Source organism: Lepisma saccharinum, chromosome 2, assembly GCF_977018435.1.
Source record: "Lepisma saccharinum chromosome 2, izLepSacc3.1, whole genome shotgun sequence".
Taxonomy (NCBI): Eukaryota; Metazoa; Arthropoda; class Insecta; order Zygentoma; family Lepismatidae; genus Lepisma; species Lepisma saccharinum.
The window spans coordinates 94,787,174-95,075,531 of NC_139230.1; the positions used below are offsets into that span (position 1 = coordinate 94,787,174).

At 37.3% G+C, this 288,358-nt stretch overlaps 1 protein-coding gene across 1 annotated transcript; it reads left to right on the forward strand.

Annotated features, from left to right (window-relative positions):
• The first annotated feature begins 58,183 nt into the window (after positions 1-58,183).
• On the forward strand, positions 58,184-211,491 carry LOC145984100 (ER degradation-enhancing alpha-mannosidase-like protein 1). Its single transcript, XM_083117516.1, has 10 exons — positions 58,184-58,540; positions 97,420-97,596; positions 111,585-111,756; positions 126,229-126,412; positions 132,063-132,237; positions 156,774-156,894; positions 161,303-161,473; positions 161,910-162,080; positions 176,047-176,235; positions 205,501-211,491. The coding sequence occupies exons 1-10, from the start codon at positions 58,269-58,271 to the stop codon at positions 205,594-205,596; spliced, it is 1,728 nt and encodes a 575-aa protein (XP_082973642.1). The 5' UTR covers positions 58,184-58,268; the 3' UTR covers positions 205,597-211,491.
• Positions 211,492-288,358: the final 76,867 nt, after the last annotated feature.

Sequence of the window (288,358 nt, forward strand, 5' to 3'; positions counted from 1 at the left end):
GTGCAACATCCAAGGATATCCTCTAATTTTCAATATATTTTTGAGACAAATTTACAAATATAAAGACTAATGACATATTTTTCTTTGTCACTCTAATCTGATATAACAGAAAAAATGCACGGATATCTTAACACCTTCTAGAATTTCATATATTAATCTAGACACTTACTAAGTTAAGAGTCCATTCTGCATTTAGATTCCCTAATAATGGTTGTGGATTTTCTGAGTTTACATCTGTCTGAAATGTTCTTGTAAAACTGGGTTAAATTTTGTCATAATTTGTACAAATGAAAAAAAAATAATTTAAAAATGTAGTGGTGCCAGTACGCATACAACCAGAATAAAAAGCACTGTATGTGTGTGTGTATATATATATATATATATATATATATATATATATATATATATATATAAATCAAAGAAGGAGAAAGGAAACACTCACCAGACAGTGGAAAAATTATAATTTTCGCAGTCTAATGCTGCATCTTCGGTGTAAAAAAAAAAGACGGAAACGGAAGTTGGAGATCTGGTAGAGTTTCCAGGTCTCGATCATAGAAGAAGTAGTGCGTTGAATGGGAAAAACACTGTTCCGTCACCAGGCTCGTCGAAACTGTGAGTGGGAGGGCAGGGTAAGGTGGGAGGGGTGGGTTGCAGAAGGGGGGCAGTTACTGGGTGGCCTTGTTCAGGGCAGGGGGAATGGTTGCACTCATGGCTGATATATAAGCCCTCTCCCATCTTTTGCAAACTGAGGTGTTGGCTGGTTGGGGGTAAGAGATGGATGATCGCTACCTGGAAGCAGTCATTGAAAGGGGTATTGCGGTAGTTAGTATGGACGGTCACAGTGAAGTCAGGTTGTGGGTGGAGGCACGGTGGTTATTGGTGCGGAGGTTGAGGGCGGTAGATGTTTCCCCCAGGTAAAAATCACCACAGATGTTGCAGGTGAGAATGTACATCAAGTTTGAGGTGTGGCAGGTCCCTTTGGGGTGTAGGGTAAATTTGCCAGTGGCCGTGTGCACCTGGAGGGTGTGAGAGGTGATAAGAATTTTGGTAGGTTTTGCACTTAGAGTGGTTTCATTTGTGAGCAGTAGGATGTTGGTCTTGTGGAGAGAGAGTGTTGCAGACCAGAACGTTTTGGAGGTTAGGGGCACATTTGAAAACCACTCTGGGTTTGTCGGGAAAGATGTTTATGGTTACTGGATCACTGTGCAGAATGGGAAGAAGAGAGTGTAGCCTGTGTCTGATTTTGTTGAGGTGGGGATGATATTGGGTGATGAGAGCAGGTGGGTTGGTGCCAGCAGGTTTCTTGATGGTGCTGGTGTGTGAGACAGCTCGCGATATTTGTTTTGTGACCAGAGTGGAGGGCAGCGGCGTATACTCTGGGTCATCTAGGTAATTGGAGATGACCCAGCTATAATTTTTTAAAAAGTTGTTTTTTTATTTCTTCACAATATTCTTCCGAACCAATCTTTGATTCAGATATTTCATTGCTTCCAGGGTGCGAATGTTTTCAACAGTTTGCCGTGGAATGTCCGTGAGGCTTTCAGCCACTTTCTCCAGCTGGTGGAATCTGGTGACGTCAGGGTGAGAATCCACTGGCTTCCTTTAAATCCCCTGAAGGGAGTGAGGGAAGAGGGGAAGGAAACACTGCTTCTCAGGTGCGGTGATTCTGTGGCAAGGGTAACCTCCTTCTGGAGAGAGTCCATCAGTCGGACTCTCCACTCCAGAGCCTTTGCCGTTCCCTCGGCTGGCACCCTCATCTTTCACAGAAATTAATAATTTTTAAAAGTGAGAGCTATCAGAAATAAATTATATACATACACATATATTAGTTAATTTAAGTTGCTTTCTCCCACGCTTTAGATTAATAATGATAATAAAGATAAAAGATGTATGAATGTAAAATATACTAACAAAAAACGCAATGATTCCAACTTATAGAACCTCGTGCATTGCAGGGAATATAAAGCTGGGAAAGGGAATTTTTCAGCATCCATAGGGAATTTAATTCTGAGTCAAGCAGGAAGGAACGACAATAGAAGATTGGTGCAGGGAATTGAATGCATGCTGTAAATGGCTTTGTGCTGTTGTTCCTACCCAATCAACACACTAACGTTGCCACAACGTTGTATGAATGTTGTATTTATGATGAATGTTGTATGTAGGGGAATAACGTTGTGATAACGTTGCCACAACATTGTATGCTTGTTGTATTTATGATGAATGTTGTATGTAGGGGAACAACGTTGCATCAACGTAAGAAAAAACATTCCACTGAATACGCTTCAGTTTGGATGATCACCACCATGAGCACCACAAGCATCAGATCGGAGTGTTTTGTTTAATCTGAATTTGTGTGTGCACAGACCACCAAACCTTATATTTCCTACAGCGTACACTAGATGGCAGTGCGACTCAAATGCAAAACAAACATAACTTTTAGTAACACAAATAAGGATACTTTCGATTGTAATTAGTGAAAAAATGTGTTTTATTATCCTTCGAAAGATGTGTGAATATTGAAGTTGTAAGGAAGATCAGAAAATGAAATGTGTTGAATACAATTGAAACTCCCATGATAAATATTTTTATTCCAGACTATATAATCAGGAGCTAAGTACTGCAGAAAGCATCAGGTATAGGTAATCGTAAGTCGGTCTCTCTTGTGTCACGCATCGTGGGCCAATTATTCCAGGTGGAAGCCGTAAGTCTGGAACGGACAAACGGTACCAATTGAGCCTATACGGTGGTTAGGTGATTGCGAGGAACCTTTTTGGTTGAACACGTTGAGTGGAGCAGACATACGACTTGCACTATTTTTTTAAACTGTTTTCCCTTATTACCTTCATCCTTCCTCTTCTTGGTTGTCCTGGGCTCTACAATTAGTTTGGAATTGCTTCATTGGATTGAGTTGTCGGTTGGTTTGAGTTTGTTCGCTTTCCCACAGGATTTTCGTTTGTTCCATTGGATCATATAACAACACACGGTTGTGGTCTTCTGATATGCATCATGGTCTTCCTGCAACGCTGCTACGACAGCGAGAAGGGGTGAAAACCTTCACCGGAGGTACTAAACGGACGGACGGTCCAAACTCCGAGACGATGCTAGATTCACGAAGTACCAATGATCCAATGCAAACGTCCAGCTATTCCACAAAACACCGACGTCGCAATTCCTACGAAGGATTACCTCTACCTCAACGTCAATGATCTAGATCACCAATTAAACGAGATACAGGAAATACAGCTCATGCAACCCAACTAAAATCCAAACAACAGGATAACAGCTTATATAACTTCCTGCTCACCAACTACGACACCAAATTCAACACAGCAAAACATGTGTTCCAACAAACATCTAAGTATGTGCCAAGGGCACAAATTGCACAAATACTGTTCACCCGTAATGGCATCATATTGAAATCACCAGATCCAGACTTTGCAAAACTAATTAGAAACAAAGCTTCTTTTGAAATCTATGGAGCCAAAGCAAACATCCAAACACTAAATGCTTCCATTCAAAAACAACCACCACCACCACATAAATCTCCACTACTATCAGTTGTCATCAGGGGTGTAGAACCTAGTCTAACAGACGAAGAGATTTTTGAGGAACTGGAATGCGAAGGTGTACAAATCCGCAAATGTATCCGTATTCGCAATAACAATGGACCCACATACATGGTGCGCGTCCTAACAGACTCACAAAATGCTGTAGACACCCTACTACACAGTGGAGCATACATATACAGACGCAGGTACAAAGTTGAACCATCCCGTTCTCAACAACCTCTTCCATTGCGGTGCGAAAAATGCCAACAGTATAACAAGCATACTACTGCTGCATGTCCAAACCGAGATAAATGCGGATACTGTTCAGGACCCCATTCAACCAGAGAATGTCAAAACCAAACTGCTGCACCAAAATGTGTCACATGTACGGAAAACCATCCTACATACAGTTACAAATGCAAAGCCAAGCCAGATGCAATACCTGAACACCCTGATCTAACAGTTCCCCTGCGCACCAATGACAGTGCTACAGAACCTGACAATTCACTACGACATCCAGTAACAGTGGAAGATCTAATACGTTTCTTCACCCTGACTCTCCAAAATGTGCACCCATTTTTAAGAACGCACATATTAACCCAAGTAACAGCATCTGCAAAAACAATTTTCAACTTGCAACTCCATGCAACATACTCTGGTCCTCATGTGCATTTCCACATATCCCACTTGGAAACTGCGGTTTAAGGTTTTGAATATGGCAGTACGGAATATGTATAATTTACTATTTTTAAATATCCGATCTGTTTCTAAACGAAAAGCTTTATTGCAACACCTGCTTTTGGAAGAATCTGTTCACTGCTTTGCGCTAAACGAAACCTATCTTGCTCCAAAAATGATCTGTCATATTCCACCATACAACATCTTACGCCATGATGGTCCGCCGGGCTTAAGAGTAAACGGCGGCACAGCAATTGGAGTAGATAGAAAATTACCATATCGAACAGTTACCTTTCCACCAAACTTCCACTTGCCAGAACATACTGCTAGTACCATCTATTTTCCATCCCGGGTCGTTACTTTTGCTACCATCTATGTAAGACCAGGGGAGACTATTCCATACCAATTCTTTCAACATATCCAAACCCTTAGCAAACATTATATCATAGCAGCGGACATCAATTATCATAGTCGAACCATGCAAGACAAAACAAACTTTTTACAATTTCTGGACCAAAACACTACAGCAGAATTCCATGTACTGCCCAGAGCCACACGTCCCATAAGTAACACTACCCCTGACGTTGTTATAACATCAACATCTCTAAGTGCCTGCTTGAACATATCTGTGCTGGATTCCATCGGCAGTGACCATGACCCAGTGAAAATTACCTTAAATCTTGGTAACCGCAATACGAGCAGTACAATACAACCTCGAAAAATCTGGTGTTACAACAAAGCGAACTGGGAGGCATATAGTGAAAAGCTACAGAATGCTTTTTCTCACCCGCATCCACCACCAAACAATTCAGAGGAACTCGATACGGCAGTGGAACATCTTACTGCTCAGATTACCAGTGCGGCAACCACTAACATACCTACGACCACTCTGAATAGTTACAAACCAAAGCTACCTCCGCAATATCTTCACCTAATCACAGCATCACGACCAGCATACAGGGACTACCTCCAGACCAGAAATCCTGAATCCCTTAACTTACACCGTCAATGGCTGCGTACAGTACAAAACTATATAAAAGCTTATAAACAACGTCGATGGATTGAAACGTGCAACCAATTGAGTGATGAAAGCCATCCCACCAAATACTGGAAACGTTTCAAGGTGCTCACTGGACAATCCAGTAGTACTCCTTATCCAATAACAATCAAGGACGCAGCCCTAAACACCGACACTGAAAAAGCTTATGCCTTCGCAAATGCCTTGCAAGACACTTTCACTCCAACACCACAATTAGCTCCAAATCTCCGCCTCCAGACCAAAATTGACAGAGTCACCAACCCCAATAACAGGCAACTGCAACCCAGCAATACGCACGATATTGATCCTAATAATGCTCTAACTGTTCCTATTACAACAGACGATATTATCAATACTGTGCGTAGGAAGAGAAACACCGCTCCCGGCTTGGACAATATCACATACGTATTGATCAAACAGGCCCCGCTTGCATTGCTGTCCTTTCTGGCTATTATCTACAATTTTATCCTCCGCACAGGACACTACCCGACAGACTGGAAGATTTCGAAAGTTCTAATGTTTCCAAAGCCACACAAAGATAGTACCAACCCCACAAACTATCGACCTATTCAGCTCACATCAACATTTAGCAAAATATTCGAACGCATCATTGTTCGACGCATACACATGCATTTACAAGCACACAGTTTACTTCCGTCGCACCAAGCAGGCTTTAGACCTCAACACAGTGTCCTTGATAATTTGTTAAAACTAACGACTCGCATCACAAATCACTTCAACACTTCCAATCCATCCTGTCTAGTACTATTCGACCTGGAGAAAGCATTTGACAAAGTATGGCATACTGGACTCATTTACAAGCTCCATAAATTCCAACTACCGCTTTGCTATGTTAGATTAGTACACAGCTTTCTAACAAATAGGGTCGCTTATGTCACTGTAAATGGAGCGATGTCATACCCCATTTTCCCTTACTCTGGCGTTCCACAGGGTGCTGCTTTATCACCATTACTCTACATACTATACGTTGCCGATATGCCAAAACCCCCACAAGTTTCTATCTACCAATTCGCTGACGACACCGCATTTCTCGCCTGTTGTTCAACCATCCAAGCTATAAACAAAACTCTCCAACCAGCTATAAACTCCTTCCAAAGATGGTGTGACACATGGCGTCTCACAATAAATGCTCTCAAAACACAAGCATTGGTGTTTCTACAGACAGGCTGTCGCTCGAAGATCCAAAGGAACCCAACATTATTAAACATCAAAATACGGGGAACGCCAATTCTGCCTGCCACCACTGCAAAATACCTAGGAGTCATATTTGACTCCAAGCTAACATGGAAACCTCAATTGCTCAACATCGTCCAAAAAGCTACAAATCGTCTGAGCTTGCTCAAACGGCTAATTGGAACATCCTGGGGACTCAACTCCCAGGTTGTCCTACATACCTACAAGGCTTTCCTTCGACCAGCAATAATTTACAGCCACACTGCATGGATATCAGCGCCAGACTCATTCTATCACAAACTACAAGTTCTGGAAAGACATGCTCTTCGTTTGGCCTCCAGAGTAGTCCTACCAAGTCCTACACGACTACTGTACGAGCGAATAACCTTCCCGGAAATCACAACCCACATCGAAGCCATCCGTCACAAATATATAACTGGTCGAATGAACTCGCACCATCCACAACTTCTCAGCACAATGTACGAAGATGCTCTACACGACTGCCTTCCCACTTACCACTGCACACCATTACAGCATCTCTTAACCATGTATACCTTCCTGATAGATCCACACCATCCTGATTATCAGCTGTATATAATCCATCATCCTCCGGAACTACGGCACGTGATATATCCAACACATGCCGCACCATAGCAAATTATTACTTTCCTAAGAAGTAATTTTCCCACTACTGAATAAATAACATCTAAGTGAACTACCCCCAGAAAAAGTAAATCTGTACCACTTCAATACTGAAAACACACTTAGACCATCACCTTGCAAGAGAAAACATTATGAAAACAATTCACTTACCAAAGAGAAGGTGTAGCCTTCTAAATGGAAAACGAGGACAAAAAAAAGAAAAAAAAAAAAAAACTGCAAAAAGAAACCGATTACCAGGTGTAGTTAGAGATTGGCATGGGCGTCCGGAAGGGCGGGCAAGGTGGGGCCATGGACCCCCCCTGGAAAATGAAAGTCAACCAAAAATTATATATTTTTCACATATAATTTCATTACAGCCACAATAATATGTGTTAATTATTGCATGAATATGATAAATTCAAATTTAAGCAATGTTTTTTGAGGAAACAACACTATTATTGAGGAAAATGTGCCTTGTTTGCCCCCCTGGAAAAAAAACACCTTTCTTGCCCCTCCCTGGAAAAATCCTGCGGACGTCCATGGAGATTGGTTAATTTATCACAATCTCCAGACTAACAATTGCCTATTTTGGTGGAGCAGGAAAAGTTTTTATAATATGTAAAGAGAAACTGTGACGTTACAAACATAATTTTTTTCCTGTTACGCATATGTATTATATACAAAAATGGCTTGGCAAGATTGCTAATAGCTTACCATGCGAAATAACCATATTTTAAATATGCATTGTTATATTCATAAATCGCACAGGAATCAAGGTAATCTTGCAAAAAAGTTGTGGCAACTATAACCCCTGACATACCTAATGTTGCTACATAATGTTCAGTATATGTTGTGACAACGTTGCAGCAACGTTGAAAAAAATGACCCTTAAACGTTGACACAACATTTTCACAACGTTGTATCAACATACATTCAACGTTGTAACAACGTTAGGTATGTTAGGGGCTAACGTTGCCACGACGTTGTGGTAACATTACCTTAACATTACATTAACATTACATTAACGAAGTTAAAGGCAATATTTGCGTGTTAAAAGTATTTGGAACAGCATATTTTCCGGAGAAATTGCAAGTTAATGCAGGTAGGCCAGTAGCATCTCTTGTACAGTGGGATCCATGAGTATTACCATGCAAACTGTCCATGACTATTTTTAGGGGTGTGCGGGACAGAATTTTTCGGGTCGGGACGGAAAATTTTTAAAATTCCCGACATTCGGGACGGGAAATGATCGTAATTTCTCGAAGCTCTGGAAACTCGAATTCTACACATTATATAAAGTCATCTATATATTTACTTTCAATTAAGCCCGTTTTTTGATTTTTATACAATCACGGAAAACCCGGGAAATATTTATGAATTCTTACTTTTTGGCTGAGACACGAAATTCAGAAGAAACTGTGGACCAGATATTATCTAGTGTGTGAGGTTTGTATCTAAGTAATCTTTATATAAAATCATCTATATAATTTCTTGCTATTATACGCGTTTTTGATTTTTGAACCGTCACGAAAAATCCGGGAATATTTTTTTAATTGTTACTTCTTCGCTGAGACACGAAACTATAGACCAAATATTATCGAGTGTGTGAGGTTTGTATTTAAGTAATCTCTAAATAAAATGTAGTATGTGATTACTTTTTATTAAGCCCGTTTTTGATTTTTGCACCGTCACGAAAAATCCGGGAATTTTATTTTAATTCTTACTTCTTCGCCGAGACACGAAATTCACACGAAACTATAGACCAAATATTATCGAGTGTGTGAGGTTTGTATCTAAGTAATCTCTGAATAAATTCTTCTGTGTGATTACTTTCTTCTAAGTTCATTTTTTATTTTTGTACAGCCACGGAAAACCGGGAAATATTTTTGAATTCTTACATCTTCTCTGAGACACGAAGTTGACAAGAAACTATATACCAAATATTGTCAAGTGTGTGAGTTTGTATCTAAGTAATCTTTAAATTACATCTCCTATATGGTTACTTTCTATTAAGCCCATTTTCGATTTTTGTACCGTCACGGAAAACCCGGGAAATATTTTTGAATTCATACTTCCTCGCTGAGACACGAAGTTGACAAGAAACTATATACCAAATATTGTCAAGTGTGTGAGTTTGTATCTAAGTAATCTTTAAATTACATCTCCTATATGGTTACTTTCTATTAAGCCCGTTTTTATTTTTGTACTGTCAGGAAAAATCCGGGAATATTTTTTTAATTTTATCTTCCTCGTTTAGAAACGAAATTCACATGAAACTGCGGACCAAATATTATCGAGTGTGTGTGGTTTTTTTTATTTAATTAATCTTTCAATTATATCTCTTATATGATTTTTTCTATTGAGCCCATTTTCGATTTTTGTACCGTCACGGAAAACCCGGGAAATGTTTTTTTTTTAATTCCTACTTCATTGCTGAGACCCGAAATTCACAAGAAACTGTGGACCAAATATTTTCGAGTGTGTGAGATTTGTATTTAAGTAATCTCTAAATAAAATGTTCTTTGTGATTACTTTCTATTAAGCCCGTTTTTGATTTTAGTACCGTCACGAAAAATCCGGTAATTATTTATGAATTCTTACTTCTTCGCTGAAACACGAATTTTAGAAGAAATTGTCGACCAAATATTATCGTGTGTGTGAGGTTTGTATCTAAGTAATCTTTATATAAAGACATCTATATAAGTACTTTCTATTAAGCCTGTATTTGTCTTCTTTCCCATCACGGGAAACCAGGCAAATATTTTTTTAATTTCTTGCTACTTCGCTGAGACACGAAATTCAGAAGATGCTATTGACCAAATATTATCGAGTGTTTGAGGTTTCTATCCAAGAATATTTTAATAAATTCACCGATATAAATACTTTCTATTAAGCTCATTTTTTTTATTTTTGTACCGTCACGAAAAATCCGGGAGATATTTTTCATATCTTACTTCTATGCTAACACACGAAATTCAGAAGAAGCTATGGACCAAATATTATCGAGTGTGTGATGTTTGTATCTAATTAATCTTTATATAAAATCACCTATATCATTTCTTTCTATTAAGCTGTTTTTTTTATTTTTGCACCCTCACAAAAATTCGAGAAAGATTTTTTAATTCTTACTTCTTCGCTGAGACACGAAATTCACAAGAAACTATGGACCAAATACTGTCAAGTGTGTGAGGTTTGTATCTAAGTTATCTTTAAATTATATCTCCTATATGGTTTCTCTCTTTTATGCTCATTTTCGATTTATGTACAGCTACGGAAAACCCGGAAAATATTTTTGAATTCTTATTTCTTTGCTGAGATACGAAGTTCACAAGATACTATAGACTAAATATTATCGAATGTGTGAGGTTTGCATCTAAGTAATCTTTATATATAGACATCTATATAATTACTTTCAATTAAGCCCGAGTTTGATTTTTGTACCGTGACGAAAAATCCGGGAAATATTTATGAATTCTTACTTCTTCGCTGAGATACGAAATTCAGAAGAAACTGTGGACCAAATATTATCGAGTGTGTGAGGTTTTTATCTGAGTAATATTTATTTAAAATCATCTATATCATTTGTTTCTATAAAAATGTTTTTTTATTTTTGCACCGTCAAGAAAATTCGGGAAAGATTTTTTTTAATTCTTACTTCTTCGCTGAGACACGCAATTCACAAGAAACTATAGACCAAACATTATCGAGTGTGTGAGGTTTGTATTTAGGTAATCTTTAAATAAAATCTTCTATTTGATTACTTTCTGTTAAGCCGTTTTTGATATTTGTAGCATTACGAAAAATCCGGGAAATATTTTTATTAAATTTTACTACCTCGCTGAGACACAAAATTCACAAGAAAATATGGACCAAATATTATCAAATGTGTGAGGTTTGTATCTAAGTAATCTTTATATAAAGTCATCTATGTAAGTACTTTCTATGAAGCCCGTTTTTTATTTTTATTTTTATTTTTGTACCATCTCAGAAAACCAGGAAAATATATTTTTTAAATTCTTACTTCTTCGCTGGGACACGAAATTCAGAAGATACTATGGACCAAATATTATCGAGTGTTTGAGGTTTCAATCTAAGTAATATTTAAATGAATTCACGGATATAAATACTTTCTATTAAGCTCGTTTTTTTATTTTTGTACAGTCACGAAAAATCCAGGATATATTTTTAAATTCTTACTTCTTCGTTGAGAAACGAAATTCACAAGAAACTATAGACCCGATATTATCGAGTGTGCGAGGTCTGTATCTAAGTAATCTTTATATAAAGTCATTTATATATTTACCTTCACTTAAGAAGCCCGATTTTATTTTTGTTCCGTCACGAAAAATCCGGGAAATATTTTTCAATTCTAACTTCTTTGCTGAGACACGAAATTCAAAAGAAACTATGGACCAAATATTATCGAGTGTGTGAGTTTGTATCTAAGTAATCTTTAAATTATAACTCTTGTATCGTTACTTTCTATTAAGCCCATTTCCGATTTTTGTACCGTCACGGAAAAGCAGGGAAATATTTTTGAATTCTTACTTCCTCGCAGACACAGGAAGTTCACAAGATACTGTGTACAAAATATTGTCGAATGTGCGAAGTCAGTATTTAAGTATTCTGTAAAAAAAATTATTCTATGTGATTACTTTCTATTAAGCCCGTTTTTTATTTTAGTACCGTCACGAAAACCCGGGAAATATTTTGAATTCTTACTTCTTCGCTGAGACACGAAATTAACATGAAAATGTCTACCAAATATTGTCAAGTGTGTGAGGTTTGTATCTAAGTAATCTTCAAATTATATCTCCTATATGGTTTCTCTCTATTAAGCTCATTTTCGATTTTTGTACAGCTACGGAAAACCCTGGAAATATTTTTGATTTCTTATTTCTTCGCTGAGACACGAAGTTCACAAGAAAGTGTGGACCAGTAATTATGGAGTGTGTGAGGTTTGTATCTAAGTAATCTTCAAAGAAAATCTTCTATATGATTACTTTCTAGTAATCTCGTTTCTTATTTTGGTGCTGTCACAGAAAACCCGGAAAATATTTCTTTAATTCTTACTTCTTCGCTGAGACACGAAATTCAGAAGAAACTGTCAACCATATATTATCGTGTGTGTGAGGTTTGTATCTAAGTAATCTTTATATAAAGACATATATATACGTACTTTGTATTAAGCCTGTATTTGTCTTATTTTCCATCACGGGAAACCAGGGAAGTATTTTTTTAATTTCTTACTACTTCGCTGAGACACGAAATTCAGAAGATACTATGGACCAAATATTATCGACCGTTTGAGGTTTCTCTCTAAGTAATATTTAAATGAATTCACCGATATAAATACTTTCTATTGAGCTCGTTTTTTTATTTTTGTAACGTCACGAAAAATCCGGGAGATATTTTTCATATCTTACTTCTTTGCTGACACACGAAATTAAGAAGAAACTATGGATCGAATATTATCGAGTGTGTGAGGTTTGTATCCAAGTAATCTCTGAATAAATTCTTCTGTATGATTACTTTCTTCTAAGTCCATTTTTTATTTTTGTACAGCCACGGAAAACCGGGAAATATTTTTGAATTCATACTTCCTCGCTGAGACACGAAGTTCACAAGAAACTGTGGACCAAATATTATGGAGTGTGTGAGGTTTGTATCTAAGTAATCTTTAAATAAATTATTCTATATTGTTACTTTCTATTGAGCCCATTTTCGATTTTTGTACCGTCATGGAAAGCCCTAAAATAATTCTCAAATTTTCGTTTTTCACTTCGGGGTACTAGATCGTATGTTGGTCAACGACAAATGATCTCTTTTTACAAAAAATGCATTATTGGGATGTTATTTGTTTTTATTACTAACATTATATCAAAAATGTAAGTCATGATCATTAAACACTATAGAAGGTACAATGTACGTAAATACAAATATGAAGTTTTTAATTTGTAATTGTTTTATTCAACTTAATTTTCACATTAACTATTGACAACTAATACACAAACACGAAATATTGCCAATACATTGTAGATATTCGGTAACAAATCTATAAATATTAATGAACATTTATGCTTTAAATCATTTACATTTATATCTTACGGAGTTATTTGATACAGTCATACAATTATTTGAAAGAGTTTTTGCAAATTATTATGGAACAAAAAATGCATTCACGAAACGAATAATAAGTATACAATAGGGAATATTTGTAGTAATTGACAGAAGACGATTGAATTTAATTACATCCTATACATTCAAAAGTTTCAAATTTTCAAAATACAATAACAATACAGAACTCATCACATAACTACAATGTTGAATTAAGATCTTCACAATGTAAAGTAATGTAGTAATGCATGTGTTACCGACTGATTAATTTGAATCGCCTCAGGGAAAGCGTATGTGGACAAAGTGGTTATAATTGTTGATATATTGAAATATTAGGCAAGTTGTTAAAAACTAAGATACATCGCATAACCAGAAATATTTTCATCATTCTTTCCAGTAATCATACAAAATAAATTTATCAATATATCATAATTAAGGAACCTTACGTATTTACATACAGTTCTTATTTTTTTAACACTTTATACAGGTTCTTTGTACCTCAATGTGCATGTGTTCCTCTATAGTGCAGACATTGTTATAAAGTTCCACATAAAATAAACCAACAAAACTGTAGTATATATATTGAGAATATTGAATAACTACTCAATATGTATCTAAGACATTAATATGAAAATATTCATGTTACAAAATATTTCAATATTTTAAATACTTAATAATTGTTATTACGTATTTCTAATTAGAATGTTCATTGCAAGTGTAGTGCCCTAAACAACATTTACTCATATAGAATCCAACACATACATTAGATAGAAATTTTCACTCCTCCATTTGAAATCTTATACCCAGTATATTATGTGTAAAATGTAGCGCTAAAATATGTAACAAAAAATACAATTAAAGATCATTTGATTGGGATTTAATCGTGGAGTTCATTTCATGTGTAATATAAACTGTTCCTTCTCTGTATTTCTTCATACTCCATAACTTAGTTACATATTGTTACCCTTAACACGCTTTATATGTGACACTCAAAAGTAAATATAACGTACATAAGATATTGATATGAAATTTTTTAAAACTTCATTTACACAATATTTTTATTTGCACAATCCTAATTTTCATATCTTACATCTACCATCAATTTTAATTGCCTCGTAAAACTACGAAATGACATAGTAATGGTAACGAAAAACAAATTCCTCACATATGTCTCATGCACATGAAAAATTTGGCATAGATTATCATAATGGGTCAAAGAAGATTTGCTTAAGAGCATCACTACTCCTCTCAAATAAGATTAATCCAAAGTAAACCTGTGAGTATGATTATTATCTGTCAGAGAGAACTTGTCAAAATATTAGGGTAGTCATGAGAAATTTCAAATGGTGTATAGTAGAAGGTGGCAGTCTATTTTGTGTTTTTTGTTTACATGATATTTCTTGTCCATAATGTCATCATATACTTCCCATGTAGCATCATGCCTCCGACAGTAGGCCTTATAACGACCAATGAACTTGATGCTTCTCGACTTTCCGGTGAATCCGACTGCCCCACTTAGTTCATATTTATTGTCCTTGAATTGAATTGATGTTGTTATTGCATCTAACTAACTATTTTCTCATCGTTTTCCTTGGATACCTCTATGAATACATGTGCAGGAGATATAGTTGAAGTTCTTTGCCTAATTCCATGACAGTACTCCTCACTACGGTTTTCACCAGAAGAAATGAAGTGTTGCACTCTGTGAAATGAAGCTGTTCATACTTTTCCAACATGTCTGTCATGTCTCCTGACATTATTGTTCCTTCTGTATCAGAAACGTTGAGCATTAGTGTCAAACGGCCATATTTACGTTCCTTAGCAGGGCAAGTATTTGCTGAACAGACACTGTATTCTGTTAATGTGTAGCACTCACCAAGAAGCAATGGGATCAATGCAATAACTGGAATCTCGCATTTAACATCAGCAATGTTTCCTGGAAGTTTCAATTCTGTCACATAATGTGGGACAAGAATTTTTGCTCTAAGCTTATATGTTTGAGCTGTGATGCCTTGACTAACTATTTGTTTCACACTTTTTCCCAAGGAAAGTTCTTAATGTTCATGACAAATTCCATACATCCCCCACTATCACAGCCAGGGGCGCCGACTTGTCAAAATTATTGGGGGGCTCTGATCATTGAAATAAATGAATGAATGACTCACTCACTCCCTTTTTTAAAAATAAAAATTACGTTTTCGTATAGCAGTTTTTAAGCAGCTACTATATTCCTCATGCAAATGAAATGTAACATGAAAAACGTTCAGAAAATGTTTCAAAGTCTTTTGATGTCTTTTGTGTCTGCTCATTTGTTTTTAGATGACAATTAACATTTTTATTGAAATGTAGGCTATGTCTTTAAAAGGCCTACATTACATTTACATTAAGAGTCTAACCTAACAGTTTTATGCTGGCCTCTGTAGCCGAGCATGTTGGGTGGTCGACTCAACTAACTTTGATCCAGAGGTATCAGGTACGAGTCCCGGCGAGGGCATGGGTGTGTTTTAACCCTCCGTCATCCACGCCCCATAGTAGCACAAATGTCCTGCGCGTGGACATTTTTATTAGCTAAACTAAAACTAAAACTATATAAACTAAAAACATTAGAGGAAATGACACAGAAGTAGATGCTTAGATTCTTGAAGCAAATGCACCAAAATATTATTCCCAAAATACGCACAATTAAAATTTTGTCATATAATAGAGGAACTAAAAAATGAACTCATCATTCACAAAATTTTCAACGTAGTTTTCAAAAATGTTCAACATATTTTTCAAAACGAATTGAAATCATACAACTTATATGGGCTTAGAAAGGAACAATTTGTTCCAAAATTCTCAGTCAAAAATCTTGCTGACTCACTGAAAAAGCAATCAAATGAGTAAAATACAACTCGAAGATACTTACAAAATATTATAATTTTCAAATCTCAATATGTTTCTTCTTGTTTACAAGATATACATGAAAATAGATATACAAGCTCAAATAAAACGGAACCAATATTGTCACTTTTCAATACATTTTGACAACTCAGACATTTTGTATGGGTACTGCAATGGTTTCTGCATTGCATTCAGAATAACGTACCGTGGTTTCATTTTTCTTATATCCGCCAAATTCATGGCTGGAGTGCTGTGATTTAAGATAGGAAACATTCCTTCGTGCGGTACTGAGTGACCGGTCACTTTTGAGGCATGTAAACAGCTGAAAAATGCCAGAAAAAAGGTTCGAAGGCCTGTGTGTTTTTGTGGGAATAGTGTAGATAAGTCTCCTAGTACTTTCCAGACCATATTCTCCACTAATAAAGATGAATAATTCAAAATTTTAGAAAAGGCGGCACTGAGTTACGGAGGGTTAATATCCGCAACAGACTTGTAAAGAAAGGACAGGGGCAAATAACCTTAGTGCTAACATCCATAAAAATAACGAATATTTACAATATTTAACAGTTTTACTTAATTATTTACATACATGCTAACACAAATCGCAGGAAAATAGTTTTACTTTTTTGTTCTTGCTACAATATTTTACTTCTTAAATTTAATTTTGCAATAATAAAAAAACATGTAGCATGCCGTGCTTTAGCAATAATGCATTTGATCATAGCCGTTCCCGCTTCCGCAATACAGACTTTCCATAAGCTTTCCTTGCGTACTTTACTGCAAGCCAGTGTTAAATAAACTCATAGACTATGGAATTATTTTCCCCTTATTCTTTGGGCTAGATTAAGAGATTTCGAGGATAACTAAATATCGTACATGTCAATATTGCATGAAAGTTGTGTTTACGACCTCAAATTGTTCAGAATTCACTAAACAACATACTGGTATAATTGTCATATCACCTCGTTATATTGAAACTCTTTTTAGTAAAAATGTTAAAAATACTCATAATTATATACTTAGTATATAGTAATGAATCATGTGTTTTGCTGTCTCCGGTCATAGTCCCCCCAAAGTTGATGGTCTAGAACATTTCAAATGTGTATTTAAAGTTAAGTTCATGTGGCACAATATGGAGTAAACTTTACAAGAGAAGCAAAATAATACATTAGATCCTGTTAAGCAAAATTATTTGAGGGGCTCTGCCCCAACATCATTAACACTGGGGGGGGGGGGGGCTCGAGCCCCCCAAGTCCCATGGAGTCGGCGCCTATGATCACAGCAAGATGTAGAAACTATCTGCAGAACAGAATTGAATGCACAGGTATTGGATAGTGAGTACTTCTGGCCTTTCAAGACAACAGGCTTTTAAAAAAAGCCGATTACTATTTTCAATATGCCAATAGCCAAAGGTGATTTTTGATGGGTCATATCTAAATGTAATCACTCAGAGCTGGCATTTAGATAAGACAAATGTGGCCGCTCATATGACTTCTTTCTTTGTTGTGGACATCTAGCATCCACCTTCCTTCCATTGCCTGAATTTTGCTTCTTATTGGATTCATCCTTACCACCAGAAAATTCATTGAGTCTTACCGTTTCTGATGGTACCATCCACCTCCTCCACACAGGTGTCCTCCTCTACGTGTTCTTTAACTTCAACAAGCCCATTCCAATTTTCTTCATACAACATTTATTTATTCCTGTAGGTCAAGAGAGTCCTGGTGGTGAATTTTCTCCCAATTCCTAAAATATCTTCCGTGTGGTCTTTTGTGTATTTTCAAAATGCTTGTAATCGACACTTTCCACATTGAGAAATGCTTCACTTTCATTACAATCTGCACCAGCCAGCTTCATTGTTCCCTCAAGAGTCCTTGCATGGTAAAAAAAAACAGTCATCCAAGCGCATAGGCAAGTTCTTATTCCGAAATATTCTGTTTTTCAAGTTATTGAAATCAGCTTCAGATGCTGCTGAACTTCCCATGGGTCCTCCGTACCCAAAATGTGGCACCATAATACCAGTCCACATAGGAATGCATACAGCAATATTCAAAATATCATCCACGAGTTCTCTTAGATATTGCTGATTTCCTCTTTTTCCTACAATATTTGCATTTGTAGCCTCTACCTGTTCAACAATTCCCTGAACCCAGTGCGTAAATGAATTTACAAATCTGCCACTCTTCATGTGTGGTATTCAAAAATCTGATATGTCATCAACCTCCATTGAAGTAAAAAAATGGACTTTTAACAGAAATAAAAATAATATATATCCAGAAACAAAAAAGAAAAAGTATCAGAAATTTTTAGATAAAACATTTGAATTGATTGATTCAGCATAGTTGAACAAAGTTTATAATTTTGAAATGTGGTAGCACTTTCGTTATCAATCACTTCCTTATGTGGGGTAAACCAAACATCATAGTTTCTACAATCCACATAATTTCTACTGTGATGATCAGTCGATACGATAATTTTTTGCATGTTTAAGCATTACAATGGAGAATTGAGTACACTTTATTAAAATGTCATTAATTATGGTATAATTAAATCGGAACACTCTTCAAATGAGTTTTCTCATTTCTCATTATAATGTGTTGCTTGCCTATTCAAATTAGCAATGTTGTTTATGTCTGGTTAGGAGTTATATACCATGTAAGCCGTGCACCTACATGATCTTCCACAATTTCAGTTCTTCTTTTTTTTAAGATTGTAGGGTAGTAAATACAGTGTACATGTATACTTCCATATACATGTTTTATACACTTTGTTCATATTTGACATTTTCGAACCTTTGAATAGACTATAGTTTTGAGCTTTGTGCATAAAAATTACAAGAGCAGTAATTATTTGCACTATAACTTGACGATAAAATTATCAAAATATGAGTTGTGGTGGATGGGCAGACAGGGATAAATCATCTATTTAGTGGCTATGATAACTGCTGCAAATTTAGAATCGTTTAGTTAAAATTATTTCTGCAGCTAGAAAATGTGTTTCAAGATAGTGGATGAAAAACTGATTTTCCCAATGTTGCAGGCTCTATGCTATGCTCTACATTGTTTTTCTTTCTTTCAAAACTTACTGCAATTTTGCAGTAAAACTTTTAAAATAATATTTCATGGATTAGGAGAGGAGTGGTGGTAAAATTGCAAACGTTGCATTTATGATAACCACCATAAATGCAAAGCTTTTGAGTTGCAATGTATATATTTGTAAGATATCTTGAATTATTGGTCTCCCATTGTATTTGAGAAAAATTGGTCACCATGTTTAAAGATAGTAGATAACAGACCGGTTTAACATGTCTTGGGAGAGCTTTAAATTATGCTCATATTTCACTAGGTTACATTTTTGTAGATTAAGAAACGCAGGTCTCAGCAATGTAATTGTAATTGTAATTTATTCTTGTTCTGTTAACTACATTGTAGATATTTCTAACTGCAGCAGTATAGAGCATGTCATTTGTTACATATAACATTAGCATGATTTCAGTACAAATACATCCACTTGATTACTTATTTGGGATGCAGTATGATTAAAGTTACAAGTATATATTATTACATATCGGTTTGATTACATACATGGCATATAGCAGTCATGGTTACAAATATATATTACATACCCTTGATAACATATTTGGGTTGTAGATCAGTATAATTGAGTTACAAATGTATATTACATCCACTAGATTACATATAGGGGATGTAATTGTAGCATAATTGAGTTACAAATATATATTACATACCCTTGATTACACATTTGGGATATAGATCAGCATAACTGAGTTTCAAATATATATTACATCCACTAGATTACATATATGGGGTGCATATCAGATTTAAGGTTTCATACATGTATATATATTGTGTCCAATTGATTATGTACATGGGTGAGACAGAGAAAGTAGTTTTAGATATGCTGTAGAAATTCTTCTATGCTGTAGGGTGATGTTTCTAAGAGATAGTTTTTTATTTTATTTTTGAATAACTTAATATTTCTTTCCTCCTTTATTTCACATGGAAGTTTATTGTATACAGCCCCTGGCCATATTATTAGATGCACCACAATTTTTTTTTTGAAAATAAGTTTTAAAGGGGAAAATTATAGAAAATTGACCATTGGTTATCTGAAAAGTTTCCTGAACATTATCTGAACCCTGGCAAATACGAGTAATACGTACAAGCACTATCTTGCAAAACATTGATAACAACAGTAGTAATAGTAATAATAATACAAAGTAATGTATTTCGACACAGTGGACACTTTTAACAGTTCGCTTACTTTTCCCATTAAAAATGTTGCAATAGGGTTCTTTGTGGCTGAACTTTGATTATCGTAATGAACAAAATAAAAAGAGGGGGTACTGTTCTTACAAACAATACCGCCAACACCAAACATCATTGTTATTGAACAAACATGCCGCAGTTCAATTCAAGCTGAGTTGAGAGGAGGACGTCTTGCGAATAGTGAATCGTATTTGTGCTAAATTTTGCAGTGATATTGTTTTTGTACACTGTCAGTATATTTTTTAAATTTAATTATTAACATTAGGGAGTCATGGGTAAAAAAATAACTTGACACCGAGAAAGGTTGTTGAAATTAAGACACTAATAAAGACTAAAATGTTCTCTAATCGAGAGATTTTTCAAAGATCTGATGTGTCTGAAGCATCTGTGAGGTGAATAAAGAAGTAAATTGAACATGGTGGACAGTGTGAGCCACAAAGGAAGGACAGATGTGTGCGTAAAATATTTTTTTGCTCCAAGATCCTTACGCTGTTTGAAGAACATTTGCCTCACGAATAGATTTGCGAGTACAAAGGAACTTAAAGATAAACTTGAATAGAGTGGTGTTCATGCATCTGAAAGAACAGTAAGGCGTAGGCTCTCTGATATGAACCTGAAGGCACTCAGACCTGCTAAGAAGTCAAAATTAACCCCTGCTATGATTCATAAACGTTTTCGTTGGGCAAAAACTCACAAAGAAAAAGATTTGAACTTTTGGAGATGTGTTTGCTTTAGTGACGAGTACACGTTTGAAATCTTGGGGAATAAATTTCAGTTTGTGAGAAGACGTCCAGGTGAAAAATACAATCCTGATTGTGTTGTGCAGACTGTCAAACATCCGATAAAAGTTATGATTTGGTCAGTCGTTAGTGGCAAAGTTAAAGGACGTCTGTATTTGGTTCAAGGAACAATGAGGCAAGAACAGTAAAGGGAAGTGCTTAGAAGAAAGTTGCTACCTCAAGTAAGAGAATGGTTCCCAAATGGAGAACCTTTCGTATTCATGCTGGATGGAGCCTCATGCCATACTGCAAAATCAATAAAACAGTTTCTACAGAGTGAAAATGTCCCTCTCTTGCCCTGGCCAGGAAACTCTCCATATATGAACCCAATTGAAAATGTTTGGTACCTAGTGAAAAAAGAAGTGGCAAAGCAAACAATTACGATGAGAATTGGCCTAATTGAAAAAAATAATTCAAGTGTGGAATCACCATCCTCATATGAAAGAGACAGTGCAAACATGCGTTGATAGTATGCCAAGACGAATCCAAGCACTGATAAAGGCGAAAGGCAGCTCAACCAAATATTAAAATTGACTTCCAGTCATATGTATTGTATAGCTAATATTTAAGAAACACAGTAAGATATTATATTTGTAATTATTAATGTATCAAGTAATTGTTGTTTCTTGTTAAGGTTCACATGAAATCAATATAATATTTCATGTAATAAAATAAAAAACAAAAAATAGGGAATAACAAAAAATTTAGACGAGTTAGCAACATATCCTTAAAATTTTGCCCAAAACTTGAAGGTGCATCTAATAGCCAGGGGCTGTAGTAGTATTCCTGTGTTTCTGGCACTCCTTTTGTATAGGTTCAGTCTGTGGTTATCTATGTGTATATTTGCCTTTGTTCTTGTGTTATGATTATGTATATTACTATTTTTATTGAGGTTTTTGATGTTGTGCTTTACAAATAGGAGGCATTCTAATATATATAGGGATGGTACTGTCAGTTGCAAGCGCAATGAAAATAAACTTTTCTTGCAACAAATGAAAATTGTTGGACCTTTGCGTCTCTTCTGTTGTCACCGCTGCGCCACCTGAGATTTTGATTTGAAAGCATTTGTGACATCTACCGCGTCTCTTGGTGAGCAGCAAGTTTCTGACAATAGGTACTGTAAGAATATGCAATTAGCCGCAGCTTACTTTGATTTGAGTTTCATGACAGAATTCAGAAATAAACAGTATCTTTTAGCTGCCGTACTCTTAGTTGTTACAAGGCAGTGGACAAGTGAAGTTCTGTCGAACAGCGATCTGAACCATGCCAAAATGCAAATGCGTTTTTAGTGACGACTTACAAAAACTGTTTCCTGACTTTAGGCCTGGAAGAAAAAACTCGGAGGCAGAATGTCAATAATAATGTGAATAAATATTATAATATTCAGACATTTGCCTACAATGAGGCCTATTGTGAGCCATGAGCTATAGTTGATGCAGGCACAGCAGATGGGAGATCATTTATATATATCAGAAACAACAGGGGACCTAGTACACTTCCTTGGGGCATACCAAGATTATTTGTATTGGTATTTGAAATGTGCCTGGTAATGTTGCCATAGTTATATTCATGTGATATTTCTACAATTTGCTTTCTGTTTGTCATGTAAGATTTAAACCAACTTAGAGGAATTCCTCTAATCCCATATCTTTCTAGTTTTTTAAAGAGTATATTATGGTCTATGGTATCAAAAGCTTTACTTAAATCACAGAAAATTGTTGTGTTTAGCAGTTTCCTTTCCATGTGGAGAAGTATATTTTCTGTGAATTCATGAAGCGCTGTAGTTGTACTTTTGTCTCTTAGAAAACCATGTTGGGTTGGTGTTATAATTTGGCATGTGTTACAAAAATTCCTTAGTTGTTTCTCAACTGCATGCTCGATTATTTTAGAGAAAACTGACAGTAGTGCAATTGGCCTGTAGTTTTTTATATCATTTTTTTCACCTTTTTATAGATTGGTATTATTTTGGCTGTTTTTAGTTCTTCTGGAAAAATTCCACCTGAAAATGAGCGGTTTATAATATGTACAAGGGGTTTCCCTATTTGCAAATGGCATGCTTATATAATGTGGTCTGTTATTTCATTAAGTCCTGCTGTCTTTTTGTTTTTTAGTTTCCCGATAATTTGAATAATTTCTGAATCATCTGTTGGTTCCATAAAAAATGTTTTTGGGTTCCGGTTGATTGTCAGTGATGATGATTTGTTTTGGGGGGTGAGGTTTTGTGGATATAAGTTTCTAACACTTTCTATGAAGTGATTATTAAAAACATTTGAGATTTTTTGGGGGTTGTGAATGTTATTAGCTTTAGGCTTATGTTTTGGTGGATCTTTGGTACGGAGTTGGTTTCTTTTTTTATTATGTTCCACATTGTTTTTGTTTTATTTGTTGTGTTGCTTATCTCTTTGTCATACTGCTGTTTTTTGCAACTTTTAGAACTTTTCTGTAAATGTTTTTGTATGTTGCATAGTTGTTCCAGAAGGTGGAACTGTGAAGTGATTTCATTTTTTTGCTTGAGATAGTAATTCCATTTGTAATCCAGCTTTTGTTTTCTTTATTTTTAATTTTTGTACATTTTCCAGGAAAGGTTTCTTTATATAGAGATTTAATAATAATAATAATAATAATAAAGTTGTTATATTTTTAATTTGTGCTGTTGGTTTCATGGATTTCTGTCCATTTCTCGTTTCATAATTTCTGTTTAAAACATAGTACATTATTTGGGTTATAATCACGCATTTCTGCAGTGTTCATATATTTTGTACTTTTATTGCAGCTTGTGTCTATTGTGAGTAGCTGAGCATCATGGTCTGAGAAGTAAATGTCAATTCTTTTACATGCTGTTTTATTTAGGTTATAATTTGACATAATTTGGTCTATCATGGACTGTGTGGTTTTGGTAGTTCTTGAAGGAAAGTCAACATGAGGTGTCAAGCCATAGCTACATATTAGATGTTTTAGTCTTGTTTTCTGGGTGGAGTCTTTTAAAAAACAATGTTTATGACACCACAGACCACTATGTTGGATTTGAAAGAAAATATGTGTTTAAGCAGGGAATTGAGATTGTTTAGAAATACTTCAAAATTACCATCCGGCGTTCTATATATACATATTAGTTGCATTTCTTTTATCGTTGCTGTTGAGAATTCAAAATCTTTTTCTACTTTTTTTAATATTAATTTGTAATTGATCTACCTTTATGTTTGACTTGGTAAAAATACATGTACCACCACGTTTGTATTTTTCTTTGGAGTAGCTATTTACTAGATTGTACCTTGGCAAGTTTATATGTTTGCATTTATCACTTTGGATCCAATGCTCGGTGATACATATTATGTCTGCCTGATTTGCATCTTGAATTATCATTTCTAAATCAATTTCTTTCCCTTCGAGCCCTTGTATATTTAAGTGAAGAATATTTAGATTTGTTATTGCATTTGTATTATGGTATTTTCCTTTCTTGTTTTTATTAACGTTAGCCTTTTCCCTGATTATTGCAGATTCTTTCTTGGATGAGTCACTTGTTTTTACCATAAAAAATTATCTTTTAGTTTGTTTGGGATGCACTTTTTCCGATTTGAGATACGGATATTGTTACCAATAGTTTGATCACATACCTGTGAAGCCAGTTGCGTACATGAGATGTCTTGCTTGGAGTGGCCGTTGATTATACCTACTTCTGAATGTTCTTTACCTGAAGTTTTTGAAGGACTTTTTCCACCATTTTTTCTTCATTATCTTTGCATTCACTTTTGCTTTCATATGTGATATTGGTGGAATAATTATCATCTACTCTTGCAGTTGGATCATTCCTTTGAAAATTACCCATTTTTGTACCACTATCAACAATATCAACACTGCATTTATGTGATACTGTATTATTACTTTTAGCATTGTCCACACTTTTTTCTTCATGATTTTTGTATTCACTTTCACTTTCTTCTGTAATGATGGGTAGCAGCACTTCACAGGAGGGGTGGGGGGTTGATCTTAGGTTGGTGGGACACTGATACTCAACACTATTTACGCATTTAGCACTGTGATCACTACAGTCATTTTCATTTCTCGTAATTTCAGCATGTAAGGTATGAGTACTCGGTTTCCAGGGTAGTGGGATATTGCAACTGTTTGTTTGGCCTTGATGTGTCAGATCCCTGATCTTCTGGCTGATGTAGTTTTTTCCTTCTTTGTTGAGATGTAGTCCGTGTTGTGTGTAGAATTTTCTATCTATGGAGTGTAGATCCAAAACGTTAACATTTTTGTAGGATTTACATACTTTTCTTACCTTTCTGTTTACAATTTTAATTTCTAAGTTTACACACGAGTTTTCGATCAAGTCATATCGGTGGGGAATGTCGGCAACAATGACGTTTGTGTGCATTACTTTTGGTAAGGTATTTAACAGATTTTGAATGATAGCTTCACCATTATTTCTTGAAACATCATTTGTGCCACCAATTATGATGACATGATCTTTCGTTCCTAATTCTTTTACTTCCTTGACTGTTGTTCCTATTACTTCTTCCAGCCTTGCATTAGGTTTAACTGTACCATTGCAAATGATGTTTGGCGTGTTTTGGTTTATTCTTGGGGCTACCTCACGTCCATGACTATCGGCAAAAATGAGTATTTTGCTCCTTCCTGAAAGTTTGTTCTTCAAGTCTGTTTCTTTAAAGTTCGACTTCTCTGCATTGCTGGTTTTTGTGTTTAAAATTGTGGTTTTGCAAGCATAGTGTTTCTTTGTTTTCTCCTGAATTATCTTACTTCTGTGTTTGGTTTGCAATGTTTTTACGTTTGGAATTGAATTTGATGAAAGGATCAATGCATTTGTTTGGGGGCTTACTTCTGCATCCATTAGCACTTCATACGGGTTTTGATGGGAGAAAGTAGTTGATACACCACGATTGCATACACAGTTTGTGGAGGTAGATTTCCTCTTTATGCTTCTTTTTACCACATCTGACCATGTACCACCATTTTCTTTTATTTCTTCTCTTTTTCTTTTTAATAGTTCTAATTTATCTTCTTCCAGAATTCTTATAATTAATTTCACTTTTTGTTTGCAGTTCAAGTTGTAATTTTTCTAATTCCCACTTAACTTTTTCACAATCATAGCAGATCACCATTTTTGAGATTTTTTCTTGTCTTACACCTTACTATTACCTGTTTTTCAACTACACTAACTTCAGAGTTATTTATGAATGTATCTGTGGTAGGTTTTCAGAGTTCTTCCCACTAATTTCAAGTTTCTCCAGGAGCACAGCAGCATGTATACATTAACCTGACACCATGTTGAGTTTTAAGTTTTTAATAAAAAATCTGTATTGTAGTGAGTTTTAGGAAGGGTGAGAGAAAGTCACCAAGTTTGAGACCATGATAACTGTAGCAAATTTAGAGGTTTTGGCTAAAATTAATCACACCAAGATACATGTCAGGAGTGATTATTACATTTGTTCAAAGCATTTCAAGATTGTAGATGGGAAATGGATTTTTCATATTTTGAAGTAGATTCCAAATTCTGATGACACTTTCAACTACATTTTTGGAGATTAAGGAAAGAAACCTTTTAAGAATTGTAGGAAATCACTTAAACTATTGTTTGACAATAAATGTTTTGCAATGTAGTGCATGTTTAGGGAGCATTGGGGACCAAATTGGGGGTAACAAATGTTTTGACGTAGGAATTGCCATTTTCATATCAGCCAGATATTTTGAAGGATATATAAAGACGAAATCAGCCAGACAATTAAATCTGGCAAACTTGTAATTTGGCATGGTTAATATACAGAGGAGTTATGTATGCTCGCTTGAAACATCCAGACAAATAATGGGAAAACACAACTGTGAGAAACTGTGAACAAACTCTATTGAAGCAGATTTAAAACATTGTGTTGCATAGTACTTTTTGATTATATAATGATCTATGGCAGCTTGTATGGAAATTAAATAAATGAGGTAAAAGATGTGTCTATATATGAAGCATAATTCATTCCAACATAAGCACAAAACTGCATTCACAAAATAATTTGTTTCATATACTGAAGTTCAGAATGGAGTATTCAAGAATAGTATTTACTAAAAATGTGCTGCATCTTGAAAAACATATAGTGTAACGTGCTTAAATTTAAGTATCATTGCAGGAGAAAGAGAGTAACAAACCTGATCTATAAAATTGAAAGTTTCACTGTAAAAAAGTTACAGTTCTTGCTTTTTTTTTCTGGAAAGACTTGTTCCGGCACTATTCAAGTTGATTTGTTAGTTACTACTGTGTTGCTAGTTAATGTGTTCATCATAACAAAATTCAAAATTGTGTTATTATCATAAAGGATGATGCATCCAAGTACACACACGCTCATGTACATTTCTGTTGTTTCATTGATTTGGTGTATTGTAATATTAGCCACATTTGGCTAATAGAAAAGATGAGAATGAGTGATGATATGATGAAAATCATGAAGTTACATTCAAAATATAATCATGCCCAGGCTAGGATTCAAACCAAGAACCTCTGGCATTGTAGGCATTACTCTTGTTAAAATAAAATGTTAATAGTTCTCACCTACAATAAGGTGCCAAATGGGGCCTCCCCAATGGTGCAATGGTAGCATGGTTGCCTTTTAATGAAGGGGTCCCAAGTTTGATGCCCGGTGGAGGTATATAATGGTTCAGATACCCCCTTAAACTGTAGATCCAGTCCCGATTTGCCTTACTGTGCATAAAGTGGAGTTAAAACACCAAATTTATAAGGCGTCAGTTGACTACCGAAACAGAAAAGCACTGGTTATGACATATTTTACCCCCCCCAAAAAAATAAAACTATAGTCCGTTTGTTGGATGCACCAAAGTATGTGCCTCAGCAGGAAATGCAATACTGAAAATTGATCACAAAGCAACAGTATTAACTATTACACCATCCAGGAAGAATAGAATCAAAACTGTTGGCAAAATATTTTAGAACAGAAATGTTAAATAGCTTTTGATTCAGTCAACTATACACTGTCCCAACTATCTCTGGAGCAAGGTTGTGCATAGCGTCAGAGAAGGGGAGGAAATCGAGTGGGAAGAGTGAAGCAGTACACACTGCTGTGAAGGCTGGTAACTGCAGTCGGTTATCCCCCTCCACGCAATCCATTTCCCTCTGGTGGAGCCATCTCGCATCACTACTTGCGCAGACTTTTTTCTCGTTTGCCTGCTCCAAAGATGGACAGAGTGCAAAGCAATACACATTTAATGTTATGATGCATTACGACCAGGGGAAAAATGTATTTAACCCAGATAAGCCTCTTGTCCTATATAAAGGACACCGTGCCTTTTCTTACGTAGACACCTGTGGAAACAGTTTCCGCCTTTACGGATAGATGGCATTATAGTTACCTTTTCACGAAGGTCTCTTCTTTGTGTTTGCACGTTATTTGCGTCATTCTTTGTTGTTGTGTGGAGTCCTGGCATTATTGAAGTCACGTGTAAGTTGAGCGGTGATGGAAGACAGCAGTTTTGGATTTGAAAGGTAATAATTTCAAGGAATTTTTATATTTTAAGTACTTTTAAGTGTGTTATTGTACCGAGGAAGGTACAAACCTATGAAAAATGACACAGTGCATGTTGCAGTGCTTTGTTGCCACTTTCTTAGTACGTTAGTACAGCAGTGTCCTACATGTAGGTCACCAGGCCTATAGGGAAGCCCCGTGTCATGCATAATAGTATTGTACGGTTCAATATTTTCAGGGGTCTCTCCCTAAACGAAGTTCTGGAGTTGCTGAATGACGATGAGGACAGTTTTGCCAAAGGACCATCTTTTGATATTACACTATTTCCTCCAGATAATGCATGTGATGACGTAACAGATGAAGACTCCGGAGAGGAAGAATCACCTGTAATTGACAATATGCCAGGGAGTCAGTTGCGTGCAGAAGGCAAAAGCGTTGTCTTGCTGTATGCAGATGTGCTTCACAAATTTGGAAATTTTCCCTTTCAGCTCTTTTTCGACAATTATTTTACATCCATTGAGTTGCTTGAAGAACTGCAAGCAAGAGGTATTAGGGCTACAGTGACTCTTAGGAATGATCGAATACGTGACGCCCCGTTGCAATCAGCAAAGGAGTTCAAGAAAACTGCCAGAGGTACTGTTGACTTCGTAAAACTTGAAGACGAAGGAATACTGATTGCAAGGTGGAATGATAATAATGTGGTAACAATGGCTTCAAATTATTCCTCTGTACATCCGCTGCACAATGTAAGTCGCTATTCTCAGAAAGAAAAGAAGCGTGTGATTGTAAAGCAACCACACCTTATCCACACATACAATAAGTACATGGGAGGTGTGGATCGCGCGGACCAAAATATTGCTCTTTATAGAACCTCAGTAAGAGGGAAGAAATGGTATTTCAGCCTTCTCTCACATTTCCTTGACATGTTAGTACAAAATGCATGGCAATTGCATAGACATGATAACGGAAAACTGGACCACCTCACTTTCCGGAGAAGAATTGCCTGCTATATGTTGCAAAGAACTGAACGTACAGCAAAATCACAGGGAAGGCCATCACAGAGATTAAATATAGATACACGGTATGACCGTCTTGATCACTGGGTTGTTCAACAGGATAAGCAAACCAGATGCAGACAGTGTCATGCCAAAACTACTACCCGATGCATGAAATGTGATATAGGACTGCACGTGAAATGCTTTGTGCTCTGCCATACAAAATAAGTCCTATGAAACAAACTACAGTGAAAATTTTATTCCCAATGTAGCAATAAACCTAAATTCAAAACCACAAATGTCTGTATATTTACTAATTTGTAGAACGAGATGTATCAATCATAGTGTATAAATACAAATGTGCATATCTTACTACATTTTTCACTTATATTCCAAACAGTGATTGTAATATGTCTACTGTAGTAAATAAGTATTGTGCAACCTATAGTGCCTGGTGACCATTACTGCCATGATTAACTTTAATAGAAACATTCACCTCCTTTGAGCCTGACGTTCTATATATAGGACATAGGATATAGCAACATTCACCTCCTTTTAAACCTGACGTCCTATATATAGGACATAGCACAACTTGTAGCATAATATATGTATTGCAGCATAATTCATAAAAATGTGTTCAATGACATCCAAACGTTACAATGTAATCTAATTTTGAGCAAAAACTCATTTTTTTTTTCACCGGCTTATCTGGGTTAATTTTTAGAATATATATTTCTAAACATAATCTGAAAAAAAAACATAATAAAACCGAGTTTTCCCAGGTTTTTTTCCCCTGAAAAAAGAAAATGAAAAGACCCATCTGGGTTGGTCTTTTTTAAAAAAAATGGACAAAATGCCAACACTGCGTAGTGGGGAGCAGTTATTCCCCACTTTTTGACACTTTTGTCCCAGAATTATGATTTATTATCTACCAACGGAAAGTAAACAGTTCTTGCACCCTACCCACTACAGGCATTGATTCTTTCTCCCCTAGTTTGAGAACACAATCGCCACCACTGATTCTCATGCTAAAAATGTTCATTAATATCCATTTCTTTCCTGGGATATATTCATGTAATGTGGGACTGGATACGTATACCTAAAAAAATATATATATATATAAAGTATACTTATGGAGGATATTACAGGAAGGAGGCGAAATGTTTGTACTTGTTGATTTTTTTGTACTTTACGTCATGTTTCTCCCTTCGTAGGCTAACCGCGACGAAATATTTAAATAATTAATAGATGAAATGGGAGAAGAAACACTCACGAAAGAACACTCATTCCGAGGTCGGGACTGGAACCCGTGTAAGTTGTGGTGGTGAGATCGAGAGCAGGTCGTTCAATGCCTTCGATCACTGAAGTAGTAGGAGGAAGTATTGCTAAAATTAAATTTAAGGATATAAACTAGTATTGCGGCTATCTAACACTTACAAGTGGAAAAATAATGCAATTCAGGAAACTTTCAGACCTAGGCGACAACTGCAAGAGGCCACACGTGTTTCTTCTCCAGAAATAAATTGAACCTTTCGAATCGCATAGGAACAAGCTGCATGTGTCGCTCATATTGGGCCGTATTCTCATTACTGTTCATAAAGTCGCTTCGGTCTGTTGTTCGCGCATACGTAGTGAGTGTTTTGCATTAAACTGAAGGGGCCTGTGTCGCTTGTTGCTTCGGTATGAAATTCTGTGTCGAGTGTCGTGTGTAGACTATCTATTGTCGCTTCTTTCTGAAAGTTTCCTTAGGTAACTTTTAGACCGAACCGACCTACCAGATGTGTCATTTGAAAAATAAAACTTGTAACCAATGCAATATTTCGAACCGAAGCAAACATGGCAAGCTGCATGTGTTGCTTGTATTGAGTGTTTTCTCAATATCATGACGATGTTCGCAATGCAAATTCAAAGCCCTGCTTATAAACTAAGAGAGATTTCACACCTAAGCGACAAACGCCAAGCAACATTTGGCGCTTGACGATTTCACCATAGAACGTAGGCTTGTGCAGCCTATCATTCCGCTATTTTGTGAAACGTTCCTGGTGATTGCCTGAAGCTGGGCCCCTGTAGCTTGACTCCGGGGTGTGATTTCCCGCTGTCGCTTGTCGTCTGTCACTTCGGGACATTGCACAGGTTTCAAAACGAGAGGTACGATCCAAAAAATGTTGACATTAGTAACACGATTTGTTCTCCTCATACACGAAGGTTTACGTATGGCATAGTTTTATTCCAGATACGTAGTTTGCACAAGGGTGTTTGGTCAAAGTTTTGGTGATCTAACATTTTAGAAGAGCCACATCAAGTTCAACTTTATTTTAATGATAACATGATATATGAACGTGACACATTGCATGATAATCTTTTTAAACACGTTTCTGCTGGATTTTTTCAAGAATAATAAGTAGGGCACTTGTATGAAAATACCCTTTCTACTAGGGATGGCACCGAAGATGAGTTTATATAAAGATTACTTAGGTACAAGCCTCACACAGTTGATAATATTTGGTCCATAGTTTCTTGCTAATTTCGTGTCTCACCGAAGAAGTAAGAATTAAAAAATCTTTCCCGGATTTTTCGTGACGGTACAAAAATAAAAAACAAGGTTAATAGAAAGTAATTTTATAGATGACTTTATATAAAGATTACTTAGATACATCCCTCACACACTCTATAATATTTGGTCCACAGTTTCTTGTGAACTTCGTGACTCAGCGAAGAAGTAAGAATTGAGAAATATTTCCCGGGTTGTTCTTGACGGCACAAAAAATAAAAAACGAGCTTAATTGAAAGTAATTATATAGATGACTTTATATAAAGATTACTTAGATACAAACGTGACACACTTGATAATATTTGGTCCATAGTTTCTTGTCAATTTCGTGTCTGAGCGAAGAAGTTAGAATTGAAAGATATTTCCCGGATTTTTCGTGACAGTACAAAAATCTAAAACGGGCTTAATTTAAAGTAATTGTATAGATGACTTTATATAAAGATTACTTATATACAAACCTCACACATTCGATAATATCTGGTCTATAGATTCTTGTGAATTTCGTTTCTCAGCGAAGAAGTATAAATTTTAAAAAAAATTACAAGATTATTGGTGACGGTACAAAAATTAAATACGGGCTTAATAGAATGTAATTATATAAAGATTACTTAGCTCACACACACTCGATAATATTTGGTCCTAATTTTCTTGTGAATTTCGTGTCAAAGAGTAGAAGTAAGAAATATTTTTTTTCCGGATTTTTCGTGACTGTACAAAAATTAAAACCGGGCTTAATAGAAAGTAATCACATACAAGATTTTATTAAGAAATTACTTAACTACAATCCTCACACATTCGATAATATCTGGTCTATAGTTGATTGTGAATTTCGTTTCTCATCGAATTGAAAGGTATTTCCCGGATTTTTCGTGACAGTACAAAAATCTAAAACGGCCTTAATTGAAAGTAATTATATAAATGACTTTATATAAAGATTACTTAGATGCAAATCTCACACATTCGATAATATTTGGTCTATAGATTCTTGTGAACTTCGTGTCTCAGTGAAGAAGTAAGAATTCAAAACTTTCTTGCGTGGTTTTCCGTGACGGTACTAAAATAAAAAAAACAGGCTTAATAGAAAGTAATCACATACAAGATTTTATTTAGAGAATACTTAAATACTGACCTCACATATCCGATAATATTTGGTCCACAGTTTCTTGTGAATTTCGTGTCTCAGTGAAGAAGTAAGAATTCAATAATATTTCTCGGATTTTTCCTGGCGGTACAAAAATAAAGAAAACGGTCTTAATAGAAAGTAATCATATAGAAGATTTTATTAAGAAATAACTTAGCTACAAACCTCACGCATTTAATAATATCTGGTCTATAGTTTCTTTTGAATCTCGTCTCTCAGCAAAGAAGTAAGAATTAAAAAATATTTCTCGGATTTTTCGTGACTTTACAAAAATCAAAACGGAATTAATAGAAAGTATTTATATAGGTGACTACATATAAATATTACTTAGATAGCAACCTCAAACACTCCATAATATTTGGTCCATAGTTTCTTTTTCGTGTGTCAGCGAAGAAGTAAGAATTCAAAAATATTTCCCAGGTTTTCCGTGACTGAACAAAAATAAGAAACGGGCTTAATTGAAAGTAATTATATAGATGGCTTTATATAAAAATCACTTAGATACAAACCTTACACATTCGATAATACAGGGTGCTCGGAAATTCCCCTTACAAACATCTAGGGCAAGTAGAGGGGACTAATTAGACAATATTTGGAATAGGAACCTATGTCCGGAAACGTATCGTTTCAGTGCTACAACCATGACTAAGTGTCGGATGTTCCTGTGTTGGTATGCAATCGGGTAGGCAGTACATGATGTCAGAAGATCACCTGATGACCTAAGGTGTAATCATTTATTACAACCATGTCAAATGAGGTGTTACGTAAGGTACAGAAGTGAATGACGTGTGACTCAGTCCATAATACAAACAAATTTATTTGGTAACAATGGCAAAGGAACAAAAAGAAACGTACTACTGTATTCATTGATCAACACCTGTGTCGACAGTGGAACACAACAATTTGTAGACATCACGTGCCATCAGGTGATCTTCTGACCTCATGTACTGCCTACCCAGTTGCATACCAACACCGGCACATCCGACACATTGTCATGGTTGTAGCACAGAAACTGTACGTTTCCGGACATGGGTTCCTATTCCAAATATTGTCTACTCAGTCCCCTCTACTTGCCCTAGAAGTTTGTAAGGGGAATTTCCGAGCACCCTGTATTTTGTCTTTAGTTTCTTGTGAACTTCGCGTCTCAGCGAAGAAGTAAGAATTCAAAAATATTTCCCTGGTTTTCCGTTACGGTACAAGAATAAAAAAAGGGCTTATTAAAAAGTAATCATATAGAAAATTTTATATACAAACCTCACACACTGGATAATATTTGGTCCACAGTTTCTTGTGAACTTCGTGTCTCAGCGAAGAAGTAAGAATTCAAAATTTTCCGGGTTTCCGTGACGGTACTAAAATAATAAACCGGCTTAATTGAAAGTAATCACATCGAAATTTTTTTTCAGAATACTTAAATACTGACCTCATACATTCGATAATATTTGGTCCATAGTTTTTTTATGAATTTCGTGTGCCAGCGAAGAAGTAAGAAATCAAAAATATTTCCCGGATTTTTCATGACGGTACAAAAATTAAAGATTGGGCTTAATTGAAAGTCGTTATATAGATGACTTTATATAACAATTACTTAGATACAAACTTTATACACTCGATAATATTTGGTCTATAGTTTCTTGTGAACTTAGTGTCTCAGCTAAGAATGAACTAAACCTATTTCCTGCGTTTTCCGTGACTTTACAAATATCAAAAACTAACTTAATAAAAGTAATCATATAGAAAAATTTATATCAAGATTACTTAAATACAAACCTTACACTCCAAAATATTAGGTCCACAGTTTCATGTGAATTTTGTGTCTCAGGGAAGAAGTAAGAATTAAAGAAACATTTTCCCGGTTTTCCGTGACAGTACAAAAATAAAAATCGAGCTTAATAGAAATAATCATATAGGAGATTTTATTTGATGATTACTTATATGCAAACCTCACACACTCAAGAATATTTGGTTCTCAATTTCTTGTGCACTTCGTGTCTCAGCGATGAAGGAAGAATTAAAAAAATAATTCGCAGGTTTTCCGTGACGGTACACAAATCAAAAACTCGCTTAATAGAAAGTAATCACATAGAAGATATTATTTAAAAATTACTTAGATACAAACCTCACACACTCGATAATATTTTGTCTATAGTTTCTTGTTAATTTCATGTCTCAGCGGAGAAGTAAGAATTAAAAAATATTTCCCGGATTTTTCGTGACGGTACAAAAATAAAAAAACAAGGTTAATAGAAAGTAATTATATAGATAACTTTATATAAAGATTACTTAGATACATCCTTCACACACTTCATAACATTTGATCCATAGTTTTTTGTGAACATCATGACTCAGCGAAGAAGTAAGAATTGAGAAATATTTCCCGGATTTTTCTTGACGGCACAAAAATAAAAAAACTAGCTTAATTGAAAGTAATTATATATATCACTTTATAAAAAGATTACTTAGATACAAACAACACACATTCGATAATATTTGGTCTATAGTTTCTTGTGAATTTCGATTCTCAGGGAAGAAGTAAGAATAAAAATAATATTTCCCGGATTTATCCTGACGGTACAAAAATAAAAACCGGGTTTAATTGAAGGAAATTGTATAGATGACTTTATATAAAGATTACTTAGATACAAACCTCACACACTCGAAAATATTAGGTCCACAGTTTCATGTGAATTTCTTGTCTCAGGGAAGAAGTAAAAATTAAAGAAATATTTTCGGGGTTTTCCGTGACAGTACAAAAATTAAAAAAAACGAGCTTAATTGAAATAATCATATTGGAGATTTTATTCGAATATTACTTTTATACAACCTCGCACACTCGATAACATTTGGTTCTCAATTTCTCGTGCACTTCGTGTCTCAGTGATGAAGTAGGAATTCAAAAATATTTCGCGCGTTTATCGTGACGGTACAAACATCGGAAATGGGCTTAATAGAAAGTAACCAGATAGGAGATATAATTTAAAGATTACTCAGATACAAACCTTACACACTCTATATTATTTGGTCTATAACTTCTTGTGAAATTTGTGTCTCAGCGAAGCAGTAAGAATTCAAAAATATTTTCCGGGTATTTGGTGGCGGTACAAAAATAAAAAATGGTCTTAATAGCAATTAATCATATAGAAGATTTTTTTTAGAGATTACTTAGATACAAACCTCACACACTCGATAATGTTTGGTTTATAGTGTCTTTCGAATTTCGTATCTCAGTGAAGAAGTAAGAATTCAAAAATATTTCACGGATTTTTCGTGATGGTACGAAAATTAAAAGCGGGCTTGATTGAAAGTAATTATGTAGATGACTTTATATAAAGATTACTTAGATACAAACCTCACACATTCGATAATATTTGGTCTATAGTTTCTTCTGAACTTCCTGTCTCAGCGAAGAAGTAAGAATTCAAAAATATTTCTCTGGTTTTCCGTGACGGTACAAAAATATAAAAACGGGCTTAATAGAAAGTAATCACAAATAAAGATCTTATTTACAGAATATTTAGGTACTGACCTCAGACATTCGATAAAATTTGGTTTATAATTTCTTGTGAACTTCGTGTCTTAGCGAAGAAGTAAGAATAAAAGAAATATTTCCCGGGTTTTCAGTGACGGTACAAAAATCAGAAATGGACTTGATATAAAGTACGAGTCCATAACGTTATTTTGAAGGATTAAAGTGCTCTACACCTCACTAATATAATAACATTTTGTCCATGGGTTCGAAGGAATTTGTAGATCGAAGTGAAGAAAACAAAATTTGAGAATTATTTTGTTTTTTTTCGTGACAGTACAAAAATCAAAAAGTTACCTAAAAGAAAGTACTCATTTAGGACATTTTTTTAAACGTTAAACAGATATAAACCTCACACATTCATTAATATTTGGTTTGTGGATTTTCTTGTGATTTGCGTGTCTTTGCGAGGAAGGTGAAATTTTTAAAAGGTTTCCCGGGTTTTTCGTGACTTCATGAAAACTGGAAAGGGACTTGATACAAAGTACATGTCTATAAAATTGTATTGATGAATTGGGGAGCTCTAAAACCTCACCAATATAATAATATTTTGTCCATGTATTAATGAATTAGTACATTGATGTGAAAAATCCAAAATTTGAAAATTATTTTCGGGTTTTCTGTAACGGTACAATAATAATGGAGGGGCTTATTGGTTTACTCATTATACTCATTCTGGAGATTTTATTTAAACATTAAGCAGACAAATTACCTCACAGATTCGATAATATTTTGTCCAATTTTTTCCTTGAATTGCTGCCTCTAATAATTAAATACAAATTTCAAAATTTTTGGGGGATTTTTAAGAATGGTATAAATATCGGATATCCACTTATTGCAAAGTAGTGTGTATAAAGTTTAATTTTAAAAATTAGTACAAAAATAGCATATTATTCTTCGAAGCAACTCGAGACGGTACAAATATATATGGTTGCAAGCTACAAATTTTCCCACCTTTTTTTCTGGCTGTTTCTGATGGGTACACAATGGTACATAAATAGTAAAATATTTTGATGTGGATAACTTAACCAAATGAGGTTGAGCCATTACACTGTAACCCCAAAATTGATTTTTGTTTTTCGACGGTAAATTGAGTGGTACAAAAATTATTTTTAGCATTTTTGACTAGTACAAAAATAGTACAAAATTTGGCAAATGAGGCTTTGATGGTACAAAAATATGGGGTTACAAAGTAACGGAGCCGGTTAAAATTTTGGAATATAAAAGGAACCATCTCTGTTGAAAACTAAAATATCCAACAACCAATGAAAAATCTGTTGTATGTACAGTTGAGACTGCTTTATGCGTAAATCAGTTCTGCATAATTCTCTTTTATATGTAAATTACTGTAGGTCCCGGCAAAATATAATTTTAAAACGTGTTAATTAAACCTTGTTTGTAAGTGATGCATTTATATCTAATTTGGTGTTATACATATTAATTTTCATAAAATACAGTTTATTTATACATAACCAATCTACAACTATGTCACAGAAGTGACAGTTTTCAGTTGCTACTGGTCGGCCATGGAGAGCAGAAAGAGGAAAAGTTACACACTTGACCATAAAGCAAAATTTATACAGGAAGTGGATGCTAATCCACATAAAACTAAAACTGAAATAGCTGCAGGTTTAGGCATCGCTTATACCACACTCTCCTAATCATGGACGTCCGCAGATTTCTTTCCATGGAGGAACAAGCAAGGTATTTTTCCATGGGGCATAATAGTGTTGCCCCCTTAAAAAACACCACTTGAATTTGAAATTATCGCTTTAATATAAATTACTATGACTGAAATCAAATTATACATATGAAATATATAGTTTTAGGTTGACATTCAGTCTCTAAGGGGGAAGTGTGGCCATCCTTGACCCCCCCTTCCAGACGTCCATGTCCCTCCTACATTATTGTACTTTCACCCAGAAATTTATTGTAGAGTAATCTTACCACCGTTATTAAATTATATTATACTCTTCAAGAAAATTAAGTATTTTCAAGCCGATTAAAGTTCAAAGCCACTACGGGAGAAGGGGGTGCAGTGGCAATACCACAGGGGGGGGGGGGTAATGGGCATTGCCTGTCCCCAACCTTGAATGGAAATCTATTCTAGGGGGGCAAGTGGGGCAAACATTGAGGTAAAAGAAAGCAAGACTAGGAGAATCTAAGAGTAGCAGGACAAAAGGACACGCAAGATGGACACTTCCAGATGGCCAAATGTACCTGCAGGGGGACACAGAGGGGCAATTGCCAACATCAATATCAAATTTTATACAAATGAAAATACATTTCGTATAATTTTCTTGCTCGCAATTTCTGCTTTTCTTAGAGTCTTCTCAAATTCAGAGCCATTGCTAGAGGGCAGCGGGAGTTGGCCCTGGGCACCAAACAATCTTAATGAAAAACATTGTAAAAGAGAATGCCGTGGTGCCCCATAAAATTTTTTGTGCCATATTAAATCAATATTGTTTACAGTTTGCAAAAATTTGGATCTAAAATTTTCTTGCTCGCTTCGCTTGCACTATTATTGTTTTCTGTAATGCATTGTAAATTTCCAGAAACTTACAACTACTAAGTACTTCAGACTCTTGCTGCTAAACAGTTTTGTCTTAAATGCATGAACACAATTGTTTGGAGGAAATGGAGCATGGCACTTTTCAGAGACCATCTATTTATTGGTTATGGTGCCTCTATGTTGCTGCATTATATCTATATATGCAATGAAACTAAAACAGTGAGATAAAATGAGGTTTAAATCTTTCCCGATATCTAAATCTGATTTGTAAGTATTTCTCAGCTATACATATTATTTTATCTTCATCTGGACATACGTATAACTCAGATTCAACTATATTTATTTACTTAAGTAATGTTTTCTTCATATACAGGGCGAGTCTTATCTTTGTAACAGGCTAGTAACTTTGAATAAAGAATAAATTGCACAAACATTCAATGTAGCTTCATCAAAATACAATGGATGAGATGAGAGGTGGTGTTTTGAATGCATTGCTAAGGGGTTCCCATAGTGTACCTCATACATTTTAAATGATACCTCATTTGTTAGGTTTCTTAATATCAAACAACATTTGTAAGAAACATTTGTTGTTTGCTGTATGATTTTCAAGTTTTGTGATTTTAATGGATCTCCAACTTCAGAATGACTTCAGAATGGGCTAATGTTTTAAGAATGGAGAACGACAAACAGCAGCTTTCTACAGCATCACATGGCAGTGCATAGGACAAAATAAATGGTGATGTTTTGAAAATCCAATGTCTCTCCCTAGAGTAGTGCCTGGGTGGTTCCTCAAAAAAATTGAAATAGGAAAGGGTGTCAATCAACATTTTGTTGGATGGAGCTTTCAATTTGAAACAAATTTTACAGGGAATATTTTTTGTACACGTCGTTGTATTCAAATGGGCATCCAAAACCTGCTTTGAAATATCTTTGCATGCTTGAATTTGAACAAGATATTATTGTTGAAAAGATTCTCCCGGGCTATCGGCCAGGTGAGTTGTGGAAAAGATTCCAAGATGAGAGTGGCATTAGCTCTCGAAAGCTTGGAATCTTTTCCACAACTCACCTGGTCGATAGCCAAAGAGAATCTTTTCATCATTCGTCACCAGGATAGCTTCAAGACTTACTTCAAGATATTATTATTCATAATACAGAAAGAAAAAAAAATATATATATATAAAATGTATTATATGTAAGTTATATTTTCTGTCACTATGATTACCTACCCCCTCTGTGCATTTACAAATGTGTGATGTGATTTAAATATGTTCCCAGAAGCTATTACAAAGTTACAATTGATTTTAGGGCCCCTGATCTGGGGTACAGGTAGCTTTGCTCCATACTGACTTCCCCCCAATCCTTTTGAACTGTCATGACTTCATTGGTAATCAGAACAGTTCAAACGCTTAACCGAAAGGTTTTCAAATTGTGTACCACGATGCTCTGGGATGTTGGGGCTATTAGAAAAAAAACAAAGCTGATAATGTAAGTGTTACTATTGTCAAATATATTCAAGCATTTGTTGTTGTATGTAGTTAGTCACATCTCATATATTTTTTTTCTAAAACAGCTCTGCAATTCTGTAATTGCATGATGACTTTATATTTTTAATTTAAAACTATCAAGGCAGTAAGGTAAGTGACCATCTTGTTTTTTTAAAAAAACACCAAATATATTTTGGTCATTTCAAAAATGTTGAGTGCAGTGGCCTTGCACAGAAAATGTGAAATGTGAAGGGCAACATGAGTTTTATAACTCTGGGAATCCCTGCCTTAACCTATTTGAAACAATCCTTTATTCATTTCAATTAAGGACAATTGTGAGTAGATGAGGTCCAAGAATGGTAAAAACCATGAATAATGTACTTAATTTTTCTTGTTAATAGGGGAAAAACTCCAGTTAGCTTCTTTAAATCTGAACCATGAGTTCAAGTTCGTAAGGATAGAATACCCATATATTTTACTGAATATCAAGCTGATCAAATTTGCTATCCTCATGCCCTGAGAAATAAAAAGTTGCTTCTTTTCTCAAATATGGAGTCAATTTTGAGTTTTATTTCAACATTGAGATTTAAGGTCACTTGACTGCTTCTTACAAAATGTCTGACCAAAAAACACTAATAATTTGGACGGTACATATAGTTGCAAATTCTTCATTGCTAGTGTAAAGATCAGAAAGGTTTTCGTAAAGTCACTGAAGAATTTTGAATAAAGATGTAAATATAAATTCTAATTAACTTTCACTGCCCTCGTTTTGGTGGAGGACAAAACTCCTGCAGTGAATCGATGCTGATGTGACCATATAGTGGAAGTGACCCAGAGATTGTGTCCTATGAGCCTCAAATACGTTCATGATAAGTTAACATTAATATTAACTACCAATGCCTTTCAATTAAAGAGATAATTATGGTGTTCTTCACTTTTATTCAATGAATTACTTTTAAACTTCTCTATATTTAACACAAGCTAGCAGATACAATATACTGAGACATACAATACTTAATGCTTACAACTTTTCACCTTGATAACATACAAATGTACCTTGAACAAAATTATCTTTCAAAAGTCTAGCAATTATCACCAAACATAAACCTAGTTACGTAGTGTGTGTGTGTGTGTGTACAGTGCATAAATGTATTGTATAATCTGTGTATGTAACAAAGAATTTTACCCCTTAGTTCCAAATTAACCACCCATATTGACTTACCTGCTGTGTGCATGTGCTGTTGTGATGTGCCCAGCATGCTACCCAGAACTCGAGTAGCCCAGACCTCAAGTTGCTCATGAACACTCAAATTCCTTTTCCCTGCACCAATCAGAGAGTAGCATGCCTCATGTGACTTATGTACTTCCACTATTAACCAGTAGAGTTTTCAACCAACCAATATGAAATAAAATAAGGCAACTTTACAGGCATGGAGTGGTCTTAGAACTTAGCCACTTAATCAAAGTATCAATTTTGGCATGTCTATAAGGGATTACTAGTTATGTATCCACTGCTTATAATTTGTATAATCTACAGTCAGTCAACATCAATCAAAATTAGTTGAACCTGACATTGGGGATAATTAGGAATAATGTATAACATTAAAAATCATGATGTTAACATCCATCATTTGAGATGTATATCAATTAGAAATAATTGTTACAGGCCCTTGCCAAAAAAAGAAAGAGGGAAATATTACTAAACAATACAAAGCAAGAAAAAGAAAATACCATTTTAGTAATGCATGAACCAGACCAGGTGATATTTTCACAAGATTCTGTTAAGGTAAGTTTAAAGTCTCCATCTTGAAGTGTGTTGACAGATTTTGTACAACTGCAATATCAGACCAGTCATCTGAGGTATCTAACCCACTATGAAAATGTCAGCTTCAGGCTGTAATTTACTGGCATGTAGTAAACTTTCATTTAATCTTTACCTCCTCAAACAACCATCAGAATGTAAAATATCCAAAATAAATGCATGGACCAATCTGCTTTTATATCAAATATGGCGTAATGGCCTGGGGAAGAGAATAGAAATTGGTTATGTTTTGTATATTTTTTCTATTCATGACACACACACACACACACACACACACACACACACACCATGAATGGCAAAATGAGGACTGACTACCAAAAAAATATACCCCCCCCACTTTCAAAAATCCTGGGAATGCTACTGCAGGATGGTACATGTTAGCCCAGTCAATAAAGGTTTCATGTCGGGAATAATTCCCACCCCCAGCACCTCCCCAAACATCAATTTCACAAACTCTCAGTTATTGACCTATATCTCCGTAACCGATGGTCGTAGATGGATAATATTTTGTTAGTCTTAATCCCCATGACATGGGCTACAAAAAAGGTTGTGTTTAATTTTTCGATAATGTTGGTGGTTTTGCCGTAATTTAAAAAATAATCTTCAAAAAGTGATTTTTTCTAGTACTTTCTGATGTACTTGCATTGTAACTTTTGAACAAATTGAATGACAAAAAATTGTTTTGAATAAAAGTTGTAGCCTAATTTATAAGCTTTAAAACGATATCAGTTTTAATATATTTTAATTAAAGATGCACCATAAAATGTGTCTCCAAATGGAGGACAGCATCAAAAAAGTGTGTCTTTATCACAGTCCAGTGGTTAAGTTTGGAATCATTGACTTTTGAATAAGATAAGATAAGATTTATTTCATCCATAAATTTGCATATAGAGGCAGTGATATCAGACATGTCAGTTTGTTTAAAGTATCATAAACAATGCACTAGAATAAAGCAATGATATAATTTATGATTACAGTAAAATATAGTAAAATTATAATACAATAATATGATGTCAATACAATACATGGTAACTGTGGAATATAATAAAATATCATTGAGTACAACATAATGTAATAAGACTCTGCAATGAAAAGGTTACCTTTTACCAGGAACCACACCATGTTTGGAACCTCTGATACACATTGAGATGCCTCAATATCAGTATAGTATAATGTGGTTTATGTTTTACGATACCTATTTTATTTTTAATAAGATATGAATTAGCGAAAGTTATGAAGAAAAATACATACATACATTATTGTGAGCTTAGATATTCATCAATTGAGCAGAAGCAGTGTTCCAGTAAGTATTTGTACAGATCTTTCTTAAAAGCTTTGCAGGATTCAATGTTTTATATGTGGTTTGGAAGGTTGTTATACAAGAGAGTCCCTGAGTACTTAGGTCCTCTTTCATATAGAACTGTATTGTGTACAGGTATTAGTAAGTTATTTTTATTTCTTGTGTTGTAATTGTGTATCTCATGGTGGCACCTAAACAAATCATAGAAGTTTGCTTTTACATAGCAGAGCAGGTGAAAAATGCACAAGCATGGGAGTGGCAGAAAACCTAGATCCCTGAATAGCTTCCTACATGGTTCCTTTGGTCTTGACCCCATCATGATTTGTTCTTGATTTTTTTTTATTTGATTTAGTTTATTTTACTTCACATTTTGTGCCTCTTGGCTAATTTGCGAAGATGGGGATGAGTGATGAAATGATGAAATTGATGAATGGACATTCACAAACAACCAAGCCCGACCAGGATTTGAATCCGGGACCCTTGGCGTCACAGCACGATGTGCTAACCACTCGGCCACAGGGTCGGGCATGATTTGTATAGCTTTGTTTTGTAAGATAAAGATTTGCCTACTCTTGTACGCATTTCACCAGAATATAATGTACGTTAACAAGGATTGAAATAAGCTGAAATAAATTGTTTTCATTGTCTCCAAATTTGTGGTAGCCTTTATTACCTTGATGGCGTAGATTATCTTGCTGAGTTTGCCTGCCAAATAGTTGATTTGTGGTTGCCAGCTAAGATTTTCGTTGATCCACAGGCTTAAAAATTTAACAGATTTCTCATAGTTAACCACATTGTTTTCTAATTTGATAGAAGGGTTACCTCGTGGTTGGCTCCTTGTGTGATGAAAATTTACTGCTATAGTTTTATTGACATTCAGTTTTAGTTTGTTTGTTGAGAACCACTTATCAAGCTCCTCTATTCTGTGACTAATGTTGGACTGTTTGAGCCAGTCATCTGCATATAAGACAGATCTTACTTTTTGGCAAGTCATTTATGCATAACACAAACAATATTGGCCCCAGTATAGATCCCTGAGGAACTCCACATGTTATTTTGCATTGTTCTGAGACACATGTTGTTGTACACCTACTTTTTTTCGTCTACCTGCTTAATCTCTACGACTTGGGTATGATTTTGTAAATAGAATTGAAACCACTCATTTGCTTTGCCTCTTATTCCATACTGATTTAGCATCTTTAGTAGCTGACTATGAGGCAATAAGTCAAAAGCTTTTGTCAAATCAAGAAACAGGCCTACACATTGGTCCCTATTGTCTAACAGATCCCTCACATATTCAAGATATTCAAATATAGCTGAGACCATTGATTTTCCTCTACAAAATCCGTGTTGAGATGTGTTGATGATATGGTATTTGCTAAGAAATGAACTGATTTGATTATACATGACAGTTTCAAGAATTTTTTAAAATGGCGAGAGTAATGAAACTGGTCTGTAATTTTCCATGTCTTCTTTATCACCTTTCTTATTTATGGGTTTTATTTTGGCTTCTTTCATTTTATTGGAAATAATCCTGTTGAGAGTGACAGATTTGCTATGTGGCACAGTGGTTGGGCAATGTGAGACTTGCTCTGTTTAATAATTGTGGAAGGTATTTCATCTACACTGCAGGACCATTTACTTTTCATTTTATTGATGATCACTTTAATTTCATTGGTAGAGACTGGATGCACGAACATTGTTTTGTGACAAGAGTTTATGTTTGCCTTGTATACCTTGCTTTTATTGTTGTGGGAAGTAGTTAATTTTTGTGCAATTCCCACATAATATTTATTAAACATTGTTGCTACTTTTAATGGATTCTTTATGGCTTCACTGTTGTGCATTAGGGTGATGTTTTCTCCATTTATAATATTGCCTTTTGTTTCCCTCTTTACTATCTGGTGGAGGCACATAGTGTTTAAGATCCCACATTAAACTGTAGGTCCAGTCCTGATTAGCCTTACTGTGCATAAAGTGGACTTAAAGCACCAATTCAATCAATCCCTCTTTACTATATCCCATATTGTCTTTGTTTTATTGTGAGTTTCTAATAAGGTTCTCATTGTGTATTTGTTTCGTTGATTTTAGCAAATTCTTGTATTCAAACTTATACTTAGCATAGTATGTCTCAAATTCAGCTGTTATATCTCCCTCCCTTTTAAGTTTGTTTAAGAATCTCATTCTTTCACTTGCTTCTACAATTTCAGTTGTAACCCAGGTTTTTTCTCTACGTGGTTCATTTTTATTAGTCGTTTTGGGAATGCTACATTAAAGTAATATGTGAACACTTTAAGGAATGTGTCATCAGCATCATTTACAGTATTACAGTTGTATACCTCACTCCAGTCTTCCCTTTTTAACAGATACATGAAATAGTCCAAATTGTTCCTGCTGAATGATCTTTTGGTTGTTTTATAACCCACGTTGCATCTATTCCCTTTTGTATATTATAGAGTGCAAAAATTTGTGCAAGATGGTCTGAAAACCCACTATCAAAAACTTCTACTGAACATGTGGAATCATATTTATTTATAAGAATTTGATCAAGAGCACCTTTGGAACTTTTTGCTATTCTAGTAGGTTCCTTTACCATAGCTTCTAGATTGTATGTATTGAGAAATATGTTTAGGTCACTATTTATACTCTTCTTTAGAAAGTCTACATTTAGGTCCCCCACTACCGCTACCTTATGACTGGTCTTTTGATAGTGATTAAGGATAATGTCTAAATTGTTTATGAAAATATTCAGGTCACTATCTGGAGTTCTATAAACACATATTACCAGTTTTATATTTAGGTAATTCAACAATACATGATTGGAAGTGTTTTTCAATGTTTAGATTAGCAAATTTTAAGCATTATCTTACTGCTGTGTCTTTTTTACAATAAATGCATGACCCTCCCCACCCCATGATAAATCTGGAGTAGCTTGAAGCTAGATCATAATTTGGAAAATTAATGCAATTTAGTTCATCAGGCTTAACCAATGTTCTGTGAGGCAGATTACATCTGCATTTTTTAACCTTTCCTCTAAGTGCTATTCTAATATTAATTTTTTTCTATATTCAGACCTTGAACGTTTAGATGGAAGATGTTCAGGATTGCTGATGTTCTGCCACTTCCTGAGCTATTTTTCACCATACTACTATTAATATTATTACCTATGGTACCTGTTTCTTTTCCTGCATTTTTTTACCATAAAAAAGTATCCTGCAGCTTCACTGGCAAAGTTTTTTCCTACCTGTTGAAAGAATAGTAGCTACAGCACTTGCCTTATTTTTACAGATTTCTTCAGCAGAGTCACCGTCTATTTTTTCCTCTTCTCCACTATCATTAACATTACTACTGGAGAACATTTCACATCACTGGGGATTTTTATTCACCATTTCTTGTGCACTTTCACTTATGCTGGGAGAGCGTTCAACCTGTCTCCCTTTTTCTGCAATGAAACCAATATCACTCACAGCTTTCATAGCAATGTTGCTAGCTTCTTCACTCACCATATCATTTTCATTGCTGCTCTTGTTGTTTGTTTCAGTCAAAGTGTTCTGTGTGTTTTCCTTGTCAGATTCAACTAGCTGCTTCAGTTATCCAATTCCTTGTGTCAGTACACTTTTCCCAGCCGAGTGGGATGATTGATTTTCCTGTGATTTTCTGTTAATAACAACATGGATCATTTGACATACATACTGTTTTCCTTTCTGGTTCAAGTGCTGTCGGGCCTCCCCGATGGCGCAGTGGTAGCGTCATCGCCTTGTAATCAAGGGGTCCCGGGTTCGATACCCGGTGAAGGCACAAGTGGTTCGGATCCCACTTTAAACTGTAGGTCCAGTCCCGATTAGCCTTACTGTGCATAAAGTGGACTTAAAACAACAAATCAATCCAATCAAGTGCTGTCCATGTCCTGTATGATATTCTCTGCTCATGGTGTCAAGGTGGATTATAGTTATATTTTTGAAGTGTTTACAAGTGTTCTTCATTTGATTATTTATTTTTTGGATTTCGATGTTTACACACGACTGAGGGATGAGGTCATATCAGTGGGGTATGGTAGTTACAATTACATTTATATGAGTCAGTGATCCCAGTGTGTCACATATTGCCAATATTGCATCGCTGCCCTGATTTGGAGTCAGTGACTATAACAACATAGTCATTTGAGCTGAACATAGAGCACTCCCTCCTAGCTAATTCTAGCACATGTTTTGACTTTGACCCGGGTTTCACTGAACCATATGTATTCATTCAGCAAGTCTTTCATGTTGGTGGCCAGGTAGCGCCCATGGCTGTCGGTGAAGATCACTGCTTTGGGTTTATTTTCTTTGATTTGCAGTTTTGTAGTACTTTGAATTTTTCCATCTTGAAGTGCATTGTTTGGGTTTGTTATCTGGCTCTTTCTTCTTTCTTGGTATTTAAGCTTCCTAGTCTGATTTTGTGCACTTTCAATTTTACGAGGCTCATCGGTGAGTGCTGCAAAAGTGTTGCTATGTTCGAATGTATTATCCAAGCACTTTACTTTTGGGGCATTAGTGGATGGATAGTGCCGATTGAATTGAACTCTCCCACGTTTCACTACTTCACTCCAACTATCTTGCTTGTTTGTCTCGCAGAGATTTTGGGCAATCCTTCTTTCTTGTTCTGCATCTTGAAAGTCCAATTTCAGAACGTCGATGACTTTTTCCTTTGACGCTGGTTTGAGTTTCAGTCTCTCACACTCGAGGCGTAGTGATTTACAGCTGTCACAATTCGGCATGCTGTTTTTTGACTCTGGTGATGTACAGTTTTGATTACGTTCAGTCACTACACTACACTACACTCACTCCATAGTTGAGATAGCGTGTTTCTTCATGTACCTAATCAGTTACTGTTGTTGATCATGGTGGCCATGTTGTTGAAACCAGCAAGTGCTACCCAACGTTTTCCCTAAGTTACTTGTGTACGTATTTACGCATGCGACTTGGTATAATCAACTGTTACACCACTTAGAATTCTAAGACATATTTCAGTCGAGTAGCCAATCGCCATCTGCATGCTGATGGCCACCATCTTCAAAATAGTCCGCCATATTGGATATTTTTGATTTGATATATCTCGGGAATGGTGGCATCTGTCAACTTCAGGATTTTTCAGAAATGCTCCAAATAGTGTAAACTTTCATAATATATCAATAAATCTATTTTTGAAAAATAGAAATAGTGGTTTTGTATAAAAACTCTCTATAATACTTTATGTGAATAACTCCGAGTTAAAAGTCTTAATAATTCTTGAACCATACAATAGTATTGTATATTTGGTAATGTTACGAAATGTTTGTTAGAAGACTTTAGATGAACTAAACCCTTAAAATACTATTTTTGTATTTATAAATGTATCCTAAACAACATTTTTAAGAGAAATTCAATTTATGTACAACCCAATTTGATTTCTGAAAGTAGAAGTAATTGAAATTCTATTAAATTGTTATATTATTTGAAAGAGAGAAACATTTATTGTAATTGATGATATGAATATACTGACATTTGTTTTAAAAAAAGATTTTGTAATGAATTTCTCATTACATCGGTTTCCTTTTTGATCATTTTTTAAATTCAAATCCTTCACATTTGGATAATATAATACAGGCAAGATTTCCCATTCAACACCAAATACCTATCTTGGGGATTTCTGGAGCAATCCTGCGCATAACGGAAAAGAAGGGGAGAAAGCGAGCAAAGCAGTACACGCTAATGCAAACAGCTGGTATCTGCAGTCCCTTTTGCCTCTCCACACAATCCCGTTTTCTCGCAAAATTTCATTGTTCGAGCCTCTTTTGGGCAGAGACTTACTTTCATTTGCTTGCTCCATAGATTCCCTGGACAGAGTATAGTACTCTGTGCTTGGTTGTAATGGTCTTGAGCATGAAAAACCCACTGCAGATTGCACAAAGTTTTCATGTATAAATATATGTTTATTTTATGAAGGCAATTTCCCAGGTGAACAATGTGAAGTTCTCTCTCAATTTAAGTTGTTACACTGAGAGTTTTGGCCTCTTTTAGTTCCTTGCATGCACTAGTCTTCCAAATTGAGATATCTTGAGTCAGGTTCTCTGTTACAATTGACAAGGTATACATCCTTATGCAGTTTGTACAGTACATACGTTGTAGTCTGATGGTCATGTGCTGTTTTCCTCACATATCAAGCTTTAAAAAAAAAAGGTAAAGTTCTCCCCTGTGCATAGCACCACGCCATGAAGGCGTATAAAGGGTGTGGGGGTAACGCCCCACACTTTCTTGATCCGGTCGTGAGTGGGGGTGATGTGATCAGCATCACGCTCCTGACCACCTTTACCCCCCAAGGTTTCCCCCAGGTACCCATGTTATTCGACGCTGGGTGGGTGCGGGAGCCGCTTCCATCGTTAGAAAAGTTCCCGGATTTGAACCAGCCGGGGATCGAACCCGGGACCTTTAGCATGGTAGTCAGACGCGTTACCAACTTTTTTTTTATTTTATTTCCTTTACTATTTACATCTGATTATAACAAACTTTTCATGATTACTATACAGGTTTTACATACTAGGATATATTACATTTAGAAAATTCGCATAGACATTGTTCTTTTTGTTTGCCGACATATTTTGAAATGTGTGCCTTAAATAATGCACAAATTGTTCATGAAAGTCAGCTTGCTGATAAGTAGAGGCAAACCAAGCATATTGCCCCAGTAACCACAATACACTGTTCTGTTTCTTTTTAGGGAAATAACTAAAATTGGGAAACAGAAGATGATCAATTGTAATATTCTTCTCATTGGTACGACAGATGACACTTACGAGTTTCGCAACATATTTCCATGACGTAGCGGTTATTAAGCATTCACTGAGCTTATGCACTAAACTATCAGGCACGTTACATATTAAACATAATGATGAATCTGCCATGTGCAGATCATAGAGTTTCACTCGAGTCAGCAGTATTTGATGCACTATAACGAACCACGCCGATCGTATTCTTGTTGCGAGATGCCTCGCGTGTATATTTTTCCACACCACAGGCCAACGACCTTCCGGGTGTCTTGCAACGATCTTAACAGCCTGTTGAGACGCTACACGCATTCTTCTGTATATGTGCGACACCACTGGAACAGGCAGGGTAGGAGTTTGTAACAAGCCATAGCAAATCTCTACTAAGGTATCACGGAGGTACCTAAGGTTGGGGGGGAGGTTAGTCACGTTTATGGGGGGATCCAACTGTATATGGGCCAAGCAGTCTCGAAGAACATGACTTGTAAGGCTATCAGGGCTCTGAATCATCGCCTCTATGTCCGCTTGAATGCGGAGCGCCTGGCTCTTGTGGTGCACGTGTGCAAGATTCAAGCCTCCCCCAGCATTATCTAAACACAAGGTCTCGTGATTTACACGTAACAACTGCCCATTCCAAACAAACCAGTTCACTGCACTTTTCAGCTTTGTTACATCCAGCATTCGCATCGGAAGTATTTTGGCTATAAACCACACTTTCGAAAGAGCATACACATTAACAAACGTGACTCGTGATTGCAAGCTAATGTTTCGAAACTCATTAATTTGTAGCACTGCTTTTACACTCCCAATCACTCGATCATAATTTACTTGTATCATTCCTTGCAAAGAAGGCGTAAATACTACACCAAGCATTTTTACAATGTTTACAACAGGGAAGTGTTGAACTGGTGTGTGTGGTGGAGAATTATTTAAAAACATCAAACATGATTTCTTTACATTTATGTGAAGGCCTGAATACACCCCAAATTCCGTCGTTAGTTTATGAACCGTGTCCACATCAACAGGTGACTGAACCAAAATGCTGACATCATCCGCATAAGCTAAAACTTTTAGCGACTTTGACAGAATAGTTATTCCTTGTAACCGTGCTTCCAAAGAGGCAAGCAGGGGACTTAGGGAAATACAAAAAGCCAACATGGATAAGGGATCTCCCTGTCGGACACCTGTGACAATGCTAAGCGATTTTGTCAGAAACCCATTAATCTGTATTTTCGATTCAGCATTGTTATATAGCCCTTGCAGTGCTGAGAGAAAATTCCCCCGTATGCCCCTTTTGTGGAAAACATGAAACATATAATTATGGTTCAGCGAATCAAATGCACATTCGAAGTCCAAAGCTAAAATCGCTTGATCCTTTAAATTTTTCTTATTATGATTACTGGTAACCACTTCACGCAGCGTTTGCAACACTGCATAAATGTTTTTATTTTCACCATATACATATTGCATGTCCCCCACCAAGTTGCTTGAGTACGGCATTAAACGTGCAAGCATACATCGTGTGAAAATTTTATAGTCGTTGCACAGGAGTGTAATGGGGCGATAATGAGTGATCTCTGTCGGCTTTGCACATTTCGGTACTAATACTATAATACCTGTCTTGGAAGTCTTGCCCATTTTATGTTGCTGAAAGGCCGCGTTGACCCACTCAGTTAAAGTCTGCCCCACTAGCGTCCAAAATGTTTGAAAGAAGCATGTAGGAAGCCCATCCACACCAGGGGCGGAGAAAGGCTTTGCCGCTTTCACCGCTTTATATACTTCTTCGAATGTGAAATCTTCATCAAGCTTAGTTCTATCATCATCGGAAAGTACTTCCGTAACTGCATCCACAACAGAATCATAATTTGAATTGGCAGGTTGGTGCTGCGAAAACATCCGAACATAATGCTCGTATATTGTACGTTGTATGTCCTTAGGTGCTATGATTTTATTACCCGCTCCATCTGCGAGTTCAGTAATGAGTTTCCGTTGTGCATTTTGTCGTTCTTGTATCACGTGACTAATCGACACCGCTTCTTCAGGGTCAAACTGAGGCAGTCTACTTCGAATTTTTGCACCCATACGTTTGTGGGCGGTCATATTTAAGAGTATTGCTTGTATACGTTTAATTTCCGTATGAACCGGTCGTCCTGCCGATGCTTCTTCTATTAATTCACGCAACACACGATAATAAAAGTGATATTTATTATTCCAGTCACGAGACCTCTCTTTACAGAATGATATACAGAAACGTTTAACTGCCGGTTTTAGGATTTCATCCCACCACCGAAGGATGTCAGTACGTCGAAGGCGATGCGTCTCCCAAAATCTCCATTGCTCATGAAATGCTCGTTTAAATTCCTCATCAGACAAAATGGACGTATTCATTTTCCAATACCCATATCCCCTAGGCACTAAGGGAAGATCAATGTTAATTGCCATTATCACCGCCAGGTGGTCCGAAAAACATGTAGGGGTGAGAGAAATCGAAGTAACTTTCTGACGCAGTGCCGGGGTAACATAGAACCGGTCTAGCCGGGACGCACAATTGTCTCTAATATAAGTATACGCCTGCTTATCAAAATATTTATCTGTCCAAACGTCCACCAATTTAAAACCAGACACCAATTTTTGGAGGGAATTAGATGTTGCAAAACCAGGACGTTGATCTTGTGGAAGCAAGACGCAATTGAAGTCGCCGCCACAAATGATATGTTCCTTTACACCTTGCAGTTCAGCCGCCACATCTGTCGCAAAAAAATTGTTCCTCTGTGATCTCTGATTTGTACCTGATGGAGCATATATATTGCATATCCAAACATTTGCCACTTTCGCACATATAATTCTCCCATTAGGATGACACACAACGTTAGTGATGGGCACCGTATTTTTCACGAGAAGCGCAGTCCCCGTTGCCTGACAATTTGCATTATTATATACTACTATAGATGGGGGCAGTTCAAAATTTATCACTTGAACTTCCTGGAGAAAGGCTATATCGAGAGACGACTGGATAAAAAGGTCACCCAGCGCCTCTTGTTTATTCCTGTTTTGTAGTTTGTTAATGTTAATCGTGCCTATTCTGAGTGTTGTAAACATATTTATTGTAATCGTCCTACATGTTATCAGGGACGCTGTATCTCCCTTATTGCCAAGGCTCTCCTTGTAACCATTATACCCGACATTTACACCACAATACAATAAGACCAATAGATGACAAAGTACCACATCAAGTAAATGGAACAGAGTGGTACAAATCGTTGATCTTCTTTACAAAAAGAAGAAACTTATATATACAAAAAAATATATATATATACTCGATCACTCTATCATACCTATCAGTCCCCTATCAAAAGCCTTTCTTATAACCACAATCATTACACTCTTACAAAAATTACTTAACCTCCTCAACATTACTACTCAGTCCACGAAATCAGTTTGTAGAAAATTTAGTACTATTAACACTGTTACCTTTAGGTACCATTCATGAGGTAGTGTTCCTACGTTTGCCAGGCGTGTTGGTACCGTTGATGAGTTTATGATTACATAGGTACCTACCTTATTGTTCCAGATGTCTGGCACAAACACAAACAAAACATTCACTACTGAAGATGAGATTTTACAAGAACTGCAACTTCAGTTAGATGAATCCGATTGCAGCGAGGTTGAAGACGAAATTGAAGTGGATCAAGATGCCTTTCCTGAATATCCTGACGATACCGACTTGGACCCAGACTATGAACCTTCGTCAGAAGAAGAAGATATCGAGGAGGCCATCATTCAATCAGCAGCACAATCATCTCGGCCTTCAGCTGTTTCTAAATCAAGTTCGTCAAGAGCTGAAGGCAAGCAAAAGTCAGGACCTGCAAAACAACCTCCAAAGTCAGGTGAAAAGAGGAAGAGGTCAGCCGAAGGAAATGATGACCATTCAACAAACAAAATATTAAAACCTGAATGTGACGATATGTTCGGGCGTAACGGGTTTGCTTGGAAAACTGTTCCCATTTCTAACACATCTGGAAAAGCCGCAGCTAAAAACATTGTACATGTCAAACGAAAAACAAAAAACGAAGCTATAGATGTTTCTGACCCTGTTGAATGTTTTAACGTCTTCTTTACCTCAACAATGTTGGACATGATCCTGCACAACACAAATGAGGAAATTGCAAGACAAAGGGAGTCTTATAAAAACAAGAATGCTTCTGCTTTGAAGGACGTTTCATTGGCTGAACTGAGAGCACTCCTCGGTGTGACAATTCTCGCAGGGGCCAAGAAAGACAACCATATGAAGTTACAAACATTACATGACACAAAGGAATGCGGCGAAAAATATCATGCATCATTTTCTGTGCAGAGACATCACTTCTTGCTCAACACTCTTCGCTTTGATTCTCGAGAAACTCGTGAGGAAAGGAAGATAACTGATAAGTTTGCACCCGTACGGGATATATGGAACATGCTGATTGAGCAATGCATATCAAATTATGAACCAAGTGCCTACATGACAATTGATGAGCAACTAGTGCCATTCCGAGGACGAGTCGGGTTCAAAATGTACATCCCAAACAAACCAGCAAAGTATGGGATAAAAATTGTGATGCTTTGCGACCAAGGAACGAATTACATGGTAAATGCGATCCCGTACCTTGGTAAAGGAACTACACCTTCAGGCACGCCTGCAGCAGATTACTTTGTTGAAAAGCTAACAGACATCATCCAAAATTCAAGTCGTAATGTTACAATGGATAATTGGTTTTCCAGCATCCAGTTAGCTAAGAAAATGACAGAAAGAGGCCTCACAATGATTGGGACGACTAAGAAAAATAAACCTGAGTTTCCTAAGGAGTTTGCGGACCCCAGTTATCTTTCACGACCTCCTCAGTCATCGCTCTTTCTTTTTCATGAGGATCTGACAGCAGTTTCATTTACTCCACGTGTTAACAAACTGGTCACTCTTATTTCCACAATGCATGACGACGATGCAATAAATGAAAACAGTATGAAGCCTGAGGTAATTCTGTGTTATAATCAAACAAAGGGAGCAGTTGATGCCTTTGACCAGTGTGTCACGAATACTTCTTGCATACGAAAAACAAGAAGGTGGCCAATGAACCAGTTCTACAACATGCTCAATATTGCATGCTACAACTCTTACATAATATATGTGCTCAACTTTTACAAGAAAAAGAAAAAAGATGACGACGCAAAGCCTTTGTCGAGATTTCAGTTCCTCATCAAATTGGCAAATCAACTAACGTTTCCATGGATGAAGGAACGAATGGAACAGCCACATATGCCTCACACTCTAAGAAGCAGCATACAAAATTGCCTTGGCGTTGTGGATCCACCTGTTGTGGTTCAACCTGCAGCGAAATCTGGAAAGAGGCAGTACTGTACTTACTGCTCGTATAAAAAGAGAAGGATGAGTAAAATGATCTGCTGTAACTGCAAAAAGCCTATCTGTGGCGAGCATTCTTTCATCGTTTGCCACATTTGTAAAAAATGATAATTTAAAGACTGATTTGTTTGTAACTATTTACTGTTCTGGATGTGGAAGGAGGAGTGAACATTTTTATTCATGAAGTTTTTTCTAGTTATCGTGGCTAGTCTAAATGACTGTTTGTTAGTGATAGAGAGTAAATTTTAGTTCATGTATTCTTCATTAATACTTTTACATCCATTTCCTAGTTAAAGGGATTGTCTTATACCTAAGTATAATCTTTATTTGTTTATTATTTTCTTGCTGTTCGAGTTACCTACTCGTATTTGCATATATATTATGACTCTTTCTATGCAACCTAGTTTATAAATGTTTAAAATGTATGAGTTTACGGAAAAATGTTATTTCAATTATATTCATTAACAATAAAAAGTATCTAAAATGCAGCGAAAAGAGTATGGAAAAAAATTAAATCATTTATAGAGGGTATAGTAACTTTTTTTTCATGTGTACGTCTATGGGACGTATAGGTACCATTAAACATAGATTTTTTTAGGTACTATTCCAGGGTTAAAAGAAAACTCAAAACAAGCTGTTGACAACTTCTGCACCAGCATACACAAAATCCATCACTTAAAAACATTTAGGATGTAAGAGAAAAAAATTAATGAAAATAGTAATGGATAATTTGCATGGTAATACTTATGGCTCCCACTGTACGGCGGGAAGCATAAGTATTAACAAGTAAATTGTTCATCACCAAGTTTATTTTCTTTGTTTTTCGCAATGAGAGGCTCAAGAACAGACACAAAAGACCAAGCAAGATTCTAACAACCTCCTCTGCACCAGCATACGTAAGAAATAGGGGTGTGCGGGATCCCGACTTCGGGAAATGACTTCCCGACATTTCGGGATCCCGAGCAGTCGGGAAATGCCGTATGATCATTTTAAAAAGTTGTTAATTCTCGACGTTTTCTGCATTGCAAGTGTCTGTAACTTATCGGAAATTGTTTGTTTTTATTCCACAAATGCAAAAACAATCACTTAACTTGAAAATGACTTGTAGAATTCGTGATTTTCAGAATTTCCGGAAATTTCGAACATTTCCAGTACTGAAAATTTCCGGAAATGGCGATTTTTCCCCGTCCCGAATGTCGGGATTAAAAAAAAGTCCCGTCCCGATCCCGTCCCGACCAAAAAAAATTCTGTCCCTCAGACCCCTAGTAAAAATCCATTTCTTAAAAGTACGTAGGACGGAAGAGAAATGTTATTGAAAATAGTCATGGAAAATTTGCCGAACAAAACTCTACTATGGGTGTGCGGAACAGAATTTTTCTCGTCGGGATGGGAATTTCTTTTTAATCCCAATATTCGGGACGGGAAAAATTGTCCATTTCCCGACAAATTCGGGAAATTTCCCGAAGCTCTGAAAATCTCGAATTCTACAAGTCATTTTCAACTTAAGTGATTTTTTTGCATTTCTGGAATAAAAACAATCAATTTTCGATAAATTACAGACACTTGCAAAGCAGAAAGCGTCGAGAATTGACAACTCTTTAAATTATCATTCGGTATTTCCCGACTGCTCGGGATCCCGAAAAGTCGGGAAGTCATCTCCCGAAGTCGGGATCGGGACGGGAAATTTTTTTTCCGATCCCGGTCCCGAATTTTCGGGATCCCGCACACCCCTACACTCTACAAAGGACAAAGGGTTTAGGCACAGATTTATATCCCCCTTCCAAAAGTTTGGGGGATATAATGAACTCCTGTACCCCTCCCTGTACCCACACCACTGCTTCCAGTATTTATTTTCTCAACGGTGAAAGAGATATAAAAATAATGATATTGCTCTTTGTAGCAATTGGTTTAAGGATGAATAAACATATTGATTGATTGATTAATATCAGATAGTAATATCACGAAGTGGTAATGTAATTTCAAGATCTGCGAACATTGTATATTTTGCCACGGTCTACGGTTTAGCAGAAGATTTACATGTGGGACGATGTAATTGGGCTAGAAAACCAAAGTTCGTGTGAAGTAATGACATTAATCAAGGAAATATGCTTTTATTCTGTTATAGGCTATTTTATTTTGGCATCTTGTTAAGTGTCGTATTTAGCATCAGCAATAGTGCTTTAAACATATTTAAGCATCCATTGGACAAATTAGATATCAAATATGGTAACTTTCCTGAACATCTCAGGCTACAAATGCTGGAAGAAGCGAAGAAAATGTTTTATTTTGGTTATGACAACTACATGAAGTACGCATTTCCTTTGGACGAATTGAATCCAATACTTTGTACGGGGAGAGGTCCCGATTATGATAATCCGTAAGTATACAGGATTAATGCTTGTCTATGCTAGGCTATGGAACTAGTTTTTTCTTGAAAGTTCAAGATGAATAAACATGAATATGACACCGGCATCAAAACTTGATATCGCATCTTATGCTTTCTTTTATTAAAATATATTGGTATGTCTATTGTATGCTATGTGATTTTTATGGGGGGACGATCAAAGCATTCGAGCTAAGTATGATATCATCGTGGGATCCTTTATGCCATGCAACAATTAAGTGAGTGTATTTGGTGGGGTCCTTCATCGATATATTTGGTTGTTTTATGAAATACAATCTGATTAAGGCCGCGGAAACCAGGACATTTGATTCCAAATTATCTGCTGCTGAAGTAAAAACTGTAGCAGTTCGTTATATCAGAGACACGTTTCTTCATTTTTACAGAAGAAACTACTTACGGAAATGAGTTTCTCTAAGGTTTCCAACGTTCGTCGAGGTATTTTCTTTCATGAATCTATTTCACCGGGAAATCATTTATTTTTCAAGAGAAATATCTCACCGACGCACAATTGTCATTGCTTTCGCTACGTGAACCGGATGCTGCATACGTTTGATGATGTAACCCCCTGTCAGTGTTTCCATCCCCTTTTTTTAACTATGCTTGCCTAACCAAACCTAACCTAACCTTATTGGAAATTGTTTGTGGGGCTATCCCTCAGCTACCCGTGCATAATGTACAATTTGCACACGTGACGAACACGATAGTAGGTATTTTTCGGTGAAGAAGGTTGGAAACACTGCATACCTACAACGCTAGTCAACCTCTGCCCGTCATATTGTGTTTTACAGAAGCGAAAAAGGGAATGACAAAAACTACTCTCTGTGAAAAATTGTGTTTGTTTTAGTGTAAAAAGCATAGGCACCTTGAACTGTGTTCCGCAATACACAATTGGTAAGTACGAACCATGCAAAACACAAAATATCCGATTTTAATGTGTCTCCGATATAACGAACTGTTACTGTAAAAACAAACAAGAAAAGAAAGCCCTCCAATCTCTGATCAGTACTTTCACCGTTATGTTATTCGTAAAAAAAGCTGTTGTATGAGCACTCAAATAGCGAAAAAATACAGTTGCAAATGATAACGCCACCAAGCTTAGCACTCCTAATAAGACCAAAACACCAAAAATTGCCATCAAGGTCAAAGTTCAGATTGTTTAATTTCAAATTCATCATGGTACACAGGCATTTTTTACATGGTTCGATTTCTATTTATGTCTGTTAACACACACTTCAGAGACTTAGAAATTACTTACTGTGTCTTGTCTGGAGAACGATTTTTCCCTTCCATACACTCCAATGTGATTCTTTGTTTGCAAACAGTCATTCATTATTCTTGTCTTAGATACAGACTGCTGCTGGGATCTACTTCACGAGTGTGGGGTGAGAAGAGGCATGGTGCCACTAAATGCTTTCATTGTTAGGTTAGGTCGGTCAGGTCTTAGCATGAAAATAATGTCCCTAAATACTTTCAACACTGATCACTAGGGAGCGGAAGTTGATGGCCTAAAAAATATAGGTATATAACCTATAGAATGTCCTAAAAAAGGGAAAAAAGACCATTAAATTTGTTAGTTTCAGGTTAATAACTGAAATGAAAAGGAAACTGAACAAAATGCAATCTTACTTTTTTAAAAAAAACACCAAATGATACCACATGCACATTCAATTAAAATATGCAACGAGAATTTCCAATGGGAACAACCAAATAATTTTAAAACAATTCAATGTAAAAGTCATATACGCTGAATGAATTGGTGTAAAATGCATTAATTTTGTGCATCTTTGCCTGGTAATGTAGTGTGGTGTGTTTCTGTGGCACTGTAAAGAAAATTTAAATTATCACGATCTACGTAAGAAAATTTTTGTTTAGAAATTTAGGTAACGGTTCAGATTGTTTTATGATTTCTCCTAGCACAAAGACTAATTATCGTGGAATTTTGGAAATCATTGTCACACGAAATTTGAACCTTCCTTAAAGTAATGAGCACTGTTTGGACTCGAAAAAGTTATTTATGTTGAAAAAACAACTTCAAAATTACCTTACGCACTTCTCATGGACAAGATATTCTCCGTCGACAAGCGACAGTATACCGCGTGAGTCACCTAAAAGTAACACCTGAAATAGCGAAGAAACCAGAAACAGTAGCGATGTGAGGTTTGCGGGAAACAATAATATCAAATGCTAAAACTCCGCAGTATATGTTAACAGACGTACATTGAAATCGAACCATGTAAAAATTTCATTCGTAGCATGATGAAATCGAAATAAAACAAAAGGAACTTGGGCCAAAATGTAACAAATTGTATAAAAAATAGGGAAACCAAAATCAGGGACGCATCCGAGAAAGGGTTCATAGACCCCCCCCCCCTCCCTGGAAAAAGTACGTCAGATGTCACCAGTTCAGTATTTCTTTTGCTCATAAATTGCAATCCTGCAAAATATATATAGGTAGAGTTGGAAGTGGTCGAAAAGAGCTGGCTTTTTTGGTTGTTTTTTTTTTTACTTTTTTTCAAAAAGTGTCTCACATCAATGAAAATACAGGAGTTGGCAGTACATTTCCTGTTCCATTGTTTTCGTTTATCTCCCTATTGTAAATTACACTAATTTTAAATATAAAATTCAATTTACAATATGAAATACGTAGCTAGATATAAACAGTGTTTTAGAAAGAGGTGACTTTTTTGAATGGGCTGTTCTTTCCGAGTGTTATCTTTATATTTCGGTAGGCTTATTAAATATATCTATGTAGTATAAACATATTCACATATCTAGAGTAGTTTTGTGTGTGTTTTTAATAGAACCTAATAGTATGATATGATTTTCAACGTTTGAAATTGTTATACGAGCACATACATAAAGCAAAAAAGAAAATACTGTTCTACCATTTGCAAATCTAGTATCAAATCTCTACATTAAATTTTGTGTTCAGTAAAATATATTTGTATTCTGGGTTTTCAGTACACCATGCATAATTTGGTAAATGGCAGCTAAACCTGGTCACGGAGCAACTAGTGATTTATTTTGGCCGCTTGTTGCAGTGGTTCTCAACCTTCGTGAGACCACAGCCCAGTAAATTTATTTCTTATAAGTCGATGCTCTGAACCCAAAAATGTCACTCATAAATACATTTCTGATCTTTAAAGTTTATATGGAAATTAATATGCACCCTTAATTAATATTAATACTGTATATAACTATGGCATAATCATAGTTCAATTATGTATAGACTTGCTGTCAAATATAAAATTACAATTTAAATTAGTCTTCAACTTTTGGGTGCAACATGCCCGTTTCCGCTATTCGCATTTGCAATCCAAGTTATGACCCACCTTTCCCTGATAATGAGATGATAGCAGAGTTATATTTTATTACAAAATCGAAATACCCTAGTGATTTTTTTAATCGATCACGAGAGAAGATGTGTTGTTTGGTCTCTTTCGTGACCTGTAGAAAATTCAGCATTCGAGGACCTGACGAAATCATGATTATGAAAGGTACCTTCTATCAAAAAGCCTGCCTTTTTCCAACAACAGTACTTGCAATTTGTTTTCTGTGATTTATAGGCTAAATTAAATCTTTAACATCTGATGAAGTAGCTAACAATCTTGTTAAGTATAGAGAACATTCAGACCAAAGCAACACATGACAGTAGGGGTGTCACATTGATGTGACAAGTGCACCTTCAGTATAAACAAGCATCCACCACGCACGCACAAACATGACCGAAGCAACATGATGCGTGCTATTCAAGGAGATTTCAGACTGAAGTCACAGGTGACCATCGACATAGTCTCCTTCAGTATAAAGCAAAGCATTCATCGTGTATGCAAGAACAACAGACCGTAGCAAAAAGATGCACGCCATTGAGAAAACAGTATAGACCGAGCAACATGCAAGAGACATGTTTAGCTCGTTGTCGCACTTTGAGTCAAAATGTTGGAGGGATTAGTGAGGGTCTGTTTACAAGTGACACCTGTCCGTTGTTGCTTCAGTCTAAAAGTTCCCTGAGAGAATGGTACAGGCCAAGTGACATTTATTTCTAAAGTTTGGATTCCAAGAGCAACGTGTCGCTTCCATCTCAAAGCTGTTACATTCATGTAACACTTATACTTCTGCATATGTGTTGTGAACAGTAAAGATTTTTATTGTCCTGGAACATCGAATATTTTGATATAAAAAGGTAAAGTGCTCCCCTGTGCTTAGCACCACTCCATGAAGGCGTATAGAGGGTGTGGGGGTAACGTGATCAGCATCACGCCCCTGCCTGCGTTTACCCCCCATGGTCGTTGGACCATGCCAGCAATAGATATGTAGATACGTGGGATTTATTTGGGTTTTTCATTGTATGAAGACGGTTCAGTTGAAAGTTGTGTTCAACTCTCCTGGTGACGGGTGCATCTTGTCACTTCTAGGGATGCCAGGAATCTCAGGTATCTATCTCTTAGAGTCTCAGGATAAATTGATTATTGTGGAGGTAAGAAGAAGCTTATTTGTTGTTTCAACTAACCCACAGGAAGTTTATCGTGGAGGAATACGTGCCCTTCCTACTCCAATTTTTGAACTCCAATCCCCGCCACTGGCTGGTTATGTAACAACAAGAAATCTTAATCAACTTTTGGAGATTCTAAAGTTTCGGAAAATTATTCTTTAATGTTGTGCTCATACTGTGTGTGAAATTAAGGCACAGATGACAGAATGATCAATCCTTTTAATAGAAAGTTTAGCAATAGTAAAATTCAGATGTAAAGTAAACAGGCTTAGGCTATTGAATTTGAGAAGGAAAATTAAGAATGCATATGCAAAGTGATCATATGAAAGTCTAGTTTTCAGGATAGTTAAACAATATTTCACCTATAAACAGCAACTTTCTATTGCCTTCATGCCATCTAGTCGCAAGTGGTTCTCAGTAGTAAAACTAGGAAAATGCAAAGTTTCGTTGTATACAAATTAAGTAAATGTAATTTTTTACTCTTTCATTTCCTTCGTAGATTGTGCTTTTAAATGCCTTGCAGACTTAAAATTTGTTCAGTACCATGAACACAGGATTACCCATTAATATTATCTAGGGTTGGAAGTGGTTGGAAAAACCCAAAAAAACCGGAGTTTTTTTCCCCCACTGCTTTTTTGGTTCGGCTTTTTTCACAAAGTGTCTCAATTCAATAAAAATACAGGAGTTGGCAGTATTTTTCCTGTTCCATGGTTTTCGTTTATCTCTCTACTGTAAAATAGACACTAATTTCTAAATCTAAAATACAATTTACCATATGAAATTTGTAGCTAGACATAAACACTGTTTTCAAGAAAGCTGGCTTTTTTGAATGGGCGCTTCTTTCCAAGTGTTATCTTCATATTTCAGTAGGCTTATTAAATATATCTATGTAGTATAAGCATATTCACATAACTAGAGTAATTTTGTATGTGTTTTAATACAACCTAATAAACACAGTCAAAAAAGTTTTGCATCACCCGAGAAGTGATGAAAATAGCATCCGCAACATGCTGAAGCGGACAAGAAACGATGAAGCAGAGCTCATTGTGTGAACTAACTCGGTCGACGTGCAATACCGATCACCACAGACGACTAACGGAGTCGGCAAGTGCATGCATGTGTTCGAGCGTAGCACCACGGTAGTCGGCGAAGGTTAGTTAGGTGTTCCTTGTGTCCAGTTAGCAAAGACGAACGAGTGCAGCTGTGTGCAAGGCATGCCTAGGCGTACAAGAGTGCAGTTTGATTGGGCCAGGATCATCACGCTACTGCAGACTGGCATGTCACAATGGGCTGTTGGAATAGGGCTGTTGGCTGTTGGAGTGGCGCAATGTGATGTCTGTAGGACCTGGAGGCGGTATACACAGTAACAGTAGCAGATCATCAAAGGACAGGTCATCCACGGGTCACAACACCATCAGAAGACCGCTATGTACGACTCTCAGCTCTGCGACAGAATACCATGACTGCAAGAAACATCACTCATGCCCTCCAGGCAGCCTCTGGTGTGCGTGTGTCAAACCAAACTGTCTGTAACAGACTCTGAGAATGTGGTTTACGGTCCAGAAGACCCCTCCGGCGCCAGTACCTATTGCCACGACATCAGCGTGACTGTGTGCATTAGGCCCGTGCACAACGAAATTGGGGACCCGATCATTGGGCTCATGTGCTCTTCACTGATGAATGTAGGCTCTGTCAAAGGCCAGATTCATGAAGAGGACTGGTATGGCAAGGCCCAGGACTGCAGGAGAGGCTTCGTGGTGTCCAGGGGGTCTATCCATACCAAGGAGGAGGAATCATGGTGTGGGCAGGGATCATGCTCGGACGTCGAACGCCCCTAATTCCAATTAGAGGAAAACAAACAGCTGTTCGTTATGTCAGGGACATTCTCCAGACGACTGTGGAACCATTTCATTAGGAAATTGGTGTTGAATTTGTCTTGGTGGATGACAGTGCCTGTCCACACCGTGCACAGGTGGTGCACGATTATCTGCAGGCGGCGAATATCTGTCGCATGCTCTGGCCAGCGCAAAGTCCCGACATGAATTGCATCGAACATGCATGGGCAATGCTAAAAAATGCCATTGCAAACCGTCATGTGGCTCCCACCAATCTTCGTGAAGTTCTTCTTGTGGCACAGGTCGAATGGGATTGCTTACCGCAAGATCACCTTGATCGTCTCATCCTCAGTATGCCACAGCGTGTTCAAGACCTTCTTGCAGCCAGGGGAGGACACACCAGGTGGTAGACAATGTTTCTGGTGGATCCGCTATGACGAACAGTCTTCTTGTGACAGTTCTTTGTTTTTTCACCTCCATCATGAATTGTGCCATTTTCGTTTTAAACACATTTCTGAGAAAATTGTACTTTTTTTGTTCCCTTTTCATTCAACATGTCTTGTTCGTCATATTTTCTTTTGTATTCCCACTGTCATTGTCAATAAACCTTGTGCTTCATATATCTTTTGTCATTTTCCGTCCTGATGCAAAACTTTTTTGACTGTGTTTAGTATGATTAGTATGATATCATTTTCAATGTTTGAATTTGTTATACTAACAAGTACATGAAGCAAAAAAGAAAATACTGCTCTACCTTTCGAAAATCTAGTATCAAATCTCTTTACATTAAATTTACATTCGTACACTGTAGCATGATTCGGAGATATCCTAGCAGTGTCTACAAATATGTACCCCCCCCCCTCCCCAAGAGATGGCAAGTGTCCGTACACTAAACCGCATATCGTCGTGCCCCCTGAGATTGCTACCAGGGCATGTAACTACATGCCTCCTTCACCATTTGACTTGAGTTGCAATTGTGCATGTCGGTCCTTGTCCTTCTGGTAGCACGATGATATGCGGTATTGTGTAAGGGTACTTGCCATCTTTGGGGGAATGGGGGTAAGTATTTGTAGACACTGCTAGGATATCTCTGGATCATGCTACAGTGTAGGAACATTTTTCCAGCTTTCACTGTGGTGTAGGATTACTACTGTAGGAGTTGGAGTCCTGTCCAATGCTGGTCATGTTCCACATTTGATTTAATGCCATTGTCAATTGGAGCTATGTAGAGACCCAGGATTTTGCTGTATTATTGTTATGATAAGACCTTTCAAATGACATATTCTTCGACCCCCCTTGCTATTTGAAAAAATTGAGTCGACCCCAGCCTACCCCTTTGTGGGGGGCCTGGGTCAGGAATGGTTGGCCTCAAAACATTTCCCCTGATCATCATGGAATATGTTTTTCGCCATTTCTTCCTATTTACAGCCGTTCTCACAATACCCAGGATGGGTTGATACTTTATGGACACACTGTATATTTGTATTCTGGCTTTCCAGTACATCGTGTATAATTTGGTTAAATGGCCGCTAAACCTGGTCACGGAGCAACTAGTGATGTATCTTGGCTGCTTTTTGCAGTGGTTCTCGATCTTTGTGAGACTACAGCTCAGTAAATTTATTTATTACAAGTCGATGCCCTGGCTGATACAAAAAATTTCACTCATAAATACATTTCTGAACTTTAAAGTTTATATGGAAATGAATGTGCAAATGTAATTAATATTAATATATCAAGTATGGCATAATCAGAGTTCAAATATGTGTATAGACTTGCTGTTAAATATAAAATTACTTTAAAATTTGTTGTCAACCCCTGGGTGCAACGGAACTTTTGCAGCCCGATGGTTGAAAAATGCTGGCACTAAAACTGAAGTAGAAGGAAATAAGACTGGCCGCAAATGAAAAAAAAAAAATCTATAAAATAAATCTGGAGTGGACCTGCAGTTTGAAATGAGATCCGGAGCACTCTGCCTGCAGTTAGACCTCTTCTTATTACAAGGCAACAGCATTACTTTATTCCACTCCAGAGGCTCATTCATGATTATTAGGGATGGGCCGATACCGATAAAGTACCAATATAAAATTTACAGATACAGATAACCGATATTCTACCGATCCGATATAAAATTAGAAATGGTCCTTGAAGAACCTGAAAGGTTCATTGACCTCCTTAATAAATGTGTGTTTCAAGGCGACTGCAGTGCATATTTAGACATTTACTTTTTTAAAAAGTAGGGCATGGAGATTATCCCTAAAAATTACAACAAAATGGCAGAATTTTGCATGACATGTTTAGCTCATTGTCGGACTTCAGTTCAAAAGGTTGAATGGATTACTGCTTCCATGTGACACATGTCACTTGTTGTTTTAGTCTGAAAGTTTCCTGAGAATATTGTTCAGACCAAGTGACAAGCAACATTTGCAGCTTATGTTGCCTCAGTTCGAAAGATTGCATTTATTCTAAGGGTTGGTTACCAAGAGCCACGAATCGCTTCCGTCTCAAAGCTCCGTTAAACAAGATATATACACACATTCACGTAATATGTATACTTCTGCATATGTGTTCTGAACAGTAATTATATTTAATTGTCCCGAAACATCGAATATTTTGGTACTATACGACACACGCTTTTAGAAGTGATATCGGGCGGGGCCTCGCAGAGGGTGTGCGTGGCGATCAGCCAATGGCAAGAGTGCAACGTTGTATAGTTAGGAGACTTAGGACACTGCGGCGCGAAAGTTAAAAGCCGTGTTCTGTATTTTTCTTGCGCGCAAGAAGTTTTCGTAAAACTCGCCACTTTAAGGTTCATTATAAGATGGGGAAATACACTTTGAACCTGACTGTCCAAGTCCCATGAATTTCCGTCACCTACAGCTGGAGTTATCGTTCCTTGAAGAAACAAGGGAAACATCACCTTTCAATTCCTTCTGCCTTTTTTTTTTCGTTGCCACCGTGTTGACGCAGCTGAGTTGTTGTGTCTAGGGAAAACTGTGGGTGTTAAATTCGCCTTTATATAAACAATGACCCTTCATTGTTCTGTGCGTTCTCGAACATTGAAAGTCTGGGTCAGTTTGAGTTCAGCATTTTCGTAGCAAGGCAGGTGTAAAATTATTCCCTTATCGTTCACTCGTGCGCCACAAAGAACAGTTTGTGAAAAGATTAAATACAGCCCTTTCGTGCAATAGTGTGTGTTCCATGTGTTCTTTTTATTTTAAATAATGTCACTCTCAAAACCTAACAGCAGTGACTCGGAAATGAATGAAATCACAGAGACTGAGGAAGACGACGAGAGCGGTGATGAATAAATTCCTTCGAGCTTCTTTCAGGTACGGGTTTCTTGTATATGCTACAGTGATATGGTATTATAATCCTGTGTAGAAATATTCACTATATTATTTCACTGCACTCATATATACTGTGCATGCATTATCAAAATAATGGACACATCGCAAATTTTCTGTCCTTCCCTTGTGCTAGCACTTAGTTTGGCAACAGAGCAGTGTAAATTGAGACACAAACATGTAAAAGCCTGTTTTAAGTCAATTTCATGGTCAGATGTACTCATTAGGACTTCACGTTTAGTTTTAACCCTAGCTTACCCGTGCCGTACGAGAAACTTACATACCAGGTGGTGGTTCACAGGCCACACTTTGTTTTATCACTAAATTTCAAGAAACCATTTTATAATTGAATAACTGCTTCCTTTGCTGATTATATATGTGCAATTATTTATTAGTTATAATAATTACAAAAATTACTATCATTAATAAAAAATAATAACCAATTATTTGATGAGGATCTGACATATAAATAACATAACATGAAATAACCACAAAACAGTAAGTGTAGACTACATGGCCATTACTAGATGCAGGTTTGGAAAGATTCTTTGATTATGACCACTGCAGAAAATGATTGCTGTGATTATATAGAAAATTATATTTCAACAATAAATGTGAATTACATTATGTGAAAACTGCCGGCGTCTATCCTAATGCAAGAAGGGCGACACTTGATAAAATTTCCTGGTCCTGTTAACACACTGGAAGAAAAATAATTTTCTTTATAACATTATTGCCAGTGAACTTGCATTAGACATATAATTTCCTTGTGATATGAAGCTACTATCTAATGTGTGAAAACATTTTTCTTCTTATTTTTATATTTGGAACTGACATTTTGTTGTTTTGTTTACTACAGGGTGACCTGAGAAGTCTGGAAATGTTAATTTATGTTGTTCAACTACATTTACACTATGTTCATCCATTGAAAACTATGTAATTTACCTTTAACATATTGTGTTTCGTCTGTATTACTTCATTATTTGTTCATAGACAAGGTGGCCATAAGTGGGGAAAATGGGTGGCCATAAGTGAATTTAAGTGGCCATAACTGAAGAATAGTGTCACGCTTGGTTAATATTTTTAAACTTTTTTCTGACTAACTTGTTTATATTTGTTAATGCTTAGTCATAATGTACAGACTATGTACCAGTGATCATAATTTTTGTAAGCCATCATTGAAATTATTATTATGTTAAAAGTTGTATAATATTGCACATTTTCCTTAAGATGGCCATAACTAGTGCCTCCTCTCTAATTTATTTTCATCAAACAGTTGAAAAATCTAAAATAGAGACTGTGGGACTGCAAGCCACCCTCCCCCAGTAAGCTAGGGTTAAAATTGTAGCTGAACCACTATGCAATATGTGTACTGGGATTGGCCAATATCTGTCTCCTGGCTGCCACATCATGTAAATTTTTGTAGCTAGTTGTAAATATTACAAACCTGTAAACTCATAACAGTAACTTCAAGTGAAATAGGTTAGCTGTAATTGGTAAAAAGCCCATTTTTTTTAAAAAAAAAAAAGCCAGGTTTTTTTTTTGGAAAAAAACCGTCCATTCAATAAAGCTGGCTTTTTTTTGCATCTCTATATATAGGCCTATGTTCACCTTGGTGAAAAGACTCAAGAAAAATGAAAGAAGTGACAAAATATGATGAAAAAATACACAGAATATTGCGAAAAATGTCGAAAATTGGGGGAAATGACCTAAAACCTGAAAATTTTCAAAAATGCACTTTAAAATTACCATTTTTGGATTCTAGACGAAGTGTAATATTGTGTATATTTAATGGGCATCGTGTCCAAGATGGCAGAAAAAAATGACATTTCTTCAACTTCTGCAAATTACAATCTTTTTGATATGCTGATTCCAAATATGGCCTCATCACATAAGGATTTTCCACAAAAAAATCACATTCTCCTTTGGCCTTTCTATGGAGGTTTATTAAAGACAGGGTTTATGCACAACCAATAGCAACCTACATCCAACAACTTCGTGATAGGATAATGCATGCAAGACATTACAGTGGACATGTTACACCGTGTCTGGAATGAGTTTGATTACCACATTGATGTGTGTCGTGTGACCAGTGGAGCCCACATTGAAGGATTGTAATTTTAACTCGCATATCAAAAACTGGGACAGTTTCCGCCTCTAACAGTATTTGCTGCAACCACGTAAGTTGAAAAATAAATTTTCTATTGACATTTATAACCGCACCATTCATTTGTGTATACCCTGTATAATCAGCAAAGGAAGCAGTGATTCGATAATAAAATGTTTTCTTGAATTTTAGTGATAAAAAAAGCACTGTGGGCTTGTGAGCCGCCTCCTGGTGTGTAAGTTTCTCGTATGGCATGGGTAAGATAGGGTTAAAACTAAACATGTAGTCCTGATGAGCACATCTGACCATGAAATGGATTTAAAACGAGCTTTTACATGTTTGTGTGTCAATTTAAATGTTGTCATAAAATATGAAACAAATGTTAATATCAAAATATTTGATGTTTTGGGACAATTAAAAGTCTTTACTGTTCACAACACATATGCAGAAGTATAGGTATTTTGTAAATTTGCGTATATATCCTGTTTAACAGAGCTTTCAGATGGAAGCGACACGTGGCTCTTGGAAACCAACCCTTGAAAGTAGCAACCTTTCGAACCGAACCAACATAATCTGCAAGTGTCACTTGGCCTGTACCATTTTCTCAGGGAACTTTCAGACCGATACAACAAGTGACATGTTTCACTTGGAAGCAGACCCTCAGTAATTCATTCAACCTATTGAACCGAAATGCGACAACGAGCTAAACATGTCACTTGCATGTTGCTCGGACTACACTGTTTTCTCATGGCGTGCATCGTGCCGCTTCGGTCTGTTGTTCTTGCATGCATGGTAAACGTTTTGCTTTATACTGAAGGAGACTGTGTCGCTTGTCATCTATGACTTCAGTCTCAAAGGTCCTTCATTCGCGCACATTATGTAGCCTCGGTCTTGTTTGTTCATGCTTGGTGGATGCTTGCTTACAGATTGAAGTGGTCCATGTCACTTGCCACTTCAATGTGACGCTTCGGTCTGAATGTTCTCTATACTTGACAAGCTTGTTAGTTACTTCATCAGAGATTAAGATTTCATTTAGCCTGTGAATCACAGAGAATAAATTGCAGGTACTGTTGATGGAAATAGGCTGGCTTTTTGATAGAAGGTTCCTTTTATAATCATGAATGACCCTCTGGAGTGTTGTCTTGTAATAAGAAGAGGTCTGAGGTTCAACGCTCAGTGGAGGCAGAGTGCTTCGGATCTCATTTCAAACTGTAGGTCCAGTCCAGATTTGTGGCCAGTCTTATTTGCTTCTGTACTTCAGTTTTAGTGCCAGTGTTTTTCAACAGCCGGGGTGCAAAAACGTCCGTTGCACCCAGGCGTTGACAACTAATTTTTTTAATCTAATTTTATATTTGACAGCAAGGCTATATTGAACTATGATTATGCCATGCTTGATATATTAATTTCCATATAAAGTTTAAAGATCAGAAATTGATTTATGAGTGAATAGTTGGGATCAGGGGATTGACTTGTAAGAAATAAATTACTGGGCTGTGGTCTCACAAAGGTTGAGAACCAAGAAGCTAAAATACATAATTAGTTGCTCCATGACCAAGTTTAGCGGCCATTTAACTAAATTATACATGATGTACTGGAAATCCAGAATACAAATATATATTTTACTGAACACAAAATTTAATGTAAAGAGATCTGAACTAGATTTTCAAAAGGTAGAGCAGTATTTTCTTTTTTGCTTTATGTATATGTTCGCATAACAAATTCAAACATTGAAAATCATATCAGACGATTAAGTTCTATTAAAAACACATACAAAACTACTCTAGATATGTGAATATGTTTATACTACATAGATATATTTAATAAGCCTACCGAAATATGAAGATAACATGTTAAGTGTTATATCTTAATAAATTGCCTTGGGCAGCAACTCTGTGTTTTAAATATGGAAACAAGGTTTAATTATATTACAATTGAAGATAACACTCTGAAAGAACTTCCCATTCAAAAAAGCCAGCTTTCTTAAAAACACTGTTTATGTCTAGCACCGAAATTTCATATTGTAAATTGTATTTTATATTTAAGAAATGAGTGTCTATTTTGCAGTAGGGAGATAAAAGAAAACCATGGAAGAGGAAAAATACTGCCAACTCCTGTATTTTCATGTTTTTTCCAACCTCTTCCAACTCTAGTTAAAAGCATGATTTATTTCTCTGTTCTCAGGTCAACTTACAATGTCAGGGTTCTAACACACCTGGAAAACCAGGAATTCTCAGGGAATTTGAAAGAATGTAAAATTCTCAGGGAAAATCATATTCTTGTTCAACGAGTCGCAATGATGTACATCTGAAAGACTAGAATATGCTCCTGCCTCTTGATAATAACAATTACAATATACACCAATAGTTAAAACTTCAGAAATTTGCTTTACACAATCTGCTTTGAAGATATAGGCTATAGATATATACATATGCATAACTCATAGTTTATCTTCGGTCAGGGGTCCTAATTGATCGATGAAAAGCATGCATCATTATACGTACGTATGTATGTGTATGTATATATGTCTTTATGTGTAATGCATGTGTGGATGCATCTGATATGGAAGTTGTGAAATTGATATTATGTATAGGTATTCAGATTCTTACCTAGTGATTTCTGCATCTGGGGCAAGAATAGATTTTAGAGCCCCCACCCCATGTTTGAGAAAATTGTTATTTTCTTAACTTACTCATCTCTCTATTTTTTGTGTGCAAATAAGAACTCTGGTCCCGTTAGGCATCCATAAAATATTATGAGTTTTGCCTTGAGTACCTCTCGTTCCTCTATAGTAAGAATCTGTTGTTTCTTAGCTGTAGTAATCTTATTAATACAAAATCATCCTTTGATTTTCAAATGCGCATTTGGCATTATTTAATTTCTGTTTATTGAATAATTTACAGTTCATTACTATTCCGTATATTGAGTACAATTTTTACAGAATACAGAGAATTAGTAATAATAAGTAGAGTTTTGAGGTGACTCTTAAATAAATGGGTTTACTGGAAGCGATGCAAGCAAGAAAATTTTTGAATTATTTCTTTTCAAACTGAAAATATATATTATTAATTAATACAATACTTCCATTTTACAGTGTCTCATGACGTTCACCCTTTACAAATATTTTAAAATGTATTGTTTGTTCCTTCGGTGGCCTGTTTACCTCTGCATCAGCTTCCTGCCCCTTCTGCCCTAACTATAGTTCTCTCTGTGTAAATAATAATTCTAAATGTTCCATTTTTCTAGCTAGCATGGTTGCCTTGTAAACAAGGGGTTCCAAGTTCGAGACATGGTGGAAACACACAGTGGTTCAGATCCCACTTTAAACTGTAGGTCCAGTCCCGATTAGCCTTACTGTGCATAAAGTGGACTTAAAACGTCAAATCAACCAACCATGTTTCTAGCAAAGGCTCCAATTTCTGCTGACGATTCACAGATTGAGAATAAGAAACTAAACTATCAGTAAATTTTAGTGCATTGCATAGCTTACAGTTTGGACATTAAGGCTTTGAAATATAGTGTGTGGTTGGGGAGGGCCAGGAGAGCCAAATACGGAACAAATCATCAATGATTTTGTTACTCCAACTGTCTTAAAATTAGATATTTTGATCTCCAATTTTCCCTGGCATTGCATTTGAATGAAATCAGTCATAGCGAATTAACCAAAAAATAAATCCCAAATTCTTGACATTTTCTTAGCCTTTTTTTTTCTTTCTTTTTCTTAATTGTTAGTTATAAGACCCGTACTTGGTAAGTTTGAAATTAGCAATTAAGAAAATAAATATTTATTTAATGAAAAACCCATACCGAAAGGCTAGTTAAGATGAAAACTGAACAGTCTATTAACGAATCCTGGACTGTATTTGGCAGACCAGCGAGGCTCTGCATTTGGACTCGCAGCCAGTATAATTTTATGTTGGACTCGTGTTGCCATCCCCATATATTTGTGATTGTCCCTACATCCATCTTATTTTACCACCATCTTCGTGATTAGCCAAAGGGGGCAGAAGAGTGAAGTAAAATAAACTAAATCAATCATTCAATCATTATGATAGCAAAATTTCTTGATCACAAGTATAATTTCTTGACTTTTTATTGACTTCTTGAGCTACTTGTTGATTTCTTTACTTTTACTTGACTTGTAGATACCCTATTTAACATTATTACCTACCACAACAAGATTTGGAAAAATACACTTTTCGCTATGGAGAGATTTATATTTCAAATACTGAATGGACACGAGGTACTAAGGAATTCAGGATCCCACGAAATTTGTTGTGAACCACGCACCTTTTACCTTATAAGAAAACGAAATTACATACGCAAATAATTGCATGGTACAGTTAGCTACATAAGACTAAATCTGTCTTTAGAGCAAAATAACAGAAGTCAGTTTTAAAGACAACTTTACAGGGACTTAATGAAACTTGATCTATAACGTAGATTCCAAAAAAAAAAAAAAATGTAACTTATAATGGGAATGTGAATGTTGATTGCATTAAGTTATTTTACGTTGTATTTCTGCCACTTTTGACTGATTGCGAGGATGTGGATAATTGATGATATAATTAAATTGATGAAGGAAAACTTAAGCCTCAGCTGGATGTTTCTCTCAACAGCTGAAAACTGCTTCTCCTTCTATTGACAAAATCTCCTAACATATGCCTCCAATTTCGGTGATACTCTGCAAGGCTTTTCTAGAAGGATACACGAAGTGATGTATCGAATAAAAAATCCATTTGAGATTCTAGTTTGGCATACAAAAAATTGGAAATGCAGCATTAATTGGATGTGAAAGCAGCTTTAAATGGGGCGTTTGAAGAGTTTTAAAACATTTTACCATTTAGGTTCAATATTGTGCATCTTAGTGTCGTGAATTTATATAGATAATTCCAAGCGTTTGCACAATATCTTCAACAGAAATTACATAATTTTATTACAAAAAAGACAAGTATTTAGTTCCCACACCTTCTGAAAGTTCGAGGATTTTCTGTTTATGGTGCTGCTATCGCTTCTGGGCAAGCAACCCTCTGAATGTGTATTCTCCCATCTGCGGCACCGGTCATGTGCCGCTCGGAGCGGGGGAAGGGGTGGGGAGGGTTTCACAACGCAATTTGTAAACTTATCTTGCTTTGACATCTGGTTTATGTTTTGTCCATGCAAAGACCTTGGAAACTCAGGGAAGTGCATTCATTCCTTCAGTGGGTGGCTACTTTCAAAATACAAGACAGCCAGTCTTGCAAGTCGAGGAAGTGAATCGCCATCACTTAGTTTACACAAATTACGTCGGTTTACAAGTCTGATCCAAAACAAGAAAACCAGTTACTTCGTTGACTTATTCTGTGATGGTCTCCGATATTTTTACATATCTAGGTTATGCATCATAATGGGAATTGAAGAAAATGTAGGATGGAAGAGGGTGGTTCAGAGATTCCCATTTTCGCATTTTGACTTTTTTTTACCTAATACAATTATATTACTTATACTAAATCTTTTGTGCCGCGGTGAGACCCAAGAACAACTGATTTATTTTAATTTATTGAGGCTCAAAGTAAATAATAAAATAAAAATTTAAATTAACGTTCATCATATTATTATTATTATGATCATGTGTATTATTAGATTATTATGAAACGTATAAAGCGCAAAATTTAATAGGATGACAATGCTCTGTGTGAGTTTGGTGTGGAGTAACAAAATTTTAATAAATTTATTTCCAAACCATGAATTTCATCTGAAATTAATGATCTCCCCGATCGCATAGTGGTAACGTCATCACCTTATAATCAAGGGTTCCCAGGTTAGGGTCCCACTTTAAACTGTAGGTCCAATCCCAATTAGCCTATCTGTGCATAACATAGGACTTAATACAAAAATTAATGTAAGATTATGTAAAAATTGACAATTTTGACTGACGTGTCGGCGTTAAATGAACCTAAAAATTAAGAAAAATTATACAAAAATAACAGAAAATTTACGAAGGGGAAAATTTATGTTACTGATTGGAAGATGTAGAGGCTGGGGAAAATGAGACAGGAGACACTTTCCTGGAATCCCCTTCAATTTGAACAGTGATTTGACATTGGTAAGATTAAGTAAGGAAGCATTCATTCATTAACTGACATTTGAGCCTATGGGACTTATGACTTTGCGGTGCATCACAGTCAGAAATCTGGTGAAATCTTAATATTTAGTTTCAAGTGGAATCCAAACCACTCCTTCAGGAGTGGGGTGCCTTCACCGGCTATTGAACCCGGGGTCTCTGATTACAAGGTGTTACCATTAAGCCATCTGGTAGGCCCTCCTTGGTAATGGTGCATAATATTTGAATACAATTGAATTGTATTCCTTTTCCAGCAGTTAAGCGAGTAAAATTTTAAAATTTCACTTACACTCGAAACTAGGGTGACTTTTTTTTCGCCTCATTTGAGCTGGAATTAGACTTGGGAGAGTGTAGAACTTGTAATACAGAAAACTCCCTTTTATTTATAACTCTTTTATCTCTCTCTGTGTGTAAAACCATAGCATCTTTTTCACGATTAGGTCTTGTTCCATTTTCGCTCCTGCGTTCTTTGCTCTCCCTCCCTGGCTCTTCAGATATAGAGCTTTCTTCATTTCTTGCCCTTCTCTTTCTCTCTCTCCCTCCACTTACTCATTCTCTATTTCGCTTTCTACCTTTTGCTTCTGTTTCTCATTCTCTCTTTCTATAGATTTCTCTGTATGCCTCTCTTTTTGTTTCTCTTCCTTCCTTTATCTCTTTATTGTTCTGTACTGTTTCTTTTCTTTGTTCCTTTTCTCACTCCATCGTGAGAAATGTTTATCTTCATTTCTCTCAATCCACTCCTCCCTCTGTTATTATAGTCTGTTTTGGTTGGTTTTCCTCTTCCTTTTCCTCTCTTTCAGTCTGATTTGCCTCTTTATTTTCACTGGAACCACATGGCACAGTGGTTCGGATCCCACTTTAAACTGTAGGTCCACTCCCGATTAGCCTTTCTGTGCATAAAGTGGACTTAAAACCACAAATCAATCAATCAATCTTTATTTTCACTTTCATTCTCTATCCTTTGGTTTTTAAGCATCACGCTCCAGCCTCCTTTAGCCTCCCCCCGACCCTAGGGGTGTCGTCCTCCACTGGTACCTATTTATTTGAGAATGGGTGAACCCCAGAGCTGCTTTATGCAGAGAGAAGACCGCAAAAATCCCACCTTACAAAACACACCCAGGAATCTAATCTTAGTCTCCTGCAGGCCAGTGAGACAGACGCCCAGTTGACTTTACAAAGGGAAAACATCCCTGTTATTGTCCTTCAATACTTTTTTTAATTTTTCAAATCAACTTTAATCTCTATTTTGTTGTTGTTTTTGTTGTAGTTGTATACCCTGCATGGCAGAGGATGGGATAATGGTCTTTACAGCAAAGGGATAATTTACTATGGGTCCCACCTTTAACTGAGGTTTTCGGCCCCTTTGAAGTAAAACGTATCAAGTGTAAACAATGTGGGAAATTCATTTCAGCTCTTATTTCAATATGAAAAGAATTGGGGTCCCCCTTGAAAATATTTGGTGGGAAGTTACATTTTAAATATCACGTGTAAAACTAAAAGGTTACGAATTAACAATTTTGATGTTTATTGAAAGATAAGGATCGACTGGTTGAGCAACTGAATATTTCTACTGGATTCATAACTGTAGACCATTGACATGCTACACTATGCTTACAACAAACTGCATAGATACAAAGGTATAAGATGAGGGATATTTTCCTATCGATGGACATCTGCGAGCAAGTAAGTTAATTCTGCATTTCGGAGGGGGGCCCTTATGACAAGTTACTAGGGCCCCTCTGGCTGAGATAATACATCACTGCTTGTTATCGCAGAAGTCGTATATGATGTTACTGGGAACCAGATTTCTGTTTCGTAAATCGATTTTTTTATAAGCGACACTATCTGTGGAATTTCTGCGATTATATAAAAATTCAAGAGCATTGCGGGGTTTGCGGGGCGGCTGCTATGCCACTGGAGCCACTAGGTGCCTCCACCGGGTATTGAATCCGATGTCCCTTGATTACAAGGTGACATCACCACTACACCATCGGAGAGGCCGTGATAACACAAAGTGTGTAGCATCTTCCACGAGAACAGTAACAACAGAATCCTGATTCCAAAGCGGAGAATTTATATTTTAGGTATTTTACTACATAATCTATGTCAGTTGGCCATTTTACTGTAACTAAATGAATGTACCGACGGAAACAAAAAAAAACAACAAAAAAACATGCAGCTTCACAGTGCATAGGCTGGTGATCTCAAAGGACGACATGTAAGCTTTATTTCAACTAAGGAAAGGAAAACAGTTATTCTTCAGGGTTCCGGCACATCTGTCAATGGCCAGTGGACACGACCATTCTATTCTCATCCTCCCTGCCAGATCGTAAAAGCAGCGAGGTTGGGTTGCTGAAATTCGGTAACGATGGTAAGAATATGGGAGGGTTTGTGAATGGGGAAAAAGGAGAATTTCTTGAAAGCGACGCTAGCGCCTCCTTCATGTTCCCTTGGTACTGTTGTTAGAATGGAAGTAACGACACCCTCGAAATTTGGATTTCTTTCAACATCCAGCCGAGGCTTAATAAGAACACTCATGACCAGGCCAGGAGTCTAACCTGGGTCCCCTGGCATCGTAAAGCGCCATGGACATTGGCTAGGCAATACGAATGTGGTTATGTTTATTTGTGTCTGGTAGACACTTGCTACACTTATGCATCATTCCCAAACACATTTCTCTCTCCTTTTTATAGATCAAGTATTTACACAACTTTCTCAATTTTCATCCATACAAAATTAACGATATTTAGTTTGATGAAACTGAAACACTACGTTTGATGCAAAAGAAAAAAAAATCTTGCTCCAAAATCTGTACGGTGGTGTTTTTCACCCCTTGCAACATTACATATCTTTCAACAATCACTCTTCCCCAACTAACAACAAATCTCCATTAACATAATAATAAATACTGACATCACCCTCCGCCGTCTACAATCAAAAATTAAGGAACTTAACAGGCGGTCATCCAACCTTTCTTCCCTCAAGAGAATTTGTTATTCCACACTAGCCTCAAGACACCAATGTCCATTTAACACTGATAAAATCGTAAATTAGAAGGAGATAAATAAAACTTACCAATGAATTGGTTCTTAATGAAGGTGACAATAGAGTGATCTTCCAGAGTGACTTCACTTATGGTACTTTCGGTAAATGATTTCTATTGAAAATGAATGTAAACATTCTCTCGCATTTTCTGTTACCGAAACATGCCTATTCGAATGCAGGCTTTTCTACTCTGGACAATGATTGTCCCCCCTGACCAAGTCTAAATTAGCAAACATGAGCAGAGAGTAGCTGAGGCACTTGAAATTCCAAGAACTTTGTCTGACACATGTTCAGCTTTTCGAATGGATGTACCTTTGTCCATTTGAATGAATGTTCTTGGTCCTGCAAGTGGAGAATTGCTTCGAGGTGAAACAGGTGCACTTCACATAGACAAAGATTGAAGTAAGAATTGATCTACTAGATTTCTAATTCTTTGTATTCATCTTTCGAAGTAGCGACAATTCGAATTTGACTCCTAATCATTGCTCGGAAACCCCACCTTTGAATTTAAAATTTTTGGATGCATTCGAATCACACAGACCCTTTACATTGTTAATATATTTGTGTGTGTGTGTGTGGGTGGTGAGAGGCGGTAATACATATGGTTGAAATAGAGAAAACATCAGCTTGTATGTACCCTTGAATTTTTGGAAAGTTCACCTTGAAAACCAGGACTTATACATGGTCCTAGAGTAGGCACCCTGAGTAATCTTACATACACAATTTTTGTTTTAAAAAATCGCTTTCTTCATATATTCAAGGTCAATCTAGACCAACTATGTTACGACCATTAGAAGTTGAAAAAGTGCTGGCCAAAGCGTAAACTTCCCACTCCATAATTCCAGTACTTTCAGTATTTTGAGGCTGGAATTTGATATCTATATTGCATCCATTAAGGCAAACCTATGTCATAAAATCGGAAAATTTTGATAGGGTCGGGTTTTTTTCTGTGACACTTTGGCATCAAATGACAAATCACACAAATTTATATTATTTTAAACTTTTTTTTTTAATGCACAAAACATTCATATTTTATTTTTATCTGTGTGTTAATAGATGTTACCATTTGAATTTACATCTCATTGTGATGTGTTGGTGGATTAACATTATCTTGTAGTGCGAGGATAACTTTTCCAAGATGTCGCTGTCATATGTATTCATACTCCCATATCACATTATGTTCACACTTCCATATCACGTTTCTGGTATTATTTTAAAGGTTTAAAATAATGTGTGTTTTTTTATTTAAGGAATTTTTCCCTTGCTCTTGGCATTATAGCACTATTATTCTGCTAAAGATCTAAAAATGAGAAAAATATCTTTGAAGTGTAGTGAAAAACTTTAAAAGGTAGCTGTGGTTTGTCAATACAATTCAGTAGAAAAAATATAACACTAATAGTGACCCCAATGTGCATTCAAATTTCCACTTGAAAGAAAAATATTTTAAAAATAAAAATAAACTTTCATTGTTATTTATGAAGCTGTATAGAATATTCAAAACTCTTCAAATTGTTATAAAATTACAAAATATGATGAAAATATACAATGTAATTCAGAAATGATTGTGCAAAAGTAAAGTCATTTTATTTCTATCTGATCGAAACTTACACAACTGTAATTGCATGAAAACACACATTAAATATCAACTTTTTACCTACATATTACATATGTTCACTGTGGGTACCATTGATGACATGGCAGATGTTTAGATGTTCTGTAGTTGTGCCCAGATGCATCCTGCCAGCCTTCGTGGCTTAGTGGTTAGGGGGCGACACAGCAGTCTCTGCTGCAGTGCAGATCCCAATTTTTGTTTCACCTCCCTCCCTCTTAGCATCACATGTTCTACCCTGCTTGCCCACCATTGTCATTGTTGCCAATAGTCATTCCATTCCTGGCCACACTCAGGCAAATATCATTGAAAACAATTTAATATCGCTCCTGCTCATGGTTTACACAGTTCAACAGGGACGTTAATGTGGCAATATAGCATGACATAATGGTTGCTTCTTTTATGCATTGCATTTTCATTGGCTAGCTAGTACCTATACGGCGTACATTTTTAGAAGCAATATCGGCCGGGCCCACACAGAGCCCTGTTTCAGAACTATTCACTATGGTACTTTTAGGTGACCCAGCCATTATATATAGGGTTACCAGATCACTGTAAGGGAAATGTAGGACATGTTGTCCCAAAATGTAGGACATTAAGTCAAAATGTAGGACACAACACATTCTCAATAAATAATACATATTTCTTAGAACACGTTAGGAAGTAGTTGAAAAATGACACTTTTCAGTTTTTTTAAATAAATATTTCCCAACGAGTGTTTGAATGCAAAATTTCAACTTGCAATCATACTAATCAATGCACCTCTTACTACTTGATTTAAGTGGTACTTCTCAGAGAAGACAATTTTTATCAGAATTTCAGGTTTAGTCAAACTATATATTTATGTTAGAGTGGACAGTCAAACTCGTTGAAATTATAGGGACCAATGTCAAACATTGTACAGAGTTTATGAAAAATAATTACTGGAATTTAAAATGGTTTCATCTTGAATAGTTTTTAGTTCAATAACAGGGTGTCTACCAAAATAATACATCCAGAAATCTTGACTTTTTCTGGACTTTTCTAGATTCTACTTAGGTAAAGTTGGAAATTAGTAATTAACAAAATAAATATTTATTTAATGAAAATCCCTACCAAAGGGCCAGTTAAGATGAAAACTGAAGCTGAATTTAAGAAGAGAATTAGATCTGCTATTTCTTATTAATGCATCCTGAATGTGTTTGGGAGACAAGCGAGGCTTTGGCGTCTGGACTCACAGTCAGTATAATCTTATGTGGGGTTTGTGTCGGGTGTCCCTATATGTTTATTACTATCCATTCATCCATCTTATATTACCATCATTCATCCTAATCTTCACGATTAGCCAATGGGATAGAAAAAGTGGAGTAAAATAAACTAAATCAACCAATCAATAGCAAAAATTCTTGACCACAAGAATAATTTATTGCTTTTTTAGTGACTTCTTGACCTACTTGTTGATTGTTTACTTTTTCTTGACTTTTCATGACTTTCTTGACTGGCAGACACCCTGAATAACTTTGTTCTCTATACCCCTGCTTTACAATCAAATTATATTGAATATTGAATAAGAATGGACAACACCTTGTTCCATCAGTATAAACCCTAAGGCAAGAAATTCTGCTCAGGCATTGAACAGTGACGTTATCAGAAAGTGGTCCCAAGACTTTGTTCATTAATTGCTTCCATTTTCCCGTTTGTTAATAGCAGGACAAACTTTATTATTTTTGTGCAATGACTGAATCAAAATAAATTTCACTATTGAGTTTGGAAGCGCAGTCCATAGACTTGTAATTTGCATGACTTTTTTCTGTTACGTATTTTCCTAATTAATATTATGTGACACTCAAAATGTAGGACATTTCTGATATTTTTCAAATTCCTCCCGGACGTCAGACATAAGGCTAAAATGTAGGACATGTCCGGGAAAATCCGGATGTCTGGTAACCCTAGTTATGTATAGTAACTAAAATTTGTCTTCATGAACACGTAAACAAGATCGCGAATATTATAATAATTCTTAGTCATAAAATATCTGAGAAAGAACTATCTACTGATATTTGTACTTAGCACAGAAGTAAATTGTAACATTGTGCACATTATGAACACAAGAACCTTTTTTAAGTTTTATTATTATGATACAAGTGTTGCTCCCAGGATTTTTTTTTAGTAGTCAGTCCTCATTTTGTCATCTTTTCCTGCCTTTGATGATACTTTTCTTAGGAATACTGGGCCAAAGGGGGGTTATGTCTCCCATCAACCTCCCCCCCCCCACGGGCACACTACTGTAAGGCATTTTTTCTGCTGTAATGATTCTGATTCCACCACGTAATTTCTACCTCCAAACTGATATATCTTTCCTTCCCGTGAGGGATAAAAGTAAGGAAATAGGTTGGTATTACTTTCTGTTTCCAAGATTTTCAAAGTGATCTTGTGCAAATGGTTTGCAGTTGTGGAAAGAGTGTGCGAGAAAGTGAGTGTTTGTTGCTTCGTGTTTTGTGCTCTGAATTTATCGAAATGAATATGTATTTAGAAACGGTTGATACGATGAAGTGCGGGTGTATTATTGAGCAATTGAAAATTGCTTTGTTTAGCACGAGAGAGATAAGTGTGAAAATGAAAATCGTGGAAGGGGGATGACCAATACCTGATTTACAGGACTTCAAACAATTTAGCCCAAGGGGCTTTGTGTGACATTTCCAAAGTAATTTGTATCAAAAGTTTATTTGGTTAGCAGGTTGTAAAGAACGCAACAGGTTGTATTGCTAGGCATGCATATTGTTCACCATGGACAAGACGAAGTCCGTGTGGTCAAGTACAGGATACTGTGATCTGAATAACGTGCACAGTGCATTACAGAGACATGAAAAGGCAGAATCTCACATAAGAGCATTTTTAACTCTGAAGGAATTTGGAAGATCTCGTGTTGATTTTTCTGTGGATCACCACAGACTAGTAATGATAGAGCGCCATAACAAAGTTGTTCGTCAAAATAGTGATATTTTGAAGTGTCTTGTAAGTGTAACAACCTTTCTTGGTACTTAAGAGTTAGCATTCTGGGTACACAATGAAAGCGAGGCATCGTTGAACCGTGGCAATTAAGTAGAACTTGTAAATATATTGGCAGAATTTGATACTTTGCTGGCAATTCATTTGGAGAATTCTATATTTACTGGCTTCTCAAGTGAGATTCAAAATGACCTTATTAAAAGCACACGTGGCATCATAATGGACGCAATTATGGCCGAGGTAAGTGAAGCAAAGTTCGTAGCTGTTATGATCGATGAATCCTCGGACATGTCAAGGAAATTGCAACTTTTGACAATGTTTCATTACGTGATGAAGTCAGGAAAAATCGTTGAGCATTTCTGGGGGTTTGAGGATGTCAGCAGGAACTGAACTGCAGCTGTAATTGCTGCCCACATTGTTGAAACAATTCGAAATCTTGGCTGTGACGGGGCAGCCGTAATGGCAGGGGATCTCTCGGGGACACAAGCATACACCAGAGAGGCTTTCCCAAGTGCAATATTTGGTCACTGCTTTGCACATTGCTTAAATATAGTACTTTCTCAAACAGTGAGCAACATTAGTGAATGCACAGTGTTTTTCTCGACGTTAAGTGGCCTTGCTTCTTTCTTTTCGCATTCGACAAAAAGAAATACAGCTCTCGACGATATAGTTAAAGCAAGGTTACCTGAAGTAATTCACACCAGGTGGAACTACAGTGAATGGCTTGTACAAAAAAGGCCGAAAATAGAGTGAAGATACTTGAAATGTTTGAGGACATTATTGGCAATGCACAAGACTGGAACAGTGAAACAATTTCTTTTCCGGGTGTTTTTTTTGGCATTCCTGGACAGTTTTGAAGCAAGCTTTTTTCTTCACTTGTTTGGGGAAATATTTTTCTTGATGGGATATTTATTTAATGTGCTCCAAACAAAAACTATGGATATTGGGTTTTGCCTCAAAGAAATTAAAAGTGTCAAAAGTAACATTACCAAGAAACTAGAACAATTTGACATAATTTATGCAAAGACAATAGATATTGCAGGAGTACCACAACCATGAAGGAAAAGGAACATTGTAGGCGGCACTAAATCTCACTACCAACGTATATATTGTGAAGTTATAGACAACATCATAAGCCAAGAGTCTTCACATTTTGAAAACCTTGAGGCCCTAAGATTTGTTGAATTGCTCGAGTGGGAAATTTCACATATATGCTGCTACATTTCCAGAAACTATCTTTTCATCACTTATGCAACTGTACAGCCAGCATTTTGACAAAACCTTATTGCACACCGAGCTCAGCATTGCCTATTTTCAGGATTGTTTCCGCAATAAGAGTTTAAAGGACATCCTGAAGTACATTGTAAGCAACGAATTACAACAAGTGATGTCCGAACTCCACAAACTGTGTCTGCTAGTACTGACTATACCAGCAACAACAGCGTCAGTTGAAAGATCGTTTTCAACGCTGAAATGTATCAAGACATTCGCCAGGAACAGCATGGGCCAGGAAAGGTTGTCAGCATTTGCTCATTGGTCCATTGAGAAAGAACTAAAAAAGGAACTCAAAATGGATGAGTAAATTTTCCGAGTGTGTGCTTCAACATTTTCTAGAGATTAAAAGAAAAATGAAGTACGAATATCGTCACAAAGAGTGGCATTCTTCCAATGGAGCAAGGAGTTTGGAATTTATTGTGGTGAGTACATCATCTATACATGTGTTTCTTTGGTTTGAAATGAATTTTTTAAATGTTTAAGTGACTCCAAATGTGGTTTTTAGGATGCCCACAAATCCTAAATCACAATCAGGAAGCGTAAAATAAACAAATGAGTCCCATTTTTTTTTACTTAAATCTGTTTGCTTGCCATTTGCCCACATTAAAAAATAATAAACAAATAAAGGTCTAATAAATAAATAAGAAATTCCTTATCCCTTTAGTCATATGCGGAAAGTTTGCATATGTAAGACGTTTACTACCATATGAATAACGTTACCTGGAATTTTGAAAGTAAATGTGACGTTTGTGAATCGTATGGTTTATTTTTAGTACCGTCACTTTATTATGATATTTTGACAAATTCAGCGACCTGGCCAATGAAGCTACAAACCTTTAATCCCCCCTGGCATGACATTGTATTACATGTTTTGTTGTTCTGAAACATCACTTGCCTTCTTCGTAAGACTTCGCTTCGTTACTGGTTAGAATATATACAGTGCGTCCATTTCGATCTTCAGCCGAGAGATCGGGAGAAGCGTGGCGGGTGGCGCTGATGGAGATGCCGACATTTGCGGCCTGTAATGCAAGCTTATTTTTATGGACATATGCAGACATTTATATAAATATTGCAAAATGAGCACTAACGTGTGTTACAATTTATCATCTGTAATTCATCCAAGTTCTGCCCTTATATATACAAATAAATACGCTTTAGAAGCGATGTTAAGAGCCACAGATAATAAAACATTTTAATCATAATTTTGACCAGTAACGTCCTGCTTAAGTTTATATCCTTGAAAGAGTTTTGTGGCGATGGGAATCGTTTGGAGGTTTCGAATGTGCAACACTGTATCAAGATTACGCTGCAGACGAAACCGTTAAAAGTGAATGGTTTTCGTGAGCTTCCTTGCAATCCGAAATCTCCGAGCTCGAGTTTTTTTGTTCCTTCGCGACTAGATGAAGACAGAGCTGTGAATATAGTGGCGAGCAATGTAAGCCAAGAGCGTGTTAATTTCATACTGTGCGCAAGAGTGTTATTCTTGGTTACTTGCAATTACTTGTTTGTGTTATTGCAGTGTGTATGTGTGTTGTGTCAGTTAGACGATCGGAATGCCAGCCGCAAGGTTCACGTTAGAACAAAGAATTTTTATGAATGACACTTACGTGAAAACAGACTCGTGTCGAGAAGTGTGAAGGCAATTTGTACAGAAATTCCCAGGCGTTTCACCTCCACATAGAGATACAGTTAGACATCTTGTCCTTAAATTACAAGAAACTGTATCGTTAAATTTTAAAACACCTAAGCAAAAACGACGGATTCTAACCGAAGCAAAACTCGATGATATTGGTGCAGCGTTAGAACGTTCTCCAAACAAACCTCTACGCCGTGTTTCAAAAGAGGTGGGCGTGTCAAAATCATCGGCACATACAGCTACTAAGCTAACTAAGCTACTAAAATTAAAACCGTAATCTTATAACACAGGTTAGTGCTCGTTTTGCAATATTTATATAAATGTCTGTATATGACCATAAAAATAAGCGGGCATTACAGGCCGCAAATGTCGGCATCTCCATCAGCGCCGCCCGCCACGCTTCTCCCAATCTCTCGGCTGAAGATCCAAATGGACGCACGGTACATAACACATTTTTCTTTCACATGAATTTACATACTTCTGTTATGTCTTGAATAATGATATTATATAAAAATATTATCAGAGAATGTAAGTTATGCCAACCAAAACAAACTCAAACTGGAAACTATTATCAATTGCACTGGAAATTGGCCATGAGCAAAGAGGGTTTATTACACCCCCACCCCACGAAGACAAATTGACAACCAGTGTATGAAGTTGTTCCTTCCCTCAAATGTAGTGACCAAAAACTGAATCCCAAGTAGGTAGTTTACCTCCCCCTCCTTAAAAATCAGTTAAACCTAATTATATTTGGTAAAACTATCAAATCCAGGAAATTCTGTAACTCGTTTATTCTGTAATTGTTGACATTCATACTTACCTATTCTGCATTGCGAAAGATTGTTTAACAAGGGATTTCGCTTTTTTTAACGAAATTAGTATCTATTGTCGACATATCGCGTAATTATTGTTCGTTCTTTTCTTGCTTCCTGAACATGCAAAATGGCAGGCAAATCTTGACTAGCGTTGTGTTTCAAACAGCAAAGCAGTGTTTCAACCTTCTTAACAGAAAAATTCCCATGTAGCCTCGAAAACCATTCCCACATAGCCTCGAAAACCATTCCCGCATAGCCTCGAAAACCATTCCCACATAACCCCAAAAACCATTCCCACATAACCCCAAAAACCATTCACGCATAGCCCCAAAAACCATTCCTGCATAGCCCAAAAAACCATTCACGTATAGCCCCAAAAACCATTCTGGATCATATAACCATCCATGAATAGCCCCAAAAACCATTCATGATAGCCCCACGCACCATCACGGTAAGGTTAGGTTAAAATTGTTGTATTACCAACCACGGTAATATGATATAATAAATCAGGTGGGTTCGATTTTATACAAAATAATCATTTAATCCATAACTAAGAATATACATACAACATGGCTAACTCCATGCTTGACAATCCAAATCAACAAAACAATTGAACATCTATATTCAAAGATATAATAACATCATAGATGTTTCACAATCTAGCTACTGCAACTTTCCCCTTCTTCCAAATGACAGTTGCAACCTGTCAGGTGGTTTCCTCCTTCTAAAAGATCGTCGTGGACTGTTCACTGCGGAGGCGGTAACAGATTCCTCTCGCCCAGTCTGCGGTCTCTCCTCACACGCCCTGTCCTGCGCCGACACGGAACCATCAAAGATCCAAAAGTTATCTTCTCCACTGTCTGTATCCGACCTGTTAGATTTAAACTTCACTTGATGCAGGTGTACCCTTCTCGTTGTTCCACCGGCATTGACCAATAACAAACGTCTTCCTAAATGACCCGTAACTGTAGCTCGTACGTATTTTGGAAATCTGGATGTATAATTTCTTGTCCACACTGTACTTCCGATTGATGGTAATTCTTCGTTCTTATTGGTCTCACTTCTCACCACCTCCTTCTCCATTATTTGCGACCAGGACCAATTATAGATATTACGAGGTTGATATGACAACAATAACTCTGCAGGAGTCTTCCCCGTAGCATGGCAAGGTGTAAACCTGGCTACTCTTAACGCACCTTCCACCGCTTCTCTGAAATCGAAACTTTTTCCTAGATGGCAATCTTCTAACCACCTCTTCTTCAGAGTACTTTTTACGTTTTGGACCCACTTTTCGGCTAAACCATTACTGGGTGGATGATATGGTGGTGAATGAATAATTCGTATTCCTAACTTAGTGCAAAATTCTTTAAGCTTCTTTCCCGAAAATGGAGGTCCATTATCACATGCGATTACACTAGGATATCCATATCTTTCAAAACATTCTTTGAGACAGTTTATCGTTTCTTCACTAGACGTGGACTTAACTTTCCAAACCTCTATCCATCGTGTGCATGAATCAACTAACAATAAACATGTGCGACCAGCGAAATGAAAGAAATCCAAATGAACTCTTTGAAATGGCTTATCTGTTTGCTCCCAAGGTACATATTTATTTTGCGGAGCATTGTTCTGAAGTGCTTGACACTGTGGACAATTAATAACTTCTCTTTCTAAGTCAATATCAATTTGCGGCCACCAATACATAGATCTCGCTAATTGTTGTAATTTCCACAAACCTAGATGATTAGCGTGCAGTTTTTTCAAGACTGCATTATGCAACGATCTTGGAATAATTAACCTGTTGCCCCATATCAAACATTCCTTTACAATCACTATTTCATGTCTTCTCCGAAAAAAATGTGCAAATGGTGAAGCTTGTTGATCTTTATTTAGCTTTGCTGGCCATCCTTCAGTAACATACAACTTTATCTGCTGCAATAACAAGTCTTTGGCTGTTTCTTCCTTAATGCCTTGTAACAAGACTGGTTCACATTCTAAGTGAAATACATACTAATCGCTGGAAACATCATCTTCAGGTACTTCCATTAAGGGTAACCTTGATAACAGATCTGCCACTTCCACATGCTTAGTGTACTCAATTTTAAAATCATAGGTTGATAAAAGCAAAGCCCATCTTTGAAGTCTACTGTTACCCGTAGAAGGAATTTTAGCTTTTTCTCCAAAAATATATTTCACAGGAAGAGAATCGCTATGTACAGTAAAGGTTCTACCATACAAGTATTTGTGAAATTTCTTCACGCCATGTATAAGAGCTAAAGCTTCCCGTTCAAACTGACAATAATTCTTCTGAGCGTCAGTTAACGTTGCTGATGAACAAGCTACTGTGCGTAAATTACTTTTGTACACATTACATAATTGACAACCTATTCCTACAGGACTTGCATCTGTAATTAGCACAACTTCCAAATTCTGATCGAAAGGAAAAATAACATCTGCTCTCTTCACCATTTCCTTTACTAATTCATATTCCTGTTGATGAATATCAGTCCATTCCCATTTATGTCCTTTCTTCAGCAATTCATGCAAATGAGGTATATGCATTGAGAAGTTGGGTATATGCCTATGGTAAAATGAAATACCTCCCAAAAATGACTTTAGTTGACTGACATTACTAGGTACAGCACATTTTAATATTGCTTCTAAGTTCTTCACAGATGGTCTAATTCCTTCACCAGAAATGCGAAATCCTAAATACTCAACTTCCGTAGCAAAAAATTGACACTTCTTAGCATTTACCTTCACATTATATTTCTGAAGACGATGTAGTACATTCCTCACGTTATTATAACACTGTTCTAGTCCTTTACCACAGACAATTATGTCATCTAAGTAACATTTAGCGAATGGAATTCCTGTTAATATCTGATCCATTACATGTTGAAATATCAAAGGACTACACTGCAAACCGAAAGGTAATCTGTTGTAACCAAATAAACCAAAATTAGTATTTATTACCAAATATTTCTTCGAATCTTCATCTACTTCCAACTGTAGAAATCAATCAGTTGCTGACCAAGGCAGTTTATTAAGGTAAAAACACTTAACACGTAACGTTTCGACCCTGTATCAGGGTCTTCCTCAGACGAAGAACTAAACTAAAATGATGAAATAAACTACACACAGAAAGATTACATACACATAGCAGGGTCACAAGCCACACAACAACAAATCAAGTTGACAGTCCTTATCTAGGAAGATTTCTACAAAGGAATTAAACATATCACCTCCTGACAGTTGTTGACTAATGGGTCTACTACACTGACAGGTGATTGGCAGGTCAAGATCAGCAAGAGTCTAAGAACCACCTGCTCACCACTCCCCCACCCCTCCTGCCTTTCTGGTTATGGGTGAATACCTCCTCCTCTGGTCTTCTTCTTTTCTCTTCTTTCTTCCTTCTTCATACTTCTTTTTTCTTCATTCCTTTTCTTCATCCTTTCCACTTTCTCTAACACACTCTTCCATTCCTTGTTTATCTTGAGCCCTCCATTCCAATTCATGATGTCTTCTCCTTTCTTTTCTATTTCTTTGGCCTCCTTCCATTTTCTCACTAGTTCTCTCTTCTCTTTTCCTATTCGCCTAGCCGAATCCCATTCAACTTCATGTCCTGTTTCTCTAGTGTGTTTGAATATGGCATTCCTGTCTCTCTTCAATCTCACATCATCCATGTGTTGCTTTAACCTGTCTTTAAGTCTCTTCTTCGTTTCCCCTATATATACACTTTCACATCCTCTGCACTTCACCTCGTAGATAACTCCTTCCTCTTCCTCCTCTCTCTTTTCTTCATTCTTCTTGCTGGCTATACTTAAAATAGTGCGTCCTCCCTTCCTGTAAGTTCTTATACCCACTTTCCTCAGCACTTTGCATATCTTCTCTGTGGCATCGCCCATACTTCTTATACCAAACCATCTCTCTTTTTCTTTTTCTTCCTTCTCTTCCAGTCCTCTCTCTTTTATCTCTTTCCTTCTTCTGTTGATGTTGTGTCTGTCTTTCTTTTCATAGCCATTCTCTTCTAGTTGTTCCCACAGGCTATTAATCTTGGTTTCTTCTTCCCCTTTCTCTGTGCATATCTTCTTTATTCGGTCTTCCATATTCCTTATAAAATTACGTTTAGTTCCATCACCCACATCACTTCTTTTGTGGCAGAACACTCCTGCCGAACACTTCTTTTGATACCATGTAGCCACTATCCCCATTCCTCTCTTCTTTTTCATCTCAATATCCAAGAAATTTAATGTTCCTTCCTGTTCCGTTTCGAGCTCAAGGAATATCCCTGCTTTCTCATCTTCTACATCTTTAACAAGCTTACTCAGCTGCCTTTTTGTTCCTTTCCATATCCCAAAACAATCATCCACATATCTACAAAATAGACTTAACTTATCTCCTCCTTTCACTATCACTTCCTTCTCCCATTCATTCATAACTAATTCCGCCAGCACAGGGCTCAAGCAAGAGCCTATATTTAGACCTTCACTAATCTTGATGATTTTACTCCCCACTCTGCTGTAGCTATTGTCCCACATGGTTTCCAGCGCTTGTACCACTCTATCACTATCCCATTCTCCTATAATGCTTTTCCCAACTTTTTTCCTCACTATATCCACTACGTGTCCCCTTTTGATGCTCGGGAACATGCTTCTCACGTCTAGGCTAAACATTGTGATTTTATCCCCAGACTCCTTCAGACCTTTTATAAGGTCCACCACCTGCTCACTGTTTTTCACGGCTCTGCTTTCTTGTTCTCTCACTAACACTTCAATTACCTTTTTTAACTTCTTCTCCAAAGGTTCCAAAATATTGTCCCTGCAATTCATCACCGGTCTCAACTTTATCTCTTCTTTATGTATTTTGGGAAAGCCTTTTAAACAGGGCAGTCTTCCTGCATCCTTCGTGAGCTTTTTAAACCCCATCCTTCCACAATCTTTTATGATCTTTTCTCTAATATTGCGTTCCTCTTCCATTCCACAAATCTCCTCATACGTGTCCCCTTTCAGGTCTTCAAACTTCTTCTCGTACCATTCTTTTTCCATCACGACTGTGGCCCCTCCCTTATCTGCCTGTTCCACCACCACATCGTTCCTTGTCTTGATTCTTTTCATACCCTCCCTTTCCTTCTGGCTCAAATGCATGTAGAAATGCATTCTTCATGTCAAGAACCACATATGTATCAGAATCACCTAATGTGTTCAAAATATCATCTATTTTTGGTAATGGATAAGTTACTTTCTCAAGTAAAGTATTCAGTCCTGTCTTAAAATCAGCACATAACCTAAGATCATTTGACTTCTTGACAACTACTACCAGGGGTGATGCCCAGTTAGAATAAGTTACTTCTGACAGTATACCATCGGAAACCAATTTACTTATATCCTTTTTAACCTGTTCACTTAAACTATAAGGTACTTCATAAGCTTTCCTAAAGATTGGTGTACTGTTAGGTTTAACCGGAATCACAGCTTTAAAACATTTAATAGGCTCCCTAAGATCATCTGAAAATACTGCCTTGTACTCAGACAACAACTTATTCATCAATACTTCCTTATTATAACAACTCTGAACTCCTATCTGCTGTAACATAAAATTTTGCCTCCAGTTAGGCCATAAAATGTCCAGCCAAGTTCTTCCTACAATCGGTTGTGGCAGATTTTGCTTACAAACAAAAACATTCATATTATATTTCTTATCTTTCCACAATACATCCAACATAACCTGACCTTCTAATGCTAATGGTCTTCCATCAGCATTTTTCAGATTGATATTTGCAGGTTGGATCTTTAAATATGGAAAAGATTGATCAAGAAATCTTTTATCAAACACACTTACAGAAGCTCCAGTATCGATCTCAAAATTAACTAATTTACCATCACAATTCAAATCAATTGTACATTTGTCAGCATTATGCAAAGTTCCAACTACAGAGTTGAATTCAAATTGCCTTTCTTTAGTAGGCTTGTACAACGGTAACTGAAAAGTGTGCAAGGGCTCGCGTGATATTAACAATTCTTGATGTTCCTTTTCTGTTTTAGACTCAATAGCATCTTTACATTCTTTCGAAATTACATCAAGAGACACATTACTTAAGCAACTGTTAGATTCAGTGGATTTAAATTGTAAACTTGGTAAGTTTTTATCTGTAGGTTTATTACGAAATCTACAAAATTTCTGAATATGTCCTAAGAATCCACAATAATTACATCTAATTTGCTTTAAATAACATTTACCTTTTTTATGCGTCTTTCCACACTTATAACAAATCCATTGTCTTGAAGTTCCAGGTTTCTCATTAACTCTGTTCTTCTCAAACTGATTATTAAAGTTAGTTTTCCTATTGGAAAAAGCTTGGAAAGGTTTAGACTTGCTTTCATGAAGCTTGTGTACATTATAATCACTAACAAAACCTTCTTTTTGATGGAATAGCCCTACATCTTTCTCAACCATTTCCATATTCACTGCAATGTCGCCAGCTTTAAGGAAGGAAACGTCGCCTTCTGATAACAATTTCTTCCTTGTAACTTCACTGCTAACTCCAAACACTAGCTGATCTCTTAGCATATCATTTAAGAATGCTCCAAAGTTACATTTAGTAGCTGCATGTTTAAGAGAAACTATATATTCAGACACAGGTTGACCTAACTCTTGCTTCAGAAGATGAAAACGGTATCTTTCTGTGACTACATTATGCTTCGGTTGAAAATGATTCAACAATACATCTTTTATTACTTCGTATGTTTTACTAGCAACAGAATCTGGAGTAACTAAATCCCTTAAAACATCATATAAATTTCCTCCACAGAATGCAATAAAATGACTAATTTGCTTTTCCTTTGGAATGCCATTAGCAACACAAATCTGTTCAAACCTCTCCAAATACGAATCAATATTACCTTTATCCATATCGAAAGGTTCCAGAATCTGTCCTTGAATCCCATACATAGTCGCCAAATTGTTGTATTACCAACCACGGTAATATGATATAATAAATCAGGTGGGTTCGATTTTATACAAAATAATCATTTAATCCATAACTAAGAATATACATACAACATGGCTAACTCCATGCTTGACAATCCAAATCAACAAAACAATTGAACATCTATATTCAAAGATATAATAACATCATAGATGTTTCACAATCTAGCTACTGCAGCGTTGTGTTTCAAACAGCAAAGCAGTGTTTCAACCTTCTTAACAGAAAAATTCCCATGTAGCCTCGAAAACCATTCCCACATAGCCTCGAAAACCATTCCCGCATAGCCTCGAAAACCATTCCCACATAACCCCAAAAACCATTCACGCATAGCCCCAAAAACCATTCCTGCATAGCCCAAAAAACCATTCATGCATAGCCCCAAAAACCATTCTGGATCATATAACCATCCATGAATAGCCCCAAAAACCATTCATGATAGCCCCACGCACCATCACGGTAAGGTTAGGTTAGGTTGCTTTAGGTTGGGCAATATAGTGAAACAACTGTGTGTTTGGAAACACTTACCGGGGATTACGTCATTAGATGCTTGCAATATCTGGTTCAAGTACATGGATGGAAATGCAAGCAACAGCTTTCATGCATCGGGCGGACATTATTATAGAAAAATACATGATTTAGCGGCCAATGAAAAATGCGAGAAAACACTTCTGCGACCTTCCGAAATTACACAGAAACTCAATTCCGTAAGTACTTTCTCCTGTAAATTTGAAGAAATCCGTTTCCAGGCTTTGATAATTTTACCTTATATTTTTATTATATTATTCAGTAAAGTATGGATCACACGAATGATACATCATACACATGAATGAAATAAAGAGGTAAAAATGTTTACAATCTCGGTATGGCTTACATTGTGTTCTCTTCTGATTAACCTTTTATGTTAGTCCTACACAAGTATTTATTAGAACAACCGCTTTCTTGAAAACAGCATTATTTCATGACTGTACTGAAACTACATGTATGCTTCTAGAGCTAGACCATGCTTATTCACTGCTCTACAAATAACTGAACACACAAAACAATACAACCAGTGAAGTACTGTCTGCTAGAAAGTTCTCGATGACAATGAAACATGTTGATTGTTAGGAAGTGTTTGAAACATAGTTCAGCTGTTTTATCATGATCTGGTTTAAAAATAGCATAAACATATTTTTTTTTAGAATGAAATGTCTCAAAATTAGACTTGTTATCAAGCTAACTCCTAGACTTTTATAAAACGGGACAAATAGTGATTTATTAATATCATCAATGGGACGACCGGGACACATCTCTGAAATGGGATTGTCTGGGTCAAAACTGGACATATGGTCACCCTACTCAAATGGAAAAGAATCTCAATCTGCACCTTACTGTATGGTGGGTCTGCTTTCCAAGGTAGTATTAATTGGCCAGAAACTAAATGTGTGATGCCTGTGGGAAATTGCAGCATGTAAAAAGTCTAGTGGAAGCAGTGGGCAGCATAGTAAAGCACAAGTTTCATAATTGTCCTCCGTTTCGGACATTTGACTTTCCGATAATTGTTGGAACACCAAATACGTATGATACTTTTGTGACCTGCATTCTGCTTGTCGTTTGTGCAAAAACCACATATCAATGGTACTTCTAATTTCTTATTCGAGGTGGTCTCCCTGAATTTGGTCCACATCTTCTTGTGATGCCTGTGGCAAATGTGGATGCTGGGCATTACAGACACCCACACTCACCCTGAGGCCACCACTCAGCAGCACCATTTCTATGCGATCTTGACAAGTTTGTGACATGCTAGTTTACCTGGAACAAGGATAACAACCTGCCATTACATTGCTGACAATCCTACTTTGGTCAATTCTAACTTTCTTCAGAATGAAGTTATGTAGAAAACAACTTCTGTTTCGTGTTTCTGAGTCAATTCTAGCCTGAAATCGTGTATCACATGACCCCCTTCCCATTTCAAGAACATGAGCTGAATCCAAGATGGCGGACTTCAAGATGGTGAATAGAGACCAGACATGCTCTGTCCACTGGGCCCCTTGACCACATTTACATCGGTGACATCAGAACTGCCGTAAACCTTTGCGTTTCAGAACTATTCACTGTGGTACTTTTAGGTGCCCCACCTGGTATATAGTTTTTACTGGCAATGTATCCTTCTGCTTTCAGTTGAGCTCGCCTGTTTTTGGGAATCACGCAAGCTCAGAAAGCACAGCTTTTCGTAGGAGCATTGTCGATGGTTTTCACCTGAATTTCATGCTTCGCTATGTGACTCCTTTGGGTGCATTATTTGCCCACAGAGTGGCCGCAAGCATTGATACAGAGCTGCTGAGGGAGTTTGCGGCCGAATTTTTTTTTTGCAAAATCTGGTGCGATGGAAACTAAACAAGGCTAGAACATTAAGTACTACATTAAATGATATTCGAATAATGCAAGCAGTGCTTACATTGGTTTTACTATATCTTCGCCTCTGATTCTAACAAATAGTTGCAATAATTTAAAATGTTGCCCTTACGAAGCTGTATATTCCTAATAGAAGATACATTCCATTGTAATGTAAAATAATACTGTACTATTAATAAATACAATGTAGAGATATGTAGTTTAACTTTGGTTTACTTTTTCAGATCCAATATTAACATCAATGACATCCTGGGTGATTACTGCCTTACGTTAGTTGATTCATTGGACACATTAGCCATATTAGGAAACATATCAGAATTCCAGAAGGCTGTTGAACTTGTTGTTAACAATGTCCACTTCAATAAAGACAACACGGTTCAGGTCTTTGAAGCTAATATAAGGTAAATTGAGGTTACATATCAATGTGAATGTATTTCTGACTGCCTAATTGCTTACTGATTAGAAATAATGTATTTATAAGCATCCTGTTATTGATGTGTAAAAATGTGCAATACGAATTTTCACTTAACCTAGGCATATTCTGGGGAGTTGTTTTTTTCTTACAATATCACATAGAAGACTCACAAGTACAGTTTCTAATAGTCCTTCTTTAGCAAAAATTGTACATTTTGTTTTTATCAAATGATTTTTCTTGTAATTGCATATCTCAAATTAAGCCAATAATTATGTAATTCATCTTGATTGTAATATGGAAGATGGGAAAGCATAATACAATGCAAGATGCACGTGGAAATGCAAATATCCCATCTTCTGAAATTGCATGATTCATTGCAAGAAATATGATGTCACGAAGGGTAATTGTGGATGCCACCCATTCTGGGAAGGTTCACGATGTGTCGTCTCACAAGACAGAACACTAGCAGAGTGAGTCACTCTTTTTTATTTGTTGTGATGATGCAGATATTTGAATACATTTTGCCTCTTCTTTTTGGTAATTATCACACTTGACTTTTCTTTTTATCTGTATAGAAAGGTGTCTTGGCAACATTTACCAAGATTTAATTGAAATCTGGGAAGGAGTTTACTTTTACTTTGCCTTCCAAAATTATTGTTGTCTTATTTTTGCAGAAATCTGGGAGGTGGTCCATAACCATTAGTCTACCCCTATCTTGTGAGAAATTTGTTATTTTCATGAAAAACAATTAAATTTAAATTAATGTATTTGAAAATTATTTAGTGGCCTCCTTGATGGTGCAGTGGTAGCATCGTCACCTTGTATTCAAGGGGTCCCAGGTTCGACTCCTGGTGGAGGCACATAGTTGTTTGGATCCCAATTTAAACTATATGTCCAGTCCCGATTAGCCTTACTGTGCATCAAGTGGACTTGAAACATCAAATCAATCAGTCAAAATTAAAATTATTTGGAAATTGTTTGTCAAATATTGTTCAAGTTTTTGAAAGAAGGAAAAATTCATTTTCATATTTAAAAGATGAGATCATACCATGTCAGATCATACAGACAAAATCAAATGTAATCCTCCACCTGAGATTTTCTTTACTATGCTGGTGTTCCAAGCACAACAAATTGCTTAATTTTTCTAAATATGAAATACTGAATCCCACATAATTTATTCTACACAACGTACTCATTGTTTCACATAAAAGTTTGTTGCATGATCAATTTCACTGCCTTCAGGTAGCTTTGTCAGGCATGTACTGGTTGGTTGCGTGCAACATGCTTCCATCTTTCTTCGGTTCCTTTGTTGTGGGTACAGTAGTTCCATTTTTGGCTGCTGATGGCAGTACAAATGGCTGATCCAAATATATGGAATGATGATCCACAAACCAACAAGGAGCTCAATACCTGGGCACTGGTATGGCTGGGGAAAGGTATGTTCAGATGTCTAATCGTATCAGCCATATCATTGAAACTGGTCGCTGTAGGCTAATTGCTCACACACCCTAAACCAAACAATTAAAGAAAGTAAGAGGAAATGCTGGACAGACAAAATAGATGTAACTTTTGGGCCCCACACAAGAACAATGATTATAACTATTAAATTTTACCTATTTCTTAGGATATAAAAAAATTCCATCAGATTCTAACCATGAAGTGAACATAAATTGGAGTTGTGATCAGTGTCTGACTGCACTGGCCAACATGAGTTTGACTGCCTTGCAGGTGATTGTTGCCTCTGGATGATTTTGGCATGCTGGTTCCAAAAATGAAACCCATTTTTACCATGTATGTTGTTTGCAGAAAACAGCAATATATTAATTGCCTTAACTTCACAATAAAATGTGCATTTCCATTGTTTTCCAATAGATGGTTTTTGTTTAGATGGTGGTAAAATATTATTTTTTTACATTACGAATCCTCCAATTTTGAACTATAAATGAATAAAGATTTGTGATTATTTCAAATTCTCCTTCCTTCTTCTATATGACACATTGGCATAAAAATTGTATGGGCATTGGTTATGTAAGTTTTATTTATGAAATCCCTCCCAAAATTTTTCTTCACAAAATGTCCGAGAGTCAATGTTATAACCTCCAGTTGCTGTTCAAAGTGAAGCAGAGAAAATTACCTTTCAGTGCTGTGCGTTTTTCGTTAAGCATGCAGAGACATACATTTGTTTGAAAGTGACATCACACAAGTGTTTGAATGAGGCTGATATTTTCTGTTATGTGTATGGGAGTTACACTGTCATCAAACAGAGACTGTCTTAACACAAATGTTATTAAGAAAACATACTTGGTATATTTTGACACAAAATTAGGTGCCTCTCTTCCTAGCCTTCTTAAACCCGAAGGTTCATGGCTGCAGCAACACAGGCCTTCCATCTTTCCCTATCTTGAGCAAGTTCTATATACTCTTTTCCATCCCTACGGATTTCCCTTAGGTCCATCTCAACGTTGTCCCTCCATCTTCGTCTTGGCCTTCCTACAGGTCTCTTACCATCAGGTTTCCCAACAAGAATCCTGTAAACTCCTCTTTCCTCTCCCATTCGTGCCACATGGCCTGCCCACCTAAGTCTTCTTGATTTAATTATTCTAATAATATCTGGACATGAATACAAATTACGTAGTTCTAAATTATGTAACCTTCTCCACTCACCTGTCTCCTCATCCCTTTTAGGTCCAAATATTTTCCTAAGGATCTTATTTTCAAATACTCTCAATTTATGTTCCTCTTTCAATGTAAGGGACCAAGTTTCACATCCATATAATACTACAGGCAGAATTACTGTTTTGTATATTTTAACTTTTAGTTTCTTAGATATTAAACGAGAAGGCAAAAGTTTATGAAGAGAGAAGTAACATGCATTTCCTGAATTAAGCCTACTTTTTATTTCCTCTTTAATATAATTTTCATTTGTTAATATTACTCCTAAGTATTTGAATTTGGAAACTGGTTCAAACGAGTTGTTATCAATAATTAGATTTTGATTATTACCTAACACTTGGTTTCAGCCTGTAAGCATATATTTAGTTTTCTCTTTGTTAACTTCCAAACCTATCTCTTTAGCAGTTTTGAAAAATGTTTTAGCATTATTCTTAATTGTATTCACATCATCCCCCAGTAAGTCTACATCATCTGCATATGCTAACAACTGAGTCACACCATTTAATTTTAGTCCTTCTTTTATTTATTTATTTATTTATTTATTTACTCAGAGTTTCAGATACAGTCTTATTTGGCCATTTTGCACTGAAACATCATAAAGTAGAAACAAAAAATAACAAAAGATAAAAACAATAACAAGATGGGATAGATAGAACCACATGTTCTTCGTCAGTAATATACAAAAATTTTGTTCTGGAAGGAAAATATCTACATTCAGGGGAAGTTTGTTGTAGATTTCTGGGAGCCTGTAAAACAAGGAGCGTTGTAGAAGGGATAGCCTAGTGGTTGGGTTGTGGAAGAGTTGCAGGTTGCGCGTTAGCTTTTGGGGTACCCTAAGTGTGAATTCACTGATTAGGAGATCTGTTCTGACTTTGCCATTTATTATCTTGTATAAAAATTTCATGTCAGCTAGATCACGACGAAAGGATGGAGTGTGAATATTCAGAGCAGCCATGGTGTCTGATTTGGATACATGTCGAAAGGAAGGTATTCTATGGCAAACAATTGCAAGAAAGAAACTGAGAACAGAATCTATTCTGGTGAGATTGGTTTTTGAGGCCATCGACCAAATTGGGGAACAGTATTCGAGGATGGGCGAGATGAAAGATTTAGAGAATAAAGCAAGAGATGATGGGTTTTGAATTTCGCTAAATCTGTATAGAAGACCGAGAAGGCGCATGGCTTTTTTAGTGGTAGCAATAATATGATAATTAAAAGTGAGTTTTTCATCCATGATAATACCTAGGTCCTTTTGGGTGGAAACATTTTGGATTGGATTGTTTTCAATAGTATAAGTAGACACCACTTTGTTCTTTTTTAGGGAATAAGTAAGGAAAGAGCATTTCTGAGGGTTTAGTTCTAAATTCCACTGACGACACCACTTAACAAATTCTGTGAGAGCATTTTGAAGAATCATCATGTCATGATGCGATGAGATCTCCTTAAAGAGTTTACAATCATCCGCAAACAAAAGTATATTGATAGGGAGGGAGGACAGTTTTTCAGGGAGGTCATCCATGTACAGAAGGAATAGGAGCGGCCCTAAGACACTCCCCTGGGGAACTCCAGACAAGACAGGAAGAAAGTTAGAAGAGGTACCTGAAAGAACAACACGTTGTTCACGCTCATGGAGGTAGTCCTGGAGTAAAGAGAGAAATTTGCCATGGATGTTAAATCTGGATGATAATTTATGAAGAAGAAATTTATGATTAATTTTGTCAAAGGCTTTCGAAATGTCCAAATATATAGTGTCAAGTTGGGAGTTATTATCAATAGCTCTGGCAGCATGCAAAAGTAAGACGGAAAGATTTGTTAGGCAAGAGCTGCCTGGAAGAAAACCATGTTGTGCTGTGTTGATATATGGTGACGTAAACTGAAGTAACCTGTTTTTGATGATTTTTTTCACAAATAATTGGCGATAGAAGTGAGATTGGTGTATAGGATTTTACACATTTTTTATCTCCAGTTTTGTGAATGGGCACAATGTTGGCCCGTTTGAAGTTTTTCGGAAACACATCCTTAGAGAAACATTTGTTGAGTAAGGCAGACAGAGGAAGAGCCAAGGAGTCAGCAGTTTTACATAGGAATATTGTGGGGATTTCATCTGGACCTAGGGACCGGTGGAGGGGCAATGAAGCGAGAAGGTATTTTACTTCCTCGGGGGATGTTTTGAATGAAGATAGTGTGTGAGGACAGACAGCATTTAAGTGGGGGAGAGGGTCAGAAACTGAGGGAGGTGAGAAGTTCTGATGAAAAAAAACATTGAAAAGTTCGGCTCTTTCTTCTCCACTAGAAATATCAGTATTATGAACAATTTCTTTAGGTATACGTGGGCTTTGTTTTCTTGAATTTAGTAAAGTGAAGAATCTCTTAGGGTTTGTAGTTTCTTTTACCTTCCTAACAACGTATTCTAAGGCAAAATTAAAGAGCAATGGAGATAATGCATCTCCTTGTTTTAACCCATCATGAATTGTAAATTTGTCAGACATATTAATACCCACACGAATTTTACTTTCTGCTTCACTGGTGCATATTTTTATCAAACTAACAAGCTTCTTAGGTATTCCAAACTCTACTAATATACCGTGCGTCCATTTCGATCTTCAGCCGAGAGATCGGGAGAAGCACGGTGGGCGGCGCTGATGGAGATGCCGACATTTGCAGCCTGTAATGCCCGCTTATTTTTATGGACGTATGCAGACATTTATATAAATATTGCAAAACGAGCACTAACCTGTGTTATAAGATTACGGTTTTAATTTTAGTAGCTTAGTGGCTGTATGTGCCGATGATTTTGACACGCCCACCTATTGTGAAACACGGCGTAGAGGTTTGTTTGGAGAACGTTCTAACGCTGCAACAAAATATCATCGAGTTTTGCTTCGGTTAGAATCAGTCATTTTTGCTTAGGTGTTTTAAAATTTAACAATCCAGTTTCTCGTAATTTAAGGACAAGATGTCTAACTGTATCTCTGTGTGGAGTTGAAACGCCTGGGAATTTCTGTACAAATTGCCTACACACGTCTCGACACGAGTCTGTTTTCACGTACGTGTCATACATAATGTTAGACATTCCAATCGTCTAACTGACACATCACACATACACACTGCAATAACACAAACAAGTAACTGCAAGTAACCAAGAATAACACTCTTGCGCACAGTACGAAATTAACACGCTCTTGGTTTACATTGCTCGCCACTATATTCACAACTCTGTCTTCATCTAGTCACGAAGGAACAAAAAAACTCGAGCTCAGAGATATCGGATTGCAAGGAAGCTTACGAAAACCATTCACTTTTAACGGTTTCATCTGCAGCGTAATCTTGATACAGTGTTGCACATTCGAAACCTCCAAACGATCCCCATTGACACAAAACTCTTTCAAGGATATAAACTTAAGCAGGACGTTACTGGTCAAAATTATGATTAAAATGTTCTATTATCTGTGGCTCTTAACATCGTTTCTAAAGCGTATTTTTTTGTGTATATAAGGGCAGAACTTGGACGAATTACAGATGATAAATTATAACACAGGTTAGTGCTCGTTTTGCAATATTTATATAAATGTCTGCATATGTCCATAAAAATAAGCGGGCATTACAGGCCGCAAATGTCGGCATCTCCATCAGCGCCACCCGCCATGCTTCTCCCGATCTCTCGGCTGAAGATCGAAATGGACGCACGGTATTATATAATTTATCTCTTTTGACCGAATCATATGCTTTTTTGAAATCAATGAATAGCTGATGGACATTTTGATTATATTCCTACTTTTTTTCAAGTGTCTGTCTGATGTGAAAAATTTGATCTGTAGTTGATCTGTTACGTTTAAATCCACATTGATAATCACCTATAATTTCATTAGCATATGGGGTTAGTCTTGTTAAAAGAATGTTAGATAATATTTTATATGTTGTTGAGAGTAGAGAAATTCCACAGTAATTATTGCAGTTCATTTTATCACCTTTTTTAAACACAGGAACAATTATGGATTCTTCCCACTGTTGAGGGATTTCTTCTTTATTCCATATTAAACAAATTAATTTATGAATTTGACATATTAATGAATTTCCACCATATTTAATTAACTCAGCTGGTATTAAATCAATGCCAGGTGCTTTGTTATTCTTTAGCCTTTTAATAGCATCCTTAACTTCAGTCAAGTTAGGTTCTGGAACTAAAGGTTCTGCTGTGTGGACTTCATTTACTTCTGATTTATCTCCTACATGGACATTTAAAAGGTCATTAAAGTAGTTCTTCCATCTATTTAGAATATCGCTTGGGTCAGCTAGAAAATCACCGTCTTTATCTTTTATCAAGTTTACTTTAGGTTGCCACCCCTTTCTAAACTCATTTACACCTTTATATAAATCTCTGATATTTTTATTTTTGCTGTTTGTTTCAATTTCGTTAATTTTGCTTTTCAAGTAATCTCTTTTTTTTTACTTCTAAACGTGCGGTTAACTTCTCGCTTTATTCTATTATAATTGTTTAGATTTGTATCATCAGAGTTATTTAACCACCTAAGTCTAGCCTGATTTCTTATTTCTATTAGATTATGACATTCATTATCAAACCATGGCTTACTTTTTCTTGGTTTATGTTATCCTATACTTTCTTTAGCTGCTGATTCTATTGCATTGCATATGTGCTTCCAATTGTTATTTACGTCTGTTTCATTTATATTTTCATCATCATTTAAATCCTGCAAAACATCAAATCTATTTGACAGTTTAATTTGGTAATCTTTCTTAATTCTTTCATCAGTAAACTTTCCTGTATCAAATTTTATAACTTTTAGATTTTGTTGCTTATGATTTATCACTGAGAGTCTTTCTCTTAATTTAGCAATTACTAAATAATGGTCACTGGCACAGTCAGCACCTCTATGTGTATAAACGTCAATTATACTAGTATGCCTTCTCTTATCAATGAGAATATGATCTATCCGATTATGAGTTTTACCATCTGGAGAAGACCATGTATATTTATGGATATCTTTATGTTTAAAAGTGGTACTTTTCACAATTAAATTCTTTGAGGTTGCAAAAGTAATCAATCTTATGCCATTATCATTACTTAATTCATGAAGACTTTCTTTACCAATCGTGGGTTTAAATGTCTCTTCTTTGCCAATCTGTGCATTACAGTCACCTAACAGAATTTTCATATCATACTGAGAAAATTTATCAAAGACCTGTTCTAACTCTGTATAAAAATCATCTTTAGTATTATCATCTTTATCTTCCGTTGGTACATGTATGTTTATTAAAATAATTTTACACCACCTACCATGTAAAACTGCATATGATATCCTATCATTAATAAATTCTACTGTTTTAAGAGCCGAGATAATTCTATTATTTATGAAAAAGCCTGTTCCAAAATTATGATTTTCAGTACCACCATAGAAAAAAGTATAATTTTTAGTTTTACAATTCCCTTCTCCTGGCCACCTAACTTCCTGGACAGCTCAGCTACTACATCCAATTTATACTTAACTATTTCATTAACTGTACACTGAAATGACCCAGGCCGTTAAAGGCTCAGAACATTCCAGGTGCCTAATTTAATATCCTTATTCCTAACGTAGATCTTATCCTTAGTCCAGGGATCTCCCAAAGTAGTCCCCACCCGGAGATCCGAATGGGGGACTATTTTACCTCCGGAATATTTTACCTCGGGAACATCCATGGCCTTATATTGCTGTTTCTTGACATTTTTTTTTACAGTGCAGAGTTGTCAGCTCCACGCCTAACCCCCAATATGAATGGAGGAACTACTACACAAGACAAACACAAACACATTAGACAGCACAACTACTACACAAGACACACACAAACACATCACAACTATAACACAATATAAACATAAACACACCACAACTACTACACAATATAAACATAAACACACCACAACTACTACACAATATAAACATAAACAAACTACACACCACCAAAGGTAATTTGTGGGCACTCCATAATGTGTGCATGTTGAGACAATGAGGTCTTAGGCAACCAATAAGAAGAAAGGCATGCCTTTTGGAATACCTATGGTATAGAGGGAGCCCCTAAAGCATGTTGATGACTTATTTCTGTGCAACAAATGTTAAAGGATACAACACACAGAACAAGAAAAGCATAGTGTATCCAAACAATGTAGCCTCATTAATTCAACCCATTCCCTGGGGCTGACCCTGTGGCAGAGTGGTTAGCAAGCACATTGTGCTATGATGCCTGCTGTTCCGGATTTGAATCCTGGCCTGGGCATGAATGTTTGTAAGTGTCCATTCATCAATTTAATCATAGCATCACTCATCCCTATCTTCGCAAATTAGCCAAAAGTGCCACAAGAAGTGAAGTAAAACAAAGCAAATAAAAAGCATAAAAAACAACATTCCCCAGGGTGAAGATCTGCCAGTACCCAATTCACCAGCCTCTTTTTTTATTTTGTCTTCACTTAGTAGTAGTGAAGCAGAAGTTACATGCAAGGAACCTCCCACTGCTGACGATGCTCCACAGCTGTTTTCACAGACAGAACTTAATGACCTGGTTCGTGACTTAAATCTAACATGGGACAGTGCTGTGTTCCTTGGTTCTAGACTGCATTTGAAAAATCTTCTTGCATGTGGGGTGCAATACTCATGGTACAGACACTGATAGAGAGTATTTCTTCCTTTTTTTCTAAAGAAGATTGGTTAGTGTTCTGCACCAATTTTCCTGCTGTTTCGGATGCATTGGGGGCTTCTTACAACCCATCAAATTGGAGACTCTTTATAGACACTTTCATTTGTTCACTAATGACCCTATTTCCCCCAAAGAATGTCCTTTAAGAGCAAGATTCACTGTCACACCTTTAAGGTCAGATCTGAGCTCCTGTCACTTCCCCATTATGGATTGCCTATGCTGCCTGGGTGGTTGAACGCTCACTATTAGCAATGATCGAGTGGCTACACAGACCTACAACTGAAGCTGTACATACAAAAATGCAGTGTGCTACACATAACATGACGCATGGTCACTACACAACTCATGCATATGAACAAGAAAGGTACATACACGAAACAACCTCAAATGATTTATAATACTCTCCATCCAGTACAATTACTGTATCTCACATCTTTTGTACAAATTACCTTTTCGAAGGTCCTCTCTGAATACTGGACACCTTTTGTTACGATATTTCGCCAACTGACCATGTACAGAGGGATTTCATACAATGTATACAGTCTGTACAAACAAGAGTGATACATACATACTGTAGCTATACTAGCATTCCTGCTTGTGCATGTGTACATAACCTAAAACAAGACTGTAGGTCAAGTACAAATTTATAAAAATCAAAGCATGCAAGGTTTGTTAAGCATTATTTTGAAACTCAGTTTGATGCTTGCTAATGTACAGCATTTCCTTGCATATGCATGATTTCATTTAGGTCAAGTTATAATTATTGAAAGGCAAGTACTAAAAAACAGCCTGAATCAAATAATGAATTATTTAGTGCTAATTAAGTTATTGTTAGAGCTTCTTGAGTAAAAGTAACTAAAATTGCCCCGATTAAGTATGCAACTGTTGACTAGTTTGCATCTAGCAAAATTATGACTGATTTATACTTTTTATTTTAAAAAAGAGGCCATTGTGCACATATTGGCCTCAAAGGTGTATTCATGTTTATTGAAGGTGTGATGAGGAACTGAATAAATAGCATTCCTTAGATGTTGATTAGTGTTTGTAATGTTGAATCCAAGGTTGTTTATGCCCTACCCGATGGCACAGTGGTACCGTCGTTGCCTTGTAATCAAGGGGTCCTGGGTTCGATACCTGGTGGAGGCACATAGTGGTTCGGATTCCACTTTAAACTGTAGGTCCAGTCCCGATTAGCCTTACTGTACATAAAGTGGACTTAAAACACCAACTCAATCAATCAAACCAAGGTTGTTTATGAAACAATAGTGTTATGTAATGAGCATGCTGTGCATGTAATGAATGAATGATTATCTAACATGAGAAATGGATAGGGACATGCATATTTAATTTTTGACAAAAACACGAAATGTGAAATAAAACATTGTAATGTTAATTTTTCATGTTTTTGAAAGCTGTGAGGTGCATTTTGCTACCATATTTTGTCACGAAATGATGCGAAATGAACTCTTAAATACAAAATTTAGACCTTCTGAGGTCTGAATTATCCTGCGACTTATGCAAATCGTGGAAAATTGATTAATTCTGCTGTAAATATTTGAGAAGCAAAAATGGACTTCTTTAAACAGGAATAAACTTAATACTCTGATAACTATATAATTGTGCTCTTAGAAGTGAAATGTTAATTTTGTGTAATATGAATAGTTTTGAAAATCAAATTTAGGTTTTTATTCATAATTTTAACACTGAAATACCATTTTATATACCACTTTTAATCCTGAAATATGCCCATTTTTTGTACAAAAATGTTGATATTTTATTCACCATAAATATGTGGCTTTAGAAATTGATGTTGATTGGCAAAATTTCAGTCTTTGTATCTGCATAATTAATGCATATTATTGTGGGGTCTGCAATTTTGAATCAATTATTAACCTTGTTAATAATGTTCATTCTTGGTATGAATGGATTAAATCATGAATCTAAATGTAATGAAGCGATTGTTACATATTTGATTAAAATATTGCCTTACTTTCTTGAATTGCAAAATTATCAAGGTTTAATTTTAAGGACATCTACTTGTGCTTGACACATAGTTGCAATACAGTAGTTTTAGATCTTGTAAGGTCATGATCAAACCTGTATGTTTACACAATTGATCATGCACCTTAATGCATAACACACCATACACTACGAGCCCGACCCTGTGGCCGAGTCACATCGTGCTGCGATGCCAAGGGTCCCAGGTTCGAATCCCGGTCGGGCTTGGTTGTTTGTGAATGTCCATTCATCAATTTCATCATTTCATCACTCATCGCCATCTTCGCAAATTAGCGAAGAGGCACAAAACGCAAAGTAAAATAAACTAAATCAATCAATCAAACCATACACTATGTACATCTTAATTCCTTTTTCAATTGCCTTGAAAATTTTTTAGTTTGCAACTGAATTTTATCTCCAGAATATATTTTGTGGAAAAAGTTATTGTTGCATGTCAACGTAGTTGATCTTGAATGTAGTTTCTGAGCTTTAAGAAGAAAAGAAAGTAACACACATTCTGTTCAGGTCATTCCAGCAGAGAACAGTAAAACAGTGGAGAGACTATATTGTGGTGAGCTCTTGCTTAGTAACCACATTATTTATTCTGGTAGTACAGTATCAGTCACCAGAGGGCAGTTCTCATCTGCCTCAAGACGAATTGAAATTTTGTTTGAATGGGCAGAACACCAGTTACTACTAAAGTTTTTGGGGTTTACTTTTGGCGAATACTCCCAACCCAGTACTGCTTCCTTACATTCCATCTACACTATGTTGCCATTCGTCACCGGACACCCGATACCAGTACGTTAATTTGGTCGCAGCACCACTTCAGTATCTTGTAGGGCCACCTTTTGCCGCAATGACATCCGCAACCCTTCGAGGAAGACTTTCCACCAATTTGTGATACGTGTCGAAAGGAATCTTGCCCCATTCCTCCTGCATAGTGGCAAACAGCTCAGTGGTGTTTTTTGGGTGGCATGGCCTGGCTCTCAAGCAGCACTCCAACTCGTCCCAAAGGTGTTCAATGGGGTTGATATCTGGACTTTGGGCTGGCCAATCAAGTTTTTGCACACCCATGTCCTCGAACCACGTGTTGATAATGCCTGCCGTATGACATGGAGCATTGTCGTGCTGAAACAGGTATGGGCCAATACTGAATTGTTCCCACAATGTCGGTAGCGCAGAATTGTCCAGAACTTTTTGGTAAGCATCGGCCTTCATGTTTCCCCGAACTAAAACAAGAGGACCAAGACCATACCACGAAAAGCAGGACCACACCATGATGCCACCTCCACCAAATTTCACTGTGGGTAGGATACAGTCCTGTAAACAGTGTTCACCGGGCATACGCCACACCCACACACGTCCATCGGACCGCCACATCTGGTAGCACGATTCATCACTCCATAGGATGGATTTCCATTTTTCGAGAGTCCAATGGTGGTGTTCCTTGCACCACTGTAACCGACGGGTCACATTGTGGCCTGTGTAATGCGGCTTGTGAACTGCTGTGCGACCATGAAAACCAAGTGCGACGATCTCCCGGCGGACAGTACGGTCGCTTGCAGCACTACTGGAAGCCAATCGAAACTCCTGTGCTACCATCTGTAACTACACCTTCCGGTTTGACTTCACCACACGTTTCAAGCATCGACGATCATGATCTGTTAATATTTTTGGTTTACTGTGTCTGGGTCAGCATGTCATGACCCCCTCTTGTTTCCACTTCATGATAACATCACTCACTGTCGACCGGGGTATCTGAAATTTGTTGGAAATCTCACGGGTCAAATGCCCAAACATGGGGGCTACAATGATCATCCCTCTTTCCACCTCACTCAGTTCACGTCGTCTGTCCATATTGACTGCTGTAGCTGGTATGAGTGTATTCTCAATCGGCAATGCCTTTTATAGGTTGTATGACATGTACAGACTATCCCGAGCACTTTTTTAGGGGTGTCCGGTGACAAATGGCAACATAGTGTATTTACCTGTATTTAGGATTGCATTCACCTAACACAAGTGTCACAATCAAATACCATCTACCATGGATTGAGTTTGTGTTGGCAACATCAGTATTACCTTTACTTGAACGTAGCAATCTTGAGTGTTGATTTCAGTAAAAGCAAAATATTCAATAACTTGCATCGAATGCTGCCAATAAAATGCTGAATGTAATTGGTTAAAGGTATCTTGTGAAATTGATCTCTGCTTTTAGGCATCTCATTCTAGTAACCAAGTACATGATTTTCCGATTGGGATGAGGGGACTTATTTTCTATTCTGGATGTGGGTACCTGTTGGGACTGAGTAACATGCATCTGAAACTTTCTGACTATCCTGAATTCCATAGTGGTTGCCAGAATGGCAATATTCTTGTAAAAAGAGCATTGTGTGACATGATGTGGCATGAAAAGACTCAATGCAAAATTGAGTAGCACATACACTCCCAAATTTTATCTCTTCAAGTGTTCTCAAACTAACAATTTTACCATGCAAAATACAAGTTGAGTATTTCTCACTTCTTAGGTTTCTATTCTTTTTATTGTATGATAACGATATTTGAACTCAATTTTCAAGTAAGTCTACTTTATTGATTTACTTCTATGTTTAGGGTCCTTGGTGCCTTAATTTCTGCTCATCTGTTGATGACTGATCCAAATAAACCATATGGAGATTTAAAACCTTCTTGGTATGATGGAGAGCTTCTACATCTTGCTCACGATTTGGCATCTCGCCTATTACCTGCGTTTGAAGAAAGTTCTACTGGGATTCCATATCCACGGGTATGTATTAAACACACATACTTCAAATTTTATAACATTTGAAGAATATATCATCAGGGTTTCAGTGGAGGGTGGTTAGAGCGAGAGGGAGAAAGAGAGAGTTAGAGGGTGTTTGTGTGTGTTGAAATTAGCATTTGAACTTGATAGAGTCATTACTATTATACTTAGAAATGTGAGATCAATGGTAATCCAAAGGGAAAACTTTAAAGAACATAATAATGATAACCAAAATATTGTTTTTCTTTAAAACTTGTGTTACAGAAGTAGAAATATTATCTCCCACATGCAATTTCCTAACAATTTCATATTTCATTCTACAGTGTTGTAACTATACATATATGTAGTCAAATGTATTGTTACCATGATACTTGTGAGTATATTACAAGTTATTTCAGGAGTTTACATTTATTAGTTCAGAAGTTATGTACTAATAACACTCTCATGTAATGTAAAATTGTAATTAACAGTGAACAGAATAGTACAGTTTAAAAGTAGCTTCACTACAGCTACAGCTACTCCTGTGCCCTGCTCTCTACTTCACTACTTTAGCTTCAAAATTAAACAGTGATATGTACATTCAAAAGAAGCCATTGGCAATTGTACTTACTAGCTAATAAATTCCTTTATATCTTATCATGATACCCATCATTTGATATATTTTAATTGCAATGTTAGCTACAAGACTAAATTTTACTGTAGGGTTTGAGAATGATAACATGCCTATATAAGTGGCATGTCAAATCATATTTGAGTACTGCAATTAGAATCATAGCCAAATTAATGTTTAGAACTATTCACAAATATAATTTGGTAGGATTATTTCTTGAATCAACATATTTTTATTAAGAATAATAATTTCATTTTTAATAGACAGATATGAAGTCAGCATTTGGAATGAAAAATATATCAATCAAGGATGCCTGCAGAGGGGATATGGGGCAAATTGTTTTCCTCAACTTACAGCTGTCAGTTACAGCAATTAACTGCCATGTCCAACAAAATAACAGGATAACATTTTCACAAGAGATATTACTTCCATAACTAGAGGAGTGTGGGACAATAAAATTTTGGTCAGGATGGGATTGGGAAGAAAATATTAATAATCCTGTCATTCAGGACTGAGAAATTCTCCCATTTCCAGATCACGTCGGGATTTATGAAATTTCCCAATGTGGTAAAACTCTCAAATTGTACACACTATTTCCCCTTCCACTGATTGTTTTTGCACTTCTGGAATAAAAACTAATAATTTCAAGAAATTTTAGACACTTATATTGCAGAAAATATAATTTATTTAAAATAAGGTCCTTTGGAATTTCTCGGCTGTTTAGGATTATGAAATGTCAGGAAATCATTACCCAAAGTCTGGATCTGACCATGATAATTCACACTTCGTCATTTTAATTTTTTTACAGTACCCTTTGGCACGTAATAACATAAATCAGAAGTACCATGAAGGACAGTAGATTAAGTGGCCTCTGATATCTGTACATTGTAAAAAAAGTACAAAAAGACAAAGAACTGTTCATCAACAACAAAGTGATGGATGTTTATGGAAAGGAAGCAAAGCGAATCCATTTTCTATGTAAATAGTAGATTCCAGTCAACACAAAGCATTTTCAATTCAATTTGAATTTTATGAATAAGTTTCTATGACCGGAAGGCAAGATATGAAATCTTACTGTCCCCATGAGAGAAAATTCTGTGCCTGCCCTTGATATCAATATTCCTTATTTGTTAAATAATGTATCCATATAATTGTTGACTAGATTATATTGATATGTCAGTTGGTTATCTGCGGTGGCTCAGTCGGTAACGCATCTGACTACCATACTTAAGGTCCCAGGTTCGATCCCCAGCCGGTTCAAATCCGGGAATTTTTCTAACATTGGAAGCAGCTCTGGTGCCCATCCAGCGTTGAATGACATGGGTACCTGGGGGAAACCCTGGGGGGTAAAGGCACTCAGGGGCGTGATGCTGATCACATCACCCCCACTCACGACCGAATCAAGAAAGTGTGGGGCGTTACCCCCACACCCTCTATATCCCTTCATGGCATGGTGCTAAGCACAGGGGACCACTTTACCTTTTTTTTTACCAGTTGGTTATCTAGATTTTAGAAATATCTTATTAGATACTAATGAAATAAATTATGTGGGTATCAGCATATCTGTCATCTCAGTTATCCGAATTGCCACTATAGGTTTACTGTTTATGGACATCTTGCACAAGTAAGTGTTATACAAGGTTCGCCCATAAAAAAAACGAACTTTTTTTTTTTAGAAAGAAAACAAGTAATTACCTTCAAAATAATCACCAGAGGAGGCAATACACTTTGACCAGTTTCTGTACAGGTCTTGGAGAAACTGTTGATAGTCATTGATAGTAAGTGTCACAAAATACGCATAACATTTAATTTATCATCAAATCTTCACCCTTCCATATCCATCTTAATCTTGGGAAAAAGGAAAAAAATTAGCAGGTGATAAGTCCGGAGAATATGGAGAATGATTGACCACTGTCACTGAATGCTTAGCAAGGTATTGTTGTACAGACAATGCAGTATGAGACCGAGCATTATCGTGTAACAGAAACCATTGGCCAGAATCACAGAGGTCCTTCCTAACCCGCTTCATCCTGTTTCTGAGTCAACCAAGCACTTCCTTGTAATACCACTCATTGATTGTTTAGTTTTCAGGGATAAATTCATGATGGATCAGTCTTTGGGAATCAAAAAATGTGATCAGCAGCACCTTTTTCTTTTATTTTGACATCAGTGCTTTTTTCCTTATGGGCGAGAACTGTCCTTTCCACTGCGCACTCTGTCTTTTTGTTTCGGGGTCATATTGTAAACACCAGGTTTCATCTCCCACCACAATGCACTTTAGGAAGTTGTCCTGGTCCGCAGTTGCCACCAAATCCTTACAGCACTCTTTCCTTTTGTCTTTTTCTCATTCTGCCAAAATGCTAGCCACAAAGCGAGCACACACTTTCCTCATTTGCAGGTCCTCCGTTAAAATTAGCCTACAGCTTTCTTTGCTGATATGAAGCATGTCTGACAGTTGCTGCGTGGTTAAACATCTTATCACATCTCACCAGTGCACGAACTTTCTCCACATTGTCATCATTCTTTGACGTTGAAGGGCGTCCTGATCTTGGTTCATCCTCGACACTGTCATGTCCACCTTTGAAACGATTGTACCAGTCACACACCTGGGTTCTTGATAATGCTGAATCACCATACACTGCCCGTATCATCTGTAACATTTCGGTACACAATTTACCCAATTTGTAGCAACTTTATGTTGCAACGTTGTTCCATCTTGGTGCACATATTTTGTATGCAGCCTGCACACGACATGCATCTGATGCACGCTTTCCCCAATACCGACTGCCTGTAACAGGTTGAAACATACACTGACGGGAAGTTTAGATATATAGCTCTTTGCAGTGTTGCCAGAATATGGTACCTTTTTATTTGGTTTGGTTCTTTTTTTTTTGACAGTTCGGTTTCTTTATGTGTGGACCTTGTATTTGACACTATTGCCGCATACAAAATTTATTTCAAAACTTGAGAAGAAATGTAGCTGTAGCTACAGGAATTTTGTAGCTAAGCTGCAGCTACAGCTACAATTTTAATAATGTAGTGCCGCTACTGCTACAAAATTTGTAGCTAGCTACAGTAGCACTGCTACAAGTAGCGCACTACTTCTGACCATTGGTAATTGTCAGCTGCATATGCCAACATTAAGATTGGTGTCTAAATATTTGTGATACTGATTTTATCATAGCATTAAATCATTGGACCTAGGTAACTCTCTGAATGTTAGTGACAATGGCTCTTTATTAGCATGGTATGTTAATTGGGCATTATACATTGTCTAGTGATATTATCTATACTTATTCTAGGGGTGACCTTCAAAGAAGGCACTGGAAAGTCAACCTCACTTCCACATAGTACACCCCGTTAACTGCAGTGTTGCAGGCCAATGAGGCTCTGGCTACAGGACCTGCAGTTGGTATAATCCTATGTAGGGCTGTGTGTTGTTGCATGTTTTGTCCGTATATGTGCTGAGCATTAGTTTACAGCCTGAGCATTTAACCAGGGCAAGGAGATTTTAGTCCTCAGAGACACGTTTTGATTACAGTTATGGTAAAGGGCTTCACCCTTACAATGCAACAGGTGCACATAGCCCAAGTGCTGATGCACCCAAAATTGTTATTTTTAATATATCTATACACAATGTTTCAAGATAGCACCTCTTCTCTTGTCTTCAGGTGAACAAATGTCTGTTGCCAGTGGTTGCCACCACGGATGCCTTCATTTAACGTTACAGGGATTATCAGCTGTTAATGGCATATGTTTTGAAAAGTGAGATTAGACATGGTAATTGCCATTTCAAAAGTCAAAAGGTGGGAAGTACATTTTTGTACCATATATTTATCATGAAATTTTGTGAAATTAGCTGCAAAGTAAACTCTCAATAAATTAGATTTTCATTGTGAGTTGGTATGCCATTCAACAGTTTCCAGAGTCAATTTTGAGTTAAGCAATCCTACAATGTGTGACAATAGAATTAATCTTTATAGTAGTACTACATGTACATAAATGAATCTAAGAATGTTTTCCAACAAATCATTTAGAAATTTTAACAGAGTTGGTTTGGTTTGAGTTGGTGTTTTAAGTCCACTTTATGCACAGTAAGGCTAATCGGGACTGGACCTACAGTTTAAAGTGGGATCCGAACCACTTGTGCCTCCACCGGGTATCGAACCCGGGACCCCTTGATTACAAGGCAATGACGCTAGCACTGTGCCAAAGGGGAGGCCCAGAAATTTTAACAGAAAATGGAGGTTTGAACTGTCCATTGCTGGACTGAGCTAGCCCTGGTTTTGCCTTCTCCCCCCCCCCCCACCTCCTTGCTGTTTTACCTGCCTGGAATTGTAGCACTGACAGAGACAATTCCATGCAGGCAAGACAGCAAGAGCAAAAAATTGGGCAAAACCAGGCTGGCTCAGTAGCTCAATTGGTAGAGAAATGGTATGCAAGAGACTTGGGTTCGAGCCTAGTTCAGCCTGCATTTTTCACTGAAATTTCTACACAGTACATCTTATGTATATACCAAACAGTAAGATAACAAATCATTTGTATGACAAAGTCAGATCAATATAACTACAGTCAACTCTCGATTCAACGACCTTTCACAGTTTCCGGGAAAAGGGTCGTTATTTCGAAGGGGTCGTTATTGGAATTTGCACCAATTTTCAGCTTAGAGGGAGCTCAAATGGACACAAAGATGCCTAGGAGATGGTAACACCATTTATCCTGGTAGTTATACAACCTGTTATGCACAGGATGCGTGTTGTGAAAAGGAAAATAGAACATGAAAAAGTTTTCACAAAAGAGAATTTAAAATAATGTTACTGTGTTTCAATTGTGCACAGTCGTTGCTTTCCCAGGAAATTCTTACAATTCTAGTTCATGAGAAACCCCTTTGCACTGAGACCAATGGAAAGGAAAACAATCTCTCGCTTATTGCAAGTGAAACTCAAGAATCTTGACACCAGTCAGACTGGTGCCAGCAAAAGTCGGGAGATAATCGGGCAGAATGAATGTTGCATTTTATATGGGTCTACTGGAGCATTGTTTGTTACAAGATTAACTGGTAAGATTAGATCTCTCGGGAGAAACAACACAACCTCTCTAGGTACCAGACAAAAAAAAATAAAGGCAGGGCTGTAATTTTCGTTCTGGTTCGGATGTGTAAAATACATCGTAAAAAAAAAAAGTCACTTTTCTTTGCTTCAACCAACTTCATTCACCCTTCCCCCTTCCCCATTCAAGGGAGCAGTCCAAACTCCTTCCTTGACTTGCATTGTAATCCAGCGTGAAAAAGGAAACTCGCAACTCGCGTTCTGTTTTCACCCAATGCGTATTCTATGACACGTCATTAAACGTCATTAAACAGCGTGGAAGTCGATAATCATTCGGGTTTGGAATTGAATTTAACTTTAAACTGTATATTTAGTCCCGATTAGCCCATCAGCATAAAATGAACTTAAAACAAGCTTTATGAAACTACGCATTTTCACATATCAAAATGGTAGATCGTTATTTACTCTCGCTCAGCGACCATTCCTATATTGAACACTCTTTTTTTTTCCTCCACATGAATGGTTCTGAAGAAAAGCGGATGCAAATTAAATTTACATTTGTTTATCAGAAGGCGCAGAACATGAAGTTATTTTAACTCTTGTTTTCCTTTCTGGAGATCGAATTTCGTTATCGTCAAATCAAAACAGCTTTGCGAGATTCAAAACAATAACTTTTTCCTTCGCGCTGGATGAGTCATCGCTGTTATCGGCAATCAAGAGCTTTGCACACGCTAGACAAAACACTGGCGCCAGCTGCATCGTAAAAACAAGGAGACCAGCTGGAAGTTCGAGCAACAGGTGGCGGAAGAGAAAAGTCCCAGCATTTTAAAGATAAGGCAACTTTCGAAGACGGAACTTTTAACAGCAGTGTAAAGAAGAAAGAAATGACCCTTGCTTTACATTTTACCATGCAACAGACAATAATACGGGCAATATTTCCTATGCAGACAACAGCATTAAAAAAAATAATAATTAAAAAAACTGAATTCTGCAATTATCAACATTGCCATGCACACCAGTGGCGGAGAATGAGCTGGGGAAAGGGTAGAGGGTCACTTTTTTTTTTACTTGTTCTATGGTTTTTGTTCGTTTTCAAGAATATATCCAGAACTGGTTGCCTCATTTTAGACTTCAAAGGAAAGGAAGACTTTTCCACCGTCGCCTGTAATCAGCCCGCAGCAGCAAAAAAATCGTGGCCGAAACAATCTGCATTCCCCCCCCCCCTTTACGTTTGCTGACAGGAAAAGAGGGAGAAGTCAGTTAGCCAATGGAACACTTTTTTGGCAGATATTACGACATCGACACAATTAGGAAAACGTATGAAGTGGGAAACGGGAGTTATGATGCACGTAAGATCGAAGTAAATTTTTTTGGAAACCTGGATGACAACGCATTAAGCGGGTTGACGATCTTTAGTTCACCTATGTGGTTTTGATTATCTCTGACAGTTTCGCTTTTTTATGAAGTGTTGCAGGGAACAAAGAACACGTTTTGAATGAAAGTGGTTACCGGAAGTTGTCGGCTAAAAGGCCGAGAGTTGCTCACTCACGGGAACCTGCTGAACTGTAGGTCAGAGCTGGACAGATGGGCCAGACTTGCAGTTGCCACGCACCTGTATTTTCGAACATTCCTGCGATCTTATCTCTCAAGGTGGTGTATTTATCGATGAAAGAGCTTGACCTGCCATACACATTGGCAAAGACTGCAAGTCCAGCAGTTATTTCGGGCTGCTCCCTCCCTCCCCCGCAAGTTTTCAGCAGCTCTTAGGACAAGGAAACAAGTCAAGTCGATTTAAAATAACATCCAAGCACATTCGATCTTCTCTTCTCGCGTATCCAAGAGCAAGCGTGGCAAAACAAGCCTGGCGCGTTGAGTAGCGGCAGTCGGGTGCGGGTTAACATTGGTGCATTTCAGGGAGGGGAGGGCAGAGGTCAAGTGCTATTGGATATCACTCAAGCATGGTGTGGTGGTGTCTATTTTTAGTTCAGACCTAATTGTGAGCGGTAGAGCGCTCGTAAAGGGAATGACTGGAGGAAAAACAACGCATTTTCGGCCGATTTCCTTCAATTTTTCAACTTTTTTTTCCCAAATTTTTCTAAATTTTTCACGGTTCCCGGGAAAAGGGTCGTTACTTCGAGAGGGTCGTTATACCCGGGGTCGTAGAATCGAGAGTTGACTGTATTTGGGTAAATTTTAAATCATTGAAATGTCCAAGTATAGGTTCTGACAGGAAAACTAAAATGTGTATGCATTGGAGTCTACCAATTCTAAAAAGTATATTTTAATATTCTTAAATATTCAGTGAACTGGATTTTTCCTTCTGCCTTTGCACTTTGTAATGTTCTGCTTACCTACTAATGGATATGCATGAGGTTCCTGTGGATCTTCGAGGTAAACAAATGCAGATACGTACAAAATTGTCAGGGTTGAAGCTATTGTACCGTGGTTGCAGCATGCTTCAAGGTTTGGTGAAACCTCTGATATTCGACTATGTACAGTCGATTAAAGATTGTCTCTTCATGCTATGAGCTCAAAGTGCATATCATCAATTACAAATGTTCAAACACAAACAACATTCAAAAATGCACTCATTATAATCAAAACCCAAATGTACTAGGTCTACAGTTACTACTTCCTTCACTGATTTACAATCGAAAACACAACAGATCACCTTTTGGTCAAATATCTTTGGGATAATGAGCATAGGCTGAGAGAATTACATTTTAATAATGCTATTTATTTTCATAGTTGGTGTTCGCAGGGTAAATTTAACACAACAATTATATAGAGCACTTCCTTTTAACTAACCATATAAAAATACACACATACACATCATTGCTAAAGTAGTAATTGCGCTAACAGTATTATTCTTAAACACAATCAAAACCTGTTTGATCAATGAACCCTATTTTGTGAAATTAGTGCAGTAAGTTATCAGGTACTATTTTCATCTAATTTAATTACAATACAATTTATTTACTCTACCTTTCGTTTTGTTAAACTTGAATTTTCAACCAGCAAAATTTAAAATTTAATAGCATTAACTGTATTGTCCAAAGGACATCAAAATTTTATTGTTTACTATAAAATACTAATTTTACCCATCTCGACAATTAGATGCTCAAATACCAAAAAAAAGGGGAGGGAGAAATTTTCCCTCACACATATTTATATTCTACCAGATTTTCATAAGTGTGATCTCGTTGCATTCAAATGTTCTAAGTAATTGTGGATCGCCACAATCTCTTATTTAACAACATTCACTTACGCACTCAATTTATGCTTTAACTTTCAATTCATGAAGAAACATTTTCATTCACGCTCAATTAAATTGCTATAATGTACATGCATTTATCAACGTTCGAGGATGTGCTTTTAAGTACTCACACTTTAGATTACTGACTTCTGGAGGACAGGTTGAGTTCGTTCTGCACATTTACATTAATCGCCGTAACAGTTCAAAGCACAAGTAAACTTGCATTTTACAGTTTTGACCTTTTTGCTATTTGACCAGGCAAAAACAGTCAACAGTGACGCAGTTCAAAATCCAACTCTATAATTGCTTGCACGATACATACCTGTTGTAATGCAAATCAACATAGTTGCCAAAAAAAAAAAAAAGATAGTTGCCCAGATCAACACCAAAAGAAGCAAGCTTGTAACACTTGAAACAATCAATTACTGCAAAGAGCAATACATTGACATAATTCTCATGCAAGAACCATACACATCCAAAAACAAAATTCCCTATATATATACCACTCAACGCACACACAATTCAGGACTGCAATCAAACCATGGCAGCAATAATTAACCTAAACAGAAATCTAACAGTCACCAAAATAACACAATTCTGTGACACACACATAAATTGCACTCAAATATCTTCTTAGCATGGTTTTTGGAACCTAATAAATAGCTATTTTCAATTCAGCCATGACATAGACCCATATCTGGAAAAATCGATCTGATCTGCAATGCGTGCAAAAACTACAAGATCATAATCACAGCTGACATGAACTCTACCTCTCCGTGGTGGTACAGCCAAGAAACCAACAGCAAGGGAGTAGCCATGGAGGAATTCATTTCAGAGCACAACTTAGAAGTCGAAAATCAGCCAGATAATCCCCCCACCTACAGGGAAAGGGTGGGCGCCTCAAGCAACATTGATCTAACACTCACGAATGCAAGGGTCTTGGGCGATGTCCAAAACTGGAAAGTTATAGATCTCGCCACAACAAGCAATCACAACTTAACACTATTCGACTTAATCTACAGGCAACATCAGCTTGAACATACTAAACTGGAGAAAAATCGATCAAAAATTCCTAGAAAAACTCATTATCCCTGAACAATTGGACCAACAAAAATCACTCAACACGCTCGCAGAGGAAATCTCTGCAAACATCAGACAAGCAATTCAAAATTCAACACCCAGAAATAACCAAAGGAAAATTAAGAGGAAGCCATGGCCAAATAAACTAACCAACCTTAAGAAACAAATGCAAAAAGCCAGGAAACTATATAAAAAATCCATCATCGCACAATACAGAACTGCCAACCTCCAGATTTACCATGCCGAAAAAAGGCACAAAGAAACCAAGCTACTAAATTATAAGACACAACAATGGAATATCTTCATCTAAAAACATCTGGAAATAAATAAATGGGGCACCCCGTATAAAATTGATGCCGGCAAAATAAAAGAACCGCAAACCATTTCTACCTTAATTAATGATGAGAATGACATGAATATGACAAAGGACTTGGAAGAAACCATCAACTTCCTAATGAAGAATCTCATACCAGAAGACAAACCTGAAAATGACAGCGATGAAAATAAGGATACAAGTAAAAAATTTTCACCAGCCATTTCCAGAATCACCTATATCACCTTTCACTACCCAGAAAGTAGAAAACTAAATAAGCAGCATGAAAAGGAAGTCCTCGGGACCAGACGGAATTCCTGAGGAAGTAATACAAGAAATCACCGCAGTACTTATGCCTTACATTACTCAACTATTTAATGAGTGTCTTATCCAGAAGACATTCCCAGAAATCTGGAAAGAAGCAAACTTAATAATCATCAAGAAACATCCAAATAAAGATGAAACCATGGTCAATTCATACAGACTACTGTAATATGCCTTCTCAACATTTTGGGAAAACTCTTCGAGAAACTTATCCTGGAAAGACTCAAAGAATTTCGCCTGCTCAAGCCCATATCAGGGATACAATTTGGGTTCACGAAAGGTAAATGCACTGACGATTCATTACGCCTGCTATCGTCTACAACACAAAACACTCCAAACAAGTACATGGTGGGAATTATGGTGGACATCGCTGGGGCATTTGACAACTTGTGGTGGCCCAGCCTCTTTCAAACACTCAAAAACATGAACTGCCCAGGTACAGTCTTCCTACTTCTGAAAAGTTATTTCTCTAACATAAAAGTTAGCATCAAATATCCGGATCTACAAATGAGTAAGATTACGTCAAAAGGTTGCCCTCAGGATTCCATTCTGGGACCCGAGCTTTGAAATACTAACTTGGAGCCTGCACTTATCAAACTACAAGACCATCCATTCATAGACCAGATCATAGCTTATGCGGATGACATTATCATGCTCACTTCCGGTAACTCAAGAAGGGAAATAGAAGATAAAGCATCTACTGCAATCAATATGCTATCCGATTGGTGTGATCATGCTAAACTCAAAATAGCTTCAGAAAAGATGCATTATATTATCCTTAAGGGGAAGTTACAAAGAAACCCTCAAATCAAACTCGGAGAAAAAGAAACTTTAAAAATACCTTGGTATTACTCTTAAAAAGAAGATTTTTTTTAACAGACACACAGCCCTGGCAACAACCCAGGCCGAAACAACTATAAACATTCTACCCACATAGAGTTCTGCAAACTACAACCTTCCACTATTACACATAAAAACATATCTCATTACCATATATAATGCTATTATTTCCTATGGCTTGCCCCTGTGGGCCATGGAAACTAGTAAAAACAGATTGAGATCTTCACAATGCAAAGTGGTACTTCACCTCACGGGTGCATTCAGAACAACCTCAACCCTGGCTCTTCTGATAATTGCGGGCCTACAGCCTATTGAAATTGTCATTAAAACTAGAGCATCAAAATATTACTTTAGAAATGGACAAGAGGACGAAATCTATAATCTAATTGGAATATGCCCTGCCACGGTACAAGAAATTCACCACCACTTGTTTAGCATCTGGCAACAGGAATGGACGCAAGCTGCGCAAGGAAGGAGACTTCACAGCTTCCTTCCAAACATGAAAGAGTGACTATCGATGGACCATTTCCACCCCATGAGAGGTCTCATACATTTCCTAACGGGACACGGTCCCTACGGTCAACACCTAAATAAGCACAACCTCAGACAGACTGATAAATGCCTGAAATGAAAAACCGAGAAGGACACACCAGAACATAAAGCCTTCTTTTGCCACACATCGAACAAACAAATCAAAGATTTAAGACAATGGCTACCAAACTTCAACACGTACCAGTTAATAAGAAATCCTGAGCATTTTACATTACTAAACGACTTAACAAACCTGGTGTTGAACGAGGAACTTTCCCTCTTCAAATCCGGCATCACTCACCTCCCCATTCAACCCCTACCTCTGGAATGTAATATACACCCAGAAGATCACAAAGAATCCACCTTTGACAAACTTAACAACAACAACAACAGGACATCCCTCCTTCGGACTAAGATCACCAAGAGGATAATGAATCAGAACCTATCACAGGAACATCAAGAAGGAGACACTAATACACAAGACAGTGATATGGCAGAAAGTAAAAAAGGTTACGCCTCCCCGGAGAAAGGCAAAGGATAGCACTGCAAGGACTCGACCCAGGAACCAACCCAATTTAACCCAGATTTTTATTTTTCGTTTCTTAAACTGTAATCTTACACCCCCTTCTTTATTCTCGTTACTAAACACTCTGCAAACTTCTCTCACTGATTCTTGACAGATTTCTCCATATTTCCACTACCAAACGTACTAAAGTACCCGATACTTCCCAGGAAATCCCTCCCTACTTCTTTCCTTCCTGATGATGTCCCGGGTACCAACCGTCGTACCGATGTTCATCCCAGTCCAACCAATTCTTGCTGGTCTCCCGCAAGTCTCCTTGCATCAAGCACCACTCGTTCTTTCATATCCCTTCGTAGTATTAATACTTACATCTCAAAGCCAATAATACTCTCCTTAAAACACCAAATCAACCAACCAACCAATAATACTCTCACTATCTCAAACATAATATACTAGAACATAGACCCTGCTTAACATTCATAGAATCGTGTTAATGTCTAACCCTCATCTCATTCATCAACACTAATGCACACGACACACAATAAAACTTATCCTAACAAAACATTACCCACCCAATTACACACTTATGTAATTTCGTATCTGTGTTCATAAATAATATTAATGTTAAACACTAACACATATTTACTTCCTACTATTACTAACCTTTATCTTAATCTTCTTACCTTGTAGAATGATGTAAAACCAACTTTGTTCAGGAAAACCGAACAAATTTGGTTCTTCACACTGGGGCATTCATGCCAATGTCACAGTGAATTATTGTAATAAAAAATGGAAAATAAAGATGAATCAAAGAAAAGTGGGGGAATCCGTAAAAAAATTTGCGGAACTGATGCCCTGGGTTAATTTTCAGGTACCAGGGCATAAGCGCATACCTCCGAAAGTAGTTTGACTACTTTTTTTGATCCATCCGTATACATAAAAATAATAATCTTTCTATGTAACCATATCTTGTATACTGTTTAGGAAAATAAAATTCTTGTTCTGTCAAAAAAGTTGCCACATCTCCTTTGCAGAATGGATGGCCGTCAAAATTGTACTCTGTTCAATTACCATATCCCCTTTTCCGGTAATGGTTCTGTACGCATGACGAAGTGATGAAAGCATCGAAGCTACCTCCCAAACTTCTGGCTACCTTTGTGTAGTTCTAGTCGCAGTTTGTGCAAAAATCAGCAACACCGGAAACAGTAGTTATCAGCTTACGACTTGATTGGGAACAGGCTTCTTGGTGATGTAGCATGATCGTACATGAAGGCTATTCTGCGATGATAAATTTAACTTTGCTTCTTTCACAATGATATCTGCTCTAAACACATATCTAGTCCTATCTTCATGTAACAGTAACTTTGACGTTGTGCATATAGTGAGCACAGTTTCCTTCGTCGTAAGTAAAGTCATGTTGCTGCTTTAAGTTCCAGCATTTCATGGATCAAAGACTGCTGCTTGGCGTATCGCGGGAATGCGACCTTTATCGCGGCAGGAATGTGTGTCTTTGCTTATAGTACACTTCACTCTCTTGTCAGTCTTTTGCTCTGGCGAGGAAAGGTAGAAGTACGGTGCTGCCACCTAGTGTTTGCAACATAAAATGTGAGTAAACAAGTGAAGGCGAAGGCGCAAGCCGAAAACAGTTGCAGAATTAAGCAACAAATGTAATTTAATAAAGTTTGTTCCAAAAATTCGCTACAACTTGCAGGGGATTACTCAGAAATTTGCTTTTCTGCTTTAAATGCACCTAGACATTGCAAACTCTTATTCACTTTTTTCATCAACTTCAGCTTGACAATCATTGATTTCAATGTGTTTATGTGCCAAAAGTTGTTTCTAATCAAAATATTTAGTGCTGTTATTGCATTAGTACTTTTTATTTTTGGAGATATTGCTGTCATCCATTCAATGAATTTTTATTATTATTATTATTATTTTTAATTTCAGGTTAATTTGCAAAAAGGTCTTCCAAAAAATGTGGTTAGTGAAACATGTACAGCAGGTGCAGGATCGCTTGTTTTGGAATTTGGAATTTTAAGTCGTCTGCTTGATGATCCTGTCTATGAAGGGTTTGCTCGCCGTGCAAATAAGGCTCTGTGGAATTCTAGAGCTAAAACAACGGGTCTCTTGGGTACGTATCTATGCCTGAAGAATGCTTGTGTGTGTGTGTGATCTGTATACAAATTAATGTTCTTGAAAATGTGATTTCTGATACAGATGGTGTACACTCTTCTTCAACCACATGACTTCCAAGAAATAGTGCCTTTCCTGTGTGTTCCCTAGTGTTATTTGCCCTGCAATATATTGGTCATAGCTGTAGAGCTCATAACATACTGTCCCACAACTTCAATGTAGCACCTACATTGAGTGGTATGACTATAACACATGCACTGTAATTCTACATACAAGATTCACACACAGCTGCCATTCAAACAACCAATAGGATTTCTCAGAAGCCACATTTATTTGTTTACATTGTCGTCATTCTTACATTGGTCAAAAAATAGTGATTCCCCCCCCCATCTCTCTCTCTCTCTCTCACACACACAACCTATTTTACGTGCTTACACCTAACGGAAATATGTGTAAAATTGTGCTACTACAGGCTTGCACATGAAATGATCTCCCATTTTGTTCTTGGATAAAAGCTATATTATATAGAAGCTTTCAACGAAACATATATCCCAAAAAAGGTTATAGTTTGGAAAAATGTACTGCTGCAATACATGCTCAATATGACCACCGTTGTTATTGATAATCTCAGTCAAGCGAACATGAATGTTATCATTACCCTATGGCACATAAGTTCTGTAATTTCACTTCAAGCTTGAACCGTAAGTCTCTCAGTTCCATTAAATCTTGTGGCTTTTTTTGGAAATTTTTTTTGACACCAGCCAAATGAAAGTGTGCCTCGTCAGAAAACCAAATATTGTTCAGTGTTGGCGTTATTACCCTCTGCCCAATGAACGAAGGGCATTCTTGGCTGTTTGTGTTCATTTGTGAGTTTTTGCACCATGGTAATCTTGTACAGATACCTATGGAGATCATTTTAAAGAATCCGTAGAACAGTGTGTCTTGATATCCCTAGTTGTATTGCTGCTTTTCTAGCCGATTTGCCGGGACACTGGATGCCAGCACCATGAATTACACTTAACATTCCCGCGACTCTTTCCAATGACTGCTGCAACTGCTGTTAATAAACATGACATGGTTCCTCACCACAGATGTGAAACAAAATAAAAAAAACAAATGGGGGATCATTTCATGCACCACCCTGTATTTACTTTATTAATACTTTATTTTCTATGCATCCGTGGAAACATACTTCTTTGATGAGAAGTTATCTTACAAACTTCTCTCCATTAGTTTATCTGCAGGATGTTGATGGAAAATTGGTAGGATATTATTTTTATGTGTAATATGTAGGGGCATGCATATTTCGTTTATGGTGAAAATGTGAAGTGTGAAATAACACATTGTAATGTTAATTTTTAATGTTTCTGAAAGGTGTAAGGTGCATTTTCCTACCCTGTCTTGTCACGAAATGATGCAAAATGAACTGGAAAATTCGAAATAGACTCTTAAACACGAAATTTAGAGTTTATTTACAGACACGGCACTTTCTGAAGGTTGAATTATCCTGTGAGTTATGCAATTCATGGAAAATTGATTAATTCATCTGTAATTATTTGAGAAGCAAGAATGTACCCCTTTATACAGGAATAAACTTAATACTCTGGTAACTACATACATGTGCTATTACGAGTACAAGGGTTATGTTTATTTTGTAATAAGTGCAGTTTTAAAATAAAATTTAGAGTTCACAATTTTACAACCAAAATATAGACCACTTTTGATCCGTTTTTTCACTGCTATAACACCAAAATTTAATTTATTTACTGCTTTTGAACCCGAAATTGACTGTTTTTGTACCGAAATTTTGCTTTTTTATTTACCAAAAATATGCCTTGTTTTAGCAGGTAGTTTCAGCATGTAATTAGACATCTTTGAAGTGAACATTTTTTATAACATGCTAATAACTTTGATACTGTTGGATTACAGTAGATTATATAATTATGGGTGCCCACATGTGGAAGGGGGGGGGGGGTAGCAGAGGCACTTGCCCCCTGAGATATCTGAGAAAAGACCATGTAATTCAGGTGGTTATATTTTATAATAGATTACAATGTTTTCTGTGACTTGCTGTAAGTTACAGCAATTACTACAATGTCGAACAAATTAAGGAAAGAATGTTTTCACCACAGGCATTAGAATCATTTTGACTTCTGTAACTAGAGGTGTGCAGGATGAAAATTTTTGTTCAGGACTGGATCGGGAAGAGAAATTTTCAAATCCTGTTGTTTGGGATTGACAAAAATAATTTCCAGACCAGTTTTGGGATGTTGGGATAGGAAACTTACAAAATTTATGGATGCGGTGAAAATCTTGAATTCTACATACTATTCTCTCCCCCCTTCGCAATTTTGGAAAAAAAAACATTGATTTCTACAAATTTTCGACACTTTTAGTGCAAACAATACCAAAAATTAATAATTTTCCAATACAATTCTTTGGAATTTCCTGACTGTTTGGGATCCCGAAAAGTCTGAAATTATTTCTCTAAGTCAGCATCTTAATTTGATAATTCACACGCCATTGTTTTGAATTACTTTTTTTTTTTAATACACTGCCCTTTGCTGTGTAAACATGTAAAAACATCGATCATAGGTGCCATGATGGAGACCAGATTAAGTGGTATCTGTTTGATATCTATGCATCATACAAAAAGTACAAAACGATAAAGAATTGTTCATCACCAGAGTGATAGATGTTTATGGAAAGGAAGCAATGTGAATCCAGGTTTTATGTAAATAGTGTGCTCAAGTCAGAATTTGCAAACAGTGCCAAGGTATTTTCACTCACTTTCAATTTTATAAATACGGAGAAAACTAGTACTCACTTTTATCAGCGAAGCTGTTTTTTCTTCTTTTTCGATTAATTTCAGTGGCCACTGCCACTATCCTCATTGGAACTTGCTGTACCTTTGCTTGGCGTGCATCTTTTTTACATGGTTCTCTGGCTGCCGCTAGGTGCGCTGTTGTTAACTGTGCATCTGGGTTTGTGTCGTCTGCTATTTCTGGGCGATTTGTAAAATAATAATAATAACAACAAGTAAAATACAGTTCAATGACTGAGGGTCAAGTTATGAAATCTTACTTTGCCCCTTCCCTGAAAAAAAAATGGTATTGTTGTAAACTACATACTCTAATGTCCCCATTTTTGCAAATTTTATGGGTAGATAGAAATTTGGAAAAAAATTGCTATACAGGCCTTGTAGCATCCTTGTTAGGTGTAAAAAGGTCTACAGCTACAGCTGAAATTTCTACTGTACAAGACCACAAAGTGACCAACAAAAGAATGGCATGAAGACATTCAAAGGTGAGTCTTGCTTTGGGACACTACCACTGTCTATTCAGAAGCTGTGCCCCAACCATTAAAGACCAATTTGACCACAAGTAGCTGCAGATTGTTGAGTGAGCTAGTGTTCTGCATATATTGGAGACTGATTAAGCTTGGCAAAGTCAGTATGATTGATTGATTGATTTGGTGTTTTAAGTCCACTTTATGCACAGTAAGGCTAATCGGAACTGGACCTACAGTTTAAAGTGGAATCCGAACCACTATGTACCTCCACCGGGTATCAAAACAAAGTCCGTATGAGCTGTTGAATTGTATCCAATGAATTGACTCTTTCAGGCCCAGAGGAGTGTTGGAGGGATCTCCTGCTGTTGGAAAACCCAATGAATCAGTTTCATTGAGCAAATTGTCATGTGTGATGAGAAATAAATATTTTTCATGGGGCATCTTGAGTTGGTTCGTTCCATTTGGCAAGAACATCACATCTCTTGGCTACTTGAGTGAATGGATGAAGCTTTAGCCCAAAAGGCACAGAGAGCACAAATACTGTTATGTGACTCTGGAACCATACTGTAGCTGAATTAATGTTTCTGATATATGTCCTTTCTATTAGCATGGAATATAACCTGATCTACACTGAGCAAAACAAGGCATCATTCTTGACTGATTGAAGTTAGAGTAGTATGCAATTTCACGCTGAAAACAGCTCAGGATGTTTAATCCTTTACTGTAGAATCAGCCAGTGCAGTTGTAGGCAGTTAATGGTTTAATCTGAAATGTATTTTTGCATGAGACAAATTTTGATTTTAAATCATGGAATTTGAAACTTTCTTCTACTACAGAATAAAGGTGGTTACAGACGTAAAATCTTTGGGATTCTAGACACAGTGGAGGGAGTGGGTGGGTGTGGCATGGGTTGGTGACTCATTGAATAGATATGATGTTATTTGCTCTCGATCAGCATAGCAACAGCTTTACGACCTACAACTAAGAAAGTCATTTTTTGAACCTGAATTGTACTGCACATTATATACAAGATATAATTGTTTGTTCTTTTCTCCTTCGAAAACCAAGGTGCACATTATACATACGTAAATACGGTATTTTGGTTGAAGAAACTTTTCAAGAACCTACTGATACATCACACCTCAGTGTATCACAGCACTGAAATCGATTGGTGCTACAAAGTCAGGAGATAATGCTGCAATCGAGAATAAAACAACTTTTTTTCTTGTTCTCTCATGTATTTCATCTAATTATCACACTTTCTCATTGTCAGGTTTAACCTGAAAAACTAGAAAGAAGACATAAAATAAATGTAAATGGAATTGTCAGATATCCAATTGTGTGAAATCAATAAATATTCCCTCTCTTTCATGCATCAACCACTCCAAGTGTGTTTTAATTTGTTGTGTAAAGTCCACTTTATGCACAAAAAGACTAATTGACACTGGACCTACAGTTTAAAGTGGGATGGGAATCACTGTGCCATGTGCCTTCACCTGGTATCAAACCTGGGAACCCTCGATTACAAGGCGACAAGGTTACCACTATGACATCTGAGAGGCCCCCAAGTGTATTTTCTAAAGTGTGTATATCAAAATGTGGGCAGCTAATATCTCAATATATGTGGCAAAATAATTGGTCACATTTTTCAACTTTCATCCAAATTTTTGGATGCTGTTAAGCAGATTTATGAAAATTATAAAATAACAATGTTTGCAGTGTCAATCAAACCAAATAGTATGATTTAAGACAATTTGAACATCAGTCCAAAATGGAATATGTGCTTTTGTGGTTCTTTGATTTTAATTTTTGTTCACAAAATGTTGGCAACTCTTGGACAGATAGTACATCAGCAACTACAGAGAAATTGTGGGAAAACTTCCAAAACCTGGATTCTCTTATCATTGCAATGGACCATTACATGCTCTGCCATCTGTAGGATAGTTTTTGACATCTTAACTGAATTCAGTCTGTTCTTTCTTATCCACTCAACTTCAATGTAATACTTTTGCTTGTGAAAATGCAAATTTTGCATTGTATGACATGACCAATAAACAACATTTTTACAAATGGGTCACTTTACAGGCACCTTCTATTGCACGTTGCCTACAATATTGGAGCTATGTTATACATAATGCAGGAGCTATGTTATACATAATGCAGCCCATCTTATGGTTTTTATTATTGTACCCTCACTGTATATTGCCTTTTTTCTCAACAGATTTGCTTTATTATTCAACAGTCAGTAGTATTCAGTATCACAGAATATCCAAGCAATGCATGAACAGTGGTAAAAATATATTTTAACACATGTTAATGTTTCCATAATGTCATGTTTATCTTAATTTTTATTGCAGGTAATGTAATAGATGTTCAATCAGGGAAGTGGAAAGGAACACTTAGTGGCCTTGGAGCTGGACTGGACTCTTTTTATGAGTATTTGTTAAAAGCTTACATCATGTTTGGTGAAGAGGAAGACTATAAAATGTTTAGTGAATCATATCATGTGATAAAGCAGTATCTGAGAAGGGGGTAAGTTTTTGTATTTAGTATATCCTTGTGTTCCACATATGCATTATGTTTGGGTATTTTAGTCTTCTTACATTTTACATTCATCTGATGATTGGCATCAGACTTTTTCAGTGGCATGTTAATGTGCTTAATAGAATTAGTTTTGTATTGCGTGTAAATTAGGTTTGTTCTAGAAAATACGTGAGATCTCTTAACAAAGATTCTGGGTCTTAGCCTAGGTTTGAGAGTTTCTTTCAAGTGTCCCTTCATCATCTTAGTCAAATCATCATTTTTCTCATTGTTGTTATTGTGGAAGCCTGATTTTATGTTTTCGTATTTTACGTTTTCCCACTTAATACATTCAGAGATCCAGATTCCAGCAAGAGGCCATCTTAAATAATGGGATGTTTATCTCGATTGTACATTTGCCATAACTTTTGTTTCTTGCTTTATACATTTTCCCAAGGTCGGCTGGTGTTATATTTGCCAGAAGGCTGTTCTGTTGGCCACGGATACTCCCGCAGGCGGGCTTTTTATCTAAGAGGAGGGAGGAGATGGCACGGCTGGGTCATGAGGCAGGGAATGTAGGAGGCTTCAATTTGCATTTGTCACATCTCCATTGACGACATTAAGGAAATAAGCAAACTTCCTAGATACCTTTCAGGAGGAACCGATCAAGCCTTCTGTTTACTATTGGAGAACAAGTGCATTGTTGCTATGTAGTTACCTATTGCTGCTTTCTCTAGATGTTGAACATGATTTAAGAATGTGGCTGAGGTTTTCCTGCCCTCTCCTTCACAGAAATGTGTAAGAGAAATTGACAGTTTGCCAGGATCACTATTCACTTCTTTTCCCATGATGTGCAGAAACCTTTGTAGGTGATGTGAAGGAAGGAAAGGGGGGGGAGGGGGGGGAGTTTTGCTTTCTCCTTGTCGAGTAAATTGGAAAAAAAAAAAAGTAATTGCTTCTGAAGAGCTAGCTAACCTTGGTTAGCAATATTGGACAAGAGTTACACACTTCTTTTTCATGGGCACTGTCTGACAGTTGAACACCATGGTGTGGCATTTTGTTGCACAATCAAAAGAAACATTGAAACAAATGTGGGTTTTTATGCAACCTGATTGTTTTTGTTGGGTGTTATGGTAAAACATTTTGTTGGATGAACATTTAGGCTATGTTTATGCATGCAATTTTTGTCAGATATCATCATCTGATTAATGTTGAACTGCAACCAAATATTGAACTGCAATGTCCAATAAAAGTCACATTCATTGCTCTTTTATGAATCCAATGTTTGTTGGATGTCCCTGTGTGGCATTTTTTGTTGTGTAGGGCATTCGTAACATGTGACATCTGACAAGAATCACATGCATGAATGGACTGGTGTACCACTGCAAAAATGCTGCTGGAATTTTATTACTATTTTGGCTCACTTTACCTTATTTAATGTGTTTTCCTTCCCCCAGCATAATTCTGTTTTTTCTCAGGTTAGCATATGTACAGGTTTACAATGACACGGAACTGTTCTTTGAAATCAAGAAGAATATAGCAAGTTGGTATATATATGCAGTGAATAATATCATGACAAAGTGAAATGGAAATCTGCATGAGTAAATGTCAAAATTTTACAATGCATGCTTCCAAACTCAGTTTTCTGCTACACTCACATGGCAAGTTATCCCCCTCTCCCCTGTCCTTGTAATCTTACAAGACATGATTAATCTGCCACTGAGGAAAGCTAATGTCCAATAATAATAAATAGGTAAATATTTTAATATAATAATTACTAGGGCTGAGCATATACCACTTTGAACCAATACTGATGCCGTTACACTCACCGGTTGCCACCGATACTCATATAATTCCAGTTTAAAATAACAAAGGCTAGTTACAGAGTCATACTAACTCATCACATCAAAATCCCAAGTTATTCTCATGTAGATCGGTATGTATATTCATATTTTGCACAGTGCAAATTACTCACTTGTAGTAAACAATAAAATTTCATATAAAATATAAAAAAAAACATTTACTTATGATATGTGAGTATACTTCATTGGTGAAAGCGACGTTTCGGGGGTCTTACCACCCCCTTCCTCAGGCTTCTTCCTAGGCACGTATCAAACCACCATGCCACGTCAAGTTACGTCAAACAAGGAATACGGTAACAAGATTAAATTGGTAAAAAAAAAATTGTTAAAACTTGCCCTTGCCTCGATGCCCTTTTCATCATTCCTTAAAAACCCCCGAAAACATATAAAAGTAAAACTTAAAACTGTTAAACTACACTCTCCTCGGTCTTCTGTGTAGAATGCAGGAAGTTGCCAGAGGCTATTACCCTCCCATGTTGCACCCCTCCCCTTTGCCATTACTTCATTTCCAGCTCGAAATCCCGTGTTTCCTGGGCTGCACGGATTACTCCTGGCGTGACATGAAATCCTATTTTTTTTTCTTAATGATATCCCATCTTTTAAACATATTTATCCAAATTTCATCTACATTCCCATCATCTCTATTCAGTTTCTTAGTTCTTTCCTTGCATATATTAGTGGCCTCATACACGTTTCTATTTATTGGTTTATTTTATCTTCTAATGACCTCCCTCTTCTTAATTTTATGTTGGTTTTCTATGATGTGTTCAGGGTATTTCTTCTCTAATGTCCTTATCATGTTCCTTCCACCTCACCTCCATTCTTCTTCCCGTTTGCTCGATGTATTCTTTATCACAAACACATCTAATTCTATATACTCCCTTCTCTCCCTCCTCCTTTATCTTTTCCATTCCTTCCCTTTTGTATCACTGGTCAACAAATTTTAATTTTTTTTTTTGCGACATGGATGAAAATTCACTTTTCTTTATCAATCCATGATGCTGAACACGAAACTGACAATGAAAATGCCACTCGACTTCTGGTTTAAGAATTATACGAGGTATTGTCGTGAAAAGTCTGGTTTCCCAATGTTGTAACGTAGTGAAATGATGTATGCTTGATGTGCATGTGACTTTTACGTTTGAACTGTATTATGCGAACAATACAAAACGTGGGTACATTTCCATTTGCCTTTTCCAAGTAAATTCATGAATCAAAGTTTTTACATTAATCACAAAACAAATATTTTCTACTATACTACTGTATGGTGTGTTCTTTACTACTTACGTGGGATTAAATCTGCTTCCTCTTTGCTTCCCTCTTGTAGTGAAGTTCAGGATCATCCCTGGTTACTGTCCAGCAATAGTCGGCAAGCTTTCCTCTACTCCATTTCCCTTGGTATCTTTTCTCCATTACAGATATTTGTTGGTGGAAATGCTCACCGTGTTCATCACTTACCTCCACACAACTTTTCGGGAAGAAATTGAGATTAGAGTAGAAAGTGCAATTTAAGGAACATATTGCAACCCATTTTTTGATACAATGAAACCAAATTATTTACAAGTTTTTCATAGTCTTCAGCACATTTGTTTCCCAAGAAATTGTTGGAGACTTCTCTGAAAGAACTCCATGCACCTTTCTCAACATCACTTAGCAGGTGTTGGAAGGTCTCGTCCTGGTGAAGTTGACGAATTTGAGGGCCCACAAAATTCCTTCCTTGATCTTCTGTTCACTGATTTTTGGAAATTTGTTAAGTACATATTTGAATGCCATAGAGTTTCGATCCAACTTTTTGATCAGTCCAAGCTTTATATGAAGTGCAGGAAGTATAGTATTTTCAGATTCAATGAGAGGTTCATTTTGTTTATTCATATTTCCAGTTTCCATACTTTGACGTAATGGCCAATCCTTTTTATTGAAAGAAGAAGCTCTGTCTCTGCTATTCCATTCACACAGGAAACCGCAATATTTGGTATAGCCTTTTTGGAGTCCAGTTAAAATAGCAATGACTTTCAAATCTGCACATATTTTCCATATGTAGTTGTTGTATTTAATTGATTGAAGGAGGAATTTTAGGCTATCATACGAGTCTTTCTTTTACACAGAATAACCAATAGGGATTGACGGCAATTGATTGCTGTTATGAAGCAGTACAGCTTTTAGACTTTATACCTATGCATCTATGAACAACTGCCACTCCTCACAGATGTGCTTAATGCCCATAGCCCCCAATAAACCATTAATAGCACTGCAGTATATCAGATCTCCTTCGGTAGAAAAGTATTCTTCCAAGTTTTTCTGACGGTCTTGTTAAAATGACACCTTCACATTACTAGCTAGAAAATTTCATTGTTGAACTCTGGAGGCTAATAGATCTGGCTTGGCTAACCTTGTGCTGTTCTGTAAGTTTAACATCACCTGCAAAGTCCGGATCTGTAGATGTGGAAGGTTGTGGATCGTACAGTTCGTCTTGTGAGTCTACGGAATAGGATTCAGGGGGTGTTGGAACAGGTAGTTCATTACTATGTGCCACAGGACGAGTAGCAGAACGAATATTTGGAAATACAATTGTCTTCTTTTTAGTTTTAAGTCGTATTGGTGGGACCATAGGCCTACAAAAAAAAATAAACAATCGTCTGTATGATTAGTGGGCTCCAGCCAAATCATGGGAATAGAAAATAGCATCGATGGTCTTCTGTGATTCAACCAGTCCAGCAGATTCGTGTAGCAGGTCTTACAATGGAAATGTGTAGCGCAAGTCTTGTCTTCATCTCTGAATTTGCAGTATTTACCGAAATATAGATTGTAGGCTGTTCTTACAGCAGGGGTAATATTTCTCCGCTGTCCAGAAAACACAATTTGACCACAAACATAACAGAAATTTTTAGCATTGATAATGCATTTACGTGGCATTTTTTACCATCACTCAGAAATTTAATCAAATGCCAACCTTACCAGAAACACATCACGTAATACGTGATTTATCTTCGATAAATGCACACACTCAACCTAGTTTTATAAAGCCACAATCATATCTACAAAAAATGAACACCTCACAAAACAATGAATAAAGAGGTTTTGTGGCTGGTCTTGAACAGTTCCCCCTTTCCTTACAACAAATAAACAAAGATAAGATAAGAAAAACTCAACATTTACTTCTTACAGCTATGCAATACCATATACAATAGGGAACTTCTCCAAATCAACAATGCCCTGTAACACAATTATAATTAGTCAGTTGGGATTTTCAACAACAGTTTCGTATTTAGGGGACCAATATTGACTAGAAATTGTATATATCACTCATGTCGCATTTTGGCTGTTGACCAGTGTATTCTGTGAAATGTTTTTCAATATTGAATGGAGCCCTCATTCCGCATTTAATGTCATATTCCTTTATTGCTTTTTCGATCTTTTCAGAAATCCCTTTAAAATACAGGATCCCCGTAAACCTATATTTCCTTTTCTCTTCCCCTTCTTCATCATCCCCTTCCACTCTTCCCCCTCCTTATGTGTCCCCCTTTCCTCTTTTTCTCAAATTTTGTGGGCTCCCCTTTTTATCCTCCTCATTTCATTCTCCTTATATCCATTCCTCTTTCCTACCCCCATAATCCATTCTTCGTCTTTTATCAGTTCCACCTTACGATTACATAGCCTATTCACCCTAATATAGAAGTTCAAAAATACATTGTTTTTTGTTCTCCTCACGTGCTCAGATTCTTTCCTAATATATAGGTCCCCTGCCAATGCTTTATGGAAAACACCTGTTCTAATTCCCTCTTTGGTATTTATAATTCTGAGGTCCAAAAAGTTAATTTCATAGTTTTTCATTTCCTCTTTCGTAAACTTAATGCGGTCGTCCTGTTCCCCCAAAATTTCAAACATCCTATTTAAACCTTTTACCTCACTATCAGTATGTCATCAACATGTCTTCCGAAGTATTTGACCTCCCCTTTCACTTGTTCTGCATCTACCTTCTCAATGTAATGCAAGAATATGCTGGATACGATCCCGGAGATTGGGTTACCCATGACTAACCCTTCTTTTTGTACGTATATATGTTGCTGTTGAAGCAAAAATAATTGTATCCTGTAACTAGATGAAACCACTTAACGTATTCCCACGCGACTATAACGTCTAAGCCTTTTTCCATCAGCCATCTTTGCAAACAATCTGCCGCTTTATCCCTGGGAATGCTCGGATATAAGTTTACAACGTCAAAACTCATGATTTTATCATCAGTTGTTGTTTCAAATTTCTCTATTTCTTTTTTTACCTCCCATGACTTCCTAACACTATGTTCAGTTTTTTCACCTACTTCTCTGATTTGTTTTACCAATGTTTTAGCTAAATTGTATACCGGGTGCAAATACATCGGAATAATAGGCCTTAAGGGGATTCCTTTTTATGCATTTTAGGAATCCCAAAAGCTATTGGGATGCTTCCTTTTTTGCTACCTTCAATTAATTTATTTTTACAGTCCTTGCTAGGGTGATACTTGTTTCCACTCCTTTCCTAATTTCCCTCTTAATTTTATTAATTGGGTTTTCCTTTACTATTTCAAAATCATTACTACAAAAACAATCTTCCATTTTTCTTTTATATTCGTCCTTACCCATAACCACCATTTTATTCTCCTTATCGGATTGGACCAAAAATACATTATTTTATTTTACCCATTTCTTAGCATTATTTATGTTTCTCTTATATTTCCTGTCCCATTTCTCCCCCCACCCCCATTTCTTTCTTTATTTCCTTTTTCCCTTAAATTCTCTTTCCTAACCTCTTCTACTATATCCTGTATTCTTTGTTTAACTTCTATATTATCATCCTTATCTATTATCTCCTTCTGCCGCAATTATGAATTCCTCTTTCACAATCTGTTTGTTTCCTATGGCAAACTTTTGTCCCTTTTCCATGATCTCTATTAGATCATCCGGAAGTTCAAATTCCATCAAATTTAACACAATATCCTCCCTCCAATTCTTTACTCCCTTTTCCCCCCGTTGTTCCTACTTTCCTGTTCATCCTTTCCTAACTTTGCCAATTTATTTTTAGTTTTCTTTCTGTTGTAATTTTTAGCTGCTTCAACCCATTTAGAATGTCTTTCTTCGATTCTGTTCCATATCACCCCATCCAACAATCTGCTCAGCTCTAGGTGTATTTGCAAACATTCTTTATTGAGTTTATCTACCATCCCAAATGCTACTCTGATGCATTTTCCCAACATTCCCATCTGTAAGTTCCTTTTTTGTTCAGCCCCTCTATTACTCAAAGGTTTATACTCCCACTTTAAAACAATTTGGAATCACACCTCACTTCCTGCATTCTTTAAGAAACCAAATTCTATTGATGGTTTTGTTCAACCTAATCCTTGTTTTTTTTTAAATGATCGCACTTTTTTCCCATATCAGTATGTATATTCATAGGGGGGAGGGGTTCAACGTGGGAGGGGAATAGCCTCTGGCAACTTCCTGCATTCTACAAGTAAGACCAACGGGTACCTACATGAAAGACTGAGGAGAGTGTAGTTTAACAGTTTTAAGTTTTACTTTTATATGTTTCCGGGTGTTTTTAAGGAAGGATGAAAAGGGCATGGAATAATGCATCGAGGCAAGGGCAAGTTTTAACAAAAAAAAATGTTACCATTGTAATCCTGTTACCCTATTCCTTGTTTGACGTAACTTGATGTGGCATGGTGGTTTGATACATGCCTAGGAAGAAGCCTGAGGAAGGGGGTGGTAAGACCCCTGAAACGTCGCTTTCACCAACGAAGCATACTCACATATCATAAGTAAATGTTTTTTTTATATTTTATATGAAATTTTTTTGGTAACACTTTGAAATGTCGTGAGACATTTGGTATTTTTTTTTTGTGATTTTCTCTCTAGAACCAGAGGATGCAAAGATAGAAGTTTTTGAAATGTCGCAAAACTTTTCAAAGTGTTGTAGTTACACCAAAAATGGGTGGATTGTGTCTCTTCTTCAATTTCATGTAAACACTATTCATTCTTTTTGTTTGGGTTGATAGGAGAGGGAGAAAAGTGACAGTTATTAAAATAATGCGCATTTGGTTGGCTCTCTTTATGCCCTGCTCTCCCTTATTCTCAAGTCATTTGCAATAAAAACAAGCCAATGCAGTATCGGCTGATACTATCACATGAAAGGCTTGCACAGAAGGGAAGAAATTGAATCCACAACATCCCCCCCCCCCCAGCCTGCTTTAAAAGTAGATAAAACAAAGTGAATTCCACATTCACAACCTTCATCCGTCTGAAGAACTCCCATCATCTGGTGCTGGACCCTGTGGCCGAGTGGTTAGCACATCGCGCTGCAATGGCAAGGGTCCCGGGTTCGAATCCTGCTTGAGCTTGGTTGTATGTGAATGTCCAGTCATCAATTTCATCACTCATCCCCATCTTTGCAAATTAGCCAAGAGGCACAAAACGCGAAGTGAAATAAACTAAATCAAACAAATCCATCATCTGGTCCAGAAACAGCCCAGCATGATAGTAATCCTGGTTTTAAAAACGTCCACCTTTCTTACCTCAGGAGTGTCATAGCTTTTACCAGGTAGTTACATGCATTTGAGAAGTTTGGGTGCATCTTTGCCTTTACCTATGCCTTGGATCTTGTCAATCATCTGCTTCCCAGGAAGGTGGGAGTTTGTCCAGTATTTCTTGGAAATCTATATGCAGAATTTGTGCTGGCCTTCCAACCTGTCACAAGTAAGGGTAAATGAACCTTTGAAAATTAACAAATGTTGCTCTTGGCTGCGCTTCTGTTGGAAAAATGTCAACCGATACAGTGGAATCTCCATTTTATCTTTTTCAGGGAACCAAGGTGAAAAATCTTAAAATGTGGGAAAATGTAAAACTGAAGAACGTAAAATCGGGGTTCCACTGTACTTGCTGATACCAATACATCTGGCATCAGGGCTTTTCACCAGAATGTTCTGAAATGGGATAACATGGATCCCTGTTTTTCCACTCCATCTCTTAAGCAGAGGGATATTCGGGCAGTATGACTTGAGGTCTTTAGTCCAGGCAAACTAAAGTAATTTTGCCTCAAACCTGGGCAAAATTGCTTCAGACGCTTTTCAAACAATTTCTAGATCAGAAATCATTGCTGAATAACATATCTAAAATCAGACAAAATTGGACCATGGGAAAACCCCCAAAAACTGATTTCAAAATGGCAGACTGGCTATTGTGAATTTCCTCATATTTTATGGTTATTTGTGAATAATTTTTATATTTTGTGTATTATTACTTACATTTTGTGTTTGTTGTTGTGTCAAATTATATTTTGCCTTTTAAGAATGGAAATATCTCAATTGTGCACGATTTGTAAGAAAAAATTGGACCATGGACAAGAGGTAGTTAACATATGATAATCAGGATGACCTGCATTGCATGTAACTTGATAACAGCTGACAGAATCAACTCGTGGACAATTTGCAGTTGCAAACCACACTGTAGATTATTTCCCATCATTGCAGCAATAGGATATCACAATTCCCTCAAGGCTCTGTACCTGTACTTCATATAAATGTTGTTTGTCGTCTGAAAATACAACCGTGCAGAAAATGTTCCTGGGAGGTAAATTTGTGACAAGAAGAAGTGACAGATAACGAGCTGGACTCTGATTGAGTTTTTAGTTTTTGTTTAACTTCACTTTATGCACATGTAGGCTAATTGGAACTGGACTTACAGTTTAAAGTGGGATCCGAACCACTATGTTCCTCCACCGGGTATCAAATCTGGGATCCTGCGTGGGACGTGGATCAGACCTCGTAATAGATCAAACACTAATGCATTCCCTGTAAGTAAGGAAGGACTGACACGAGGAAGTGGGTTTGCAGAAATCTAGAAAGCAACATGGGTGTTTTCCACATGCCTATGTTCCACTTACAACTTAGCAGTGCAATAATATACCAGAGTTTTGTTGAAGAGTGGTGAACAACACAAAGAAATGAGAGAAAGTAGACAAACTGAGGACAGTAATGATATTAACAGAGCAATCGAATGCCTGGAATCCATATCTCCATTCCATTTTCACTTACTGCAGCACTAGTACAGCAGTCACAGCTAATCCAGAGTTATTTTTGATGAATTGCATTACATCAGTACATTCAAAATGATGGAGACAGAGATGTTTAAATATTCTGTCAAAACGTTGACAAAGTGAAAACCATAAGATTTTCTGCTGCTACTGCTGTTGTAAGCCCTGTCCGATGCGATATACAAGTAGATGCAGCACTCTTTCAGAGAATGACGACTTTTGGCACTGGCGGTACCACTGGAAGATATCATGTCTTACGAACTTTGTGCGTATCCTCGTGCATTATTTGAATAACAAAGTATGTTGAAGAGAGTGGACAAGTCTCAGTTAGGTCATGCAATACTCAAATACACCAACAAGTTGATGGAAGAAGTTCAGCGTAAAGCTAGTGCATTTTGGATGGTGGATCTATCCTACATTGAGTTCAATTGCATAACAATGAAACACACAAGAACATTGCAATCTCTTATGCAGAATTCACTCTGAGAATGGATGGAAGGGCTATCATTGTTTCTGATGGCTACAGTAACTTTCCTTCGATCAAGGGAATAACCCTCAGAAGACACTGCACCAAGACCAGTGGGTAAGAAAGAACACTAACTAGCTAATGAAAACAACAATAAAGCAATTATTTTCCTTAGAAGCGAGACTTTGAAGAAGCATCGGTGAGCAGTGTTCAATACAAGTGAGGATGCTCATCTGGACATCTTGCTGCAGTCTCATCATCACAAAATGCAAGTACTTGTACCACAGTAATAGAGGGAACAGGCCGACTTGCTTCTGTACCATGCCAAGGTTTCATGTCGTACTATCGCAGTGCTATAAAGTGGGGAACATCTCCCAATACTGTGTTCGACAACCTCGGAATTCAATCATTGTTGGGTCGTGACATCCACAAGCTGCTCCTGTTTCTGTATGTTTTCACGGGCTGTTATACCATACCCAGAATTTTTCTGACCTCCCCGATGGCGTAGTGATAACGTCCATTGTATTCAATGGGCTCAGGGTTCGATACCTGGAGGAGGCACGTAGTAATTAGGATCCCACTTTAAACTGCATGTCCAGTCCTATTAGCATATCTATGACTAAAGTGGACCTAAAACAAAAACTCAAAACCACATCCATGTGTTCGATTGGGAAATCCTCAGCATTAGACAAATTGATGAAGGTAACTGAACTCTGTTCAGTTGCAAATTCATTTAATTTAAATTCCTGTCAGCATTCAGATATTGAAGTCGTTGGAAGAAAAGCAATGCTTCTGTTGTACGACTGCGAGTCATAGGAATCCACAAACTATGTCGTCGAATGTTAATTGAAAAGATATCTGCAGCTACTTAGATTGTTCGCCACCTACCCATTGTCCACAAAGTACCACACACTTTCAAAGTAGAATCTGGAAGTATACAGAAGAGAGGATCAATGCAGAAGGATGGGGTTGGTATATAATGAATAATTCCTGCTGTAGGGGTTATGCACCCACTGCATCCAGATTTCCTATTAAAGATAATTTGCTGTTCCTGCATGACGAAAAATGATACTTCATGATGTGGATGCAAGCGTAATCGATTGTCCTCTTCAACAGCTCGTGGTGAGTTGTTGCAATAATAATATGATGTCAGTCACTAGCATACACAGGACTCTTTTTTTTTTCTATGGTGGAGGGAGGGTTGAAATTGTAAAAATGGGCATCACCTAGGTTCTACTGAGGGGGGGGGGGGTTCACAATAAAATATTTTGTATATTTGGAACTCGCTCAAAATTGTAATCTGAGGATTAATTTAAGAGGGATTTGCATTTAGCACTTTGGTTTTTCCCAATTTCTTTGCTGCTTTCATTCAAGAAATTTGATTTTTTTCAAAATTTTGGGAGGGACTGTAGCCACACCCCCCACCCACCCACACACATTTATACGATAGTGTTTACAGTGATGAAGATGATTAATTAAACTTTGTCCATCCTTAGAAATTGACTTTATAATTAAGAGAACTTGAAAAATAATTTTATTTGAAGAAAAATTGTTATTTTTTCGATTTCAAACTTCTATAAATAATTTTTAATATCAAGATTACATACAAAGTGGTACATTGTTGAAAGATAGTTTTAGTTTAGATATTGTTAAATGTAAATAAAAGCTTTTTCTCTCTATAAAGCGTAAATTACTTTATTTTTGCCTTTAGTAGAAAACAGTCATTTTGAAATATTTTTTGGGGGGTTTTCCCATGGTCCGATTTTGTCTAATTTTGGATATGTTATTCAGCAATGATTTCTAAGTTAGAAACTCTTAAAAAACCTTCTGAAGGTATTTTGCCTAGGTCAAAGTGTAAATTGCCTGGACTACTTGTCCAATTAACTCTCACCTCTCTGTACAAATGAGGATATCATAATGGATACCTGAAAGTAGGCAGCATTCACCTTTACATTTCTGTCCATCTTACATATTGGCAACTTCCCCATATAACCAAATCCGGTGACCACCATGAAGCCCCTTGGAAAAGTGTCCCGGCAGTAATGAATGAAGTTGCTCCACCTAGGGCTGTGCGATATGAATTGAATATCGATATTGATGATACCGATAAAATACAGACATCGACGATACCGTTAAAATACAGACATCGACGATACCGTTAAAATACAGACATGAATGATACCGATAAAATACAGACATCGATGATACCGATAAAATACAGACATCGACGATACCGATAAAATACAGACATCGACGATACCGATAAAATACAGACATCGATGATACCGATAAAATACAGACATCGACAATACCGATAAAATACAGACATGGATGATGCCAAAAATACAGACATGGACAATGCCAAAAATACCGATATAGACAATCACGACAATACTGACTCATCTAAATCTTTCAATTTGAAGTTTTAATTGTAGGGTTATCTAGGAGAATCAGAGAATTGAGTTGTTCTTTGGTGGAAGCGAAAATAAAAGTTGGACTCCTTACATATGGTATATATCAAGTCAAGCACAATGTTGTTTATGATGACAAGCATCGCTCGCCGCAGGAATAGAATTTAGGAGGTAAATGATGAGAGATTGCCTTGATTAACATTGAAAGCAAAACATTGAAAGTTTAAAAATTTCATCAACATTTTCTTTAGCATAAAATGTGCGTCAAATTTAGAGTAGGTTTTCAAGCTAACTCCTAGACTTTTATAAAACGGGACAAATAGTGGCTTTTAATAATATCGACGGGATGACCGAGACACACCTCTGAAACTGGACTGTCCTGGTCAAAATGGGACGTATGGTCACCCTAGTACCATAGGCGTAGCTACGGTGTGTGCCGGGTGTGCCTAGGCACACCCTAATGGGCTGCTTTATCAAAGAGAATGAAAGACAGATATTTCAATAAGAGACAAAATTATTAAAAGTAGAGATTATTCGAAATATTGAACTCGCTGAGTTTATCCCCGAATCCCACCCCCTTCCTTAATATTGGTCTAAAACTTACCTATATTTGTGAAAATGTGGAAACAGGTTCTATTCTTTACTGAACGCTCGAAATTAAAAACTGATATAATGCAGGGAAACAATATGTATAACAATAACAACAATGTCACAGTAACATATTTGCTGCCAAAAATCGCCTTCCCCTCTATTCTCACAATCAACTAATTATTGTAGGCTTTCTGTGGGGCAGAAAGCTTATCAGTAAACATTTTGACAATGCAACTATTGGAAATTTATTTATCAATGTCACTGGTGGCTGGTATTTAAATCTCTTTCCTGAACCGACTAGTTTACTTCATTGTAATTGTCGTTGTACTTGCTCTTTCGGATTCTGTTGCAAATTCGTCTCTCGGAGCCATTGTTTAATGAACATTGCCGCTTGTGGACGTGATATTTCGTTTGTGTAAACTTATCATACTTTTTTTAAATAGTGAGTTTATGCTCTAAAAGAAGATGGTTCGTTTTGTCATTTTAGTGGTATCGGTGAACTTGTAAATAACAAACCACCCTGTATCGATGCTCATGACACTGAACAAACACCAGGTAAGTCTATTGACATATCAGTAGATCCTTGTGACCCTGTGAATGCAATACCACATAACAGAACAGAATGTGATGTAAGTGTGAAATTAGGACCATACCAACCAAACCTGGTGGTTTTCCCTAGAAGTAGAATAGGTGGGAAAGAAAGAGCTTTTCAATCTAGCTGGTTTCACAGTTACAAATGGTTGGAATATAGTATAGCTGTCGACTCTGCATTTTGTTTTTACTGCAGAGTTTTTGCTTCAAACAATGCATCAGTGAGAGGGCACCTTGATGAAGCATTCATTACATGAGGTTTTAAAAACTGGCATAGAGCAAACAAATGTTTTCGAAGTCATGAAAATCTAAAGGACACCAGCAAAGCCTAAGTTGCTGGTTAAACTACAATAAAAATATACCAATTGACATCCAATTAGATGAGTGTAAGAAGGCTTTTCTTTCAAAGCAAGAACAAACAAGACTGCAAAATCGACAAATTATGGAGAGGCTAATAACCATAATTCTTTGTCTTACAAAAGGAGGCTGCCCATTGAGAGGTCATACTGAGAATAAAGAAGCATATGACAGGGGGTTATTTCTAGATGTAGTCGATTTAATTTCCAAATATGACCCCTTAGTGATAAATAAGAACACTTAGTGAACGGGCCAAGAAATTGCACTTAAGTCCAGAAATTCAGAATGATCTAATCCGCAGTTTGAAAAATGTTCTTGTAAGGAAGTTAAAAATGTCGTTACTTGGTACAAACGTGTGCATTATCGCTGATGAAATGAGTGATTGTGGTCATCATGAACAGATGTCTATAGTTTTTCGATTTTTTGATGTCATTAAACAGTTACCTGTTGAGCATTTAGTGGCTCTTCGTAAGTTATCTTCTGTAGATGCACAGACAATTTTTAATACGTTAGCACTAGTAGTGTCAGAGTTTGGTGCTGATTGGCAAAATGTTCTTTCAGTTTGCTTCGATGGAGCCTCAACAACGTCTGGGACACTATCTGGGGTGCAAATGAAGTGCAAAGAAAAGAACAGTTCAATAATGTACGTCTGCTATGCTCTTTGTTTGAATCTTGTACTTGTGGACTCATGTAACTTGCGACCTGAAAATAGATTTCAATTCCTCCAGTAAAGAGGCACAAAATTGCAAAGACTATTGATGAATCAGTCAGCTTGCAGTATTTGTACGAAACACAGGAAGAGGAGATGAGAATTTCTTGTTATTATCCTCTTTTAGACTCGGGATGTTTGTGGTATTGATGAGAGATTTCATCAAGAAACTGTTGGGGTCATCAGTGCCCCATCAGTGCTCAGATAAAGTAATATCTTTCAAACTGAAATACATAGCGATACACCACCAATAAGTGGCTTTCGTACAGATTTCTGAAGAGTGTTCCACACTGCCATGTATCAAACGTTCTTTTTTCTTATCAAAGATCGACAAAGGAAAAGGCTATAGTTTCGATCATGCTTCTACTCCCTAGTGAATGTGAGTATGGAGAAGTTCGGACCTACAAAATCATCAGGTGATGAAGAAATCGAGTAGGGGCGAATGTAAATCTTGTACTTTTTTATTTGTTGAATTCAATTGAATTGTTGTTTTAAGGCCACTTTATGCACATAAAGGCTAATCGGGACTGGACCTACAGTTTAAAGTGGGATCCAAAACACTGTGCCATGTGCCTCCACTGGGAATCGAACCTGGAATCCCTTGATTACAAGGCAACGATCTTACCACTGCACCATTGAGGAGAAGGCCCTTGTTTTGTTTGTGTTGTACTGATTGCTGTTGCTAAGTACCTTCAAGTGCAACAGAATGAATGTGCAAACCAGCATGTATTTTATTACCGACAAATTTAAGAATGGCGATACCGACATATTGAATATCAACATATCAATATATAATATATCGACATATCGATATCAAATATCGACATTGATATCAAATATTGATATTGACAATGAATATCAACATCGATATTATTGATATCGATATATCAACGTCTATATTTATTTTAACGATATCGAAACTTCGATATTTTAAAGATATTGACTCGATATTGATATATCGAAATATCGCACAGCCCTAGCTGCACCCTTTGCCATCGGAGTTTCAGTATGTATTGACCAAATGTGACCATTGCCAGTGAGGCAAATATACACTTTGTCCGTTGTGACCACAGTCCTCCGTTTGGACCCCGCCAGGTGTCTGGCATAGAGTTTTCTGCAGTTGATCCTACATTCGGCAATGTGGCATTGAAAGAGGTGGTGTACACAGGAATTACAAATGCACTGCAGCCCGAGACTGTTATGCATGGTCATGTTCATAGTGGAAGGAGCCATATAAACCCTCTTGGCTATCTCATGTTGGGTTGGATTTTCCTGGCATGCCATTTGCCGAATCTCGCGGAGCACAACAGGCGATACTTTCACTAGTGTCCTCTTACGGTGCCTTTTGTGGGCAAATGTTAACCAACGTGCCCATGTTGTGTTCACCTGAACACACTCTCTTTCATGGTGGTTTTCCTGATGGTCAAACCATTCTCTCGACACTGTTTTACTCACAGAGAGACTTAGTACTCACAGTCTCTACGAAGTTCTTTTCAGTTTGTTCTATTCATTTCAGTGCATTGTTGCTTGGTGGTTTTTCTGTTGTTTGTTATTCCTTGATTGGCCACCAAGTTCCCCTGTGGTTACCTATCTGCCTGCATCTCAGATAAGTCTCTCTGTAATTATTTACTACCACATCTCATTTCCCAAAATATGAACCAAAAAACATTTTTAAACTTTTCACGATCAAAATGAGCTAGTCATACGAAGCAACCCATATCCTATACTTCATTTGCATTTGTATACTATCCATATCCATATTTGTTAGTATGGTATGTTCATCTCCCAACCCTGAAAGTAACTATAATTATAGTTATATAACCCATTATAATTTAGCACTTCAAGCATTCTCTTTTAATACCAAATCCACTCCACAGTTGTTCCCCCATCTCATTATGCACATAAAATTTCACACTTGATTGGAAAAAAATATATACCTACATTTGACACACTCCACCATGTACGAGATGAAATACTATCTGATAAGTTCGGAGTGAAGGACATGGTAATGTAGATTAGTACTAAATAGCACGAGATAAAAACCAGACGGTGAACAATTAACATCTTTAATAGAAACTGGACGTTATGTCCGAAACATTCAAAATACATTGAACAACGATATAGCAAGAATTACACAGAATACATCTGCTTATTATTTGTCTTCTTCTGGCCGTGAAGACCATACCTTGTAGCCATATCATAATACCTGGACCGTATCATCCCTCCAGGTGGCCCATTAAAAAAATCAGGTATGCTGATGACCGTATCGATCTGGCGGGCGGCGAATCCTGGTATACCTTCTCGGAGACGAGTGAGGTGTGCTAGGACCTGGTCTTGGGTATCCGGCTCTGCCTGGGGTAGGTTTTGTTACTGTTCCACCGGGGTTGGCTGAATTTCTATTTGGTATTGTAATGTTGAAGTCGTCGTCATCTGCAGTGTCACGTGAAACATGTCTCTTCAACCACCTGGGATGTACCACTTGTTTGATTCCATCTTCTAGCATGATTTCGTAGAGGATGCTATCCCCAATACGACGAATAACAACTCCTGGGATGTAATTCAGAGTACTGTGTTTAGGCGATTGAACCCAAACTGCTGAGTTGATGGCGAAGGTACCATATTTCGACGAAGAGTCGTTCCGAAACTTTTCTGACTTCCTCGGCTTGAACGGAGATTCACTCGACAGAGGCAGATTGTTTGGTTCCCACCAAAATCTGGATTGGTGTTTCAAGACCGAAAGTGCTGGTAGGCTTCCTTTTCCACCCAGTCGCGTGTTCCGAAGGATGAAAAGAAGGTTGGCGATCTCCATATCAAGTTCAAGCGTGCTCAGATTGGGTTTGTCAGTTATAAGCTTGACAAGAGCGGTTTTGACAGTACGAACGTATCGTTCGGCTAAGCCATTGCTAGGGCTGTGATAAGGTGGTGAAGTAACATGTTTGATGCCATTCTTAAAGCAGAAGTTACGAAATTCGAGAGAAGTGAACGTTGGGCCGTTGTCAGATACGATAGTATTTGGTATCCCTAGCGTGGCACAAGATTGCATAAGCCAGCGGATCGTTTCCTTTGTGTCCAATGTGTGTACAAGCCACACTTCTGTCCACTTGCTGAAGGCGTCTACTATCAGTAGGAACTTACGCCCTGCAAAGAAAAAGTGGTCTATATGCCATCTCTCGTTCACGTACGAAGCGAGAGACCATGAAGAATCGGGTCCGTTGCGGACCTTAGGAGCATTAGATCGGCATGTATTGCAGCTCGCTACAAAATCCATAATCTCTGCTGATATGCCTGGCCAACAAAATCTGGATGGACACAACTCTTTCATGCGAGTTGAACCTATGTGTCCATCGTGTAAAGCTCTAAGAACTTCATTCCGTTTAACTGTGGGAATGATAAGTCTACCCGACCACATGAGTGTTCCCTGCTCGTACGTAAGGTGAGCTCTTCTTTCGAAGAAAGGTGCGAGCTTCTTCGGTTTGGTAGACATGTCAAGTTGATCTGGCCAACCATTTACTACACAGGACACAACTAATGAGAGCAGTGGGTCTTCTGAAGTGGCGTTCTGTATTGAGTCTCGAGAAAGAGGAGCTACAGCATCTTCAATGGACCCGAAATATGCATGAAGTTCTTCTTCTCCAGCTGGTATTGTGTCACGTGTTTGCGTAGGCAACCTGCTTAGCATGTCAGCTACTTCTACCTTGCTGGAATGAATTATATTATATCGGTATGAAGATAAAAGTAGAGCCCATCTCATCAATCTATTGGATGAATGTTTTGAAATGGCTCGATCTGGAGAAAATATAAACTTTACAGCACGTGCGTCTGTAACAATCTCGAACTTGGATCCGAGTAAAAATTTGTGAAATCGCTTGATACCGTGAACTATGGCTAAAGCTTCTCTCTCTCTACCTGGGAGTATCTTCGCTCCGTCTCACTGAAGGTGGTAGAAGAACAGGCGATGGTCTGTAGACCGCTATCAACTCGATGACACAATTGCGCGCCACAGCCGAAAGGTGAGCCATCAGTGATAAGTACAACTGGCTTGGTTGGGTCAAAAGGCACAATAGGATTTACCTGTCGAAGTTCCGCCATGATGCTGTCGAACTCGTGTTGATAGTTATCGTCCCAGTTCCAAGAGACGTTTTTCTTGAGTAAAGAAAGCAAAAAGTGAAGTTTCAGAACTAAGTTAGGTACAAACTTTCGATGAAAGTTGATCATCCCGATGAAGAAACGTAATTGTGATTGTCTTGAGGTGGTGGAGAATTTAGGACGGCCTCCAAGTTCTTGTCTGATGGCCGTATACCAGTGACGTCAATCTTGTATCCTAGGTAATCGATAGATAGGTTAGGAATTGGCTTTTGCTGGCACTCTCTTTCACATTGTGTTCAGCCAGACCACTCAGGACATCACACGTACGTGAGAAGCACTCTTGTAATGTTTCACCTCCGATGATGACGTCATCAAAGTAGAAGGAAACTCCGGGAATGTCACCTAGGATCTTCGCTAGGACCATTTGAAACAGATCTCCACTTATGTTTATGCCAAAAGGTAGTCTGTGAGGTTTATATGATCCCCAAGGTGTATTGACGACAGTGATGCATTTGGCAGCTTCAGAAAGTTCCAACTGTCCATAAGCCATTTGAAGGTCAATTACCATAAAGTATTTACACCTGGCCAACTTAGAGAAAATATCCTTGACTCTAGCAATGGGAAACTTGATGTTTTCAGTCATTTTATTCACTGTACCTGAGAAGTCAGTGCAGAGACGAAGTGAGCCATCTTTCTTGGTAACAACGACAAGGGGTGAGACCTAATCAGAATATTCGACCGGTTCCCATAACCCTACTTTCACTAGATTTCGGATGGAGTCCTGAACACGGTCGCGAATACCGTAAGGAACTTCGTAATGTCTACGAAATACCGGTGCGGAGTTGGATCTCAGTGGTATATCGACCAAATAAGGTGCAATGGGCTTGGTCAAATCACCATCAAAGATTTTCTCGTACCTGGAAGAAATTTCTTGCCTTAGGTCGTCGGCACCAGCGTTAGTAATAGTACCTTGTACTGTGTTAGTTGAAAGAACACTGGCTGTAACTAATAATCGCCTCCAAGTTGGTTGAATAATGTCCAATCATGTACAACCGATCAATGGATATAAAAGTTTCTCCTGGCAGAGAAAGACAGGTAAAGTATAATCCCTATTGTCTAAGTATAGTTTGACGGATGTTTGTGCTGTAACATGTACATATCCTTCGTTTACACCTCGTAATCGTAGGCTAGAATTACATTTAACATAGTGTGGAAACAACTGATCAAAATACTTTTCATTGAAAAGAGTAACAGCAGACCCAGTATCTACTTCACATTTAACAATACACTTATTGATTTGAAGATTTATTATGAAGCTATCCGAACTGAATTGCTGCTCCAAAATGTGTTGAGTAGAAGTAACCAGTGTGGAATGATGACTTAGTGCATCAGTGTTGAAATGGTTGATGCTGAACGTAGACAACTCATCGGATGTTGTGCTCCATGAGGTTGAATTGGACGTTCTATTCACGGCTCTATTTTTCTGCTTCTTTCTGCATCGTATATTCCAATGGCCTTGTTGTTTGCAGTAGCTACAGATTGCGTTTCTTGCTGGACATAGACCTTGTGGGTGATTCTTTGTGCAGTTGCCGCACTGGGAGTGAGGATTTTGCTTGGTAGCAGTTGAGTTCTGAGGTTGATTGTAGCTGTTCTGCCTCGTTTCACCCAAGCGTGAACTCGTTGAAGGGCCTGTTTGACGATCTGGATTCATCCACGTCAAATTTCTTGAGTTGGTGGCAAAAGTCACAGAATCTGTATTGTACTTATTTGAGAATAATTTAACTTCTCGCTCTAATAACTCACAATGCAATGCAATCTCTTGACATCTAGCAAAGGAAAGATCACTTTCAGATAATTATCTTTTTCGAGTACTGTCTGACCGTACACCAACAAGGAATTGTTCAACAAGTGCCTCATCTAAATACTGCTCATACGTACATTTGGCTGCTTGTTGTTTGATTCTCACTACGAATTGAGTAACTGATTCCGCAGCGCCAAATTGATAAGTTCGGAGTGAAGAACATGGTAATGTAGATTAGTACTAAATAGCACAAGATAAAAACCAGACGGTGAACAATTAACATATTTAATAGAAACTGGACGTTATGTCCGAAACATTCAAAATACATTGAACAACGATATAGCAAGAATTACATAGAATACATCTGCTTATTATTTGTCTTCTTCTGGCTGTGAAGACCATACCTTGTATCAATATCATAATACCTGGACCGTATCACTATCACAATTTGAATTAAGAATATTTTCATATACAAATACACGTATGAGCATTTTGTTAGACATATATTGCACTCTCGGGAAGAAAGTGCAAACTATTTCCACATTGGGAAACTACACTTGTACTTTCCAGATTTTTAATGCAAAACAGAAATAATAATATTATAATTTCTTCTCTTGCTCAAATACAACTTTCAATATTTTATACGAGTTGAATTTTTATATTACTCTGGCTCAGATAGATACATAACATGAATTACAAAAGCATAGAACCTGTCGAAACATTTGAAAATTCATCTCCTGCAAATTGGAAAAATATCGCATTTTTAATCATTCAAACAAGCTAGCAAAATCATAATAAATGTATTCATGGGAGTGCATGGATATAATGAATTACATTATAACAGTACATATTTCTTTTTTCGTGTACTATATTTCATCATAAACTCACTAAATTTAATTTGTGCTTAACATTGCGATTAGACAATATAGATTTATTTATAAATATTTTTGTCGTATTGCTAGACTTGTTCATCATAATTCAAAACAAAAAACTGTGCCAATCATCTTGTGTTTCAACTATTATTATTATTGGACAAATGTTGGTAAATTCTTATAAATGAATCGAGTGTATTTACCCGATATTGAATGTTTTTTGAGAACAGCAGCTTAAAACAACACCTTGCATTATACAGCATGTTTCAGAAATTGTGCAACCCAAACTTTGATCACCTGTAACATGAAAACTGTTAAGAGATATTTACACAGTGTTTTCTGCATTATGAAGCCTCATCCATTGAAATTGAGCACATATGTTGTGATTAGTGAGAAACCTATGAATGTAAGCAATGAAAGCGACCCATTCACTTACCTATGTTGTAATGTATGAGGGGTAATTGGAAATGATTTACGATAGTATTTTTGTATTTTATTTATTGTGCAACATGGTTCAATACATAGGGTTCTCTTAGTATACTCCCCATCAACGTCACTATTGGGACAATCTTCCTGATAACTTCATAATGATGTTGCAGAACAATTCTTTGAGCATACCATGCCACCACTCATGGACAACAGCTGCCTGCAGTTCCTCATTGTTTGTGAATTTTTTGACCTCACAGTGAGTCCTTCAAGTTCTTGAATAAAGCATAATCAGCTGGAGCAAGGTCCGGTGAATATAGCAGATGCGGCACAACATTGAACCCCAGTGAACCACTTTGTGGTTGTAATGTTGCTGGTGTGAGGCCGCACATTGTCATGTTGGAGCAGAACTCCTTGCAAACAGTGATGTTGCTGAATCCTGTGTATCAGCCATGTAAGGTCTCGCAGTTTACCTTGTTGTTTGTTGATGGTCATTCCTTGTGGAAGCCAGTCCATTAGCAGCATGCCTGAAGTGTCCCAAAAACGCAGTGATCATCTGCTTGCCTGCAGAAATCTGGATCTTCATTATACATTTTCAGTAGCCGATGACAGCCTTCCACCCTTGTGTCCTCCTTTGCCTGCATCAAGGCCCATGGAACCCAATGTGCACACACCTTTTTCATGTTCAAATCATCATGAATAATGGTGTGCAGGGTTACATGCCTGAGGCCTGTCTCATACTCCAATTCATGAAAGGATTCATAGCCATAATCAATTCAGACACGATCTCAAGTGTTCCTGGGAGTTAGCGATGTTGATGGATGACCTGTACTCTCATTCTTGTGTGCAGTTTCTATGCCTCTGTGCAGTTTCTGTACCCTTTGACCCAGTTGTACATAGTCTTCTGTGTAGAAGTGTCCTAACCACATACCACAGTTAAAACATCTATGATTTTCTGCAGTTTTAATGCCCTCTTCTTGCAGGTTTGGGTAACTGAAGACAGTTCTGTGACTACAAAAATTGATCATTCCATAGACTGTATGGTCTTCCTAAATTTATTTTTTTCTTTTGGCTCATAATTTAATAAAAATGGCTATCTGCCACCCTCGGAACAGGTTGATTCCACTTTACTAATATATGTCTTTGATCTTCCATTTATTTTGGATTTCTTCACTTCTGATTCTGTCTTGTAAGGTTACTGCACTTAAAAACTGCAAAAATTGTATTTGTGAACAATTCTAGTTTTATCATGTTGACGAAGAGTCCAACATTCCACAAAAACACAGAACTCATATTTGCAAGTGATGGTCGCCTTCCACCTTGCCTGTGTTTTTTCCCCACTTGTCAACAGATAAACGCTGTGCTCTCGCTACACACTCTGGCTACACCTGCCATCTAGCATGCACAAGGCATATTAGTAGCAGTCCATCACTCTACAAGCAGGTGTGCCCACAAATTGCATGGTATTTGTAAATCACTATTGTAAGCCATTTCCGAATGTGCCTTGTAACTTTCCTCCTATCCTACCAATGTACAGCATGTATTTTCTTCACCAAAATCCAAGAATGTCTCTCCAATGCAGGTATTATATGATCAAGCAAGATTTGCTGATTGGAAATCAAGCCAAAATTTATGCTCTATAAAACCTCAATTTCACTGAAGATACCATCCACTGTGAACAATATATAACTCTGATATTTCATTATAATGCATGTTAAGGAGGCTTTATATTTCAGAGGGGGAGGATTGATTGATTGATTTGGTGTTTGTCCACTTCATGCACAATAAGCCTAATCGGGACTGGATCTACAGTTTAAAGTGGGATCCGAACCACTATGTGCCTCCACCAGGAATCGAACCCGGGACCCCTTGATTATAAGGCGACGACCAGGGGACAGGAGGAAGGCAATAGAGTAACAGATGAGGGTACACAAATTGCATATGCTAAAAATAATGCTCTTATATATTGATGAACAAAATATTTGTTTGATAACTGAGGGGGCTTGTCATTTTTTGAAGGAGGTGGGTGGTCCACCTTGGCCTCCCTTAGTACCTTTACAACCTCAGCTTGTATCATATTCATGGGAAATTGGCTACTTTTATCTTAGTTATGGAAAATTTATTTGTTATTGAATTTTAACATTTTTTTTTTCTTTTGTCTTTGTAAGGCATTCTTCTTCATAGATGTTTCAACATTAACATAGTTATGGTTAGTCTTCACTTTATAAAATTTTTGACAATTTATTCTTACAACCACATATTTAGTTTAAACATGTTTGCCATTTATATTTGTACTTCTTTTTATATTTTAGAAGGAAACACTGTAATGATGGTATTGGTGATCATCCTCTGTACGTAAATGTTGATATGACAAGTGGAGCAATTCAAACATCCTGGATAGATTCTTTGCAAGCCTCCTTTGCTGGAGTTCAGGTCAGATACATTATAATTACTTGCGGGGTTTTACTGTGTGTGCATATGCTCTGCTTGTATGAAACAATGGAATATTTTTTCCCCTTGTTATAGGTAAAAGCTAGAGGTCTTTGTGCATATAGCACCTTACCATGAAGGCACATTTAGGGAATGTGGGGGTAGAGCCTCACACATTCTCGATCTCTGCCTTGTTATATGCTATCTGTAAATTAAAATGTTGCTATTGTTTGGTTCACCTTAAAAGTATTTTCATTATTTAACTATTGTTGTTTAATTGATCCAATGAACAGAGCATTTGGCCTTTTTTCATGTAAATATATTTTTAATAAGAGATCTTTGAAGTTTGGTGCTCTTATAACTTCATAAAACAATTTAAATATCTAAGTATGACAGAACATACATACACACACAATAAAACATAGAACTTAATGACAATTATTGGATGCTGGCTCGGTGGCTGAACATGTTATGTGGTCGACTCTCGATCTTGCTGCTGAAGTTCCTGGGTTTGATTTCCAGCCTGGACATGGGTTTTGTTTGTGATGTTCCTTCATCAGTTTTTTTCTAATCATCATTTTCATTGTTGCCATTATCCAAAAGTGCCAGAATTTGGACTCGCAGCCATTATAATTCTCCACGGGTCTCGTCTCCATATTTGTTTGTGGTTGTTGTCCTATCATGCATTTCATCTTATCACCAAGTAAAATCACGAAGTAAAATAAACCATTATCAACCAACCATCCAACCAACTATTTGACATGAATTTCAATTTTTCCTAACCTGGCTTCAAAACCGGTAGAATGACGAAATTTGAAATTTGATGTACAGTCACGGACACTGCCGGCTTGTAACGATTCCATTTAAAGTCAATGTATTCATTACAAGCCGGCAGTGTCCGTGACTGTACCAGTACTTGTATTTACAAAAAAAGAACTATTCCATTTAATAACATCTGACAAAGAAATATTTTCTTATGGACACACATTCATGCACACAAATTGCAACAAAAAATCATGGGTACTCCTAATTCATCATTTTTAAAGATCATTTTTTAAGCCTTGTGTTGTGTGTGTGATTTCTTATTTAAACTTACACAAGACATACAAACACGTAGGTTCAAATTAAACAACATAACTTTAATGCCTGGAAGCCATTCACATACATCTTATATCTGGTTACTATGACAACCAATCAATAACGTGCTATAAAATACAAATTATTATTCTTCCTCTTGTCATGCGTCTATCAATTTTGAACTTTGTCTCCCCATGTTTAATAATTTCTAGTGCTTCTTCACCGATTCTGTTCTTTATTTATCCCATTGTTGTGGACCCTATTTTATTATGTGATATTTTATAGTCAAATCATAGTTGACAGTTAAGCCTATGGTATGTACAGTGAACCTAAATGAGTCAGTGAGCCTAATGTTTTTTTTTTTTGGGGGGGGGCAGATTTTTGTAGAGCAACATATCCAGAACACAAGTCCTTGGGCAATTGCTGCTGTATTGGATTCAAAATTCCTCCACCTTGTCCACAAGTTCTTGAACAGTGACACAATGGAGCCAAAGTCAGTACTTGGTCAGTCACCTCATTTCAGCTTGTTGGGGGCCTACCAGAATGTGGTTCATTTTCCAGCTGAAGTGATTGCACCACTCCTTAATTTGTGATGCTCGTGGCATCATCATCTCCGAAGGCCTACTGAATTTTCTAAATGGTCACCAAGCTTTTGGCAAAATTTGATGCAGTATCAAAGGGTCTGACAGTTGCACGTAAGCATCACCAAAGGAGCATTACATTTTTTGGGGTTGATTTCCAACGGTGTCAATCCTTTGACAAGGTGGAGCCTGGGCCATCGCAAATTAATCCTCCCTGGCAACCTATATAGAAAAACAGTTGACATAACCACCAAACGAAGTGGAGCCTGGGTAACTCATAACTCTCCCTAGCAACTTCATGTACAAGAGGTCCTTGTAACCAACAGGTGAGGTTGGCCAAGAATAATCCTACAAGGCAACAATTTATTCTCTATATAGACACGGTTCCCAAACACATCATGCAGCTGCACGGTTGTATCGCTTTTAGACGAACTATCAAAGGTCACGTACCAAATTCATGTAAAAGAAATGCTAAATTTTATTTCATACTGTAAGGACAAACGCCATCAAAATCAAATGTCACTTTCAAAAGTAGATAAAATCCTGGGAATTATGAAAATTAACTGAAGGGGGGGGGGGGGCTTTAAGAGTGATTAGCTCCTAAGCGGAGCGAACATCATATATTTGGATGCTCATCATACGCTCTTCCAATGGCTGCACAGCCGCATGCACTTTATCAAAAATTCTAAGGTGCATTTAGTTTCCCACGGTCGCGGGTGCGCGGTGAAGCCAGGAGGCAGAAAGAATAGGGTACATCTTAAGTTCTATTGTCGGGTCGTATGAAGGGGTTTACAAACCTGGGAAAAGCCATTCTCGGAGGGGGTTAGGGGGGTATGAACCAAAGAAATGTCGTGGGAAGGGTCCAAAAGAACCGGATGTGAGTTATCTCCTAAACGAAGGAGGGGGGTTACGAACTCATGGAGCCAAGAGGAGAAAATAAAATTGGTCATGCATTTCGCGAGGGGAAATGTATGAAAGAAAAAGCCGAGCAAATCCACCATGTCTAAGCACCACGTTGTTTAGATTTAGGGATCGTCGATAGGCTATGACATCCTTTGGCGACTCGCTTGCTAAGCGAGAAGAATGTTGTAAGAGAAAGGGGGTAGCTCTGAAGAGCAACGTCGACACTCAAACAGCAAAATAGCTAGCCTCGTGAAATAACAACACACGGACATCTATTTGAAAACACTACACATGACGCAACAGGCAGGGTGAGGAAAGACATAAGGTAATGTTCGTTTACCTGTAGTTCTGCTGCAATTTCTTCTCCGCTGATTCTCGTTGTGATGTAGCCCTACTCTGTAATAAAACGGACAAGGGAGCAACTTCGGGCTCTGAACTCTGTACTTTAGTAGACCGATATTCTAAACGATAAACTTTAACTTCTGGATCGTTCATTCGCTCCTTTTCTAAGCGTATGGCAACTATGGAGCTCTCTCACGATAACGGGATTCAATATACACTGAATGCTACTAGAAACTGAGTTATTTTGTAACTACTTCATCTGACTGAAAACTGAAGACAACTAAGTAAGAGATTTTCTCACATGACCTATTTAAATGAAATTCGAACTATCTGCCATTAAGTTGACTCGATCGCATCTTTGGCAACTGGGATTTTGAGGAAAAATGCTGATTTCCTGATTTTCATATTGCGTCGGCCTAATGCAGTGTCAGCGGAGTTTTTCCAACTTCGCTGAAGGTCGCTGACATGAGTGTCTTTTAAGAAGCTCTTTTCCAATGCTTCAGTGGGACCCTTTTTATACCCTGATTAGCTTATTTATTTATGATGCCCGGGACCTAGGTTTGACTCGCGCCTACGGCGTGATACGATATCAGGTATGTCTTTCTGCCAGCTTCTCTGCTAGCACAATCCCACTTCCATAGAGTATTAATATCTTTAGTATGTTGGTAAAGGTAAAGTTGCCCGTGCATATAGCACCATGAAGGCACATTTAGGAGATGCGGGGTAGGGCCCTACACATTCCTGATCTCAGCCATTTTGGAGGTGATGTGATCAGCACCATGCTTCGGCTGCCTTTACCCCCTGGGTGCCCAGGGAGTGGCCCCAGGTGCCCATTTATTTCAGGCTGGGTGGCCCCCAGAGTGGCTTTATGTGGGGACAAGGCCAGAATTATTCCAACCTTAGATCACCCACCCCGGGAATTGAAACCTGGTCTCTCGCGTGGCCGAGTCAGACACACTACCGACTAGACTACAGCGGCTCTTATGTATGTTTGCAACAATGAATCTGTAGTGCATGGCTACATACATACAGGATAAAATATGTTTTTCGAGGGCTGATAGAAGGCCGAAACAGGTCCTAAAGTAGCAAAAAGTTATTAAAGAAAGTTATTTGTCTTGATGTCCTTAACATGCTGCCAAATTTTGTTGGTGGCTCAAGGGCAATCCTTGTGTTAAAGTTGGGTAATAATTATTCAATATTAATAACCATGTTTGTTTTAGTGTAGAATTTTATGAGAAATTGAAGGTGTATACATTTTTATTTTTCAAAATATAAGGGCCTCGCAAGTATAGTTTGCACAGGGCCTCGTACTTCCTAATGACAGCCCTGGTATGTATGTAACAGTATTTATTTCCAAATATAGTTGTTTTACTCCTACTTATAGATAATTTTAAATTAACATAATGTGTATATATAATTTATAATTATTATTCATGAAACCTATGATGAATAAGAAAGATGGTAGTTTTCCTACTTACTATTGTTACATGTGTTATATTTATTTGCAGGTTTTGTATGGAGATATAGAGGAAGCCATTTGCACACATGCACTATATTACTCAATTTGGAAACGTTTTGGTGTACTTCCAGAGAGGTTTAATTGGCAACGTCTTTCACCTGATGTTACTTTCTATCCTCTTAGGCCAGAACTTGTTGAGTCAACCTATTTTCTGTATCAGGTGTGTACAGAGCTCTTTCATTTTAGGGTCAATCAAACATTTATTTTTATCATGTCTGGTTTGGAACTGGCAGTCAATTTTCCCTTAATGCAAGTAGTGACTTTTGCTTTTGCAGACCTTAATGCAGTCATCAGTATATCTGAAACAGTAAAGCCTAGAGACCTGCAATAGTTTTCAGAACATCCTTATCAAAGGAATAGGTTATTTTTCAGAGCTCAAACTTCTTTACAAGTGGTACATCTACTAGTTGTATTATTGCTCTAGCCAAAAGTTTGAAATTTGATTTTCTGAAAAAAAAACAAAAAAAAAACAGTCTCCTGGGAAAAACAGTATTTTCATGCTCATTCAGAAAGTGTTAAATTTATTATATTAAGATCATTTGCATTCCATGACAATTAATAGATTTGACAAAAAAGTGTGATTTTATATTTTGTAGGCTACAAAGAACCCGTTTTATCTTCATGTGGGTAAAGAGATACTACAGAGTTTAAACAACTATACCAAAACCCAGTGTGGATATGCTACAGTTCATAGTGTTCTAGATAAGACTTTAGAGGATAGAATGGAGAGCTTCTTCCTAAGTGAAACTTGCAAGTATCTCTATTTGGTAAGTTCACTTTGATTATCATCATGCTTGAAATTGCACCATCTAATAGTATTTTGTCCAGTTGTCATCCACTGTGAAGCAATGAGGATATAACAATCCAAAGCAAGCCAGAGGTCTTGGTTGAGGCATGCATGTTCCCTGTTAACTTCCCCCTTTTTTTGTTATCCATTTCATCAATTCATTATTCATAATTCTCATTAATCTAAAGAGGTAGCAAAGTGACATGAAAATAACTGAAATAAAAACAAGAGCATATTCATCCTACTTTTCAGCAAATATATATATATAGTTACATTTGGATAGTTATGTACAATTTGCACTTAGTTTAGTAGTAATTTTAGGTATCAATAATAAAAAAAATACCAATCTTCACAAAAAATAGTGTAAAGCTGGAAATTGGTAGAATTTACTTTGTGTACCTGTTTCTTTTTTGCCTCACTTTATTCTCAGATAACATAATTGAGACTGAGCCTACAGTTCAAAATGGGATCAAAACCACTATGTAATGTGCTTCTGCTGGGGATCGAACCCAGGACCTTTGATTACAAGGTACATAATTACCATTACTCTATTGAGGAGGTCCTGGTTCCTTCAAAGAACACATCTGTGGTTTATCAGAAGCAGACTATGTGATGATATAATTTAAAAGTGAACTACATTCAAAATACAATTGAAATATATCTTGTTGTTTGCTCATTTGTAATTGTCCTTAGATGACCATTGAAACTGGAATGCTTCTCTTTCTGGGATTCATGAATGATAAACTGGGAAAAGTAGAATGAGAATTGTTTAATTTCTAATTATAAACTGAAAATTGATTTGTTTTGTTTCTCTGGCAAGGAATTATGAAATGCTTCTTAGTATCTTCTTACTGCTGAATTATGTTCTAAGTTGGAATTTTGAACCAATTCTGCTTATCTTTTCCACTAATCCAAGGAGGTATGTTATGCATACTTTGTCTTTTGAGTCCGTTTTTTTGTCTAAGAGAGCAATCCACAGCCAAGCAGACAAACAACGAGGTACAAAAGCTTACTCAAAAGGCACAGTATGCATACCATACCTCCATGGATTATCAGAAAAGATAAGCAGAATTAGATCAAATTTTCAACTTAGGACATCATTCAGCAGTAAGAAGACACTAAGAAGCATACTATCAAAAACCAAACCAGAATACCCCATACAACTTAGCAAAATTGCATAATGCATATACAACATAACATGTGGATGCTGATGAGTAGGGATGTGATGAAGCCTATTTCCAACAAATTAATATTTTGGCGGAAATTGACATATCTGAATTGGTATCAGCATCAGTAAAAATCCGATATTTAAACCAATACTGAAACTTTCTTCTATCAGAACATTTTATGTTACCCAGGAAAGTGGCAACAGGAACATATATTGTAAACTTCATTGAAAATTGCTTCCACGGTGTTTTCTTGCTTTCTGGTAACTATAGAGTTCATACCTCCACACACAGGAGTCGACTCCTCTGCTATTTTTGCACCAGAAATAGTCTAAAATAGCTTCCTTAAAAGTCATGTCTGGTTTAAAAACTCATGAACAGATGTTAGTGACTCCTGTGCACTGTGTATAACATGTATATATCGACAGGCGTAAATACAAATTTCTCCGATGAGTTTTTCAACATTCGCAGGAAAATATCATAAGCTTCATTGAAAATTGCTTTTGTGGTTGTTTTTTGCCTTCTGCCAGAACATTTTGCATCACCAAGCAAAGTTGCATCATTCTGGAAGCAATCAAAAATTGAATGCAGTATTTTTTGCATAAGAAATAACGGAATGTAATTTCTTCAAAAATTGTTTCTGTTAGAAACTTGTCACAAACAGGTATAGCAACTTGTGGTCATATATATCAACATGCTTAAATGCAAATTATGCCCATGGATTTTTCAAGAAAATTATCATGAACAACTCCGTTAAAAATTACTTTCCACTGTGTAAAACATTTACTATCAAGTGTTTCTGCATTCTTTTTTATAATTTTGTGCATGTATGTTATGTTAAGCAGCCATTTTGGATTTCTTTAGCATTAATAATCAAAAACAAAGACAACTATAAAAGTGAAATGGCTGTTTCTCATGTTTTTCATCTTCTATCAAAACGTTTTGCATCACCGAACAAAACCATGCCATTCTGTGGGTATTGAGTTCACACCTCCCATATCATTGGTATTTGTTGAGTGAGAGATAATGGAAACTAACTTCCTGAGCACTGCAATCACATAACCTAATTATATAGCTGCTGCTTCACTTAATATTTGCAATGCTACCCCTATAAAGCACACTTCTTGGACAGAGCTGCCTTAGATTCTCTTCTTGCTTCCGCCATTCTGTTACACTTGTCTCACTACTGCCAAATTTTCGAGCTGCAGTCCAGTTGCCATTTTCCTGCAGACTCTCCATCAGTTTGTCCCGTGCACACAGAAGGCCAGACTACATAAGAATAAGGTATACACAAAGGAAATGATCCACCTCGTCACAGGACATGGACCATATGGTACTCACCTCCTGAGAATGGGAAGTAGAAACAATGACCTGTGTGACTCTCCTAACCGAGAGGGACACACCTGAACACAAGGTATTTTTCTGTTCGGCATTGGAAGAAAACATCATTCTAGCAAGGCGGGAGCTTCCTCATACTAATAGTTTTAAATTATTACACAGCAAACATACCCAGAAATTAAATAACCTGGCAGATATGGTCTTTGAAACAGAGTTACAACACTTCAAACGAGAAAACCCTCAATGTCCATTACCCTTGCCCCCACCTACGCAAGAGCCAAGAAGAAGCGAAAGAGTAAGGGACCAGATCAGGGAACCATTTCCACTACTCTGAAAGCAGAAGAGGAGGAGGAGAAACCAGAAGGGTCATCGAGATGCCAATTCTTTATTGCCTCCACTGGGAGAATGGAAGCAGCAAGAAGGACATTCCCAACCTGCCTACCCAGAGAATGGCATAAGGATTATCTACAGGGGATCAGTCAAAGATGATGTTTAAAATTAATAATAAACTAAAAATAAGTAAATAAATAATTATAATACACTTCAAAATACATGTTGTAAACTTAACTTTCCTGGGAGGGACTGAATAAACTAAATAATTTAATACACAAAATAATAATACAATATGTGCAACCCTCATACAGAATGTGTATGCGTACATATTGTTGACACGAAATGACGTCTCGTGTAGTTATCTCTTTATGTACAACATTTATTTACACTTCTACCCTTCGCTGTATATACATCTTTCCATAACAAATCCATTATCAACTGCTCCCTGTTGCCTATTGCCCCATAACACAGAGAATTGCACTTATCATCTATGAGCACACTATTTACTATAGCACTAACCTGCCCCCGCAGTTTATCATGCAGAGGTCCCTACGCCATCCTCCTATTAAGTGCAGTACAACTTATTAGAGCTACAAGCGCACTATTTACCATAGCGGTAACCCACCCTGGCAGTTTATCATGCAGAGGTCCCTAAACTATGGCACTCACTCTGTGTATATTTCTATATATCCATAAAAATGGCCTCACTCCATCGGGCCTTGTATTGAAGTCTCTGCAAGGATGGGATTCTGAGATATGAGAGACCGTAACAAGTCGGAACTGGTATTTATACCTCCGACAAACAACCTGCCCCCCAACCACCAAGGCAAGGTTCTGTTGTTACCTTTCAGCTGTTGAGAAAACCCAACCATTGGCTTCCCGGACTACCAAGCAAAAAGCAACCTAGGCAGAACATGTACACCGAAATACACTTTTACATAAATATTTCCCTTTTTGCAGCTTTGTACATAAAAGCCACACAGGATACCTCCCCCTTTTTTCCTAAAAATAAGATAAAAAAGAACAGAAACAATAATTCTTACCAGAATCTTCCAATGTCCATGAGAGTTCTTAACCACACTTTCCATCAGTCCCAGCAGTGTGTGAAATTTTCCAGTAAACCACACTACACATTACACATGCATAAAACACAAACACACTGCATCATCCCCCCTTCTGAAGGAAGGATATACACTACAAACACAAAAATAAACAATAATACACTTCACTAACCACAGTTCATATTCACTCTTACAGTGTCTTTCACACTCAAAATAAGGTCCCCTGAGAAAAAAAAAGTGTGTCTTTCACTCACAAATAAAGTCACCTGAAAACAGTTCACTGGTCTTCCTGGCACATGCGAGACGTCATGTAGCTCCTCTGAACCCGGGAAGTCCTTCTCTGCCAAGATCCCACTCTCCCGCACATCCTGGTCCTCCATGGTTACCCTGCTGGTGTTGTTCTGTTACGTACTCCAATGGTTTCCTCACTAGGACCATGCCAGAAATCCTGTATCCGAAATCATTCTCGTAATTCCGATTTCTGATGTTACAATGTAGATTTTTCCACGCAGGCTTCCTAATCTCCATTTCTAGCTCTGGCTGCGCATTTTGGGCTGAATGTTGATTCCTAACATCCGCTGCACGTCACGCTAATTCCCATTTCTCCTGCAGCCTTGTTACGTGTGCGACCTTTGCTTCCTCCAATCCATTCAGATCATCCTATGCCACTTTGGGTTGCAACATGTCAAACTGGTTGCCTAACTGGCGGCCGTAGTGAAGATGGAATGGCAAATATCCAGTTTTGCTCGTGACTCTACTGTTGATACCATACTCAAGACTAGGCAAATTGTTCGGCCAATCACGGTGGTTTTGCATGTAAATTGCAGTGTGTTTCTTGTTCCTCACGGATGTCTTGCTTTCCTTCCCTTGTAAGCGGACCCGCATCTTGACAGAACCGTCATTATTAGGCACCTCTTTTGAACCGGGTACCCCCTTCTCCCGACGCATGGCCGTTGCAGTTAGCCTCGGTTAATTTTCAGTGGATACTCTCCCCTTCATGTTTGTAACAAAGCCTCGGCTCGAAGCCCCCGTGATTCTCGTTACCTTTCTTTATTCGAACAACCCAATACAGAAACATGGACATATTCCCTGGCCGGCCTTTTTAGCTGTTCAGTTGCAACAATAGCCGCCGGCATTTTCTCTGCTTTTCTCGGAGCATCAAAGTAAAGCATTTCATCCTTTTCTCCATAGAAACTCCACACATGGACGCAGATATGCAAACTCATTCTGGCTTTTGATATAAAATCCCTTCTCAATAAAACTGATTTTATAGCATCTTTCAACACAAGGAATGTCTGTTTAATAATGCTTCCCTTTAATTCAACAAGTAAGACCATCCAGCCAACAGTGTGGGTTGTGCCTGCCGCTAAACTTAATTTAGTGCCATCATGATAAAGCTTAGCCCCCTTTTCTTTTAGCAACTTCGCCGTGTTTATATCTAGTAAGGAACAACTGGCTCCCCCATCGACAAAAGCTAGAAATTCCTGGCCTTTTATCTTGCCAGAGGCTCTTTCGCATATTTTGGAATGGTGTTTCCCATTTTTCGACGAGACTTATTTTTGCGTGCCGTGTTGCCTGGCAACCCTGATTCAGATTCATCTTTTTTCAATTGCGTGCATGGGGAACTTTCACTTCCTTTCAACTTTTCATGGCAGAATCGGAAGACATGATACTGTGATTGACAACCCCAGCAGCAAATTCCATTCTTGTTCCTTGCCGGTCGCGGCGAACGTGCTTCCGATGAATGTCTGCTCCTTGATGCAACCTCCTGGTCAGCCACAATGGCGGTAAAATTCCTTTCTTTAAGTTTTGTCCAGTTTCTCTTATAGTGATTACCCCGGCAAACTAAACAAAGCACATCCCTCTTGCGACTCCATTCTTGACCTGAAGCCGTACCCCTGGTGCAGGTGTGCCTTTCTGCCGGGATCTGCCTTGTCGAGGTCATTAGCCTTCTCGGGCCCTAGTCCCTTTTGCTGAGAGCTATTTTTGCAAAGAAAACTAAGCACTGGATCCACCAGCGACTTTGGTTTGGTGCCTCAGAAAATTCCGACCCCCTTTTGTGATTCTTAACAACCGCATTTGCTTGTTTCCACCTGTAAGGAGGGGGAGACATAACTGATTCTTCCTGGCTATCTTGTGTCACCAGATGTTCGAAGGAAACCATCTGAAAACTCTGGATTCGGCATCCCTCTTTGTACAAATCAGCGACTGTTCGGAATTCCTGTCTCTACAGATACTGGTGAAACAAAGGGTGCACTTTCCTTGTGATCATTTGCACCCTCTGAGCTTCCGTTCGAGTAACCTCTTCCACTTCAAACAAGTTCTGCATTCTTCTAATGAAATCCCAAAAAACTTCGTTATCGCCTTGCTTTGCCTTACAAATTTTTTCATGCAGTACTTCCGCATGAAAAAAATTCACTCAAAAATTCTTATCTGAATGCCTTTATATCGCAAAGTACATTTCACCGATATTTGTACCATTCCAACGGATCCCCTGATAACACTATGATTGATTGATTGATTTGGTGTTTTAAGTCCACTTTATGCACAGTAAGGCTAATCGGGACTGGACCTACAGTTTAAAGTGGGATCCGAACCACTTGTGCCTCCACCGGGTATCGAACCCGGGACCCCTTGATTACAAGGCAACAACGCAACCACTGCGCCATCGGGGAGGCCTCGATAACACTATGAACATTAAATTATTTAGTATTATTTGATCCAATATGCGACACGTTTCCTGATAGAACTTTAATTTCTCATAAAATTCCAACGCCGTTTCCTGTAATGGTTGTGTGCCAAACTTAGGGAGGGGTAACTTGTATTCCCTGAAAAGACGCTCTCCCATGTCTTCTTCCCTGCAAACCTCGACCAGCTGATGAGCCCGGCTACTCTCACCTGCCTGCGTTGTCGCTCGATACTTAATGCCAATGCAATCAATCATTTACATTATCTGTGATCAGTTCTCTATCATCTGGCCACCCCAATGCCGTGCGGAGCAATGCCGCATCTATGTTTCCTGGCACCGGAGCCATATTGCATTTTGAACATGCCTGAGAATGCAATGTCATAGAGTGCATGCAGTCTGTGGTCAAGAAAGTATGGATTGCAACCTTGATTTCAACAAATTCAATACTGTATAAGGCAACAGGCTTCTGGTACATTTTGACAGGCCCCCATTCTGTTGTGTAGAATAACGTCTCGCGTAGTTATCTCTTTATGTACAACATTTATTTACACTTCTACCCTTCGCCGTATGTACATCTTTCCATAACAAATTCATTATCAACTGCTCCCTGTTGCCTTTTGCCCCATAACACAGAGAATTGCACTTATCAAGACTTTACTCTACGAGCGCGGTATTCACCATAGTGCTAACCTGCCCCTGCAGTTTATCATGCAGAGGTCCCTAAACTATGGTGCACACTCTGTGTGTATTTCTATATATATTAAAAATGGCTTCACTCCATCGGACCTTGTATCGAAGTCTCTGCGAGCCTGGGATTCTGAGATATGAGAGACCGTAACAATTCGGAACTGGTATTTATACCTCCGACAAACGACCTGCCCCCCAACCACCAAGGCAAGGTCCTATTGTTACCTTTCAAATGGGGAAGCCATTGAGAAAACCCAACGCTTTGCTTCCCGGACTACCGAGCAAAAAGCAGCCTAGGCAGAGCATGTACACCGAAATACACTTTTACATAAATATTTCCCTTTTTGCAGCTGTGTGCGTAAAAGCCACACAGCAATATGAAATGCATATTTTATCCCTTAGGAGTGAAGCCCGTGGATTCATAATTATTACAAATTTGGAAGCAAGAACTTAGTAACACCAGTAACACTGGATACCAGCGGTCTCCCAGGAGATCCAAACTTTAATAATAAATTCTACTTTTTATGTTAATAATTAAGTTTTAATTTCTGTACTTTTTATAATCTAAGTACACTCATTTTATCTCACTTGTATATATGTATATCTTATCAAATAATTATTATATCAACATGTGATGGTAACATAAAATACTAGATAAGTAAACCATAGTCTTTTGATGATAATAATATTATGGTTGTCTATTTATAAATTTAACCTTTTTATTAATAATACAGTTTTTATTATTATGTAGTAGGTGTTCTTTTTAGATTTAACAAATGCATAACTAAGTGTTAACCTTCATTATTAAATTTAGACATGATTTTATATACTATATTCTCAGTAATAGAATAGCAAAACAAAAATGTAATTGTAATTTTATAACAGAGCTTTAATAATGTATATGTGCATAACTACTTCAAACTTCTCAGAATCCTCAGAGCTGTGACAACTCTTGCGGTTTCACTCCATGCGCGGACGTTGCACCTTGGATGGTCACAATCATTGCTCTCAATAAGGAATGCCAACACAGCATCCTTATCTTGCGCATGCCAGGTTTGCAGTTCTCTACATGACAGGGGCAACTGGTAATGCACAAGAGAACGTAATATATGTAGCCGAAAACAAAAGTAAAAATGGCCCTAGATGTAGCAAGTATTAACATAGGTGCAACAGAGTGCACACTTTTTACACATCCCCCCTTGTACGAAAAAACAATAAATTAATAGGAATGTTGAGCTGATTGTGGCCGGACAAATGTGTCCTGCTCTGGCATTACAGAATAGGGCACAGGACAGTGGAGTATTGGTGCAAATACACATATACCAGGGCTTCAATTTACAATCTTTTATATTATATTATTTTATTGCAACATTAATGCAAATCACCCCAATAAACAAAATAAACTGTTCTGGACATCCAGAATAGCTATAACAAAGGCCAATGTGTATTAATTTTTATCCAGTAACAACTTTGAAATATGATAACCTTAACTACAAACCGAAAGATAATGAATGATAAGGAAATTATGAACATCGTTAAATTACATACTCACTACTCACTAAGGCCTCCCCTTTGTCGCAGTGGTAGGGTCGTCGCCTTGTAATCAAGGGGTCTCAGGATCAATACCTGGTGGAGGCACATAGTGGTTCGGATCCCACTGTAAACTGTAAGTGCAGTCCCGATTAGCCTTACTGTGCATAAAGTGGACTTAAAACACCAACTGAATCAATAACTATTCAATAATTGTACATTATGTATTAAATTAACTAATTATGCACCATTTAATAACATTCTGGTCCCCAGAATGGGTAAATTACTCACTAAACAATATACTTATAACAACAATGTATATATTGTATTTTTTTCCATTTATTTTTGTGGTATACTATGTATGTAACAAATAATTGAATAAAGAAGAGAGAGTAAAAAAGGTGGGGCGTTTAAATTCAGAGAAACTGTCGTCCTGGTTTATTTAAAGGTACCAGGACACTAAGCGCATATCCTCAAATGTATGCAGGTGGAGGCAGGCGCTTACTATGGGGGTCCCCCTCCCCCTTATATACAGGGTGTCAGGGCTAGAGGTATATAAAAATAACTACTCATAATGTAGAAACTACTACGTATTTATATTTTCTCATGGTAAAGCTTAGTCGATAGATCACCGATCCCAGATTTCAGTAGTCCACTTGTATGATCAATCGTCTTGTTGAGTCATGCATGTGCAGAAACTGCCTGCCACTGAGATACCTAGATTTGACACCATTACACTTTCTTACATGGGACTTCATTAAAGATGTCCTCAGTTTTTTTACTCGCCATTGCTTGCCATAGAGTATCTTCTCTCCGATACCTCCATAAAACAGATAATATGTCTATTTTGAATATCCAGTCACCACACACTCATTACGAACTAGCAGACATGAAATGTTTGCATAAAATCATGAACGGCAAAATTAAAACTGAATTCCTAGTCAACCAATTTCATCTACAAGAACCCACATGACCAACCTGTGACATAAATCTCTTTCACATTCCCGCTAGAAGGGTCTCCCTTCTACAGTGGTCTCTTTACTATAATCTCTCTCACTTACTGTATGTAATAACATGCCTGTAAATTTTTATATATTCTTGTCGGAATGTAGTTTCTGACAATCACTAAGAATGTACATGTAACATTTATTTCTCTGCCATCTTGTATTTTCTTGTTTTGTTGTTTTTGTTTTCTTGTTGCTACAATTTCAGTATAAAATGGTATTTCAGTACTGTATCTCAAAGTTAAGTAAATAAATAAATAAATAAATAAAAATGTGTACAAGAGGAAAGTTCACGATTTGGGTGATTTGAGACAGCATTTCTTTGTGCTAATAATGCCTCAAATGCTGGTCAACACTTAGCACGAGCTTGAGTATCATTTGGATGTCTGTCGAGCTACAAATGGTACCCACATTGAGGTTACCAGTGTACATAAAACCTTTCTGAGTTACTTTGTACAAAACCAGGACAAGCAAGTTAATAAACTTTACAGATGCTATGATAGCATGGACAGAACAAAGATTTGGAAGGCTCTTAAGAGAGAAAGGAGCCGAGGAAGAGAGAGTGTGTAGAGTGCAGAGCACATGCAAGGGCCAACCAGAGCTGTGTGAAGGCACCAGTGAGAAGAACAGTGTGGTTCAGTATAAGTAATTGACTCAAACAGGGAAGTGCTCTTTCCCCACTGCTCTTCAATAATTACAATGGATGCAATTAATGAAGATGTGGGGAAGAAGATAGGAGAGGAAGAGATGAAGGCCCTGTTGTTTGCTGATGACTTTGTAATATGGGGAAACAAGGAAGAAGTAGTACAGAGACAGCTTGATAGTTGGAATGAGGAAATCAGAAGAGCAGGAATGAAATTCAGTGCAGAAAAGAGTGAGGTGATAATAACAACAAGAAACAGAGCCAGAAATGAACCAAGAATATAGATGGACAAGGAAGAGTTGAGGGTAATGGAAAAGTTTCAAATATCTAGGAAGCATAATTGAGAGAAGTGGAAGAATAGATGAGGAGGTAAACAGAAGAGGACAAATAGGTGGTGGACTATATCAAATCATTCGAAGATTAATATGGAACAGGGATGTACCTATGAAATGCAAGAATGTAATATGTAACACATACAATGTGCCAATAATTATGTATGAAGCAGAGACTTGGACAATTGCAGAGACACAAAAGAAAGATGCAAACAGTGGAGATGAAATTCTTAAGGTGTATATTGGGGAGGACTAGAAGGGATATAGTAAGGAATGAGGAGATCCAACAGACAGTGGGTTTTCTGAAGCTTCAGGACAGGATAGATCACGCACAGATTACATGGGTTGGACACATGAAGAGGATGGATGCAGAAGCAGAAAGACTACCTGTAGGAACTTACAATGCACAAGGAGTGGGGATAAGGCCAAGGGGGAGAAAGAGAAATCGATGGAAATAGTCGATGGTGGAGAGTGTTAGGAGAAGAGGACAAGATTGGAACACCATGGAAAGAGAGGAGTGGTGGAAGACCAGAAAAGAATGAAGAGGATTGACTTCTATGCCGACCCAGCCAGAGGTAGGAAACTGTGAAGGATGGCAGATGCTAAAATATGTGTGTGTATTTTTGTACACTTCTAGCCCAGACACCCTGCATTTCCCATGTGTACCATAGATCTTGCAATTTGAAAGCAGGAGTATAACTCTTTCCCATCTTGTACAACAAAATTAACAAACTGTCTACAAAAGTGAAAGGTTTGGGACATTAAATATAGATGAGGGAAATTGGGGTTGCATGGAATGATCTCATTGTATACACAGGACTATATTCCATCTTGGTCCACATAGCAATGTTTAGTTTATTTCTGATAATAACATCTACAATCTGTGCACGTCTTGACTTTACAATTTGGACCAGGCTTTCTTTCTTTCCCATCTGAAAATTACTCTTAAAGTGCGAGCATACATCGAGTTGGTCACTTGTAAATATCTATCTATGTATAAAACTAGGAGAGTGACAAGTGAATGACGGAACATCTTACAATACATCTGCTGATGTTCCTTGCAACTTACTCACTTAATTTCAGTGTTTTTTTGTTGTTGTTTTTTTCAGAATATTAACAGTGTGTTTTATCACACAATAATTTTCAATTTTAGCACTTGTAAATATCGAGGCTTAGCAGCAACTAAAAAATCTCAATTTCAAGTAGTCTCAAGTAACATTTACGTTCTCTGAATGAGTAGTAGCTTCAATACATATTTTCTTATTGGCATGCAAACAATAACAAAGTTTCAGGATGTAATTGGTGTGACGAGAATAAAATACATTATGCAGCACCCATTTACCCATTTGGTAAGAAAAAATATTTTGGAGACACGGGGATTTGAACCTAGGATTTGAGCTTACAAAGCTGGTCTTTAACAAACGACATGGCCACAAGCCACGGTGAAGAAACCAAGCTATTTGAGTAATTTATCCATAAGATTGCATCTTTTCCTGTCCAGCTCGAAATTTTGATGTTGCTTCTCGCTAATTACATTAATTTGAAAGCAATATGCTTCATCAGATAGGGTTCATATGCTGGACACATTGCTAACAAAATACAAGTGAAGCTTGTGCATGAAAATTAATGAAGACTTTGGGAAATTGTGCTTTTGTAGAAGGTTAGTGTTTGCAACCCTAAATGATAACCGTTCTCTAGTTTCCGTCAATATAGCGGATTCTGCTATGTGACGACGAATCTCATTAACCAACAGCACATAATTTTTTTTTTTTTTTAAACTATTCATTTCAAAATGAAGAGTCATTATTCTGGAATCTACGTAGACATTCATTCATTCGGTAAAAATTTTCTAAGTCACAATTCCATTTTTGTGCTCCATTATGAAACCAATGTGCACGTGTATAACAAGTAAAGCCCGACAATTTTTATTTTAGAAACATTCAATTTACTGTTAAAGTTAAATGAGAGGACAACCATTGACTTATTTTTAATAGCCTGGATGACTGATGTGAGGGGGGGGGGTCCCCCTGGCTGTGACATAAACTCTTCTTCTTTTAAGATTTCTATTATTTTTCCCATCGCATATTCAGTGCCAACTTTGTGATTCTGTTTGCCAAAGTGTATGGGGAAGGAGTTTATTTATTCTTAAATCCTTCTTCTGGACTAAGATAACACTATTTCCGAAAGATTTTTTTTGCATTCATTTTCAGGAATTGCAACAGCACTATTTCTGTCTCGCTTATTCTTGTTGCGTTTTTTTTCCTTTTCGTTGTCTAGTGTTGCTTTTCTTCCATTTTTGGCTACTCGCGATGATGAAGAACACCCAAGGTCAGGCCAAATTTGAACCCGGGGCCCTCGCATTCTAACGAATTTTGATAACTACTTTGTCACAAACATAAAAGACGCGTTTCTTTTTAAAATGAATTTCAGGAATATTTCACATTTACATTACTTTGATTGTAGACAAGGAAAATCCAGTTAATTAATATTTACGCTGCAATCTTTCCATTAGGCCTTTTCTTTGAGTCTGAGAGACACAAAATCCCCTGCATATAGTTAAATTGATTGATAGTAAGCAACACTGCTGATTTTCAAACACTTACTTTGGCTGTACTTCCGGCCACGAAGCTGGACTTCAACTCAAACGAGTGTGCCACTTTTTGTGAACAGAAGTGTACAAAGAACTACATTGAAACCGAGGAAAATCAAAGCAGCAGGCTTCATAGCAATGGCCAAAACCTTACCAGTTATCACATTATGGAATTCAAGCAAATATGATGTCCTCTTATCAAAAATTAGAAATAGTAGCATAAGTGAAGCAAAAATTACATGGCCACCATGGAATAGTTGGTTAGCACACCAGATTTTTTGGTAAAATAACAGGTCTGTTGTACAAGATTCAATCCCCACCATCGTCAAAAAGAAATTTGTTCACCTGAAGACAAGAGATGAAGTTCTCTCTTGAAATGTCGTGTTGTACATTGAAAGGCAGTAGACAACGAATAATAGACAATTAAGATTGCATGCTAATGTAGAACCACTTTCACTAACATTCATAGAATTAATGATTTTCCTGCTTAAGACTTTCCTTTTTACTCTTTTTTTTAATATGAGTGAATGCTTAACTTTCTGTTCCTAAAAGAATGTTTTCTTACAATTTCAGCTTTTTGATAAAGAAAACTTTGTTAACAAACATTTTGGCAAGTTTGTTTTCACAACAGAAGGACATCTTATCCCCTTAAAGGCACAGTTTCGAAAAAAGTCATGGACAAATGAAGACAGTAGCAGTTCTGACAAGGATCCATTAGTTTCAGTGCTTGATGCTCGTACCTCCAATATTTCTGAACCATCTGTAAGTAGTACAATGTAAATTCAGTTCGTAAAGTGAAGCATTCTTATGCAGGGCTACTATAAGTAATTTATCAGATTTCACAACTCTGTATTTTCAAGAGAGTTTTACATATTTCACATACAATAATGATTGACACATGAAAAGAACTGGAAACTCACCAAGTTTTCCTCACACACTACAAATGTTCTATGTCACATGATACACATCCAAATGATAGTCAAGCTCGATCTTTATCTTTTGTAGTGTTCCCCTGTCAATGGTCATCACAGTAGCACTGATGCATTCCCTGTACTCTATGAGTTGTTTTTTTGGGGGGGTATGTAAATATGATCCTTAACATACCCTCAAAGCAAGAAGTCACTCATCACATAGCATTAGATCAGGAGACCTGAGGGAGGGGGAGCATGCGAACAGAGCTAAGTCATCCTCACCAACATTACCACTCCAACAATGCAGAAGTTCTTTGTTTAGGTAGTGATAAACCAATGGGGGAGAGGGATGAAGTTCCTGGAGTTAGTATTCAGTTGTGGAAACAACCACAACTGAAACATATCCACACAGTCTTCTCACTGAAGAAAAATAGTGTATGCAACTATGTCTGTGACATTGCAAAGTAAACATTCACTTTTGGTTATTCCCAAGCTACACAATTGCATGAGGCAGTTCAGTCCCCCACCTCTTCATATTTTGACTATTAACCTTTCCCAATAAATGGAACATTGCTTTGTCGCTGAATATCACATTTGTTGCAAAATCTTCATACTCCAATGCTCTTCCTGCATTATGATACAAAATTCCAATCACTGGCCATAATCTTCCAGCTTTAATTGTTGCAAGAGCATGCACACGGTAAGGTTTGAATTGTAGCTGCCATCACAAAATCTTCCGAATGGTTTGCTGCTCACGAAACTATGCCTCACTCTATCAACTGTTGCATCAGACATATGCTTTTCCACCTCGTGCTTTTCTGTTTACACAGACTGTGCTGATACCACTGCAGTAACATATGACCACCTCCCATAGTCCAGCACACAAAAACACTTTTCCTGCATTGTCACCCTTTTGTAACAACACAGCACTCATGCTGCCATCTGGTGTGTGTCGCATGAAAACTTGGTGAGTTTACGGTTCTTTTCACATATAAATAATTATTGTATGTGTAATACTTTTGAAAATACAGTGTTTTGAAATCTGTTGAATCACTTATAGCAACCATGTATTTACAAATATCCTTTTTTGTGTCATCTTCATTCCTGGCTTTTTAAAGAACTTACTAGTCATTTATTTTTTTGTTGGTATTTTGCATTTTTTTAACATCAATATTCTACTTAGGTTAATAGTGATAAGTAGGGAAAGGATTTCTAGTTCCGTCCTTTTTTTTGTCATACCATAGACAATGCTAATTAAAGATCTTTGTGTTTTCTGTACATCACTGAAATTCTATAGGACCTAAAAATGCCTAAATGAACCATAAAGTCCTATAATTGCATTAAAACTGTGCTTGTACACTTCTGTTCACAGAAAGTGGCACACTCGTTTGAGTTAAAGACCAGCTTCAGAGCCAATCAAGTGTGGCAGTACAGCCGAAGTAAAGGTTCGGGAAAACAGCACTCGGCAGTGTTGCTTACCACTAAAGTTTTCACCAGATGCAGGAAATTTTCTGACTTGCCGAGTGAAAAGAAACAGTTACAGGAAAGCTTTGCATTTTAATTATTAATGCAATGCAGTGTCCAATTTTAAAAGAACATGGCAGGAAAAAAGAATTGGGAAAATATTAGAGATACAAAGTATCCCATAACTAATCCTAAAAAAAAAAGAACCTGCCTCAATCCCTTTGCTTGGGAAAAGCTCATATTCATTTGAAAGCAAAGGGGAGTGGATAGTGGTTCCATTACCTCTTTTCCTAGCTTAACATAAGAGCAATGTCGACTGTCACCAAGAGGACCCGGGTCCGAATTCCAACCTGAGTGTGGGTGTTCTTTGCGAGTGTCCCTTCATCAATTTTTTCTTTATCATCATTTATCTTCTTCGTTGTGATTAACTAAAAGTGGAAGAAATGCGATGCTAACAAAAAATAAATCAAATTGACATTCAAGATGCGGACGGGAGAAAGTAAACAATCCAAGGCAATAAGAATATCTATCACGGCCCGAATGACGTGACATCAGGATCACTTTCGTTACTTTCTCTTACGTATGCAAACTGCTTTTCTAGCTTGTAATTTGAACACAAAAGTAGGATAATAGACCTCCCAAAATCAGTACAGGCTGGAAAATCACTCTTCTTCGTCAAATAGTTAGTTTAAAAATATAATTTTGTATGTGCCATTGAATTATAAGATTTGTCGCCACATATCAGAGTCTGGTTGACAGAAGCTAGAGAACAAAGATTATTAGGGACTGGAAATGCTAGCCTTGCACAAAAGCACGACTTCGATAGTCTTCATTAATATACACACACAACATTAACTTATAGTCTAAGAGCAATGTGTGCACAGCATAGAGACAGTATACCATGATGCGTATTACTTTCAAGTTAATGTAATTAGAGAAAAGGGACATTGAAAGTTTGGAACCGGACAGGTAAAAGTGCAATCTTCAGGAGAAATCACTCTAATAGCATGCTTTTTCGCACCGTGGCTTGTGTCCATGTCGGTAAAGCGGCAGCTTCGTAAGCTGAAATCCTAGGTTCGATTCCCAGTGTGGCCAAAGTTTTTTTTTTTTTTTCCTTTTTCTGCCAAAACGGTTGCCACAAAAAGTATTTCACCCAGTCACAGCTTTATACATTGTTGTTGTTCGTGTGGCAAGGAGAAAATAATTATTGAAAGGACTATGCGTGTGGCATAATATTGAGTTTGGAACGTATTTTTTCTTCGTTGCATTTTTACATCTCCAGAAGATCAAACATTATTATTATGTGAAAGAAAAATCACAGAATTTAAGTTTGAAACCTTGGGTTACATTGATAAGTGAATATTCATGTTTTCTGTAATTCATTTGGCACTTCCCTCGTTTCAGCCCCCCCCCCACTCCACACACACACAAACACTGACAGACTGGTTACACGTTCGATTTTATATCGGTAATTTCTGGATGGGGATGGGAGGAGAAATATGTTGGTAAAAGTTGTAAAATCAAGATTTTTTTTGTATGTCTGGGTGAAGGTGTTTTTTTCTACAAATATTCAAAATTTTGTTTAAATCGACCAAAATGATAGTCATTTTGCGTTTACTTGAAGAACAGGTTAAAATGCCTTCTTGTTTGAGAAATCGATAATTAAATTTTAAATATGATAGAATTGTGAGATTTACAGTGTTACTTCGTTTATATTTTCTGATGAGATTTTGTTTACTACTTTTAGTTTTATGAGACAAGAAAGCAAGTTTTATTCATGAGATGTAGCTGAATTTATCACATATATAGTAGCTAAATGCTCACAGTAGAAAATTTCGTACGCATACTCAAGACTGTAATTAGAGGTTTCACCTCTATTGAGGGAATTACACTAACCTATCGGTGTTACAAATTATGCATTTATTGCTACAAAGTTGGATCTCATCTCAAATGTGTATACTTTAAAACAAAACGGTGGTGTGTGCTGTTGTCTGGCACAGAGATAAGCACATTGGATAAACTTTATTTCTTAACTCCTTTTTAAATAGTATAAGGGAAAGAGACTTGGGATTTCCCAATCAGGAAACTAAAATTTTTACACAATGATGGAAACGCTTAAATAATATTTTTTCTTCATGATGCAGTCGCAACTTAGATATTGCTAATTTCAAAACGTGACTGCAATTTTGAGTTTGGCACCTTTCTGAAGTCATCAAGTTTGCCATATTTGGTAAGCATTTAATTCAAACCATTAAAACCATGATATAAATTTGCATACCTACCGTCTTGCCTCCTTTGTATGCAGCAACATGGGCTATTTCACTTTTTCATTATTGAACTATGTTTTTTATGTTTCATGAATTTATTTAGAGAATCAATTTTATATTTCCCTAGCTTAACCTTTTGAGTCCCAAGGCCATTTTCACATGTAAGCTTCTCTGTCCCAAGCCGATTTTGAGCAAAATGCAGAGTTTCAATTAAATGAGTGTAGATCGGAGACTAATTGCCCTAGAGAGATGAGTAACATACCGTTGTACGCAGAATGAACCAGAAATTCAGACTATATGAAATTTATGCAAATTCGGCGTATATGTGGCGGGGGGGGGGCTAACTCTCAAAATTCCAAAATTTCGGAAAAAAAATTTGGTTCCCCCACCCTCCCCCCAAGAAAAAAGTACATGACAGTGTAGACATGCACATGGAAATGATCGCTGACATGTAAGGAACACAAAAATATTTGCATTATTATCATATGACCAATGTAACTTGAGTTGTACCACCAAAAGGAATGGTCGGCACACCACTGATTCAAGCTTCAAAATGCAGTGGTACCTTGAAATGACTATAGCTCAGAAATTAAATGCCCTAGAGATATGAAAGATATACCGTTGTGCGCAGAATGAATCACAGATTCAGACGATATATAATTTATGCACATTCGGCGTACATGTGGAGGGGGAAAGGGGGGAAATCCCCTTAAAAATACTTTTCTTAAAAAAAATGATGTTTCCCCCAGCCCTCCCCCCCCCCCGAAAAAAAATGTCAAAATGCACAAAATGCAAAATTTATGCAAATTTGGCATACATATGGAGGGGGAAGGGAGAAAAACCCTAAAAATTATTTTAAAAAATTGTCACCACCCAAAAAATGTCCTCGCACTTGGGCACAAAACTACACCTACGCACAACATTCACGGACGAAAAGCTAGAACGCAGTGAAAAATGAGCGCCGATTCTTGCAGCTGCTTGAAATTCTATTTTTAGACAATTCAGGGTAACACCCGTTGCAACTTGTGCTAAAAAAAAACAAAGGTTTCCTTCAGCGTGCTTCGAAATTCCATTCTCACAACGCAGATTCAACAACCAGTCTTCCCCCTCCTTGGACCCTCAGGGAAAACTTTCATTTTGACATCAGATACTGATAAACATGCTTCCTTCGAATGCAGTTAACAGGAGGGAGTGAAAAGCATTGCTTTAGAACATCAAAGCCAGCCTTCCTTTGTTGGCAAAAATTTTCCCTTGAAAAGAGACGCAAAAGAGAAGTCCCTTTTCCCACCTTTTCCCCTCCATTTTCATGAAGACAAAAAAAATGCGAAAAAACATTTCTGTTAAATACATGTGTTAGGAACAATATAAAAAAAATCGAAATTCTAGCCAAAAATAGAAAATGTATAACGTAAAAACTACGACCTTGACACAGCATCTCGATCGAGACGCTTGGGACCGTGAGGGTTACATTTGGGTATCTTGATCGAGACACTTGGGACACAAAAGGTTAATCGTACCTACAAACAGTATAGAAGCAAAGGGCTCCCTGATAGCATACTGGTAAAGTTGTCACCTTGCACTCGGGTGGTCCGGGTTTCAATACCTGGTGAAGGTATTCAGTGGTTCGGATTCACCTCAAACTGTAGGTCTAGACCCGATTAGACTGTCTTTGCATCAACGGGCTTAAATCAAAAGTCAAGCTCATGATGGAACAATTGTATAAAAAAAATATCAGCCTAGATCTGTATTGAAGGTTCTAATTTTGTAACATCAAGTGCCTTAAACTCTCCAAAAGTGAAGTGTAACATGTCAAGAGATTTGTGAGACATTATAAAGGCAAAAAAAAAAAAGTTTACCAGAAGCATGTCACTTTGAAAATTAAATATTTTGTTAAAAAATAGTCATAATTTTGTTATTTTTTGTGTATTTTCCAGATGAAAAAATATAGGTTTCCCTTTGGCACTACTTTATGACATCTGAATGTTTGCTATTTAATTGAAATTTGGCAGCTTTCGCAATTATGCTGTGAATTAATCATATTCGTAAATGCAAATTGAGCAAAAATAATGGAGACTAATTTCGAAACCTGTCACATGTAACTTTTCACCTTGAAAAATAAAAAAAAATATTGGTTTCACCAGGGTTTGAACTCGGGGTCTCAAAGTTTCAGACTTCTAATTTAAAGAGTAAAACAAGACATGTCAGCCCCACAATGCATGCGCTCTGTGCACTCATTGTGTACGAATGGCTCTGCAAGGAACCTCGTTCTTGCTTCCTGTTGAGGTGCCAGGTGCGAGGGAAGCAAGTGATTCTTTATCTTGGTCTAGCGCTGTTTTTGTGTATTATACTTCGATTTTCTGTTAGTTTTGGCTAATCAAGAAGATGAGGATGAATGCTGATAAGGTGAATGATTCAATCACAAACACAAATGACCAGCATTCACATGTTAGTCCGGAAGGGGAGCTAGGGTGGCATGCCTTCCCTTGTATGTCAACATAAAATATAGGACACAAGGGAAAATGAGTTGGAAATTAAAAAATGGAGAAGATTAGAAAAAAATTGTAAATTCATTCTTATTGGAGCAAGGAGCAGCTGGAATGGAGAGGGATGAGAAAATGCATCATGAGAAATATGACAAATAATTATTTATATGCTGAAAATAATTTAAATATCTAATTATCAATACAATGAATTTGTTTGTTTTTTGTGTAGTAGTTGTGCTATCTAATGTGTTTGTGTTCGTCTTGTGTGGTAATTGTGCTGTCTAATGTGTTTGTGTTTGTCTTGTGTAGTAGTTCCTCCATTCATATTGGGGGTTAGGCGTAGAGCTGACAACTCTGCACTGTAAAAAGACATGTCAAGAAACAGCAATATAAGGCCATGGATGTTCCCAAGGTAAAATATTCCGGAGGTAAAATAGTCCCCCGTTCGGATCTCCGGGTGGGGACTATTTTAGGAGGTCCCTGGACTAAGGATAAGATCTACGTTAGCAATAAGGATATTAAATTTGGCACCTGGAAAGTTCTGAGCTTTGACCGGCCTGGGGCATTTCAGTGTACAGTTAATGAGATAGTTAAGTATAAATTAGATGTAGTAGCTGTCCAGGAAGTTAGGTGGCCAGGAGAAGGGAATTGTAAAACTAAAAATTATACTTTTTTCTATGGTGGTACTGAAAATCATAATTTTGGAACAGGCTTTTTCATAAATAATAGAATTATTTCGGCTCTTAAAACAGTAGAATTTATTAATGATAGGATATCATATGCAGTTTTACAGGGTAGGTGGTGTAAAATTATTTTAATAAACATACATGCACCAACGGAAGATAAAGATGATAATACTAAAGATGATTTTTATACAGAGTTAGAACAGGTCTTTGATAAATTTTCTCAGTATTATATGAAAATTCTATTAGGTGACTGTAATGCACAGATTGGCAAAGAAGAGACATTTAAACCCACGATTGATAAAGAAAGTCTTCATGAATTAAGTAATGATAATGGTATAAGATTGATTACTTTTGCAACCTCAAAGAATTTAATTGTGAAAAGTACCACTTTTAAACATAAAAAATTAATAATATTAAATTAATCAATAAAGGTATTACTAAGTACCAGCTATAAAACAATTAAAATTACACAGCGTGCATCCTGCCGTGTTAACAATTGCAAGAAAACAACTTGCAAGCAGAACAAATACGTCTCGATTCTCCATAGAGGCACACAGTGATTCTGATAGCACTTTAAACTGTAACCCCATCTCGAATAACCTATTTGAGCATATAGCGGACTCAAACATTGACTTGGAGATAGCCCACCTTGGAAATTAAATCCGTGTTCGCCGCGTGGCAGTGTAACACCCTCTCAATTGGTCCACCACGGGTACATAAGATTAAGCTATGATTTAAATAATCAATCATTATTTGTCCATAATTCACTCATTTCATAACATGCAAATCGTGTATAAATAGTAGTGTGAATTTATTTTTATGAAGACACGTCAACTTTTCCAATAGTAGATTTACCGCTTCTGGTGGAGAAGTATTTTCAGTAATCAACTCACGACCTATTACACAGGAGTCTAGTACTAATTCCGACATGCCTCATCATAAATTCCATCCAATCATCGCTATTAAGCTAAAAAAGGGAAAACAGCAACTCAGAAGAATACCAATTACAACAATCAAACATAAACCACCCAGCAATATACTTGTTTCTGTCTGAATATAAATAACTTCACTTTGGAATCAAATGTACATGTATCTCGACACCCCCCCCCCCCCTTTTGCATTTTCTTTAAAGCAATTCACGGGTTTGCTTGTCAAACCTTTTCTGTACCCCATAAAGTAGTATGTCAAGGATTTTCATAATGGAGGCTGATGCCCTAATTTTAAAGGAATGCTGTGGCAAAGGGATGAGCGGTATGGCTATCACCTGCTTTGGCACACTACTGACATGCTTTCTTGTACAGTAGATGGAATTGGAAAATAATGTGTAAATGAGAAGAAGAAGAGCATTGTCCTGTGCTGTGCTTTTGTAAGGGGTCTGTGAGAGAGGCTACCTCTGGATAGGTGACCCCAGTGTCTTTGAGGTAACTGCCCGATAAATATGATATGAAAGGATAGATGAAAAAGAAGTTTTTATATTTTCCAGGACTTTTTACTACATTACCATGAATTTTGAGTAGTTTATTTTATTTCCTTTGAACGTACATGTATGAAAATTCATTTTGTACTGGAGTGTTGCACGTACATAAGAACATGAAATAGGTGAAAAATCTTCAACGGAATTGCCCAGGTACGATTTATCCAGTGGCGCCAACTGTGAAGCTCAAGACCACTCAGCAATTTGTCTCGTATTGTTATTATATTTTTAAAATAAAGGCCCAGCGTTTAACAAAAGAAAGATTTTCATTATTACAGCATACCCTTAAAGAATTCCCACAACTTAATTACTGCTCATAATCATCTATTAGATTTTCAATTTGATACTTGTCAGTGTTCTATATTATTAACACTGTTCGTGGTCATACCGTCATCTTGCAAATAAGGGAGAACAAGAGCTTACGGTATGTGTTATGTGTAGGGCCCAGGACTTTATGTCCTATAAAACTGTAAAATATGTATGTAATTATGTCATAAAAATTGAAAAATATGTCACACAAAATTAGAAATATGTCATAAAAAATGTAAAATGTCAGATAATGCAGAAATATTCCCTGTAAAACTAAATATATGCACAACAGTACTTTCAAATTTCTCATTATTCGGGGCAGATGGATTAGGGTGGGGTATTAAATAAAGACAGAATTCCTTTAATTAACCGAAGAATGTAGTGGGAAAATATAGGAAATATCGTGAGGTTCACTGCAATTATTCTAAGCAGGGACAGAGTATACACACTGGCTCCAAAGACAAGATATCTTGAAACTCCTGTACTCGATTGCCGATAGAATAGGGGCTGTAATGTATAGAATGCTATTTTTGCTTTTGACTGATTGTTGTGAGAAACAAGAGAAAGGTAAACAAACTAGAACAATTGACACTTGTTTGCTGTGAGTCTTGTGCATGCACAACAATGACAAGAGTACATTCTTTCCTCAATAATGTTCGCATGGCTATCAACTGCCATGGGATAAAAGAATCGGGGGGGTGGAGGTATTATTGTTCTGTATTAGTTGGTAAGAAAAGACCGCATCTTCTTATAATTTCTTTGTCCTTAATTTAATTATACTGCCATCGATAATATAAACTATCCATTGCATTAAAGGTACGAAGAATAAATTATAAAATAACGGATTATGTGCAAGACAATTACGAAATTATACAGAAATATGTCTTATTATGAGAAAATTGAAAAAATACGTTTTAAAGACTCGAAATTGGTAAATATGTTAAAAATATGCCTTGTCAAGTTTGTCTATTTCGGCTGATTTTCATCAGATAAGTGTAGATAAGTATTCGATTCGATGCCAAATGAAAAATATGTTATAACAATAAAGTCCCGGGCCTTAGTTATGTGTTGTATAAATTTGTAAAACAAATCTCAAGAGTACAGCCCACCATAGGCGTGGGCAAAGGGGGGGGGGGGCAGTTGCCCCCTTAATACTGCCAATTAGAAATTTAGTGTAGAGGAATCTTATCGACAATATTATACTACTACAGAGAAATGAAATATCTTCATGTCAATGAGAGTTCCAAGCAATTTCATAGGGGATACATTATTTACTACATAATTGGACTTACCCACTTTATCCTCTAAGAAATTTATTGTCATTAGCATTCCGGAAAATTTCTTTTTTTTAGCACTGCCTTATACTTAGGTGGTTGAATGATTCTGATACTACGTCAAAGGCGACATGTACATTTTTCTAAAATTCTGCAGATCAGTGGCAATGATTAGTGGACAAGGGGGCAGTTGCCCCTCTACTTTTTGCACCCGGAACATTGCCTCTTGGAGCTAAGCCTTGTATACTAAGAGAAAGTAAACTTTCCCTGCCCCCCAAGTTTTGGCATCCAATCACCGGTACCATGGATGTCTGGAAGGGGGAGCAAGGGAGGCCAATGCCCCACTGTAAACCGAATGTCCACCTTAAATTATATGTATTTCACACATAATTTCATTCAGACACTAATTTTTGTTAATTATTATAAGGGCATCGAAGGAACATGATAATTTCAGACTGAAGCAGTGTTTTTTGAGGGGTATCACTATTTTGGGGAAAGATATGCCTCCCTTGCTCCTCCCTGTAGACGTCCATGACCGCCACTACTGAAGATACTTGTTTTTCCTGTGACAAAGTTGTTTGTGTGAATGGGTGTTCTCTAAGATGGCGCAATATCAGATACCCATTTAAACAGCTTAAATTATCTGTTTTTGACGTTGTAGTATAAGATATTCTCCTAAGACAGCAAAAGTTCATTCTAATTTTGGACGGCCAGTGTTTACATTATCCAATATTTGTAAATATATATGTAAAAATATGTGCCTTTAATTTGCAAACGTGTGTGTAGTGATAGGCAGTGGTCAAAAGTAGCGAGCTACTTGTAGCGTCGCTACTGTAGCTAGCTACAAAATTTGTAGCTGTAGTTGTAGCGACGCTACATTTTTAAAATTGTAGTTGTAGCGGTATCGAAGCTACAAAATTCCTGTAGTTGTAGCGAGAATTTCGCTACAGTTACATTTTTTCTCAGCATTTTCAGATGAATTTTGAATGTGGCAACAGCATCAGAAAAAATCGACAATAACCCTTCATTTTGCAGGAGGTTCATAAAGACAGTCTATTACATGGACATACAGATTATCTAGATTGTAGATTATAGATATCTGCGTAATTTATTTAATTAGTATCTGAATAATTCAGATATCCAGATAACTGACATATATGAATATATTCTTGCTAACAGCTACGTTTTTTTAGCTGCATCGCTAGTTTGGGGAGAAACATGCCTCGTTTGCTGCACCACTGGAAAAAAGTGCCTCGTTTGCGTCACCCCCAGAACAAATCCTGTGGATATTCATGGTGTAAGAGACACCAAAATGTCATTAATTGCTGTGTAAGACACAACTTGCAGTGCAAAAACGAGGGATGGATTTTCCACTGCACTGACAAGGGAATAGTGCCAGCAATAAATGGCTCAGCACGTTAACAGCATTGATCATCGTCAGTATATAGGATCTCACCAGCAAGAAATTATTGTTACAAGAATGATAGAGTTTCTGGAATTACAATTATTTTCGTGATAGTATTTGTTCACAAATTTTAAAATTACAATACGTTTAGAACACTCAGGTTTACACGACAGTTTCCTCAATAATTATCATATTGCAAAAGGTATGTACGAGTTATTGACTTTCCTGCAGAAAGGACAATTTTCTTTAGTTAATATACATAGTTTTCAAATTTATGTATTTCTCCTACTTTTGCGTCACTTTTCTGTAACTTTTTCTAATCATGACGTCATCATCATCCTTCGCTGTTTCCTGCCTCTGGCTGGGTCGGCATAGAAGTCAAGCCTCTCCATCTTTTCCTGGTCTTCCACCACTCCTCTTTTTCCACGTGTTCCAATCTTGTCCTCTTCTCCTAACATTCTCCACTATCTGCTCTTTCCACCGACATCTTGGTCTCCCCCTTGGCCTTATTCCCACTCCTTGTTCATTGTAAGCTCTTACTGGCAGTCTTTATGCACCCATCCTCCTTCAAACCATCTCATCTGTGCCTGATCTATCATGTCCTGAAGCTTCACCACACCCACTGTCTGTCGGATCTCCTCATTCCTTATTCTATCCCTTCTAGTCTTCCCCAATATACTCCTTAAAAAATCATCTCCACTGCCTGTATCTTTCTTTGTCTCTCTGTGTCATTGTCCAAGTCTCTGCTCCGTACGAAATTATTGGCATATAGTTTGTGTTATATACTACCTTCTTGCATTTCATAGGTGGAACATCCCTGTTCCATATTAATCTTAAAAAGCTTTGATATAGTCCACCACCCATTTGTCCTCTTCTGTTTACCTCCTCATCTATTCTTCCACTTCTCTCAATCATGACAATGAGGATGAATGGTTTATTTAATTATTCTCTTATCTATAGTCACTTTCTGCCACTTTCGGCTAATTCTGAGAACGAGGAAGAATGATGAATGATCAGCAGTGTGGGGGATTGAGGAGCAGGAGGATCTCATCCTCCCAACTTGGCATCTTTCCTAGTTTTTGTTTTGAGTCCATTTTATGCATAGATAAGCTGATTGAGACTGGATCCTAACCACTATGTGCCTCCACTGGGTATTGAACCTGGGGCCCTTTTGTAGTAAAGGGTTCCAGGTACTTTTCATTCAAAATGCTGACTTGATATTAGTCTATAAAAAATGAAATATTTATTCTCAAGAAAAATATGTTGATGTGAACATAAATACGTAATCCTACCAAATTTTATTTGTGTATAGTTGTAATAATTAATTTGGGTAACACCCTAATTGCAATATTCATATATCAAATTTGAATTGATATGCCACTTGCATAGGTATGGTATTCTCAAAAACTATAGTAAAAGTAAGTAACTAAAGTAACACTGCTATCAAAATTATCGAATGACTGGAATCATGAATAAGTAACAGAATCTATTTACCAGTAGTAGGGGATTTTTTTAATACCCATGTGGTTGTTTTCATTTTTTTTTATGCAGAAGTAGCGCAAAAAGAAGCGAAGTAGCGAGTAGCGAACAGGAGTAGCGTAGCGAGCTACTTTTTGGTAAATGTAGCTGTAGCTGTAGCGAAGCTACATTTTGGAAGAGTAGCTGTAGCTGTAGCGAAGCTACTTTTAAAATGTAGCGTTCTGATCACTGGTGATAGGTTTAGTTAAAGAAGGGTTGGGAATTTTGTTCAGATTCGGCCAGTCATCTCCATCAGTGTCCCGACTTTCATTTTAACTCCAATGCTGTTGCAAAAATGCAAAAGTGTTATTTTGGTTAACTCAGAATTAGACATATTTTTTTTTTACTAGAAGAATCATTGCTAATGCACATCATTTAATTTATAAATATAGTGCTAGTGCTGCATTCAGAACTCTTACGAGTTTAACTCCATGAGTACATATAATTTGTTTACTTAATTTTCTTTGGAAATTGTTTCTTTGTTTAAGTTTGATTTTAAGCCCACTTTATACACCGAAGCCCAGTAAAAACTATTGAATGATTAAGAAATTAATGTTTTTCACTAAAGTGATTCTGATATCCACAAATTACTTATGTGCATTATTATGTATATTTCTTTTACAATATTTTAAAAGTCACATGAAACACTGATTTTTGTCAATCACACAATTTAAATCAAACTGATTTAAACAACCTCGAAATTTTGTAAGCATATCATGCAATTTGTCATGTAAAGGCTTGCTCAAAATTGTAAATGACTATTTACGTTAATGGTTTTTATATTTTTCTTCACGAGTATCTTGGAGAGAGAAAAGGAAACGTCTGGAACTTCTCTGTACTTACATTTAAATTGCGCACATAGGCATGAACATGAAAACTTGAAAGAGAGAATGTTTTCTTTACCAAGGAATCTTTCGATTTTTAAGCCAAGACACCTCCCCGATGGTGTAGTGGTAATGTCGTCGCCTTGTAATCAAGGGGTTCTGAGTTCAATACATAGTGGTTCGGATACCACTTTAAACTGTAAGACTAGACCTGATTAGACTTTCTGTGCATAAAGTGGACTCAAAACAAAAACTCAAACTCATTTTAAGCTAAGATAACCGCGATGATGGGAACACAAGCTCTCAGATTTCATTGTTCCATTATTAATCACGGAACTCCGTAAATTATTACTTAGAAAACAAACAACTGATGCAAAAAGTGGAAAGTATAATTTCCCTTTTCATTATGAAAAATATCCATTTATCCAAGGAAAAACTAAAACACGATCACAAAACTTTATGAAGAAAATACGGATTTCCCAAGTAAGAAGTTTGAAATGGTATGTAATTATGAAAATTGGATAATTCATGCTTCCATTCAGCTTGATTTTAATATGCGACGACTGTATCTTGAAATATCTCTGCAGTTTCGATCCCTTTCCACCAACGGCGGCACCAGAATTATTCATCTACGGGTGCTGAGGGGTTGTGGAAAGAAATTTAGGGGGTGCGATTCTGAAAATAAGGAAAACATGAAACACGCATGCAACCTGTCAAAACTGTGGGAGCCAGGTGCCAATACTGTGGGGGGGGGGGGGGGGGCAAGGACAGTTTACTTTCCCTTTGTAGATAAAGATTGAGCACAGTGCAGGGGCAAAAATAGCAAAAAGCGGTGGGCAACTGCACCCTAATCGCTGCTACTGATTAACATAAATTACTGAGTGAAATTAAAATATATGTGTGAAATATATAACTTAAGATTGACATTCATTTTCCAGGGATGCTACCCCCCCCCCTGTGGCCTCCCCCTGGACGTCTATGATGATATGTATTAAGTCTTCTACTCCAAGAAAGTGGTCATACCATGCAGTGTAAACATTCAGATACACGTTGCAGTCTTATTGAACTATGTAGTGAAATACAAAATAAAACCATCCTGTTCTTAAAAACAATTTTTGAACCTTCTCAATGTAACCAACGAAGGCACCGTCTGCCACAAGACAAAACACGAAGAGCACAGTAACTGTCTCATCTTTAAAATCCCTTCTGCAGCACTATCCCCAACAACGAACTGTAAAATTTCTTCGTGAACATTGGGTCTCTTCCTAACAGTCTTTGAAAAAGCTTGAAATGGTACATTTACTGGACATTTACGGGGAACATATACATAGAATGTATTAAGAAGAACACTACCCTTCATGTTACAACTCGCATTAAATAATTTCCAGAGTACGACCTGGTGAGGTGATACCTTAAAAGCAACTGAATTTTTTGCTCCAGTGTAAGGAGGAACAAATAGGCAGAAAACAAACCGTTTATGAACAATGCAAAAAAGGAAAAAACGTAGCTCACATTAAGCTATAGGCAATTATCAAAAACCACGAAAAGACCACTTGATGAAACAAAAGAAGAAAAATTGATAACAACAATGCTGACGAAAGAAGAAAAATGGCCGCTGATCTTTACAGAGGCTGCCGCAAGTACAGAAAAGTATTGGTACCTCTTTCAGTGCTTGCCTGTTGCATACAATAATAACCTATCATTCGGCGCTCAATATGACATGACATAATATTACATATTAATGTTAGTGTTTTCAGTTGAACGTATGGTGTGCTGAAGGGGGTGCGGAAGAAAATTAAGGGGCGTGCAAGCATTCACTCGCGCACCCCTGGTGCTGCCCCTGCTTTTCACCTAAAATTTTGTCTGAATTCTCCTGCCCTGAGGGAAGTTTACCTTTGCATAGCAACACTAAACTGCAACCATGATTTATACCAGTAGGATGGGTGAAAAAATACATTGCTTGCCTGCTCATCTCTTTCCTGGCGACAGGAACGTACGTTTAAACGTGAAAGTTTAAACCCCCTCGCCGCACTGTAATGGACGAATCCTGAAAGACTGGCCTTTGTGGTGGATGGTTAGCACAGCATGCTTCGTCGCCAGGCGTTCGAATCCCGCGGCCTCGTCATGGGTGTGTGAGGAGTGTCCCTTCATCAATTTCATTGTATCGCCACTCATCCTCATGTTCGCGATTAGCCAAAAGTGGCACAAGAGCAAAGGGAAATAAACAAAATCATGAATCCTGAAAGTTCGAATTGCTTTGTAATTTTTGTGTGCATACTTCTTTCCAACAGTAAGGGACTCAGGGTATAAAATATATAGGATCACAGTGGCTAGTGAGAAAACTCCAGGAAGGAATCTCTTCACGACGACAACAGCACTTACAGCATATCATGACAGGTCGGACAACCATAAGCCTGCGTTTGATTGGTTTTATTTTTACAAAACAAGTGTTTTCAAAATGCAGTGAATATTTTACAAGTATGTAAAAAACAATTTAATCAGCGATCAGCAAAAACAAGGTAATGCACACAATTAACAATATTGGTCTTTTTAGGTTGCACCGCGTCCTCAACGATTGTATAGGTCGAAACTTCTCGACACTCACTCTCTTTTTCTTCAGTTATTTTCGTTGTTTTCTATCTCTTGAGGTGACGATGAGAATGCATTTATGAGCAGCCAAGGAGACTAACTTTCCATTTAAACTTACAGACCGTCAATTTAGGTTTTAATCTCGCAAAAATTGTGTGAATCTGAAAATTTGTACATCTGTTCTATTTGATGTCAAAACAACATATCAACAGTCCTGAAGCCCTTTCCACATCCTGAAATTCCAGGCGGTGGTCAACTTGGAATGCTGAATGCTGGAGAAGTGCAAGTTACCACTGGAATGGATGTTACGTGCAAGCAGCTAAACACACGGATTTGAAATAGGGCTCCACCGAAAGAGAAATAAGCGGGCTTTAACTATGACTACACATATTGTCTTCCAGGACCACACAAAAGGAACAAAAACTACCAAAGTAGATTTTTTTCTATTTATCATTCTTTACGCTTTGATATCACAGATGTCGAGAAGACACTCCTATAAAAGGTTTTCATCAAGCTTTAAACTTTCCATTGACATCTTTGTAGACCATGTGCAGAATTGTTATGCCACGGGATGTATTAAGCTCGCGTATTATTCTGAAAAAAATAAATCAAGAGGCTTCTTCTCTGATATATGCAGCAACAACGCTAGTGAAATAAAAATCAAGTGCAGAGAAACAAGAGGGAATATTCTTTTCTGGGTATTACATCGCATTAAAACAGTGAAATTAATTTAATTAACATTTTTGTCATGTCTATTTGTGGCGAAGAGTTTTTGACAGCAGGGAATTTAAATTGTGAACACTTTTCATGCAAATTATAAATGGATTGTCAATAATTCAGACATTTATATGCATCGATAATACAACCTGTAAGTGTAATTCTTGTTTACAAAGAAAGTTACTTCATCATTCTTTGAACAATTAATTTCATAGGTATTCATGAATTCTAAATGAGTGATATTACACTTTACTAAAGCTGACGCCAAGTATAGTCCAGTCAAGGTCACTCGCTTTTGGAGTTTCCCCTTGCCTCCTCCACACCTCTGGCCCTCTAGGGTTGCCTTGCTTGTTCTAAGCTGCTCAGTTGACACTTTGCAGGATGTACAATCAGGGACACTTGTGGATTATAACAATACCATTGACATTCAATTAAATCATTACAACCAACAAGTGTCCATGACCGTACGTGTCATGAGTACGTTCGCGGTTAATTTTTTTTTCAATGTTGTTTTGTGAAAGGGCTATTTGGTTATCTATTTAGTATTAGTACAGTAGCTGCGATTAGGAGGGCGCGAGGGGGAGCAGTTGCCTCCCTCCCCTCCCCTCCACTTCTTGCCACTCTTGCCCTCACACTATGCTAAATCTTATCTACAAAGGGAAATATACTGTCTTTGCACCCCCAGTTTTGGTATCTTGTACTGGTTTTGGAACCCAATCGCTGCCACTGAGTATTGAGGAGGAGCGTCCTACATGTGGAACATTAGCTGGTGGAAGTGAAGCGCATGCCTCCCGAAAGTACACTAGAAAGCAAAATAAAATAATCATTGCAAACGTTAACAAGATTTTCAAGAATCTTGCCGACAATGAAAAATTCAGAAAGCTACATTTACTTCAATGCAATAGTGATGGTCTCTAGAAAGATCAGTGGCTGCTGTATCTTTTCCGTCAGCATTGTTGTTAAGAATTGTTTCTTCTTTTGTTTGTCGCTTTCGATAATTACCTGTAGCTTAGTGTGAGTGTGTTTTCTTTTTTGAGCATTATTGTTAAAAACAACAGTTAGTTCTTTATGATTGTAACTTTGAGCATTGTACACAATATAGTATACCATGGCCAGCCTTGAACAAGCTTTGTTCGTTTTGAATTTCATAGCATGTGCTTTTTGGCTGTGGTAAAAAGAAAAGAACTTGGAAAAATTAAGTGCCGCCTCGATGGCACAGTCCAATAAGTGGTGGACTTTTGATATTGTCACTGAAGTTCAATGGTTAGAGCCCCGGCCTTGAGTTCCCTTTCATAAATGTCATCTAATCATCATTCATCCTCATCTTCCTGTTTGGTCTAAAGTGGTAGAAAAGCGATGCTAAATAACACATATATACAAAAATTAAGTTAGTTACTACAGAAGTCTTCACTTTCATTGACATATTTTCATAGAAACATACTAAAAGTTGATTAGTATTTGATGTAGTGGCTAAAGGTTTCATGCATTCTATATTTTAGCATCGTACTCCATACATTTCATTCCATACCCCTTCCGCACTCCTAGATGATTAATCGTCCGCTGCCATTGTTACAGAGAGAGAGAGAGAGTGTTGATTCTTACTGTGGAAGAGATAAATATAATGTTTTGTAGAGTTACGGGAAATATTTGCATCCCCAGTAAGTAAATGAAGCCTGGCAAAAGCCACAGGTAGCGAGCGCGCAAGATCAATGCGCAGCAAAATTTGTTCAAATGAAGCATAAAATAGCTGACATCTTATGCTAAAAACGTTGTATTTGTTTTCAAAATTAATTTGAATATTTTATTACAAACTTTCTCACTGAAAGTGTATAGGTGATCAGTTAGAACGCAAGTTATAGTTCTTGTCTAATGTTACAGCTTGCGCTCTACATGCTGGTAAGAGAAGTGGGGATTGGGGAAGCGACCAATCCAGCGCGATAAGAAATGCAGCAGCCTTGTGTTAAGCTGCTGTAGTATGAGGTGCGTGAAGTACCTCCTCCCGCGACATCGTAACTCTAGGTGCCACCGCTGTGGTCGGGTTGGTCTGCTGAATTTTCCTTGCTTCCCACCTTTCTTTCCAGCATATAGGTCGTCTGCCGTAAGAGTAGACAACAGCTATAACTTACATTCTATTTGATCGCGTATAATCTTTCACTTGAAATTGTTGCTTATTTGAAAGAAACTGTAGGTAGATGGTGTGACCTTGACTGGACTATTTTGGTGGCGTCAGCTTTAGGATAATGTTTTACTTTTATTTTATTAAATGTATGTGATTCAACAATGTACACTTCGTTTTGAACTTCCTAATAATGTACGTCTTTGAAGACAAAGTTACTTAATTATACTTGAACATAGTTCATTGTCATGCTACAATCAAGTACGAAGTTTGCTATTGAGAGGTATGTAAGAACCACGGCAAATAATCAAATGAAAATCAGCAATTTCTCATACTGTATCGAGATCAGCTGGCCCCCGTGGCGGAGTGGTTAGCACATCGCACTACAACGCCAGGGGTTCCTGATTCGAATCCTGGCCTGGACATGTATGTTTGCGAGTGACCAGTCACCAATTTCATCATAACATCACTCATCCGCATCTTCTCAAATGAGCCAAAAGTGGCACAAAAAACGAAGTAAAATAAAGCAAATCAATTAATCAATGTATCGAGACCACCTGTCCATCGTTCGACAAGAGTTTGTGTAATACCCAGACACAGGGCGATACTGTCTCAAACCCTTGAAAATATTGCTCACATGCACAGGATTGGATTCACAACTCTCTTGACTCAAATCGCTCTAAGTGGCAGCTTACAAATGGTTAGTGGTTATGCAGAAAAAGAGAGATTCGAAATTGTTTCTGTCCGAAATCAGGATTCTACGGGGCCGAGAGTGAGTGAAACACCCTGTATTTCATATATACTTTTAATTCATTCTCTCATCGGATCATCTTCTAGGTCAACGTGACGGTACACATATTTTATGTTAAATAAATAAATATAATTAAATATCAACATGACTTAACGGTGTTCCAATGGAAGTTAAGAAAATTCAACCATGGCTTAAATGGCCAGAATTAAGATATATTTTAATACAGTTTTATCTAGACATCCCAACTGACAATACTAACAGTGATCAGTCTCCAACGCATCACAATATCCATCGAAATAATAATATCTGATGCCCTGCAATGGTGGTGGTAGATGCACCTTGCACGGTGGTTCGGTGTCCACTTTAAACTGTAGGTCCAGTCCTGATTAGCCTTTCTGTGCATAAAGCGGTGTTAAGAACTAACCAAACAAGTAACAAGTCCATGTGATGAAAATTCAAATATATTCTTTTTATAAGAATAATTTTTAATTCTACCACAATTTAGTCTATCTCCCTAAGATACAACTCCCCATTTATTTTCTTTCACCTTACGTAGACTAATTGCGTGAGGTAGAAAATGGCCACCGTGCGTTCCTTGCCTGTCGTACTGCTTGCACCATTACTAAGCCATCCAAAACCAGCTTGTTCCACCCCTCTTGGTGCGGAGACACTCTCGCACATTGTTGCAACATTTATTTCCATATGTTTTGGTATGGAGGGTGGTGCTTGTGTTGCCGCGCTTCGAATCAACCGCCAGTTATCATGACATCACAAGTAGTTCCTCTCTATTCAAGTTTTACGAACACTATTGTGTTTAGTTGGTTCCTCACTTCGGGGTTTGGTGCTTGTGGATTCCTCTTACATAACGTTTCGTCAATGCAGTGTGTGACCTAAGAAAGAACAAATGAATAACGATTCCTCGCAATACTCTTAACTTTGCACGTTCCTCTCTTGGGGGTGCTGTGCTTGTCCGCACATTCTTTGTCAATATCTCAACTTCCATGGAGTGTATAGCAGCCACACCCAGATTCCCGGTATCCTCGGGAGTAGCTCTATTACGTGTAAAAATCTCAGTCCAATCAGAACACTTTTAAAACTTCCTAGCTTTGGCTTGAAAAGTACAGCTTCCTCTTAATGGAGGGTGGGAAAACAGGGGTGTGTGTGTTTGTTTGTGTTTTTTTGTTTGTTTGTGGTGGGGGGGGGCTGAAATGAGGGAAGTGCCAAATGAATGACTGAAAACATTAATATTCACTTACCAGTGTAACCCAAAGTTTTGAACATAAATTCTGTGATTTATTTTTTTTTCACAGAGGAATAACGTTTGATCCTCCGGTGGGATTTGTTACCAGAAGAAAACATCAGAAGTGGTTGTTATATGCAAGGAGTTTCAGTAACAACACAATACAGAAAAATACGTTCCAAACTCAATATTATGCCACACGCATAGTCCTTTCAATAATTATTTTCTCCTTGCCACACGAACAACAACAATGTATAAAGCTGTGACTGGGTGAAATACTTTTTGTGGCAACCGTTTTGGCAGAAAAAGGAAAAAAAAAAACTTTGGCCACACTGGGAATCGAACCTAGGATTTCAGCTTACGAAGCTGCCGCTTTACCGACATGGACACAAGCCACGGTGCGGAAAAGCATGCTATTAGAGTGATTTCTCCTGAAGATTGCACTTTTACCTGTCCGGTTCCAAACTTTCAATGTCCCTTTTCTCTAATTACATTAACTTGAAAGTAATACGCATCATGGTATACTGTCTCTATGCTGTGCACACATTGCTCTTAGACTATAAGTTAATGTTGTGTGTGTATATTAATGAAGACTATCGAAGTCGTGCTTTTGTGCAAGGCTAGCATTTCCAGTCCCTAATAATCTTTGTTCTCTAGCTTCTGTCAACCAGACTGATATGTGGCGACAAATCTTATAATTCAATGGCACATACAAAATTATATTTTTAAACTAACTATTTGACGAAGAAGAGTGATTTTCCAGCCTGTACTGATTTTGGGAGGTCTATTATCCTACTTTTGTGTTCAAATTACAAGCTAGAAAAGCAGTTTGCATACGTAAGAGAAAGTAACGAAAGTGATCCTGATGTCACGTCATTCGGGCCGTGATAGATATTCTTATTGCCTTGGATTGTTTACTTTCTCCCGTCCGCATCTTGAATGTCAATTTGATTTATTTTTTGTTAGCATCGCATTTCTTCCACTTTTAGTTAATCACGACGAAGAAGATAAATGATGATAAAGAAAAAATTGATGAAGGGACACTCGCAAAGAACACCCACACTCAGGTTGGAATTCGGACCTGGGTCCTCTTGGTGACAGTCGACATTGCTCTTATGTTAAGCTAGGAAAAGAGGTAATGGAACCACTATCCACTCCCCTTTGCTTTCAAATGAATATGAGCTTTTCCCAAGCAAAGGGATTGAGGCAGGTTCTTTTTTTTTTAGGATTAGTTATGGGATACTTTGTATCTCGAATATTTTCCCAATTCTTTTTTCCTGCCATGTTCTTTTAAAATTGGACACTGCATTGCATTAATAATTAAAATGCAAAGCTTTCCTGTAACTGTTTCTTTTCACTCGGCAAGTCAGAAAATTTCCTGCATCTGGTGAAAAACTTTAGTGGTAAGCAACACTGCAGAATGCTGTTTTCCCGAACCTTTACTTCGGCTGTACTGCCACACTTGATTGGCTCCGAAGCTGGTCTTTAACTCAAACGAGTGTGCCACTTTCTGTGAACAGAAGTGTACCTGAAAAGTGTATTTTACACCTTTTGCGTAAATTTAAAAATAACTTTTGTTAAGATTCATGATCATCCTTCGCAGTTTCCTGCCTCTGGCTTGGTCGGCATAGAAGTGAAGCCTCTCCATTTTCTTCAGGTCTTCCACCATTTCTCTCTTTTCACGTTTTTTTTAATCTTGTCCTCTTCTTCCAACACTCTCCACTATCTGCTCTTTCCACCAACATCTTGGTCTTCCTCTTGGCCCTATTCCCACTCCTTGTGCATTATGAGCTCATACTGGTAGTCTTTCTCCATCCATCCTCTTCATGTGTCCGAACCATCTCATCTGTGCCTGATCTATTCTGTCCTGGAGCTTCACCACCCCCGCTTTCTGTCAGATCTCATCATTCCTTATTCTATCCCTTCTAGTCTTCCTCAATAAACTCCTTAAAAATTTCATCTCCACCCTGCATCTTTATTTGTTAAGAGAGACCCTTAATTTCCACCACAAAGGTTTGAGATCTTTGACAAATCCAACATGGGATCAAGTAGAGCAGCAAAAGAAGTAACGTAACATCAAGGGGTGTCACCATGTTTGGCCTTCCTCTTTACAAATTTCCACCATCCTCCAGCCTGTGTGACATTTTTGGGAAATTGTGGAGTGTCACTGGACGAGGCATTCTCCATTGTTGAATGCTGTACCTCCCAGGTGATCAAAGCGACCGTAGATGTAGCATACCAAACAAAGATACAGGCTGTTTTGAGATGGAATCCTGAGTCGAGATCACCGCAAACCTGCCTTGGGAGTTGTAAACAAGAAGTTTGCACCTGTAAACATGTTGGAGAACATTGTAAAGCATGATGTTGGTGCAATACTTCAAAAAATGATAAAAGTTCTTGCATTGGTCAAATTGTATCTTTATTTTTAATCAAAGAACATAATTCATTGCACTGAAAATAGTTATATTTTAAATACAAATTACATCTAAAATGAGAGATTTCATGAAATTATTAATGGCATAACATCACATAACCCAAGATGCAACAGCCCCGTGAGGACCAGGGCCTACCTACTGACTGCCGGCCTTACCTCTGCATGTGTCAGCAGAGATGGGCAATCATCCAACCAGTTACAGGGTGACGTGTGGTCAGCATGACAACCCCCAAGTCATTGTTGTAGGTTTCCATGACTGGGTTATGTTTCTCATTCATAGCTCCCCAATTTCCTCACAATGGTGGGTGTCTACTGGTTCAAAATCTCTGGAGAAAAGTTATGATTCTCCCCAGGAGACTCAAACCTGTGTGTGTCCCATAGGCAAGCCCAAAACCTGATACCTTAGACCGCGTGGCCATGATGTGGGACTTCATAAAATTATTATACAGGTTGATTCAAGATTCCCTTAGCACCCCCTATAAAATATAAAGGAGTTAGGCTGGACACAAATGGTCATGATAGAAACAGGTTAGGCCTAGAGGGAACCATATTAGTGTGTTCCAAGTGGATGTCCACTATACTGGCGGCCCCCAAATCAACTCAAAATTTTTAAAAGGGAAGGGGGTGATGTGAACTATGAAATCAGGCTAGAATTTTATGAGAAATGCAACGGTGAAGGTTTTTCCAACCTGTCTTTAATCAGGAAAAAGTTATGACTGCATGATTGTAACAAATGTCTCATTTTCCATGTGTGAGAAAACAGTGTTAGAATGCTCCTAATGCATTGGTGGAGGTTCTGGGATGTCCTGATCGTTGCCGCTCATTGACTGATCCAGTCTCTCAGAACTTTTTGAGTAATTGTGCAACTGTCCCATGCAACACTGGATCTCATTGGAGGTGTTGTTGATTAAAATCATTTGCAATGGCATGTGACTTCTCTCCCTAGACAGCAGTACAATCTCGATACGTTCATCACACATTGTGAATTCTCGTGAAGTTCTAGCCTGATTTGATATATCACATTACCCACTTTCCATTTAAATTTTTTTAGTTAAATTCAATGTGACAGTCACCAATATGGCAGACGTTTGCTTGGAATACACCAATATGGTTCCTCCTAGACCTAACCTGTTTCTATCATGACCAATTGTACCCAGCCTAACTCCTTTCTTTTATAGGGGTTGTTAGGGGACTTTTGAATCCCCCTGTATAATAATAATAATCATAATTTATTGTAAACACCTAAAAAAGTCCCAAAATGAAGTTTATAAAGTCCTAAATTTATTTTTCTTTATCACCTAATAATCCTTTCTCTAGTGCTAATGGTTAGAAGTGATGATTACATGAAATTGATGAAGAAACAAATACAAGTAAACACCAATGTCCAGGTTGGGGTTTGAACACAACCATTTTATGGTGAAATTGTGAGTCAAGATCTCAATACACTCTGCCACTGAGGTAGCAAGATACATCTAAGATTTCATATTTTAATACTGAGCATCTGCATGGATCTTATAAACATATTTTACTGTGTACACCAGGAGTGCACACAGGAGGAGATTATGGCACACACTACGCCATCAATATTTTGAGGTGGGGAATTTTTTCTCATAAAATAACATAAAATTCAAACTTTATATATTTTTCTAAAATATATGTAAAAAATATACACCTTAAATGCACCATATTTAATACATTAGATGAAAAAAAGAGAGTATTTAGGGGCAGGAGTGTACACAGGTGAGTTTGTGGACACATGTAACATCCACCCAACTGTGGGTGGGGGGGATTTTATGCTGGAGATTTGAAGTGAACAATATAGCATGGGACACAGGTTGAATTACGTTATCAATTAACCATTGCTGCTATATAAGTAACAATTTCTAGACTTCCAATGGAATTGTAACGGGTAATATGTATTATCTGGGGAAGGGGGTGGGGGCAATATCCATCTCTTTCATATTTAACCTTAAATTGACACAAGGATTCTTGGAGGATCCAACTCTTGGATATCATTGTTAAGTCTTAGATTATGACTGGTATTTTAGTTCAGGTGGATTGAACATTAAATTGAGGGGGATATCAAATTCTTGTTTATTACTATTGTCTGTTGTGGAAATTATGGTGTTTTGGAGGAGGCAATATCCACTCTTCAATATTATCAGTCAGTCTAAAATTGGCATGGAAATTTTGGTGTGACGATTAAGTATTAAGTGTAAGAGAGAAGATATGAAGCTCTTGATAAAGTGTTAAATTTTAGATTGTTAAGGGATTTCTGTTGTGCCGGGGGTAAGGTAAAGGTAAAGTGTTCCCCTGTGCATAGCACCACGCCATGAAGGCGTATAGGGGGTGTGAGGGTAACGCCCCACACTTTCTTGATCCGGTCGTGACTGGGGGTGATGTGATCAGCATCACGCCCCTGACCGCCTTTACCCCCTGGGTTTCCCCCAGGTACCCATGTTATTCGACGCTGGGTAGGTGCCGGGGGAGAGTTTGAATATTATGTTTTTGAGGACTATACAGGATGTCTCATAAGTAATAGCTCAAACTGACAGGTGAAAGTACACAATAATAGAAGCAAAAAAGTCTCAGTAAATATGTGTCTGCAAACCAGGCATTTTCTAGATTATCGCGAATGTGTGATTACAAGCTGCCACTGACTTCATTGTTTGTAAATGTTGTCCTAGTTGGTAAACTGCTAATAATGTGTGGTTACAAGCAAGCCGTCATTAATTGCATTTTGTAAACATCAAGTTCTTTACTACTTGTGCGATCCGATGTTTGATCTTTGTTTACAAAACAGAATATTTCCGAGAGGTGGCGTGTAATCAAACAGAACATTTCCGAGAGGTGATGTTGTATGGATACAATCAGTACACAGTCTAATCATACTGTGGGAGTCACGTCAGTTGTGCTGGACTGTGTAGTGAAAATGGAACCTTACAGCAATGAAGAGTATGCGGACATGCATTTTGTGTATGGTTTGGCTAACGGCAATGCACAGGAGACTGCACGCTTGTACCAAGAAAAATACCATGCTCGAAGGCACCTCGAGAGTTGCACATTTACTAGGGTACATCAGCACCTCAAAGAACATGGGAGCTTCGAACATGGTAGGAGAGCAGGTAGACCTGCACACATTACACCTCAAGTTGAGGATATGGTGTTGGAAGCAGTAGAACACTCTCGAGGAACCTCGACAAGGAGAATTGCCGCACAAGTGCCAGTAAGCCGCAGTAGTGTATGGAGAATTTTACATCCCAATTCACTCTACCCTTACCACCTCCAATGAGTTCAGTGTCTCAGTGATATGGATTGTGTTCCTAGAGTGACGTTTTGTCAGTGAATGCAACAACAGGTTGTACTCAACCCTCGTTTTGCAAGTAACATTTTATTTACAGACGAACTGGGGTTCACACGCCATGGTATTTTTAATTTTCATGTTTGGTGTGTACTAAACCCACATGCTGTTCATGAGGCACCACATCAGCAACGTTTCTCATTGAATGTGTTGTTAGGGGTACTAGGTGATCATCTCATTGGACCACACATTCTTCCAAGAAGACTCAATGGACCAAGGTACCTTCAGTTTTTGCAGCATGATGCTTGAGGATGTTCCCTTTTATTCACGTCCGAGTATATGGTACATGCATGATGGAGCACCGGCACATTTTGCTGCTGCTGTGAGACGACATCTAACATGCAGATATCATCGAAGATGGATAGGTCGAGGCGGGCCTGTAACGTGGCCTCCAAGGTCACTGGATCTAAATCTTTTGGATTTTTGTTTCTGGGGTAGTGTACAACACTCCCGTTGACATGGTTGAAGAACTCGAATAGAGAATTATACATGCTTGTGACCAATTCCGAAATGATCCGGGGGGTGTTGGAAAGAATTCAAAACTCAATGCGGAATCGCATACAGTATTGCATCCAGATGGAAGGATGACACTTTGAACACCTCCTTTAACATGTACGAGTGTACAGTAATTGTATCATAGAACATACTAAAGGAGTGCTGTATTCCTTGTTAAAGTAAGTAGAATGTTCAATAAAAGCAATGAGATCTCCTAATTTTTCATACTGTATCATTGGTATTTTAAAAACTAGGATGACGTTTACAAACACTGAAGTCAGTGATGGCTTCTACCCACACATTCGCACACATTATTTGCAGTTTACCAACTAGGATGACATTTACAAACAATGAAGTCAGTGGTGTCTTGTAATCACACATTTACGATTATCTCAAATGGCTCGTTTGCAGACCCATGTTTACTGAGACTTTTTTGCTTCTATTATCGTGTACTTTCACCTGTGTCAGTTTGCGTAATTACTTTTGAGACACCCTGTATTTAGTGATATGGTATGCACACATTTTCGGTGCTGAATGTACGAAAAGAGAAGCTGGAAAAGAGCAAATATCGAGGGATCCTAAGAAAGTATTGACAGCGCATTAAATGAATATTCTTGAAAGCCTGCAAATAAATGGATGTAAAAATGTTCTTGCTCGCTTCGCTCACAATAGTGTGTTATGAAAATGCATGTATAACATTTTATTGAGGTGAATGTTAAGTTTTATACTATAGCTGCATTACAAGACATGAATGATATTCAAGATATTGTTTAATAGCATCACTTCTTAAAATATAATGCTTAGAGTTGGTATTCTGCTTAATTGAAAGCAGATGCATCATTTAGATGATGTACTTCTATTAGCAATATTATTGTATTATTGATTCTCTGTGTGCTGTAATAGTTGTACTAATTGTACTTCATATAGTAACACCTTGCTTGTTACCCTATAAAACAGAAAAATGAATAATATCAAAATCGCATTTCTAAATTCTGGAAATTTGAATGTAATTATTGCTGTGGATTACTAAAGTAATTGTATTTACCCCAAGCAGAGGGGGTGAGTTATTTGAAGAAGGAACCATATTATATTCTCGCCCTGAGCTTAGGAATTTCTAGGTAGGGTTCTATAATGTCTCTTCAAACAATATTGAATCAGTCACACAGCTGCAGCATGTTATTTGATTTGCCCAGGTTGAATTTTCTGTCGTAAGCTGTGTAACAATTTGTTTTAAATACTCAAATTGTATTTTATAAATCTTATTCTCTACTCACAAACACTGTTTAAATGCACATTTATGTAATTTAATTTATTTCATTTAACCAATCAATATGCTAGCCTTCTGTTATTTCGAAAATTGAACAATTAAAAAAATATGGACATTTTAACATGGTGTTGTATTAAAATAAATATCAATTATTATGTATTCATCCAAACTTTGGGGGGGGGGGGGTGGTATGATAAACGATTTTGGGGTCAATGCATCCATGGTCTTGGGGTGATGGGCACCCCTGTTTATGGAGGAGGGGTAGATTAAATATAGTGTTCAGTAAAACTAAGGAAAAGTTACTTTCAATAGACATGCTGTCATAATTATAATAATGCAGGAGGGCATATGTAAATTTGTAGATGTCTTTAAGATAAAAGTTATTTTATCAGAATATTTTACTCCATATGTATATATGCTATTATTCACTTATATTTTACAGTGTGAGGCTGTGAATGCAGAAAGGACATATTTCCTTCCTCTGAAAAGTGAATACCTTACGCAAATAGGTGAAACATTAGGTATTCAGGATCTGTAGGAGTTTGGCTGCAAAAGCACGTTTTTGTAAACAAAATAAGGTTTGTTCTATTGTTGCTCAATGAACCACAAAGGTAAATGATCAGTTACAGCACTAGTCAAAATGTTATTTTCACATTTTATACATACATATTGTAGAAAAGAAATATTTAGTAATTTTTTTATTATATAGAAGCATATTTTTACTTTGTAATTACTTGCGAGGTGTGTTTCTTGCTATGATGGATCGTCATTCATGAACATTGTTAGTGGAGAGTTATGTGGAGGTACTGGAGACCCCTAAAACTTTTTTCAGCTCTACCTTCAACTGCAGCAGGGGAAAAAAATGTTATTCATGGAGATGGGATTGGTATATCAGTTTATTAGTAAAATTGTTGTTATTTTTACTGATTCAGTATTACTATAAATACTCCATAACCTACTTTTACTTATGTCATTTTGTTATTTCAATGAATATGAAAGTAAAAATCAAATGTTCACTGTTATTAGAAACATATTTCTAGATATTCATTTTTGTAACATAAAAACTAGCGGAGTTCTATTATCATATCTGTCAATTAAGGAGGTGTATACATATGTAATTTGGATTCTACACAAATTTTTTGTCATTTTTAATCTGATTGGCAATCAGTTATCAGTAGAAATATAATATTCCTACAGCTGGCAAAAGAGATAATAGTATGCAAATTGCCCACTGCTATGTTTGCTCATTTTTCCTTTGCATACTGTGTATTTTTAAGGCACAAAATTGTAGTGAGACTGCTGCTGAGGTTGGCATTCTTGTTTCGATTTTGGAACCCTGCTTTGTCTATAGCAAAATTGTGTACATGGTGGTGGACAGTTTACGTACTATTGTATCTACACATGAATGTAGATCACTAAGTACTGAGTATACTGTATCAACACTCCAGCTCCACCTCAGTCCCTCTCTCCCAACCTTGCCATTGTTGTTATTTCTGCACATTTAATGATGGATCCTTCAATATGCATGTACTTCTATGGTCATGTCATAATTGCTCTAAATTGCCATCTTGGATCTAATAAAATTTTCATTAATAGTCAGGGACCAAATTACCACCTTTGTTTATTTTGGTGAGTATAATGCATTATATTTCTGTATTTTAAAAACTATTTTCTGAAACCTATAGAATTTGGAAAACTGCATAATGAGCAGTTACATTTACCGTAATTATTCATGTATTGGAAGTTATTTTGTTCTAATTATTTTTTTTATGATTGTGTCAATGAGAAATGCAATCTGCTTGTAATTCATGCTTGAAATATGCTTTTCTCGAGAAAAAAGTAACTGTAACTAACTCAGTTACTTTTAAAGAGTAACTTTCAAAACACTGATTAAAAGTGCATATATTTTGGCAGCTATATATATGTGAGAGAAAGATAGCAATAAAGTTTGCATTTCTTTTAAAGCCTAAGAAATTTTTCTGAAGTAAGAATTCTGATGGTAAAGGGTAAAATTTCTTGGGTATTGTAGTTGCAAATTCAATATATTGCAGTTGAAACTTACTGAAGGTCCATATTTAAGCACAATTCACTATTAGACAATTCTGGGTGCATTAATTTTAGTGATTTTTTTTTCAAAGTGATTCCAATGTACACACACACACACACACACACATACATATATATATATATTATTTGTCCAGGTTACAGCAACACATTCAGATACATAGAACAAGTAATTTACATCATTGAAATCTTCAATCGTTGACTAGATTCACCAGATTTCTAACATAATGATTGATCTACTAGTAGATATCATTGATTTCTTGCAATGTTATGAAACCATTTGTCCTTGCAACTATGTACAGTCATGGAAATAAATACTTCCCACCATAAGACTACTGGTGTTAAGGCTCTATGGGGGAAGTATTTTTTCCATTTTTCCATGACTGTATGCTTGTATTGCTATCTTACAATGAATATCATTGCATCATAGGCTCTCTTTCTCTCTGCTTTTGTGTTGATGTATCGTAATACCTAAGGTTACACCCTAAACTCTAGATATGACCCTTTTTCATATAAATATATATATAAATTTCATTTGTAAGAAGTAAATGCAGTCTGTGTTAGTTCTTGTTATTGATGTAAGAGAGAAGTCTGAAATGGCACTACTAATGTGTTGGTCTTGAATATTGAAACTTATGGAATCATAGCTGCTATGGTCCAAATTTCCTCTAACCACTGCCAAATTTTAAAGAGAACTTTAACTATGGTAATGCATTGTCATCTGTAATATTCAGGGCAAAAACATTTTATATTTTTGAAGAAAACTGAAAGTTATGCCTGGCACATTTACAGAAAGAAAAGAAAAAGAAAAAATTAGACTAGATTGTTAGAAGTAACAAGTTCAATTTCTGTAAGAATTTATTGTGGTTCATCAAGAAAAATCAAGTTACACAGCAGATTTATCAGTTGCATATCATACAAAGTTGTAACTTGATATAAAGCAAACTGCAGTGTGAGAGGTAATGCCAAATTCCATTTTCTGTTTGCTGAAAGCAAGAACATTTTACGCTGACTGCACTGTATCATATTTTGTAGAAAATTAGCATGTTTAAGTTCCTGTCCAAAGTTATAATTACAGAAATATATGATGCTTACAAAATTAGCAGTAACTTATCGTATAAGGATCTGTAATCACAAGCATGGTATGAGGGTTGGTGCATAAGTCATGGCAACGATTTTTTTTTCCACGGTAATGTAGGACCAGCAAGAAAACCTGAAATATAAAATGGAAGGGGGCAGTGTATGGTATTGTGGATTGTATGAGCAATGCAAATCATGTGTACCAGGGCCATCCTGATGGTGCAGTGGTAATGTTTTCACCTTGTAATCAAGGGGTCCCAGGTTCGATACCTGGTGGAGGCACATAGTAGTTCGGATCTCACTTTAAACTGTAGGTCCAGTCCCAATTAACCTTACTGTGCATAAAGTGGACTTAAAGAACTAATTCAATCAATCAATCGTGTGTACCAGGTATAAGATAGGGGAGCAACCTTCCAAGATAGCATCATGTGACATGAGTTTACAAGTCTAAAAGCATGAACATTACAGGAACAAAAGAGAGACATACTATGGTAGGACACTGTTCCCAGTTTCCACTAGCTCGCAAAGAATAGCTATTTTGATACATCAATGCAGTCGCATAGTGGTTGACTCAACATTGAATTACCACTGCCCTCTGTACAATAACCATTCATCACTGCCATCTATTGACATATCCACATACTATGGGTGCCATGTTCTCCGTGACATGATCACATTGTGGTACCACCATTTAACTTTGAGAAGAAATATAGGTGCCATGGTTTATGCGCAGCCCTCATAATATCAACAATTATGGTAAACATATTGCAATATTCTCCTTTGTGGAATTTTCAACACCACACCAGTCCTTTCTGTGCAGCTGTGCAAAAAATGTTCAAGGAATTATCACATATTACCGTAATTAGTGATATTAAAAATTAACATATAGAGTAAGTAAAAAATACACCCCCTATAAAATGTAAAAGAGTTATGCTATGTACAATTGGGCATAATAGAAACAGGTTAGGTCCAAGGGGGAACCCTAGTTGTGTATGCCAAGCTGAGGTCTACCATATTGAATTCAACTCAAAATTATTAAATAGAATAATGTATCAAAGCAGGCTAGAAGTTCACAATAAATGCAGTGGTGAAGGTTTTTTCGATGTATCTTTAACCAGTAAAAAGTTATGACTGCATGCTTGTAACCATGTTCTCATTTTCAAGTTGTCAAGAAATAGCATGAAAATGCCTCTAATGCATGAGTATTGCATCGAGATCATACTGATGTCTAGAGAGATGTTCATGTGCCATTGCACATGATTTTAATCAGCGACATTCCCAGAGAGTTTAATATTGTGAATAGTTGTCTGGAACAATTAGTGTGTGATGCTTCCTTTGGAATGAAAAGTCCTTCACAGTGACAAGAAAATTTTTATGTTCATTATGAAGTTAATAAACTTGCAATACTTGTCATCTGATAACCCACATTAGACAGATCACAACTGAATGATTGATGCTGGTAAGTTAACGGTATGGTGTGTTTTGGGGAACATGATTGGTTGATCCGTTCTTCATTGATGCTCAGGGTTACTTGGATTTGTTAAGTGAACAGTTTTTTTCATCCTTGCTTATGGAATAAGGTACTTTTTCCAAAGTTTTTCAATAGGACAGAACACCACCACACACTGTGGGAATGTTGAGAGACAGTTTCTTCATGATATATTTCTCAGAGATAAATTGGCAACCTGGGACCTGTTCAATGCCCTGCATGTTCCCTGGATCTAACACCTTTAGACTTTTACCTTTGGGGTCAAATTTAAGGCAACAATATATGCACAAAATATCCATGATATTGACTATCTGAGAGAATGCACAGTTGCTGCTTTCAATGCTGTCACACTTACATTGCACAATGTTCTGCATGAGTAGGAGAAACATCTACGTGTGTGCAAAAAGGAACAATGACAACATATTGAGCAAATTTCATTAGTGCAAGATATGCATGTAACTTTTTACTGGTTAAAGATACATCAAGAAAGAAAAACTTCATCACTGCATTTCTCATTAAATTGTAGCCTTTCTATTCAAAGTCTTTTAGTTTAATTCAGTATGGCAGACCTTGGCTTGACACACACAACTATGGTTCCCCCTGGGTCTAACCTGTTTCTATATCATGACCTATTGTATCCAGCATAACTACTTTACATTTTATAAGAGTTGTTACGGGACTTTTGACTCATCCTGTATAACTAAAAATTTATTGAGATGGCAGTTTGCAGTAAATCTTTTGAGTTGTTATTGTTTTTTGTGTATCCTTATGTTTTTTCTTATTTTTCACCATGTCTAGAGAACCAATCAAAATTGTTTTTTTTTGTATTTTTTTACAGTTCAGTTTTTTCCCTACTGTCAGAATGTTTTCATAAATTCCACCAATATAGGTGTATTTGTCATTCTTTTTCACCTGTTTCAATTATAATTTGATACTATGTATACTTTACTGTATTTTGCTTGCTGAAATAATGACCTGTATAGATCATGTGAACAGTAACTTTACATATGATCTCTGCGAGTGCTGTTTTTGTATTTTTCAGGGAAAAGGTGTCAGCTAGATAATAGTTTATTCTATCATTCCTTCCAGTAATTTCTCAAACATAATAGGTCCAGATTGTAAGATTAAGGAGAAACTATATTTGACAGTTTGCATAGTTTCCTGTCTTTATATTGAGGTGCATGATTTCCTAAGTAGTAAGGTCTATGATAAACATGCAAACTGGTGATATTGATTGTATCTTGGCTGTGGAATAAGTGATATATGAATTAGCGTAACTGTGTTGTTAGCATTCATATTGTCAGTTGTAACTTTCAATGTAATTTTAGATTTATTTCCAAGGTTTTATGGTGGCCTTCAAGAAGTAATAAAATGTATTTTTCTCACACAAAAATTAGTCATGGAATATATTTCATATTTGAAGGTATGCAGTATGTAGTATGAGTATATTTAACAGCCATTGGGTCTTAATTGGTTGAAATATCATACTTTTTCATTTTTCTTTAACTGAGCAGTTTCAAGTTGAGTGGATTTGTTTGTCAAGAGAGATTGAGCTTATATATTTTTGTCTATATATGTGTTGTGAATGATTGTGTGCTGGTATATATTTATTTGTATTTGTTATTGCATCCATTTTTAAGAGAATCTTGTTACCTCAGTTTTTGAGCCAAACTTGTTCCAGAATCATTCCATGTAATGTGTAATTTAATACTAAATATCTTACTGAAATATAACAGAAGTTATGATAATTGTTTTATTTACAAATTTTGTATATGCATTTTGAATAAAATGCAGTTTACATTATTCAAAGTATTGTAGTTTTCTTTCTTAAATAATATATATTTACGCTTCATGTTGCATTAAAAGTATCCCTAAAATTTGGTTACAATGGAAATAGGAAGAAAGAAGTAACTAGGGCTGAGCTCAAAACAGCCGTTCGTATTTATATTTTAGAATATCATTCATTCTCCAAAAAGATTATTCCTGAGCTGTTTATTGGATTTATTCTCATTTATTTATTTAAATCTAAGCCTGGTTATATTATTTGTTCATGATTAAATCATTTACGTCACGTGTGAAATAAATACACACTTTCCACATTAAGTAGAGGAGCAAGAGAAATGTGAAGATTTAAATCATTAAAGTTTTCAGAAATCTGACCACCACTGAATTCCTGGAGAAATTCTAGCTCAAAATTAAGTTGGATCCAAGATGGCGGTTGTCATGACATGCACCAAAAAGTTTCCCCCTAGGCCTAACATATTACTACCATGACCAATTGCTGCAATCTACACATTTAATTTTATAAGTGGTGGTCAGGGACTTTTGACACCCTGTACAAGATATATCATTACATTGTAATCAAGGAGTCTCATCCTGTATTGATACCCGATGGAGGTACATTACACAGTGGCTCGGATCCCACTTTAAACTGTAGGTCCAGTCTCAATTAGCCTGTCTGTGCATAAAGTGGACTTAAAACAATTCAAACAAACTTCTGTACAACATGAATAAATTATTTTGTATGCATACTTAACAGATTTCTCTCTGGCTGTGTTGATTGGACTTGACATTGTTATCCAGGTGGTCTTGGAGGTATCTCTGCCATTCCTCAATGAGGGCAGTCTCCAGTTTGTGAAGACTCAATTTAAGTCCATAGTGATTCGGTAAGTATATATTCAGTAGGGTTTATATGAAAAAAGTTCTCCCAATTTTTTAAAAAAAAAATCATAAACATACATCATGTAGAAGTTGTACAATGGTACCAAAACATCTCTCAAAAAATTGTAGTTCTTTTGAAGGATTTCTAGCCACACCTCAAGAAGGCTCTTTATTTTGTATCAAAAGATAGAAAGCTCAGCCAGCTCTTTGCTTGATGTAAACTGCAACTTCTGTGGTGAAATGTAACTAATTAAATGGTTCTTATGAAAATCAAATATACGAGGGTGGTTCAGCATGCTCCGCCCCTGACATAGAAGGAACCCTCATAGGAAAACCAAATCACTGTCACTTTTCAACATAGTCCCCTGCAACATTAACACACTTTTCCAATCGGCCTTCCAGTGCTTCAATTGCTTCAATCCCAGCAGAAAAAAAATATTTTGGATATTTTGCAACCAACCATTCACAACATCCATAACCTCGGAATCACTGGCAAAATGTTTTCCACGAAGGTGTTTTTCGTGTTCAGGAACAGGTGTAAGTCACTGGGGGCCAGATCTGGAGAATAAGGGGCATGAGGGACAATTTCGAACCCTGCTGCATGAATTGCAGCCACCGCAACTTGGGAGGTGTGGGCGGGAGTATTGTCACAATGGAACAACACACCATGGGCCAACATTCCGCGGCGTTTCTCCTTGATGGCAGCACGTAATTCTTCAATTAGGGTTGCAAAATAAACACCTGTGATTTTCTTTCCCTGTTGGAGATAATCTATCAAAAGAATTCCTTCTGCATCCCAGAACACAGATGCCATCACTTTGCCCTTTGATGGTTGAACCTTGAATTTCTTTGGGGGTGGAGAATGGGGGTGTTTCCATTGCATGCTTTGGCGTTTACTTTTGGGATTGAAGTGGTGAACCCACGTTTCATTCATTGTAACAAATCTCTTCAGAAACTTTGGCTTGTCAGCCTTTATTGTCCGTAACAGGTTCTGACTTGTCACACAACGTGTCCTCTTTTGGTCGACCGTCAGCATTCTCGGGACCCCACGTGCAGAGATCTTTTTAATTAACAAATGATTATAAATAATTGAATGCACACTGCCAGTTGAGATGCCACATGTGTCTGCTATATGGCGGACAGTCACTCGCCGGTCTGCCAAAATCATGTCATGCACTTTTGTAATCATTTCTGGTGTGGTCACCGTTGCAGATGGGCCACCACCATGCTCATCTTCACAGGTCTGCGGACCACATTTAAATTCACGGCACCATCTCTTCACTAGGTCATATGAGGGGCTAGAGTCTCCAAGAGTTCCCACCATATCTGCTTGGATGTCTTTCGGTGTTAGATTTTTCTTGAGTAAATATTTTATCACTGCTCGGACCTCAGATTTTTCCATTTTTTCACATGTGGCTACACTTCTTACTGATCATCAACCTTGAACAAAAAGAGACATTGTTGTAAATTCTTGAAACTTTGTGGATATTAGTCTAAAGAATGAACAATGTTACATATAAAATTACAGGTCCCTACTATCACTGGAAATGGGTCAGGGGCGGAGCATGCTGAACCACCCTCGTAGAGGAGTAACTACAGGAAGCACTGTTAGAAAGCACACATCCCAGTCTTATCATGTTGATGTAATCCTACTGACTTAACATCTTATCATCTCTCAAAATACTGAATGTCAAATTCTCTGGATGAACAAAAAATGACTTCCTGGCAGCCACCTTAATCCACTACTTTTCAAATGTTCTTCAAGGTGCCTCAATAGCTTAATTGTCAGAGACAAGTGCGTAGCATCATCATTGCACATTGAGTTTTCTCTTTTATATGTAAAGCTGAAACAAGTGAGAGGCAGTATTAAGCCACTGAGCATGAGGTAATAATCTGGGTTTCTAGTTTCCTAGATATGTGTCGCACTTGCCATTGATGACAGCTTGACACATTTTCTGAAAGTACCGCTGATCTGAGCTGAATACTCAATTATGGAGCATTTTCCCTGTAGGAGCCCAAAATGCATAAGATCCTGTTGTGTACACCTGTGCATGTGCGCACATGCCATGAAGGTATGTGGGGTGATGCGGAGGTATAGAGCTCCACATGTTCTTGATCTCAGCCATAGTTGGGATGAGGGGATAAACATCATGCTCGGTCACCTTTATTCCCAGGGTTTCCCCCCAGGTACCCATTTATAGGAGGCTGGGTGGGTCTCAGAGTCACGCAGAAACAGGGAAATGACTGGAAAATTTCCTGGATCCACATCACCTGCCCTGTGATTCAAACATGAGTCTTTCACATGATAACCCGATGCTCTACCAACGACTACCATGGCTCATACAAACCCCTGTTGTGTGTGCAGTGTTTTTTTTTTCCAGCAGGTGTTGAAGTGGTATGTCATTGAATTGCAGGAGTAAGATCAACCACTGTAAAGGCTGTGCACACAAGCCACCACCAGTATGCAGCTGCAAGATGCGGTTAACAGTTTCCACAGACATAGTTAGATAATTCGCCATTTGTCTTTGGGTTGGTGGATTCTCTTGCATGGCCATTCTGCGAAGTTTCGCCTGCATACTGGTGGTGGCTTGTGTGCACGGCTGTGTTCTCATCCCCTTTGTTGGAGAACCGAACGCTGGGGCCATGCAATCCTTATACTTGCCGATCACATTCTTGAATAAAGTCAAACGAACGTCACAATCCTTGCTCTTACACTACTTCCTGATCATTGACACACTGAGCTTTGCATCATAAGGGCTACAACATAACCTTCCCAAAAGCAACTCAGTTTTTGGCAGCATTTTCGACCCAGCCAGAAAACGCAAACGCTTGGAAAAGTTATACAATGTACTCCTCACAAAAGTGGCTCAGTTTATGCAGAATTTTCGGCCCAGTGAGAAAACACAACCACTCTTTTACAGCTCACACACTATACTGACAAATGTGCCTGACCAAGGTTGGGTGAGTTAATTCTGAGTGCAGGGAGAAGGAATCGCGTTTGGTCACATATACGCTGAACAGCCTCTGTAGTACACACTGGAATGTAATCCACTAATACTTCTAAGCTGTATTCATTACTAACACTCATATATTTTATGAAATATGTCTGTCTGTTAAACATAAGTATACCAGGCAGTTATTGTAATTTAGTACAATATTATTAATTTAATGATAGAGATAATATATTGAAGTCTACTCCAGAAAATACAGTTATGGTCATCTGGTTAGGTATATTAAACATGACAGTGAAGATTCAAATTTTACTATTCACATGTACAAAAATAAAATATACACACATGTATAAGTTGTCTGCATGATTATGGACACTGGTATGGGGTATCCACATTGGACATTCTTCTCTCTTATCAAATTATCAGAAGATCCTTCATTAATGTTATTGCATGAACAATATGGTGGATCAAAAAAGGCCAAATTTTTGCAAAAGCATTATAGCCCTTTTGAAAGATTTCTAACCATGCCTCAAGAGACCTCTTTATCTTGTATCAAAATAAAGATAGTGTAGCTCAGTCATTAGTGCAAGAGACCCGGGCTCGATCCCCAGTGGGGGAGAACCTGAATTTTTTCCACCTGTTGAATTGGCTCCAGTGCCCACCCAGCATCCTATAAAGTGGGTACCTGGAGGAAACTCTGGGGGGAGGGGTTAAGGTGGCCAGGGGCATGGTGCGGATCACATCACCCCCCCCCCCCCTTCGGCCATGATCAAGAAAGTGTGGGACCCTAACTCCACAACCCCTATTCGCCTTCATGGCATGGTACTTTACAGCTTTTCGCTTGATGCAAACTGCAACTTTTGTGGCAAAATGTAAGTATTTAAAGTGGTTGTAGCTAAAAACAAATGTGGGGATGAGATCAATATGTATCTCACGGTCTCCCCGATGGGGTGGTAACATAATCAAGGGGTTGCCGGTTCAATACCCAGTTGAGGCACATTGCACAGTAGTTGGGATCCCACTTTACGCTGATTAGCCTATCTGTGCATAAAGTGGACTTAAGACAACAATTCAAGCAAACCAATATGTATCCATGTGCACACACACATGCACATGTAGTGTAGCTGTAGTGTGGTGTAATGCTGCAGGTTGCACCAACCCAGAACTTGCCACGTTGGGATACCAGCAAGTTCCATCCCACCCGCCATCCACTTGTCTCCCCCTGCCTATTATTTTACTTCTTTCATTGTGCAAAATAATCAGATTTCCTGTAATACGATGGTAATCGCTTCCTTATATCAAGTTCAGATCTTACACAAGCATATCTTTCTCTTTCACCACAAACACTGTAACGCTATTGCGTAAGGTACTTAATACTAAGACTTAATTTAAAAGCACTGTTCCAAGACATAATAACTATTTATTGTTCTAAATCTTAACATCATAGTACCTAAGTACTAATTATTAACTTCATGGCCAATCGTTTAACTATTAACTAGAAAGCAAGTTCCAAGTGGAAAGTCCACTTAGATAAAATGGGTCTTACCCTCTAAGACAGCAGCGGCGTTAGTCAGAGCGGCCTCTCATCGTCTCACCAGTTCGCAGGACACCCACCACACGTTTCTGTGCAAGAAGTATATATTCATAATACGACCTTGCCTTCATCCTCAACCCAGCTCTTAGTGCTACCAACCTTGTGGCTATTTTAGTAATCTGTCCATTTGGCCTTGCTGGCCCTGACGGAGGTTTTTGTGGTTAGGAGACCTTGTGGCCTATCGTCAGGGCCAAGGTCATGGCCTTGTTTATATTTACTAAGCCACCTTAACGTCCTGTTGGTCGCCTTGTCGGTAACCTTGCCCTTGACTGAGAAGGGGGGAGGGAAGAGCCTTATCTCAATCACATGTGTTGAGGATGAGACAAGTGTATGTGACGTAAGTCCTTACTTCCTGTTAGTGTGTTAATACTTCCTTGGAGGCTATGCCCTTTTTATGCAACACAATGAGCTGTGCGTTACATAACGCCCCTCCTTATCTTAGATGGCCCCCATCTAAGCTAATTATTGACATGCCCTGTATATAAAATGTATGTGGCAGTCAGAGTTAAAATTAAAATTAAGAATATATATAATTTCATGGATGTGGCCTTTGAAGTACGAGTTTACATACGATATAGGTACACTAATAAATTTGGCCTATTATCTGGCTATTATTGTCTTTTATGTAGGCATCACTTTTCACTTATGGAAGTTCTTGGGCGTAGGGTCTCTTGGCGGTGTACACAGGACACAGTCGATGTTACCAGTTGACTTGAAGAAGTGCCTCACCGAAGTTGATTCCATTAAGTTTGAAGATTCTCGGAGAGTCAGCCAGGCCCTGGTCATCTTGGAAAATAAAGATGTCCTTACTCTGAAACCAGTGTGTCATTAGTAAAGTGAAGTTTATTCGAGAATACATTCATAAATGGGGCTTTTCGGTGCTTCATAAGATGGAGCTCTCAGGGTATTTGTTTTCATGCCCACCGGAACGGAAGTAGTTCTCGATGGCTTCGATTTTCTGCAATGAACTTTGTATAGTATCCATGCTATGATAAGGAAGACTAGGCCTGTCATAATGCTCAACCTGGCATGAGTATGGACTAATGATATTGGGTCCTCATTCAAGTGTTGTATCTGATGGCCGACCAAAGTGCAAGCAGGTTCGTCAATTAATTCGGTTGTGCATTCGTAGTTAGTGATGTTTGTGGATTGATAATTTACCCAATGGATAGGAATAAAATTAGAGATTTGGGCCCTTGTCTGATTGGGTAATATGCAAGGAAATTGTGCTTGATAACACTTAGAAAGAACGCAGAGTGTACATTGACAACCAAGTTGTACAACTAGTGTGCCATAGGGAGAATTCCTCTTGAAGCTAAATAAGATGCTTTCACACTTCACGTTGATTTCAATGTCCATTGGAGAGAGTACTAAATAGGTGGAAACGTTTAGTAACACAGGCAAATTAACCATCGAATCAGTATGACAGTGTAGGGGACAGTTTCGTACAACAAAAGGAACGTTCTGGATAAAAATTGATTTAACGCATTGGTGTTCTGCAGTAACTACATTGCGAATCGGAGAAATGAAGCATAACATGTCTGTGGTTAAAGAACATAAATGGTCGAAATAGGTTTGATCGATTTCATCGAAGATAACTGTGTCTTTTACTATTTGCACTTGACATATTTGATCGTTATACTGGAAGGGCAGGGGTTTTAGATCAAAGATCCTAATTCTGGAACGTCGTTGTATTAAGGGTATTTTCAATGCGATGAGTGCATATGTGGGTCCAATGGTGCATTCAAGTATAGGTGGGTTATAGTACTGTCCGAGATTATCAGAAGATATGGCTAGAATATAGTTATAATTCCGTAATTTATTGGAGAGATCTTGAATATGTTGTAACAGAATGTGAAATGGTAACAGATTGATTGATTGATTGATTTAAAATTGTTTGGGTGCGTCGGCACTTAAGGCCATTTTGCACCCTTCTATATATATGGGGAAATAGCCCCTTATCTAAAATTCTGACTCAAATCTTAAAAAGGGGTGTAAATAGCCCCTTGGGAAAAAATTAAAAGTGCAAGGTTGTAAAAAGACCTGCACGAGCAAACACAACATATTAAAAAGTTAGAAGAAACAAATTAAAAACCTCCTTACAGATGGTGGAAGAGTCCAGCTCTTCGTAAAAAACTAAAAACATCTGATAAAATGCTGCTGTCATCACCCAAGAGGATGACAAACCGCCAGAAAGGTTAAAAGTCTGCCGGAGGTAAGCAAGATCGACACATTCAACGAGAATGTGATGAATGCTTAAAACGACATTACAAACACGACACAACGGAGGGTCCAGCCCTTGCAGCAAGTGACCATGCGTTAGACGGCTGTGTCCTAGACGAATGCGGGTAAGAATGACTTCTTCTCGCCGAGAGGGACGGGACAAGGAATGCCAAGCACCTGTGGTGGGCTTAATAGCGTGAAGCTTGTTCCCCGTTTCCGTATCCCACTCGGCCTGCCAAGTGTCAAGAAGGCGACAACGGAACACGTTCTGTAGGTCGCTAGCTGGCAAAAGGTGGATGAGAACATCGCCGTCTGCATCAGCAGACTTGGCGGCAGCATCTGCTGCTTCGTTCCCCCGAATGCCTACGTGGCTAGGGACCCAACAGAAGTGTACATCGGTACTGGCAGATAAGGACACAAGCCGTCTGAATATGCGTTGCGCTACCGGATGCCGGGAATACGGCGAATCCAGAGTCTGCAACACGCTGGTCGAATCACTGCACACAAGGACTTTATTCAGACCATTGACGTCTGCAAAGTCCAGTGCCTTTAGAATGGCATACAACTCTGCCCTATAGATGGAACAGGCAGGATGTAGCAAGTAACTGGAACTTTGAGAGTCTAGGACGAAGGCGCAACCAACTGATTCGACTGTCTTGGACCCATCTGTGTAAAACACATTAAAATTGGGGTGCTTTGCACGAAGTTCTAAAAACCGTTGCTGGTATACAACCATTGGTGTTTCTGCTTTTGGAAGGGCAGTCAGAGAAAAATCGATAGAAGGTGCAGGAAATTCCCAGGTAGGGAGGGCGGAATGAGTGAAGAGACGCCAGGAAGATCACTGTCAACACCAAGTGCTGACAGGATCTCGTCTTCACGAACACCAAATGGTCTAGTGACGCTAGGGTGGAGCCGATACCTTGCCAGCCTACCCTCATCTGAGATGGTGTGAAATGAAGGATGTGAAGGCATCGAGCAAAGATGGAGGAAGTAGTTCACTACCAGCCACTGTCTTCGCAGAGACAGCGACGGCTCAGATGCCTCTACGTACAAACTGGCAACTGGACTGGTCCGAAAGGCACCAGAGCACACACGTATACCAGCATGGTGGACGGTGTCTAGGATGTGAAGTCTAGATGGGCGGGCAGAAGAATACACAACACATCCATAATCAATCTTCGACCTGATGAGTGCACGGTACAGGCGAAGCAGTACCGTCCTATCAGCACCCCAGGAAGTATGAGATAAAACACTTAAAAGGTTGAGAACTCGAAGACAAGAGAACTTTAACTTGCGAAGGTGAGGTAGCCATTTTAATTTCTTATTGAAAATGAGGCCCAGGAAGCGGACCTCATTCACGATGCACAGGGGAGATTTCCCCATGTACAGGTCAGGATCGAAATGACATGTACGCTGACGACAAAAGTGAACACATACGGATTTCTCAGATGAGAAGGTGAAACCTGTTTGGGAGGACCACTCAACCAAACTGTTTATCGTGAGTTGGAGTTGACGAGAAGCTGACGTGAGATTCCGTGAGCGACAAAAGATCGTGAGGTCGTTTACATACAGAAGACCATGTACAGGGGCAACAATGCTTGCCATAACACTGTTCACTGCTATGGCAAACAGAGTCACACTAAGTACGCTGCCCTGCGGGACACCGTTCTCTTGTTCGTGAAGATCCGAAAAGGAGTTCCCAACACGTACGCGGAAAAAACGATCTGATAAAAAGTTTTGAATAAAGTATGCCATATGGCCACGGACGCCCCAAGAATGGAGCTGCTTTATGATGCCAAAGCACCACATTGTATCATATGCTTTTTGGAGGTCAAAGAAAACTGCAACTAAATGTTCCTTGTTGAGGAATGCGTCCTAAATATGTGTTTCGAGCTGAACCAGATGGTCCAGTGTGGAACGGTTGGAACAAAAACCACATTGAAAATTACTTATCAATGAGTTTTCCTCCAAAAATCAGGTGAGACGCTTGTTGATCATGCATTCCATCAACTTGCACACACAGCTAGTTAAGGCAATAGGCCTATAACTCGAGGCTGCGGTGCGTTGTTTACCTGGTTTCAGGATGGGAACAATAATAGCTTCTTTCCAGGAAGTGGGGAAAGAGTCCTCCAACCAAAGCCTGTTGAATACTGCCAAAAGGAAATTTCTTGCTCCAATGGGCAGATGACGAAGCATCTCATAGTGGATCTTGTCCACTCCAGGAGCTGTATTCTTAGAATCTTGAAGCGCCTGATCGAACTCCCGTTCGGTGAATGGAGAGTTGTATGGCTCGGTGTTATGACTTCGAAAAACTAGAGGGCGTCGTTCCTGATGGTCCTTCTCATGGCGGAAACGTGGTTCATAATTTTCAGAGCTAGACGCATCAGAAAACTGTGTGGCCAAGATATTAGCTATGTCTTCGGAATCTGTGTACAACGTCCCATCGTGCTCCAGAGCACTCAGAGGAGTAGATGCACCCCCCTGGATGTGACGTACTTTGGTCCAAACGGCTTTCGACGAAGCCTGCTTCGTCAGAGAAGACACATATTGGACCCAGCATGCTTTCTTACTGGCTCGAATGAGCCGACGGGCACGGGCACGTTTAATGTGGAATTGCTCGAGGTTTGCGGCAGTGTGGTTCCTATTGAATCGATCTAGGGCATGATTGCGGTCCTTTATGGCTGCACTGATCTCCGCAGTCCACCAGGGGAAAGGGCATCGTCTCGCAGGTCCACTGGGATGTGGAATGGAGGTACGTGCAGCATCATGCACTCGTGACACAAATATATCTAAGGCGTCGATGGCTGGCAAAGTCGACGCTAGATCGACTTCAAAGTCCACTGCACACTCGAAGGCACCCCAGTCGGCCCGATTGAGATGCCAGTGAGAGTGTTGTTCACGTGAGTGCTGAAGATGTTCGAAAGTTAGAAGGAGTGGGAAGTGATCACTCCCACAGAGATCAGGGTGAAGGCTCCAAGATGTGGTAGGAGCAAGGCTGGGACTGCAGAAGGACAAGTCCAACGCAGAGTGTGTGCCTGAGGAAGGACTGAAATATGTGGGAGTCCCATCATTCAGCAACGTTAAACCTGATGCCTCACGGAATTGATCTACAATTTGACCCCGGGGCTCTGTACGAACGGAGCCCCACAAACGATGGTAGGAATTAAAATCGCCCAAAAGAACTACAGGAGAAAGAAGTTGTTCGAATATACAAAGGAGGTCCTCAAGAGAGAATCGCTCCTCCCTTGTGATGTAGAAACAGCACACAGATATTGGCTGTGGTAGATGGACCCACATGGTGACAGCTTTGAGGGGGGTGGTGAGAAAGATTGGTGTTGAGTGGATGGTATCTCGAACACCAATTGCAACACCACCATGCGCACGACGACCCTCAGGAAGCTTGTCGGTGCGGTAAAGTGTGTATCCGTTGAGAATCACTGATTCATTTGGACGAAAATGTGTCTCTTGGAGACATATGATGGCAGGGTCAAATTCAGATATTAAGATTTGCAGTTCCTCGAGATGAGTACGGAAACCGTTAAGGTTCCATTGGAGACAATAAGCCATAGCTGGAGGTATTATAGTTACCTTTTGAGGCGTACTCTATTTCTAGGCTCTGTCACCTTCATAAATTCTTCATCCGCGGCTTCGTCCTGTATCATGTCCTCGGGTAAGGACACAGAGGGTGAAGGGGATGAAGAAGGGGGAGTGGGGTCAGGTGCTTTTAGCACCCGCCCGGCAGCTTTCAGCTGCGCTTTAAGTCTCAGGGTGGTCGATGCCGCCCTGACTGGAGAGCTACTGGATTTGAGGAAATATTCCTTCGTATGCACCTGCTTGAACTTTTTCTCTGTGGAGCGAGGAGTGGTTGCTGGTTTACTTGAAGCAGGGCGAGCTACTACGGGAATCGTTGTTGTTTGAGTTGACACGTCACTGGTTTGTACCCCAGTAGTAGAGGACCCCGCCAAGGCCTGCCCTCGGGCGTTTAATATTCGCAATTAATTTGCACGTACTTAGAACTAATTTGCACGGGTTTTAATTAATTTGCATGTACTTAGAATTCATTTGCATGTACTTAGAATACTTTACATTTATGTATTTGCATGTTTATAACTTTTTATGAATATATAATTATTTATTTTATGAAAAATATGTATATAGAAGGTAATTAGAGGTACTAAACGCTATGCATATGGTTTTATATTCATTACTGCAAAGTATGTAATGTATCAATCGATAATATTAATGTTTATAGTATTGAAAATAAGTTTTCTATGGTTTATGAACCGCTATGAACGGTGGTAATGGGTGTAGGTACAGGTTCAATTACGATTGGGGACGGTCCCGGTACTCGAACCCGCGATATGTAATGTTATTAATTAGTACTATGTAATAATGTATGTTATTGTAATAATGTATGTTATTAAAGACGATGGTCTCAGACGCCAGACAGAATACTGTCTCCGAATCTGAGCTCCGCTCTGAGGGTAGACAGAGAGAATGAATTAATATTCCGCGCAGGTAGAGGAGAAAGGAATTTGGGGAGTGTGCGTTCAAGGTCAAATGACGTCACAACGTCAGAACAAAGAAAGATCCTGATTGACCAATCAGAGAACGCGTCGGTAGATCTTCAGAACCGGTTTTTTTTTTTCAAGGTTAACTAGTACGCAAGAACAGGGGAAAGGTATGCAATACTGTAGGGCAGGGGAGGGATTCAACCAGACAACAAAGGATGTCTGGAATGCGCAGCAAGGGTCAAATCTCTGAAGCTATGCGTCGTTTGTAGAACTGGTTTCCGCCGCCAATTAATATTCCGCTCAGGGTTGCCCCAAGGCACAGGACGCTTTAGCGCAGGTTTTTTTTTTTATCTGTACTATGAAGAAGGGAGAGCTATCAGGGACTGGGCCTACAGTTTTCACTATTTGCTTTTATCACGGGGTAACAAACCTAGGACCCTTTGATTATTGATTTAGGTAGTAAATTTATGTTACTGTGTGCTATTTAACATAACATTGAGTTTATTTTTTTACCAAACTTTGAATTTATGTCAAATCTTTTACAAGTTTTTATGTATTTTTACAAAAATAACACTATTTGTACTATTCAGGCAACATTTTTTATTAAATGTTGGACTCGCAAAGACATTTTTTCAACTTTTAATTTATTATTTTACAATTTTATGTTAATTTTTTACCAAAATAACACTATTTATACTATTCAGGCAACATTTTTTATTAAATTTTGGACTCACAAAGATATTTTTTCAACGGTTAACTTCTTATTTTACAATTTTATGTTAATTTTTTACCAAAATAACACTATTTGTACTATTCAGGCAACATTTTTTATTAAATTTTGGACTCACAAAGACATTTTTTCAACTTTTAACTTATTATTTTACAACTTGATATTAATTTTTTACAAAAATAACACTATTTGTACTATTCAGGAAAGACTTTTAGTTACATTTTCGACACACTAAGTGTGTGTTCTCAACTTCTATCTGTTTATTAGGCTTATTATTACTCAAATAACACAATTTCAGCTGTTCAGGCAACATTTTTTATTAAATTTTGGACTCACAAAAAGACATTTTCTAAACTTTTAACTTATTATTTTACAACTTTATGTTAAGTTTTTACCAAAATAACACTATTTATACTATTCAGGCAACATTTTTTATTAAATTTTGGACTCACAAAAAGACATTTTCTAAACTTTTAACTTATTATTTTACAACTTTATGTTAAGTTTTTACCAAAATAACACTATTTATACTATTCAGGCAACATTTTTTATTAAATTTTGGACTCGCAAAGATATTTTTACAACTTTTTAACTTATTATTTTACAATTTTATACCTATTTTTAACCTAAATAACACTATTTATACTATTAAGGAAAGATTTTTAGCTATATTTTCGACACACAAAGTGTGTGTTCTCAACTTTTATCTGTTTATTTTACAAGTTTAGGCTTATTTTTACCAAAATAACACAATTCAATCTGTTCAGGAAAGACTTTTAGTTACATTTTCGACACACTACGTGTGTGTTCTCAACTTCCATCTGTTTATTAGGCTTATTATTACTCAAATAACACAATTTCAGCTGTTCAGGCAACATTTTTTATTAAATTTTGGACTCACAAAAAGACATTTTCTAAACTTTTAACTTATTATTTTACAACTTTATGTTAATTTTTTACCAAAATAACACTATTTATACTATTCAGGCAACATTTTTTATTAAATTTTGGACTCACAAAGTGTGTGTTCTCAACTTTTATCTGTTTATTTCACAAGTTTATTCTAATATTTACTCAAATAACACGATTTGAACGTGTTTTTTATTACATTTTGGACACACACACACACACTTACATACACACACACACACACATACACATACACACACACACACACTCACACACAGAGAGAGAGAGAGAGAGAGAGAGATTTTTTTTCCAAGTTTACAGGATTATTCTCCACGTTTACTCAAATAACACAATTCAAATGTGTTTTGAATTAAATTTTGTACACACGAAGTGTGTTTCGTCAAGTTTTACCCTTTATTTTTCAATTTTATGCTTATTTTACCAAAGTAAGACCTCTTAGTCTATTCAAGAAAGAGTTTTCAATTATATTTTGGATGCAAAAGTATGTTTTGGCAAGTTCTACCCTTTTATTTTACAAGTTTAGGCTTATTATTACTCAAATAACAACGAAAGTTTGTTTATTTTAGAGTTTGCTGAGTATTTTGTTACTGTTGTACTAGGTAAAAGTTTTCTAAATATATCAGATAGGGCTCCATATCCTTTTTTTTTTTTTTTTTTTTTCTATTTTGGAGATGATGCGATCAGCACCACTCTTCATCTGCTTTTTATCTTATGTACCCTAATATTATTTTGAGGCTTAGTGAATTCTAGAGCCTATTTATGCAGGAAAGAGGGCTTGAAAATTTTGATCTCAGATAACCCACAACTATTTGTCAGAGTATTTTAAAGGATATTTTATACTTATTATGTGCCACTAGAATATCTAAGCTTGCTTAATTTTAATGCCTGTAACGCTGTTATTGTATTTATAGCTAAGGCTTACTGGATAAAGTACACGAAATGTTTAACATTTCGACTATTTGCCAAATTTTTTGTGTAACAAAAATTATTGTGTGTCTATAAAGACTGAAATCCTTTTACCGAGGGGTCCACAACTGGACGCTTACCAACATTGTTTCTTTTCTTTTTTAAATATAACCATTTATCAATATATTGACAATTCACAGGACAAGACGAAGTTCACACACGACTGACTATATGAACCATAGGTCCATTTGCTAAACTTTTTTCTATGGTAGAAGAATAATTTAGCCTTATAGACTTTTTCAATGTATTTTTGAAGTATTACTGGTGTTTGGGTGCATCAACACTTGGGTTATTTCCATTTGGTTTATTATACGAGGCTACAATCACTATTTGAACACTGAAATCCTCAGATTGACACTTAAAGCTTAGGCTGTAACTAGGGATTTAGTATGTATATCGACAATTTATAGGACAACACGAACCTTACAAAGGATTGTAGGCGATGTAGGACCAGACGCCAGAGCTTTGTTAATCTGCAAGAAGCATTTACAGCTAATATTACGAGGAAGTGAGGTTGATTTTTACTGTTTCACAAGAATGCTATTTTTTATACACCCAATATTTGCTTTTTCAAGTAACTACATGTCCCAGAAGCACTTACAGGCCAACTCTAACTAGACTTCGACTTATTTTATATCAGGTGCTAAATTTATAAAGAACTATGATTGTGTATATTTCTGAGGAAGTACGCAAAAGCAGATTACCCGATTAAAGTATCTGAAAAACAGATTTTTCTATGTAAGTATATTTTAATGACTGGGTTATTTAACAGATCAAACAGGAAGACTGCAAAATTCATTAAATGTAGTTCTATAGTATAGGTGGTTTCAGAGATATGAAAAGAACAAATAAAAGATTTCCCTTTTTTTGCTTCTGAAGCTAATCGCGATTAATTACTTTAATTTTACATTAACTAACATATTTTACTTTAACAACAAAAGAATTTACTCTAGTATAAAAACTTCTACTAACAAAAATGTACTATTATAACATTTAATTTTAGAAAATTGTATTTTTAAAACTTTAACTTTGAAAATTGAATTTTAACACACTTTGACTTTAACAATGTACTCTAAATTTTTTATGTAAAAAAATAGTTTAAAAATAAAAAATACTGAACAAATAAAGATCTAAGAAAAAAGCAAACAACCTAAGTCAAATTCAAGCAGGAAAAGGAATACACAGAAACCAACATGGCATCCAGAAAGAGAAATCAATAGTCACACTCATAGCACAGTTTAAAAAACTACATGGTTGAAACCTTAGAGAAACATAAAACTGCAAACACAATATATCTAGATTCTTCCAAGTCATAGGATAGAGTAAAAAAAACATGGCTTCCTTATGGACAAACTCAACAACATAGGAATAAAATAGACAAGCAATCCTTTTTTCAGTAGAAATTTCCAATTACTCAAGTAAGCTACATCATACGTAGTACATAAGAAGAGCAAATTAACATCATCAGCAGTAAACCATCATGCAACTTCTACCTGCTGAAACAACTAAGTGAGTATAATTTATCAAAATAATGCCTACATTTCAGCCTAATTTACCTCTACATTAATAATACTACCAGAATACTAAGGCTTCAAAAGTGAACACTAAGAATAATGTTCAGACTAAAGTATAGGGCATCTTGCAAGGGATTATTACTCCCTACATCTACAAGTCAATAACAATTATTCTAAATACTACGAACTTGGACACAATATAGTCAAATACACAACACACGAAGGAAAATAATTACAAGTAAAACAGCAGACACTCAATATCTCAAAACAATCAGGTAAAAATATTCTACAACAAACTCCCTCATAACATAAAACTGTTAAGTCCCCAAAACATATACAAATACAATCAATAAAAACTACTTGAAATGGGAAAACTGTCTACAGTCTCACAAAGTTTGATGTGAAATAACAGCAAAACTTAGAAGCATGCACAGTCAATAGTGCTCAATTTGCATACAGTTCACATGCAAACTCTCATGAAAAGGTTCAAAACAGTCTCCCAGCTCTGTTTTCATCTATACATGGACAACAAAATCCTTCAACAAATTCTCAGAAATCCTACCTTTCCTACCCTTGCTTGAATAGCTAAAGTGCAATCTTCATACTAAAATATTGAAAAAAAAGGCATATCTATGTACATAAAAGTGTGTACACATGTGTTTGTCTACGCGTACTCTTAGATAAATTGATAAAAATAGCAATATAGTTATAAATCAAAGACTATACCTAATAATATTAATTTCAAAATAAGCTGATAGAAAAAATATAATAACTACAGTATACGCTTTTAATTTTTGTTAATTACAAAAAATAAAAGTTAAATACAGTAAATAAACTTGGTCCCTTACATTGAAAAAGGAACATAAATTGAGAGTATTTGAAAATAAGATCCTTAGGACAATATTTGGCCCTAAAACAGATGAGGAGACAGATGAGTGGAGAAGGTTACATAATTTAGAAGTACATAATTTGTATTCATGTCCAGATATTATTAGAATACTTAAATCAAGAAGACTTAGGTGTGTAGATCATATGGTACGAATGGGAGAGGAAAGAAAAGTATACAGGATTCTTGTTGGGAAAACTGATGATAAAAGACCAATAGGAAAACCAAAACAAAGATGGAGGGATAATGTAGAGATGGACCTAAAGGAAATTGGTAGGGAAGGAAAGGAGTATATAGATCTTGCTCAAGACAGGGACAGATGAAAGGCATATGTTGCTGCAGCCATGAACATTCGGGTTTAAGAAGGCTAGATAGTTAGTTAGTTATACATTAAATAAGCATAATATTTGGATTGTAAGTAGAGAATATAACAAATGTACAATGCATTGTGCGAAAACTGTCAACTTTGCATTATAAGCAGAAAATTAAACCAGTTTGCCTTAGAAATACATTTTAAGAATAGCCCAAAATAGCATGCATAATAGAAAATTAAAAAAAAACTTTCTGATGCATAAAAGTACTGACTAGTGCTGAATGAATCAATTACTGTAAAATATTATTCGCTGATTCAAGTAATTTAACTGTAAACATTATCTTTTGTGTGTAAAATATAATTGTTAGTTGCGCTGATAAGTACAAATATTAACTTTATACGCCTTCCTACACTCTAAATAACATAACTTTGATATATAAATGAGTAACAATTTGTTAAAAATTAAGTTAAACTGTAGAATTGTTTTCTTAAATAAATATAAAGTAGTAAAAATACTAAACAAATAATTCCTTATTTTCCTATTTAAAGGATGCCAAACAGTGTAAACCAGTTGTTAGTGTCTAAATAACATAAAATTTGAAGGCAGTAACAATATTTTTAAAAAATACTGTTTTTTACCTAACTTTGTGAATTAAATACTAGTACATTTTGTCAAATTATAAATAAAATATACCTATTTCTTTGGTATTTGTACTAAAGTGAAGAAAATGTTACTAAAGCTTGGCTAGTACAGTAAATCTGAGAGTTTTAGCTTTATTTGTCCGTAACTGGATATAATTGTAACTTGTTAATCTCGCCAAACACAATCTTTACCTCAATTTTGGAAGCTAGCTGAAATTTAGCGTTTCGAAATACATATAGTGAAGGCCTCTATAGTGGAAAATACACCCAGTCTGTAAAAAATTGGAAATGTTGTCTCCTTCTCTGTCGAACCAGATCAAGAGTGTTCTCAATTGTTTCAATATATTTCTTAACATAACTAACTTTTCAAGAAAAGAATACCTTGTGCCCAGATAGCTTAGTTGGTATAGCGTTAGGCTTTTAACCTATCTGTCCAGGGTTCGAGTCCCTGTCTGGGCGATTACAATTTTTAAATTTTGTCATCGGATCTTGTGCAGAATGGATATAAAATATGTTTACAGTCTAACAGATTATTATTTATCTTAAAATTTTGCAATAAGCTTTTAAGTTTCTCAAATATCAGCATCTTTAGCTAACAGTACAGCATAACCAGTATTATTATAATAGAAAAGTTCTGGTGGTAGAACCTACACCTACTGTAATATCTTTGTGCATGCATGCATACTTACATGCAGCCCATAACTTTTGAGAGTGTTTCTCCTCCGTTACATTTCCTCGCCATTTACCCTTAGCGTCGCGATTAGCTTCAGAAGCAAAAAAAGGGAAATCTTTTATTTGCTCTTTTCATATCTCTGAAACCACCTATACTATAGAACTACATTTAATGAATTTTGCAGTCTTCCTGTTTGATCTGTTAAATAACCCAGTCATTAAAATATACTTACATAGAAAAATCTGTTTTTCAGATACTTTAATCGGGTAATCTGCTTTTGCGTACTTCCTCAGAAATATACACAATCATAGTTCTTTATAAATTTAGCACCTGATATAAAATAAGTCGAAGTCTAGTTAGAGTTGGCCTGTAAGTGCTTCTGGGACATGTAGTTACTTGAAAAAGCAAATATTGGGTGTATAAAAAATAGCATTCTTGTGAAACAGTAAAAATCAACCTCACTTCCTCGTAATATTAGCTGTAAATGCTTCTTGCAGATTAACAAAGCTCTGGCGTCTGGTCCTACATCGCCTACAATCCTTTGTAAGGTTCGTGTTGTCCTATAAATTGTCGATATACATACTAAATCCCTAGTTACAGCCTAAGCTTTAAGTGTCAATCTGAGGATTTCAGTGTTCAAATAGTGATTGTAGCCTCGTATAATAAACCAAATGGAAATAACCCAAGTGTTGATGCACCCAAACACCAGTAATACTTCAAAAATACATTGAAAAAGTCTATAAGGCTAAATTATTCTTCTACCATAGAAAAAAGTTTAGCAAATGGACCTATGGTTCATATAGTCAGTCGTGTGTGAACTTCGTCTTGTCCTGTGAATTGTCAATATATTGATAAATGGTTATATTTAAAAAAGAAAAGAAACAATGTTGGTAAGCGTCCAGTTGTGGACCCCTCGGTAAAAGGATTTCAGTCTTTATAGACACACAATAATTTTTGTTACACAAAAAATTTGGCAAATAGTCGAAATGTTAAACATTTCGTGTACTTTATCCAGTAAGCCTTAGCTATAAATACAATAACAGCGTTACAGGCATTAAAATTAAGCAAGCTTAGATATTCTAGTGGCACATAATAAGTATAAAATATCCTTTAAAATACTCTGACAAATAGTTGTGGGTTATCTGAGATCAAAATTTTCAAGCCCTCTTTCCTGCATAAATAGGCTCTAGAATTCACTAAGCCTCAAAATAATATTAGGGTACATAAGATAAAAAGCAGATGAAGAGTGGTGCTGATCGCATCATCTCCAAAATAGAAAAAAAAAAAAAAAAAAAAAAAGGATATGGAGCCCTATCTGATATATTTAGAAAACTTTTACCTAGTACAACAGTAACAAAATACTCAGCAAACTCTAAAATAAACAAACTTTCGTTGTTATTTGAGTAATAATAAGCCTAAACTTGTAAAATAAAAGGGTAGAACTTGCCAAAACATACTTTTGCATCCAAAATATAATTGAAAACTCTTTCTTGAATAGACTAAGAGGTCTTACTTTGGTAAAATAAGCATAAAATTGAAAAATAAAGGGTAAAACTTGACGAAACACACTTCGTGTGTACAAAATTTAATTCAAAACACATTTGAATTGTGTTATTTGAGTAAACGTGGAGAATAATCCTGTAAACTTGGAAAAAAAATCTCTCTCTCTCTCTCTCTCTCTCTCTCTCTGTGTGTGTGTGTGTGTGTGTGTGTGTGTGTGTATTTGTATGTGTGTGTGTGTGTGTATGTGTGTGTGTCCAAAATGTAATAAAAAACACGTTCAAATCGTGTTATTTGAGTAAATATTAGAATAAACTTGTGAAATAAACAGATAAAAGTTGAGAACGTACACTTTGTGAGTCCAAAATTTAATAAAAAATGTTGCCTGAATAGTATAAATAGTGTTATTTTGGTAAAAGTAGATATCAATTTGTGAAATAAACAGATAAAAGTTGAGAACACACACTTTGTGTGTCGAAAATGTAACTAAAAGTCTTTCCTGAACAGATTGAATTGTGTTATTTTGATAAAAATAAAAATAAGCTGTGAAAATGTTTGACATAAAGTCAAAGTTTGGTAAAAAATAAACTCAATATTATGTTAAATAGCACACAGTAACATAAATTTACTACCTAAATCAATAATCAAAGGGTCCTAGGTTCGTTACCCCGTGATAAAAACAAATAGTGAAAACTGTAGGCCCAGTCCCTGATAGCTCTCCCTTCTTCATAGTACAGATAATAAACCCTTACGCTTCGTTCTCCTTGTTCAAATTAAAGTTCTCGCTCCAATCTAATTGGGTATCCAAAATCCTTTTTTCTTGTGTTCTCGGTAACCTTGGCTTACTTAGACAGAAACATGTTCTAGCATGCAAGCGACGCACAGTTTCAAAAAATTTGACCCTTGCTGCGCATTCCAGAGATCCTTTGTTGTCTGGATCAATCCCTCCCCTGCCCTACAGTATTGCATAGCTTTCACCTGTTCTTGCGTACTGGTTAACCTTGGAAAAAACCGGTTCTGAAAACCTACCGACGCGATCTCTGATTGGTCAATCGGGTTCCTTCTTTGTTCTGACGTTCTGACGTCATTTGACCTTGAACGCACATCTCCCAAATTCCTTTCTCCTCTACCTGCACTGAATATTAATTCATTCTCTCTGTCTGGCATCAGAGCTGAGTCGAAATTCGGAGACAGTATTCTGTCTAGCGTGTGAAACCACCGTGTTTCATAACCTAATGAAATTATTACATAGTACTAATTATTACCGTTACATATCGCAGGTTCGAGTACCGGGACCGTCCCCAATCGTAATTGGACCTGTACCTACACCCATTACCACCGTTCATAGCGGTTCATAAACCATAGAAAACTTATTTTCAATATTATAAACATTAATATTATCGATTGATACATTACATACTTTGCAGTAATGAATATAAAACCATATGCATAGCGTTTAGTACCTCTAATTACCTTCTATATACATATTTTTCATAAAATAAATAATTATATATTCATAAAAAGTTATAAACATGCAAATACATAAATGTAAAGTACTCTAAGTACGTGCAAATAAGTTCTAAGTACATGCAAATTAATTAAAACCCATGCAAATTAGTTATAAGTACATACAAATTAATTGTGAATATTAAATAGCAACATCCACTATCGCGTTCCCCTTCTACTTACCCCTACACTGCGATGGGTAAGAGCAGCTGCAGCAACTGTAGCGAATGGCACAGGAAAGTGGTGTGTATACTTTCGCGGAGACGTTGTTTTGCTTCAGCGGAGATTTTCTCTGTGACGACCAACTCTCTGATTTTCTTCTGTTGTTGGAAAGAGGGGCAGTCACGATGCCAGACTGGCTGCTCGCCTTGGCAATTAATGCATTTGGGACCAGAAGAACAAGGTTCGGTCCCATGATCAGGCAGACTACACTTACCACAAAGGGCGGTAGTGGCCTTGCAGGAAGATTGATTGTGCCCAAAGTGCTGGCATTTGAAACATCGCATCGGGTTAGGGATGTACGGCTGGACTTTTAGTCTCAAATATCCAGCCCGTACCCTATCTGGGAGAGTGGTCGTTTGAAAGGTCAGTATAATTGAAGCAGTTGGTAGAAGTTCTCCGGACTTGCGCGTCTTTATTCGCTGCACTGCAGTGACATGTTGGTCTGAGAGTGCTTCGAGAATCTCTTCCTCCTCAGCATTTAGCAGATCCCAGTGGCGAATCACACCTTTACTACTGTTAATTTGACGATGGGGTTCAACATTAACAGGGAAGTTGCCCAAAGATCTTAACTTTAAAAGGTTGTTGGTCAGGCGATCTGTGCTGGTCTGGATAAGTAGACTCCCGTTTCTCAGCTTTTTTATTTCTGGTACGTCTGAACCAGAGGCGTAGTCTAGCTGTTTCTTGATCAGAAACGGTGACAAGTCCTTTAATGTAGCAGCTCCATGTTTCTTGGTTGTTGCAGATTCATCGTTACTCTCGGTCTTCTGCACAATACTAATCACAAGATAACGTGGCACGTTACTTGTCTTTTCCAACAATTGAAGCGGGCTCGAAGGCCGCGCTCGTTTTGGGGGTTTCCCCCCATTTGAGTTGTTTTTTGTACCCATATACAAAAGAATGTTATATAGGAGGGTCCATAAATTGTCGCCTCGACATGCCCTCTATGCCAAGGAAGGCCTACCCCCAAAAATGGAGGCTACTCGAGGACCAAACCGAAATCCCCGAGGCCACATTCGCGACTGCACCTACCCCTGCAGCCAACACTGTCCCATCGGCACGTGCAACTCACACCTTGGGATAGGAGGTTTTTATCGAGGTTGTCTCCTCTAGCAGGATCCTTAGTTATAGGGAGGTCAAAGATATGGAGATGAATGACGTGATGGAATGGTGAAAACGTGAGATATGGATGTGAAGAATGGGTGAAATGATGAGATGAAAATGGCCTCCCTACTAAGCCCCCTCGCCCCGTCAAGGCAGTCCTACATGGAGGGGGGAAATGGTAACAGAGCAGGATGAATCTTCCTGTTCTGACAAGCGGAAATTAATATATTTAGAATTTGGGGTTGGATGCTTAGTGTGAGCCCTTTAATATCTATCCAATCACCAACAGGAAGTTGCCGTATTCTGGTTTCGATTCTGTTGATATCTGGATCTTTTAGAAAAAGTGAGCGAATGTGAGTTTTGGAAGCAAGAAAATAACTCCATCCCTGTAAAGCGGGATCAGTAGCAATCGTGGTATTTCCTAAAGAAGAGGGTAAATCTTCCCAATCAACAATCTCAGTAAAGAATGTGTTGTACTGTAAGCGGTACAACAGAGGAACAGAAGTTGTATATAAGATAGGGGGATCTATTTCTGTCATATAAATTCCCGGAGAGACAAAGGTTTTCATTGATAAGCCATTAATTAATGTAGATGAATGTACTAAGATTGTCAGGATGGCTAGTCATGTTGTCATGCTCATGTGTGTCGGGTTATGCGCTGGTATGAATGTACGTGGTAAAGGTCGTGGTGTTTTTGGGGTTTTAGGTGTCATTTGCACCTTATCATTATGAAATAGTACACTGGTAGAAGCAGTTGGGGTTTTCTGAGTAGGTTTGGGATGGCAACAACCTTCCTTATATCTCTTGATTAACCAAATTATAAACACGAGAGCTAATATCAAAATCATTATAACTATTGAGTAATCTATGACTGCATGGAATACTTCCTGTGAGGGTTCCAGTGCTTCTGTGGGTTGGACTTGTTTAAGAGCAATTAATTGTGTGGTCAGTAAGCGATATTTATATATCAACCATGCTGTAGTTAGAGTGAGAGCTACATTCCAAATTAGACTTAATGACGTTTTGGAAAGGTTTCCCTCAGAGATATCGGTGTCTAAGTCGTCTATATCATCAAATAAATCATAATTTTCCTCAAGCGGTTCTGTCTGAGTTGATATCTTTAAAAATGGTATTTTCGTGGGCCAATTAGCGACTAAACAGTCGTTGAAATGTTTAAACTCGATTGCTTTACTGCCAGAAAATAAAACATCTATTGTCATCATTGGTATTTTACCCCATGAGGTCGGCAGAATATGATAACTATGCAGCTTGTCACTCGTGTGACTAGAGCAGGGGAAAGTTCTAGGAATATGGGTTTCGTCGGTTATTGACAATGAACAATTACAAGGTAGAGTGACTTCCAAAGCTCCGAGTTCAGTTTCGTAAGTGTCAATGATGATATCTTTACCGTTGCATTCTCCTTTAATCTTTGGCGGTGGGTTGGTGATTACGTCATGATTACGTTACTTCCGTCATGATTACGTTACTTCCTTCGTAACATTGATACATGCAATGTCCATCTGACTCGCGAATAGTCGCGCCTTGACATATCTTTTGAGCACAAGAAGAGCCTAAAGTGGCATCATGACTGAAATGGGGTAAATAGCACATCGGTGAATTGTGTGGGTCGCAGGTGGCCAAAAAGGTACCTGACAAGAGTCGAACCGAAGTTGGACTCGTAACCGAGTATAATGGCGGATGGATAATGTTGCTAGTGCTATTTAGCCAATGGAATGGAACCATGAGAAATTCTTCTAGAATAGGGTTTTCGCCTATTTTCGTGATCGGAATTTTTAGCGTGATGACTACTTGTTTAGGTGAAAACAAACAATGAGCTAAAGGGACTGTGTAATATTTCATTAGATTAGTAGTAGGTATAGCTAACTGATATCCATTTACGGCTAAGGTAAATTTTAGTTGTTTCAGGTCTCGTTTTAATGTTTGAGGTCTGATTAAATATAATGGAATTTTATTTGCGAAACATGATATTCTTAATTCTCGTATCTCGGAATTAATCATAGTGCTTAACAAGAGTTGATGCAATAAAAGTGATCTTAAAGCCATTATATTCAAATTTTGAGTCATCTTATTGGTGATTTTGGCCAATTCGGAAAGTTTGTTACCAAAACTAGTTTTTAGTAAATTCACTTGAGTTTCAACGGTAACTAGTGTATCGTTAGTCTGTTGAATTAAATCACGAATTTGTGTTTTCAGTAGGTGTACTTTCAGATGTTCATTTTTAAGACTAGACGTGACTTTATGTATTTCGGTGTTAAGAGTGTGTTCGTTCACTAGAAGTTCATGGAATTGGTTCTCACTCAAAATACTGCAGCACCAGTTAGCAAAATTTCCAATGAAGTCTAGTCCAAGTCCACGTTTAGCTTTGGGATACTCCTCAGGAGGTGTGGGAAATTCAATGTGTGTATTATTCAAATGAACACTAAATAAGTGTTGAAATTCACTTACCATTTTGTCCAAGGCATGAAATATTTCTACTTCGTGGTTCATTTCCACGTAATTTACCTTATCCTTTTTAGCGAAGTTCATCATAGAATAGTCGATAACATCTTAGTCGGGAAGAGTCTCCATGTAGGTAAGGGAAACGCTTCCTTCCTAGAGGATGACCTTGGGTAGTTGGCACCAGTAAGTTCCAGGCATGAGCCTAATAGTCGGGATGGTCCAAACAACATCCAAAAATAAAATTAGGTATACCAAAAGCATCTTGAATATCTGAAACTAGAGATAGCATAAGTGCCTATACTATACACTTATATATTTCCTCCTGAGAATATTGCTTCGACTCGAAGCAAGTAATAGACTAAATAGAAATTGTGACCCAAATCATAGCCAGACATGGAGTGTTGAATGGAATTAAAGGAAAAATGATACTAAAGGTCGTAAATGAATGCGAAACTACACTTAGTTGCAAAATAAAGGAAACAAAAAAAAATAATAAAAATAATAATAATAATAATGCTCATAAGTATATATGATGATATTGGTACAATACATTACAACATTGGCAAAGGGTAAATACGTACAGTAATAACTTGCCAAAAGAAAACAATAAAGAAATTAATAATAGAGAGTACATAAGCCAGGTCAAATATAGACTTGGAATATAACTATATGTACAAAATACTCACATGTATATATACACTAAATGAACTACAGTTCGCAGGGACGTAGCTAGGTTGATCAGTTCGGGGGAGCCCAAAACTTAAGATCTTTTTTCTATCAAACCATTAAAAACTAACAAACTATTAATTTACCATATAGGCCTTGTAACTTGCAAGTTTCCTCACGTTCATGACTTTCTGTAAACTTGGATTTGGGTGCGGTTTTCAACAGGAAGCACTCAAAGCACTGTGGATCGATCTTATCTCGCCTGTCTTCAGTCCACATGCACTTGCTACCCTTTGGTGAAGTAAGGTCAGCAACAACAGGAAATCTGCAGTTACTGAGAAGGTTTCTAGGAACCAGATACGATCAGCTACTCCATGTGCGGAGAGCCCCACATGTGAGGATACCACATGCGAACGACCGATGACACGATGCAAGGACAGTCAGACCTCTGTCCATGTCTCCCTGACCTTTTGCACTTCCTGACAACGACACGAGGCAACAGAAATAACCCTGCCTAAAGTTGTTTTGGCCACACCCGAAGTATATAAGCCCTATTCACAAGACTAGAGGTGTGGTAGTCGCCCAGCAGATCTGAATTACGGCCGGAGGCGCTGTCCAGTATCTGACCCAAGATGGCTACCCACCCAGCCAAGTCCAGGCTGTCTTCAGGCACTTAGAAGATGGACAAGGATCTTCACTTCAAGTTTACTAAGTATCGCTAATCTACCCTTCTTTCATTTCAGCACCCTTCCCCTAACACATAGGTTGGGATATTCTTCATATATCAGCCACACCTGCTATCTATAATAAACCTTGTTATTGTTAATCATTACTTATGAGCAGTGGTCAGAAGTAGCGAGCTACTTGTAGCATCGCTACTGTAGCTAGCTACAAAATTTGTAGCTCTAGCTGTAGCGACGCTACATTTTGAAAATTGTAGTTGTAGCGGTAGCGAAGCTACAAAATTCCTGTAGTTGTAGCGAAAATTTCGCTACAGCTACTTTTCTTCAGCATTTTGAGGTGAATTTTGAATTTGGCAACAGCATCAGAAAAAATCGACAATAACCCTTAATTTTGCAGGAGGTTCATAAAGGCAGTCTATTGCATGGAGATACAGATTATCTAGATTGTAGATTATAGATATCTGCGTAATTTATTTAATTAGTGTCTGAATAATTCAGATATCCAGATAACTAACTGACATATATGAATATATTCCGGCTATTTTGGGGAGAAACATGCCTCGTTTGCTGCACCACTGGAAAAAAGTGCCTCGTTTGCGTCACCCTCGGAACAAATCCTGTGGATATTCATGGTGTAAGAGACACCAAAATCATTAATTGCTGTGTAAGACACAACTTGCAGTGCAAAAACGAGCAATGGATTTTCCACTGCACTGACAAGGGATTGTGCCAGCAATAAATGGCTCAGTACGTTAACAGCATTGATCATCGTCAGTATATAGGATCTCACCAGCAAGAAATTATTGTTACAAGAATGATACAGTTTCTGGAATTACAATTATTTTCGCAATAGAATTTGTTCACAAATTTTAAAATTGCAATACGTTTAGAACACTCAGGTTTACACGACAGTTTCCTCAATATATTTTTCATATTGTAAAACGTATGTACGAGTTATTGACTTTTCTGTAGAAATGACAATTTTCTTTAGTTAATATACATAGTTTTCAAATTTATGTATTTCTCCTACTTTTCTGTAACATTTGATAATCATGACATCATTATCATCAACCTTCGCTGTTTCCTGCCTCTGGCTGGGCTGGCACAGAAGTCAAGCCTCTCCATTTTTTCCTGGTCTTCCACCACTCCTCTCTTTCCAAGGTGTTCCAATCTTGTCCTCTTCTCCTAACACTCTCCACTATCTGCTCTTTACACCGACATCTTGGTCTCCTCCTTGGCCTTATTCCCACTCCTTGTGCATTGTAAGTTCTTACTGGTACTCTTTCTGCATTCATCGTCTTCATGTGTCCGAACCATCTCATCTGTACCTGATCTATTCTGTCCTGAATCTTCACTACACCCACTGTCTGTTGGATCACCTCAATTCTTATTCTATCCCTTCTAGTCTTCCTCAAAAGACTCCTTAAAAATTTAATCTCCACGGCCTGCATCTTTTCTTTGTTTCTCTATGTCATTGTCCAAGTCTTTGCTCCATACGTAATTATTGGCACATAGTATGTGTTATATATTAACTTCTTGCATTTCATAGGTACGTACATCCCTGTTCCATATTAATATTCGAACGCTTTGATATAGTCCACCAGCCATTTGTCCTCTTCTGTTTACCTCCTCATCTATTCTTCCACTTCTCTCAATCATGACAATGAGGATGAATGGTTTATTTAATTATTCTCTTATCTATAGTCGCTTTCTGCCACTTTCAGCTAATTGTGAGAACAAGGAAGAATGATGAGCAGTGGGGAATGGAGGAGCAGGAGGATCTCATCCTCCCAACTTGGTGTCTTTCCTAGTTTTCGTTTTGAGTCCATTTTATGCATAGATAAGCTGATCGAGACTGGATCCTAACCACTATGTGCCTCCGCTGGGTATCGAACCTGGGGCCCTTTTGTAGTCAAAGGGCTCCAGGTACTTTTCATTCAAAATGCTGACTTCATATCAGTCTATAAAAAATGAAATATTTATTCTCAAGAAAAATATGTTGATGTCAACATAAATACGTAATCCTACCAAATTTTATTTGTGTATAGTTGTAATAATTAATTTGGGCAACACCCTAATTGCAATATTCATATATCAAATATGAATTGATATGCCACTTGCATAGGTATGGTATTCTCAAAAACTATAGTAAAAATTAGTAACTGAAGTAACACTGCTATCAAAATTATCGAATGACCGGAATCATGATAATCAATAACAGAATCTTTTTACCAGTAGTATGGGATTTTTTTAATACCCATGTGGTTGTTTTCATTTTTTTATGCAGAAGTAGCGTAAAAAGTAGCGAAGTAGCGAGTAGTAAACAGGAGTAGCGTAGCGAGCTACTTTTTGGTAAATGTAGCTGTAGCTGTAGCGAAGCTACATTTTGGAAGAGTAGCTGTAGCTGTAGCGAAGCTACTTTTAAAATGTAGCGTTCTGATCACTGCTTATGAGCCTGATTATGTCTACACCTTACAGCTTCTCCTATTTAGGATTAAGACTCTACCTAGATAATAATGCATTCTCTTTCAGCTCTACGCCCAGATGCCTGAGTTACATAACCCCTAACGGCAGTGCTTGGAGCACAAGGCCCCGATACCGTTACAGTTGGTGGAGGTGCGTTTTTCTCTGCTTTCCAACGGAGGACCAATCTCAGTACCCTGGGCTAGGAAAACATAGGAGTTCGTTCAGACATCGAACTCAGACCCTTCCTAATTTTTTTTCCCCCTTAGGAACTTCCAGCAAATGCTGAGTTGCTGCATACTTGTTTTTCAGCATCCCATATGTGTTGAATATATGAAATCCCCTTTATTCCCCTGTTTTGTCTTGTTTTCCCCTTGGGTATTGTTTATTTTATGTGAAGTAATATATTGTATGGTTGTCTGAATTGACGAAGGCAAAAATTTCTTCATTCTTGAAGCTGAAAAGCTGCTTTGTTGCTTGCTAATGCTTATGTTGCGGTAGGAAATGCTTATCTCCTTCCTCACCACTCGCTCTTGGTATACAAGAAGTGCCCGCTGATAGCGCCACTTCAAGAGCATCGCATAGCTCGTTATTTTTCTGTAATTGGTTACCTCCCATTTCCTTCGCTCGAATGTTCCGCGTGATATCCTTCCCATTCTAAGAGCGATATCCCACCCCCTGCCAACACCCTTCCGGTGAGTGGCGACGACCGCCAACTGCTTTCAGAACTCCGGACAGTTCAACTTTGTTTGTGTTCCTCTTCAGAAGCATCATGTGAGGCTGAGTATCCTCCAGCCCCACCCTTCTGGGATGGTGGTTTTTCTTGGTTTTATACTTTTTTTTTTTATTTTACTGTAAGGGGTTACTCTAAGGTTCTTTCTATTTCCCGAGCTGCCGAGGGAAATGTCTTCTTTTATTTTAAGGATCCTTATTTAACATATATTATTGTACTGAGTTATTTACATACTTATGTTAATCAATCAACCTACTTATTGTACTTACTTACTCACATAATTGTGTCTTGTCTTACTTAAATTGTATACTAAACATACACTTCGTTTCGTGATGCCTGGCGATGTTGGCCATTTTGTTTTGGGCGTTGCCGTCAATTATCCTCTCCTTTAAGGTTTTTCATCCCGACTCCTCATACTTGGACTTTTTTTTGTGCCCCTTTTAGGATTGAGATGTACTTTTCCTTCTTTCCAGTCTAATGTTGTTTTCTTTTGGGACTACCTTACGGGTATAAAATCCCCACGGTTGTTTGGGTTTTACCTTTTGTCTAGCCGCTGTGGCAGCGGTGATGTTTAAAACCTTCAGATCTTTATCATTTAGAATGAATGGACCCCGATGGGCTCCCCACTTTGGAAACAGCATTGTGTTGATCCTTTTCGATACGACTATGCGAGCCATTTTCTTGTGACCCATGCGGTTAGGGCCCGTGGTGGGCACAGATGGTTGCTGCCGACTTTTCTTCTTGTCGCTGGCAGAATCTTTGGAACAGTGATAGAAGAGTCCCTTTGACGCAACTCATATGTTTATACAAGCTCCTACATTGCTGGAGTAAAATTGTGTCAGAAGTTGTATCACTTCTTCCTCGAAGGGATTTGGCTTCAGAATTTTCTTCTTATCCTTGCCTTGCTCCATATTTGCCTTTTGAGTTTAGTTCGATTACTTGTTACTTTTCCTCGTTATTTCGCGGTTACTTCGTGCTTCAGCTGGGCCCTGGAGGCAGAATTTGTACGAGTTTGTTGAGCATACGTTTTTCTCTATTGTAAAACGGTTCTGGTTGGAGCAGTCCACGCCGGTTGAGGCCCAGTGGTGTGCTGCCCAATCCTTGTTCGGCTGCGGAGTCACTTTGTCCGCGGTTAGGTTGCTCTTTTTCTGCGTTTGTGTGGAGAGATGTCATTATTTTATCTCCTACCTTCTTGCTTACAGGAGTTTAGTCCTCTCATGGTTGTTGCATTTCCTATATTGGTTGTGTTTACAGAATTTACCATATTCCTCGACGTTACGCACATTAATAAAATGTGTATCACGGACTAGTGGTCTTGCTGTTGACAGTGGACGTGCCATGTCATTGGCAAATTTTACCGTCAAGATGTCGCCATTTTCCCCTTGGGATCTTTTTTGGTTTTGTGTCAGGTGATCCTCACGAAGTCCACTTCTGGTAAATTGATTTTGGGGTATTTAGTCTTTTGGTCCGCCCCGGTTAAGGCCCGGTCAGCGCCCCTTGATTTCCCCTTTTGCTAGCCGTCAGAATTTTTTTTGTGACAATTGCGTAATTTTTGCATCATACTTTTTGCAACAAACTACATAAGATATCGTCTATGTTGTACTTGAACATACCCCTTGTTGTTGGTACCCTGTACGGACGATTTCATTGCCCTCAAGTTGGCATCATGTCATTTTGCTATTTTTGCAATTTTCTTTACTAAGCTGGTGAAAGACTAATCTCTCTCTTCCTCTCCCTTCTAATGTGCTAAATATTGCCCGACATTTTTTTTTTAACATTGATTGGTTGACTCGTTGCTTGCGTTGTACTTGTAACTGTTATTTTCCACATACTCGGTCGATTAGATGACCCAATTTTCTATGTTCACTGATAGAAGTGCAAATTTATGAAACTTATGAGGGCAATATTTATGAAATAATTTTAAGTTCCTTATATAATTAATTATATATGTAAATTTTAGCATTGACCCAGTTAAAATGTACTATTTTATTTTCTTGCCCAAATTCTGTGTATTTACTCGCTGCCAGCATTTAATATTTTACACTGCGAGGTGTACATCTTTGGTCACCCTGTGCATAGTCTCTGTGTGTCATTATTCTTAAAAGTTACGTTTTCTTTCACTTCGGTCTTGTAGTAATACATCCTAGTGTTACTTCGGCAGTTATTAACTGGAGTGAATTTTTAAACCGAAGGTGTGTTTGAAAAGCGATTACAGTGCTTTTTCTAGGGATTCTTGTGCACATAGTGCCGTAAAAGCGGCAGTATTTCCTGCATATTGTGATGCAGAGGATTTTTCGTTATTTTATGGTTAAGAAGTACTCCAATCGATGTTGTTGCAACTTTAATAGGCTCAGGGAGCCGTAGTTGGGCGTTTGAAGGAAAATCGCCTAGTTCTCGTTGCCTGGCGATGGCAATAGTGTTAGTTCATGTACCGTGTGCATGTTGTGCTCAATCGGGAGCAATTTCTGTGTGTGCCGCCTGGACGGGCACGTCTAATCATCACTACTGTTTAGTTGAGTAGAGTACCGCTGATAAGCAGCGTCTTTAAAGCATTCACAGAGGAATGCGTAATTATTTCCCTTTCCAGGCACCTAAGTTGGCCTGTTGTGCACATTTGGGTAAATTAAGTGTCATTGATGTGTGAGTCGACACTTGTGTTTTATGTACAAGACAGTACATTTTTTTGAGGTCGCTCTTATGAGAGTGGCGATTCGAATCCCATGCCATTCTTTTATGGCCATTTTGTCACTTAATTGGATTAAGCAGAATTTTTTTTCTTGGTTCCTATGATCATGCATGATATGCTATTGTTGCATAGTATTTTGGTTCCTGTACTCAGTTTTGGTATGGTGTTATCATATTCACCACGTGTGTTTTTAGGCTTCCTTAGCGGAATTTGGCCTACGAGGCAGTTTTGTGCCATGGTACCAGTTGTACCTGTTGATTCATGATGTGTTAATCCACCACTGATTTTGTGTTACGGTATCTGATCTGATTTCGTTGGTTATTCTTCGAACACTTTTCAATCACATGCTCACTATTTCCCTCTCTTTTGGGCAAGTATCTTATATTATGTAATTCTTGTACACTCTTTCTAACAACGGTTTATTACGGCCGACACGATTACTGATATGGTTTTTATGGTTTTTCAACCCTTTTTATGACTAGCATCCCATACTAGGGGACTTGCTGCCCACAGCTGACGGTGTCGTTTCCGTCTATCTTAGGTAAAAGGGATTTTTCTATATTCCTAAGTCTTGCATGTCATTGCAGCTTGAATGAGGAGGTTTGATTCCAAGCTTCATGTTCAATGGCATAACTGGATTAAATAGGTAATTCGATGTGTCAATACGCATCCGTTTCTTGCAGCCTACGTAGTAGATGTTCGAATTTCAAGCTCCTATCTTGAAATCCTTAAGTGTTGAAACTTGTTCATTTTTGGCTGAATATCCCTGTATATGAGTCAGGAGGAGCGCTAAGTTAGCTAATTTTCCAACCCGGATCCATCCGTTCCTCGACTCCCAGCAGCGGCCGATCTAATCTTATCTGCTTCCGGCAAGAGCTGTGACGACTTCCCAGATTCAGCACTCTAATACATGACACGAAAATACATACATTATGTTTCCTTCTTACACCTTACATTAATATTTACACTACACATATGGTATCTCCAGACTTGGGTTCCATTTCATACATATACAATTATACGCTTGTACTACTCCTTTTGGGTCAAGGTCCATAGTCATCTTCCATATACCTGTCTGGAATTGACCTCTTATAATTTCCACTCCCTTCAGAGATATGTACAACCCTCGGGAATTGATGTGTAGCCTTCATATTCCTTTTTGTACGCGAACCCCCTTCTCTTTTTTTTTGGGGGGGGGATTTCTTTACACTGTTTTTACTTACACATGCGTTGAGCTACATGCTACTGGGAAGTAATTTCAATTGTTTCTGATAATTCATACGTCTTCCTCTCTCCCATACCTAATCAACATGAGAAATCGTTCTCCATGTGATGTTGTCCTTGTAGTGTATTAACCCTCTTCGGTTTATTTCCAGGACACTGTTTACTGTTTTATTTTTATTTTTTTTAATTCCTTCTCTTGATTGCAGTTACTGTGCAATGTGATAGTATCCATTTTAACTTTCAACAAGAATCTCCTTTTGGAACGCTGGTCGTTCAATTAGGATGTTAGAGTCACCCTTGTATTTTCCTTCTGCATGTACACTTTGTGTGCAAGCCCCACTGCAACACGGCACAGGTCTAGCAGCAGAATGACGCAAACATTTGACACGGGCCCCGTCACACACAGAACATCGCATAGTTGCGCTCGTCTTTCTCGCTGCTTCCCACGTGTTTCGGCTCGATTTTTCACTTTTGACGGTACCTGAGTACCAGTCTTTTATACGCTCGTATCAACTTCTACATTTCTTGCAGTTACATACTGATCTTTTAGGTGATACGTGGACTCCTTCCTTCACCTTGTATTTCACGGTTCGTTTACCTCGTAACGCCGCTGTAGCGTGAAGTTTTGTTCTCGTTATTTACTGTAATTGTATGATGGTCCTTGCACCTGGATCCCCCTTTTGTACCAGTTCTGACTGTTGACTTAGAGCTGCAGATTTTTCGGTTGGGATTTGATTATTTCTTGACCGCCCTGGGAATGTATGTATGGATGCCATTCAAAATGAACTTTTGTTCTTCGTTATCTGCGTCTAGGCCTCGATGTTACCCTCGTCGTTTTCTCTCCCAGGATTGTTCATGCCCTGACTTTTTGACCTCTTTTAGAGCGAACGCCTCTAGGCATCATCTGTTGTACATCTATGTAGATCTTGATTTTTATTGCTGCATACGCCCATACCCCTCTACTGATTTTCGCATTGCTGACACACCTTTGGATTTTTTTATGGACTGTTCTACATGGCTGTGTTTTTGCCCTTTCATGGATTGTGGTCTTTTTATTACCTTGCCCCATTCCAGTTCGTTTTATTTTCCCTTATTTTGGCTTTCCCCCTGTTTCCTGCTTGCAATTGGGGGCAATTGCAACCTTGGGTCGGGGAGAGTAAAGGGAAGATTAAGAAGTAAACAGGACGTAGCCATTCTCGGATGTCTAGTGACGTAGTAACTGATCGTGATGTCATATGAGGAACATGACGTTTTATCAGAGCTTCACTGCAAGCAACCTAGTTCTTCCTACTTGCATCTGGGTCAATGTGTTTTTCCTTTATCTAATCAGTGTTTTAAAGGCCACGTTAACACTTTACTTACTATTGTGTGTTAAGTACTTGAGTACTTTTATTACTAATAGAATAATAGAAATACTGGTTATGTTAATTAACGTTAATTCACTGAATTAAGTTATCAAGACATTAATAGTACTTAATCGATGCAGATAGTTTCTTCATCACTTTTTGGACTTAGTATAACCCTCTTACTTCTACAAAGGTCTCAATTGGAGACAGTATGCTAAATAAGCATGAAACTTAGTAACCTCTCTCAACTTATTATTTAGATGTTCAATAAAGAAAAATAATTTAGATTTTAGATCAAGTGAATTGGTAAATTGTTACTAGTAGAGTAACCAAGCCAATGAAAGTAATTTTAAGTGGAAATAAAAAAACGATGTCATACTGTCATATTTTAGTCATGTCTTATTTACAGGAAAATAGATTACTTGCAAATACGAGGTGCATCCAGAAAGTAAGTTTCCCTATTTTTTTTAAAAAAAAAAACTAACACAGTTTCAGGAAACCATTTATTGGCAACAGGTACAGCAAAGGTTCAGCTATTTTTCAACATAGCAACCACCAGAATTGAGACACTTGTCATATCGTGGTATCAACTTTTGGATCCCACTGTTGTAGAACTCTGCCGCCTGTGAATGGAACCAGCGTGTGACAGACGTCTTCAGCTCTTCGTCATTGCCAAAACGCTCACCGGAGGACTGGAATTTCTTGAGGTGCAAGAAAACATGAAAATCGCTGGGAGCCAGATCAGGACTGTAAGGTGGATGATCAAACAACTCCCAGCCAAATTCCGTCAAAACAGCTGCTGTGCGCCGAGCCGTATGTGGACAAGCATTGTCATGGAGGATCACAACACCTGCAGTAAGCATGCCACGCCTATTGTTTTGAATGGCACGTCGCAATTTCCTTAGTGTTTCACAGTAATGGTCAGCGTTCACCGTTTCACCTCTGGGGAGGAAGTCAATGAGCATAATGCCCTTCCTGTCCCACTGCACATCACTTTCTGTACCGACAGCGTCTGTTTGAATTTCTTCTTGACCGAAGATCCACTATGCCGCCAATGCATTGACTGCTGCTTGGTTTCCGGGGTGAAGTGCGAAATCCACGTCTCATCGCCCATGACGATCCTGTCGAGGAAATCATCGCATCAAAATGGTACCATTGCAGAAATGTCAGTGCTGCTCCTGAACGTTTCATTTTGTGTTCGGGTGTCAGGTGTTTCGGCACCCACCTGCCACACAATTTTTTGAACAGCAGGCGCTGCGTGACAATCTCATGCAACACGGATCGCGATATCTGCGGAAAAAGGCTACTCAACTCCGTAATCGTGAAGCGACGGTTCTCTACGATGTGCTGCCGCACCAACTCAACCAGATCATCAGTGATGAGGCACGGACGCCCACTGCGCTCTTCATCATGGACACTTTGACGACCTTCCGAAAACTGCCCACACCAGCCATCTGCTTACTCATAATGTTCGGCCCATAGACCTCACAGAGCTGACGATGAATGTCAATTGGTGCAATGCTTTGTGCATTCAGGAACTTTATCACTGACCGAATCTCGCATGCGGCGGGAGAAGGAACACGAGCTTCCATTTCGGACCACTGCTGCCTTGCTACTGGCATGCGGCGGAGAAGGAATACGAGCTTCCACTTCGGACCACTGCTGCCTCGCTACTGGCACCGGGCAGGATCTGTCCGCCTGGCATATGATTGATACGTCTTAGCTCTGCTGCGCATGCACAATTTACATGGCTCATTATGGTTACTTTCACGGGAAAAAATAGGGAAACTTACTTTCTGGATGCACCTCGTATATTTAAATGATAAGATAGGATAAGCTTAGAATAAGAGTAATATTTTCCCTTGTTTCATTATTTTATTTTATGTGATTAATTAATATGCCTTCATACTTTTAGTATTCACGTACATGGTTGAATGTATGAGTTTAACTTTTTCAGTACATTAAAGCTTGTTATGTGTTTGTAGATTTCCTATTCTTGTGCATAATGGATGGATGCTGACGGACTTTTCCCTTGTCTACTCCTTGGTTTGTGTTTCCCATATGGATTCTACTATTCCTTATTCTGGATTAATGGTGGTAGGATAAACCTTTCTTATTTTTCATTTGATCAGAAGCCATGTAATTTGAGGACACAACGTTAATCAAAATGTTTTAATTTCAGCGTTTCATAATGCAACAATCAATGCAAATCATTGGACTCTAGAACGTCCAAAATTAACGAAGACAATTGTGAACTTTACCATAAGAACGAACTGTAACATGAACTATCACATTTCAGACCAATTGTACTGATTTAGAAAATTCAAACTGCAGTTTCCTTGTTGTGTTGAACTTCACAAAAAAAAAAATCTTCACAAGGAGATAATTGAAATAATATATACAAAATATTGATTGCTGATTTTTTGACAATTGAATTGTCACATTTGGATGTGAAGGTTGATAACTTCTCACATCTGGATTTTATTGGTCTAGCTATTATTGCTGACAACAGATAACAAGAAAATAACTTGTAATTACTCCAGTACACTCACGAGCATATATTCTGAATTCAGCTTGAATTGCATTTGTTCGTCACTGTACTTAAGTACACTTGAGTATATTAATATTTTTATTTTCAGGATTACCTTCTATTATCAATTGGTATTATGATGTAATTTTCTTATCCTTACAGAAACTATTCCCTTGGTGCCCAGGTGTGTCATAGGTTCTATTGATTTCACCTGCATCCTAACACTGTATTGTGTGCAAATTTTATGTAAATGAAAAGTCAAGTTTAAAACGTAATCCAAAGGACTCACATCTCCGTATATCGATTAACGGAGTGAAATAATGAAAACCATGAACATTTTTAGCGAAAGTGAAAAGCAAAACCACGAGTGCAAGTCTACAACAAATTTGTAACCTACGCAACTACAACTATGATGTAAACTATTTCTGATATATGGAGAAATCTCTTTAGCTTACTTAGGGTTACCCACTAACAATTGCTAATACACCTTAAATTCATTTCCTTTAGTTACTACTTGAATAGGTTAGTGTCTCTTATCCCTATACCTGACCTCACGATACTTCTAGATACTCCAACGATATAGTGCCAATATCATCATGTAATCTTCAACACTATACATGAGCTACAATTCTAAAGCCTAAAAGAATCATCTTCGTGGAAATTGATCTTTGATGTTCAACTTTAACGCTATAGCCCTGCTACTTCTGTAAAGCCTTATGAACTTCGTCTTGGAAGTTAGTTTCGTCGATGGATGCTATAGCTCGATTTCTTCTCTCAAGCAATGATTGATTTTTTGGGGAAGCTGTTCATTGTCTTCTGCTTAGATGGAGGCCATCTAAGATAAGGTGGGGAGTATGTAATGTGCAAGTTTCCGCACATTCATGACTTTCTGTAAACTTGGATTTGGGTGCAGTTTTCAACAGGAAGCACTCAAAGCACTGTGAATCGATCTTATCTCGCCTGTCTTCAGTACACATGCACTTGCTACCCTTTGGTGAAGTAAGGTCAGCAACAACAGGAAAGCTGCGGTTACTGAGAAGGTTTCTAGGAACCAGATACAATCAGCTACTCCATGTGCGGAGAGCCCCACATGTGAGGACACCACATGCGAATGACCGATGACACGATGCAAGGACAGTCAGACCTCTGTCCATGTCTCCCTGACCTTCTGCACTTCCTGACAATGACACGAGGCAACAGAAATAACCCTGCCTAAGGTTGTTTCAGCCACACCCGAAGTATACAAGCCCTATTCACAAGACTAGAGGTGTGGTAGTCGCCCAGCAGATCTGAATTACGGCCGGAGGCGCTGTCCAGTATCCGACCCAAGATGGCTATCCACCCAGCCAAGTCCAGGCTGTCTTCAGGCACTTAGAAGGTGGACAAGGATCTTCACTTCAAGTTTACTAAGTATCGCTAATCTACCCTTCTTTCATTTCAGCACCCTTCCCCTAACACATAGGTTGGGATATTCTTCATATATCAGCCACACCTGCTATCTATAATAAACCTTGTTATTGTTAATCATTACTTATGAGCCTGATTATGTCTACACCTTACAGCTTCTCCTATTTAGGATTAAGACTCTACCTAGATAATAATGCATTCTCTTTCAGCTCTAGGCCCAGATGCCTGAGTTACATAACCCCTAACGGCAGTGCTTGGGGCACAAGGCCCCGATACCGTTACAGCCTACATAAGTATATGTACAGTATGTGTGTATATATATATATATATACAGCCCTAGTATATATATATATTGGAAGAGAACATTATTTTCTCCCGTAGCCCCCCAAAATTTACAGATATAGACTCGCGAAATCCACTGCCATTATTTGGGAATCTAAATGCAGAATGAACTTATTAACTTAATGGCATCTAGACAGTCTTTAAAAATCCATGTATTTTCTCTTATGTCAGATTCTTGAGACACCAAGAACAATGTCATTAGTCCTTACTCCTTAGATTTGTAAATTTGCTGAAAAGAAAATTGAGAAGTAGAGAAAACCCTCTTCCGTCAGTTTAGATATAAAAAGGTGCTGGAATCAGGTGCACAAGTATGACAATGGTGCGAAAATGAAATGTTTGTGTAATGAGTTCAAGATAGGCATCCCATGTATATTGTTTATACCAGAATCGAATCCGGCGGCCTTTAGTGCAAGGTGACACCCTTAAAAACTATTCTATGGGACATGCATGAGTCTTTTGTGGCGTCATACTGTACACATTGGAGGATGATGACTATATATATGAAATTTTATGCACACATCTAATTTCTTAACAGTAATCTTCTTTGTGCGTGCAAAACTGAATATATGATGGCAATAGATACAACAAAATTCCCGCGCACTCAAATTATTGCGCTCTAGTCTTTCAAGGTTTGATCCCTGGTAGGAACTCCAACATTTCTGTGATGGCCTAACTTCGTGAGGACAATTGGGAAGCTACTTGAAATCAACATGTAAGCGAATTCCAGTCTCATAACTAGATGGGACTCGATGTGATGACCACGTATCACCGAATGGAAAAATACTTCGGAGGCTTTGTCCTTCAAAATTAATTTTACTGAATAACTGTAGTTTTCTTTAGAGGACCTAAACATGGCTTTTTTGCACAGTACAATGTTGTTTTCTTTCACCCTACTTTTATAGTTGTTCATTCAAATGATTCCACTCCCGAAGCATGAGCATGACGCACTACTAAACCAGAGGTCCAAGGTTCGGACCTTGGACAGGTGTGGTTGCATCATGTTGATACGCACCCACTTATTGTATCATTTTAAGTGTTTGATATGTTTAATATGTTAATTGTCTATTATGACGTAATTTGTTTTGTTCAATTGGGTAGTCTTTTATGGTTATGAACTAACCTTAAAACATTTGATTGTGAATTGGGAGGTGAGAGATATTATGGATGTTTCTGGAATAATGCAAGTGATTTTGAAAATGTGACTGTTTTAATTTGTGTAGTGAAGAAGTATTATGATCTAAATACACTTTTGTTTGTAATAAGAAGTTTAATTGTGAGTTCTAGTGTAATATATTAACATTAACATATCCTTATCTCATTTCCCACTACCTGAGGGCTTCAAAGTAGGCTGATAAGTCTCATGATCGCCGTGGAGGAATAAACGTAAGTTGATCCTTTGAGTATATTCCGGGGAACGTAGCAATGTCTCGCATCGCTATTCCTTCGGATCATCATTCAATCTCATCGTCGCATTTAACCCAAGAGGTAGAAAAGCAGCGTAAAATAACGAAATAGAAATTATTGATTGACTTGATTCATTTTATTTCACTTTTCTGACACTTTTTGGCTAATCGTGATGATGAGAATGAGTTAAGATTAACTTGATGAAAGGACCATCACAAAGAAGACATTCTCAGGCCGGAATTGGAACACGTTACATTCTGCTTCGTAGCGTAACCTGCTAACCACTCCACCACGGAGTTGTCAGCCCAAATAGAAATGAAAATTAGAAAATGCTGTCTTGAATTTGCAAGAACCGAGTTCACCAACAAGGGCAAAAGATTTTCGCTCCCACTAGGATAGACAAATAACAGAAAATGCTTGATAAGTAATTTGGCTCTCCATATTTCATGATATTATTATGGAAGTAACTATTATTTGCTATATAACTTTGGATTAATTTTATTTGTATGTGTAGTCAACTTTCCCGCCTAAGCAGCAGCCACAGTGTCTGTATTTGTGGGTGGAGGCCAGGGTTGTTAAAGAACCAGGATTTTTAAATAAATTCAATTCCCATCCAGGAGAGAAAATCAGCAAGCGTAAATGGGTTCTGAACCGTAAGGAACCTCTTCATCTGTAACGTTTTCAATTCGGTCCATGAATTTTTTTCCAGATGAATTTAATTTCGGTCCAGGAACCTGAAGAATTCTTCCTGAAGAATTTAAATACGGTCAACGAACATTTTTTTCCGGATCAGTTTAAATAGGGTCAAAGTTCCGTATTGAAATGAAACAATTCGCAACTTGGTACGAATTTAGATTGTGTGAGGGAAAAGGTTCCGGTCCTATAACGGAAACCTATAGCACAAATTAGAATGTATGCGTTCCCTAATCTTTAACAATCAGTAGGAGAGGTAATGGTATGTTTGCAAACATTTATTTGCTATTTATTTATTTTACCCTGATTTCAGCTAATTTTCTAAGGGGGAAAGATCCAAAAAATCCAATTTTTACCATTTTTATAGTATAAAAAATAATTATGTTCTTTTATCAAAGCTCAACTCATAGGGGGCGAAATTTACTTTTTGAGCCTATTTCAGTATATTTTAAGCATATATTTACAATTATTACATTTTTTAAGAGAAATAGATATATTGATAGTGATTTTGAGTTATTTTACAGTGCAGTACAGAGGCTGTGTATATAATTATTTTTAAAATGTGTGTATATTCTGATTAATTTTTACGTCTGAAAATGTAGATGCTGTTTTTTTAAGTTATGAGTGCTGCAGTGCTATGTAGAGTATATAATTTTTTTCTCAAATGTATAATATATTCTGATTAATTTTTACGTCTGAAAATGTACATGTGAGCATTTTTTTGCACCTTTGGTATGTAGAATACTAATAACATATAAATTTATAATTAATTTTTTATTAAGTATAAATTGTTCTAATATATTTTTGAAAAACAAATTGAATATATAAAACCAAATAAATTTTATTTGTAAAATTTTTAATATATAAAACCAAATATATTTTTTAAAAAAACATATATATATAATTATATATATACAAATTATATAAAAGAGTAACAAAAAATGAATAACGGAAACCAAAAACAAAAGAAATTGTATACAAAAAAATATACCACATTAGGCATAAATGATGAAGACTCAGATATTCTAAATTTTCTATCTAAATTGAAAGAAAAAATTATAGAAGCAATTCAAAATAAACTTGAAAGATGTTCTCTCAAAATATATTTTAATCTATTCTCTACGTAAATATATAAATTCTCATAGTGAAAAAGAACAATACATTAATCGTACCTGTGTGTTAATTTTACACAAGAGTGATATTCATTCTTTGTATGATATTTATGAAAAAATTTGTAAAGAACTTAAGTCAAGACAAGAAAAGTTCCAAGGAAAAGGTTCGTGTTGGTCACTTTGTGATACAAACCATAAACTTGAATTGAAAATAGCAATAGGATCTAGTTATATTAAATTACCCGACCAGATCAAAAACAAGAATGCTGTAATAAATATTCAAAATGAAGATAATAAATGTTTTCTCTGGTGCATCATAGCTCATTTTCATCCAGCATCTAACAATAAATATCGTATCTCTAATTACAATTTTCCTGAATATATAGAAGAGTTTGAAAAACCTATGTCAGGCATAAAATATCCAGTAGATATCTCAGATATTAGTAAATTTGAAAAACAATATAAAGAATACTACAATCGACCAATAGCTGTGCAAGTTTATGGTATTGATAAAAAGAATAAAATTTATCCACTGCGTCACTATCCAGCAGCAGATGGTACACGTGTTATACATTTATTATATGTTACAAAGAGAAACAAGAAACATTATTGTACAGGATCTAGGACGATTGGTACATAGTCAAATAACATCAAATTGTCATAAAATAACAATATGTGATCGATGCTTGTCAAAATTTGATGGAAGAGGTGGGAAAACATGTGAAGAGAAATTAAAGGAACATATTAAATATTGCTCTCTCCACCCTCCTGGGACTTATGATGTTTCATCCAGAAGTGTAAAATTTAGTAATTTAAAATCATTGCTAAAATATCCATTTGCAATCTATTGAGATTTTGAAACAATACCAGAACCAGTAGCAACATGTTTTCCAGATTCAAATGCATCAAGTACAACAAATATAGCTAAATATAAAGCATGTGGCTTTGCACTAAAATTAGTAAAAACATATGAAAAAATAATTCAGAATTATATTTTTATCGAGGTGAAGATGCAGACCAAAAATTTATAAACACTAAGTTGCTGACCAAGGCAGTTTATTAAGATAAAAACACTTAACAGGTAACGTTTCGACCCTGTATTTTTTTTAGTTTAGTTCTTTGTCTGAGGAAGACCCTGATACAGGGTCGAAATGTTACTTGTTAGGTGTTTTTATCTTAATAAACTTCCTTGGTCAGCAACTTAGTGTTTTTAAATATGGAAACAAGGCTTAATTATATTACAAAAATTTATTCAAAAACTTTGAGAGTGGGGTGAAAAATATGGTCCAATCTTATAAAATAATGAAATACCAATGAACCCTTTTACACCAGAACAACAACAGGAACATGATAATACTTTAAGTTGCAGATACTGTAATTCTGATAGTGAAAAAAAGAAACACCACAACCATTTTAATTGAGAATATATCCATACAATTTGTAATTCATGTAATTTGCAAATATAAAAAACCTAATTTCATTCCAATATACATTCACAATTTGCAAAATTTTGATGCACATTTATTTATCAAAGAATTGGGATATCATACAGAGAATATCAATATTATACCACGCAGTAAAGATAAATATATTGCAATAGAGAAAACTATCAAATTAGAAAATGGAAAAAAGTTGTTCTTAGATTCTTGGATTCATATCAGTTTCTTCCAAACAGTTTGGCTACTCAGGTGAATCAATTAACCAACTACAACCTTAGTGACAATTAAGTTCGACCAGTCACATATACAGGAGTGCGTTGTGAAAGAAGGAGAACACATGCATATGCTGAACATATTTTATTCAGCAGGCTATTTGGAACAAAGGAAAACATAAATTTCCGCTGCAACGAAGCAATCTATGGTGTCCACACAAAATAAAACATTTTCGTCCATCTACACGTGACATTGAAGTTCGACCACTGTTAGAGGGGATCCTGTTTACCATGGTGTGACGCAGCCCCGTCGGCGAATAACTGTAGCAATGCGTCGGGGCATACTGCGGACGAGTCGTTCAAGGTATTCCACATCGATGCGGTGCACACGTCTCCTGCAGGCACGCGATAAGAGCAGCCACTGTCGTGGGTCCCCTCTGTTGCACACGTCGCTTAAGAACACGCCCCACATTCTCAATGGGCGAGAGGTCGGGACTCGATGGTGGCCATGGCAGAGTTCGCACGTGATGGCGAGTCAACCATTCTCTTGTCAGCCGCGCTGTATGAGGCCTGGCATTGTAGTGTTGAAAGATGAGACGCCGCCTGTGGAACAGGTGCCTTCGCACTGTGGGAAGATGCCGCTCCAGTATGCGTGTATAGGCGTGTGCATTCACAATGCCCTCACAGACGTGTAGTGGGCCAACCCCAGATGACGTCATGCATACCCATACCATCACTGACGCAGGTTTCTGTACCCGACGTGCATAACATTTTGCTTCATTCTGTTCCTCCTTCCGACAAATGACTGTTTTCCGTATTTTCCCGTACACAACATTGAAAATGGATTCGTCCGTCCACAAAACCCTGTTCCACTGCCGAAATGTCCATCCCCGGTACATTCGTGCCCACCGTAGTCGATTGCCTTTGTTCAACATGGAAAGGAAGGGTTTACGTTTCGCCTTGTACACTCGGTAACCGCATCGCTGTAGGTAACGGCGAATGGTTCTGGTTGACACTTCAATGTGAAAGCGTTCTTGAGTTCACAGTCGTAATTCGGCCACAGAAACATGATTGTTGGTCTGGATATAGCACCTAAATATCCGTAGGTCACGCACGCTCAGCAGGCGTTTTCGACCGGGGGCCTTACCTGGCTCTGTAGTACCCGTATTTTGGTGATGTTTGATGATGCAGTGGACGGTTGACTTGGGTAAATTCAGTTGGCGCCCTATTTCCCGTTCACTGAGTCCATCCCGTTGCAACTCCACCACTCTTCTCCTCACGGTGTTGTCAATAGGTTTGCCCCTGGCCATGGTGATGATGCACTGTGGTACCTCGGTGCACAGCACGCGCTTATATATGGCGGACTCCCTTATCGTGTCCGTGACGTCATGCTTCCTTCGAATGCGCCACTATCTGGAATTTTCCATATGGGTCTGGTGCCTGGTCGAAGTTCAATGTCACGCGTATAGTTCGCCGTTTTCGTTCTTTACGTGACCTTGGGTGCAACATGCTGGGATCACGATTCTTGCCTGCTCACACGCCTCCTCTTACACACATGCGTCACTTCTGCGGGTCACCCATTCCACCGCCTATGCCTCTGTGCATTTAATCACGTATTCCTTTCTGGTCGAACTTCATTGTCACCAAGGTTGTAGAAACTTGTCTATACAAAAGAATATTTTGGTGAGGATAAGATAGAATTGTTGAAAAGAAAAGGGGTCTACCCATATGATCAGATGGATGATTTTGAAAAATTTAAAGAGACACAGTTACCATCGATAGATAAATTTTATAACAAACTTGATGATAAAGAATGTAGCGAGTTAGATTATCAATATGCACACAGAGTCTGGAAAACACTAGATTGCAAAACAATTGGAGATTATCATGACAACTACTTGAATTTGGATACTCTCCAGTTGGCTGATGTATTCAAAACTTTTCGAGAACTTTGTTTTAAATTATATCAAGTAGATCCTGTTTTTATGTACAGAACACCCGGTTTATCCTGGCAGGCCATGCTTTTAAATACTAAAGTTGAAATTGGTCTTATTAATAATATTAACCAGTTCATGTTTGTTGAATCTGCTAAATGTGGTGGTATAGTGCAGTGTCCTTTAAGATATGCAAAAGCAAACAATAAATATTTACCTAACTATGATCCTAGCAAACCATCTAAATACATATTTTATGTTGATATGAACAATTTATATGGTTATGCAATGACTCAATCACTGCCAATTGGTAGTTACAAATGGATGAGCAAGAAAGAACTTGAAGACAGGGATTTCTTAAATTGGTCTGAAGATCATCCAAAAGGTTGTCTACTGGAAGTTGACTTGAAATATCCATCTGATCTCCATGACAAACACCACGGACTAGCTACGGCACCAGTTTCTCAGAAGGTGCCAGGTACAGAGGAAACAAAATTGATATTATCTTTTGAAAATTAAATAAAAATTATGTGCTTCACTATCGACTGTTGCAATATTACTTGGAGCAAGATATGGAACTTACTAAAATCCATAAGGGGTTAAAATTTGACCAAAAAAAATGGTTAAAATCTTATATTGAGAAAAATATAGAATAGAATACAAACAAATTCTAAAGTTGAAAAAAAATTTTTAAATTAATAATTAACGCAATATATGGAAAATGTACAGAAAACAAAAGAAATCGAGTAAGGTGTAATTTGGTATGCAATCCAAGAAAACTCAGGAAACTTATTGCTGATCCCACATACAAAGGTTTTACAAGAATTACAGATGATTTAACTCTTATTGAAAGATCCAATAACAAAATAAAATGTTATGCACCAATAGCTGTGGGTGTTACCATTCTAGAATTATCTAAATTGGAGATGTATAAATTTCATTATGATATTATGAAACATATATACAAAGATAAAATTGAAATAGCATACATGGATACTGATAGTTTTGTGTATGTGATAGAAACACCCGATTTGTACAGTGATTTGTTTTCTATAAAATAATATTTTGACTTTAGAAATTATCCTAGTAATTATCCAGAAAAGAATCTATTACACAGTCTTGAAAATCAGATGATCCCTGGGAAAATGAAAGATGAGGCAGCAGGGTCTATAATAACAGAATTTGCTTGTCTAAGACCAAAAATGTAATGCCTAAATATTCATGGCAAAAAGAAATTAAAAGAGCCAAGGGTGTAAGTCAACCATGTACATAAAGACTTACAATGGAAGATTTTAAAGAATGTTTATTTGAAAAGAAAACAATAAAGATGTCTTCATATCATCTCACTAGCAAGTTGGATGGTGTGCATACAATAAAAAGAAACAAAATAGCCCTCAATGGGGAAGATAATAAATTACAAATATTAGATTGTAACATCCATACTAGAGAATATGGACATTATAACACAAGTAAACATTGTGATAAGTGTAAGTTGAGCATGAACAAGAGAACTTACAATGAAAGATTTAAAAAAATATTTATTTAACTAGCAAATTACCTAGTGTCTATACTACAAAAAATAAAGTAGCTCTTGATAGTAATAATAATAAATTGCAAATAATACAAGTAAACATTGTAATAAATGTTTATGATTTTAAAAAAATTGATATAAATATTAATATTATTTTTTTAATATTTTTCTTATTTATTGTAATATTTATTTGAGTTAGGTGGTGGTTGAGTAGCCCTAAGGCTAAATTTTTGCTCTAAAATAAAAACAAATAAAAATATATTGTATTATATTGCATTATATATATTAGTATTAAAAAGAATACAAATTAAAATTGTTCTATCACTCTTTCATTCTTTACATCATATATGTATGATTTCTCTACAATTAAAATTGCATTGCATATGGTATTTTTCAGTAAAGTTTCATGAAACTCACATATTAACTTAATGTTTGTTCGATCATTTATAACTACCAATTTTCTTTTTGATGCATTCATTAAACTCATCTGGATTATAATACATATCTATGTTTCCTGCAGTAACTCTTTTAAAAGCACTAAATGATTCATATAACTTCAAATAATCTTGTTCTGCAATGTTTAAATTATAATTTTCACGAGGGAACACCTCATTTCTACCATTCTTCAAATACACATTTTTAACTTTGCAATTATCAAACTGGCTGCTATCCTTTTCCTGATTGTCATATCTCCCTGTCTGAAACAACACAGCTACAAACTCTGGCATATCGTATTGTAAAGATTGAAACTGATAAGTAATGTCAAATTAAAAAAAATTACCCTCCACAGGCTTCTGTATGCATTGATAAGTATAACAATGTATCAGAATTTGAGGATTTTTCAAAATGTTGGCTTTGTATTTGAGAGCATAATTTGACTCATATTCAACTATAGGCATTCGTAACTCCATAGACTGAATCACACATTTTGCAGCTTCGGGTAAACTAGCCTCATTAGCTGTTCCATCTGCATTTAAAGTTTTGTATCTCATGATGGCATTATAATCATTGGGTGCTCTGTGAAATATGACACTCAAACCACCTTTCCACATAATTTCTTTATAATCAGAGAAAAAGCCAAATAGCAATCTCATGGGGAACAGTACTGTGTGACTTCTTGCTTGAATTTTTTTTCCAGCTTCGAACCCACCAACTTTATAATATACACTCTCTGATTTGGATAGTTTCAATGTCCCCACTGTAGTGGATGTAATTCCAGGGCAATCACTGTACCATGCTTTCTGATTTCACTTTGAGAGAATAAGAATGGAACAAAATTATCTATAAGTTTTACATTAGCCCCGGATGGGGGATATTCTTCACCATTACTTTGTTTTACAATATCAAATTTTATATACAGATCTGATCTATGTGGATGAATGAACCCATCCCCCACCGTGATGTCATACTGTATCTCTTTGTTGGGCTGATTCAATGTCCTCCTGTTTGGAGGGAAGGACTGTAATTCACAACTCTCGATATTTTCCATCTTGGTATTTATTTATATATTTTAAATATTAATTTCTATTATTGCAGTGGTATTAGCACCAGCAAAATCGATGATTTCATTTTTCTCATTTGTAATTGTTATCTCTATGTAATTAACTTTATCAATAGAAACAGGGATTGGGGAATAGAAGATGGGTTCCATAAATTCTGAATTTGGTTTAAATGTAGCAATGATACCTGTTTCTTTGTGACTACCAATCGAATTTTCTTCTGCTTTGATAATCATACCTTTGGCAATGTTGCAGTGAATATTCAATGCTTCTATAGATAAGAATTTTGGTATAAATTTACCTATGTGCCTAACACCTGGTTCTAATTTGCTATTGTTCTCGAATCCTAGAAGTTCCCCCATGGTAGATAAGTCCACTGTTTCATTGGTAGACACAATCTCCACTCTGTGTGTAACAGAATTTTGAGATAGCAATACAGTGTTACGAAGTTCAGATTGTAAAGTAGATAAGTTATACTGTCCAGGAGGAATAATAATTTTTTCATTACCTACTAATATAGTATTGTTGTAGTTAGTTACATTCGGAATTAGATACATACTGTAGAATGCTCTCAGAGCTATGGATTTTGGATAGATAATATCATCGTGAAGATGTAGTTTCAAGACTGAAGTCTCGCTGGAGAGATGAAAAATTCCCATATTTAATATATAATACAGCTTTTTGAAAATCTTTTAAATTGATGTTTGGTATTTTATTTAATATTCTGAGCATCGTAATGCAAACATGGCCACATATAATTTGATCGAAATCTTGAATACGATCGTCGTTGTAATAAACATTGACATGTTTTAAGTAACGAATTAATTCTGTAGGTGGTACCCCCCAAAAGAATCGAAAATAAAAACATTGTTATTTTGTTTATAATAGCATATCCAGTGGGTACCAATATTTTCGGACTTGTCTAAATTCACCACACCGCATTCTCGTGAGTGGGGATTACCTTTAGGGAGAGAATCAGACATGAAAACCCCCCTGAAGTGTTTCATTTTAAATATTGTAACTAAAGATTCAATGTCTTGGTTCGTGAGTGCTTCTTCTTTTTTTTTTAATTTTCTGAGTGGCTGGACTTCACACCACTGCCTAATTTTTTTCTCCATGGCAAGATTATGACGCTTCTGCTCTTCTAGTTCAGCCTTATTCTTTTTTTAATCAATTACAGTTTTGGCAATAGCCGCACTGCCCCCAGCTAAGCTCCCAACTGTCCCCTATGGTGCTAAAATAGCTGGAATGCTGAATATGAATCCTCCACTATGTGTTTTTTTTGTTGTATTTTGCAATCTTTTTAATTGTGGCGTACTGAGTAATAATTTCATTCCATTTCCTTTAGCTATACATTGTCTCTTCTTTTCTTGTTGTTTTTTAGTTAAAATTGGATTATTTTTTTAATTTTTAAGATCATGATATGGGATTTGGTACACAACTCATTTTGGTTTCATGTTGTTGTTGTTTTTCATTGTTATTATTTTTCAGGGTATTTATATTATACATTTATTTATTACAAACCCCACCCTAATTTTTGTTTTGTATTCATAGCAATAGTTGTACCCAATGCTGTTATTCTTTCACCCAAAGAAGCAGCTCTGCTAGTTAATCTTCCAAATGCTGCATTTTCTAATTTTTGATCAGCCACATGACGATCATCCAGATCTTTGTGTGTGTTTTATGCAATTGCATGTTCTTTACAAGCTACATCGAGAGGATTAATACCCCTGTCTCCTCTTTCTAACCTTTTTTCAAGTTTTGTGCCCGGACCACAGTATTGGTAACCAGGTACGTGTAATTCGAATGGAAGTTTATTAATAATATCATTCACCAAACTTCGACCCTCTGATATATTCCACAATTTAGGAGGTAAAGTATTGTATAATTGTAAAGTATAATTTTAATTAAGTATCCTATACCTTTGGGATCGTTTACAATGAAATTAGCTAGTTTGTCACTGATCATGTTTACAATACCCATTTTCTCATTATGGAAGTTGTTGTTCCCAGCATTTTCTTCCCCTGCTATAACCAGCAATCTATCTATCTAATTTTTCTAACATCGTTTACCCACACAAATTCTTTAGGTAAAGTATTGTATTGCTTGATAAAACTACCGGTTTTGAGTTGGTTCCTCACTCGCTTTTGATTGGCATCATTATTTTGGTACAGAGCATCAGAGAATGTCAAAATTTCAGAGTAACTTTGATAATCATCTTCTGTAAAATTTTTGGGTTGTTTCTTAGTGATGAGCTCCCATAGCCCAACAGTACCAGGGTATCTGGACCAGCTATTTTTGTTGCCCAAATTAATTTTTATGTTGTCCCCTTCGAATGTTACTTTAGATTTTCCAATACTACGCCTTCATTTGGTTCCATAGTTGGATACAAACCAAACACTTAATCTTTTTCGAATTTTCCAGTACTTAGGTAATCCCTTGCCAGGGGACCCAACTCGATTTTCTCTGCTTCTTCTATAGCTGCTTTAGGTGGCTGTTGGAGGGTCAGGGGTGTGTGAATGCTGGATAAAGGTGTAGGAGGGAAATCTGCATAAATTTTAGCAGTAAGAGGTACCAATTCATTTATGAGATTTTTATTTTGTTCTGTCACACCCTTAATCTCTTTACCAAGACCACTGATTGCATCGATAATTGGTTGGTCTTGACGTTTGTGTTGTTCGTAAAAACCTCGATTTTCTGATTTCCAACCTTTGAAACGTTTGGACAAGTACTCTCGTAATTTCGAATTATCTTCAATTTTGGGTTTTGTCATATTTATTTTTTTAATTAATGGTTATTCTATATCGTTTCAACGTTCAAAAATCATTGATTTTATTTCTAAATTTTCCATTGTTAGGTTTACGAGTCGTGTCGATGGTGACAAATCCAAAATCGTCATTGTTCCAACAAGATGAACAGAATTTTGAAAATTGGTTGTAATTTAAGTCTCCTCCCACATAATCATCGTACACATGTTTTAAATTAGTATGGTCTTGACGAAACAAACAGATTAAGGTTGTATTATGTCGTAGTAATTGTTTGGGAATTTTGGAATAAGTTTGAGCTAAATAAAAGCAGTATATTTCTTTGTGACGACCCTGTGTAAAAAAAATTCTAATTTAATTCTGATTTTCCAGAATAACATCATCAAGCACCACAACAGAATTTTTCAAACATTGGTCGAGAGGTTTTATTGTTGATGCAAATGTAGCTATGCCCAGTCCCTTGTACAGCTTCATGAGTTGTTGGTATTTCGGTTGTTCCAAACTCTTTGAGAATACATACAAGTGTTTATTTTTCCAATCTAGCCAATTGGGGGCAAGCAAGAAATTATCAACCAGCAAAGTGGTTTTTCACAACCAGATGGGCCTGCAATGCGGCATCTTGTGTTATCAGATATAAGCTCTCCATTTTTTTTATTAGTTTCCACTACATCTGGTAAACGCTGTACCACATTCCATGTTGGTGTCAAAGAATCACCTGGTTTTCTTCTATCCAACTTTTGTCTGGCAGACCTAACCATTACACATAAAATTTATTATTTTTCTTCTTCAATATTTTTTCGATTAAATATGTATCTCGATATTTAGTTTTACTGAGTTCCTATTCATAGAATCTCCCCTTCAATATATATTGTTATGATTATCTTTTATGATATGTGTATTTCTATTCCCTGGTAAAACTTGAACTACAGTGAATAACTCCGTACTCCAATTTTTGGTGAATCCCCTCTCAAATAAATGTTTAAATTTACTGACCCTGACCTGTTCTCCTATTTTAAACTTTGCCTTCTTGGTAGTGTATGTATATTTTTTACAATAAACAGTAGAAATCAATCGTTGCTCATCAGACTTGGTTACCTCAGCAGGTTTCATGTGAATAGTACTGTATTATTGTAATTATGAATGTAATTAGAGTAAATTGCCTCCACATGCGATTTTTTAATGTCCTGTTGAATCGTTCCACTATACTGACTTTAAGATCACTGTATATAGAATAATGTTTAATATTATGTTGTTGCATTAACTTAGCAAATGTAGAATTGTAAAATTCTTTACCTCTGTCTGTCTGTAAATATTTTGGTATCCTTCCCTCACTAAATATCGACTTAAAAGCCTCGGTGACACAAGTTCTGGGAACAGCCCATGCATATTTGCTAAATGTATCAATAACTGTAAGCATATATTTGTAACCATGATTTATCTTATCCAATTTTTTTAAAATCCCTATAGCCATCTCAATCAGATCAGCCTGGAAGAATTCATTCGCACCTTTCGTTACTACACTTATTCGCTTCTAGTTGCAACGGGCTATTTGTGTAATTCATTCACTATATCTTGTCTTGACATTTAGTTTGAAAAGAAAACATAACATAAAATGGATTATCCTCGGGGTATAATTGTTTCACTTCAAATAATAATTGGTCATTAGCTTGCACAGGGAAAACAGGTAATTCTTGATCCTCATTCATTTTATATTTCTTTCCAGATTCGTCGCAATATGGAACAGGTATCTGTAGTGCTCTGTAGACGCCATCTTTTCTCTGTATGGTGAAATTTGGCACTTCCACATGCTTTCCTTTCTTCACATAGCCAAATTGTAAAAATTTAATTTCGCCATCAAGGAAAAATTCATGAGATTGACTGTAAGGGTACATAAAAAAAGTAAAGTGCTCCCCTGTGCATAGCACCACGCCATGAAGGCGTATAGGCGTGTGGGGGTAACGCCCCACACTTTCTTGATCCGGTCGTGAGTGGGGTGATGTGATCAGCATCACGCCCCTGACCGCCTTTACCCCCCAGGGTTTCCCCCAGGTACCCATGTTATTCGACGCTGGGTGGTCGCCGGGGACGCTTCCATCGTTAGAAAAGTTCCCGGATTTGAACCGGCCGGGGGTCGAACCCGGGACCCTTAGCATGGTAGTCACACGCATTACCGACTGTAAGGTTACATTTTGTAAACATTTCCTGCATTAACATAAGTCCAGTGCCCTCGTACATTTGGTACACTCTCAAGCCTAACTATCTCAACGGTGAAAAATTGACGTAATTCAAGATCGTCTAATCTGCTTAATACTGATGCTTGATATTCGTTTATGGTGCGTACCATTTCATCGTAGCTGAGTTTGATTTTCACATCGACATACAGTTGTTTAAATTGTTCTTTGAGATCATGAAGTTCTGATGTGAAACTTGATAAAGCAGATTCCTGGCTTTTTTCGAGGGTAGCAATTTGTTCTCTAATGTTGGAAGTAATCTCCTGTAAATTTTCTACAAGTTTCAATTTAGTGCTCTGGTTTGTAAGATCAAATACCTGCCTTTTGATTTCTACAAACAATACTTGTAATTCATTCACAATCTGGTTGGTAGGCAAAGTAGCAATGGTATCTTGGATTACAGCAATTTCTACTTGAATATTCTTAATGTCCTCCGACTTCAATATTCTATTTACTGCTTTTTTACAGATCTTAACTCTTGGGAAGTGGGTAAATTGGATACTGTGTTTTGAAGTGTTGTCAAGGCCTGTTTAACTACATCTAACTCTGTAGCATCTGCTACACTGGTTAAGGCATTCTTAAGTTGCTGTATGTTATCTTGCGTAGTGGTCGACTGTTGCAGTGTTTGCAATTTTTTCTGTATGTCGTCTATGAGATGGTGAAAATGAGATTCTCTAATTTTGTGATCTCTCGTTGAATTACATTTAAAGATTCAGTTATGCTTGGAAACTTAAATTCCAGAGTTTCCTATACATTCGTCAATCCATTTCTCATGGTTGTCAAAGTGCCTTCAATATGAGCTATGGTACCCTGTATCTTTCCAAAATCTTCGTAAGTTTCTAACTGTAATTTGATACTTGCAACACTGCGTGCGATGGCATTTAATTCGGAAGATGAAGGTAACTTATTAACCTTTAGTCCCCCGCCGTTCCATATGTGGAACAAAAAAGTATGTCCCTGTCAGCCGCGGTTGCATATATGGAACAAACAGCTTTAGATACAATTATCGAGGGTTTGCCACACTTATGTTTGTATATTGAGGTTGAAACACTGACAGTTCGGTTCGGGAACATGTGTTTACGAAAATTCCAAATCCCCCTCCTTTCTCGGAATATGTCACGTGTTTGGGCTCACACTTGACAGACACAATGAATGCTTGGTATTTACGATGTTGTTTTCCTCCAAGCTTCCAACGCTGTGATTTAGTACTGATAAGGCACACATTCTTCTTTGTGTTTAGATCTGGTGATCCAGCCGAAAGTAGTAGCAGGGGGGTCAAGGAGAGGCTGGATTGGAAGAGGTTTAGAGGCGTCAGCTTTCTGTCGCCTCTATGTTAGAAATGCAATGAAGCCTGACGACAGCCCGAGGCCAGAAGCCAGAATCATGAGTCTATCCAGAAGTATAGACAAAACAAAGGATTGCAAAGTAGGGCAAAAAGAAGAGAAGGATATGAAGTCGGTATATTACAAAGGCTTATTATGGCCTTTCCCGTCATTGCAGGTTATGAGCACAAGGGTTCAGTGTGGGAACCTGAAGGAACCGCGACATCTTTGTCATTCATCTCCCACCAGAAAAGGGACAAACAGTAGAATTTTGTCTCTTGCAATTTGAAAAGCCTATGCTGAACCATAAAGTAATTAACCCAGAAAGTCCTAGCTACCTGCAGTGCGTTTCGGCACGGCCTTTAACCAGAGCCAGATGAAGAGAAGATTTTGTAGGAAGGGGTGACCTGGCTTAGGCCCCCTGGTGTGCATGAAGGGAAAGTGTGTTAAAATCACTGCATTTCGTATCATTGCCCATAAAATCACTGCATTTCCTACCAATACATCCGTTTGTGTTCAACCAAAGTGTATGTCACCGTAGGATTCGAGCGCTTCGAGTTCTGTCGGTTGCGGGACTTCTTGAGTCTTTTGTCAACATGGTGCCAATCAGAGTTTCTTTCTGCCAAGGTCGTTGCACCTATGAATCGGTTCTTCATCTTGAGTGGGAAAAAACATGTTGTACGGAGGAAAGTTGCACCGGAAAAATTACCTTCTTAAATACGATGAAACCTGTAAAACAGGCACAGATATTTATTCGGGGTGGTGCCTTTGACAAAACATCAATATTCTAAAAATTCTTTGAACGGACTGTGTAAAACATTGCAGTACTCCAAAAACTGAACCTGTTCTGCAACACAAGGAAAATGCCTCATTTAGCAATCAATGTGCCTTTGTTAAGTTGGTAAGTTTAGTATGGCACTAAATTTTAAATAATGCTGATGGAATAAATCAATAAAGTTTGTTAAATGACAACGACTCCTTACCACAAGAATATAATTATTCTTTACGGATATCCCCTATAACGGTTGGGGGTTCGACGTGCTGACCCCACGTCACCCCATTACTGGTTAAAGATCTCCACACCTCTAAGTAGGATTGTGGGAGGGACTGGCAGTCGGGAGATAGACCAAGGCCCTTCCAGGGCTGTCGAACCACGGGTTATTATTTATTTATAGATGCTTAAATATATGTGCAACCTCACATGTCTTTCCAGTGACTTATTGCAAGTTTGTTATTGTACTTGACTCAACAAAATAAGCTTACTGTGTGGGGCAGATTCATACGAACCAAAAATACCCAAAATAATAACAATAATAATAATAATTTACTTCAAAATTACAAAAATGTATTTACTTGTTCTTGTTTAAATTTTCGATTCTTCGAAAAGTTTGTTAAGGAGTTGAGTTGAGTTGGTGTTTTTAAGTCCACTTGATGCACAGTAAGGCAAATCGGGACTGGACCTACAGTTTAAAGTAAGATCCGGACCTCTGTGTACCTCCACCCATGTATCGAACCCGGGACCCCTCGATTACAGGGCAACAACGCTATCACTGCGCAATCGGGGAGGCATCGTTTGTTAAAGAGGATTCTCAAAATCGGTCTTCACGATATTGAGAAAAATATGCGACTCGAGAAATCGTACAGTTTGTGAAGATAATTACTTTTAACATGTTGCGTATTTTAGACTGTTTCAATAGTAGAATAGATATTTGGTGCTAATAATACTACTTACCTGGAGATATAAGGCATCCTGCCACCATTATACTTATTTAGCGTGTATTGCGCTCTGATTCGAGACCACTATATGTGGTTTACCGCTGCACAAGCGGTCGTTCTTCAATCTACTCAAGCTCAAAACATTGTTTGGACGCAACGGCAACACTCAACGCCCAACTCTGCCTGTTGTTGACCTGCGACTGCTAGGGGTGGAAAGACCGCTCCCTCAAAATTCCGAGAAACAACGAAGTTCTAGGTTCCTACACTGAGATCCACTATAGCTAGAACCAGGAGAACGAGAAAGAAATGTGGTTTTGTGTTCGTGCCACTCAAATTAAGAACAGTGTTTCTAACTGAAAGAAAAAATACTGAAAAAATATTTTGCAATATTTGTCATGAAAGTAAAATTTTCAGCAAATGTAGAACAGTTTGCCGGGGCCACGTGAACGTTTCGGGGGCTAGTGCCCCCCGCCCCCCCTAACGACGTCCCTGGTTGGACGTAATCTACACAGACCTCAGCAAACCATTCAACAGAATAAGCCATTCAATCCTTCTCCAGAAACTACTTAGTGTTGGAATCTCTGGTAACTTGCACAAATTACTAGCAAGCTATCTTTGTGATCACACACAAGTAGTTGTACACCCAACTGCGAAAGGAACAGTAGGCGAATTGTCCACCACCATTTTCATTCGGTCTGTATTACACAACGTGATGAAATGTACTGAAATAAAGACGTCAATAAGCAGAGAACAATGCCTGCTTCGAACCAACATTGTTTCATTCGTTAAAACAACACAGGATGTAGAATATACAAAAGTAATGAAAATGGCAGTGGACAATTTGCTTACCATTATCTTTGCCGTTGACTGTGCTAAACGGGTTCGCCTCGGCCGAGAGAAGAGTTTCGTCGGTAGTCCCCCAGGGATCCAATTTAGGTCCATACCTTTTCCTTCTGTTCGTCAACGATATTTTGAGCCACCTGCAAAAAGTCAATATTCTAATGTTCGCAGACGATATGAAACTGTACTATCCAATCAGCTCATTGAATGACTGTCACACGCTGCAGGAAGGCCTAAACTCCTTCGAAAACTGGTGTAAGCAGATGGGAATGATCATAAATGTGAATAAGTGCAACGTAATGTCATTCACCAACAAGAAAAGAACCATCACACACGAGTTGGTTTCATTAGAAGAAATTTTCTGTTTAATTTTCTGTGCCTACGGTTGTAAAAATATACGTCACACTCGTTCGTCCAGTACTGGAATACTGCAGTGCCATATGGAATCCACAGTACAAAACATGGCAAGAGGAAGTGGAGAGCGTCCAAAGGCAGTTTGTGAAATGGCTTTGCTTCAAGGTGAACATTGAATATCACAAAAAGAACTATACATCTTTATGCAAGCATTACGGTCTGGAAACTTTGTTCAACAGAAGAGTCGTCAGTGATGTAATTTTTTTTTTTACAGAAACTGATTAATCACGGCTGTGAGTGTTCTGCACTGTCAGAAAGTATAAACTTTAATGTAGGCTGACACAGTGCAAGAAACCGAAAATTATTCTACATGGAGAGGTCAAGGGTCAACACACATAGGTTTTCACCTGCAGTGCGCATGCAGGACACGTTGAATGAACTATTAAAAACTGTAGACTTTGATATGTTCACAGACTCACGTAGTGTGCTGAAAAAAAGATAATCACAATAAGTTCATAAATTGATGTAAATATTGTGTACATAGACGTTCATACTTTCATGTATTCTTTTTTTTCTGTCTTCTATCTTGTTATTTATTCACAGTGCATTATGTTCAACATAATTGGGAAATGTATCCTGTGCTGAACAAATAAATAATAATAATAATAGTTCCAAAGTTCTTGAGTCCTGAAGTTAGCTCTGAACCTCATTTCTCATATTTGGATCACATTTCCTGTTGCGCACCACCTTCTTCCACAGGCTGTAACTCCAGAACTATTTCTCGGAGGAACCTAATATTTGGAATACAAGCCTTCCAGACATGATTGAACCTTCATGCCAAATTTCATCCAAATCAAAAAACCATGACCTGGAAACTTTTCTGAAATTAGTCGATTTGACATGGAATGACCCTTTTACAATACCTTGCAAATTACTTAGCAATGTGCAAACATTAACCAAAAATACAAATGCTTCAGTGTGTATATCTTTAAAAGAAATGATAATAATAATAATAATAATGAACCTAATTCATACACAAAAATTTAGTTGCCAAGAGCATTCCACGCGTATTTTTTCTCCCGTATTATTAACGAAAGTATGACGATAACAGGACGTGGTCGACTGTCCAGATTGTTCGTTAATATCTTCGCGACCACTGTACCAAATATCATAGCAATTATCACATTCATAGAAATGCTTCATGTAAAAGAATCAGACGTTGCAGCGAAAACTCCATTTACTTCCATTATAAGCAGACGAATGCCTAGCACGTGTATCGACACCAGCGCCTCTAGCGGTATCATTTTCGAGTGGAACCAGCCAGAGATGCCAGAACAGTGCCGTTTTCCACACTAGGCGCTGTAGTTCTGGGTCGATGTATGTTTGGTGTATGGTCACGTGGTGAGTACTAACTAATCAATTGACCGTTTAAAGCAGCAGACAGGCATTTGTTGAATCTTCTGAACTTGAACACCGCTTTCCGTCTAGTTGGTTGATTTGTTGTTTTAAGTCCACTTTATGCACAGTAAGGCTAATCGGGACTGGACCTACAGTTTAAAGTGGGATCCGAACCACTATGTACCTCCACCGGGTATCGACCCCTTGATTACAAGGCGACGACGCTACCACTGCGCCATCGAGGAGGCTCGTCTGGTTGGTTGAACGTCATCTTTTTGCACCACCCTTACACCACCCTGACACTGGATACACCTGCACTGCACCGAGTGTCAAAAAGTGCAGCCAACTAGTATTACAAATGTCAACAGTTTATGCCTGCATCCAGTTTATTAGCCCTCCGTGCAACAAAATCGGCGTGACATTCCGTACTATTGCCTACAGAACGCATATCATGAATCAGAACAAGTTTCAGTGCAGAGGACGGCAATTTGATTCACCAGCCCAACCAGCTCTTGAGGCCGGTGTAAAATAATGACGTCATGGTTTAACCTTGTGCAAGCTTTGGTGCGCCCCAGTGAAATACGGAACGTCGAATCGTGCATCAGCGGTGCACCAGCCCGTTCTCCGTTGAAATCTGGAAAGCGAGGATTGACTTCTTGATAAAAGCAAAGAGACTTGGTAGGATACTATTATTTTCAGTAGGGGTGTGCATGACAGAATTTTTTGGGTCGCGACGTGATCGGGACGTGAAATTTTTTTAAATCCCGACATTCGGGACGGGAAAAATTCGCAATTTCCCGACAAAGTCGGGAAATTCTCGGGACAGCTAATGCTCGAAATTTCCCTAAGCCCTAAAAATCTCGAATTTTATACAATTTCCGGTAAGTTCCAGACATTTACAATGCAGAAAACGTCGAAAATTAACGACTTTGTATGGGGCATCCAGAAAATAAAGACAGTATAGTTATACAAAATGAAAAACACAATATTTATAGAAAAAAAAAAACAATTCTGTTACATACCTGAAGCTTCCTTCACTTCTCTACATAATCACCTCCTACATTTAAACATTTGTCGTATCTGGGCACGAGCTTCAGAATTCCCATGTTATATTCTTCTGCCGCCAGTTCATTAAGCCAGGTGGTCACTGTATTCTCCAACTCTTCATCACTTCCAAAACGTTTACCGCCCAGAAACTCTTTCAGCTTACGGAAAAGGTGGAAATCGCTAGGAGCAAGGTCCGGACTATAAGGTGGATGATCAAAAATTGAGCGTTCAGAAATCGAATAACACTCCTTACCTCACAGTCGGGGGATTTTAAATCACGCAGTTCATTTTGACCACCCCAACTGCACAAGGACGACTTCTTGCAACCTCCACTCACAGCGTTATGAGCACAGCTGTTACGGAAGCTAGTTGAACCTGAAAAGAGAAAGAGGAGTGAGCTCGCGGCGGAAATGCACGAGCGGTCTTTTGTTTGAATGCAGTGACCACCTGGCTTAATGAACTGGCGGCAGAAGAGTATAACATGGGAATTCTGAAGCTCGTGCCCAGATACGACAAATGTTTAAATGTAGGAGGTGATTATGTAGAGAAGTGAAGGAAGCTTCAGGTATGTAACAGAATTGTTTTTTTCCCCAATAAATATTATGTTTTTCATTTTGTATAACCAAACCGTCTTTATTTTCTGGATGAACCTCGTATAATGACCATTCTGTATTTCCGGACTGCTCGGGATCCAAAAAAGTCGGGAAGTTATTTCCCGAAGTCGGGATCGGGACGGGAATTTTTTTTCCCGATCCCGATCCCGACTTTTCTGGATCCCGCACACCCCTAATTTTCAGTCAAGTAGCCAACCCCCTACGGCCCAATGGGGCTGTTCATTGCCAAACTTTCCGCTAGAGGCGGAACTTCCGAACGCCCTGTTGTGTGTTCGTCATTTGGTTGCCCTAAACTTTACATTGGAGCGCGATAAGATGGCTATTAAAACGTTATTTTTAACGGATAAGAATTTTTCGTGTAAATCGATAGCAAAATTGTGTTCAGCAAACATTTACAATTATGTAGCAATTCATAAGTTACCGAAAATTACATTCTCCTGAATCTAAGAATTAATATATATATATATAGGCTCAGTCGGTAACGCGTCTGACTACCATGCTATAGGTCCCGGGTTCGATCCCCGGCCGGTTCAAATCCGGGAACTTTTCTAACGATGGAAGCGGCCCCGGCGCCCACCCAGCGTCGAATAACATGGGTACCTGGGGGAAACCCTGGGGGGTAAAGGCGGTCAGGGGCGTGATGCTGATCACATCACCCCCACTCACGACCGGATCAAGAAAGTGTGGGGCGTTACTCCCGCACCCCCTATACGCCTTCATGGCGTGGTGCTATGCACAGGGGAGCACTTTATATATATATATATATATATATATATATTAAAGCGCAACGGCAGGGTAGCGCCGACGGGTTAAATATAGTATGTTAAAGAACAAAGAGCACTAAACTTGTCGTAATTTGGGTCGTCCCTAGCTGCCGTGGGTCGATAATACAAACATTTTAATTTTTACACTACGCTTTATGTTTTCTTGTTGAGTATCTGTAATTCAACGGGGGAAGTACGGTTCGGAAAAAACTCTCCAAATTATAAAGAAAAATGTATTATGTACGTAAGCGCATTATATATTTATTATAATACACTATGGCACTATGCCCTATCCGTTCATTTAATAAAACGTATGTTATCTTTGTATTAAGCAGACATTTTCCCCTCGTATTTTCGTCCTTTTCTTTCTTTGGTTACAACGATTTTAAAATTATAATTCCTGTAAATATGATAGCGGTAGAGATTGCGAGATATGAAACATAATATTTTATTTTGTAATAACTATTCTTCTCGATAAATGTGTATGTATAAAACAGAGAACCGGATTTACTAGCCATGAGGAAAAAGTATGATATCACGTAAAAATAATGAGTCAGTTATTAATGCTTGCTTGCTGTTTGTTGGCTCAAACCGATTTCGAGCCAGCGGGACTGATTGATGTGTTCCTACTTCTTTCTGTCTTCTTCCTCGGTAACCCTTATGGCACTTTCACAATTCACTTACACTTTCACTCGTGATTTTCACTAAGGGGGGTATCCTGTGGGATATGTTACACTGTAGATTTCGTTGTTGTTGTTTTTTTGTTTGTTTGTTTGTTTGTTTGTTTACTTGGCGATGTTGTGTTTTCGTGCGAAGCTATATAGCGCCCACATAGTGGGAGCTCGAGGCTGACTTATTAAGGTTGAGATTGACACCGGAAATGGAACATCTAATCGAAGTAGGGTTTTATAGAACGTTTCCTGATGAACTTGTCGTAAGGGGCATTGGAAAATCAGATGCTTTATTGTTTGGCTGGGTTCTCCGCATTGACAGGAAGTTGAAGGTACCGCGTGTATTCTTGCCAAATGTTGATTCACGAGCACGTGACCCGTACGCATTCTCAAGGTGAACACAATCACTGCCCGAGGTAGATTCAGAGATTGATACCAAGTTGTTTTGTACCGATATTCGCATTCCACTTGTAGGTTGTTGTGTTTTGGATTTCATAGGTAGACCATTCATCCCATTCATGTTGGATTTTCATTTTTACTCGGGGGAGCAAGTCTGTATAAGGTAATCGTAAGGGAGTTACGTGTACAAGTGACCGAGCTTGTTTTGCGTAGTTATCTACTAAATCGTGGGATTTGTTTTGATTGGTATGGGTCTTAATGTAGGTGAAGGTCACTTTCTGTCCCCGTTTTCGAAGTCGTAACGCTGCACTTTGAATAAGATAAGGAAAAATCGTAAGTTTGTGGGCTGCGTTGCCAGCTCTGGACAACGTTTGGAGCACGCTCAGGGCGTCTGTCAGGATAAGAGACTGTGGAATGTCCGATGTTAGGATATGAAGTAATGCTCTATAAATTGCGTAACATTCCGCCGAAAAAATTGACGCGTCGGAAGGTAGTTTAAATTGTCTAATTATATTCGTGGACGGGATATAAAATGCAGAACCGACATTAAAATTTCGGTAACCACCAAACGTCTCTAATTCCCTTATTTTCGTATTTTTCACATTGATACTTACATATTCTGCATTCGTAAGGATTCTTCTATTTCGCGTTTCGTTTTTTGCAGGCAAATAATCTCAATTTTCGAAATATGGAGTCTTTTTATTTTCTTCGCTTTTGCTTGCGTTACACGCGATATGGCGGAGAAATCTTGACTAGCGTAGTCCATGATCAGTGGTTATGCAGTGTTGCGACCTTCTTCATAGCAAAATATCTAGGTACTAGTATGGAGAATACGTAAGTATGAATGTGGAAAATACGAAAATAAGGGAATTAGAGACGTTTGGTGGTTACTGAAATTTTAATGATATGGATAACAACATAGGCCTTTAGCCTAAAAATAAACTTCAGTCTGCTGACGTCAGAACGCAAGGTAGCAAGAGTGTTGTGCGATAAGTGATTGAAATAAAACAAAGCAACTGAAACCATTGGCGCGTGGATAGGTTAGTAGGGCCACGCAAAGGTTTCAATAGTGAAAAAGATAGCCCCACGAACCATTGGCGCTAGCCCCACGAACCATTGGCGCGTGGATAGGTTAGTAGGGGCACGCAAAGGTTTCAATAGTGAAAAAGATAGCCCCACGAACCATTGGCGCTAGCCCCACAAACCACTGGCGCGTGGATAGGTTAGTAGGGCCACGCAAAGGTTTCAATAGTGAAAAAGATAGCCCCACGAACCATTGGCGCTAGCCCCACAAACCATTGGCGCTAGCCCCACGAACCATTGGCGCGTGGATAGGTTAGTAGGGCCACGCAAAGGTTTCAATAGTTAAAAATTGGTTTCGAAAAAAATATTCGTAGCCCCACACACCATTCTCGGATAGCCCCACGAACGATTCACGGATAGCCCCACGAACCATTCACGGATAGCCCCACGAACCATTCACGGATAGCCCCACGAACCATTCATAAATAGCCCCACAAACCATTCACGGATAGCCCCACGAACCATTCATGGATAGCCCCACGAACCATTCACGGATAGCCCCATGAACCATTCACAGATAGCCCCACGAACCATTCACGGATAGCCCCACGAACCATTCACGGATAGCCCCACGAACCATACATAAATAGGCCACGAACCATTCATAAATAGCCTTAGAGATACTGGGCGAAAGGGGGGGGGTTATCACCCCCATCAACCTCACATTGAGCACGCCACTGCTCCTGTGCACGTCATGTTGTCGCAAGTTCGTAATCAGAAATGATGAACAGTAACTCACGTTTATTTACGTTCTAGAACTCTTACACAGTTACAAAACCGCGCATTTGGAAACACTGACCGGTTGTTACGTCATGAAACGCTCGCAAATATTTGGTTCACGTAGTAGACGGACATCAAGGGAACAGCTTTCATGCATCGGAGCGACATTAATGTCGAAAATTACATGATTTATCGGCAAAAAAATTTCAACGAGTTGAAAGCAAACTTCCAAGACCTTCCTAAAGTATAAATAAACTCATTTCGGTAAGTACTTTCTCCTGTAAAATTGAAGAAATACGTTTTGGGGATACGAAAATTTTACCGAACCGACATCGGTATCGTCTTTTGATCCGTCCGTATATATTAATGTAGCCTCCGGCCATCTTTCTTGATAATTTCCATGTTCCCCACGGTCGACGTAATGGAGATTCATTCGTGTAAAGAACGAATTTTTCGTGTAAATCGATAGCAAAATTGTGTTCAGCAAACATTTACAATTATGTAGCAATTCATGTTACCGAAAATTACATTCTCCTGAATCTAAGAATTAATAATATATATATATAAGTAGATTCCACCCGAGATGAAAGCAATTAATCATCATTTTAATTGACATTAATGTTTTTTTAATTCAGTATCGAGGGTGACGCTATTGTTATTTAATCAACCGCCACGTGTCGGCACGTGTCGGGGGTGGAGGAGGAGATGAGTTATCGATGACTCATGCACACGTGTGAGTTTGAAATTAATGGTTTTCCATTAGTGCACAAAAGACACTATTATGTATTCCGTTTTCGGGCTAAGCTAACCTATTGTTGTATATTATATATGCGTTTCTGCCGGATATGAGTCATGGGTGCTTTATACAGACGTGGGAACTTGGAATTAATGGTTTTTCCATTAATGTACAAAAGACATTTTCGGCCTATTGTAAGGCGCCACGTCCGGCCATTTTAGCGTCGGTGGTGAGTCATATTTGGTATAATTAAGGATCCGTATTTACATGTATTCAACCGGTGCCGACGCGTTCGATCGGAGGTAGAAGATATTATAACACATGTTCGCTTTAAAGGCGAAGAAATTGAACGATGTAGCCTATATGCAAACGAAGTATGCGGACAGAAGATATGTTATTAATATTAACCTGTTACGGAAGAACCTGTTAGGTGGTTGCATTCATCGGCACCCTCAAACCGCGAGCGTTCATGGACCCGGGAGGGGAAGAAAGGTTCTCCATTGTTACGGCCCTCATCGCTTGGCCTTTTTCCGAAGTTGAATGGAAGTCAAGTGTCGCCAAATGTTTACACACGAGTATTGATTTTCTTTGAGGTTCCAATTTTATTTGGTGGAAGTAATCTACGCGGTATTTCTGCCGCCTTTCGTAACATTGCAAAGACTATTTGACCAAACCGTAAGGAATTTGGCTGAACTAGGAACATTCAGTTCCAGTATCTACAGGTTAAAGTGGATGCGATCCACTATTTGCTTTTATTTCGGGGTTGCGAACCACGGACCATTTGATTATTGCCTTATAAACATCAGGATTCACGTAAAATTGACCAGATGTTTTTACCGTTAGGGACAATATTTCGCATTTTTTGTGTATTTTTACTCAGAAAACGCTATTTGAACGATTCAAGCAAGAGTTCGCATGGCAATTTAGACACACAAACTGTGTTTCTTCAACTTTAGCTGAAATTTAGGTTTATTTTTGTACTCTAATATCACAATTTCATCTATTCTGGCAGGAGTGTTTATTCCAGTTTAGACTTGCAAAGATAATTTTTTCAACTTTTAACTTGTTATTTTAAAAGTTTATTTCCATTTTTTACTCTAATATCACAATTTCTTCTATTCAGGCAACATTTTTTATTAAATTTTGGACTCACAAAGACATTTTTCAACTTTTAACTTGCTATTTTAAAAGTTTATTTCCATTTTTTACTCTAATATCACAATTTCATCTATTCTGGCAGGAGTGTTTATTCCAGTTTAGACTTGCAAAGATAATTTTTTCAACTTCTTTTATTAATTTTTCTATTTATTGCCTTTTGTGTCTTATATTTTTAATTCTTAACTTTGAGTTTTGTTCTTTATTTAAAGAATTTCTCTAATCACTAAGGAAGAAGTACTTTTAAGTAAAACTGTACCCACAAACTTTATTATTACTATTATTATTAGTATTATTATTATTGTTGTTGTTGTTTTTGTTTTGATGTAGTTGTTGAATCTTGTTGTTGTTGTTAGGGTTTATTGACTTCCACTACGCTATTTTTGGTTTGGTTCGTAGGAAAGTTTGCTTGTTTTAGTTTCCTAGGTATTTTCTTACTGTTAGGGTAGGTAAAGTTTCCTAAATATATGAGTAGGGTTCCATATATTCTTGTTCTTGCATGTTTTTCATATGATGTGATCACCACAACTCTCCAAGGGCTTTTTCTGCATGTTTCCATTTTTATTGAGGCTTAGTGATTCCTAGATCCACTTCATGCATGAGAGAAAGCTTGAAAATTTCGATCTCAGATAACCGTCAACCTTATGTCAGAGTATTTTCGAGTATATTTTAGACTTATTATGTCCCACTAGAATATCACGGCTTGCTTAATTTTTAAGTATGTTGCGCAGTTATTGTATTTTTGCTTTTGCTTACTAGATAAACTGTATGAAATGTTTAATATTTGTACTTTTTTTTGCACTTATAAGAGGCCAAACTTTTACTGTAACTAAAATTATTATGTCTCTAGGCACTGAAACCCCTTTACCAAGAGTACTCTAACTGAATGTTTATTAATATTGTTTCTTTCATCCCTTAAATATAACTACTTAACAATATAATGACAAATCACAGGACAAGTCGATGTTAGCAGATGACTACGTGGCTTTTAAGTCCACAGGCCAAACTTTTCTTACCATGCTATTTACCCTTATAGTCTTTTATTCGGGGCACGTTTCAAGTACTATTGACTTTTTGAGTGTTTGATTAACACCAGGGGTTATTTGTATCTGTTATGCTGTATTATTTGAGGCTTCTTTTTTTATTCTACAATCACTATATGTCCCTGAGAACTAAATTCCGCTGACTGAAGCTTAAAGCTTAGGCTCTACAGCATGTTGAATGGTTAAGCACTGGTCAATATGAATTTTACAGAGGCTAGTAGGAGGCATAGGAACACACGCCAGAGCCTTATTAGCGTGCAAGAAACACTTTCAGGGAGTACTACGAGGAAACGAAGTTGATTTTTTTTTAGTGCTTTACCAGTTACACAGCCAATATTTGTTATTTCAAGTAACTACAGGTACCAAAACATTTTACAGCCCAACACTAACTAGACTTCAATTTATACTTTATTAGGTGCTAAATGTAGCAAGAACTCTGATTGTACATACTTTTGAGAATCCAACTATTTCAGGATAAAAATCTTAAGGACTGGATGTATTTTACCACTACAGACGCCTATGTAGAAACACTAGAGTACTGTTAGCTTTCAAAATTGAGGTTATACTGTACTGTTTCTTAAATATTTCGTATTTGGCACGCTTATCAAGTTACACTTATATCCATTTCAGGACAAATATTGCTAAAGCTCTCAAATTAATGTGTACAAGTTGATATTTCTGCTATCAGAGGGATTAACAACCCTATTTTACAAACAAAGGGTATTGTTTTCACTTTATTTACTTCAATCTGAGACTAATATTTTACAGTAATTGAATCATTCAGCCCTAGTCAATACTTTACTGCATCAGAAAGTTTGTTATTAATCTAATAAGTATGCTATTTTGTGCTATTCTAACGCAAACGTTGTTTAATTCACTGGGTATAATGCAAAATATTGCACAAATTCGATATATTCACTACCTTCAAACCAAACAATTGTACTTATTTAGCGCATTTCATTTATATTTCTTGTAATTAACTTATGTTTCTTATAATTAACAAACTAAACTAATTACTTTGGCATGTTAAAAACCTTATTTTTTACTATTTCCTATTCTATCAGGTTCTATATTGCTGTTTTTATCAATTTATGTAAGACCACACTCTGGTAAATGCACATATATTCTCTTTTATACACACGCACGCACGCTACGCATGCTACACACACACACACACACACACACACACACACACACACACACATTTACACACTTATACGAACATACATCTGACGTTTTCAATATTTTGCTATGAAGTTTGCATCCACGCTATTCAAACAAGGGCAGGCAATGTAGTATTTATGAGTATTAGTAATCCCAAAGTGGTGTTTTTGGTGTCCAAGTTCAGATGAGAGTCTGCTATGTGCCTTTTGCAGGGGATTGCATGTGAAGTGTATGCATATTGAGCATTATTGAGTGTGTATGCTTCCAAGTTTTGCTGTTATTTTCCTATAATTCTGCGAGACTGTAGAGAGTTCTCCCTTTTCAACCAGTTTTCTTTCATTGATTGGATACTTTTTGGGAACTTAGCCGTTTTTATGTTATGAAGCAGATTGTTGTAGAATATTTTGCATGGTCTTTTGTGATATTGAGTGGCTGCTGTAACGGTAGTAAGTATCTTTCCTTCTTGTGTTGATGTTCTAGTGTAGGTTTCCTATTTTCGGTCAAGTTGCAGTAGGGAACTTAGCAGTTTTTTATGTTATGAAGCAGATTGTTGTAGAATATTTTGCATGGTCTTTTGTGATATTGAGTGGCTGCTGTAACGGTAGTAAGTATCTTTCCTTCTTGTGTTGATGTTCTAGTGTAGGTTTCCTATTTTCGGTCAAGTTGCAGTAGGGAACTTAGCAGTTTTTTATGTTATGAAGCAGATTGTTGTAGAATATTTTGCATGGTCTTTTGTGATATTGAGTGGCTGCTGTAACGGTAGTAAGTATCTTTCCTTCTTGTGTTGATGTTCTAGTGTAGGTTTCCTATTTTCGGTCAAGTTGCAGTAGGGAACTTAGCAGTTTTTTATGTTATGAAGCAGATTGTTGTAGAATATTTTGCATGGTCTTTTGTGATATTGAGTGGCTGCTGTAACGGTAGTAAGTATCTTTCCTTCTTGTGTTGATGTTCTAGTGTAGGTTTCCCATTTTCGGTCAAGTTGCAGTAGGGAACTTAGCAGTTTTTTATGTTATGAAGCAGATTGTTGTAGAATATTTTGCATGGTCTTTTGTGATATTGAGTGGGTGCTGTAATGGTAGTAAGTATCTTTCCTTTTTTTGTGTTGATGTTCTTGTGTAGGTTTCCTATTTTCGGTCAAGTTGCAGTACTTAGAATAATCGCTATTGTCTTATTGATCTACGAAGCTCCTTTGAATAATCATTTGCATGTGAGCCTATACTCCACGCTGTACTTTGTTCTGGGAGCTATCTTTTGAAGCCTTGGCATTCAGTATTATTATCGTAGAGGTAAATTAGTTCGTGAAAATATGTATTTTTCTGATTAACTATAGTCGCTTAGTTGTTCTAGCAGGTATAAGTAGTTACTGCTGATGTTGTTAATTTTCTATTCGCAGGGGCTATGTATGATGTAGCGTATTTGTGTTGGCTGTCCCTTTTATTCCTATGTTGTTGAGTTTCTCCATAAGCATGTCCTGTTTTACTCTATTCTATGCCTTGTTGCTGCTAGATATCTGAGGTATGTTGCTGGTTCATATCTGAGTTAGCTTGTTTGACTATCTATTATTTTTGCTATGGCTGTGGGTATTGATGTCCCTTTCTGAATTCCATGTTGGTTTCTGTTTATCCTTGTTGCTGCTTGTTATCTGAGTTAGGTTGTTTGACTTCAGGACTATCCTTTTTTTAACTTTATTGTTGATTGCTGTTTTGTTTATTTCCTTATTTGTTTTTATTTGTTTACTGAATCTATTTGTTTTGTGTCTTGTAATATTATTTACTATAGTAACAAAATTATTTTCCTTCCAGCCCCCATTTATTATTCTGAGCAACAAATTTTCTTCTCCTTTCCCATATACTTGATTATTTCTGGTGCTTTCAAAATTAATAATTTAAGAGTACAATTTTTTCAAAGTGAATGTTTTAAAAGTACAATTTTTCAAAGTGAATGTTTTAAAAGTACAATTTTTCAAAGTTAATGTTTTAAAAGTACAATTTTTTCAAAGTTAATGTTTTAAAAGTACATTTTATTCAAAGTTAATAATTTAAGAGTACAATTTTTTCAAAGTTAATAATTTAAAAGTACATTTTATTCAAAGTTAATAATTTAAGAGTACAATTTTTTCAAAGTTAATAATTTAAGAGTACAATTCTTCTGCTATTGGAACTTTTGTACAATTTTGTTATTGTTGTTAAAAAAAATATGTTAGTTGATATAAAATTAGAGTAAATTTTCATGAATTTATATATTAAATTTCAAAATAGTGTTACTTGCTAAAGATAGCGGACAAAATAAATTAAACTTTGACAAATACTGAACAAGAAATATACAAGTATGTTGATAAATATCAATTTTTAAAAATAATTTTGTTACTATAGTAAATAATATTACAAGACACAAAACAAATAGATTCAGTAAACAAATAAAAACAAATAAGGAAATAAACAAAACAGCAATCAACAATAAAGTTAAAAAAAGGATAGTCCTGAAGTCAAACAACCTAACTCAGATAACAAGCAGCAACAAGGATAAACAGAAACCAACATGGAATTCAGAAAGGGACATCAATACCCACAGCCATAGCAAAAATAATAGATAGTCAAACAAGCTAACTCAGATATGAACCAGCAACATACCTCAGATATCTAGCAGCAACAAGGCATAGAATAGAGTAAAACAGGACATGCTTATGGAGAAACTCAACAACATAGGAATAAAAGGGACAGCCAACACAAATACGCTACATCATACATAGCCCCTGCGAATAGAAAATTAACAACATCAGCAGTAACTACTTATACCTGCTAGAACAACTAAGCGACTATAGTTAATCAGAAAAATACATATTTTCACGAACTAATTTACCTCTACGATAATAATACTGTACTAGCAGAATGCCAAGGCTTCAAAAGATAGCTCCCAGAACAAAGTACAGCGTGGAGTATAGGCTCACATGCAAATGATTATTCAAAGGAGCTTCGTAGATCAATAAGACAATAGCGATTATTCTAAGTACTGCAACTTGACCGAAAATAGGAAACCTACACAAGAACATCAACACAAAAAAAGGAAAGATACTTACTACCATTACAGCACCCACTCAATATCACAAAAGACCATGCAAAATATTCTACAACAATCTGCTTCATAACATAAAAAACTGCTAAGTTCCCTACTGCAACTTGACCGAAAATAGGAAACCTACACTAGAACATCAACACAAGAAGGAAAGATACTTACTACCGTTACAGCAGCCACTCAATATCACAAAAGACCATGCAAAATATTCTACAACAATCTGCTTCATAACATAAAAAACTGCTAAGTTCCCTACTGCAACTTGACCGAAAATAGGAAACCTACACTAGAACATCAACACAAGAAGGAAAGATACTTACTACCGTTACAGCAGCCACTCAATATCACAAAAGACCATGCAAAATATTCTACAACAATCTGCTTCATAACATAAAAACTGCTAAGTTCCCAAAAAGTATCCAATCAATGAAAGAAAACTGGTTGAAAAGGGAGAACTCTCTACAGTCTCGCAGAATTATAGGAAAATAACAGCAAAACTTGGAAGCATACACACTCAATAATGCTCAATATGCATACACTTCACATGCAATCCCCTGCAAAAGGCACATAGCAGACTCTCATCTGAACTTGGACACCAAAAACACCACTTTGGGATTACTAATACTCATAAATACTACATTGCCTGCCCTTGTTTGAATAGCGTGGATGCAAACTTCATAGCAAAATATTGAAAACGTCAGATGTATGTTCGTATAAGTGTGTAAATGTGTGTGTGTGTGTGTGTGTGTGTGTGTAGCATGCGTAGCGTGCGTGCGTGTGTATAAAAGATAATATATGTGCATTTACCAGAGTGTGGTCTTACATAAATTGATAAAAACAGCAATATAGAACCTGATAGAATAGGAAATAGTAAAAAATAAGGTTTTTAACATGCCAAAGTAATTAGTTTAGTTTGTTAATTATAAGAAACATAAGTTAATTACAAGAAATATAAATGAAATGCGCTAAATAAGTACAATTGTTTGGTTTGAAGGTAGTGAATATATCGAATTTGTGCAAAAGTTTGCATTATACCCAGTGAATTAAACAACGTTTGCGTTAGAATAGCACAAAATAGCATACTTATTAGATTAATAACAAACTTTCTGATGCAGTAAAGTATTGACTAGGGCTGAATGATTCAATTACTGTAAAATATTAGTCTCAGATTGAAGTAAATAAAGTGTAAACAATACCCTTTGTTTGTAAAATAGGGTTGTTAATCCCTCTGATAGCAGAAATATCAACTTGTACACATTAATTTGAGAGCTTTAGCAATATTTGTCCTGAAATGGATATAAGTGTAACTTGATAAGCGTGCCAAATACGAAATATTTAAGAAACAGTACAGTATAACCTCAATTTTGAAAGCTAACAGTACTCTAGTGTTTCTACATAGGCGTCTGTAGTGGTAAAATACATCCAGTCCTTAAGATTTTTGGCCATCCATTCATCCTCAGCGTCACGATTAGTCACAAAAGCAAAAAAGCGAAATCTTGTGGTTGTTATAATTTCTACTTTTCATGCAATCACCTACACTATAGTACTAAGTTTAGTGAATTTTGGCGTCTTCCTGATTGGTCTGTTAAAGTTAGTAATCAATAAAAATATGCTTACATAGAAAAAATCCTGAAATAGTTGGATTCTCAAAAGTATGTACAATCAGAGTTCTTGCTACATTTAGCACCTAATAAAGTATAAATTGAAGTCTAGTTAGTGTTGGGCTGTAAAATGTTTTGGTACCTGTAGTTACTTGAAATAACAAATATTGGCTGTGTAACTGGTAAAGCACTAAAAAAAAATCAACTTCGTTTCCTCGTAGTACTCCCTGAAAGTGTTTCTTGCACGCTAATAAGGCTCTGGCGTGTGTTCCTATGCCTCCTACTAGCCTCTGTAAAATTCATATTGACCAGTGCTTAACCATTCAACATGCTGTAGAGCCTAAGCTTTAAGCTTCAGTCAGCGGAATTTAGTTCTCAGGGACATATAGTGATTGTAGAATAAAAAAAGAAGCCTCAAATAATACAGCATAACAGATACAGATAACCCCTGGTGTTAATCAAACACTCAAAAAGTCAATAGTACTTGAAACGTGCCCCGAATAAAAGACTATAAGGGTAAATAGCATGGTAAGAAAAGTTTGGCCTGTGGACTTAAAAGCCACGTAGTCATCTGCTAACATCGACTTGTCCTGTGATTTGTCATTATATTGTTAAGTAGTTATATTTAAGGGATGAAAGAAACAATATTAATAAACATTCAGTTAGAGTACTCTTGGTAAAGGGGTTTCAGTGCCTAGAGACATAATAATTTTAGTTACAGTAAAAGTTTGGCCTCTTATAAGTGCAAAAAAAAGTACAAATATTAAACATTTCATACAGTTTATCTAGTAAGCAAAAGCAAAAATACAATAACTGCGCAACATACTTAAAAATTAAGCAAGCCGTGATATTCTAGTGGGACATAATAAGTCTAAAATATACTCGAAAATACTCTGACATAAGGTTGACGGTTATCTGAGATCGAAATTTTCAAGCTTTCTCTCATGCATGAAGTGGATCTAGGAATCACTAAGCCTCAATAAAAATGGAAACATGCAGAAAAAGCCCTTGGAGAGTTGTGGTGATCACATCATATGAAAAACATGCAAGAACAAGAATATATGGAACCCTACTCATATATTTAGGAAACTTTACCTACCCTAACAGTAAGAAAATACCTAGGAAACTAAAACAAGCAAACTTTCCTACGAACCAAACCAAAAATAGCGTAGTGGAAGTCAATAAACCCTAACAACAACAACAAGATTCAACAACTACATCAAAACAAAAACAACAACAACAATAATAATAATACTAATAATAATAGTAATAATAAAGTTTGTGGGTACAGTTTTACTTAAAAGTACTTCTTCCTTAGTGATTAGAGAAATTCTTTAAATAAAGAACAAAACTCAAAGTTAAGAATTAAAAATATAAGACACAAAAGGCAATAAATAGAAAAATTAATAAAAGAAGTTGAAAAAATTATCTTTGCAAGTCTAAACTGGAATAAACACTCCTGCCAGAATAGATGAAATTGTGATATTAGAGTAAAAAATGGAAATAAACTTTTAAAATAGCAAGTTAAAAGTTGAAAAATGTCTTTGTGAGTCCAAAATTTAATAAAAAATGTTGCCTGAATAGAAGAAATTGTGATATTAGAGTAAAAAATGGAAATAAACTTTTAAAATAACAAGTTAAAAGTTGAAAAAATTATCTTTGCAAGTCTAAACTGGAATAAACACTCCTGCCAGAATAGATGAAATTGTGATATTAGAGTACAAAAATAAACCTAAATTTCAGCTAAAGTTGAAGAAACACAGTTTGTGTGTCTAAATTGCCATGCGAACTCTTGCTTGAATCGTTCAAATAGCGTTTTCTGAGTAAAAATACACAAAAAATGCGAAATATTGTCCCTAACGGTAAAAACATCTGGTCAATTTTACGTGAATCCTGATGTTTATAAGGCAATAATCAAATGGTCCGTGGTTCGCAACCCCGAAATAAAAGCAAATAGTGGATCGCATCCACTTTAACCTGTAGATACTGGAACTGAATGTTCCTAGTTCAGCCAAATTCCTTACGGTTTGGTCAAATAGTCTTTGCAATGTTACGAAAGGCGGCAGAAATACCGCGTAGATTACTTCCACCAAATAAAATTGGAACCTCAAAGAAAATCAATACTCGTGTGTAAACATTTGGCGACACTTGACTTCCATTCAACTTCGGAAAAAGGCCAAGCGATGAGGGCCGTAACAATGGAGAACCTTTCTTCCCCTCCCGGGTCCATGAACGCTCGCGGTTTGAGGGTGCCGATGAATGCAACCACCTAACAGGTTCTTCCGTAACAGGTTAATATTAATAACATATCTTCTGTCCGCATACTTCGTTTGCATATAGGCTACATCGTTCAATTTCTTCGCCTTTAAAGCGAACATGTGTTATAATATCTTCTACCTCCGATCGAACGCGTCGGCACCGGTTGAATACATGTAAATACGGATCCTTAATTATACCAAATATGACTCACCACCGACGCTAAAATGGCCGGACGTGGCGCCTTACAATAGGCCGAAAATGTCTTTTGTACATTAATGGAAAAACCATTAATTCCAAGTTCCCACGTCTGTATAAAGCACCCATGACTCATATCCGGCAGAAACGCATATATAATATACAACAATAGGTTAGCTTAGCCCGAAAACGGAATACATAATAGTGTCTTTTGTGCACTAATGGAAA

Coding starts and splice junctions, on each gene's coding strand:
- LOC145984100 (XM_083117516.1), top strand. CDS start 58,269: ATGCTTTTATTCTGTTATAGGCTATTTTATTTTGGCATCTTGTTAAGT. Junction 97,597..111,584: donor GTCTTTGAAGCTAATATAAG/GTAAATTGAGGT, acceptor TTCTATGTTTAG/GGTCCTTGGTGCCTTAATTT. Junction 132,238..156,773: donor AAGCAGTATCTGAGAAGGGG/GTAAGTTTTTGT, acceptor TTTATATTTTAG/AAGGAAACACTGTAATGATG.